Source organism: Uranotaenia lowii, chromosome 1, assembly GCF_029784155.1.
Source record: "Uranotaenia lowii strain MFRU-FL chromosome 1, ASM2978415v1, whole genome shotgun sequence".
Classification (NCBI taxonomy): domain Eukaryota; kingdom Metazoa; phylum Arthropoda; class Insecta; order Diptera; family Culicidae; genus Uranotaenia; species Uranotaenia lowii.
The window spans coordinates 146,684,546-146,972,903 of NC_073691.1; the positions used below are offsets into that span (position 1 = coordinate 146,684,546).

General features: G+C 37.2%; 2 protein-coding genes and 3 long non-coding RNA genes across 14 annotated transcripts; 2 read left to right on the plus strand and 3 right to left on the minus strand.

The window, feature by feature from the left end:
• Nucleotides 1-1,444: 1,444 nt before the first annotated feature.
• Nucleotides 1,445-137,301, minus strand: LOC129740446 (ras-related and estrogen-regulated growth inhibitor-like). 10 transcript variants are annotated; one of them, XM_055732130.1, is made up of 7 exons: nt 137,063-137,298; nt 136,340-136,673; nt 33,876-35,115; nt 4,162-4,218; nt 3,992-4,074; nt 3,743-3,924; nt 1,445-2,000 (listed from the first exon to the last, which is right to left on the minus strand). In XM_055732130.1, exons 3-7 carry the CDS (start codon nt 33,934-33,936, stop codon nt 1,742-1,744), a joined length of 642 nt encoding a protein of 213 aa, XP_055588105.1. In that variant the 5' UTR covers nt 33,937-35,115; nt 136,340-136,673; nt 137,063-137,298; the 3' UTR covers nt 1,445-1,741. The 10 variants fall into 10 exon arrangements, with proteins under 10 accessions (XP_055588105.1, XP_055588103.1, XP_055588106.1 ...); XM_055732128.1 differs by having other exon boundaries at nt 136,827-137,298; XM_055732131.1 differs by having other exon boundaries at nt 137,202-137,293.
• Nucleotides 62,682-63,307, plus strand: LOC129740447 (uncharacterized). The gene is made up of 3 exons (XR_008736241.1): nt 62,682-63,008; nt 63,072-63,146; nt 63,210-63,307. It is a non-coding gene; the product is annotated as an uncharacterized LOC129740447 (long non-coding RNA).
• A 5,347-nt stretch (nt 137,302-142,648) lies between the features above and the next one.
• On the minus strand, nt 142,649-143,464 carry LOC129738453 (uncharacterized). The gene is made up of 3 exons (XR_008735518.1): nt 143,298-143,464; nt 142,847-143,238; nt 142,649-142,783 (listed from the first exon to the last, which is right to left on the minus strand). It is a non-coding gene; the product is annotated as an uncharacterized LOC129738453 (long non-coding RNA).
• Nucleotides 143,465-214,418: 70,954 nt separating this feature from the next.
• On the minus strand, nt 214,419-216,320 carry LOC129740311 (uncharacterized). Its single transcript, XR_008736202.1, has 5 exons — nt 216,214-216,320; nt 216,029-216,153; nt 215,459-215,979; nt 214,983-215,343; nt 214,419-214,922 (listed from the first exon to the last, which is right to left on the minus strand). It is a non-coding gene; the product is annotated as an uncharacterized LOC129740311 (long non-coding RNA).
• Nucleotides 216,321-274,139: 57,819 nt separating this feature from the next.
• On the plus strand, nt 274,140-282,185 carry LOC129738874 (general odorant-binding protein lush-like). The gene is made up of 5 exons (XM_055730186.1): nt 274,140-274,288; nt 274,348-274,423; nt 274,492-274,586; nt 281,682-281,796; nt 281,860-282,185. Exons 1-5 carry the CDS (start codon nt 274,220-274,222, stop codon nt 281,946-281,948), a joined length of 444 nt encoding a protein of 147 aa, XP_055586161.1. The 5' UTR covers nt 274,140-274,219; the 3' UTR covers nt 281,949-282,185.
• Nucleotides 282,186-288,358: the final 6,173 nt, after the last annotated feature.

Sequence of the window (288,358 nt, forward strand, 5' to 3'; positions counted from 1 at the left end):
ATGACTCTCAGTTTATCGGGGCACGTTCCAGGTGGTGCCCCCCCACTTTTAGTTCTGCCCATGACTATCCGATAGGCATCACCCCATGGACAGTCGTTGGCGTCACGGCATAACTGCTTGAAACGTGCCCTCTTACTTGCGTTGATGGCCCTGCGGAGGGCCGATCTCGTGCTTGTGAAGAGTGGCCTACGCTCCATTCGCTCTTCTTGGGTCCTTGTGTTCTGCATCCTGCGCCTTGCCCTATGACAGTCGGCACGCAGACCGTTCCCGAGTAGCATGTTCTCCTCGTATGCCAGAGTAAAGCAGGACTTGCCCGGACTGTGTCTCGTGTTCTCCAGTGTTAGCCAACGGACTTCGCTTTGTCCCAAAATTTCAAGCTTGAGGCGGCTAGCTTCTCTAGCAAGTTGAGCCAGCTTGCCTGGCTACATTTCTGAGTGTATGTGTTTAAATAACTGATTTAGTCAAATTTTGTAGAATTGAGATGAGTTAAGAACAAAATTCTTTGCCAAATGATTCCGAGATTGCAAACCTATGAAAGAATAGATTTTGTACAATCTTTAAAATGGTTTGCTAATCACCATGCACATGATACTCTCATACTAAACTCATTTTATCCTTGTTTCTATCCGCATGGTAATTTTGAGATATTGCTATTCGTGCCGTCGAAATAACCATGCTCATGATAATTTCATAATTTTTTCTCTCGAAATGGTAACGCATGGTATTCATACATTGCGTCACATCTTCGCAGCACTAAGTGATCGTATTTTAATTGGAGAATTTTTGACTCTAAAAAAGAGGATGCTTGTTGTTCCATTAATGGTAAGTTTCGTAAATGCTGTAAGTAACAAAACTTGATCTTAAGAACACATTTTCGTCTTTGCTATAAATAACAAAACTTGTTCTTAAGAACACATTTTCATCTTTTTACCGAGCTTAACGCTACCTATCGGAGTTTCTGATCCATAATAAAAATCAACACCAGATGGTACTACTTGCATGCTGCTGCCGTCTGGTGATGTCTAGACAGTTTCAAACATGAACCGAGCGCCAATCCCGCTAGGAAAGTTTCGGTTGGTACGTTTAGCTACCGGTTGAGCGTTTGACTCGTATTATTGCGGTTTCTTTTAATAAAGTTCGTTATGGTTTTGCTCATTTTAATGATTGTTCCTGTGAATTTTATTAATTGAATGTTTTCGTTTTTAAATCGCAAGTGTCATAAAAGTTTATCTTCATAATTCCTTAGCTGCTATAATTATGTACCATCTTCCCAAAATATCATCTAAAAACCTAATAAATATTCAACTAGAACCACGACGGAATCAGTATGATCAACGCTAAGCACTTTTGATCGAATTATCGGTACTTTGAAAATGCAAAACTTGCCAAATTTACCTTTACCAAATGGATGTGATATGAAATAAAACGTTTTAAAATAGTGATATCTGCATAAATTGGTCCATTTTATTAAAATGGTAGAATAAGCTTTTGAAAATCAGGAACACAAACTAAACTAATGGATGCTTTTTTTGATCATTCGCTTTGTACAATGAGAGTTAAAATTCATACAGATGTCTCACATGATCTCGATTCAAGGTTCGGAATGTTTCTTAATGTTTATCAAGATAAAACTAAAACTAACTAGATCTAATCATTCTTAAAAATCTACACAAGGATATTCAAGAAATTTGAAATCATATCTTATTAGTCAATCAGCTTCATTCGATTCCATCCCCCAATATCATATGCTGAGGGAGGGCCGCTTTTTTCGTTCTCCTTTGCTATTTTTGCCGAAGATGTTCCCGAGGGCCTTGGAAACGCTGTTGACGCCCAGTTTCCGGCGCAGCGGAATGGCCCGGAAGAGCTGCGTCGAGCGGGCCTCCCGGATCAACGACTGGAAGGCTAGCGAGACGCCGGCCACATTTTCGGCCGCCGACACCTCGTAGAACTGGCAGGAATACCGCAGTGACAGCTCCTGGCCATCGTGCACCGAGATTTCCCTGGAAGAAATGAATGGAGTTGAATGTGGGAACTTTGATCTCTTCTCTCATTTGTTTATGAATATTTTTGCAAGGGTTTTCCCACTGTTTTGACTGATGGTAAGATGCAATTTTCGGAACTTGTTGCGTTCATCCTGAACTTTTTCAGGGTACCAGCAGTATAGAGAACTATGATAAACACGTTTGTCGCCACGGGACCCATATTCGAGTGACGGACTGACGGATGTATTTCCTGGGAGGTCCCGTCACGTAAAAAAACGGGTCTCTTACTCAATATTGCCGCTCAGTTTAGCCACACGTTACAAATCTTGGAGTTTTCCCTCTTTACTTTCTTGCTCCGAGAATTTCTTTGGGCTCAGCTAGTAAGACTACAAAATGAGCGTGGCAACGAAGGTGTATGTTTGTTCCTCTCATGAGAGAAGTCTTCAAAAAGTAAGCTATGACTATATAGGGGAAAACTGTACAAGACGCACCTGCGGGGTAAGATGGCCCATGTCATTCTTTCTCAAATATACACTAACCTACGGCTTCGAATGATGTTTTTCTTCACTTTTATTGTAGCAAACAAGCTTTTTCATCATTCAATAGATGAAAAGTTCACAAAAGCTACTTTAGTTCTGAGAAACAGAGAAACAGCCTGCGCAATCTGACCAAATTACAGCTTATCGTTTTACCACTCATGTGCACTTTCGGAAGACTATAAATATTTTGTTGTATTTTATTAACTTCCTACAAATTTTATCAAAAAACACTCTTATGAAAATTGGGGCAGAATGCCCACAAGACCACGTGTTTTACGCTCAAATTTTGAATGCTGTTAACTTTTGAGAAAACCCGAATATCAAAACAAAATGCCATTCTTTTTATTTGCTGACTCCCAAATTACTTTTTTTTTTGTTTCGATTATAGTCGTTTTACCATCATTATGGCATTCGCGACTTTATCAACGTTGCAGTTGGCGGATCGTTATTGAAAAACTTATCCGGTACAACTGCGTTCGATGTTTACTCTTGGGCTCGAACTCGCGGACATCGGCTCAGGAGACAACAGACTTGCCAACTGAGCTATATCACAAGCCCCTGCTACTCCCAAATTACGATAACAATACATAATTATAACAAATTTCGTCCTTGTTCGAGTTAAAACGTTGCACCAATATTCGATTCGGAAAAAATTATCGGCCGCCATGTTTGCCGCGATATCACTATATCAGTCAAAAAAATTGAATTTCGTTGCCTACTTGAAGGCGTTTTATATATAAGAATATTAAAAAGTGTATTTTGAAAAGCGAAATTTTTGATGAGTTTAGCTATACTAAATGGTTTTAAGCCAAAGAATGGTAGTTAACAAAAATACGATGAACATGTAATTAAACATTTGGTGTTTCAATCATTACATTCCGTGTAATCATTGTTCTATTTCTTACCACCCTTCCTGTTTGGTGCGTTCTGTCCACTAGTTTTGGCATTCTACCCCGCGGTTTGTTTCCTGGCTGTTTTAGTTTTTTTTACAAAAATATAGTCAAAATCGCGTTTTTATCATATTTTTTCTTTTCGATAATACGTAAATTTCATCCTTGAATCGTCAACTTTCAATTTGGTTCTTAAATGATTGGTATCGCTATAAATAGCAATTATGCTTAGCTGGTGCGTTTTGTACAGTTTTACCCTACTGAATGTATGCATGGATAGCCCATCCTGCCCAGGGATTTTCAGCTTTTGACACACGATTTTGAAACTCACCTGGCGTGGTCCAGGTCGCTTTTGTTGCCGAGCAGCAGAATCGTGTAGTAGGACGGGAGCTTCAGTTTGGTCAGCTGTATCAGATAGTCGGCAGCCTCCTCGAAGCTGCCCTTATCACAGATCGAATACACCACCACGAATGCGTCACCCCAGCGCAGATGTTCGTATAGGCAACCTCGTTTCTGTGGAAAAATTGCCGAAAATTTGGTTAATGAACCTATCTTGAACAGTTTCACTCGGACTAGGTACAATTACATCGCATCGGGACGTGTCCAGGATTTCCACCTCGTTGGTAATGTTGTCGTAAATCACACTGTGCCGGTAGAGAAAATCTGAAAAAGAAACGGAACAGAAATGACAAATCGGCGCAGTAAGCGGAGAGACTTCAACGCTTATGACGTTATCGATAGATGACAAACCCCTCGACGAGCTGTACTCTCCGATGTAACGTTTGGTCAGATAGCGCACTGTGACGGCTGCAATGAAACAAAAGCACGAAGTCAGTGTGTATTTTTCAAGTGTATGTCAGTTATTAACAACTGGTAAACTGTAAATCCTATATGATTCCCCAAAGTATACCTATGTCCCCCGGTCCCCACACACATCTGAACTTTAGTCATGCATACAATTTAGTTTTCTAGCTCCTACACTCAGAAAAATCCTATTAGGTATGCCATAAGATTCTCTTATGAAGTGGCGCCATAAGAAAAATTAATGAAATTCATAAGATTTTCTTATGACGCGATTGAATTCTTCAGATGAACACCTACATCAATGACAGGTTGTTGATTTTCATAAGAGGGTCTTATGGAAACAGGAAATTTCATCTCCAATAAGAATTATCCAAAATATTCGATGTTGAAAAGTTTCAATTTATTTTTTGGCAAATTTGATTGGAATTGCATCATTGGTGACCAGCAGCTTCATGAGCAGCACATCAACACCCGGTGAAGTTTTTTTTCGCCGTATCCTGCCCTTAAATTTGGTGCTTTTTGCCAGTCAACATACTGAAAAGTATACGAAAAATGTTTTTGAGTTTACAAATATATTGAACGTCTACAATAAATAAACTGCGACTAAAACTTACCATTTAGAAGATCAAAATCAAACGAATTGTTAAGAAAAAGCAGTAACTTTACAACTGCTGACTGCAAGTGCTTTTGTTTAACAACGATGACATAGATGACTGATGGAATGAATGTGTTCATTATTTTTCACAATGCCGTTTTTATCTATTTCTCATAAGAACTTCGTATGAAAATTGAAAGAATTTCATAAGACTCTTATGAAGAACAATTTTGCACTCTAAAATGCGGTTCATAAGACGCATCTTATGAACATTATAATTAGAATTTGCCTGAGTGTAAGATTTCTATTAATAGCCAGATTGTTTTAAAGTATGTCCGAAATGAACGGGATTCTTAGTAGGGGGAAGTGTCCCTATATGCGCATATTGAGTAATATGCGCATACAGCCGATTGACGATATGGCTGGAGATTCATCATATCTAACTAGTGCAGTTTGAGGGTAATACGCTTTTAACACATGGCATAAAAAAATTAAATTATTATATAAAGTCGAAAAAATTTAAAAATTCAAACAAGATTTTTGTCAGTTTTGATATAATATATTGAACTTTAATTATTGTGCATACAGATTCTGTGAACAAAAATTTTAGTGGTTTTTCTTTCTTATTCATCTGGAAATCGGAAATTCAACAAATCGAAGCTTTTGGCAAAGTTGTAAATGATAAGATATTGGAATAAGAGACAGGTTCTGAATGCCCATATCAAGGCAGGTTAAATGCCTATATCAAGAAAAATAGATTAGTCTTATAAATTTTTTACTTTCTATCATTTAAACATGAAATCTAAGCTCAAATCACGATCTTACAACGAAAAAAGAAGAACTTCCTACTGATCCGATAAAAATACAATATGAACAAAATATTACCCTGAAATATGGCCATATGGCATACTTAACTATGTTTCATGCAAAAGAACTAGTGATGTAAAAAATTTCACCAAAATTTCGGCCTTGACGTATGCTTAACATCCGTTTCTTCCATTTTCAATTAAATAATATCAAAATATTGGAAGTGGTAATGAAATATAGCTAAAAACATAAATATGCGCATTTAGCCCGCCAGTTTCGGAAATCGGCTATTTTGACTTCTTTTATTATAAAATTATTTTCACAAAAACTGTAAGAGATTTTAACAGAAAAATTTCTCTAACGTACATAAAACAGATGTCCGCTCATGTGCATATAGTTTTCAGACTCCTATCTTTTGGAGTATAGGAGAAAATGAGTGCTTTCCTTAATATGCGCATATAGCCTTCCTCTCCCCTATGTTTTTTAAATAACACTATTTTAGAAATGGAAGATTAAAGCTGTATTTGACAACCGATTTTTTTTTTGAAATTTTATGTCGGATTGTTTATCATTATGATTTTTGTAATTAGAATGTAGAAAACATGTTTTTTCAAGAAGAAACTAAATAACGCTATGTCCATAATAAGGAACACTTTTTTCAGTGTGTTCCTAATGTTAGACATAGTCAAAATGTTCCAAACTATATTGGAGTTATAGCATGTTTTTGAAATGAATATGATTGACGTAAATTTGTTGAAAATAATTTTATCTAAACTTTATTTTCAACGAACTGTTGCGTTCAAAATAGAATGAAATCGCGTAAAGCTGCGCACCCACTTCCAACTTTGACAAGCTGCCATTTCTCTCTCGGTTGATATTTTTTCATGAAAATTTCACACAATCTAGTTCAACTATTTAAATTTGAAGTCTTTTCAATAACGGGAAACAAAGATAGAGCTATTTCTGTAAAAAAGGGAAATTTGGAATTGCTTCACTAAACTTGCTGTAACTTCGACAAATTTCATTGAAAAATTTTAAAATTTGGTCCAAAGATGTAAAAATGTTTCATCTTAAACCAGGCCAAGTTTCGTCAAAATCGATGAACGTGATCAAAAATGGTGCCGGGTAGAAAATCAGGTTCCTTATCGCCCAACAAACGATTTCATTCATTTTTGGACGGATGTGTATATGGAAAACATCGTAATCCATGTATTCTAGGTTTTTTCTTTCACAAAATAAAAATTTATCACAAAGAAGGTTGTAAATTGATAGAAATTTCATTCCTGCTTTGTTTAGAATTAGAAATTGTTCCAACAGAGCTGGTATTGAATTACAAGAGCGAATAGAATACTCGCTTTAATTGTGTATCAAATTTGTTTAACGGAATAATTAGCAGGTCATTTCTGAAACTCTGTTCTTCTTATTTTGAACTCTTTGAAACATTTTCTATTTCGAAACAAAGCACGAATGAAGTTTTTATCAATTTACAACAGTCTTTGTGATAAATTTTGATTTTGTTAAAGGAAAAACCAAGAATACATGGATTAAGATATTTTCCATACAAACATCCGTACAAACCATTTTTGATCACGTTCATCGATTTTGACGAAACTTGGCCTGGTTTAAGATGAAACATTTTTACATCTTAAGTGAACTTTACAAGTTAAGTGAAGCAATTCCAAATTTCCCTTTTTTACGTAAATAGCTCTATCTTTGTTTCCCGTTATTGAAAAGACTTCAAATTTCGTATAGTGTTAGTTGAATAGTTGAACTAGATTGTGTGAAATTTTCATGAAAAAATATCAACCGAGAGAGAAATGGCAGCTTGTCAAAGTTGGAAGTGGGCTTTTAAGCTTCACAGCTTGAAGAAACCATGGCTACAATTGAATTTAATAAATATTTGAATAAAAGCTATGTGTCTAATCCGAAAGAAAAACTTATTCATATTCATTACTTGATGGGCATGAGTTCAAAAAAATTCGTTATGCACTAAATCGATATGAACGCCTTTTTTGTTATTGTATGAAGAACTTAATGCAACATTTGTTAGCGAGAACAACGCTTTGATTTTAAAATAACATATCGTGATGAGAATTACTACAGTATAGGAGAAAATGATCCTTGATGTACCTATCGAGTTAAAGGTGCCTACAGCCGTTTCACGAAATTACTGACAAAACAACAATTCTAATCAATGCATTTTGAGGGTTATACGCTTTGAACACAAGGCATGAAAGGGTTTTATTAATATATATTAATATACAAACTCAAAATTTTTAAATAATTTATATATGGTTTAGACAACTATTGATGTAATATTTTGACCATTAAAAATTATGCGTACAGAAGCTAAACACAAAAAGTTGAGTTTCTAGTTCAGTTGAACATCATAAGTATAACAAATTTAAAGGATCTCAATGAAACTTGATGTTTCCCCGAAGAGATCTTTTTTTTTCAACTCTAAGCGTACATCTTTCGAGGATATGATATGCTAGCATCTTACAAATGCTAAAACCACCAACCCACAGAAAGTGTACTATGTATGCCGTGACCGGGATTCGATCTCATACCCGCTGGCTTAGAAGACTTGAAGGCTATCCTCTACGCCACGGGCTACGGCAATTATGAAGGTTTAATAATGATTAAATAGTGGTAGGTATAACAGAATGTTTTTCATGTTTTTAAAATAGCACTATCCCTAAAAACAGATAAAATGGATTTTTGGGATATTAAAACTTTGAATCTTAGATCCAATCAACATCTCAAAAGAGATTTGAAGGTCTCAAAACAGATTTGATAAAGTTTTCTGATTTCAAAATATTCTATGAAATTATAAACAAACATAAACTTTTTTAAATTTCAACTTTGTTGCATGTGTCTTGCGTTTTCAAAAAAAAATTTCACGGAAATATTCGAAAAGAAAGTGACTTTTTTTCTAAATGAAAAAAAAATCTAGAAGAAGTAAAACAAGTTTCAAAAGCTCGAATTGAAAAATGAAAATTTGATGTAGAATTTCAATAGGCCTGTTTTCTCGGTTCATATTTAAAAAATATTATAAAGGTTATGATGAAAAGGTGAATTTTAGGAACTTTCGTTGTAAACTAATGTTTCTTACATAACCATATGCAGAATCAGGAACAAATAATGTATTATTGGGTACGCCGATACACTTTTCCTTTATATGTCCATAATGAGGAACACATATATTAATAATTAGGAGCAATTAGAGCGAAATTAGGAACACCGACATACTTTACAAAACTTAATAGTTTTCGAAAATTAAAGCTTAAAATGATTATCTGAAACTTTCACCGAGTGCATAAAATAATTTGGAACTAAGCTACCAAAAAATCTATGTCTTGCAATTAGAGATGTACCGGATAGTGGTAATACCGAATATTGACCTAATTGTAGAGGCAAATTTAACAGCACCAGCACGTGAAGTTTGACTGCGGTTTATTGAAACAGTTTCAAAGCTGTAAAAAGGATTTACAATCAGACAGTAATTATAAATTTGTAATCTTATATTTCAGTGCGGACTCTATACTGAAATACCTCTCCTAGTACCGGATTGAAGTGTTTAGAAACCCTGATCCATTAGAAAGGTTATTCATAATAGTTCAGGTGAAACATTACGTGCAACTTACTGTAGTGATAATAAATGAATTATAATGATGTAAAACCGTTATTTTTCTCGGGGGGCCCTATATGATTCGACTTTTTTTTTCAAAAGCCAACTTAATGCCCTCATGTTTAAAGGGCGAACACGAAATTATTGCGACATCGGAAATGTCATGCCAATTTTCATCTAATGTTTAGAATCAAACAAAAATTCAAGGGTATGTATTAACTTCAAAAATGAAAAGAACAGTCAATCGATGGAGCCTTGAGTGTAAAATCGAACGCATTTTCGTTTGATTCCCTCCATCAAAGTCTTTTTCTGACTGTCTTCTTGCCCTAGCGAAGTTCGCGTTTCATTATTACCCAATACTGCTCCACCGGGCGCAGCTCCGGACAGTTTGGCGGGTTCATGTCTTTGGAACAAAATGGACAGAATTGGCCTCATACCACTCCAGGACACTTTTAGGATAGTGGCATGATGCCAAATTTGGCAAAAATAGCGGAGCTTCGTCGTGCTGCTGCAAGAACGGCGAAAGGCGCTTCACGCGGCACTCAGATTTGTAGATCTCGCCATTTACTGTGCCCTTTGTCACGAAAGGCTCACCCCTCAGTCCGCAACAGCAGATGGCCTGCCAAAATATATATTTGGAGCCAAATTTTGACATTTTCTTCTTCTTAAATTTGTCGTCCACATTGAACTTGCTCTTGCCGGTGAAACCCCGGAATTGGCTTTAAATCGGCTTTTATATACGTTTCGTCGTACATCACACAGCAGCCATTTATTGTCAGCATATTCTCATAGAGCTTCCGTGCCCGAGTTTAAGCCGTCGATCGTTGCCGCTCATCGCGGTTTTGAAGTTCTGTACCTTCTTGTATGTATGTAGTCTAGCTCTCTTCTTTGTATTTTGGACGTAGTTCTGCGACAAGCCGATCTTTTTAGCCAAATCACGGCTTGAGACTTGACACGTTGGGATTTGCTTTTAATCAGCCGCTTAACATTTCCCTTCGCTTTTTGCTCTATGGTCCCAGTTTCTTCCAGCTTCTTTGCCGTGGTCCAACGTCAATCGCCCCTGGAACCGCTTCAAAACTCTAGAGACGGTTGAATGGTGAATGTTTAAGCTTGCCAGATTGCCCGGTTTTATCCGGGTTTGCCCGGATATTTGATGCAAAATTTCGAGAAAGTCCGGTCCGGCCCGGTTGCCCGGATAACGTGAAAAAAGTCCGGATATTGCCCGGATTTTTTCACAATTTTCACAAAGAAACCAAAAAAAATCAAAGTTTTTGAGTAAGTTTCAGCAAAATTGATTAACGGTATGGAAATTTTCAACGGTTGTTTCAAATAATTTCGCTGATTTACTTTTATAAACCTTTAAATATTTAAGTGTTCCAAAAAGTTTTTGGAAGTCTGCAATTACATTAATAAAATAATAATTACATTTTTTTGCATTTTTTCTGTGCTTTTATATATAATAACACCTAAATTTTGCCCGGTTTTTGCCCGGTTTTTGGATTTGAAAAATTGAAATCCATTCCCGGATTTTGCCAGGTTTTTTTGAAAAAATGCCCGGAATTGCTAGGCCCGGATGGGAGTGGAAAAAATTCTGGCAACCTTATGAATGTTCGACATTTTTCCCAACTGCCGGCGCGACAGGTAAGGAAATTCCTGGTGTTTGGAATAATTTCGTTCTCTCGACTCGCGTTGGTTCACCTCCATTTTCGATGAATCGAAAAACACGACTTCGAGTTTGACAGCATGTAAAAAATACCCATCAATGAGAAAGTGTTGAAAATTTGGTTGATTTTCACCCAATGGTAAAAAAGTTATGCCCTGTTGAATGTGTCACAATAATTTCGTGTTCGCCCTTTATGAGTCGATCATTTTCAACCAGGTGTATAATACATCAGATCTTCTTCAAGTAAGGGTCTCTTTGATTTTCAAAATGTCACCAATATTTAGCTGAATGCACATTAGATGAATTTTCGCTTCCAGGGCGTCTATCACCAAGAAATTGGGTTCTACTGAAATCAGGGACCAAACATGTCGAATCAGGTGCCAAGCTATTCGAAATTGCTTATTAGATATCGAATTAAATGAATGTCGTATTCAAGCAAGAAGCCTTGAAGGCTTAATAGTTAATTAGTTAAAAAGATAGGATGATGATGGGAAAAGAAGGATGATCTTTAACCTAAAGCATATTATACTTTTTACCACACGTGTCCACACGGCTGGACAACTCTGGAAGATTTTTTCAAAAATTTGTGAACATCAAGGGCAAACTTGAACAGAATCTTTTCATTATTTTCAAACAAACAAGATGGAAACGAAAAAAGATTACTAGAAATTGAAAGTTTTCATCGAATCACAGCAACAGTGTCAAGATCGAATGTAAGCATTAAACAAAAATTAATGTTCATTTTTACTTTTTTTTTACATTAAAACTAGTTTATTAAAGGCCTTTTACTTTTACAAAGTTTCAATGTGCCGAGTGTATTCGTTTCACTAGGTTAGTAGGGAAGGGGGCCGTAATAGTCGCGGCGACTCATTTAAAAAAAAAAATAAAAAAAAAATAAAAAAAAAAAATCCGGAAAGTTTAGAAAAATATCTGAGCATCCCGGCCAGATATGATACTAAGATCAACTATTCGGTGAGCCGAACATTCGGCTTAACGGTTTTTGAGCGGCATTCGGCGCCGAATATTGACATGACGCATAAAGCACCAATTGCAGTAATTTTTGGTTTAGTTCGAATTGATTTTTACATTTTTTCTGTCAAAAATGTTTTTAAGAACAGAGTGTTAATCTGCTGCATACATTTAGGGGTAAAAAATACTACAAAATATTCTATTATCTTTAATCATGTAAATAAATATAAGAATGGATAAAATTTTAATGTATACAAACGCATAATGCAAAACAATCATATCCCAGCATATGGAAACGCAATTTATGAGATTTAGTTCTGATTTGCATTTTGTTGCATTTTGACCCAGATGGTTAACTGAATTATAAAAATATTTAAAAAAAAAAATTGGAGTTTGTCCGAAAAATATTTATACACCAACAGTGTTGGTATAGGATAATGAAAGCAATATCAAGTTTGTAGGTGATATCATTAACCAATCCGTCATACTAGGTAAAGTTTTTTAGGGCATCGAAAATTGGAAAAATTTGTACATCTATTGTTCGATTTTTTTAAATTTTTTATGAGAATCAAAAACTTAAAAAAACTCTTTCACGATGTTAAAAACTATATCATCATCAATTTGTTATTGTTCAATGATAACTTAATTACAGTACATTGAAATAAAAATTGAATAAACGTTGTGGTATACAAATGTTGCATATAACCTTGCTTTTGCATGATGCCCCGTTTGACGGTAGTTTAAAAAAAAAAAATTAAACGAGTTTGGCTCCTTAAGCTTAAAGTTATGAGCCGTTTCAAATAAAGAATTTGCATAAAATACATAGTTCAAGTTCCTCTAAATTTCATATATTTTCTTAAAATATTATACACTATCTTACTATAACATGAACATTATCATACAAAAATGCTACTAATCTGTTTAAAGATTTTTAACAATATTAATTTTTAACACTTTCAATGCAAAAAAATGTTCCATCCTGTTTCAGCAATGCTGCTTCACACGAGAGGGGAGAAAATAAATGCAGTTTTTGGGCTTCCGCTTCTCGCGGCGTTGCAACGAATGACGACACGGAATTTGTCACCCGTTGCTCTCGAAATTTGGCCATGACGATCACTTTGCTTGGTGCAAACTACATATTGTAGGTACCTGTATATAAACACACGTGAAGAGAGGGTACATACTCATTCATGCAGGTGACAAGTTGTTCAGGTTAATTGACACCGACAGCACCGCCCTTAGTCGTCCGGCCAAGTCAGGTGGATTCAATTTTGCATACTCAAAAGGGACATGACCAGGGTGTGTCGAATGATTTTTTTTTGTTAAATTCAACAAATTGAACTCTATTCAGCATACAAGCCCATAAACATATGCCCTCGATGTGTTTTTTCTCGTTTATTAGCATAATTCAGTACTTTAAAATAATTTAAACGATTTTGATGAATCAAACAATCAATTATAAATTATAAAACCATAAAAAAAATGAAAAACTCCCTTTTTTCTTGAGGGTTTTCAAACCAAGTAGGTTTACTCATCCCGAAAAAATGAAAAACATTATCTAATTTCTTACACTATTTAAACATTAAAAACTATTGAAAAAAATCAATTTGCACAGATTGATTAGTTAGAGGTCAATAAAATAATTTCCGTTGACCAGACATTTGTTTTCCCCGGATTCTTAACCCTGTACTGCATAGACAATAATGAGATTAATTTTGGATGATCCATCAGAAAACATAAAAATCTTCAACTATCTTCTTCATAAACTTGTATAGTCAAAATTTAGATCACTGAGTAGGTATGCAGCAAATACTTCAAGGATAAACTATAATAAAAAAGTATTCCAAATCAATCTCAAGAGACTAAAACAAGTTATTTGGACTTGGAAGCGACTGAAAATAGTGTTTAGCGTTTGAAAAATAAAACCCTTTTTCATTAAGTACAAACATGAATATTTGATTTCCATATTTTAAATTTACGACACGCTCTCGAGTCGATCGGTAACATGCTGATGGTGACGAGGTGACAGTAATCACTCGATCCAACCAATTTATGCCACTGGCTATATTCGTTCATGCATACTTGTCACAAGAAGGTCAAGGAGCGGATAATTGTCTTCCTAACTTGATTGATCTCTCTTTTGTTTCTTAGTGATGCAAATGTTTTTTTTTGTTGAAACCATAACTTTTCACTTAATATTTATTGTCCTGTTCGATTTGCAGCCTCATCTCATCCATAAAAATGCAAAATAAGACCTTTCCCATGGGTCGATTCATCCACTGGTTAACCACTCTTTTTTACCACTTCACGTTTCTGTTTCGATTCCTTATTTTTGAATTCTATACACTGAGAAAACAAATCAAATATTAAGAAATTCTTAGAATTGTCACTCACATATTTTTTTGGATGATTGACAACCCAATTTCGGAATATAATAAACTTTGAAACATTCAATTCAAACACTATGTAATGCAAATAAAATTGATTTGGAAGGAATTATGTGATTTTGATATCTTGTATTCATGCTAATAAACTTCCATAGCTTGCGGGGACGTAGGAAGAACCGCCTCATGGGGAAGCAAGCGCGGTTCTAGAGCTGGCTCTTAGGAGGGGCGTTGAATTTCCAAATTTTCAAAAATCAGTTAGTTAAAAGGATCGTAAATATCTGGCGAAAACGAAAGCACGTACATTTTGAGAAACGGAGTGGATGAGGTAGAGGGGGTTGCATTTGCTAATTAGACTTCTAAGTTTGTAGGTTTGTATTTAAAATGAAATTAAAATTAGGGAAAATAGTGAAAACTTTTAATAAATTTTCTTAATATACTAAGTTTGATATCCTTTTGTAAAGAATCTGCGAATCTTTTGTTTAAAAATAATCACATCGAGAACTCTTTAGAGAATCTTCCTAGGGGAGATGAGGGCATAACAAGCACCCAGGGCATAATGAGCACTCCTTTTTTCTACATAAGTACGTATTTTATTAAACAAATTTTCATAAGGACTTGTTTCGTACTACCCATAGTATTAATTTTTCACCAAAAAAGAAATATCCCTTTCATCTTTACAGAAATATTAAACAATAACCAGCTAGGTTCTCAAGTGACCAAAAAATTATATATTTGAGCACCACCAAATAAGCTTTTATGACCTTTAAATCATCTTGATCTGGAATGTACGCACTACAACATGATCTACACATTGTTTCTCAATTTTCAACATCATAAAATTTTTGATTTTTCACTTTAATCAATTTTAAAACGCTTTTTTACTTTAATTTGTTCACTAGAGGCGAACAGAGCACTTTCAATGAAGGCATAATGAGCATTTTCTGCCGGGGAATCTAGCTGCGAATTCAACGCGATGAAGTCAACTGAATAATGAGCTACAGCTTGGCTTGTTTCGTCTGTCAATTTGGCCTATTGGTAAGGTGTCGGAGAGGTAATCAGTAGACTCGAGTTCGATTTTGGAAAACCCGTTTTTGAAAGAAATCGGCCGACGGGAACCAAAGCTATTGATGAAAAACTGGTTTTTCATGTTTCTCCCGAACAAAATGTCTCAAAATCCCATACAAATTTCTGGCTCTTTGAGCGACCCCTTCCCGTGATCCGATCTGGCCCAAATTTGGCATGAGATCTTGTACTAGGACTAAGATCAATTTTAGCCTGCAGCGTATAACTTTTTCAAAAGTCGGGTCATTTGGGGCACTCTAGTGGCCATTATGCCCCCATCTCCCCTATATAAATTTCATTTCACAAATTAAAAGAAAACACAAATTTTCGTAGAAGTTAATGTAAAAAAAATCTTCAAGCTATCAAAAATATTTTCCCAGTTATTATCATATCAGCTCAAGACTCTCACCAAAATTTTGATGATTCTTATTTAGCTACAATTCGTTAGGAAACCCAAACGTTTTTTCAGAAAAGTGTTTGTATAATAATTACTATGAATTTAAAACTGAATAGGTAATTATTTTTCTGAATTTTTTTGCTGAATCGTTAATCGGTAATATCAAATTATTATTAATTCTTGTTTCGATTGTTCAATTTCTAAATATAAATTGAATTCTAAAGAAGATTATTAAAATCATATTCTTAGACCAAACCCACCGGGCGTTACTATTTCGGTCGGTATTTTAAATGGTTTGATAAGTTGCGTTTTATCCACTTACTGATTTTCGCACTCATTGTTTAATTGTTTTTTTTTATTTAATGCTCTCATACTAGATTTTTTATTTTATTGGAACTGAATCGAAAGAAATTGTAACAAATTTGTAACGAATGATTTATGAAAAAAGTGAAAAAACGTATTTCCAATAATTCTGCATTATTTTTAAATTAAATAAAACAATGAATAAAGAGTTAATTTCTGATAGTTCAAACTTTTTACTTAAATTATTAAGCTGGATTTTTTTCTCAAAATTTTAAAGATTATTGTGTAGATGAGCTTAAAATAAGTATCGGCTATGTAATTTGTGTGAATCTTAAAATCCAGCTGTGTTGGACAAACGTTTGAAAAATATCTTCCGAATGAGTCGAGAGCGATTGCCTTATTTCCGAGAAAATAGTCGAGTGATGATGGGATAGTTTTATCTCACCTGAGAAAAATTAAAATGTAGATAAGTTTTTGGAGAGTAACATTCACAAACTGATTTTGAAAAAAAAAATCTAAACTCGATTTTTTATCAGATTTTGTCCATCACCTCTAGTCTCAGAAGAAGTATTTCTAGAATCACTTCCATCTGTACCGTTGAGCCGTCAACACGTACGCCGGAGCACCGTATCGTTGCTGTGTACCTGCAGGAACATTTTTACATTATTTATTTTTTCCTTACCTGTTTTTCAATCAGCACTTTTCAGTGCTAAATTATTTTTATTTTCTTTTATTCATATTTTTCTCTTTTCTTTCCAGCATGGGGAAGTCATCGGCCGGCTCAAGGGCCGGAAGAAAACGGATTGCCGAACCTAATTCAGGTCCATCGCCCAAAAAAGTTGAAATTTCCAATTCATTCGATGTCCTTCATAACATCGGTGATGAGGAAATATTCATATTTAATTCTGATAAGAGTACTAAGAAACCTTCTTCTTCTTATACTCTTAAAAACGAAAAGGTTCCACCAATTACGGTCACAATTCCTGACTTCAATGCCTTTCGAAAAGAAATCGTCACTTCCGTCAAGGATGTGAAGATTTCTTTTCAGATCGGTCGAAGGGGAACTGCTCGTATTTTGGCGGAATCTTTTAATGATTTTCAAAAAATTTTAAATTATTTGAATAATAAAAAACACCAATTTTTCACGTACGACACTAGAAGTGATCGTCCATTTAAAGTTGTACTTCGTGGTCTCACCGGCGATCAGACACTGGATGAGATCACAACTGAATTAAATTCTTTGTTAGGGTTTTCTCCGATTCAAGTAATTCAAATGAGGAAAAGAACCAACACGAATAATATCAGTAGTGTTGGTTTTGTTCCTGAGCTTTATTTGATCCATTTTAAAAAGGATCAGGTTAATAATTTGCAAATTCTTGAAAAGGCTCGTCTTATGTTTCATTGTCGAGTCAAATTCGAACCTTTTCGAAAATCTTCTACCAATTTCCTACAAAATATTACGCAATGTCGTCGATGTCAAGCTTTTTGTCACGGCACTAAAAATTGTAGAATGAATGCCAGATGCATGCTTTGCGGCTCATTCGATCATGAAAAATCTAAATGCCTTTATGGTGGTGATAAACCAAAAACAGAATTTTTCAAATGTGCAAATTGCGCAGGTAATCATTCCTCGAATTCTCTAGACTGTCCCATCAGGGCAAAAATTATTGCTTCTAGGAAAAATCCCAAAGTTTCCAGAAAAGTTTCTTCCCCTTCTTCCTCTTTTTCGTCTTCACACGTCAGGCCGGCAAACAACCTGCCTGTTCGCGGTCAGCCTCGGTCTACATTGGAATCACGGCTGGGTAATACCCGAAGTGATTTTAATGTTACCTGTGCTGAATCTGCGCCCCAGACTCGTTGTTTATCGTTCTCAGAGGTGGTTGAAAATGGGTTGCCCTCTTCAGGTTTAACTAATAAAAATGGGAAAAAACCAAGTCTCAACGTTCATGCGAAGGCTTGGGAAAATCCCCGAAATTCAAATACTTTTTCTTCTCCTTCCTCTTCTGATTCTAACAATTTTGTTGATTTGGGTGAGATTACTGAGGAAAAATTAAAATTTTTGCATCAAAATTTAATGGAAATGATGCAACTTATGTTGAAAGCAAATTCAATGTTTGAAGCTTTCCAAACTTCTTTTAATTATGCTAACAAAATTATTATGACTTTACGATTCCCTCATGGATCCAAATAGATGTTTAAATATTATGAATTGTAACGCTAGATCTTTGCTGGATAACCAAGATGAGTTCTTTTTATTTTTGAAAACCCAAAACATACATATTGCTGCCATCACTGAAACTTTTTTAAAGCCGGACAATAACTTGAAAAGCAATGCTTTCTTTAAAATTTTGCGAAATGATCGACTTGATCGACAAGGTGGGGGTGTAGCTATTGTCATCAATAGTCGTCTCAAATTTAGACTTCTTCCTTCTTTCAATACAAAAGTCTTAGAAACAATTGGAATTGAATTAGAAACTTCTATGGGGAAAATTATAATTGTTGCCGCATATTTGCCTTTTCAATGTAGCGGTGAACAGAAAAATTTTTTGAAGGGAGATTTACAAAAACTCACCAGAAACAAATCTAAATTTTTTTATTATTGGTGACAAAACACCGATCTTGGAATAATATTTCATCAAATTCAATGTTTAGGCGATTTAGGCGAGCATTGTAGTCAATTAGTTACTCATGCGGACCTTGATTCAGACCACCTTCCAGTAACTTTTTCTTTATCCCAAAGTCCCATTGAAAACCCTTTAAAATCAACATTTAACTTTCAAAAGGCTGACTGTAAGCGATATAGGAATTTTATTGAACGTAATTTAGATGTAAACGTTCCACTGAATTCAATAGAAGATATTGATTTGGCTGTAGAAAATTTGACAACTTCAATAGTCAATGCTAAAGTCGCTTCAATACCTAAAGTTAAACATAAATTGATTCAACCTTTGATCGATGATGATCTTCAGTTTTTGATACGACTGAAAAACATTCGTCGTCGCCAATTTCAACGAACTAGGGATCCTTATTTGAAATTTATTTATTGCGACCTTCAAAAGGAAATCAAACGTCGTTTAAACTTTATTCGTAATGAAAATTTTGCAAAAGCAGTAGAGGACATAAAACCCTACTCAAAGCCATTTTGGAAATTGACTAAAATTCTGAAAAAGCCCCAGAAGCCAATTCCTACTTTGAAAGATGGGAATAAACTTCTTTTAACTAATGCAGAAAAAGCTCAAAAATTAGCCCAACAATTTGAGTCTGCTCATGATTTTAATTTAAACGTTGTAAGTCCAATTGATGCTCAAATTTCCCTTGAATTTGATGATATTCTTTCTAAACAAAATGTATTTGAAAGTTCTTGTGAGACAAATATTGATGAACTTAAATTGATTTTCAAAAAATTTAAAAATATGAAAGCCCCGGGGGAAGATGGGATTTTCTATGTTCTTATTAAGAAGTTGCCTGAAAGCACTTTAAATTTTTTAGTTAAAATCTTCAATAAATGTTTTCACTTGGCTTGTTTTCCCAATAAATGGAAAAATGCCAAAGTAACTCCAATTTTGAAACCTGGAAAAAGTGCTTCAGAGCCTTCAAGTTATCGACCAATTAGTTTGCTTCCATCTTTAAGTAAACTATTTGAGAGAGTTATTTTAAATAGAATGATGATCCACATTAATCAGAATTCTATTTTCCCTGATGAACAATTTGGTTTTCGTCATGGACATTCTACTACACATAAACTTTTGAGTGTAACTAATATGATTAACGCTAGCAAATCTGAGGGTTATTCAACTGGTGTTGCTCTTCTTGATATTGAAAAAGCTTTTGACAGTGTTTGGCACAAAGGTTTAGTAGCTAAATTAGCTCGATTTGATTTTCCTGTATATCTCACCAAAATTATTCAAAATTATTTGACTAGCCGAACTTTACAAGTAAGCTATCAAAATGCATGCTCTGAAAGGACACCCATTAGAGCTGGTGTCCCTCAGGGCAGTATACTTGGGCCAATTTTATACAATATTTTTACTTCTGATCTTCCTGATGTACCAGAAGGAAAAGGTAGAAGACTATTTGCTGATGATACTTTGCTTTCAGCCAAAGGTCGAAATTTACGGGTGGTACGCAGTAGATTGCAACAAAATTTAAATTCCTTTTTGAATTACTTGAAAATGTGAAAAATTTCTCCTAACGCTTCCAAAACTCAACTTATTTTATTTCCCCATAAGCCAAGAGCAAATTTTTTAAAACCTAATGAAAATCATTCCATAATTTTTAATGGGGTTTCATTAGAATGGTCTGATAACGTGAAGTACTTGGGACTTACACTTGATCGGAATCTTACTTTTAAAAATCACATTGAAGATATTCAATCAAAATGTAATAAATACACTAAATCTCTTTATTCTCTCATCAACAGGAAATCCCGGCTGTGCCTGAAGAATAAGATGCTTATTTATAAGCAAGTTTTCCGACCAGCGATAATGTATGCAGTTCCGATTTGGTCTAGCTGCTGCGCGACGAGGAAGAAAGCCATCCAGAGGATTCAGAACAAGGTTCTGAAAATGATTTTGCGGCTTCCACCTTGGCACAGCACCGAAGATCTTCATCGGATTGCGGGCATTGAAGCGATCGAAGACAAGGCCAACAAAATCATCTCCAACTTCAGAGGCAAATCGATGCAGTCTTCCATCGCAGAGATTCGTTCTCTTTATAACTAGTTTAATTTTAGCATAGTGTTTAGTTTTAAGTTTAAAATATTTTTGCCATTACAGGATGTTCTCCTACATTAAATACTTAATTGCGCTAAGCAAATTTTATTCTTACAAATAAATTTTTAATATCTAGTTAACTATAGGGCTCTGAACAGTTCATTATTGAGCTGAACACCTAATTTAATGAAAAAATGTAATATAAATGTAATGATGAATTGATACAAATAAAGACATATTTAAAAAAAAATCTATTTGGATCCATGAGGGTAAAGTCATTATAATTTTGTTAGCATAATTAAAAGAAGTTTGGAAAGCTTCAAACATTGAATTTGCTTTCAACATAAGTTGCATCATTTCCATTAAATTTTGATGCAAAAATTTTAATTTTTCCTCAATAGTCTCACCCAAATCAACAAAATTGTTAGGATCAGAAAATAAAGCAGAAGCACATGTATTTGAATTTGAATTTATGGAACTTTCCCAAGCCTTAGCATGAACGTTGAGACTTGGTTTTTTCCATTTTTATTAGTTATGCCTGAAGAGGGGAGCCCATTTTCAACCTCTGAGAACGTTAAACAACGAGTCTGTGGAGCAGAATCAGCACAGGTAACTTTAAAATCACTTCGAGCAAGACGTGATTCTAAAGTATGCCGAGGCTAATCGTGAACAAGCAGATTGTTTGCGGGCCTAACGTGTGAAACGAAAAAGAGAAAGGAGGAGGAAAAAAATTTCTGACAACTATGGGATATTTCCTTGAAGCAATTATTTTTGCCCTAACGACTGACTGTCCAGAGAACTCGAAGAATGATTACCTGCGCAATTTTCACACTTGAAAAATTCTGATTGTGGTTTATCACCACCAAAAAGACATTTAGATTTTTCATGATCGAATGAGCCGCAAAGCATGCATCTGGCATTTATTCTACAATTTTTAGTGCCATGACAAAAAGCTTGACAACGATGACATTGCGTAATATTTTGGTAGAAGATTTACGAAAAGGTTCAAATTTGACACGACAATGAAACATAAGACGATCCTTTTCAAGAATTTGCAAATTATTCACCTGATCCTTCTTAAAATGGATCAAATAAAGCTCAGGAACAAAACCAACACTACTGGTATTATTCGTGTTGGTTGTTTTCCTCATTTGAATTACTTGAATCGGAGAAAAACCTAACAAAGAATTTAATTCAGTTGTGATCTCATCCGGTGTCTGATCGCCGGTGAGACCACGAAGTACAACTTTAAAAGGACGATCACTTTTAGTGTCGTAGGCGAAAAATTGGTGCTTTTTCATATTCAAATTATTTATATACTTTTGAAAATAATCAAAAGATTCCGCCAATATACGGGCAGTTCCCATTAGACTGATCTGAAAAGAAATCTTCACATCCTTGACGGAAGTGACGATTTCTTTCCGAAAGGCATTGCAGTCCGGGATCATGACCGTAATTGGTGGAAACTTAACGTTTTTAAGAGTATAAGAAAAAGGAGGTTTCTTAGTACTCTTATCAGAATTAAATATGAATATTTCCTTATCACCGATGTTATGAAGGACATCGAATGAAATGGAAGTTTCAACTTTTTTGGGTGATGGACCTGAATTAGGCTCGGCAATCCGTCCTAAATCCTTTAAGGAGATTTTTGAAAAATTACGTGAAAGACAGCAAAATGAACTCTTTAGTGAGCACATCTGGCAGGTTTCCAGCCAGAAACTTTTAGTTTAAAAGTTTTGCCTGGATGTTCCGGAGATAAAGAAAGGAGAAAAAATTGATGTTTAGCACTTGAGGTGACTGACGATCTGTGGAAGCTGCAAATCCGAACTATTGCCACAACGAATGGCTAAATATACAAAGAAGGTAACCTCCAAATGCGACTTTTTCCCTGAATAGCGCTTCTATAGATCTTACAAAGTAGATTGTCTGTTTTGGATGGATCTGGAATGGTGCAGTTACTCGAAAAGTGGAGTGACTAAAAGTCAAATATGTTGTTTTTGTGCCGAAGGAGGACCTGCTAAAATTGTTATAATTTCGACCAAATAAAAAATTTTTGAGTAGCATTGAAAGTAAACCTTTAGGAAACAGAAAACGTAATAAAAAAAGCCTTGATTTGGAAAAAAGGTTGTTTATATTATGCATTATAGATGGCGCACGTGGTGCCCAAAAATTAGACTTTTTCATTGGACGCTATCTTAAAAATTACTTGACAGAAAGTCACAAAAATTTGCACATGTAAACATTACATAACTCGGTAGCTTCACTAAAACTGTGAAAGGGCTGACAAAACTGTGGTCAAAAGCATATTGGCATTTTTTAAAACGTTAAGTTCCACATCGATGCAATTTGTGGACGCTTGAAAATAATTGTTGATACTTACATTAATTTTAGTCTGTTGTCCGTATTCAAGTCCAACCCAGAACCTCCGACATATCTTATTCCATGCCGTGTTGATGAAAACATTAAGTTTGATAATGTATTATTGATTTAGTCCAATTATCAAATTCGTGGGTACTAGAGGAAAATATCGTGAAAACCCTTCAAAATCAGATGAAACAGTTCGTAGAAGCATTATTTTCATTCATATTTATAAAATTTCTCTTTCTCTGAAATCGAAAGAGCCATTCCCCAGCCAGACGATTTGATCCATTCAGGGCCACTACCGCACGACTTGACGCATCCTCGTTAGGTCAAGTGCACCCAAAGTGCTTCCATTTTGGTATCCACTGTTGTTTATTCAAATTCAAGTGCTAGCCAGGCGAAGACAGAGGCCAATGCTTATTCGTGTCATTAACGATTTTCTATCTACATATTTATGGTAAGCTTTTTGCACGTGACCCCCTTGGCTTGCATTTTTTCAATCAATGATGAAAACACTTCAAACGTGGTTATTGGTTTTATATGGTGATGTTCTTTTTTGGTGCATGGACATGAACATGCACATTGAGTTTGATGGATACATTATAAAAAAATGAACCAATTAAATATATTGCGTTGATCATTTGATGTTGCACAAAACATTATCAAAAATCAAAAAATATGTTTTCGAGAAAGACTTATTTGCAGGCGCTGATCCAAAAATCTTAGTAAATTTGACATAAAAATAAGGAAATGTTCGGTCATGCAAAAACGTTTTTCTCGTTTAATCTAAATAAGCATGAACAATTTTTCGGAAGCCTAAAATACGATTTAATATCTGCTGATGTGTTTTGAAGTAAAAATATATTTTCAAGTGAATTCTTTTTGATTTTTAATAAATAATTCCATGGTTTTGACCAAATTTGCCCGGATTTTGGGTTGAAAATTTACTTGGTTTTAAGATAAAATTACTCGGATTCGCAGGGTCCAGATGATACGGTCAAAATTTGGTCAAGGGAAAACGCGTGTAAATCGGTGAATTCGTTTATTTAAAAAAACAAATTAAATTTCTTTTTCAAGTTTTATTAGTATAAAATTCAGGAAATATATTCAGTTAGGCTTCCGCTTTTCCAAATCCGAATTGCCGGGCCTTACGCTTAACCCCTGCTATCAGATTTTGTACAGCCACCTTGTCCACCTTCTTCGCCGCAGAAAGCAAGTTTGCCTTGAACTGCTGCTCTTCGTTAGCAATTTTTTTTGGTCTTCTTTAGGTTCCGCTTGACAATAGCCTAGTATTTCTCAATTGGGCGGAGCTCTGGCGTGTTCGGAGGGTTCTTGTCCTTGGGAACCACCTGCACGTTGTTGGCGGCGTACCACTCCATGGCCTTTTTACCTCAATGGCAAGATGCCAAATCCGGCCAAAACAGTACGGAACAACCGTGTTTCTTCAGGAAAGGCAGCATCGCTTATTCAAACACTCTTTCACGTAAATTTCTAGGTCGACAGTCCCGGAAGCTATGAAAATGCTGCTTTTCAAGCCACAGGTACAGATGGCTTGGCAAACCAGATATTTCTTCGCGAACTTTGACAGTTTCATGTGCTTGAAAATATCTGCTACCTTTCCCCTTCCTTTTGCCGTATAGAACTCCTGTCCCGGAAGCTGCTTGTAGTCGGCTTTGACGTAAGTTTCGTCGTCCATTACCACGCAGTCAAACTTCATCAGCATCGTCGTGTAAAGCTCCGGGAGGTTGGGGTTTCGCTTGAAACTACCGACAGCTCTCTTTGTCGTCTCAGCGGCTCCCGTTTTCCCCCCGATCCAGACTTCCTGGCTGTCGACAAACGTTCCACAAACACTTTAATTACATTTGTAACGGTTGATTTGGCAACTTTTAGCGATTTTGCCAGCTTTGCGTGCGAGTAGCTCGGATTGCGCGATGCGCGAGCAAAATTTTGATACGCTGCTATTCTTCCTTGGACGGCATTTTGACAACTGAAGAGTGAATTCCAAAATCAAAATAGGAGCAACATTCTACACGCAAACACACCTTAAAAATGAGGGGTGTTCAAGTTTTTTAATTGCAAAATTGAAAGAAATACGTCAAGTTGAACTTGACCAAATTTTGACCGGATCACCCTTTATGTAGTCATAGCATTAGAAATTGAAATTCCGCACGATATCTGCAGACTGCATAAGAAGTGAAGTTAGAAGTTTGTCGTTTACTTCCTTTTTTCGAATCGTTGAATCTTTAAATAATAAAACGAAAAAAAAATTGTGAAGTGATCTAATTTTCAACAAATGCGTAGTCTAGTTTCGAGTTTTAGGGCTTATTTTTTTATGTTAGTTAACATTTCATATATAGAATCTTTAGTGAACTTTTTAGGCCAAACTAAGCACCATCACCATGAGAAAATTTTGAATAAACAGAATTTGAATCTCATTAACATGACCGAAAAGCAACTATGATTGACAAATTTTTTTCTTAGATTAAAAATTACTAATTCTGGTCCTTAAAATCCATAAATTGTTTCTTGTAGCCTCTGTACAATCTACAGAAGTTTCTAAAAAAATATCTGATGGCGTTAAATTCGATTTGGTCAAATTCCGACCATTCGTTCTCCGGTATTAAAAAAAACTTAGGAAATATTTTCAGATGAAATATTTCGGAGAAGGAAATAAAATTTTTGTATCATTGTGGATGTATAGATAAACTAAACGAAGAAGACATCACTTAATTTCTAATCTAAATTCACACAATGAATTCAGAACAACTTTTGAGCTGAATTTACGCCTTGATAATTAATTAATTCCCTCGAAATGCATAGGATTTCATACAGTTTAAAGCATACATTCGATCAACGCTTTTGAAATAAAAAGCCCGCGATTTCACATATGATTAGAAAAATCCTTCTTTGTGACTTGAACTTACTTATTTGCGGCTGTTGTGAATCGTTTATACGAAACGGGTCATTTAATGGAAATACATTTTACTATGATACACCTTTTTATGATATTCATACTTCAGCTATTTACAGCATTCCGGATAAAACAAAATCTTTCCCCTTTTTTTTATTTAAATACCTTTATTCTTTAAGTTTAAGATAGATTTACTTGTTTTCTAGAATATTGTATAAAATATAAATTTTCCAAACCGGTACCACTTCTGCAAACTTTGCGGATTTTCTTATTTTGGTTTAGCTTTTTCAAATGTTCTTATTTTTTTATTAAATTTGGTTTTCTTGATAGCGAGATTTAAAAATGTGAAGAATATGGGCCGATTACAGCAAAATGTCTAAAAATTGAAATCTTTTTAAATATGCTATGATTTATGAGTTTTTAGTAAAAAATGTAATGAAATCACTTATTAAAGATAAAAATTGTAAATTGCGGTTTTGTGACTCTAATATGTGTCGTGAGCCTTCTTTGTTGAATAATTCTTCTGAATCAAAGCAATCGAAAGATTTGAATTAAAGGGAATCTTTCGATTGCTTTGATTCAGGTTTTGTGACATTTTTTTGTTTTTTATAATCGGGAATTTTGTGAGACCAAGCGGAAAAAATGTGGGAAATCAAAAATTGAAATTGAGTGTCCACCCTCAATTCATCCAGAATAAAAACCAACGGTCAAAGTAAGACTTTCTGCATCAATACTCTGCACATCCGCCATCTTTCGTTATTACACTTTGCACTGTACCTTAGTTACTATACCTCCAATAAAAATTGCAGCAAATTCATTCAGTTACTAGGCAATTTTTGAACATGCACGTTCAACGCTTAGAAGGTATGCGCTGCCGCTTATTTGGTTTATAAGTCGAAGTGTTGCGGCTGACTAGAAACGTCACTTTCGATAGCAAGATTAAAACAGAGGCACTACAATTAGAATAACTAATGATTTACTTATTGTTCAAGCTTCGAGTTTTCATTAATACAGAACTTAAAAAAGTGTTTATCAACGAACTCGTTAATGTCTGTTTCACATAGAATCTGGTCGGATAAAATAGATCATTTCTCCGAAAAGAAATAACGTACAACAAAAGTAAAAATGTCATTTTGTGGGGTTTTTATTGCACTTTAAGGAAAAAAATACATAAAAATCATTCTTCAGCTTTTCGGATGAATTTTCGAACTTTTTTGTGATACCACCCATCATTTTCTGCACATTTGCCATCTTGTTCCACCACTTTTCCATTTGAGCGAGTTTTTTCATGGTTTTGCCACATTTCTTCAGTTTGCCCTTAACTATTGCCCAATATTTCTCGATGGGACGAAAATCCGGACAGTTTGGTGGATTGATACTTTTTTCAACAAAATCGATCTTGTTCTCCTTATACCACTTATCGACATCCCGGCTGTAATGGCACCTTGCCAGGTCCGGCCAAAACTTCACCGGACCTTTGTGGGACCGAATGATTGCAAAACCGTCTTCTGGAGACATTCTTCTTTGTAAACATTTCCATTCATTGTGTCCCCAGTGATGAACATCTTAGTCTTCTTCCCACAACTACAGATCCCTTGCCAAATCATCAACTTACGAGCAAAGTTATCTGCGAAAACTAACCTGTATCTACCCGCAACATTCCCTTTACGCTTCGCAAGGTGAAGTTTGTTACCGGGTATTTGTCCAAAATCCATTTTGACGTAAGTTTCGTCGTCCATCAAAATGCATCCGTTGTACTTATTCAACACTTTCTCGTACAACTTCCTTGCCCTGGTTTTGGCAACCAGGTTTTGTTTCAGCGTCCTGTTGGGGTGTTTGCTTGCATGATACGACCGCAAGCCTTCTCGCAAACAAATTCGTCGAGCTGTACTGTGGTTCGTTTTGAACTTTTTCGCCAAATCACGCAAGGAGATTCCAGGATTATTGTAAACTGATCGAATTACCTTTGCTCGCAGCTTCCGGTCATATGTTCCACTTTTACGCCTGGTTGGTTTTGCGCGATAAGGGTCTCCCGGTAACGTTGCAGCACCGAATTTACAGTCGATTTTGGATATTTCAGGAATTTCGCGATCTTTACCCCTGACCACGTCGGTTTCTCTACGCGAGTGGGCAGAATTTTCTCTCGCCTTTCGCGTTCCATCGTCGATAACTTTTGACTGACTGCTTCAATCTTTGTGGAATTTTCACCATTAAGTAAACAAACCTTTATTTTTTTTTATTTACATAGTATTCCGTCTCACGACATAACTTGACGAACATAATTCCTAAAATTCACTCGGTTCATAGCAACCGTTCTCCAATTTCTCGGGCACCCCACGTTCGCCAGATCACGCTCCACTTGGTCTAACCACCTCGCTCGTTGCGCCCCCGCTCGTCTTGTTCCTACCGGATTCGTAGCGAACACCTGTTTTGCAGGACAGTCGTCCGGCATTCTCGCAACATGTCCCGCCCAGCGTATCCGGCCAGCCTTCACCACCTTCTGGATACTGGGTTCGTAGAGGCGCGCGAGCTCGTGGTTCATCCTTCGCCTCCACACTCCGTTCTCCTGTACGCCGCCAAAGATGGTTCTTAACACTCGTCGCTCGAATACTCCGAGTGTACGCAGGTCCTCCTCGAGCAATATCCATGTCTCGTGCCCGTAGAGAACAACCGGTCTAATGAGCACAGCAAAAAAAAATGTAACGATGGAAGATGTAATTTCTGGAGATGATGTAGTATTATGGATTTTTGTTGCAATAATACATCATAACGATGTACACAATGCAATCACGTCGTGTGGTGTAAAATCACAACTTTCCATGTGATATCTCATCAAGTAGTCAATGTTTTCCTCAATTGACGTCTAAAATTTTATTCATTTCCAAAATTTTAAAACGGATTGCGGAGCTCAGCAGTATTTGTTTGGCTTGTAAGTACTACCAAAATCAATTGAATTTCTAAGCAAAACTATTGCTATAAGTTTCATTCCATATTTTTTTTTTATTTTTAGGGAATTTGGCCCACTTGAATCAGCGGTAGAAGATATTATGATTTGAGACACCCGGATGATAAGGGGAGCATTTTATTTTATTCATCTTTCCTGTGAATTTTTTTATTTATAGCTTCGGATAAGGATGTGATCCGGCTTGCAAAAAACGAAGTGACTTAAACAAATCGATTTGGGAACAAAACTTGGGAAGATAAGTGTACAGTGATCGTTCCAACATGAAGTCTGAATCCGAAAATTCATGATGATTCAGCGAATTGCCCCATATTCGAGCAGCTCCAGCGGAAGTCCCACTTCAAACTGTACAGAAAATGTTGATGAAAGTTGAATACAGTCAGGCATGAAGCTTTTTATAGGATAAGTAATCTAAATAAATATAAACTTAGCACATCAATTTGTAATAAATTTTGAATTGCTTTAAAGTTTTTGGCTCAGTTTGTTTTTGATTGAATTTTGACAACCCTTTTCGTGTCGATGAAACCTTAATCTGAATTCTGAATCAATAAATGTATCACAAAGCCTAACGAAAATCTTAAATGATAGCGTCTAGAACATTATTTCATGTTCTGATTTGTCTACTACGTTACACTTATGGGTACATCAAAAGAATGTAATTTTAGGTGCCATTTGCGACTCAAGTTATGTGCACGTTTTTGATGTAATATCGCAACACTTTTTTTGCTGTGAGCGTCATATACAGGTTACACTTCGTGCGAGGGCTAAGTCTTCTCGACCGCAGTTGCTTGTGGAGTCCATAGTAGGCACGACTTCCGCTGATAATTCGCCTCCGGATCTCACGGCTGGTGTCATTGTCTGCGGTCACCAGTGAGCCGAAATAGACAAAGTCTTCGACTATCTCCAGCTCGTCGCCGTCGATCGTGACCTTGTTATTACTGGACAAGCGGGTTCGGTCGGTCTCGGATCCGCAGGCCAGCATGTACTTCGTCTTGGACGTATTAATCATCAACCCAATCCTTCCTGCTTCGCGTTTCAGTTTGCGGTAGATCTCCTCCACCGCCGCAGATGATCTGCCGACTATATCAATGTCATCGGCAAAGCAGATAAGTTGACTGGATCTGTTGAAAATCGTGCCCCGCATTTCGCCCACCGCTCGTCGAATAACACCTTCTAGCGCCACGTTGAACATCATGCAGGATAGACCATCACCTTGTCGAAGACCCCTGCGCGATTCGAATGAACTCGACAATTCACCCGAAATCCGCACACAGCACTGCGTTCCATCCATCGTCGCCTTGATCAGTCTGATCAGCTTCCCGGAAAAGCCGTTCTCGTCCATGATTTTCCATAGCTCATTACGGTCGATCGTGTCGTATGCGGCTTTGAAGTCGATGAATAGATGATGCGTAGGGACTTGGTGTTCACGGCATTTTTGGAGGATTTGCCGCAATGTGAATATCTGGTCCGTCGTAGACCGTCCCTCCATGAAGCCGGCCTGATGACTTCCCACGAATCTGTTTGCTTGTGGCGTTAGGCGGCGGAGTAGGATTCGGGACAACACTTTGTAGGCGGCATTGAGGACAGTGATCGCTCGGTAGTTCTCACAGTCCAATTTGTCGCCCTTCTTGTAGATGGGGCATATTAACCCCTCCTTCCACTCCTCCGGTAGCTGTTCTATGTCCCAGATCCGGATTATCAACCGATGTAGGCAATCGGCCAACCTGTCCGGGCCCATTTTGATGAGTTCAGCTGCGATGCCATCCTTCCCAGCCGACTTGTTTCTATTCAGCTGGCGAATGGCTTCCTTAACTTCACTCATCGTTGGGAGTGGCTCCTCTTCGTCGTTGGCTACGCCGGCGATGTACCTTCCCCCACCGTCTTGATCTCCTGCATGTGCGCCGTTCAGGTGTTCATCGAAGTGCTGCTTCCACCTTTTGATCACCTCACGATTGTCCGTCAGGATACCCCCGTCCTTATCTCGGCACATTTCGGCTTGCGGCACGAAGCCTTTGCGGGATGCGTTGAGTTTCTGATAGAACTTTCGTGTTTCTTGGGAACGATGCAGCTGCTCCAGCTCCTGGGGCTCCTCCTCCTCCAGGCGGCGCTTTTTCTCCTGGAAAAGTCGGACTCGCTGCCTCTTCCGCTGTCGGTGATTTTCCACATTTCGACGGGTGCCTTTTTGCACTACTGCCGCCCGCGCGGCATTTTCTTCGTCCATCACCCTCCTACACTCCTCGTCGAACCAGTCGTTCCGTCGAGATCGCTCCACATAACCGATGACGTTCTCCGCCGCACTGTTGATGGCTGTTTTGATGGTATCCCAACAGTCCTCGAGAGGGGCTTCGTCAAGCTCGCCCTCTGCCGGCAGCGCTGCTTCGACCGATTGCGCGTAGTCTGCCGCGACTTCAGGTTGCTTCAGTCGCGCGATATTTAACCGAGGCGGGCGCCGGTTGCGTGTATTGTTCACTACGGAGAGTTTTGGGCGCATCTTCACCATCACCAGATAGTGGTCTGACTCGATGTTGGCGCCTCGACAGGATCTGACGTCGATGATGTCCGAAAAGTGCCGGCTGTCGATCAAAACGTGGTCGATCTGTGATTGCGTTTGGTACGGTGATCTCCAGGTGTACTTGTGTGGGAGGCGGTGCTGAAAAAAGGTACTACGTACGGCCATTCGTTTGGAGGCGGCGAAATCAATAAGTCTAAGGCCGTTTTCGTTGGTCAGCTGGTGCGCGCTGAACCTTCCAATTGTCGGTTTAAATTCCTCCTCCTGGCCGACCTGAGCATTGAAATCCCCGATGACGATCTTGATATCATGTTTTGGACAACGGTCGTATTCACGCTCCAGCTGCGCGTAGAATTCGTCTTTGTCGTCACCGGTACTTCCGATGTGAGGGCTGTGCACGTTGATGATGCTGATGTTGAAGAACCGGCCCTTGATTCTCAACCGGCACATTCGTGAGTTGATCGGCCACCACCCGATCACGCGCTTTTGCATCTTTCCCATCACTATAAAAGCTGTTCCAAGCTCGTGTGTGTTGCCGCAGCTCTGGTAGATGGCACGACCATCTGGATACGTTCGTACCGTGGAGCCCTTCCAGCATACCTCCTGCAGCGCTACGATGTCGAATTTGCGGCTCTTCAATTCGTTGGAGAGCACGTGGGTACTGCCCACAAAATTTAGAGATCGGCAGTTCCATGTTCCAAGTTTCCAATCGCTAGTCCCTTTTCGTCGCGTGGGTCTTTGCCGATTTCCATCCGAAATTTGTTGTTCGTTATTCGTTGCTTATGTTTTTTAGTAGTCACAGGCTCGCAAGGCCCGCAGCTAACCCCACTATCTCGCAGGAGGACCGTCGTGATGTTGCTGTTTTGGGTCCCGAACACCACCAGGACGTTGTTGCACTCCGCACGCCGCCCCTAACATGGAGAACAGACGCGTACGAAGCCCCCTAACTCATTCTGCATGCGACCAAAGCATCCACCGGGGTTGGGTACCCGATCTCCGCTAAGGTTGCTCGCACCCCAGCTAGTACAACGGGGAGGTAGAGAATCGGAGTTGCAGACAAGAGGTGATATGACCACTACCCGAGGGTTGGGTGTATGGGGTCTCGAGTTGCACATTGTCTACTTCACTAGCCAAAGTAAACAAACCATTCGGATCAAAACACTGTCAATAGATTCGCGATGCGACAACTAGGGGCGCTGCAGTAAATGAAAAGATGCGACCAGATTCTATGTGAAACAGACATTATAATAGGGGAGAGTGGGGTATCGTGGGCCATGGGGAAACGTGAGCCACTTTTAATATCTCAGATGTGTGTTGAGATAAAAATCTCAAACCAACTGTCATCGTCGTCGCTTTACGTGAGCATATATTCCTATATTTTGTTGACTGAAATACGCATCATATGCTTCTTTTATTTACCAAACTAAAAAAAGATAGAAAAATTTACTTACATAATTAAAAAAACACCCGCTAATTTCATCGATGGGAAACCTAAAGTACATAACAAAAATATGCTCATACGCTTATGATCTTAGTTTTGTCATGATATTTCACATGGAAAAGGAATTTTTGATGAAACATCAACAAGTCACACAAACGCAACCAATTTGCAAATCATAGCTTGTGGGGAATCGTGGGCCACACATCTTTAATCACCCATATTTTTATGTTTTTATACACATTCAGAACTTAAAATACGTTTTACCTATCTGTGAAGTTTTCTTATGCCAAATGAAGAGTTATGAAAAATTTTTTGTCCATCCCATATAAGGAATTTTGAAAAACCTTCGCGAGCCAGTTTTTGAATCTATTCGGTCATACACAGCTCTCTTTTTTATTTCATCATCTGAAATTGCTCTAAAATAACGAAATGAATTAGGAAATCACAGTTTTGGGTCAACTCATAAACTTTGCATGTTATTTGGTCAATTTGGATTTGGTGGCCCACGATTCCCCACCATTTTTCAAAATCCAAAAAATATTGCTTTTTTTCAAACAGTCAGAATTTGGGGAACATAACTTATTAAAAATTTAAAAAAATACCTAATGATACCTTGGAAATTTTGAAAACCATACCATTTTTTATTTTCTTTTTATCTTTTATAATGAAGAAGTTATGGAACAACGAAAAAAAGTGGCCCATGATTCCCCACTCTCCCATACATTAAATTTTTGAAAAAATGAAATGGAAAAGAGAATAATAATGATGTCGTAACTTCTAATTCTCCAACATTTTAATGTCGATTATTTTTCAGAGGAATATTATGGTTATGGTTGCACCTGATACGTACTCAGACTATTTACGTGATTTCAATCTATTTAGCGGCAGCTTTCGATTTCGTTTGTTTCCCCCCACTAAAACCATCAATTCTAATTATCGAAACAACTCACCCGATTTTCCCACTTTGGAGCTGCCAATGACGACCACTTTGAGTTTGTTTAGATTTGTCATCTTCCAGTTACGGTTGCCCGGTTGAATGTTGTTGGCTTGGTGAGGTTGTCGTCTTCTTCGTTCTCGCCGATGGTCGATGGTTTTCAGGGCAGCAGGAGTTGGAGGTGCGGCAGCAACACGTTCGGGAAATCATTTGGACTGCACTTTCCTTTCGACACCTTATGGAAAGAGGGGGAAGTCGAGGGAGTTTAGATTGCAACAAATGTATTATAACTCTAAAATACATGGAGCCCGACGAGAGGCTCGGAATGTTGGAGCAGCAGCAGGAAGAGCTGAAGACCGGCCGGCGGCCACACTGCTCAATAAATCCACCAACAATAATGCCAACTGCCAAGTAGGTACGCTCCAGAAAAAAAATCGTACGCTTTTTTGCCGCGGGAGAACTGAGAGTTAATATTTATTGGCTCGTTTAACGTCACTAGTCGTCGCCTTTTAGTTGAGGTACGATGTACTAGAGGTCTCTTGCGCATATACAACCTGCACACTTTGCATTTTATTGACTTTTAATGAGGGCTACCACTTCTTCAGCTCAACGAAAGAAAGAGAAAGAAAAAAGGAAAAAACAAAAACATTCAGTGTAACTTGTCGTGAGGATCGCGGTTTTTTCCCCACGTTGTAGCTCTTCTACATTCCGGTGGTTGCAAAAATACACGATGAGCTGGAATATGTATCGAAGCCCCCGTGGCACTGAAATGGAAAGCAGAGAGCAGCAAAAAAAAAAGTGGATTGGTGGCGCCTTTCCCTCAGGTGATTTTGGCGTACGGAAAAACGAAATCAAAAACATGTAAATTGTAGTTCTGGACAATGGGCAGCTAAGCGCCAAAAGAGTCATGTTTTTAACAATAAACCAATCTTGGAGATGAAGTAGTAAATTTAAAAAAAAAATGGAAATCTCTGTTATCAATGTTAAACGTTTGATGGAAATTTATTCTTATTTATTCAGCTCCTTCTCTGGATATTTTTCTGTCTACCAATTGTCCTTCGATTTACTTTGTTAGAAATTGATTCAAATCAATGAATATTAAAACTTCAAAAAGTAGCAATGTGGAGATTTGTATCTTCTTATCGCTTATTCGCGATAATTAACACTGAAATATGCTAAACGTTTAAAGATTCCATTTTCTAAATCATGCTATACATCCACTCCTTTGATAAGCTTAATCTGAAACGATGCGTAATCTGAAAAGAAAGAGAAAATAAGACCATGGTTAGTACGATATCAAATTTTAATTTACATAAATATTTTTTTTTTGTTTCGATTAAAGTCTTCAACATCTTTGTGTCATTCGCTACTTTATATTAACGAGCAGTCGAACTCACGGACATCAGTTCAGGATGCAACTACTTTGCCAACTGAGCTTTATAACAAGCCATATAAGAAATATTTTGCTTCGATAACTATCGCTAACTAAACTATGTTGAATTCATTTGCCTCTAAAGCGAGAAAGATCGTTTACTATTTTGCCTCAGATAAGATGCTGCTGACAGGGGAAAATTCAAACCGCACAGTACAAACACGGGACAGAGTATCAGGTGTCGAGCGATCAGTCGAACTTTTCACGGTTCTCTCACATTTGTTTTTTTTTCTCATTTTTTGCCACCATTCTACTAAGTGAAACTGTCATCGCAAACGTAGCGATAAAACGATAACACATGAAATATTCCACAAAACAAAACAAGCTCTGCTGCAGCGCTCCAACGTGTTTTCTATTCCGTTTTCTAGCCGCTCTGTCGACGTCGTCCTCCAATGTCAACAAGTTAATTCAATTAAAATAAAATGCTGCGGAAAAGCTGGCATGTAACCTAGAAAATGTGATCTACATCAACCATCACTGAACTCCCTCGCCTTTGCTCTTCTTTTCAGACTTCAGAGGTTAGCTGTAGGAAACATATACCTGCTTCTAAAAAGATGTTGCGATTGCAGGTTTGAATGTATAAAATGTTTGGTTGGGAGACTTATTTTATCTTCTGGGATGCCCAAGAACAAAACTAGGTTGATATCAGATAAATTTTCGTTATTGGTATCGAGATAACACATTTCAAACCAACAACTCATGAAACTGCTTGAGATACAACATAGAAAAATAATAGAAAGGGTTTCGGGATAAATTGACCCTATACTTACGATCATTATTATTTCAAGTGTTTTAGAATCATTCAGTTGGTTTTATAGAATACCAATGATCTTCAATTTGTCGTAAAAAGATCATAAAAATGATTTATTTCTATATAATTAAGATCAAATAACATTTCACTGAGATGGCTCCGGTCAAATCCGAAGGCATATTATAACTGCTGAGATAATTTAAGACGTAAGATAAGTATGATTTCAGGACTCAAAGCTGTGGCTTTTTTGTTGGATTTTCGGTTCAAATTTTCCCATTGAGGTCGATGGAATCCTCAACTGTCATTCGTTTTCTATCCTGGTCCCGCATTAGCTCTCCGCAAGCAAGCTACCATCTTTACACCACCTACCGCTATACAATGCTATTTCCAGTGTGCTTAGAAAAGAATCTTAGGGGAGTATGGGGTAACGTGGGCCACTCTGAATATCTCAGATGTATGTTGAGATAAAAATCTCAATCCAACTGCCATCTTCGCCGCTTTGCATAAGCATATTTTTCAATATGTTGTTGACTGATGTACGTATCATAGGCTTCTTTTATTTATCGCGCTTAAAACAATATTTTTATTGAACAAGCACCCACAAATTGCATCGTTGGGAAACCTGAAGTTCATAACAAAAATATGCTCATACGCTTATGATCTTAGTTTTGTCATGTTCTTTCACATGGAAAAGGAGTTTTTAATGAAACATCAATAAGTTACACAAACGCAACCAATTTGCAAATCACAAAGTGTGAGGTATCCACTATGGGGCATCTCCATGCAAACTGGTGGCCAAAAATATATCTCCGCCAATTAGGTCCTAGAGGGTTACTGTCTTGGGCAAAGTTGCTCAGAATGTCGAATACTATCTGACCCCCCCCCCCCCCCCAACCAAACCCAGATCTGACCCCCACCCCTTCAATTCTATTCTTTTTCTACATCTTCATCAAGATCAAAATCATCGTCCAGTTGTTCAACATCATCCATTAATTCATCTAGTGCATTGCTTTCAGTGTTTAAATTTTCAGAGCTGTCGATATCTTCGAATACTAAAAGTCATTTTACAACATCTGGATATTCAAGTGATACATTCTCTCGCTTTCTACTCCCTAGATTTATTGCACTTATAAAAGGATCAGATTAGGCGACATTTTTTTAGTAGTTTATGTTGGCACACTGCTGCTTCTAGTAAAGTTAATTTGCAAGTAATTTTTTTCGATTTTTGCCCACCACTTTCCCCATAGTGGAACCGTGGGCCCCGTTTTGTGGGGTATCTCGGGCCACCTATATTTTGGTGTTTTCATACACATTCAGAACTTAAAATATGTTTTTCCTATCTGTAAAGTTTTCTGTGCCAAATGAAAAGTTAAGAAAAATATTTTTTTCCAATGCGATAGAGACTAACATAAATCCTATATAAGAAATTTTGCCGAATCGTTCGCGAGCCAGGTTTTTGAAATTATTCGATCATACACAAATCTCTTTTTTATTTCCTCATCTGAAATTGCTCTAACAAATGAAGCTTGAAATTTCAGTTTTGGGTCAGCTCATAAACATTGCACGTTATCTAGTCAAATTGGATTTGCTGGCTGCAAAAAAATACTTCTTTCAAACAGTCAGAACTCGGGGAAATTAATCCTAATCCTAAAGTGACACATCACAACTAAACTGGACAGTTATTTCAACTTGTAAAAAATACACGAATGATCCGTAAACTGTAATTTTTTGCTGTTTAGGTAAAGTGTACTATACTCGAAGAAACACACATTTGTTCAAGGAAGCGCAAAATCAAATATTTGAAATGAATGTCGGAAGAACATATAGTTAATTTTTATTTTATGCTAAGTTAATATGAATAAAGCATAACCTATTCCTGATATAACGTTTGTTCCATTTAGAATTTGGTAGCATGCATTTTCCGTTTCATCCATGAACGTACAACGTACAAAATTGTTTACAATTTGTTTTGCAGGGTTTTCATTCAGCTTTGAGGAAAAAATAGGAATTGGAGAAGTTTTTTGTCTGCTGTTATGATGAATAAATAAACCTTTCTTCAAATACCTCCCATAGAATCTCGATTTATAGCGCCTTTTGATGACACCGGCGATGAAGTTCCACGTTTGAGATCCAGTTGCCAGGCCACCAAGCGCGGATGATGTTCTGCAGGCAGCGATTCACAGAAACTTTCAGTTTTCGCGTCGTCACCGCATATGTGCACCAAGTTTTGCACCCGTACAGCAATACGGACTTGACGTTTGAGTTGAAGATTCGGATTTTAGTTCCTAGAGAGATCTGGCGCGAGCGCCAGATGTTCCGGAGACTCCCAAACGCAAAACGGGCTTTTCTGATCCGGGTTTCGATGTCTTTCTTGGTACCACCATCACTCGTAATCTATCTACCAAGATACTGGGAGCACTCCACTTTCTCAACCTATTGTCCAGCTACCACGAAATTGGAACGATTTTCTGTGTTGATTTTCATAGACTCTTTCCGACATTGATTTTGAGACCTGCTGCCTTGGAGCTTTCGGTGAGGTCGTCGAGTTTGCTCTGCATGTCTTGTTGTTTTCGGGCGAGCAAAATAATATCGTCAGCCAGGTCAAGGTCGTTAAGCTCCTCGGTTTGGTGTACAGTCAATCGATTCAGTCAAGATCTCATTCATTACGATGAGAAAGAGTAGCGGTGATAAGATACATCCTTGTATCACTCCAGCAGTTACCGGAATTGGATCAGTCAAGACACCGTCGTGCAGGACCTTGCACGAAAATGCCTCATATTGTGCTTCGATGAGATGGACTAGTTTCTCTGTGACTCCTCGTCGCCTTACAGCCGCCCAGATGTTTTCATGGTTCAGCTGGTCAAATGCTTTTTTCGAAATCAACAAACACCAGCAGAAGAGAGTCCTGAAATTCATTGATTTGTTCCAGTATTATTCGTAGCGTTGCGATGCGGTTTATCACATGTTCGTCCGGATCGGAATCCAGCTTTTACCATCGGAATGTAGCGTCGATTTTCTCCTGGACCCTGTTCAGGATCACTTCGCAGAGTACTTTCAGGGTTGTACAGATCAAAGATATGCCACGACAGTTACTGCACTCGGTCAGGTCTCCTTTCTTCGGTACCTTTACGAGGATACTCTGCAAACAGTTGACCGGGAATACAGCAGTACGCCAAATTTAATCGAAAAGAAGGTGCAACATTTGTGCTGACAAGGCAGGATCGGCTTTGAGCATCTCAGCAGGAATGCAATCGATTCCAGGTGCTTTATTCGACTTCATGTCTTTGATTGTCGCTTCTATTTCCGCCAGCGAGGGCGCTACCGAGTTGACGCCATTAACGCAACTTACTGCTGGCGCTTCGAGCTGCGGGTTCTTTCGGCCAACGCTATTTGTGACTCGGAAGAGTTGTTCAAAATGCTCACTCCAACGCTTGAGCTGATCTGTTCGATCGGCCAACAGCTGACCTGCTCGGTCTTTCAGTGGCATTCTAGCATGAGTCCTTGCACCACTAAGGCGGCGAGAAATGTCATAAAGTAATCGGATATCTCCAATGGCAACGGCTCTTTCTCCCGCTTTGGCGAGGAAGTTTGTCCAGGCTCTTTTGTATCGTTTACAAGCTCGTTTAACTGCCTTTCCCAGTTCCGCATATCGTAAGCGGGCGGATGCTTTGGCTGATACGGTACATGCCTACTCAATTCCGACTTTTGCCTTCCTCCGATCATCGACCATCCTCCAAGTTTCATCCGACATTCATTCACTTCTTCTTCCACAGACTTTACCGAGAGTACCATGACTCGTCATGATAAAGGCATTCTTGATTCCACACCACTGTACTACGACTGTTCCGTCTGTCGGCAATTTCGAGGCTCGGGATTCCAGCTGTTCAACGTATGCCCTTTTTACCTCTGGATTCTCCACGTCGTATCGACACCCGACTTTCTCCTCGCGCAGTTGGACACGCGTAACTCTCAGTCGTATCTCGCGAAGGACGAGGTGATAATCAGATGCAATGTCTGCGCTTCGTTTGTTGCGGAAATCAAGAAGGCTCCTTCTCCATTTTCAACTGATGCAGATTTGGTCAATTTGATTTCTGTTCGGCCATCTCGGGATACCCAAGTGACCTTATGTGCTGGTCGATGGGGGAAGAGCGATCCACCGATCACCATGTTGTTGTTGCCAAAATATTCTACAAACAGCTCTCCGTTTTCGCTTATCTGTCCTAGTCCATGGCGCCCATGATGCGCTCAAAGTCCTGATTGTCGGACTTTGCGTTGAAGTCACCAAAATGGATTTGAATGTCACCTTTCGGAATTTTCTCAACCACGCTGTTCTGTTTCCTGTAAAACTACCTTTTTTCCTGCAAATCGGCAACGGCAAGTTAGCGCATAACACTGGACCATTGTAAGGTTTCTAACCCGTGTTCTAAATCTGGCTACGATTATTCTTTCGTTTATCGGTTCCCATCTAATGAGGGCCGCATGGGCTCGCGGGCTTAATAGGATACCAACTCCTCATTCCCGAGTAGCGTGTTCTCCTCGTATGACAGAGTAAAGTAATACTCGACTACTCATATCCAACTAAAATCGTCAAACCCGAAATGCATCAATTATTTTATGTTTCCGTTACCAATTAATTAATCGTTATTCATACGTAATACTAGAGAAACCTAGCATATTTTCAGCACATAAATCTACCAGATCAAAACGCTGTAATAAGTTTCTCGGTACGACAACTAGAGACGCTGCGGTTGATACAAGGTAACGACTAAAAAGCAAGTGGAACAAAGCTTAAAGATGGAAAGATACTAAGATAATGTTGCCATTCAAAATTCGTTCAAGTTAAGCAATTTTCATGTGGTTCGGGAAGTCATTGTAGCTAGCGGAATAATTGCAACCTTAGTGTGTTTATCGTTGGGATTGGAGCTTCTGAATACAGAATTTACGAGGAGTTCATCCGGGCGTATTATAAATAAATAGTAGAATGAAGACTTGATATTATGGTGTAGATTGCACACATGCTTGATACATACTTTCAGGACCTATGCTTTTTCGAGTGAATTTCTTTATTGCACGGGATCGAATAGTTACACAATAAAATCTCGTATACAGTTTGACAGATTCGACGCTAAATTTAACTGATGAAATAAAATCCAATAACCAGCGTCCTGCAAGTGTTGAGCAACCCCAAGAGCAGTATAAGGGAATAAAGTTGTTCCGGAATAAATACGGCAAAGCTGCCAGCACAGTTCCGTTTCGCGCTCAAACGGCGCCTGCTCAGTTAAGTTAGCAATTCGAAACCCAAATTGATTCGCGCGATGCTGAATTGGCATGTTCAAATTCGAAGTGCAGCGGACAGCGCAAAAATTATGCCTTCCTCCCTGCTGATTCGTTGCGGTCAATTTGTTGGCACCTTTATACCTGCATAAGACTTGAACCTGCTGCCAATTTATGGGTCTAGCCGTGCGGCTCAAATTTCATTTTCCCGGAGGTTGGCAAATGTTCGGCACAGTTGGAGTTGACATTTCTCCGGAGTGCCGTTATGTACCAGTTTACCGAAGAAAAGTTAGCAAAAATTGTTTTGAAAACACATTTTCACTTAAAATTCACACATAAAATCTTAAAAAGCATAAAGATTTTTCACAGAACCTTCCAACATAGGAAATGTCAATGCAAAGCACGGTCATCTTGTCAAATCATCAATTTCTTCTGCCGTTAAATCAGTGTTAATAACAAATTAAATAAAAACAATGCGACTATAAAGTCACTAGAGCATTTTCTTGATGAGTATAGTAAACAAGCTGACCGGTTAAACTTCGTTCAACCATGAATTTAGATAACCTCGTTATGTATTTTTTTTTGACTAATTGCGTATTAACCAATGACTATATGAATAGGGGACCCTTTCCGTTTTGATAGTGGGGTGGTTCTTTCAATACAATAAATCAGGGATGAGCAAAACGCGGCCCTCGAGATTTTTAATTATCATGGATTGCGAATCCAAACTAAATTCGTCCAAAAAATATATTTATCACTGCATTGATAAAATATGCCGTTTATATGTTTGTATTTGCATTTGTCTCACAACCATCCAGATACAAAGTTGAAATTTGGACGAACATTTCGAAAATTTATTGTATTCTTTCAAAAGCATGTGGGCAATATTGATATCGATAACGACTATTTGGAGTTTATTTTATTCAGGTAACAGGTTTATTGAAAAATTCAAAATACTTGAAAGCGGATAGTTGGAGGAAATAAAAAATTAGAAGGGTACAGATTGTCACAGGCATTTCTAAGTCCAGTGGTGAAGTTATTATTTTTTGGCTTCAAGCTAAGATAAACTTGTATTACAAACAGGCTGAGCAGAATATTTTTCTAGATTAATTATTCTACCAAATTTAGCAAAAAGGATAGTTCAATTAGCACTCAAATATTAGCAAAGAAATAAAACTATTGACAAGCGAAATACTTTTATTTTTGAAAATTGGCGGATATCACTTTCCTGATTGTGTTATAAAGCCTCTTTTTGTTTTAAAGCATATTTATAAAGTAGCCTTAGGAAATAGTCTTAACACGTTCGTCGCCACGTCACCCATATTCGGCAGACGGGTGTATTTCCTGGGGGGCCCCGTCACATCAAAAAGCAGGTGACGCTCTCTTACTTGAGTTTACCGCTCAGCTTCGTCACACGTTTCAAATATGGGAGTTCTCCCTCTTTGCTTTCTCTCTCTGAAAATTTCTTTGGGCCCGGCTTACCCGGCTAGCAAAACTACCAAAATGAGCGTGGCGACGAACGTGTTAAGCGAGCTATGAAGGTTGGCATAAAACTTAAATTGTTTCTTGGGATATTCGGGTGACGGATGTATTTCCTGGGAGGCCCCATCACACCAAAAACTAAGCTGTGCGGGGAGAGATAAATCGCACTGAAATCCAGAGTGAGATTGTCAACACACAAGAGTGAGCGAGAGCATTCACATCCGCTAATGAAGAGAATTCCTTTCTCCGGACCAATCTATTGCACATTGTATTGAGGAAAAATCTAAGAGCAAACACAGTTTATTCTTGGCACGTTCACGAAAAAAGACGCTGCTCTCTGAACCAAAGGTTTATTTGTTTATTTGTTTATTAGGTGCCAGAGGTGTCCTGTTTTTTCAGGATTTGTTCTGATTTTCGAGAAGCCGTCCTGATTTGTTTTAAAAACTGTCTTAATTACAACTGAATTTGTAATGGAACAGTTTAACCTCTTAAACCGATGGTTATCTTCGGTTCAGATGGTAAATTTCCAAAACAGCAAACAGCAGTGGGCATGGTTTCAGGAGAGAAATTGTTGTTATTTTTCCTAAGTTGTGTGATGGGAGTCTAATTAATTTTTTTCTTCTTTTACACTGAGGTGTATGAGTATGACTGAAACACTGGTGCGCTCTTTGTTTAGAATTTTCTTCCTCCCACTCCTCAGATGCGAAAGCTCTCACAGCTGCCGTCCGAATCACTAACAGTTCATGTAAACTTGGGTAACGAGTCTAGCACGATCAGCGGAAGAGGATCACACTCGATAGCCGAACTGAAAACAGTGTTGTTTTCTCCCGGCTTTTTGTTGTTTGTCAAAAGAAAAGTTAATGGATGGAGCCTTGAGTGTAAAATTCAACGCATTTTCGCTTGATGCCCTCCATCAAAGTCTTTACAATGCCATTCGGTACCAGTTTCTCAGTTTTTTTCTCCATTTTCTTAACATGTCCTTTTCGTGTTTGAATGTCTTCTTGCTCTTTCGAAGCTTCCTGCTTCATCATGTCCAGTTCTGCTCCATCGGGCGCAGCTCCAGACAATTTGGCGGGTTCATGTCCTTTGCAACAAAATAGACAGAATGGGCCTTATACCACTCCAAGAAACTTTTAGAATAGTGGGATGATGCCAAATCTGGCCAAAATAGCGGATCTTCGCCGTGCTGCTGCAAGAACGGAAAAAAGCGCTTCTAGAAGCACTTAGATTTGTAGACTGTGCCCTTTGTCATGAAAGGCTCACTCCTCAGTCCGCAAGAGTAGATGGCCTGCCAAACGAGATATTCGGAAGCGAACTTCGACATTTTCTTCCAATTTGTCGTCCACATCGAACTTGCTCTTGCCGGTGAGAAACTCTATCCTTGGAATTTGCTTAAAAACCGCTTTTATATACGTTTCGTCGTCCATCACATAGCAGCCATTTATTGTCAGCATATTCTCGTAGAGCTTCCGTGCCCGAGTTTTAGCCGTTGATTGTTGTCGCTCATCGCGGTTTAGGAAGTTCTGTACCTTATTTGTGTCACAGAGAACAGACGTACAAGCTCGAACAAAAAATATTCAAAAAAAGTGTGTAAAATTTCAAATGCTGACAACCAAAAAATCCGTTAAAAATTGACTTGAAACAGTGCCATCTGTTGGGCCGTTTAAAAGTTACAGATCCAATTTTCAAGTGCCCAGTTTTCGAAAAGGCGTTATCGTATATGAACTCATTAATAATATAGTACCGCTCTAAAATAGACGAGTCAAATTTATTGCTAGATAAATAATACTTATGACTGTGAAGAATTTCACTTCCTTCGTTTTTGCACTGCTGAGGCGAGGCAATCAAAATAACTAACAGTTTTGGAATAAGTTTTTTTTACTTCTTGAACGATTATCTTCAGAGGACGAATCGGCTATATCTTGTCAATCAGGAACATTCTTATCCATTAGTATTGATTCCAGATATCTTAAACGAGTTACTTTCTAGTATCACTTTTATACCCCATTGTTCAAAATTTAGTACTTCTAGCTTGAAGGAAACAACGATTAACTTTTGAGATGTTTTTCCATTATGCAACGTTATTAATGTGTTACGAAACTTCGAGAGCGATTTTCTTGAAACATGCCAAACAGTTCATACGACCTGTTCGAAACTGATCAAAATGTTGGTTTTTTTTCTCAGTTTGGTTTTGACAGTTCTCTTTGGTGTGTTTGCAGATATCTGGTGGACCAGCCAAAAAACAAAAATTGGTTCAAAACGGTCGTTGGAAATTTTACACAAGTTTCGTGCGCTAGCTTGTTTGTCTGTTCTCTGTGTTTGTAGGTAGTCCAGCTCTCTTCTTTGCATTCCGGACGTATGCGACATGCTCTTTTTAGCCAAATCACGGATTGAGACGTTGGGTTTTGCTTTAATCATCTGCTTCACATTTCCCCCCGTCTTTTTGTTCTCTGATCCCCGCTTCAACACTTTGGAGACGATTGAAGAGTGATTGTTCAACATTTTTCCCAACTGTCAGTGAGACAGGTCAGGAAATTCCAGGTTTTTGGAAAGAATTTGTTCTCTCGACTCGCGTAGGTTCACCTCCATTTTCGTTTAATCGTAAAACATGACTTCGAGTTTGACAGCATGCAAACAATACACATCAATGAGAAAGTGTGTAAAATTTGATTGATTTTTACCCAATGGTACAAAAGTTATGCCCCGTTGAATGTATCGCAAAAATTTCGTGTTCGCCCTTTAGTCCGAATTTGTTTCACAATAAATTTTGATTACAAATCCAACATCCTCAATATTAGAATGGCAAACTGCCAACCCAAATTTGGTGATGTTGTCTCCAGCCATGTAAGTTCGAAAGGATTTGTCTTACTTAATAGTTGCCATTCGAAACATGAACAACCGACAGTTAAGTACAAATTCCAGCAGCATAACATACATAGCTTGCATATGATTGCAAAAAAAAACAGTTTAGCGCAGCACATTTACCCCGTTCGCTGCAGGGTTTCCCGCGGCGCGTTACACAAATGTGTCTATTTAGTATTTTTGTTTCGTTGCTTGTTTCACAATCAAAATAGCAACAAGTGTGAACCCACTAACTGGCTACTCTTTCGCGTTTTTTGATAGGTAGCTTATGACCTGAGCCGACACGGGGAAGAATGGGGTGGAAAATTCCTCATAGGGTTCACTTACAACAAGCAGACCCGACATGTTGTTTTTGCTTTGAACAACAGTAGAACTCTAACGACAGCAGCCATCATGTGTTTTTTTACGAACGATGTTGCCGAGTGTGTTTATCCCTCTGGTGACACAAATCCGAAGCAAAGTGCGGCTGAACCTTGACAGAGTTGACATTTAGCTGCCGCGCCGTTCTGTTTAGTTGGAGCTCCCTGACCCAAGCTTTTGGGCAAAGAAAAACAAAATGATACTTTGTATTTAGAACTTGAGCTAGCCAGAGATGGAGGTTATGAGAAATGGTGCAATGTGATTTGTGGGTTTATTGAATCTGAAAAGTGTAACTTTTTCGGATTACAGCCGCTCAAATGGTACAATTAAGGTTGTGCTTAGTTTCGCAATGAAATTCGAGCAGCTGCAATTGGGCATAGGGTTTCGGGCTTCATTAATTAAGCATGGGAATAAGTTTTTTCTTTGATCTAAAAATTCTGACATAGTGTTACTTCACAAGCTTATTGTAGATTGGAGAGGCTATCTTTTATTAACCCAAGAAGTCTCATCGCGATGGAATCACACTCGGTTGGCTCACATTTTAACAGTTGTATGGAAATTTTTTTCATCTAATGTGATGTGTTTGGAAGACAAAGTTGCCGCATTCTACCTGAAATCTTTGAAGATCATGACCGCAGACATCAAAAAACATATAGGAGAAAAAAAAATTTTTTTGAAGCATCCAATGATCCATACTACCTATTTTTCCTAAAAATGGTAAAGAATCCAAAGGGTTCATAACAGGGTTTTCTACCGTTAAAAGCTGTGATATATTTTCAAAATGATATTTGATTAAGCATTACATTTTTTGGGCAAGCAAAAACAATATCGTCAGCCAAGTCAAGGTCGTTCAGTTGCTCCATTGTTGAAGGATTCCACGGCAATCCTTGGTTCGGTGCACAGTCGATCGATCCAGTCAGAATCTCATCCATTACGATTAGAAAAAGTAGCGGTGATAAAATACATCCTTGTCTCACTCCAGCAGTTACCGGGATTGGTTCGGACAAGACACCGTCGTGCAAGACCTTGCACGAAAATGCCTCGTACTGTGCTTCGATTGTGCTGATTGTGCTTCGATGAGTTTCTCTGGGATCCCTCGTCGCCTTAGAGCCGCCCAGATGTTTTCATGGTTAAGTCGGTCGAATGCTTTTTCGAAATCAACGAACACCAGCAGAAGAGAGTCCTGGAACTCGTTGATTTGTTCCAGTATGATTCGTAGCGTTGTGATGTGGTCCACACATGATCGTCCGGATCGAAATCCAGCTTGTTGCCGTCGGAGTGTAGCGACGATTTTCTCCTGGATCCTGTTCAGGATCACTTTGCAGAGTACTTTGAGGGATCACCGTTATGCCTCGCCAGTTACTGCACTCGGTCAGGTCTCCTTTCTTCGGGACCTTCACGAGTATACCCTGCATCCAGTCGGCCGGGAATGTTGCAGTATCCCAGATGTCAGCGAAAAGACGGTGTAACATTTGTGCTGACAGGACAGGGTCGGCTTTCAGCATTTCAGCAGGGATGCAATCGATCCCAGGTGCTTTGTTGAATTTCATGTTTTTGATTGCCGCTTCTATTTCAGCCAGCGAGGGCGCTTCCGAGTTGACGCCATTTATGCGACTTACTGTCGGCGCTTTAAGCTGCGGGTTCTGTTTGGCCATCGCTATTCGTGACTCGGAAGAGTTGTTCGAAGTGCTCAGTCCATCGTTTGAGCTGATCTGTTCGATCGGTCAATAACTGACCTGCTCGGTCTTTCAGCGGCATTCTAGCATTAGTCCTTGCACCACTGAGGCGGCGAGAAATGTCATAAAGTAATCGGATATCTCCATTGGCGGCGGCTCTTTTCCCCTCATCGGCTAGGGAGTTTGTCCAGGCTCTCTTGTCTCGTCTACAAGCTCGTTTAATTGCCTTTCCCAGCTCCACATAACGTAAGCGGGCGGCTGCTTTGGCTGACACGGTACATGCCTGCTCAATTCCGACTTTCGCTTTTCTCCGATCATCGACCATCCTCCAGGTTTCATCCGACATTCATTCACTTCTTCTTCCACAGACTTTACCGAGAGTACCATGACTCGTCGTGATAAAGGCATTCTTGATTCCACCCCACTGTTCTTCGACTGTTCCGTCTGTCGGCAGCTCCGAGGCTCGGTATTCTAGCTGTTCAACGTATGCCCTTTTCACGACTGGATTCTCCAACCGGCGGACGTGTATCGACACCCGACTTTCTCCTCGCGCCGTTGGACACGCGCAACTCTCAGTCGTATCTCGCCAAGGACGAGGTGATGTTCAGATGCAATGTCTGCGCTTCGTTTGTTGCGGGCATAAAGAAGGCTCCTTCTCCATTTTCGGCTGATGCAGATTTGGTCAATTTGATTTTCTGTTCAGCCATCCCGGGATACCCAAGTGACCTTATGTGCTGGTCGATGGGGGAAGAGCGATCCACCGATCACCATGCTGTTGTTGCCACAAAATTCTACAAACAGCTCTCCGTTTTCGCTCATCTGTCCTATGCCATGGCGCCCCATGCTGCGCTGATTATCGGAGCCAATCTTTGCGTTGAAGTCGCCCAATGGATTTGAATGTCACCCTTCGGAATTTTCTCTACCACGCTGTTCAGTTGACTGTAAAACTGCTCTTTCTCCTGCAAATTGGCAACGCCAGTTGGCGCATAACACTGGACCATTGTAAAATTTATAACCCGTGTTCTAAATCTGTGTTTTGCTCGCCCAAACACAACCGGATATGCAGAGCAAACTCGACGACCTCACCGAAAGTTTCAAAGCAGCAGGTTTCAAAGTCAATGTCGGAAAGACCAAGTCGATGGAGATCAACACAGGAAATCCCTCCAGTTTCATGGTAGCTGGGCAACAAGTTGAGAAAGTGAAGTGCTTCCAGTATCTTGGTAGCCAGATAACGCCTGATGGTGGTATCAGGAAAGACATCGAAACCCGGATCAGAAAGGCCCGATTTGCGTTTACGAGTCTCCGAAACATCTGGCGCTCACGTCAGATATCTCTAGGAATAAAATTTCGAATCTTTAAATCCAACGTCAAATCCGTATTGATGTACGGGTGCGAAACTTGGTGCACATATGCTGTTACGACGCGAAAACTGCAAGTATTTGTAAACTCATCCGCGCTTGGTGGCCTGGCAGCTGGATCTCAAATGAGGAACGACATCGCCGGTGTCATCAAAAGGCACTCGAAATCGAAATTCGGGAACGTTAGTGGAGATGGATAGGACACACGCTGCGAAAAGATGAGAACGAGATTTGCAGAGAGACGGTTGACTGGAATCCAGAAGGACATCGAAGAAGAGGCAGACCTAGAAACTCGTGGCGGTGAAGCCTACCCAGTAAACATGAATCGACAGAGAGGTAACTCAAATCGACAGAGGGATCGTATCCATTTCTCTAACGATTTTGCATCATCTTATCGGCAGCGAGGAAAACACCATACGCGTGGGTGAGTGCCACGAAATAATCTAAGACACGCACTCCAGAGAAACACACGAACACAATCCGAATCGTATGTTTCCCTTCGAGACGCGTGTTTGCCTGCCTGAGAAGTCGACTGCTACGGTTGAAAGCACGCATATAAAAAAGACGGGGATAAATTGCGAGCACACCGTACGAGTGTACGATTTAAACTGATTTCGCATGTACGCATTCGTATTCGTTGCCTCTAGGTATCTCACAGGACAAACCGAATGGAAATATTTGCGTTCTTGGAGTGTCGTCGAAAGTAACCGTTTTATTCTAAGTTCGGTGACTCAACTCTCAATTTTTTGCATGCTCTGTCGATTTCTGAGAGGACGCGCTTACTGGGTAGCCGCCGAAATACGAACTATCGACGAGAGTCTTGACTGGGACTAAGTGAAGACGCTGGCTCCGGATCGTCAACAGTGAAGGTCTATCACCACGGTCCTATGCACCGGAGGATAAGTAAGTACTAGAACGTACAATATAAGTGCAACATTAACATCAAGAAATGTAAGGTAGTTTCATTTACTCGGTGTCTGATTACAACCAAATTTAGCTACGCAATTGGTTCGACTGTCCTTGAGCGGGTTAGTTCTATTCGTGACTTAGGCGTGGTAGTTGATAGCAAACTAAGATTCAACGAACATGTTTCGCTAATTGCAGCCAAAGCATTTTCTGTCCTGGGCTTCATTCGCCGCAACGCAGCATTCATCACTGCCGTTTATGCTCTTAAATCTTTATACTGCTCATTGGTGCGTAGTGTACTTGAGTACGCAGCGCCAGTTTGGGCACCGTATCACGTCACACATGCCCTCAAACTAGAACGAGTTCAAAAATACTTCATCCGATTCGCCCTTCGTCAACTGCCTTGGACTAATCCTGCTGAGCTGCCGCCGTATCCTTCACGCTGCTTGTTAATTGGCTTAGAAATGCTTTCGGCTAGACGCCTTAAACTACAGCGAATACTTATATTTGACCTTCTTACAAATCGTATCGATTGCTCAGCTTTGCTTTCAAATATCAATATTAACCAGTGTGCAAAATATTCGTTTCAGTCATTGAAAGCCGAACGCAACACAAGCTCAAAGTCGCGCACCTTCTATTCCTGTCACAATAAAGCTTTTCGACTTTCAAGAAGAGGGATGAATGACCCCATAGATGTTAAAATCCCAATGATCAAATAAATAAAAAAAAAAAAAAAAAAAAAAAAAAAAAAAAAAAAGACTTTCAAGCTCACATGAAGCCAGCATTGCTGTCAGTCTTTTCCAATTGAACGAATACTAGCCCGGCTTTCAGTCCAATAGGAATGAAAGCTGGAAACCGCCTTTCAATTTTCGATGACTGTGTGCGCTGTTCATATTCATATTCATTTGAAAGGCAGACATTTTCAGTCAAGAAGGATTGAAAGAGCGCCAAGGAATGCTTGAATACAGCAACAACAACAAACACTACTGCGTGCGGCGGTGTAGAGGACATGATGCGGTGTATGCAAATTTGATTGTACACAAGATTATTTTGATGTGTGTTGCTTTCAGTGATTATCTCGAATTAAGGGATTGTTTTGGTGTACACATACGTTTATCTTTCCAATTCTAGTTAAATTTCATAGAAATTCAAAATATAAACAAAAAAAACATTAAAAAAATTTTTGGTTATTTTTCGTTTTAAAAAATAATGATCTTCAAATTGTCTTCAGTAGGCGACGGACTACGCGATTTCGATTACAGTTATCATATAAAGCATCTCGTAGTGTCTATTCATTCTGAATATGAAAGAAAAAAATATTCAGGAAGCGAAAATGTTCATCAAGGACCTACAAAAATATTCATGAACAAAAACATCAATCATTTTCAATTGAATATGACTGGACTGGCTTTCAAATGAATTTGAAAGCATTTTGACAGGAAATGAATACGGTAGAAAGCTCCTTTACTTTGAAAGATACAAATATGAAAGCTATTTCAAAGCTTTGACTTTGACAGAGAGAATGCTGTCAGTTGAGTGAAGATTGAGCTTTGACTGTGAAAATTTTGAACACTGATATTAACACCCCTTCTCGTAATCTCCGAAACCATGTTGGGCTTGTGTTACCATTTAACAGGACAAGCTATGGATAGAACAATCCACTCAGTACTTGTATTCGAGCTTTTAATGTTGTTTTTGAATTGTATGACTTAAATATAAATAAGGATGTCTTTGTGAATAGAATTAAGAATTAAGGTTAAGATTTAGTCTGTACGAATAATTTCGAAGACGAAGAACAAATAAATGAATCATTGAAAATATTTTGAAAAAATTAAATAATAAATGTTCAATACTCACATGTGATGTTTTACAGCATATCCAAAGAGTTCATACCTGGAAAAAACCATTAAACAACATTTAATAGTCGCTCTTGTACGCAAAGCGATTGAGAAAATATTTCTACGGAATTTATTTACGTATATTAAAAATTTATGGATCGATTCACGCACTGGTTATCCTTACTGTTTAGATATTTGGCAGTTCCTGTTTTGATTCCTTATTTTCTAATTCTGAGAAAACATTTGGTTCCTAAGTAAGATTTCATTCACTCATTTTTAGCAATATTTCTCAGCTCAATTTTGGGATATAAAAACGTTGAAAAATAAATTAGCTGTTAAATTATACAAGAAATTTTTGGACATTAGATTCCTCACATTCGAATTAGCTTTTACATTAGGACAAAAGATTGTTTTTTTTAAAGCGCTGCCACAGAATATTCATTGCTAAGTTGTTAGGTCCGAAAAATAATGCTGAAAAAATGGGTTTGAAAAAATGTTGAAACATTTTAATAATAAAACCTTCTTTTCGAATACTTTAAGAATTTACACAAAAAAATATACTTCTTTTACCGTTCGTAAAATTTTTAAACAGGACTTGCAAACTGTCACCACGTGTGTCCTACAATAACTACTTTACTTCCTCCTAAAGGGCGAACACAAAATTAATGCCAGTTTACTTATAATGTTTAGAATCAAACCAAAATTGTAGGGTAGTTTAATACATATATTTACTTCAAAAATCAAAAGAAAAGGTTACCTATGAAGCCTTGAGAGTAAAATTGAACGTATTTTTGCTTGATGCCCTCCATCAAAGTCTTTATAGTGTCGTCCGGAACCAGTTTCTCAGTTTTTTTTCCATTTTCGTAATATGTCCTTCTCGTTTTGACTGTCTTCTTGCTCTTCAGAAGTTCCTGCTTCATTATTGCCCAGTATTGCTTCACCGGGGGCAGTTCCGGACAGTTTGACGGGTTCATGTCCTTTGGATGTCCTTTGAAAATGATCAGGCCTCATACCACATACTTTTAGAATAGTGGCATGAAAAAAATCTGGCCAAAATAGCGGAGCTTTGTCGTGCTGCTGCAAGAACGACAAAAGGCGCTTCTCGAGGCACTCAGATTTATAGATCTCGCCATTTACTGTGCCCTTTGTCACGAAAGGCTCACTCTTCACTCCGCAAGAGCATATAGAGGGATATTTGGAGTGGAACTTCGACATTTTCTTCTTCGTAAATTTGTCGCCCACATCGAACTTGCTCTTGTCGGTGAAAAACTCCAACCCCGAAATTTGTTTAAAATTGGATTTTATATACGTTTCTTCGTCCATCACACATCAGCCATATTTTGTCAGCATCTTCTCGTAGAGCTTCCGTGTCCGAGTTTTAGCCGTCGATTGTTGCCGCTCATCGCGGTTTGGGAAGTTCTGTACCTTGTATGTATGTAGTCCAGCTCTCTTCCTTGCATTCTGAACGTAGCTCTGCGATATGCAGATCTTTTTTAGCCAAATCACGGCTAGAGACGTTGAATTTGCTCTTATCATCCGCTTCACGTTTTTCTCCGTCATTTTGTTCTCCGGTCCCGGTTTTCTTCCAGCTCCTTTGCCGTGGTCCAACGTCAACCGCTCCTGGAACCGCTTCAACACTCTGGAGACGGTTGAATGGTGAATATTCAAAATTTTTTTCAACTGCACCGACAGGTCAGGAAATTCCAGGTGTTTGTAAAGAATTTGTTCTCTCGACACGCGTTGGTTCACCTCCATTTTCTTTGAATCGAAAAACACAACTTCGAGTTTGACAGCATGTAAACAATACACAACACATCAAAATTTGGTTGATTTTTACCCAATGGTAAAAAAGTTATGTCCTGTTGAATGCGTCGCAATAATTTCGTGTTCGCCCTTTCTCTTGTTTTGAAAAAATCAATATCATTATTGTTTTTCTGTGGAACCGAGCTTGCTGTTGGTTTTTCATTCGCGAGTTGGCCGCCATTAGGAGAACACGTGTTTTAGATACAGAAGTTGAGAAAATTGAGAATTTTGATTGCTTTAAAGTAACGAAGTAGTTTTTTTTGAAGTGGTGCAAGATGGTGGACCCGGGTGATCCGGGTGGAGGAGTTAAAGAAAAGGAGATGAAGCGTTATACGTACGAAGACACGGATATTGGACCGTTCAGAGTGATGGCAGAACTGGAAGATACTATGGAGGACACAGTGCACATCAACAAAATCGCATTAGGAAAAACACTAACCAAGATGGCGGAGTATAAAGAGAATGTTATCAATATAAAATCTCTAGGAAAAAACAAAGTTATCATCTTTACCAGAGACGGACAAATTGCAAATCGGATGCAAGCGGATCAAACACTGCGGAAAAACAATTTCAAGCTCTATATTCCCAAACATTTTATTTCAACCTCCGGTGTGGTGGCAGGTGTACCGATCGAAATAACACCAGAAGAAATAGCAGAAAATATCACTTGCGCAGTACCTATAATGGAAGTAACAAGGCTACATCGGTACGAAAATAAGAAAAAGATACCTACTACCAGAATCGGAATAACATTCAGAAGCAAAGAGGTTCCCACAGAGGTTAGAATTTTCTGTTGCAACAACAAAGTGAAGCCATTCATTAGCAAGGCCATCTTCTGCCAGAAATGCCTTAGGTACAATCATAGAACAGACAACTGCCGGTCCAAGCAAAGATGCGCGAACTGTGGCCGAATTCACGAGGATGACAACTATGATTCATGCAAATCTATCGTTAAATGCCTACACTGCAGAACTGAAGGCCAACACGCCACTGGTGATATGAACTGCCCGGAAAGACTACGACAGAACAACATGAAAATCATAATGGCGAAATCTAACCTAACAACAGTAGAAGCTCAAGAACAATATCCCATCTACACACAAAATCAGTACAGTTTGCTGGAAAATCTAGAGGAACAACCGACACTTGCGAAATCCTTTGCGGAAGTGACACGTGCAACCAATTACCGAAAACCTTTTCCTAAACAGAAGAGACATCTAGAATTGCCAAACATTGCCGAAACACACACCGAAGCCAATATGGAAAAAAACGACGAGCTGAAGCAACCACCGAGGTAACCGAAACAAAGAGCAGAGCAACAAATGGTGTTGCGCTGTTTAACAGGTACAAGACGAATGAAGCAGAGAAAACAATGTAGAAACTACAACAACAAGAGGATAACGCAAGCAAACAACGCGGAGAAGCGACGGCGAACCGAAACTTGGCACAGCGAGTAGCTAACAACAGACCCACTAAACAATCCGAGGAGAGCACCAAACCTACGGTAAGTCAGTCAGTTACAAAAACAAGATGCGATAATAATAAAATGATAAGTTAAAACACAGAAAGCATGACTATTAAAATTTTACAATGTAACATACAGAGTATTCAAAAACACAAAGAAGAATTGACGAAGATGATGATACAAGAAAAATATAGTTTAGCACTAATATCAGAAAGTTGGACTAAAGAAGAATTCGAAAACTCAAAATACAAAATACCATACTTCAATAACTATTATTGTTCTAGAAATGATGGCTATGGAGGTGCGATGATCATCATTCACGAATCATTGCATTCTCAAAGAGTTGATGATAAATGATAAATTTCACAGACGATATACAATGCGTTGGAAGACACATACCAAAACTAGAATTAGCAATAGTGTCCTTATACGTAAAGCCAACTTGCAACATTAATGTGTTTAAATATACCATATCGGCTATTTTCAATAAAATTAAATCATTCCGAAACTACATTGTTGGTGGGGATTGGAATGCACACCATAGCACGTGGGATGAGAATCATTGTGATAACCGAGGATCAACACTTCTTGACATAATCAATGCAGAAAATATTATCCTTCTAAACGACACTCGACCAACCTACATTCCAGTAGAATTAAACAAAAAACCATCTACAGTAGATTTAGTATTATGTTCTCCGTCGATATATCAAGAAACCGAGATAGAAATCCTAGACCACAGTTTTGGCAGCAATCATATGGTGATTAGGATTAGCATAAACAAAGAAATTCAAGAAACGATAAAATGGATAACTAACAGGAAAAAATTAGAACAAAAATTGAACGACCTTGATCCTTTAGTGATTGACAGCGTTAAGACATTCCAACAGGAAACAGCAAATATTATCAAGCAAACGAGACAGAAAAGTAAATTTGAGCCCAAGTATTGGTGGAATAACGAAATAGAGCAAGCCTGGCTAGCGAAGAACGACGCCAGAGCTAAGTTTAACAGAACAGGAAATTTACAAGATCTTCTACTCCTGAAAAAATTAGAATGTGTATTTGCTAGAACTAAAAAAGACCTGATCAAATTAAAATTTCAAGAATTCGCTTCAGAGATAGATCCAAACACAAACAACAAATGCCTATGGCAGAAGATAGGAACCCTTACTGGAAAACGGAGACGAAAAACATCAAAAGTTATAGTCCATTTTGATAGATTCGCAACTAATAAATTTCTAGACCTCCACTTCCCATTTGGAGAAATCCAACCAGACTACAACTACACACCAGTAGAATATAATATATTGAACACGGAAAACTGGAATTTAATCATAAACAGGAGAAAATTAACATCTGCACCTGGACCTGACGGTATCACATATGATACACTAAAGAAAATAAACCACAACATAAGAGAAAACATTATTCACGATCTCAATCGAATGTGGAAGACTGGATCCATTGACACACACTTGAAACCTATAAAAATAATAGCCATACCGAAACCGGATAAGAATCCTGAATTGGTTGAAAATCTCAGACCTTTAGCAATGGTAAACTGTCTGCTGAAAATAATCAATTCAGCTGTCCTAGATAAACTCAATAATCATCTACAAACAAGAAAAATACTACCAGAATTGTCTTTTGGATTCAGAAAACATCGGTCAACTAACACTTGCCTTAACTACGTTACAAACCACATAAAAGAGGCAAAAAGACAGAACAAAAAAATAGCAGCTATATTCATCGATATGAGCAATGCATACAATCTGGTACAAACAGATAAAATGGTAAGCATTCTATCGAAGTTCAGAACACCCGTGGAGATAGTCAATTGGATATCCAGTTTCCTAATTAACCGACGAGTCCAACTGCAAGTAGAGTCCCATACTATAGAAAGAACTATAAGGGACGGTCTGCCTCAAGGAGATGTACTCTCACCAACACTCTTTAACATTTATACAGCCGAGCTTCATGATGCTAAGATAGAAGGAGTCACCCTAGTGCAGTATGCGGACGATTTTGTGATACTGGCTCAAGCATCCACCTTACAAAAGACACAACAAAGGGCACAGCGTTATTTAGACCTGTTTAGTGAGAGAACAGAACAACTAGGACTAAAAATCAACAACACCAAGACGAAAGCTTTGCTATTCCAGATTAGTAAAAACCGACTATCCCTGACGATAAACCAGAACCCAATCGATATGGTTAATACATATGTCTACTTGGGAATAACCATGGACAGAACCCTGAGCTTCGGTGCGCACATCCGCTCGATGAAAGGAAAATTGACAGAAAGATTAAATATGCTCAAAGTCATAAGTGCAAACAAGCAAGGTGGACACCCGCAAACCATGGGACTGATTTATAATGCACTTCTTAGAAGCTCTACTGACTATGCAGCATCCATTTACGCGAACGCCAAGGCAACCAACCTCAAAGCAGTCTCAACAATTAACAATATATGCCTCCGTAAGACTACAGGATGTACAAAGACTACTCCAATCAACACATTGTATGCAATTTCCAGTCAATTCCCTCTTCAATTCAGAAGAGAACTAACAACGACAAACGAGCTCATCAACAACTTCAAATACAACACACCTATATGCAACCAACTTAGAGCTCTGGACCATCACAGCAACAAATCTACTTACCAGGAACATATTTACTTGAAGAACCGTGAATTGCTGGAGCAGATTGTTCAAGTGATTCATGTAGATAGCTCAACAAGAATAACAGTCGATGACTGTATCGATTCCGCGATCTGGACAAAGAAAAACACTTCAGATAAGATAATGAAACAGCTATCATTAGGTAGAATCTATGGGAGATATGCAAATCATCGTAAGATATACACTGACGCATCAAAAAGCGAAGATGAGACATGCGGTATTAGAGTATATGACGAGAGAACCAATAGGAAGTTGAACTTCCGACTCAAACACTCAGTTTGCACTATGTCAGCAGAACTTGAAGCAATATACGTTGCACTGAAGTATATTGAAACCGAGGGCATTAATAGAGCCGTGATACTTACTGACTCCAAATCAGGGTGCCAATTTTTACAGTCCCAAATGCAACTCCAAGAAAGGGATACTACAACCCACGAGATCATCGTCAAAGCAGCAAGATCCGATACTGTGATCCAATGGATTCCAGGACATATCAATATCACCGGAAATGAAATAGCTGACACCCTAGCAAGGAGGGGACTTACATCACAAAATATAATCGATAACCGGATATTTGCCCACGATGCTAAAAATCAAGTACGTAACGCAATAACTGAAAGAGTCCAAGAATGGTATGTAAACTATACACAAGAGCTTGGAAAAGGCAGAAAATTCTTCACTTACCAAACTGGAATCAACCAGAAATCATGGTTTCACAATCTTCCGTTAGACAACACAGAAGTTAGAACACTGAACCGAATTATATCAGGGCACGATTTCTCCCCGTACTGGCTAAGTATAATGCGAATTGAAAACAACAAATTCTGTGAGGTATGCAATAAACTAAACACCACCGAACACATACTTCTCAATTGTGCTAAATTTGCAACAACTCGCAACCAATTCTCGCTTACCGAATACGAGTCAATTATCGAGATATTTGAGGAAAAAAACATCGACACTCTGAAACAAATGTTGAAAATGCTTTCTAATATAAACATCTACGTTTAAACTGAATATAAGTTACACTGAAAAAATGAATAATTATCGCATCTAAAAACTGACTGGCGTTATAGCGAAAGCTGTGCCATAAAATCCTGATGGTGACAGATGTCAACATCAAAACAGAAAGAAGAAGAAGAAGAAGAAGCTGTTGGTTTTTGTGTCAATATATAAATTCATTAAATGAAATTTTCCGCTGAACATCTTTGTCGAAGAACGTAACTTGTTGTCTGATTAGGCAAAAAAGTTATTAGACATCACTGCTGATGCCAATCTAATTAAATATTGCATGGCTTCGTTGTAAACAATATCTCGCTAGGCGCCAGAAGTGATGTCAGTTGAATTAATTTTTTTCAATGGCAAAAGACATGCCTCTATTCAACAGCTAATAACTTTTTTGCCTAATGAGGTACGAAGTAACGGTCATCGACAAAGGTTTGCTGCGGTAAATTTCTTTTAGAGAATTCATTAATTGGTACAAGAACCAACAGAAGGCTTGGATCTACTGAAGAAACAATAATGATATTTTTTTTTTTCAGAACAAAATATTCCCATACAAACATAAAAGTTGAAATTTACTCATGTAAACGGAGCTTAAAAACTCTGCAAAAATCATGGATGAGTTTTGAACCAAAACGAAGTCCTCAAGATCGCGAAATTCAAAAATAACTCCCAATCGACACAGTTTAATACAACATAAGATATGAAAATTCAGTCATTAAAAATTCAAGCAAACTTCGCATTCGTTCACAGATCATCACATTTTTAATATACGGGTGCAAGGAAGTTACAAGAAACTGTATTCCCGTATTTAAAAAATCTCCAGTATACTTCTTATTTGACCCTCAATTTGTTAAGATATTTTTTCTTATAATAAAATGAATGCATTTGCCTAACGATGAATGAAGCTTTTTCATTTTAGTACCAGATCGTGACTCCACTGAACTAGTTCGAAGAAAGCTGCATTATGCAATCGTGATTAATTTTATTCCTCCACCAAAATTAGTCATAATAATCATTACTCAAATATCCCCGGTCGAGCTTTTCGATTAGTGCATAAGTGAAGCCAACGAAAAAATCCAACATCTAATCAAAACATCAAAAACGCCTCGCTGTGGGCTACAGGTCCCCTTTTTTGGGGCCAGATAGTCATCGTCAGCTAATTCGGCTGTCAAATCAGGCCAACCTTCCCCGATTTATTAGGAAGGCTGGACAAATCACTTTGCATAAATCGACTGGAGCCCGGCCCATAAGTGCCGCTTTTTGTGCCGTTTAGAGCTAACGCTCAGAGATAACCGCCTAAGTGTTACACTCTTTAAGGTGGATTGGATACCATGAACTGGTTCAATCATTCAGAGAAAAAGATTTATGATCGGCTAAACCGTTTCTTCACTGCGGAGGACTCTGTAGGGGAAGGGACGGTCTTGTCCAACCTCTATTTTGGCACCTCGGCAGCGCTGCTATCGCTGACATCTCGCGTGCCAATTTGATCGATGATCGCGATCCGCAGGTCCCGATCTGGGTGATGATGTGTTGCTACAAATAGTTTCGCGAAAAAATCACACACGGTAGCCCCGGGCAACTTATAGGCATACTGATTCTTGATACGAGGCCCCTGCGTTCCGCCATCAGCTTGTTTACATCACCAAATCAGCTTACTTGTCCCCTTTGCGTGCAGGTCTGGAGTTCGGGTTTTTGGCATACGCAATCAAGAACCAGTTGGCTACCGGTTGATCGATGGCTAGCCAGTGTTAAATCTGGTAACCGGAACAGGAATTTGCCGTGCGATCCGGTATACTGTGGTCCATATTTGGGTGAACCGCATTAACTTCAGGTAATGGAAGAATGCCAGGAATGTTTTGACTTCGAGGAGTTTGCATTCCTTTTGTAGACTTCATGCGTATCTTGAGCAAAGGTGAATGAACTATTTTGGCAGCGTTTGTATATTCTGTACTCAATGTAAAGCAATACAAAAGCATTCCGTTGGAAAACTTATTCAAATCCAAGATCCAGGCTTAAAGCACCGATCACTCTGACAGGACACTTAGAACAAAAATTCGACCATTTTCTGGCTAATTTTTTACACATTACTTAAATTGATACCAAACTTGTAAATTCTATCTTGAATATGTTTTCAAAAGTTGTTTCAAAAGCTTTCAAAATTAAAGTGGAATTATCTATTCTAGGTGCTTCCAAAAATTGTGTATACAGACCCCGTTCGTTTTTGGCAACATTCGATTTTGGCAACATTCGATTTTGGCAACATCCGATTTTGGCACATGTGCCAAAATCGAACGGTTTTTAGAAACGACATTACAATTAAGTTTTCGTTATAACAGGACCAATTTGAATCAGACAAATACCACTAATACGTTTTTGTGTTCTGAAATGGTGATAAAATGCAACAACAAAAACAAAAGTTTTTTAAAAAAAATTATTAAGTACTAAAAACTGACAAAAAGATGAAAAATTCAAAAAGTTTAAAAACAAATTCAAACAAAAGACTGAAAATGACTAAAAACAACTAAAAAATTCTGAAGAACGAAAAAAACAGCAAATATGACAAATGAAAACAAACATTATAAACAAAACAAGATAAGTGCAAAATGCAACAAAAACATGATGAAAAAAAATCAAAAATTACTAGAAATGGTCGGAAATTGACTAAAAATAACGTTTTTGATAATAATATAAGTTATTTTGTAAAAATAACTGATAAAAAAGTGGAGAAAAAAAACCGTTCGATTTTGGCAACATTCGATTTTGGCAACACAAAATGTACGAGCGTGTTGCCAAAAACGAACGGGGTCTGTATATGTATTTCCGACATATTTTCCAAGTCTATCCACGGTAGATCTGATTGAGCTTAGCATTCTCTATTCAAATTGATGTCCATCTTGAGTTATTGTATTTTTATTGGGGCTCCAATTCCACGCAAGACAGCTGGCAACAATATTAATCGAACTTTTCCCCAATGCCACATTCCGTTACATTGGTAGTTTGTCAAGTGCGTTTCGGGTCCAAAAATAAACCATCCTTCTTGGGAATCCCGCCTAGCGCCCTGAACATTCCGACATTTTCTGCGCCAATCCATGTTGTTGCTGTTGATATGCTTAAATTTCCTCCTGACAAATATTTATGTTCGGATTTCCGAAGACATTGTAAAGGGCAGCGTTGCGTCCGTCTCGTTGCGAGTTGCTTTTGGTTGTCACCTTCCGCGAACTTGATCCTGGTTCCCTGTTTGGCGGACTACAGGCCAACGAAAAAAAAAGCGAATCGCCAAGTTTTAGCAGAGATTTGCGCTTAAATACTTGCACACGTTGCGTTCCCAGTGTGTGCTAACGTAGATACCTACATGCAAGATCGTGTTTGAGCACGTTGCTTTCCAGATTTCCTCGCTCTTCGCCTCCCACTGTCGGGCTCTTTCGTTTGTTGGCGCGTCGCTCCGACTGTAATCTGATAATGGATGAGCGTTTTGCTCTCGAGATATCCGTGGTTTCGATGTAGGTAACTGACATTTTTCCCCTCGATTTTGCAACAAAATTATTCCAACCAGTACAGTTATGCCCCGTGCGACTTAAATAGATTTTATGGAATTAAAAAAATGTTATTGTTTCACTTGTGACTCACTTACGGATAATATCCGGTTCATTAATATTGACTTCATCACTCAATTTTGAAAGTCTGTAAAATCTGGGCACTCTAAGCAAAAATCTGGGCAAAAACTGTGTCTGACCAATATCTGTACGAAGGGTCAAAAGTCTGGGTTTTACAGCGATACTGATCTAAATAAGTGACCAAAGTTGATTGATAAATGACTTTCTTTTGGTGAGTGTGTAATAGAATTGACAACAATGAAAATAGGAATAAGAAACAAAAAAGAAGACATGGTAATTTTAAGCGAATTCAACGTAATAAGTGTTGCATTTAAGCTTATAGCTAAGTTATTAGTCCTAAAAATATTTCACGATACGAGCGATTGGCAAACTAACACATAAAAACCCATCCCCATATAGAGAAAAATCAGCGTGTTGTTATTATTAAACCAAAATTGGTTAAAATACGCCAAGCGTGAAATTTTATGTCAAGAGCACCCAAAAATGAGGAAAGGAAACGCAGCGTGCAACAAGAGCTGTCAAACGGGCCACGCGGAACAGATCCGCCATTTCGTTCCTAGCACCGTCGTGAACAGACGGAAAAAGTGCCGCTAAAAAAATCGGGAAGTGGGGTTGCGTTCGCGGATTTGCCGGAAAAAGCAGGTAAGCCCTACCGTGCAGTCCACCGATCATCTTGCGCTAACAGTTTCTCACCCCACCGTGCAGAAATCCACTCCAGAGCGCGTGCCAGACGAGCCGGAAGGTACACCTTCAATAGATTTGGCCGAAGAAAAGAAAAAGGTAAGCACCACCCTGCAGTGCACCAATAATTTCGCAGTATTGAAAATTTCTGCATCTTGACAGAAACCTATCGACGAGACAAGCCGGCCAGAAGAGGTGGACAGGAAAAAACAAAAAGAGCCGCACAACCACGCTGCGTAAGTCGTTCGCACTAGACCCGTAAGCCAGCACTTTAAGCGTTTCCTTTCTGCTTCCTCAGGGCTCTTTTTTCCCCCCTCACCTCAACTGCCTTCCGGCGCGGCAATCTCGGGCGAGCCGAAGAAAATCAGCAGCCCCCTGGTAGACCCCAGGAGGCGCCACAAGTGTAGGAACAAATCAACGAAAAGCAGCAGCCCCCTGGTAGACCCCAGGAGGCGCCACAAGTGTAGGGCGGCCGACCAGCAGCAACAGCGCCACCAATCGGCCCCAGGCGTAGGGCGGCCGACCAGCAGCAACAGCGCCACCAATCGGCCCCAGGCGTAGGGCGGCCGACCAGCAGCAACAGCGCCACCAATCGGCCCCAGGCGTAGGGCGGCCGACCAGCAGCGATAGCGCCACCAATCGGCCCCAGGCGTAGGGCGGCCGAATAGCGGAAGAGGCACGAGGTGCCACCCGATCGGCGCTCGGTCGAAAGGCGGCGGACGCATGCCGGGCAGGCGAGGTGCCGTACAGTGGGATCCATTCGGCGAAAATGCGGTGAGTACACGCTGGTTTGGGGAAGTGTGGGTGTGTCTTGCCATAATCCTTTGTAGCCATCATTTTTATTCATGTGGCATCGCCCACGAAAAGCCTCTTCAATAAATGGCGCCCAACAAAAACGAACCGCTTAAGTTTTGTTCGGGAAAAATAAAATATCATTTGTATTTGTGATGATATTAGTATGTTTTTGATTGTAACAGTAATTTAGTTAAACCTACTGTTATGTTATTATTATTATCGCTCAATTTTTGTATCGTATCGTAATTTTGTAATCTGTAAGTCCACATTTGTCTGGTTTTTTGATCCTAATAAACCTAATAAAGAATGATGAATAAACAAATTGATTTGTATCATCTTAATGATGAGGAGATGGAATATGAATTGGCCTTGCGCCATGTTTCAAATCTAGCCCCATGCTCTAGAAGAGCTAGGGTTGTCAAGTTAAAAGCTCTTGTCCAAGAGGACACCCTTAGAGACACCATCTATGTTAATTCAGAACACGTAATGTCGCCGGAGTTGAACATCGAGGTCTGCCAGAGGGCAGTGGTAGAATTGAGAAATCATGTTGATTTAGCCACGCAGAATAGAAATGCCGATCAAATGGCTTGCGCGAAATCGAGATTGCTTCATTACCGGCAAAGATTATCACTGATTCCAGTGGTCGCGAGTTTAGAGGAAACGCGTAGGGTCGTGTGCGAGCTTGTAGAGACGCTGCTAGCTCAGATAGAGTGCGTGAACAGTGCAGTCAATATGGTGTTAAGTGAAACAGAAAACACTAGCCTTTCAACTAGTGTCCCAACCATCCAGGCAGAGAACAGTAGCAGTAGGGATGCCTGCGATGCGTTGACGATTCCACCGAGGCCACAAGCAGTCGGAAATGATGAAGGAGCACGAGCACGGATGCAAGAAGCGGATGTCGAGCCGTCTTCTCTTCCATTCCAAGAAGGCAGACAAGGACAGAGGGACTTGGAGGAAGTAATCATCCGGAGGTCGGGTAGTTCGGCTGGTCTGGCTGCTGTGAACGTTCTGGACGAACTGCGGTTCGACATTCAACAACGACAAAGGAGGCAGCAGCAGTTGAACGACAGCTTTACAAACCGGAGTGGTAGCAACTACGACAGGCGGATGCAGAAGGCGATTCACAATTGGCCTTTCAAGTTCCGAGGCGAAAAGGACACCACGTCCCTCAACATTTTCTTGGACCGGGTGGAGACGTTTGCCAGATCAGAGGGAATCGACGATCAGACACTTCTGGCTTCTATCAAGCACCTGTTGCTTGAAGACGCCCTCGACTGGTACTCCAGAGCACTTGCCCAACGTCGTCTGTATTCCTGGCAAGCATTCAAGCAAGAAATTCGACGGGAGTTTCTGCCAAGCGGGTATGCGCAGATCCTGAGGCTGGAAGCCAGCTTCCGTTTTCAAGGTGCCAACGAAACGTTCGATAAGTTCTTCCGTGACATCTCTACACTATTCCGCTTCATCGATCCACCACTTACGGAAGAGGAGAAGTTGTTCATAGTCAAGAAAAACATGAACATGGACTATGCAACAATAGTAACAGCCGCTCAGCCAAAGACATTGATGGACCTGGTCAACGTCTGCAGCAACTTCGACGAAACAAGGCTATTGCTGAACCAGCAGCGCAGGATTCCAATTCCGCACAACCACTTACTAGAACCGAACTTCGCAACACCAGCAACAACAAGTCGGTCTCAGCAACACCAGCAGCAGCGTTTCGGGAGATTGCAAGCAGTGGAGGCGGACGAGCAGTTGTACGGAGCCACATCATACTCAGCACCATCGCATCGGCTTCCAATACAACAGCCACGCTTCAACAGAGTACATGCGGTGGAGAACGAGGCCCAGCAAGGTGCGGCTTCAACGTCAGCTATCCAAACTGAAGCAGACCTAGTGGATCCAGAAGATGCAGACGGTTTGCAAGGGGACTTCAACCAGCTGTACGAGCAAGTTTGTGCCATGAAGCTTCAACTGGAGCGCAGATCGAATCATTTCAATACAGGACTACAGCAGCAACACTCTCAACAACGACCGGAACAGCGTCAGCAACCGCCTACAATTTCGGCAGCTCAGAACAATTTGGTGAATCGGCAAGGCAGTCAAGCGGAGAACTATCGAATACAACATCCGTTGCAACAGCAAGCTAAATGGGCGCCGCGGCAGCAGCTTCAACAACAGCAGCAGCCTCAACAGCAGCAGCTTCAACAACAGCAGCCTCAACGGCAATTCCAACAGCACTATCAACCACAGCTCCAGAACCAGCAGCTTCAGCAAGCAGGCAGCAACATGTACGATCTAGATCCTGTTCAGCATACAGCGTACCGCCCAGCGCTTTGCTGGAACTGTGATGAGGAGGGGCATAGGTTTCCGGATTGCACGAAGGCACAGGCAATTCTCTTTTGCTACAGATGCGGTCGAAAAGGTTACACGTTACGCAGCTGTCTTGTTTGTAACAGCGAAGCGGAAAACGCCGCAGCGAGGAGGTGGTAGATGAAGGGCCAGATTCTTCGCAACACAGCTATCAACCTTCAATACCTCCCGATTTACAAGACATCAACTCTATCATTATCAATCCCGGACATGACAATCGTCCGCACGCCGTTCTGGACGTTCTTGGAAAGAAAGTTACAGCTTTGTTGGACAGTGGTGCAAACTGTTCTTTGTTAGGTGGCAGTAAAGCACAGATCGTAGAAGAGCTTGGACTGCGAAAAGAAACACTGAACGGTGGGATCAAGACAGCGGATGGAACGCCACACCAGATCAATCACTTCACACGTCTGCCAATATCGTACAACAATCGAAGCGAAATTTTGCCGGTTCTACTCGTGCCTAGCTTGCCAGATTGCGCTATCATGGGCATGAACTTCTGGCAAACGTTTGGCGTCAAGGCAGTGTGCTTCTCGATAATGAACAATGAAATTGAACAAGATGCAGAACCGCTGAAGGAGCTTTCACCAGAACAGCAAAAGCGACTAGACCAAGTGGTACGCATATTTCCGAAGGCAGAAGATGGTAAGCTTGGCAGGACGCAGATCTACGAACATCAAATCGACGTCGGAAATGCGCCGCCAAGGAAACAACGGTACTACCCAATGTCACAGTACGTCCTAGCGGAAGTCAACAAGGAAGTCGACCGGATGCTATCCCTGGACGTGATCGAAGAAGCAGTGTTCTCACCGTGGAACAATCCACTGGTAGCGGTGAAGAAGAAGGATGGCAGATACCGGGTATGTTTAGACGCAAGACACCTGAACTCAATCATGGTGAACGAAGGTTATCCGATACCGCAGATCTCCGCAATCATCAATAACCTCGGAGGATGCTCGTACATATCTTCAATTGACTTGAAGGATGCCTTCTGGCAAATGCCGCTCCAACAAAAGTCACGACCCTTAACAGCATTCACTGTACCATCCCGTGGTCACTACCAATTTAAGGTTGTTCCTTTTGGTATCTGTACGGCAAGTCAAGGACTCGCAAGACTAATGACACATCTTTTCGCGGACATGGAGCCATTCGTCTTTCATTATTTGGACGACATTATTATCTGCTCTAAAACGTTTGACGAACACGTAGCAGTTCTTCAGGAAGTGGCAACCAGGCTACGTCAGGCGAATCTCACCATTTCTCCGGAAAAATCCAAGTTCTGTCGCCAACGCATAAAATATTTGGGCTACGTTCTCAGTGAAGGAGGATGGAGGGTCGACGAGGAAAAGGTGGAGAGCATCGTCAAATTTCCAGTTCCAAGTACACGAAAGGAAGTTCAAAGATTCTTAGGCTTATGCGGATGGTATCGACGCTTCATACCAGAGTTCTCACGAATCGCCGCACCAATCACGGAACTCACGAAAGCCAAGATCAAATTCCGATGGACAACAGCAGCAGAAGAAGCTTTTCTCAAACTCAAGTCAGCTCTAGTCACCGCGCCAGTACTTGCGATGCCGGACTACACAAAACCGTTCTCAATAGCATGCGACGCTAGCGATGTCGCGATTGGTGCTGTATTGACGCAGGACATCGAGGGAGAAGAACACCCGATCAGTTATTTTTCCCAGAAGCTATCTTCGTCGGAGCGAAAATACACAGTCACAGAAAAAGAGTGCTTAGCAGTTATTCGTGCGATAGAAAAGTTTCGTGGGTATGTAGAAGGGGTACGCTTCGTCGTCTACTGTGACCATTCCGCCCTCAGCTACCTGAAAACTTTAAAGAACCCCACAGCTTTGATGAGCAGATGGCTTTTGAGACTCAACGCGTTCGACTTCGAAATCAGGTACCGGAAGGGCAGCTGCAACACCGTACCAGATGCGCTATCCAGAGTAGTCTGTTCGCTAGTGTTTTCGATTTCCGAGGAGAATGATCCATGGTACAAGAACATCGTCAAGCAGGTGGAACGGAAAGGCGATAAATATCCCGACTTTCGTATCGCAAACAACGAGCTCTACAAAAATTGTCATTACAAGGACGAGGCTGGTTTAATCACGCATCGATGGAAGAAAGTAGTTCCGGAAAACCACCGAGCAGAACTCATTCGTCGATACCACGACGCGCCATCAGCAGCGCATCTAGGCTTCCAGAAGACGTGGCACAAACTACAGCAGCACTATTACTGGCCGAAGATGCAGGACAACGTCGCCCGTTACGTCAAAGCATGCACTACGTGCAAGGCTAGTAAAGCGCCCAATATAAGAATGATGCCGCAGATGGGGAAGCTCAAGCCAGCGAAGGTCCCGTGGGAGCTAATTTCTATCGATTTCGTCGGACCCTTAACCAGATCCAAGAAAGGCAACACTGTGCTGCTAGTAATTGTCGACTGGATCACGAAATACGTCATCGCTCACCCGATGCGAGCAGCTGATTCGAGCAAGATGGTCGAGTTTTTGGAAGAAAAGGTGTTCCTCAAGTTCTCCAGACCAAGGATTATTTTATCAGATAACGGCAAGCAGTTCGAGTCGCAGGTGTTTCGGGCGCTGCTAAGCCGTCACAACATTATCCACATGAAGACCGCTTTTTACGCACCGCAGGTCAACAACGCCGAGCGAGTGAACAGAGTTCTTATCACTTGTGTTCGATCGTTGTTGGAGGAAGATCATCGAGAGTGGGACAAGAACCTGGCCGCCATCACCGCAGCCATCAACAGTGCGAAGCACGAATCAACCGGAGTCAGCCCGCACTTCGCTAACTTCGGAAGGGAACTTCTGTTGCACACGGACCTCTACACTCTGCAGGACTTAAACGTGTCAGACGATCCAAAGGTCGCGCAGGAGATGCGGCTATCTACGATCAACAGGATTCACAAATTCATCCAACAGCGGATCAAGAAGACTCACGAGAAGACAAAGCAGCGCTACGATCTACAGAAGCGGACTGTGTCCTTTCAACCGGGCGAGCTAGTATGGCGCCGCTCGTTTGTTCTTTCTTCGAAGGCGGACCATATCAACAAGAAACTGGACCCCAAATTTATTCCGGCTATCGTTAAAGAAAAGCTGGGAGCCAATCTCTACACTCTGGAGGATGTCGTCACCGGAAAGCGAGGTCGCTACCACGTGAAGGACATCAAACCAGACTAAGATAATCCAGCTATGACCACAGCCAAAGCCTGTCAACCAAGCGCAACAGCGCAGGAAACACCGTTAGGCCGATCGGGAAAAATCGTGCATCTGGAAAACGCAGTGAGCAATATCTCTTATCTACCTCCTCGTGAGTACAGTAACAAAGTCTAGCTATGTCCGCTACCCAAGGTTGCCAACAAAAGCATCGCCGATGCGAAAAACACGTTCATCGTCAGCACCACAACCATCTGCTTTGCTCGACGACTCCGGAAGAAGGGCCCGTCTGAAGGAGCTCATTCGCAGCAGCAGCAACATCCGATTTTGTCCCGCAAACACGAACCCTGCTTATTCAGCACAGTATCAACAGGACAAGTCAGGACAACGCCCAGGGTAGCTTGAAAGAGGTTGCAAGATTCCTGCTGACTTTCTCCTAGTCCGGAGGACCATAGCTGACCAGGCTTCCCAGAAATAAGAAAATCGAACAAGTACATCCACAAGGAACTCCCGATTAAGACCTCCCGATTAAGATTACCCGATTAAGACTACCCGATTAAGACTTCCCGATCATGACTATCTTCAACCAACCATGTCAACTCCCGATTAAGACTTCCCGATCAAGAACACCTTCAACCAACCAGGTCAACTTCCGATTACGACTTCCCGATCTAGACGAAATTCTCAAAAGCTATCTACCAACTTTGTCAAGACCACAAGCTATGAGATCACCATCTACCACGGTCCACACCCCAAAATACGCGCAGCGGAACCACAAATTACCCTCGCCTGAAATGGTGTCGACAGTTCAACTGTCCGATTCAGACTTGACCACAAATCACCAACCTCATAGAATGATACATAATGGATCATGCACAGTTGTCAAGGGGGTTGCCAAGGAAACATCAAAAGGAACGCGATCTGGAGGCGCGGTATAACCTCTATTCCGGGCCCTTGGTAATTAAGAGGATTAAATCCCTCTTTTCCTTAGACTTCTGTTGCTCTTAGTATAAACCAGTTAAGTTCCCACCTAAATTTCGTTTGTTAAGTTCTATTTGTAAGATCTAGGTTATTATCTCTATCAATAACCATTTGATTTTGGATTTTTGTATGCTGCTGAGGTGGATGTTATTAAGTGGATTGTTTTAAGGATTCGAAGGAGTTTCTTTCTGCCAGATATACTGGTAATTATCGACACATTTGCCATAACTCGTTGGCTTTGATTTTGTTATAGATTTTGCCAAGACTCGTTGGCGTAGAGATCTAGTTTACTGATTCGTCTTTAGTTTTGAAGAAACTCACCACTGCAGGGTGACATCAGTACGAGGTTTTCTCGACACAGCCGTCGATTTTCATATCTCCTTCGAACTCCTAGTGGCGTGATTATGAATTTTTCATGGATCCTTGTCATGATCCATGAAAAATTCTACCAAAGCAGCAATGTTGTGTTGCATTTAAGCTTATAGCTAAGTTATTAGTCCTAAAAATATTTCACGATACGAGCGATTGGCAAACTAACACATAAAAACCCATCCCCATATAGAGAAAAATCAGCGTGTTGTTATTATTAAACCAAAATTGGTTAAAATACGCCAAGCGTGAAATTTTATGTCAAGAGCACCCAAAAATGAGGAAAGGAAACGCAGCGTGCAACAAGAGCTGTCAAACGGGCCACGCGGAACAGATCCGCCATTTCGTTCCTAGCACCGTCGTGAACAGACGGAAAAAGTGCCGCTAAAAAAATCGGGAAGTGGGGTTGCGTTCGCGGATTTGCCGGAAAAAGCAGGTAAGCCCTACCGTGCAGTCCACCGATCATCTTGCGCTAACAGTTTCTCACCCCACCGTGCAGAAATCCACTCCAGAGCGCGTGCCAGACGAGCCGGAAGGTACACCTTCAATAGATTTGGCCGAAGAAAAGAAAAAGGTAAGCACCACCCTGCAGTGCACCAATAATTTCGCAGTATTGAAAATTTCTGCATCTTGACAGAAACCTATCGACGAGACAAGCCGGCCAGAAGAGGTGGACAGGAAAAAACAAAAAGAGCCGCACAACCACGCTGCGTAAGTCGTTCGCACTAGACCCGTAAGCCAGCACTTTAAGCGTTTCCTTTCTGCTTCCTCAGGGCTCTTTTTTCCCCCCTCACCTCAACTGCCTTCCGGCGCGGCAATCTCGGGCGAGCCGAAGAAAATCAGCAGCCCCCTGGTAGACCCCAGGAGGCGCCACAAGTGTAGGAACAAATCAACGAAAAGCAGCAGCCCCCTGGTAGACCCCAGGAGGCGCCACAAGTGTAGGGCGGCCGACCAGCAGCAACAGCGCCACCAATCGGCCCCAGGCGTAGGGCGGCCGACCAGCAGCAACAGCGCCACCAATCGGCCCCAGGCGTAGGGCGGCCGACCAGCAGCAACAGCGCCACCAATCGGCCCCAGGCGTAGGGCGGCCGACCAGCAGCGACAGCGCCACCAATCGGCCCCAGGCGTAGGGCGGCCGAATAGCGGAAGAGGCACGAGGTGCCACCCGATCGGCGCTCGGTCGAAAGGCGGCGGACGCATGCCGGGCAGGCGAGGTGCCGTACAGTGGGATCCATTCGGCGAAAATGCGGTGAGTACACGCTGGTTTGGGGAAGTGTGGGTGTGTCTTGCCATAATCCTTTGTAGCCATCATTTTTATTCATGTGGCATCGCCCACGAAAAGCCTCTTCAATATAAGTACTGTATCAAATATTTTTCCGTAATTCTTCCTGATCATTTACGTTTCAGGGCATTATGTTGTATCCATTTTGGAGACGATCGTCGTTTAAAGTAAGGGCCCGGATCATAGAAATGTTGTAGACCTTCAAACGTACGCAACGCGGGAGAATAGTGAAAATACCTGACCAGACTTTCGTTCGGAAGGTAAGTGATAATGATCCAGTGGGTGTGTGCATGCTTGGCATCGCTCCTCAGATTTGCCCGTTCAGAGTAAGAGCGTGTATTTTTTTCGCTGTGCTCTTCCCAAGCGGAGAATCTTTAAAAAATGCTCCGTTTCCTCCAGAGCGACCAAGCGTCCACCCAAGTGTGGGCAAGAGAAGCAAGCAAACTGATGAAGTGCGTTTTCGGTGCAGATAAATTCGTTCGCACTCAGGCGAAAGAGAAGCTTTACAAAAAACTCGGTTTGTCTTCATCGGTTGCGTCTGGATCGGTGTTTGGAAGTGCGTCAGAATTTACAATGCAGAACATCAATCTAACGGAACTAAATTAATAACGCCAAAGGTAGTTAAGATAGAATGCTGGTGTTTTCGACAACATTGCTCTGTATAATAAAGCGCATATTTCGATATGAAATATAAAGTTTAGAAGTCCACCAATAGCGAGATATAAATCATAACTTTCTTGTTTAGCATTTTAGAGCTTGAGTTTCTTCTACAAAGTTTTTTATCTCAACAAAATACACAACTTTGCTTAACATATCAAAGTTCTACAATCTTAACCCAAGGAGATACGGTTGAATTAAAAAAAATACTTGAAAAATGCTCTACAAAAAGTTATTGTTTTTATCGCGCTATTTTTAAATCTGTTGACTTTAATTTTTATATTAAAATATGCGAATTAACAACTTTGTCCAAAACACCTATCTTTTCATTCCTGAGCGAGTTCCTCTAGATTGATGTTCTGCACCAGGACAAATGATTAGCTACGAAAGCTTTCTTCGGTCGAAAAATATCAAAAGCGTAGCGGTTAAGGAAGATGAATCCTAAATTTTACGATTTGTGAAAGTTTTGAAGTTTTATTATTAAAATTTGTCCGAGATCCCTGCGTAATGTTCACGGTTTGTTTAAAAGACAAAGATTTTTGGATAATTTTAGTAAATGTTACTTTTCGAATTGCTGCTTTTGTAAATTAATGCTTCCCACGTACGATATTAAAAGTACATAAAGTTAAGTATACAGCAATTTTCGGATGCCCGGATATTGTGAAAAAACTACTTGGATTTTGCCTAGTTTTATCCACATTATTTGGAAAATGAAACAAGAAAATCAAATTCAGTTTAAAATTGTTTGTCAAAAATTGCTTTTGTGAAAGTTTATTTCATCAAAAATCAAACCAAAACTTTCCTTCGTATGCTTTAAACATAAATTCGACACTGCTGATGTGTTGCGACAAAAAAATGTAAGTCGTTTTTCTTCACTAGATGAATGTCTGGAATTTCCTCAGATTTGGCCGGATATTGCTCGGTTTATGGAATGGAGAATTTCAGATTATTTACTCGGTTTTCACCATGTTTTTAAAATAATTTGCCAGGAAGTGTCCGGCCCGGCTACGTACAAAAATAGTTCATACATACCTAAACCTACATTGGACCTCTTCAACTGATGCACTGTTCCGCACTGCATAACGGCTTTTTTTTTTGAAGAAAACATTCCTGCATTGAAATCTTTCTGGCTGGATACACTGAGCTACACAGCAGCGTCGCTAGAGCACAATTTTCTAGCCAGCTCCTTCTCTTTTCTTTAGAGCGAGCGACGTCCACCCGACCGTCAGAGCAACCGCAATCGGGCGCACTCGGCAAAAAGATAAGTGAACGTTGATCGGCTGAGCAGTGCACTCGGAAACCGAAATGATAAAAGTGTTATTCGTTCTCTGCTCTGTTCTGTTTGCGAGGTGTTGGACAAGCATGGGTGTGTGTGTAATATTGCATCTGCTCCGGATACTAATACCACTGCTAATACGCTCAATTTACGAGCAAAGGGATTTCCGTTAGCACTACAGCAAAACTCCTGCGGCAAAATGCGTACAAGATACACGCTGAAACCCTCATCTTGCATGCAAGTTCGCTATCGGTACATTTACTGTGGGCTTAGGGTGGTTCATTTTTTTATTCAGTTTTTTAAAACTTTTCATTTATTGGCTGGCACATTATTTTGATTTTAATTTTTACCTCTTATTTTTTTATTATTTCACCTGCAGGTTTTCTCAGTGGAATTTTGGCATGGATGTGACAGAGGGACGAACTCTTTTCTCGTCCTTATTCATTCGTAGGATATGATCAGGCAGTATTACTTCGGAAATTTCATGTAAGCTTTTTGACAAATTTCCTAAAGATTTTAGCTAACTTGCTAAAATTGGTGTGCATTAGACCAGGCCCACCAAAGGTTGCTAAACCTCGAATCGAGTACATTCAGCAACATATCTATCAACCCATCATCGCACCAACAGTTGCTAACTTGATTCGAGAAATAGCATTCGAGCAGTAGGTTGTTACAGGATGCGTTTATGTAGCAACCCGGTGGCTACGCAGCCGGTCGTCGCTATCAGAAAATAAACAAACACAAATACTAAGCTGGAAGGCAACAATGGGTGCGAAAATCAGTAAGGAGATAAAAACGCAACCAATCAAATTATCTAAAATGCCGACCGAAATAGCAACGCCCGGTGGGTTTGGTCTTAAAGCACCAATTTGAAAATTCAAAATAAATCGCCAATAATTTCTTGAACCACTTGTCTTCCTAAATGGTGCATAGACTACTAGACGATATCTTCTTCACAGGAACAAGCAGGATGTACTTCGAAAATACGTCTAAGACGACTAGCAAGTGAGCGTAATCTTGCTCGAGTTCGTGTTCTTGTTGCATGACTCTGAGGCGCCCTGATTTTGGGACGCACTCTTTCCACTCGAAAGTGTAGTCAAGTTCGTCGGATTTGGAGGGTACCAGTTTGTACAGTTTTCCATTGAGAATGTGAAGGTCAATATATTGTTCCGGATCGTTTTGAGTGGCCTCAGCTGAGCTTTTAATACCAGAGGTCCTCAGGATGTGGCTCTAGAGACTCGATAGAACGAGAGAGGGCATCTGCGTGAGCACACCAGCGATTGCAGTATAGCTCGCATCGGTTTGGACGGAAACGGTTTGTTAAAATCAGGATTGGCCATCACAGGAGCTGTCACGAGCCTCTCCTTGATAGCCCGAAATGATCCTTCTGCTGCGTTGCTCCACTGCACCCTCTTTGGCTTGTTTTTCAACAAGTCGGTAAGGGGTGCAGTGAGTTCGCTAAAGTTAGAGATAAATCTGCGGTTGTAGTTCACCATACCGAGAAATCTGCGTAAGGATCTGACCGAATTGGGGGCCTGATACCCCAAAATCGCTTGGATACGATCGGGGTTAGGCCGTAGTCCGTCCTGGGACAAAATTACAGCAAAATTTTGATTTTTTAGGGTTGATATATAGATTTGCGTCCCGCAATCGTCTGGCAAGCTCACGCAATTTGTCGAGGTGAACCTCGAAGGAATTACTGACTACCATTATGTCATCCAGATAAACGAAAATGAAGGGTTCTAGAGCCCTGTGACCTAGCACTCGGTTCATCACCTTACTTAAGGTCGCCGGATGGTTGACCAAGCCAAAAGCAAGACGCTGAAATTGGAAAAGACCTCGTCCGGGAACCGAAAATGTTGGGAACTTTCGTGAATTGCAGTGATTTTCAGAAACGCCTGAAACAAATCTATCGTCGATCAGTATTTGAATTTTTCTAAATGACTCAAGATACGGTTCTGGTGGGGAAGAGGGTAAGCGTCGCGCTTGGTTCGTTCGTTCAGTTTCCTTGTGTAAGGCAAATCCTTACTCCGTCGCTGTCCCGTTTCTTAACTGGTACGATAGGCAGAGACCAATCCCACTCGGAAGGCTCTATAATACCTTCTTCAAGCATTTTGTCTATCGCTTCATGTATCTTCCGCTTGATTTCAGGACTCCATAGGTACGGGTACTTTCTGACAGGCTCCGCGTGAGCAAACTCCTCCTTCAATTCAATCCAATTTTCCTGGACCAGCTACTAAAACAACTATTTTATTTCTTCCAATTGTTTTCTTTGATCTGAACTAATTTCTTCATTTTCTTCTTCTAGATCAGGATCAACGCCGGTATCAACCGGATTCTACTGCTTCTAGGATAGTTGGCCGAATACCAAACTTGATCCAAAAATCATAGCCGAGGATGCATCGACGACTTAATTCTGGAGCCACGAGTACGGACAGCACCCGGGAGGTTCCATTGAACGTGATTGGTATATCGACTGACCCAAGAGCTTCAAGATGATCTCCCCTGGCTGTGGAAAGATGTATATTGGTAAATTGTAAATTAAATTTTAACGATGTTATGATTTTTCTAGCTCCTTTCCCAAGTACGGTCTAGCTGCTCCGCTATCAAGCAGACCCACGACCGGAATTTCCATCAACTCGATCTTCGCAAATGGACGAGAATCATTGTAGCAATTTCGATATTCTTATTAATGGTTTCAACTTCAAAACCCTCTTAGTGTGTATTTTCATTCCAATTTCTGTAACCTTTTTCTTTAGAATTTTCTAAACACGCAGAAAAAAGTATAGTTGAATCAGCAATATTTTACTTGCATTTGATCTAGTGCAGATTTTTTTTTGTTTCGATTAACACTAGAAAGACCGCACCAGTCAAAATGACTGGTGGGACACTTTGTTTGTTGAATATCTTTTGAACACTACGCTCTAAAAATTCGCAAAAAATACGACTTTTCATAAATTTTGAATCTCTACAAAACTGTGTATTTTTTATTTTTCTAGCTCTTTTAATAAGCGAGAAAAATTTCGCCATGGACACTCGGACCGTGACCAGTCAAAATGACTGGTAAAATTCACAACCCTATAACTCAAACAAGATAAATTTTTTTCGCTTGCTTTTGGTTTCATTTGCAAGCTACATTCAAGGCAATGAGTCCTAGTTGATTTATGGTGGGCAGAAGTGTGTCATTCGTTATGAAATTATTAATTTTCAATGCGAAGTCGTGAAGATTTGAAGAAAAAGTTCTTGGATTGGCCGCTGTGTGGCGCTTCAAGCACTTGAGTCCCAATTTTTTTGGTGTGTTTTGTTGCTCAACTATAATTGAACTTTCTGTCAAAATTTGGCGAAATTTCATCTTGATTTGTAAAAGTTATGTTAGTTTTAATACATGTCCATTCGAGTAATCGGGTAATTTTAGGTGATAAGTATGTTTTATACTGAACTAGTATGAGTAAAATAATTATGAATTGTGTACTTATTCATTCAAATTTGAATACCTTATTTCTATGAAACTGAACAATTTAAATGATTTTTTTTTATATTTGATTATTCTTCATACGTTGGTTATCCACCATGGGTGCACGGATTTACCGCAGTTTCTGCCCAAGTATGTATTCACATGCATTCTTAGATTATTAGGTTCGACAAATTTCCAATTCAAGTTCCCTTACAGGTATTCCGGCACCCGTGTATAAAGCTGGCAACTGATTGAACATTCTTATTATAAGAGGAAACACATCTTACCTGTCGGCAACTTACGGGGTTTGAACCCTAGAGTTTTCTTGCCGATACCGGGAATCGAACCCAGCACACCTGGCATACCTAGACTAGACTCACGCCAGTCTATCTGATAGACCACATTGGCGCTAAGATTTTTCAACATGGGTGCACGGAATGGCTGTAAATTCACCGTTATTAATTATATAGAAATAAATAGTTTTCAACTTGCTTCAGAACACAAAATATTTTTGAGTTAGATATGATAGGCATTTGAAATGCAACATTAGTCAATCGAAAAACTTTTAAGGAAAAACAAATCAATGTGTACATTTGGCAATGTTGATTCATTATTTTTATTTCCACTGCTTTCCGTCGCACGACATAACTTGATGCATATAATTCCTAAAATTCACTCGATACATGATAACCGTTTTCCAATTTCTTGTATGTTGATCAGATTTTATCAGATAAATATACGATGGCAAAAACCTGTTTTTTTAATAATAAATAAATAAATTTATTATTTCAAGATAGAAAAAACGGAGCTTAAAATAAAAATCGTTATTTAAATAATTATGTCTGAAAGACATGATTTCGACTTTGGTTTAGTTAAGATTTGTAATAATGCTTTTTAAAAAATTGCAAAAATTCCAATATTTGATTAAAACGCGGTGAATCCGTGCACCCATAGTGAAAAACCATGTATATAACACAAATTTTCATTTGAATCTTTAAAAGTCTTTATTCTTTACCTTTAACATGCAAAAAAAAAATTGATTTTGGATGAATGGCGGTGAATCCGTGCACCCATGGTAAATTGCTCTACCTATATAAAAAATATGTTTCAAAACCTACAATATCAGGTATAATTTATAGGCATCGGGTTGAAAAACTTTAGAGCGATGGATGCTAGAAAACATCTACTAAAACAAAACTGAAGTGAAACCGTGCACCCATGGTCAATAACCATAGCTATCTAACATGTTTTTATTATTAGATTGATAATGTGTTTCAATGTTTTGATAATTATTTGACATATTCATTTTATGGCATACACGCATTCGTCAACTATGCCAAACTGAGGTGATTCCGGGCACCCATGGTGAAAAAATATTTCAATTTTATAACAAAAATGTTATCGAATTAATAATAAAATAATTTCAAAAGAAAAAATTCAAAAATATTTTGATAGAAAAAATTTCCTCTTTACCAGTCATTTTGACTGGTCACGGTCCGAATAGGTATATTCAATTTGCCGGTCCTTCTAGTGTTAAAGTCGTTCTAACATCTTTATGGCATTCGCGACTTCTTATCAACGTTGTAGTTGGCAGACAGTTGAAAAATAGAAAAAAGTATCCGTTACCTACAACTCTGTTGGATGTTTATGTATGGCTCGAACTCGTTGACATCGATTAACCTACTGAGCTATATTACAAGATCCAACTATTATTTAATGCTGAATGATAATCGACCATAGTATTTATGCTCCTATTTGTAACTTTTATACTGAGCGATGCGATTGACATTTCACAAAAAAGACTATTTTTAGAACATTCCGTAACTTCATGTTCGTAGAATATTCGTAGCTATTTGAAAAACTTTAGGTAGGTAATTTCATTTCAATAGGTGGCTATTGAAGAAATTTCATGGCATCGGAAAGTGGAGATTGCAGTTGAGCGATTAATGGCAAATTTCGATTCAAACTTGAGAGTAATTGACCTGAAATTTGACATATTTAGGGACATGGAACGATTCTACCCCTCAAGGTTTGGCAGAATCCCTTGTTCACCGAATTTCGAAAGATTTTTATATCTTGAATTGATAAAGGTTGAGTTAAATCTCTTACCTACTTCAGAATCGAGCTGCCCAGCATTCAAAGTCCATCGGAAGCCACCGTGCGCAATCCACTGTCTCTGAATGGACAAGTTGTATTTGATCGAAAATGAAAAAGAAAAAAAACCCTCCATCCACCATCATCGGTGGCACCCGTCTTGGCAAAGGGATTAGGGAAGGTACCGGGCTGTCATTGGGTTTCAGTTTTACGCTTCGTCGCACGTGTTTATGCACACTTAAGTTGAAACAGTGGATGCTGTTGTTCCTGCTGCTGCTGTGAGAAGGTGAATTTGAATTCATTCGATGGCGGCGGATTAATTCGAGATGGATGATCATCAAGGGGGGAAAGGACGGACGACACCACGGTCGAAGGTAGTGACGAAGAGTTGTCAAGTTGACGTCAGTTTCACTTTCGAAAGGAACTTCTACCTTCTTTCCGAAAACCAAGAGTTTACGTCTAAGCTGCAGCAGTGAGTCGCATATTCCGACTTGTGTTTGATGAGGAAATCCGTGTTCCAACGAGAAACTAATCCTTTAAGCAAGTTCGTTCGAGTATTTTCACTCGAAGTGCATACACAGAAAGAAAAATGTAAATTTACTTTACACGTTTTCGCATCGTCACCGACAGAATATGAAAAAGACTATAGCATCTTGACGACTGCGAAGAAATTCTCTTGCAATTTCATGTAAATCTCAGCGTTGGACACGTTCGTCCGTTCTTTTTTGTACCTGTTCGTGTGCTGTTTGCTTCTGTTCGAATTGGAGGTGGTGCGTACAAGATTTTCAGCCAGCAACGTTCTTGAAAAACTAAATATAATTCCATTTAAGAAGGTATGAGTGTGGAAATGTGGATGTTACAACAACTTTTATTAGTTGTAAATTTGTTATGTTGCAGAAAATCACTAGAATGGATTCAATTTTCTCCGGCACCTGTCTTCGTTTCCGTCGCTGGGGGAATTGAAAAGCACCGACAGGCGTTTATGTCAAGTCGAAATGATCATTGAAGTGTGTGCAAACAAACTGAATAAAGGTTATTTATTAATGATTATCGCTGATTTATTTATTTATTTCAAACACTCCTTTAAACAAAACATCAATAAAACAAGGTTTAGCATGTAAATCCACAGTAAACAATCAATATCAATGGGACTGGGAATTTACATGTAACGAACAGTATTGGCACATGTAATAACGCGATTCCCTTCTACCCATGCAGTTGCATGTAATTCTACGTGGATTTTTCTAACTGTGTAGACAAACAGTTGAATCCAAATCTAGATAAAAATAGCATAAAAAAAAGTTAATTATGCAATGCAGTTTTAAAAAGTCTATTTTTCGACACTGTTGTTACGATATCTAAACCAAACAAACCACGTCTTAAAATAACAGGATTATCAGAAAAAATATCGACTGAAGACTTAAAACAATGCCTAATAGACAAAAGCGGTTATCTGAAAATCGATAATTTGAAACTTGTAACTAGTTATGCCAGTAAATTCCTGAATTGTACGCAATATACATTAATCGTAGAAGTCGATTTGGCCACACAAGAAACTTTGCTTGAAATGGGCCGTGTATCTAAATATTGGTTGGGACAGATCCAGAGTTGTTGAATGCTTCAGCATAATACGTTGCTTCAAGTGTTGTGCTTATGGACATAAAAGCATAGACTGCAAAAACGATGAAATCTGCTCACGTTGCGCTTAAAAGCTGTATTAATTGCTAAAATATCAACACGGAACGGAAAATGAATTTGGGTATCGATCATTTTGCATATAGCGAGGATTGTCCTGTTTACAAAAAACTGGTGGCAAATAAGCGGCGTTTTGTAGAATACACTCAATAGCAATCATTGAAGCCTAGCAAAAGTCAATCATCGATCATTTACTTAAATTGTGGTGGTATGACAAATAATTATGAGGAAATTCGATTAATGATGCACACTATTAAACCGATAGGTCAAAATTTGGTCAATATCAACTTGGCGTATTTCTTTCAATTTTGCATTTAAAAAACCTTAACACCCCTCATTTTGAAGGTGTGTGTGTAGAATGTTGCTCCTAAAGCATGGATCATCCAAAATCTGGACGCACTGTTTATTATACCATAGCGCTCCTAGTTGTCGGATCTGGAATGTTTTGACAGTACTTTGTTCAGAAATGTTTCCTCTATCAGTGCTGAAAATTTCATAACGATTCGATTTGTTCCAATAAAGTTACACGTAATGGAAGCCGCGAGGTGAAAATTAATTTTGGACACCCACGTCAAAACCCGACGTGGTCTGGTTAAAGAAATCAGATTTTGGGCGGCTTCCTGGCCAAAAATTTTCAAAGCCACTGGTCGAAGTGATGTCCCCGCCAAGTTCAAATTCGTTTTTGCCGATAAGTTGGCAAGAAAGTGTATTATCTGGCAAGGTATTTGCAGCTGTGGACGAAAAACCCCGGTTTTTGTGAAAAACAAGACCATGGACTCCGAAATGTACAAGCAGGAGTGCCTTAAAAACGTTTTTTTTTTTCGTACATTAGATCTCATAAAGGACTAGTAAAGTTTTCGCCAGATTTGGCTAGCTGTCACTACAGCAAAAAAGTGCTACAGTGGTATCGGGCATACGGGTGGATTTTGTCGAAAAGGACATCAACCCACCCAACTGCCTGTGGTAGAGAACAGTGGGAGTTATCGGAAAGTGGTAAATAAATGAAGTATGTTCGTTGAAGTTACTTTTATTTGATTGGCGAAATATTATTAATAGATTGGAAACAAAAGAAATAAAATAAATTAAAAAAAAAAAGATATTTTACTGTGTATGTTTTTCGGGTGTCTTTTAACTGATTGTGAAGTGTAGAAAATAAGCGTGTAGGTTGAAAATGTGATTCTGTCAACGATATTCGCGAAGAACGGTCGGTTACAGTTTTAGTCCTGTGGTGAGCGAAGTGAATTTTTAAAAAAATATATTTCCGCGAGTTTGAGGGAGACGGACGCATGGAGTTACCACAATGGCGTCGTCGGTGGGACGGAATGCGTTCCCTACAGGAGTTTCCTGATATGCCATCCGTGTCTACTTTTCTTTTTACGGTTTCCAAATGGCATCCATCACATTTGGTAAGAGGATTGATATGGGAGCGGCGAACGGACCACAAAAAAAAAAGGTAAGGTCGAAGATTTGATTAATAATACTAATGGCAGCAAAAAAAGAAAAAAATGTCTCGTTTCCCTTCTTGCGGACTTGTTGGATTGATGTCGTGATTGACCGTGAAAGGTTTGGGTTCGGCTGTTGACCAATTGAGATTTTATGTGGATGTTCCTGGGAGGACACAGCAACTGGTTGATCTTGTTATACGCATTTTTTTTTTGTCTTCGTGGATTGGTTTTGGTTGAAGGACGGTATTAGGTACTGGTTACAACGCGCCGTGTGGAAGGTATGGGTACTGCAAAATAAAACGTCACTAGAGTGCTCTGTACCCAAAAGTCTTGGCTGAGAGATAGCAACTTAGGGAAACGACCACCGTTGGGCGGGGCAGTGAGATCAGATTGATCTGTTTACTGGAAGATGACAATTCTTAATTTAAAAAATAATAATAATAATCTCGTACATTTGTTAATGAACTTCATCCTTTTTTAGGTAATACGTGGTATGAATAGAAAAAAAAAGTAATGTTCTTCTGTGATAGTTGTGTGGAAGTGTAAACTGCAGCGCCACCATCAGTTGACATTTCTGAACCATAGCGATAAATATGAAATCTAGATGTCGTTATAATGTGTAAGTGCCAACAGCTTTCACTGTTATTGCATGTGGTGTCCTGGCTACGAAACAGAAATCGATTATGCTATCTACAATTTTAACCGAATGAATAACGTTTGACCATTGAGGACAAGAATGGTAAGTGAATCATACATGGAACAATTCAAGAAATAATCAACAAGAGAATCCATTACACACGTTTCATCATAACGTTCACAAAAAAAAAATAAAACCTTTCACTTAAAAAAATTCATGAATTAAGGTTTTTCCCGTTTAGTTTGGATGAAAAAAAAATAGAATAATCACGCCTACTAGAGATACATAGTTTATTTTACTTTACAGTATTGCTTATCAATAACAAATTAAATAAAAAAAAACTTGTATTCTTCTCGTTACTCTTGATTTTGCCTCAAAATTGACCATTGAAATAGTTTCGGAGCGTTTATCCAAACATATTTGTTTTAATATATTTGGTTTATCCTTATTATCCGGTTGTACACTCATGACATGAATATTAACCAAAGATCTTTCTATTATTGTTTCTTTATTTTATTTTTCTCATTATTAAATTTTATTACAAAATATAACGGTTTTCAAAACATTTTTCGGAGGTAGATTCTTTGATAGTAATAATTATTAAGTAATACAAATTGGTTAGTACAACTAGCGCAACATATTTTAAAATTATATGTGCATCTATATAAATAAAAAAAAAACAATTTCTTTATGTTGTTTATTGTCCTCTATGGGCTCAGCCGCCTTGAGAGCTAGAGGTCTGAAATTTGGCATGGATGCTCATTGGGACCGGGAATGATGAAAAGTGTTTTCAGATTTTCGGATAACCCCTTTTGAAAGGGGTCGTCCATATAAGACAAATATTGTTTTTGCGATATTGACGTTACTTTTCGTCGGATTGTGTTGAAAATTTACACATGAGTGTTTTGAAAGAAGGGCAACCGATGTCAGGTGTCAAATGTTTTGCCGGGGGTCCACGAAAGAGGTCGTCCATATTAATTAATTTTTCACTGTTTTCGAAATATTGACGTTATTATGTGAAGGATTGCTTTGAAAATTTGCTCACAGGAGTTTTGAGGGAAGGGTAATCGATTTCAGATATCAAAGATTGTATAAGAGGTCACCGGAAGGAGTTGGACTTTTTGGCAATAATTGCGTTGTTATGCAACGATCGAGTCGAAAATTATACACGGGGGTTGTTTGGCATGTTCAATTGATCCCTAATTCCAAATTTAGAAGCAGACGAAAAAAGATGATCGTCCAATATCTTTGCAATCAGAACTTAACAATGAATTTGGAAGTGCATCTGGAAAATGCTTGGCAATTGACTTTCTTACAAACTGTTCAAGATATATTCCAAGTTGAAAGTGAAACGGAGTTCGTATTGGATCAGCTAGTATACATCAGCTACGGATACACCAGCTAGATTATTCAATGTCAGTCTGTCAACTCTGTCGTAAATATAAATTTTGAACTATATTAAAATGTTTTTCGGTCCATGGGAACTTCCAAAAAAATCTAACTCTTCTGTTATTTAAGATATTCTTAGAACAACCTTTAATCAATCGTTTATTATTTATCAGCTGCAAAACCTTCAACGAAATTTGAGCGAATTTATGCGCCTGAACCTGCTAGAATTTGACAGAACAAAACCGAAACCTGATAAAATAGTTGTGTACTGCAAAACGAGTGCTTTTCAGCATTAAGTAAAGTTTTATTGAAAATTGATGAAAAAATTGACGTTTGAACGTTTTTTTTTCTTTTTTATTCAGTCTTCCTGCCTTAGACCCAAATGATTAATTGGAAAAGAAGACATGAATAAGCATGACCCAAACGACTATTTTCAAAAAAGAAGGCATGAAGGAGCATGACCCAATCGTCTGTCTTGAAAAAGAAGGCATGAATATGCATGATATTTTCATTGCACCCATTCAACGGAAATACATGGCCCTTTAGTAAAGAAAGACATGGAAAGGCATGACCCAACAATAACTTTTGTAAAAGATGGCATGGAAAGGCATGACCCTATGAACAAATTTTATAAAAAAAAGTATGGTATGGAAAAACAGACCTTATCACAAAAAAGTGATTCATAATAGCAAGGGAATGGAATGGCCCTATAGTGCAATTAAATAAAAAAGACATTGAAAAGGCATGACCTTTGATTTTTGTAAAAGACGGCATGGAAAGGCATGACCCTGTAGTATTTTTTTGTAAAAGATGGCATGGAAAGGCATGACCCTGTAGTAATTTTAGTAAAAGACGGCATGGAAAGGCATGACCCTGTAGTAATTTTTGTAAAAGACGGCATGGAAAGGCATGACCCTGTAATATTTCTTGTAGAAAACGGAATGACCCTGTAGTAATTTTTGTAAAGACGGCATGGAAAGGCATGACCCTGTAGTAATTTTTGTAAAAGACGGCATGGAAAGGCATGACCCTGTAATATTTTTTTTGTAGAAAACGGAATGGAAAGCTATGACCCTATATAAAAAAGCATGAATACGCATGACCCTGTAGTATTTTTTTGTAAAAGATGGCATGGAAAGGCATGACCCTGTAGTAATTTTTGTAAAAGACAAAAGACGGCATGGAAAGGCATGACCCTGTAGTATTTTTTGTGAAAGATGGCATGGATAGGCATGACCCTGTAATATTTTTTTTGTAGAAGACGGAATGGAAAGGCATGGCCCCATAAAAAAAATTATGAATACGCATGACCCTGTAGTAATCTTCTGTAAAAGATGGCATGGACAGGCATGTCTGTAATATTTTTTTGTAGAAGACGAAATGGAAAGGCATGACCCTATAAAAAAAAGCATGAATACGAAAGACCCAAACGACAATCTTAAAAAAAGGGTATAACAAAGCATGCCCCAAACGACGATCATAAAAAAAGGGTATAAAGAAGCATGACCAAAACGACTATTTTGAAAGTGAAGGCATGGATAAGTTTGAACAAATTCACATTTAGAAAAGTAGACATGAATAAGCACGGTTAACACGACCAAGCTTGAAAATTTTCATTCATTCATGTGGAAGACGGCCAGACTCGCTTATCTCTATTTTTATGTTTTATACAATTGTTAGTTAGCATTTTCAATAGTATAGCATTTGAAAATCAGCTAGACAAACAAAGCTGCAAAAAAAATAGCATTGTTGATCTTTCTCATGACCCATTTTAACTATCACGTCATGACCGATATATTGGAGATCTCAATGATCAATGACAGAATAAAAAAAAAAACTTTCTTTACCGAAATAATCATTCATAGCATGCTTACATTAAAAAAAAATCTTAAACTAACGACATGTGAGGAAAAGACTGGGTCATTAGAAGCAATTTTTGGCTCGTGACTATGACATTATCCCGTCCCTGAACACGACAGTTTAAAAAAAAAGTCAGGAAAAAGCACCATTTAGCCTATCGAAAAAGTCAAGTCAAGGTTCGAAAATCAAAAATAGAAAGTTAAGAGTGAAGGTTAAAAGTTGAGAGTCATGTGCTATAGGTCACGAATTGAAAGAAAGAAGCTGAGGTTGGAAAGTCAAGAGTCGTAAGATCAAGAGTCAAGCGTCAAGTATGAAGGTTCGAAAATCAAAAATAGAAAGTTAAGAGTGAAGTTTAAAAGTTGAGAATCATGTGTTATAGGCCACGATTTGAAAAAAGAAGCTGAGGTTGGATAGTCAAGAGTCGTAAGATTAAGAGTCAAACGTTAAGAATGAAGGTTCGAAAATCAAAAAATAGAATGTTAAGAGTGAAGGTTAAAAATTGAGAGTCATGTGTTACAGGCCACGATTTGAAAGAAAGAAGCTGAGGTTGGAAAGTCCAGAGTCGTAAGATTAAGAGTCAAACGTTAAGAATGAAGGTTCGAAAATCAAAAATAGAAAGTTAAGAGTGAAGGTTAAAAGTTGAGAGTCATGTGCTATAGGCCACGAATTGAAAGAAAGCAGCTGAGGTTGGAAAGTCAATAGTCGTAAGATTAAGAATCAAGCGTCAAGAATGAAGGTTAGAGGTTAAAGAATAGGAAGTTAAGAGCGAAGGTTAAAAGTTGAGAGTCATGTGTTATAGGCCACGATTTGAAAGAAAGAAGCTGAGGCTGGAAAGTCAAGAGTCGTAATATTAAGAGTCAAGCGTCAAGAATGAAGGTTAGAGGTTAAAGAGGTACGTCTCGGTGGCCGAGTGGATAGCGTGGTGACACGGTACTCGCATGGACCACCTGGGGCATGGGTTCGATTCCCATCTTGGTACTGGATGTTAAATGTTAATCTTAAGTTGTCTACGTTTATTCAGTCTGTGAGCCTAAATCGGCTAAGACGGTGTGTGTCTTTTTTTTTAAGAATCGAAAGTTAAGAGCGAAGGTTAAAAGTTGAGAGTCATGTGTTATAGGCCACGATTTGAAAGAAAGAAGCTGAGGTTGGAAAGTCAAGAGTCGTAAAATTAAGAGTCAAACGTTAAGAATGAAGGTTCGAAAATCAAAAATAGAAAGTTGAGAGTGAAGGTTAAAAGTTGAGAGTCATGTGTTATATGCCACGATTTGAAGGAAAGAAGTTGAGGCTGAAAAGGCAAGATTCGTAAGATTAAGAGTCAAGCGTCAAGAATGAAGGTAAGAGGTTAAAGAATAGGAAGTTAAGAGCGAACGTTAAAAGTGGAGAGTCATGTGTTATAGGCCACGATCTGAAAGAAAGAAGCTGAGGTTGGAAAGTCAAGAGTCGTAAGATTAAGAGTCAAGCGTCAAGAATGAAGGTTAGAGGTTAAAGAATAGGAAGTTAAGAGCGAAGGTTAAAAGTTGAGAGTCATGTGTTATATGCCACGATTTGAAGGAAAGAAGTTGAGGCTGAAAAGGCAAGAGTAGTAAGATTAAGAGTCAAGCGTCAAGAATGAAGGTAAGAGGTTAAAGAATAGGAAGTTAAGAGCGAAGGTTAAAAGTGGAGAGTCATGTGTTATAGGCCACGATCTGAAAGAAAGAAGCTGAGGTTGGAAAGTCAAGAGTCGTAAGATCAAGAGTCAAGCGTCAAGAATGAAGGTTCGAAAATCAAAAATAGAGAGTTAAGAGTGAAGGTTAAAAGTTGAGAGTCATGTGCTATAGGCCACGAATTGAAAGAAAGAAGCTGAGGTCAAGTCAAGAGAACGTTAAAGAGGTATCAGCGTAAAGTCGAACGTTATGAGTCGAGTATTGATGATCAAGAGTCAAAGTGCAATAGCTAGGAATCTAGTGTCAAAGGCCACGATTTAAAAATCAAGAGTTGAGGTTCAAAAGTAAAAAAGTAAAGATTCAAAGATTAAAAAGGCGAGCGATGAGCGTCAACAATGAGAGTTTTTGAGTCAAGCATTGAAAATCAAGTCGAAAGTATAAGATGTATAAGTTTAAAGTCCAAAGCTATGAGTCAAGCATTGGAAATCAAAAGTCAAATATGTTTTAAAGTGTAGAGAAGGGGGCGAATGTGGTAGAGAACAGTGGGAGTTATCGGAAAGTGGTAAATAAATGAAGTATGTTCGTTGAAGTTACTTTTATTTGATTGGCGAAATATTATTAATAGATTGGAAACAAAAGAAATAAAATAAATTAAAAAAAAAAGATATTTTACTGTGTATGTTTTTCGGGTGTCTTTTAACTGATTGTGAAGTGTAGAAAATAAGCGTGTAGGTTGAAAATGTGATTCTGTCAACGATATTCGCGAAGAACGGTCGGTTACAGTTTTAGTCCTGTGGTGAGCGAAGTGAATTTTTAAAAAAATATATTTCCGCGAGTTTGAGGGAGACGGACGCATGGAGTTACCACACTGCCCTCAATTCCTCCCTATCGAAAAATTTTGGGCAATTGTCAAGCAGAAGATGAAAAAGAATGGTAGGACGACTCGGGATGCAACAGAGATGAAGAGATTGTGGAACAAAATGACCGCTGAGGGCAGTGAATGGCCACTGAGGTCAGTGAATAGGGTGTCCAAACTATGAGGAGTGATTCTCGACCAAAAGTTCGAAATTTCATCAAAACAACATCACATAATTTTTTTTTTATTATTTTTCCTTTGAAGTGCAATAAAAACCCTACATTTTGATTACAGAACATTTTTATTTCGTTCACAAAGCTCCGAGATAGACCCTGTTTAGTGCGTCCAGATTTTGCGTGATCCATGCTTCATTTTGATTTTGGAATTCACTCTTCAGTTGTCAAAATGCTGTCCAAGGAAGAAGAGCAGCGTATCGAAATTTTGCTCGCGCATCGCGAAAATCCGAGCTACTCGCACGCAAAGCTGGCAAAATCGCCAAAAGTTGCCAAATCAACCGTTACAAATGTAATTAAAGTGTTTGGGGAACGTTTGTCGACAGCCAGGAAGTCTGGATCGGGGGGAAGTTCAAAACCGGAAGCCGCTGAGACGACAAAGAGAGTTGCCGGTAGTTTCAAGCGAAACCCTAACCTATCTCTCCGAGATGCCGCAAATAAGCTGGGTGTATCATCTACAACCGTGCATCGAGCCAAAAAACGAGCCGGATTATCGACTTACAAGAAGATAGTGACTCCAAAACGCGATGATAAACAAAATACAACGGCCAAAGCGCGATCCCGGAGGCTGTACACGACGATGCTGACGAAGTTTGACTGCGTGGTAATGGACGACGAAACCTACGTCAAAGCCGACTACAAGCAGCTTCCGGGACAGGAGTTTTATACGGCAAAAGGAAGGGAAAGGTAGCAGATATTTTCAAGCACATGAAACTGTCAAAGTGAAAGAGTGTTTGAATAAACGTCTGCTGCCTTTCCTGAAGAAACATGGTTGTTCCGTACTGTTTTGGCCGGATTTGACATCTTGCCATTACTGTAAAAAGGCCATGGAGTGGTACGCCGCCAACAACGTGCAGGTGGTTCCCAAGGACAAGAACCCTCCCAACACGCCAGAGCTCCGTCCAATTGATTAATACTGGGCTATTGTCAAGCGGAACCTAAAGAAGACCAAAAAACTGCAAAGGACGAGCAGCAGTTGAAGGCAAACTGGCTTTCTGCGGCGAAGAAGGCGGACAAGGTGGCTGTACAAAATCTGATGGCAGCGTGGATGGAAAAGCGGAAGCATAACTGAATATTTTTCCTGAATTTTATACTAATTAAACTTGAAAAAAAAAATTTATTAGATTTTTTAAATAAACGATTTCACCGATTTACACGGGTTTTTCCTCGACCAAATTTTGACCGTATCAACCTTTATTGATGACAAAACTTTACGTGGATGTTAATGATTATCCGATCACCCATACCGTTTTCCAAACATTAAAAAGTGCACACGCTCTCTTTGTCACATAATAGGTACCAAGTATTTTTTAATCTTTGCACTTTCTTCAATATCTCATCAAAAGGGTCATAAAACTCTTCAACAATTCAATTTCATTTCAGTTATTATGATTTCGTTCGCTCTGACATAATGCTGGTTTGGCCTAGTGACGCCGGTTATGCAACCCCCAACATTCCTCTCTGTACATTTGTCAGACCCCCTTCTGACACAATGGGACAATTGCAGTGAACGAAGGAAAACCGTTTAAAAAACTGTTACACAGGTTTCAAACAAACACCGCCCTCCATTTTTTTTCTCTACTGACTCAGTTATTGATTATGTCGTTCCCACTAATAAACGGCATCAGAAACCCATTGGGGGTTTGCTAACGACACATCAACATCGGACAAGTAGGTACCTATCTGGGTAGGAACCTCAGGGGGTTTTCTAGGGGCGAGAATCAGCAAAGTCTCTAGAGACAGGGAGTGAGAGAACTGTTAAAAGAAAATTGAGAGAGAGAGAACAAGGCTTGGAGACGGCAACAATAAAATCCATAAACCGTATCTATCACCAGCGATCACGTTCGATCGGCACAACAATTGTGTTCCGTTTGATGGTTCAGGAGTTTTCTTTCTGAGGGTTCAGAGCGGTTTTTTGCGCGTCATTCAGCTATAACTAGTTAGCCGATGGGAAAGAAAAAAAAATGGGAGAAAAATTGTTTGGACACGATCGGGGCGCAATTTTTCCGCCGCATTATCGCCCTATTTAGAGATCTAAACAACCATGAAAACGATTTTCTTTATGTCTTCTTGAAGGCTCTGAATGTTTTTTTTGTGTGGGGCGTTTTTCTTGGTTCACTGAAAAAGGTATTTGAAAATTTGCTTACAATTAAATGAACTGTTATTTGATTTATCGGCTTTATCGGTGGAAAGTGATGTCCTTTTCAGTAGGGACATCTTAGGGTAATGAAATTTTTTATAGATGGATAGAGAGTTAGAAGACATTGAAGATGGTGAAAATGAGCGGGTAGAATTCATTTAGAAGTATTAGGTATCATCTCATATCAATTTTTTTGTTCAGCTCGGGCCAATTTAGTTGGGGGTTTAATAATAACTGTTTAACACCTCCTTTTAATTTTACACTTTGCTGTTATAGTTCGGCAATATTGCAGATCAAACGAACTTTGGTGTTTGAGTAAATCTTACTTTAAAGTTGAACATTTAATTCAAGCTTTGACAAAACCTGTATAGGCGGGCCAAAAAAGGCATGAAATCGTTGAGCTAACCAAACCTAAATCTTACAGTGCAGCCAAGACATAATCATATGGTTTTATGAATGTTTGTCTACTAAGATCTAATTTTGTATGATTTCAGGACCAAAATCAAATGAACGGTAATGCACAAATAGCTATGAAATTCCAAGTAATAACTTCTAGTTCAGAAATTTAAAATCAAATAAATTTGTTATTAACAGAACCGTTCGCAGATCTAGCAACACTGCGCGTAGCAACAGGTCGATTAACAATGGGTCGATTCACGATGACGTATTCTCCCTTTTGTGGTGACAGTTCGCACGTCCTGTTTACAAAATTTTACGAACGAGAAATGGGGTGCGGCGAAATTTTTCGTGTAGCTGCATGGTCAAGAAATTTTACTCAAAACTCAGTTTAAGGATAGCAAAAAACCAAGTTCCATTTTTTGAATTAAATTGAGCGCATTTTTTGGTTTCTCATGTTTATCTCTTTGGAAATGAACAGAAAGTTGAAAATTCGTAAAAAATTTCGAAAAGGAGGTTTGTTTATTAAAATGTTTCAACATGTTTTCAAAACCCTTCTTCAACAAATTTGTTCTGGACCAATCCACTTTGCATTGAATATTCTGGGAAAGTTCGTCTACTTGAAACAAAAAATCCCATCACATGTCCAAATGTGGAAACTTCTAAAGAATTCGAATGTGCCGAATCGATTGTCCGGAAATTTCTTGTGTTATTTTGACCGGAAGCTGTAAAACAAATGCACATACTTTACGACAACACTATTCAGGGACAGAAGAATATAATATAGAAAAATTCTCCGGAAAACATTCCGATAGAAAAGGCTTCACTATTATAAATTTTTACGATATGATATTTTCGAGGAATAAAAATAACGTCAGTTAAACCACTAATCACACTGACATGAGACTTATAGTACAAAATTCCTCTCAGTTTTTGGCTAGAAGCCTCCTATTGTCGACATTACGCGGCAGCAATTCGAGCATGAAAATTTTACTGGTATCGACATTTCCGTTAACTTTCGACCAGCGCCAAAAATCGAAATCGAGTGTCCAGTCAGTGGTCAGTGGTTTAACTTTTAAGTTTAAGTTCATTTATTCCAGCTGGATTTCAGCTGGACTAACAAACAAAATGATTGATTTTTCATTATTTGATACTTAAAACATATAATTTTCTATTAAATTATATTTATCCCAAAATTGAGCTGAGAACTTTTGCTTAAAACGTGTGAATGAGAATTAAATGAGGACCGAAATATTTGCTTTGCTTCCTCAGCGTGTAGAATTGGAAAATAAGGAATCAAAACAGGAATCGCGAAATGTAAAAAACAGTGAGGCCAGGCAGTGCGTGAATCGACCTATGACGTATGTTCCCTTTTGTGGTGACAGTTCGCACGTCCTGTTTACAGAATTTTTGGAACGAGAAATGGGATGCGGCGAAATTTTTCGTATATGTAGCTTCACGGTCAAGAAATTTCACTTAACACTCAGTTTGAGAATATCAAAAAATCAAGTCCCATTTTGTGATCTAAATTTAGCGCATTTTTTGGTTTCTTAAAACGGTTATCTCTCCGGGAATGAACATAAAGTTCAAAATTCCTTAAAATTTAGAAATGGAGGTTTGTTTACAAAAATATTTCAACATGTTTTGAAAACCCTTTTTTCAACTCATCCCTTCTGGACCAACCCACTTTGCATTGAATATTTCGGGGCAGCATGCATGCAAATACTTGTACGACAACACTATTCAGGGACAGAAGAATCCAAAATAGTAAAATTCTCCGATAAACATACTGAAAAAAGGGCTAAACTGTTCTAAATTGTTACAATATGATAGTTTGGAGGAATAAAAATAACGTCGGATAGCTTAACTTTTAATTTTAAATCCATTTACTCCAACATTTCCGTTTTCAGCTGGAACAACAAACAAAATGATTGATTTTTCAATATTTCATACTAAAACTGTGCTAAATCCATGTAATTTCTTCTTCTGTGAATGAAAATAAAATGAGGACCCAAATGTTGGCATTGCTTCCTCAGCGTGTAGAATTAAAAAATAAGGAATCGTAAAATGTCAAAAACAGTGAGGCCAGGTAGTGCGTGCATCGACCTATACTTTTTTCCCATGCGCGCAGGGTTGCCAACATATTTTTTTTCCAAAATCCTGGAAACTTTGAATGCAAAAATCAGGATTAATCAGGCTTAAATAAAAAAGCCGAACTACTGACTTTTAATTACCTTTCTTACAAAAATGATTAGTTCTCGATCATGCTGATAAAATAAATCACAAGTTTAAGACCACTTTGATCTATACATAAAGCTCTATAATTAACTGAACTCTAAGTACTTCTCCAAACAATTTCCAATATTTAGAAAAATATTCAAATATATGAAATTTTTTATTTCTTATTAATAACGTTCTCATCATGGCTTAAAAAAAGGGTTTAAAAAAAGTTTAAAAAGTAAGAATACTAATTCTAATACAATAGAATCTGTAATAACAAAAGGATTGATGAACCTGAACCCATAAAAATGCCCCTCGAAAAAAGGTATCCATCATCCAACTTTGAAACTATAATAGAAGTAAGAAGAACGGAAAATTGCTCTACGTCTTCAATCACACAAGTCCTTAATAAGAACTTATCCAAAGGCTACGAACGCTCATAGAAAATACTAGCTCATTCTTAAATAGGATAAAGTTTCAATAATTTCAGATCTTTTTAATTATTATTGTTGTGTTGCTTCTGAAATAGAAGAAGTTTACAACAGACGTTAGATAAAATATGACCAGTTGGTTTTCCCGTTTGATGGTGAAATAACTTCACAAATTTAGAGCGTTATGTAGGGGAGAGGTGGGCTAAATGCGCATATTAAGGAAAATACTCATGATATCAAGATCGTCATCGCTCAAGTAACACAGATTAAGCTAACTAGCATTAGAGTGTTTTATTATGGTTTAATTATGGCATTTTTTGTGTGACTCGTTTTATGACAGTTTAATTATGGTCATGCAAAATGCTTATATCCTTGAATTGACCATATGTTTACAGATAGTTTTGAAAACGCTTACTTTACTTCTTTTGAAAGAGTTATGAATGCTCTGTTTGAACTATAATAAAACACAAACTTGAAATTTACGTTTTTCTAGATGATGTTTTGACTGTTGGAAATGCCCTATGTTTTGAGCAATGGCATTCAGCAGATCCATCGAAGTGAAAACAACATTTGTACACCTTTCTGTCCAGTCTCTATGACATGGATGAAATCCCGGAGGAGTTTGAAGTAGAACTTTTGAAATTCAAACCTTAATTTGAAATAAGCTTTAACCATATAACTTTTAAGACACTTTTATGATTACGTATAAACTAATGGCATGAACAGTAGATTTTATCTCCAGATGCCCTTATTTGCCCAATAAGCAGGCATAAAATCATTCTTATATAGGAGCCTTAGACAACTTCGACCGTTAGTTAGGTATATTAACATAAAATTAGTTTAAGCTACTTTTGTGATCACGAAAAACAATGTTTTCGGAATAAATTTATATTCTGATCTGAATGAGAAATTGTTCAGAAGGTAAAATCATTTTGTACGATTTTTTATGCATATATGAACATATATGAGTCACTTTTGTGAACATTGTTTTAACATACGCCATTCATGCCAGAATGATTACTAAAATTACTAAAAACGAATTTTAAAGATAAGTCAAGTTCTTCTCAGTTCGATGACCTCGGAATTACGGTGAATTAATCAGATTTTCCTCCTTTGGCAGAAAAACAGCATATTTGACCTTGTATCACTTTAATACAGTTTTCTGGAACGATTCTAGATCCAATCAAAACAGAGAATCAACTTTTTGGAACTTATGGGGCCTTTTTACAAGCTTTCCCGTCGAGATCTTTTGACCGATATACAGTACATCCATTTACGTAAAAAAAAAGCCTCAGTTTTTCAATATTAACTTCATTCAAGCAAATGTTTTTTAAATTTTGTCGATCTGACTGATCGTTCTCTGCATTTGCTAGCTTGTGCATTGAGGCCAACAGTTCTAGATAAGATATCAGCTGATACTCTTAAGAGATATACCGAGTTCACGCTAATGGATGACATCTTTTTCAATTCCTCACGTCTTTACGTGGCCATATGGTAAGTTGTCAATAAATTGTCCCATAAATCTAAGCTCTCAAATACTTAGAACAAACCAAGTCCAAGTCGTCACTGGGCCGCAGTTGTGAAATTGCTTCTTGTCGGATTTCTTCCAGCCAATAAAACCATCAAAACGATATCGGCAGGTCGTAAAAAGTACGACGGCAAACTCCTAAATCCACTCTGCTACACTTGAGTCAAAGAGGTCGAAGTCGACGTTGTTGACCATAATGTTCGAAGAATAAATGGAGGCGCGGAAAAGTTCACCTTTTGACGTCGTTGCACACTAGGAAAGCTAGGCCAACATTCGCTTCCTCAATCGTGTCTAGGGTATTTGCTTGCCGCTGGCTGGGTGTTTGAGGGGACAAAACTGACCTAATAAAATATGCTGACCACAGATAAACGACTTTACATCAGACTGGGGGGCTATTCGGTGTACTTTTGCCGCATTTTTTTAAATTAAGGTGCACACTGGGTAACGCTAGCTAACTTTCAATATTGGATATGAATGACAAAACATGGAAATATCAATAACATCATCACAATATTATTTTATGGAAATTTAAAAATATTCCTAAACAACAAAACTTTGCAAGTGATTATATTTTTATTCTATTTGTGCGCAGGTTCCATTATAGGATTTTGATAGCCCTTCCTTTTCCCAACACATTCTAGAAAGTAAGTAGCAGTGTCTCCATTTTTCAGTTTCAATTTTCGAAAAGCTGTCAAATGAAAGAAAAAAGCTTTTGACTGTAAATTCATCTCAATGAAGTTCATTCGAAACTGGGTGATGTTTCCGATGAATATAACAAGGTTGGCTTTCATGGTACGATTGTTCATTTTCATTTGAAATTTCGTTTTTCATTTTCACACGAAACTGAGATTTTTTTATTTTTATGTATGTTTCATGTTGAAAAAGCACCAAAATTTTTTTTCCTAAAGAATAATCTTATTATCAATAAAAGGAACAAAAAGAAATAAAAACAGTGAAACTCAATTTTTTTGGTTTTCCTTCTTGAAATTTTATCATAAGTTTTGACTCATATCTATTTTCACAAAAAATTTCATGTGGTTTAACTCATACGAATTTTTATCGCATAACCTTTTGCATCTGGCACGAAAGATAATTGTTGAAATAAATATTTTAATTTCTAAATAAACCACTTCTTAACAGTTCATAAAAATTGCTAATGTATAGTACGCTTTTAAGAAAAATGCTAATTAATACACATGCTTACATAAACATCAAAACGAACAAACCGCGGAATTTTAATACTCAGACAAGGTTTTTTAAACTCAGTAAGCATTGGAAAATTGGATTTCATAAAAGTCAAACTTAAGCAAGTTAAAGAACAAGCCACTGATAATTTTCAATTCACTTTGAAAATCACTCAAAACGGTTTCATCTGAAAAAAGTTTGTTTTCATTTGACAGTACACAAGGTAGCATTGACAATCCAGAGTGCTGTCGGTTTTCTTGAAATGAATGAACACTGAAAGACTTTCATTGTAGTATGAAAATCCAAAGTTTTCTTTTGACAGTCAGTAAAGCTTTTTGAGACTGAGCTTCTTACAGCATCAAGTTTCATTTGATTGAATGAAAAATGGTGACCCTGGTAAGTAGTCCTGCATCCATCCCGGTGTGTTTCTTAGAATTTATAAAACGATAAAAAGGACTTAACACGTTCGTCGCCACGCTCATTTTGGTAGTTTTGCTAGCCGGGCCCAAAGAAATTTTCAGAGAGAGAAAGCAAAGAGGGAGAACTCCCATATTTGAAACGTGTGGCGAAGCTGAGCGGTAAACTCCAGTAAGAGAGCGTCACCTGCTTTTTGATGTGACGGGGCCCCCCAGGAAATACACCCGTCTGCCAAATATGGGTGACGTGGCGACGAACGTGTTAACGCTAATTTTGCTAGAACAAAAATATTGCATATCTTGATTATTTTCTGGCAAATTTTAAAATAACTGATCGGTACTAGGGTAGGTGCACCCTCCTCCGTCGTATCCCTCTGATTTGTCTTAATTCATAAATGCATGTTTTAGAGCCGAAAAATCACTTCCCACTTTAATTGGTTACTTAACATGATAAACTTACGCCTGTTAATTTATTTTCTATCACAAATTTGTCACTTTTGAAACTATTTTTTGAGATATTTGATTTTGAAACCGCGAAGTGAAATTAATTATTGGCGCACTCCGCCATATTGAAAGACGAACTTAGTGATCCACCCAACGTGTTTCTTTGCTTTAACGCTTCCTGTCAATGCATGTAACGATCAAAATCAAGGGATCCAACAGAAAAATGTCGAAATAAAATTAGAAAAATTATTTCAAACTAATCTTATTTATAGCAATTTGTCAATTTTCGATTCAAATCGAATCGCTCGGGCCCCATAATTTGTCGTACACACTACCAAAAAAATCTGTAGAATTACATCACATATGATGTAAATAAAAAGAAGCATATATCACGGAATATTCAGTGCTAGTTGGAAATTACACGCCAGCAAAATTTTGCAACGTGTAAAATAAAAAATGATGTAAAATTTAGCAACGTGTAAAATAAAAACGATGTAAATTATAAAATCACTGAACGTTGGAAGAAAAACTTTCCAATTGGAATTTGTTTTGTTTTATTTATCTGATTCAATACTGGAATTTTCACGTCTCTTAATAAAAATAAAACTCATCTATAATTAATATGATTCATTTTATTAAGCGGCAATGTTTTTTTTTTAACACACATTATATTTTATTTCTTTTATTTTTTCCGCGGAGTACCGGATCCAAAGTTGAATACCGTAGATCCGCTTCCAGAACCGCATCCCTGCTTCTCGGATATCTCCGGGAACCATCAACACCGATTAACTTACTCGCGCGCGGGGAAAATACGTTGGCGCACGACTTGACTTAACAGTTTTTGTCACATTTGTCTGGTCCTGTTCTTCACAATTTATAATTTTACATGACATTATCACGTTCAGTGTGTTGTAATATTTCATGTCGTGTAATTTTGAGAAATTTCCAATTCAGTGTTGTTGAGAATTTCGTGTGACCAAATAAAAATTGTAAAATTACATCAAATATGATGTAACGAAAAAGAAGCATCACATATGATGGAATTTTCAGTGCGAGTTGAATATTAAACGTCTGTAATCTTCAACAGACGTGTAAAATTTGAAAGACATGTAAAATATTAAGACGTGTAATATTTAATTCGCACTGACAATTCCGTCGTATGTGATGCTTCTTTTTATTTACATCATATGTGATGTAAATTTACATCAAATAATCGCGTTCCGTGTCAAGTAATATTTGTGTCATTAGAATTCAGTGCTGTTAAGGATTCAACCATTTTTATTTTGTAAATTTACATAAATAAATCGCGTTCCATGTCATGTAAAAATAAAGGTTTTCAATTTCCGTGTCGTTAAAGATTCAGATTTTTTTTCTGTGTAGTTTTGCGACAAGAATAGGAAACCGTTTTGCAGTAATTGGAATTAGACCGGTTCATTTTTACTATTTTTTGCTGACCACAGTCGGACTCATAGAGAATGAACATAATTGATATCCAAGTTATTTTGTTTATTTTGACCTCTTTGAAGCTAGGGAGTTATTGCGCTGGGAGATAAGAGCAAAAAGTCTATTTATATTAATAAATTACTTGATGTTTCATCAAGTGGATTGTTTTTGGATAATCATCAACTTGCACAACTTATTTAACACCAATGACATTGTTTCTTCAAATTTTTAACTATAAGATTTGATTATTTTTTATCTATTATCTTATGCCATTAAACCGTTTTCAATTGTTTGAAGCATGAGATACATTAATTTTATGCAAATCAGACATTAGAACTTTGTAACCGTTTGTTACAAAATTCTTGTTGTTTTTAAATTGGTATATCGTAAAGTTTCAGTGAATGTTCATTTGTTTTATTTCTTGTTAGGGTTAAATAAAATATTGTTAGATTTAAATTAAAATAAGAACATAATTTGTTAACACACTAGACAACACAACATGAAGTGGGTTGAATGCAATCGGAAAATTCTCCCAATTGCAAATGGAAGGAGATTGCATGCAACTTCGTTGGCTGAGGAAAATGGTTGCGGCGTTAACGCCTTCATACTGGAGCGATTTTGCCAAGGCACAAAGGGGGGGATTTCAATTCAATTTGATGGCCAACGGTCATTAGTTAAACAGGCGTGAGTGTGATCAAACCGATATAGTGGAGCAAAGAAAGTGGTGAAGAAGTGTCACGGTGGCCATTTTGGACTACTTACAGGACACGAAGCTTATTAAGGACCTTTTTCCGTTTATTTAAAAAACTCTTTCTCGCCACTCGAGCGGCAAGCCGTTTGAGTAGCCCCGATCACACTCTTCGGCCTAGTGGGCCCAGTAGCCCACTACGTCTAACCCGTAAAAGAGCGTCGAGATCCTCTGGTCTGCGGGCCATAAGTTGCTAAGGAGGATTATCCCTCGGGTCGGGGAAGACCCGATCCTAAATCCCAAGGAGGACCCTTCTCTTTCCTACCAATCAGGTCAGCCTGGGTAGGTCGATTGCGTCAAGGAAGGAAGCGCCTGTGAGATCCCCCCCACTTCACGTTAGAGTCAGTACAGTCTCATGGGAGACTGACTCTATTGAGCCACCATTTTGTTCGGCGGTTGGCCCCACCGCTGATCGCCAACATCGTAGCTACCACCCAGTTCAGCATCCAGCAAGCAGCAGCAGAGAACCAGCAGCGAGCAACAAGATAAGTCAATTTTGCATTCTCCCACACATTACACTTCACAAAAATACACACTTTAAAATGAAATAGACCGGTTTTATTTTCCTTCAGTACATTTTCTTTCAATATATAATTTATTCCGTTACAAAACAGTTTTATATATTTTGATGAGACAAAACAAACGAGCCTTCTTTGTACCTTAGAACGCGCAGCCCCTCCAATTACCCTGTGGTTCGCCGACTCCGAGACGAAGTCAAAGAGTCTCGTGCCACTGAGCTAGCATTCGTAGCACATTCCTAGTAGGGGAAAGGTTTCCTAAACGGGCCTATCGGGTTTAATGACCCTATGGCTGTTTTATGAAATGGCTGACTAGACAGCTTATCCGACAAATACATTTTGAGGGTGATACGCTCAGAACATAAGGCAAGAAAGAATTTTATGAATTTACAAACTCAAAAAAATTCAAAAAATCGTACAAGGTTTTGAAACATTTTGATGTAATATTTCGACTTTTAAAAATTATACGTAAAGAAGCTTAAAACAAAAACTAGGATGGTTTTTGTTTCTTACTCAAATGAACTTAAGAAATTAAACATATTTCAGCTTTTGTGAAGGTTTAATAATGATTATATAGTGGAATAATAGAGTGTTTTGTATGCCCTTATCTTGTTCGTAAAATGCCTCCATCCTAAAATAACAGATTAAATAGAATAAATAAATGATTTTTATCATTGAACCTTCAAATCTAAGCTCTGGATAACATCTTAAAAGAGAATTGAAGATCTAAAAACAGATTTGATAAAGTTTTTCTTATAGATGAACTGCCTCCATAGTATGGCAACCCTAACTTTTGTTTTATTCCATAAAATTATAATATACATAGATTTTTATAAAACTTCAGCTTTGTCGTATGGAAATTATTACTTTCTAGCAGTTTCAATGAAATTATACGGAAAAATTGCCAAAAAACAGAAATTTTGTTCAAAACATAAATAGGCGCATTTAGCCCTCACGGTTTGCGGTTTGGAATTTTAGACATCACTTATGATAAAATTGTTTTCTTGGAAACAGAAAAAAATGTTGACATAAAAATTACTCCAATGTATAGAAAACAGATGCCTGCACACGTGTATTTTGTTTTTGTACACATATTCGATGTGATATTTGATTGAATCAGTGTTCTGCTTAATAGGCGCATATAGCCCGCTCCTCTCCTACTCATAAATAGTCACATAAATAGTTTCAACTTCTATCTTAAAAACTGCAATATCTCACAATGCTTTGCCCTACAGAAAGGTCACTGAGAGATCCTTTAAAACTAAAACTAAAACATCTCCAAGAGATTCTCTGAATGGGAATCAATAACTATTCAAGGAAAAAAAAACTTGGACAGAAAACCTCGATTTCTATTGATTTTTTACGATTCAAGGAAAACAATCTATTAAATTTCCGTCGAAGGTCAAAATGACAAGAAAATTTGGATGAATGGATCATTAAAATTTTGAAACAAGAATTCATGAGAATTCATGAGGATTTCAATACAAGTTTGAATAACAAATCGTTTCGATTAATATAATTTTTGTAGATAAATTCGTACAAAATTTTACGAAATCTAACCCATATTCTGATATATGGGTTAGATTTCATATCTGATTCCTCCCATAAAAGTTTTAATACTTGACTCATGTTTGCTTTATTCTTAAAAATTATCAGAATTTTCAACAAAAGGTGTTTTGTCGTATTTCACATATTACAGTTTCAATGAAAAAAGTCGAAATGTCGAATTTAAGTTGAATTACTGTACGTTAGCTCCTAAAAATTTAAACCAAAAAACTTGTATTTAGCTTAATTTTTTTGCAACTTTGACAACATCAAAATGTTAGAATAAAAAAGCGTCAATTACCGAAAAAAAACTTTTTCGCCAAAACTTTTATAGCTCGTGAAAAATTCGAATAGATGAGCTGAACCAGTCTAATGTGCGTTGCTTTGTTTCAATATCCTTCGCCAGGGTTGATTCTGCCTCTTCTCAAATATCTTACTATTCAGTCTCATTACGTAGAAAAAACATAAATTTCTATTAAAAATGTTGATGTTCTTCAAATATATGCGGCTTCTGTGTAAATTTGTGCAAAGTAATTTGTGAAAAATGTCTGGAAGAACTTTAAAAAATCTTATTTTACAGACAAATCCTGGGTCATGGCAGCCCTGTCCGTTGGAGAGTGTTTGGTACAGAGGTGCCAAGTGTCCTGATTTATCAGGATTTGTCCTGATTTTCGAGAGACCGTCCTGATTTTTCAAAAACTCTCAAGTTGTCCTGATTTTTGAAAATTTGTCCCTAAAATGTGCTGATTTGTCCTGATTTTCATAAAAGCTTCATAAATATGAACGAATATGTAGTTAAGCTACACACTACCAAAAAAATCTGGAAAATTACATCACATATGATGTAAATAAGAGAAGCATCATATACACAGAAAAAAAATCTGAATCCTTAACAACACTGAAATTGAAAACCTGTATCATTACATGACGTGGAACTCGATTTATTGATGTAAATTTACAAATTAAAAAAAGTTGAATCCTTAACAGCACTGAATTCGTATGACACAAATATTACTTGACACGGAACGCGATTATTTGATGTAAATTTACATCACATATGATGTAAATAAAAAGAAGCATCACATACGACGGAATTTTCAGTGCGAATTTATTACACGTCTTTAATATTTTACATGTCTTTAAATTTTACACGTCTTTTGAAGTTTACAGACGTGGAATATTCAATTCGCACTGAAAATCCCATCATATGTGATGCTTCGTTTTTGTTACATCAGATGTGATGTAATGGAAATAGAAATTTCTTAAAATTACACGACATGGAATGTGATGAGGACATTGAATTTCAATTTAATAGGATCAGACAAATTTAAACAAAGTGTCAAGTCAAAGTCGTGCACCAAAAAAAAATTTTTTTTTAAGCAGTTTTCCCGTGATTAAAGTTCCCAGAGATCTTCGTGAAGCAGGAAGCGGTTCTGGAAGCAGCTCCAAGTTATTCAACTTTGGATCCGATCTTCGAGAAAAAATAAAAGTGTGAATGTGACTCCTAATATAAAAAATTGTGAGATTATAAAAATCATTGTCACCAAATGAAATAAACTAAATTAATTACAAAAAGGTTTTATTTTTTTTATGACATGAGATAATTCCATTATTGAATCAAAAATACCAATAAATAAAACAAAACAGATTCCAATTGGAAAGTTTTTCTTCCAATATTCAGTGGTTTTATAATTTACATCATTTTTATTTTACATGTTGCCATATTTTACATCATTTTTTATTTTACACGTTGCAAAGTTTCACTGGCGTGTAATTTCCAACTAGCACTGAAAACTCCGGCATATATGATGCTTCTTTTTATTTACATCACATGTGATGTGATTTTACAGATTTTTTTCGTTGTGTGTATGACGGAATTTTCAGTGCGAGTTGAATATTACACGCCTGTAAAATTATGCAAAGTGTAATATGAAAGTGATGTAAATTTAAAGTCACTGAATTTGTGAAAAATATCCTATTGGAATTTGTTTTGTTTACTTTTTATTGATCCGATGCAAAAGAGTTTTTTTCATCTTTCATAACAAAAATAACCTTTTAATAATAAATTTCATTTATTTATCAAATTTTTAAAATTTTTAGTCTAACACATTAATTATTTTAAAATTCACTTTCACCATCTTCCGAAGTAGAGTTATAACTATAGCTATAGCAGAGCAGCGTGGGGCTGCTTCCAGAACAGCTTCCGTTGCTGCTGCTTTTCGGAGTTATCCGGAACCAACGATATCGACGGACTTAGAAGCTAACTGCTTCAACAAATTACTTTGTTTACTTTCCTGTTTTTGACAGTTTTTATTTTTACATGACGTTATCGCGTTCAGTGTAATGTAATATTAATTTAACTCCCTGTCGATATTGAAGTCCGTGTTGTGTAATTTTCAGAAATTTCTAATTCAGTGCTGTTGAGAATTTTGTATGACCAAAAAAATTGTAAAATTACATCATACATGATGTAACGAAAAAGATGCATCACATATGATGGAGTTTTCAGTGCGAGTTGAATATTACACGTCTGTAAACTTCTTAAGACGTGAAAATTTTGAAAACATGTAAAATATTAAAGATGTGTAATATTTAATTCGCACTGAAAATTCCGTCATATGTGATGCTTCGTTTTTTTACATCATATGTGATGTAAATTTACATCAAATAATCGTGTTCTGTGTCAAATAATATTCGTGTCATTGAAATTCCGTGCTTTTTAGGATTCAAATATTTTTAGTCTGTTAATTTACATCAATAAATCGCGTTCTGCGTCATGTAATATTAAAGGTTTTCAATTTCAGTGTTGTTAAGGATTCAGATTTTTTTCTGCGTATGATAAAATCGAATAAATAGGTTATAAAAAAATTAAACTCACTTAACATATGATAATCTTCGGTTCAGATGATATTTGAATGGTGTTTTTCGATATGAACTAGCGGCCAGCCAACTAGCAGCGTACTGTTGTTGCATAAATCAAGGCGTTTACAGCACTGTATTGCGCCTTTGTATATGCAATCAAAGCAGAAATCCTCATTATTTTCAAGAATCAAGAGGTGTCCTGAAAAATCCTGATTTTTAAGTACGCGTTGTCCTGATTTTTAAAGAAACCACCTGGCCCCTCTGGTTTGGTACAAAATACATTTGCAGGGTGGATTCAATTTTTAAGGTCTAATATTAAGCTGCCTGCAATTGCCTTACCCAAGTAACAATTTTAATTTTATAAGAATCTGAAAGAGTGTTTTAAAACCTCGTTATAAAACAACGTGAAGTTGTATAAACCCCATTAAAACATTTATAAAACACTTATAAGAGTAAAAAGGCCCACCTACAGGAGGTTCTGAAGAGAACATTACAAGAATGTTATACAACCAGAGCTGCATGGTTAAATAAATAATTCTCGATGTAGATTTTTTTTTTTGCGTGAATCAATTTTATCCGAAAAAGGTTTTGAAGTTGAATGTATTGAAATAAGATAACCCAACTCAACGAAAAGAAATCCTCAAGTCAGAAAAATAACTGTTGTGTGCCATTACATTTGTATTTTTATATAAATCGATTATTCGATAACTTTATGTGGAAAATTGATGCGCTTTCATTTTTATCGATCAATATTTCGAAAAACTGTTAAATAATCCGTGCGCCATAGAAGAATGACGAAATAATAGAAAAGATGAGTACAGAAATATATAACGAACGAACCGTTACTGGACTCATTTCTGTATAATCTTCCCTTTTGGCTGACAAAATGAACAGTAACATAAATAAACATAAAATTAAAACTCACTGGTGGTTTATCAAATGTAAATTTATTAAAGATTTCACTTCTGTTGAAAAAAAAAAACACTTTTCCCGAAGATGGCTGCCGCGAGCTAGACTACAAAGGTAGACTAGGTAGGTCTTCAAATTAATTCCGAGCACTTTCCGAAGCCGTCTGCAAACTCCATGAATAAATAGTAGCTGCTTCCGCTGAATTTTGCCCACATCTTGCAGATCCTTGGAAACTTTGGCAGGGTTCTGTTAAATTTAAAAAAAAAAAACATTTTTGTAGGATTTCTGTTTTCAATGGGAATAAATGAAACACCTACCAAGGAAGACCTCCTCCGTTGATTTAAATCTAGCAGGATCCGGCTGCTTGCGGTACCACTCCAATATTTGCTCAGCAGAGGCGGTAGCGTCTTTCCGCTTATTTCCTCATGTCGATTAATCATTGCCGGACGTAGTTTAATCCGCTCCTGTTTCACGGATTCACCTCCTCCAGAATTCGGATCCGAATCAAAAAATTTGTGTTTTGTTTACATTACATCCTGACGATATTTTTTTCTTTTTTTCAGCCATTTGACATGCCATTCACGCTCATTCAAGAACACTTGTTTCGGTTTTATAGGGAGGTTTCAAAACTGCTGTAAAGTGGGCTTGAATGCCAATAAATAGACGATTAATATAAATAATCGTGAACTAGATAGAGGTTTTGATAAAAGGTTTTGTAGTGGTTTGGTAGCTGACTCACAGATAGTTTATATAACGATCTTCGTAAAATAAGCTGTACGGCTATCAACGCTTTTTCAAAGCCCCTACAAAACCTCTCCTTTTCCTTACAAAACCATATAGAATTTAAAATGTTGCTTGGGTTAGCCAAGCAATGGTACCTAGATACAATAACGCTACCTTGAGATTTCTTGGCAAAACCATTTTATTGCGACTTAGATCTCATTCGAACTTTGCAGTTATCCTGCGCGGTTGATCCGTGCGAAGTAAATAAGGGCATTTGCATGAACCGCAACCGCAAAATTCCAAATCTATCACTCATCAGGGAGGAATAGTTTGAGACAATTTCAGCAGAGTTGAATAGAAGGTATAATATTTTGCTGCCTGCAGATGCATTAGCCAAGCAATGGAAGACCTGTTTACAATAAAGCTATCCTAGTTTCATTACTTATTGCGACTGGTAACTTGAGAGAACGTTTGCTGTTATCCTGCGCGGTTGATCCGTTCGATGTAAGGTAATGCAAGTTGCATGAACCGCAAACGCAAGATTCTTAATTTATCCCTGAAGAGGGTGGAATAAATTAAGACAATGTCGGTCTCCTTGTACGACGGAAGTAAGGACCTAGTACGACAATGAAGGAATTTGGATGTGGAAAATAAATCATCAATTGGATCAAAAGTATGTTATGGGTTGATCTATTTCCTGCATAGTTTCATAAAAGAATATTAGGAATACAGTTTAATGAATGAATGTCAGGTTTAAACCAACATGGAAGGCAATTCTGTTGAAGTTATGAAAACAGCTTCCTTAAGCCGTTGTCTTAGGGGCCATTACCCTAGTACAAAAACCATCAGCTGGCTCGATTCCACAGACGAAACAAAAATGATGTTGATTTTTCAGTACAAAATATTCAATTTTCCCATACAAACCTAAAAGTTCAAATTTACTCATGTAAACGTTACTTAAAAATTTTGCAAAAAATCATGGATGAGTTTTTGACCAAGACGAATCTTTTTAGACCCCAGGGTTTGAGAAATTCCAAAATGACCCCAAATCGACTCAGTCAATGGGCCTTATTCTGCGAGGCGAATGAAGTGACTCGTAGTCACATTAGTCGTAGTCACGTGACTCTAGTCGGGGTATTCCGAGAGGCGACTCACTCACGGTGACTAGTTCATTGCCTCGGTGGCTTGATGTTCATTTTGGCGTTCCAAAGGCAATGAACCAGTTTCATCGGGTTCACCATGCGAACTGTCAAACATGTAAGGAACATTCAAAGCAGGTAGTGTGATATTCAATTTCTTGGATGACGTCACATTCATGAAGAATTTGAATATAACAAATGCATGAAAAAAATCAAACCAATCTTTTTCGATTATTCCCGTAAATCCCTTAGCGGAATTAAAATTGTCTTCCGCTCTAGTCCATGATGAGAATTGAGATTTTCATTTTTGGGCGTGATAAATTTTCAGATTTAGATTAAAAAAATAAGAATTAAAAAGTAAAATAGCTATAGAGAATTCCAAATTCAAAGATCCAATTCAGATTGAAAACTAAAATTTTATTCTATATTATCGATTGTCAGGTTAATTTGAATTTTTCGATTAAACGTCATGCTAATTCCACAGAAACTAATTCCTAATACAAAAAACCTTCATAAAAACATATTTCAGATTAAAAGTTTAAATTTCAAACAAACAATTAAATAAAAAATGAAATTCAGTCTTTAAACGAACTGAATCCTTAAAAAAAATTCCTTTTCATAATATAGAAATAAACATATGCAATTGTTCTGTCTCAATAACTTGAACAAACAAACATATATGTAGGTAAAATAAAAATTTATTTCTTAATATAATAGTTTTCAATAAAATAACCTCCTAGCCTTGAACATTTACAAATGAATCAGAACACCAACAATCTTTGAAAATTGTGTAATTTTACATCTTTAAATTTTTATTTCTCTAAAAACAGGAAATCTACGAAAAATATACATTTTTGGTTTTTAGATATTTGTTTTTTAATGATTGCGTAACTTGATTGTTGATAGCAAGAAAATTCACTTTTGATGCAAATTTAAATCAAATTGTGAAAAATTTGAATATGCTGTTTTATTGAGTTTGATTAACAACTGGGCTAGTTTATTGAGTAATGGAATATTTTTCTTGATTAAATTCGGATTATATTGTCATTACCTTAAAAAGTCAATAATTCAATAAACAGAAAGTGAACATATGCATATATGTCCATATTTATAAACATAACTGATTTTTTAAGTTGCAAATTATCCAACCTACTAATACATAAGCAAAAGCAAGATTATCTTACCTTAAAAACAATTTTTTTTTTGGATTGACAGACAGTTCGTTGAAGTTCATCCGAAATGATCTTTTCTAAATGTACGTACATACTCAGGTAATGCAAATCAAATTAATTTCATGTACAATTTTTCACATTAGTTGTTAAATTTTAAGTTTAAATACATTTTGATGTTTTTGCTAAGTATTTTATTTAGTGTTCACATTTAGCCTAAACACTCTTCTTAACAAAAAATAACATTTTTTGCCTGTTTTGGTTAAAAAAAAATGTAAACGTAAAAAAATGCTTCACCTCCCTTTACATTTCGTTGGTGTTTGCCACTGTATTCATTTGCAAATGAATCATACACAAGAAAAACAAGAGGGAAAACAAAATAACCAAAAAATTTAGAAAAACGCTTTTAATTCTGCGTTTTCGAGTTTCGTCTCGCGTTACTGAAACCGTATGGGGACTATGGCCAACAGTTTAACACCTGCCTTCGGAGCTAGCTCCTCTCCAACAAATCCGGTAGGTCGGAAACAAAAATTTTCTGGGCTAACAGGTTTAAAAGGTAAGTTTTCTTAAAAGACCTATCGGAACTATAATTTAGTTGATTCTATTTTTTAGGTGCTGCGTTATTGAGTTTGAACAAGCAGGAATGCTTAGCGCACTTTGGTCGTTCGGTCAGTGTAACGGTGTGGCTTTCCCCAGAGGCAAGCTAAGACCAAGCGGCGCTCCGGTGCTGATCTCCGGAATAACATGCACAGGTACTTTTTGGATCATGCTATAGAGCACTCCAGGCAGCAGGACCCTTCCTACTCAAATCATTTCGGGAATGATTATGGTACCGGAAATACAGCGGAATAGCTAACAAGGAGATGCCTTGTTTGAAGCAAGCAAGCAAATGTGAGTTGGTGAATTTTATACTGTAAAGTATATAAAAAATAAATTTTTAAATACTGAATCCGAAATTATTTTTTTTATACGTTTGCGTGCTCCCTTCAATATCGGTTCTGGGAATTATTAAACTAGGGGTGAAATAAAATAATAAAATTGAATGAATAATTGAATAAAATTGAAATTTACTTTTTGAATTCCTGATTCAGATAAGGTTCACCGGGGCAAATTTTAACGAGGGGTAAGGACAAACAAGGCCGTTTCGTCAAAAACTGCTAATAATGTTTTCGTCAATGATTTGTTTTCAAATTTGGTCCTTTTTCACTTTTATTTTATGACATTCAAAACGACTATTGGTTTTTTTCATGGAATTCAGGTGCTTTCCCCCTAATTTCCTACCGAGTCACTTGCGAAATAGGTTACGACTTCAAAAGTCACTTGCCACCGACTTGAGTCACGCCATTCGCCTCTGAGAATACGGCGAGAGTTCATGAATGTTCATTCAAGTCACCTAAAGTGGCTTCGAGTCACGGCATTCGCCTGCCAGAATAAGGTGACTCTGAAAAACCGAGTCACTTCACGTCATTCGCCTCGCAGAATAAGCCCCAATGAGACATGTCGATTAGAGTACCCCAAATGACCCGACTTTTGGAAAAGTTCTGCGCTGCAGGCTAAAATTAATCCTTGGCCTAGTACAAGATCTCATGCCAAATTTGGGCAAGATCGGATCACGGGAAGGGGTCGCTCAACAAACCTAAAGTTTGTATGGGATTTGGAGATATTTTGCTCGGGAGAAACATCATTTCGAAAAAAATATGACTTACCGAAAATTTTAACTTTTATTCTGATATGATTTAAAAATTCTGTTGTTTTCTTATCAGTCCAATCTATTTTCAGTTTGTGTGGTAATCATGAGTGAAAAACGGTGTTAGAAGTCCCTTCCTTTTTATATTGTTTATTTTTGGTATTGCTATTATTTTTAGCAGCTGAATTTGAAAATCGAAAATCACCCCCCCCCCCCCCATGGACGAGTTCTTCGCACTGGCCTGGAATAGAGGAAGTGATAAAAAAGTATTTTTTGTGACTGGTTCGTCTAGCTGACTTATAAATAGGCCTGACATTATTTCTAAAAAGTCGAAAAACTGCTCACCGGTTAAATAAACAAAATACGGTGGTCAAATTGAGAGCAAAATATTTGGACTGTTTGTGGGAAAATATTTTGAAAAATTTAGTAATGAACAGCAAAACGAACTCTTTAGGTCACCTGGCAGGATTCCAACCAGAAACTCTTCATTGGCAAGCCTCGCCTGTATTTCCCGGAGATAAACAAAAAAACAATTAATGCCTAGTACTTGAGGAGGCTGTGGAAACTACAAATATCTCTTTGTTTCATAACGATTGTCACGATGAATGGCTAAAAATATGAGGAAGATTGCCTCCAAATGTGGTCGTTTTCTCTGAAAAGCACTTCAATAGGTCCCAAATAGTTTGAACTCTGTTTAAGTTGGATCTGGAACCGTGCCATTACCCAAAAATGATGGTAGAGTGATAAAAAGTCAAATATGTTATTTTTGTGTGGAAAGGAAAAATCCGCTAAATTAGTTATAACTTTGATCAACTTTCCAGGATTCATACAAGTTTTGGCCGCATTATTTACCCTTGGGCTCGAACACGCGGACATCGGATCAGTTAGCCACTGACCTGTACATACATATTAAATTTTCTGAAACTTTTCCACGAATAACCCGAGTTTTATCCAATTTCACCCAATATTTGTATAGTGGTCCTTCTTTCTATGAAGGGGAGCGACTCACACTTCTTAAGTCTCAGTTCTCACTTTTCTCTTCTCTCGCCTCAATTCTCACTGCTGGCGTCTCATTCCTCACCTTGTACATCTTTCGTCCCATGTTTCATTTCTCACGTCTCATTGCTCACTTCGCACGTCTTTCGTCTCGCTTTTTCATTTTTCACGTCTCATTTTTTACATTCACGACTCACTTCTTACGTTTTTAGTGCCGTATCACGTACCGCTTCACTTTTCTCATGCCTTATGTGGCATGTCTCAGGTCTCAAGCTCCATGATGGCTCATGTTTCAGGTCTCGCTGAGACACGTTTTTTGCACGGCTTTTCACACGTTGTATTTATGTGATTTTACTAGTGAAAATCAAAATCAATGAAAAAGCATGTCCGGTTACCAAAAATAATTAAATTCAAGGGTAGATTAATAAAAATCTTTATTGGTTGAATGTAAAAAAAAACTGTGTGTAAGTTAAACCCAAATCAAAAGATGTCGATGATCAAGTTCAGATAGGTTTTTTCAAAAGTAGGTCAACAGTTTATTATCTTTTATTATCGCCTACAAACACACCGTGCCATCTCCATTTCGCTTCCATGTTATAGTACGGCTTCAAGTACATAATTTGCAAATTGAGTGTAATATTTTCCGATAAATCATTCTTTGGTCCCCGGTCAGTGCGAATCCATTCTTTGCTGCTAGCAACTTCTGGACGGGCAGCGAAAATCTCCCACCGGAGACAAATAATCATTTATCATTGGCGCACAGCGATTGAAAAATGGTTCCATTATTCAGCGGTGACTTACATATTTGTGTCCAAGCTTCTTGGACTCGAAAAAAAAACCGTTAGCTAGTATGGAACCGGGGAACGATAATCGTTTGGATCACGAGTCTCGAATTTAATTTCTTCCACAACGCCCCCAACTGAACTTGTAGCCCCTTCTGCCCAATAGGGCTTTCAAGATTTGGAAGGAAAAAAATGGAGTGTAACCGAACTAAATCAGTTGCACCTATGTACCCGAACCAAAGAACGACGAATGACAGGGTAAAAACCATGATCACTTTGCATGCTTCAACAGAGAAAAAAAAATGTAAATACCTCGATGTGAACCTCGGTCCATTTTCAAACCGACCAAGATCCGCGTGGTGTGACTCAGCACGTGTTTCGGTTGGTGGTCCGAAAATGTTATGTTCTGGACCGCGCGACCCAGAGTAAATGTAAATTATGATCCGCATTCTCGTGGAACAGACTGGGGGATTCAGAGGTTAGTGGGAAGCGTAATGTTTACAAAACACTTGGGGGAACAAGGCGCTTCCGGAAGGTTCGCGAATATTTAATACATCGACAAGGAAGCCAGACCGTGTGATTCAACTTCAATAAGCCGCAGTAGAAAATAATCCTTGGGGGAAAGTGGGCTATATGCAGCTATCATGAAAGCTTTTTTTTATCGAATACTGGCTGACCCGGTATGCTTTGCGTCGCCCCTTCTAATAATAATTTAAATTTGTAATTTATTTTTAAAATTTTAAACAGAAAGATCGTTTGAAAGTTGAAAAACAGCATTTACCTACCAAAGTGGAGGCAATATTCATACATATGTATATACATAAATTTCAATTGTTTCTAAAGCGATGAAAACTACACCAATTGAGTATTATCTAACACCTTATTCGTACCCATCGGAAGAATGCAAGAGAGCCCAAGATTTTGCACCCATAGCGATCAAATCGTTGCCAGCGACAATATTTTCCAGTTCTCTCATTGGTCAATATTACCCAATTCCCATCTGGTTTTTAGCCATCTGAATGCACTGCTGATCACAGAGAGAACATGACGATCTGGGGGAGGAAGACTGAATAAAAAAAGAAAAAAATCTTTCAAACGTCAAATTTCTCTCATTAATCTACCGACCAGTGCGAAGGATCAAAATTTTACTTTCTTATTAAATGATTTTCAATAAAACTTTGTTGATGCTGAAACGAACTTTTTTTGCATAAAACAATGATTTATTAGGTTTTGTTTTGCTCTGGCAAATTCTTGCATGATCAGGCGTTTTGAGTCGCTCAAATTTCGTTGAAGTTTTAGAAGCTGATAAATAAAAAATGTTTGATTAATGGTTGTTCTGAAAATAGCTTAAATAACAGATTTAGATTTTCGGTAGTTCTCATGAACCGAACAACATTTTTATAAGTTTATATTTACGACAGAGTTGACAGACTGGTATTGGATAATCTAGCTGGTGTATTCGATTTCGATGTTTACTTTTGAATCGGCAGCAATTAACTCAGAAGATCTAAATTTAGCACCTAAACAACTGAGTTACATGACTCGCTAGACGAAACGGATAATATAAAGTTAAAATTTGAACGATTACAAATCTTTTCAACAATTGCTGGCTTTTAGACAAACAGTAAAAAAAAACGATACAGAAAATGATACAGCGAATTTCAGTCTTCCTCCTCCAGATGAGGATTATTTTCTCACTTGAAGCCCGTGTGGGAGAAAAATCACTTCAAAATTTACAATCATGGCGGACTTTCTAATATCCGATTTGAACTGACTTCAGACGACATTTTATACGATCTTTTCACTACGCAGGCGGAATTGCGATTCGCAACACCATTGTAAACGACTAAAGTTATCATTTCTGATACGATTTCATGTTTGCTGGGCATTAACTACCATAAAATATTGTTATAATCTAAAGTACGTGACACGCCAAATATGGCTTCATTTGTTTGATAAGTTTCTTAGTTATGCCCAAAAATATGAAAAAATTGTGCCTTTCCCGACTCCTCCTTGAAAAAAAGGGAGGGCCCTCAAATGATTCATACACAAACAACTTTTCTCATAAAAGATGGTCCCTTGATTATTGATTGATAAGTTCCCGATCCATGCAAAAAAAAGAGGTATGGGTGACCTCTTCATTCCTCTTCCCATTCTCCACTAATTGAAGGAAGTAGGGGTTTCTAATAATCATATTGAAGCTTGCCAGATTGTCCGGTTTTGCTGAAAGGTCCAGCCCAACTCGGTGGCCTGGGTTTTGCTGAAAAATACCCGGATTTATTCACATTATTCGCAAAATCAAACAAAAAATTCAAACAAAGTTTACTATATATTTTAACGCTTAAAAACGAAGTTTTTAAAAAGTTAACAAGAAAATCATGATCGGATTTTAGATAGCTTATTAAGTTTAAAATGCGTTTTCTGGCCTTTAGAAGCGATTTTCGGCAATTCTGTGGTGAATTTAGGATAACAACATAAAAATACATTTTCTGGCCTATAGAAGCGTTTTTGGGCATTCTGAGCTTAATTTGGGGTTCTGCGATTCTGAGCTTAATTTGGGATCACAACTTCAAAATGCGATTTCAGGCCCTTAGAAACGGTTTTTTTTGTGCATTTTAGCTTAATTTGGGATCACAACTTTAAAATGCGTTTTCCGGCCTATAGAAGCGTTTTTTGGACATTCTGAGCTTAATTTGGGATGACAACTTCAAAATGCGTTTTCTGGCTTTTAGAAGCGTTTTTTTGGGCATTTTTAGTTTAATTTGGGATCACAACTTCAAAATGCATTTTCTGGCCTTTTAGAAGTGTTTCATTTCATTTCATTTTCATTTATTTATAGCGTAAGATTCTACATCTTTTTAATGCTACAACGCGTAGTATTGTGTATCATAAATATGCACCTCAAGAAAGAAAAAAAAAACAGTTTATCTCTCATTACACTATTTGTTTGAAATATTTCTAATTACGATTAAAACTAACCAAACATTGCTTCTTAAATGTATTCAAATTCATATTAGATTTTAAGTGACTGGGTAATGAATTCCAATTTACAACACCTCTAACAAAAAAAGAATTACCGTATGACGCAGTCGTGTAAGAAGGAATCAGATAATTTCTAACTCGCGAACTTCGGAAAGGCTGCAATTTTGAATGCAAATATTTGGGACATTTTGTAGTTATTATTTGTTTGAAAATTATACACGTTCGAGCTTTTATGAAATCGTAAAAAGAGAATCCCAAAAGTTTATGTCGCAGATGTGAGACTCTATCATATCGAGAAAGGTTGTAAACAAAACGCACACAGTTATTTAAAGCAACTTTAATTCTATCAAGTGTTTGCGCTGAAACAGAAGGCAGAAGAAAATCGATGGATATAAAGTATGGTAATATAAACGATTTAAAAAGTTTCAGCTTAACATTCTCATTTAAAAGCTCTGCTTTTATTCTTAAGTTTCTCAATGTTCCGTAAACTTTTCCGCACTGAACAAGAGCATGGTTTTCCTATGAGAACTTTTTGTTTATTGTAAATCCTAAGCTGATTGCTTTTTCGACGAACTCAATACGATCATTTCCAAGTTTTATGATTGGGCTTTCTGATGCACTTCCACGCGTGATAAGTAAGGCATTAGATTTGGAGGCATTTAATGTTAAGAAATGTGCTGATGCCCAAGAACGCAGTGATTCTAAATCGTTATTTACAAGACGACTTATATCATGAATATTCGCATCTTTGAAAGAAATATAAAGCTGAATGTCGTCTGCAAAAATGTGGATTGAACAGAACTGGATTATGTTAGGAAGATCGTTGATGTAGAGGCTGAATAAAATTGGTCCTAGAACAGAACCCTGAGGAACTCCGGAGCTCACTGATAGAAAACTAGATAATTTGTTGTTACATATGACTGCTTGTTGTCTGTTTTCTAAATAGGAAGAAATCAATTTGACTGCCGATGGCAAAAAATTAAAATCATTGTTTAGTTTTTCACACATTTTTCTATGAGAAATGGTATCAAATGCTTTTGTGCAGTCAAAGAGCACGAGGATTACATTATTTCCTTTGTCAAGAGATTTTCCAATATCGTCACATATTTTAATCATGGCTGTTTTAGTGCTATGTCCAGATCTGTAGCCTGACTGATTTTCATTGAAAAGATTGTTATTTTCTATATAATGCACAATTTGTCTTTTGAGCAAACGTTCAAATACTTTCGAAATAGCGCTTAGTATACTTATGGGGCGTACATAATTCAAAGTTGAAATATTGGGTTTTTTCTGAAAGGTATGATCATAGAATTCTTCCATGCGGTAGGATATGTAGAAGTGAGAATTATAACATTGAATAGATGGAGCAACGGTTTCAAAAGTAAAGGAAGTAAACATTTAATGAATTTTATGGGGAGTCCATCCAAGCCGATGGCGTTTGATGTGACTTCATAAACTGCATTTATAACTTCATATTCTTCGAAATTTGTAAAAGAAAAGCCGTTCTCATGGTGCGTATAGTGATTAAAAGAGTTGCAGATGTCTGTTGTGAAACAACTGTGAAAAACTAAATTTATGTCATTTGCCTCATGATTAGTTTCAACAACAGAATTCCTCGAAGTTATTCCTATTCGTTTTAGTCTGCTCCAGAAATCTTTGGGGTTTGATTCTGTTCCTAGAAGTTGATTGTTTAAAAATTCACGTTTTGCACAAGAAACTTTGTTATTGGCAATGTTCCTTAATCTTTTGAAAGTTGTGTGATCTTCAGCTCTTTTTGTAAGCGTCCATCTTTTGTACGCTCGATCTCTGTCAATAAGTGCTTTTTGTACAGATCGATTAAACCATGGATTGAAACAATTATCTTTATGTTTAAAACGATCGAATGGAACGCAATTATCGTGTAATAATTTAATGCTGTCGTTGAAGAAATTTGCTAGGCTGTTTGAATCAAAATTTGTATAAAAGGATTGCCAATTTAGATTTTCAAAAATATCGAGTATCAAGTTCGTGTCTATTTTATTGTAATTTCTAAAATAAGTGTATCCATTGGTAGGTTCAGTATTAAAGTCAAGAGAAGCGTATATCATGTCATGATTTGACGCAAAAGGTACGTTTATCTGTCCAAATCTCAGAACTGATTCAGGTTTACTGGAAATCAATAAGTCCAATTGAGAACATCCACTTTTATAGAAAAATGTAGGCTCTGAACCGATATTGGTCATAGACGTTGAAACAAGCATTTCCTTAAAACGATCAGTTTTAGGAGTTTGTACTAGCATATTTGTATTCAAATCGCCTATAAGTAACAAATCGTCGTATGCCGAACCGTACTGTAAATTTTTTTCATGTAACATATCTGTGCATTCCAAACTAGGATGGTTGTAAATCAAGCCTACCAACAATTTATGATGATTAACAACAATTTCTACAAACATATACTCTATGTAGTTGGAATTTCGCACTATAAAAAAAGATTCCAATAACTTTGATTTGAGACTTTTCTTTACATATAACAATAATCCTCCACCGCTTTTCCCTACTCGATCACTACGAATTGTTGAATATCCATGGATATTCAATAAACTAGAAGCTTTCTCTTCAGTGAGCCAAGTTTCACAAACGCCTGCAATATCTACATCAGAAACTTTTAGGATTTGCTTAAATTCATCAAACTTTGTCATATTGTTTGCGCACATGCTTTGTACATTTAGACAACATATGGAAAGTTTCTTAGCAACAAAAGAAGATTTTAACACGATACCGGGTATAGAGTAATTTGTTGAGGTGTTTGATTGAGGTATGCTAGCCATATTCATCGGGAACACATTTAAAGAAGCATTGTTGGTTAGTTTTAGAGATTGTATAAAATTCTGACATTGATTATTATACTTTGTTTGCAGAAGGTGCAGTTATAAACTCGAAAAATAATAATAATAGGTTATAATTCATTGATATGGGTAGGGTAACGTCTTCACTTTAGCCAATATAAAAAGTTTTTCGGCGATTCTAATCTCAATTTGGGATCACAACTTTAAAATACGTTTTCTGGCCATTAGAAGCGTTTTTGAGCATTCTGAGCTTAAATAGGGATCACAACTTTAAAATTCATTCTGCATGATGCAGATGTGATCAATTTGGTTTTCTGTTCGGCCATCTCGGGATACCCAAGTGATCTTTTTCGCAACTCGATGGGAGAAGAACGTTACTGCAAAATCCAACAAACAACTCTCCTTTTGCGGAGAATTTGAATGGTATTTTCTCATCCACACTGGCCCATTGTTCGGTTTCAAATCCGTGCTCTGCATCTAACTACGAAGAGTCTTTCTTTGATCGGTTCCCATATTATGAAGGCCACACGGTCCTGCGGGTTTAGCAGAAAACCGACAACTTCTCGTTTGTCCGAGTATAGCAAGACTTGCCCGTACTGTAAAGTCTTGTATAGTGTCAGACAGAATCTGGTCGGGTAAAATAGTTAATTTCTCCCCAAAAATTAACGTACAACAAAAGTAAAAATGTCATTTTGTAGGGTTTTTATTGCACTTTGAGGAAAAAAATAAATAAAAATTATTCGTCAGCTCTCGCATGAATTTTCGAACTTTTTTTGTGACCCCACCCATCATTTTCTGCACAGTACTGCTGGTAACCTCATTCGCCTTCTTGTTCCACCACTTTTCCATTTGAGCGGGTTTTTTCATGGTTTTGCCACATTTCTTCAGTTTGCCCTTAACTATTGCCCAATATTTCTCGATGGGACAAAAATCCGGACAGCTTGGTGGATCGATACTTTTTTCAACAAAATCGATCTTGTTCTCCTTATACCACTTAACGACATCCCGGCTGTAGAGGCAGCTTGCCAGGTCCGGCCAGAACTTCATCGGACCTTTGTGGGCCGAATGAATGGCAAAACCCTCTTCTGGATACATTCTTCTTAGTAAACATTTCCATTCATTGTGTCCCCAGTGATGAAAATCTTAGTCTTCTTCCCACAACTACAGATCCCTCGCCAAATCGTCAACTTACGAGCAAATTTATCTGCGAAAACAAACTTGAATCTACCCGCAACATTCCCTTTATGCTACGCAAGGTAAAATTTGTTACCGGGTATTTGTCCAAAATCCATTTTGACGTAAGTTTCGTCGTCCATCAAAATGCATCCGTTGTACTTGGTCAACACTTTTTCGTACAACTTCCTTGCCCTGGTTTTGGCAACCAGGTTTTGTATCAGCGTCCTATTGGGGTGTTTGCTTGCATGATACGACCGCAAGCCTTCTCGCAAACAAATTCGTTGAGCTGTACTGTGGTTCGTCTTGAACTTTTTCGCCCAATCACGCAAGGAGATTCAAGGATTATTGTGAACTGATCGAATTATCTTTGCTCGCAGCTTCCGGTCAATGTTCCACTTTTACGCCTGGTTTGTTTTGCTCGATCCACCGTAAGGGTCTCCCGGTAACGTTGCAGCACCGAATTTACAGTCGATTTTGGATATTTTAGGAATTTCGCGATCTTTACCCCTGACCACGTCGGTTTCTCTACGTGTGTGTGCATAATTTTCTCTCGCCTTTCGTGTTCCATCGTCGATAACTTTTGACTGACTGCTTCAATCTTAAGATGAAATTTTCACCACTAAGTAAACAACCCAAGTAACATTTAAAGTTTTATAGCAGGCTACTAGATAAAGTTTTGGTTTTATAAGGGATTGAGGAGTCCAATAAAACTATCGGTGTTACTTGGGAAACCATCCGGATCAAAACACTGTCATAGATTCTGGATGTGACAACTAGGCGCGCTGCAGTAAATGAAAAGATGCGACCAGATTCTATGTGAAACAGACTTTATATTGTGTTCTCCATTGTTCTAATCCTTGTTTGCATGCTAAAAGTCGTTGTCAAAGTTCCAGTTCGTTAATTTCCTCTTCCCGTTTCCGTTACAATATTTTGTTCAAGGGCTGTAGGTTGTTAGCGCATTCCGCAAAGCCTTCGTGATGTGAGCCGAGATGTGCCGGGATAAAATTGTACGCATACTCACGGACGATTGTTAAGTTATCAAAAGGTGAAAACAGCGCTTCGATGAGCGTACAAGTAGGAGACCAAGACGGTAGGGAAAGCCCATCGCCGGAGTAGCAAATGACGTTGGAGAACCACTCCATGCAATGAGTGAAGTTAGGGATGCCATTCGCCAGCTGAATAGTCGGCTGGAAAGGATGGCATCGAAGCGAAACTCATCTGATGGGGCTTGTACAAGTTCTCCGATTGCGTACACTGGTTGATTCAACGGAAACAGCTTTCGGAGAAGAGGGAGTATCGGGTATATTCCATCCCCAAAAAAAAGGCGACAATCCGGACTGTGAAAACTACCGAGCGATCAATGTCCTCGATGCCGCCTTCCAAATGCTGTCCTGAATCCTACTCCGCCGTCTAACTCTGCAAGCAAGCAAATCGTTGGAAGTTATCAGGCAGGCTTCATCGACGTCTACGACGGACCAGCTCTTCACACTAGCAGCAAGACCAGCAAGAGGGATTGAGTTGGTGATTAATACGAATGATTCGAAACTGGTACATAACTGTCGCGATTGCTAGTCTGTTGGTGGAACGGTCAGTTGTGCTAGTGATTGCGTAGCATGTGTTTGATACATGGTGAGAAGCAAAGAAGGGCATATTTCAAGATGCCACAACCGGTAATAACGAAGTCACGATCGACGGCGATTAACTTTGTGTATCTCGGCTCAACGATGGCCATAGAACATGACACAAGCCGTCAGATCTGTAAGTGAATGATCAGCAGAAGTCGTGCGCCATACGGACTCCACAAGCAACTGCGGTCCTCGCACGAAGTATAATCTAACATGATGCTCATTAGACCAAATGAGCTTATGTCAGATATTGCTCGAAGAGGACCAGCGTATATTCGGAGTATTTGAGCAACGAGTGTTAAGAACCATCTTTGGCGATGTGCAAGAGAACGGAGTGTGGAGGCGAAGGATGAACCACGATCTCGCTCGGCTTTTCAGCGAACAGTACCCAGAAGGCGAAAAAGGAAATGCTTGACGGATACGCTGGGCAGAACATGTTGCGATTATGCTGGACGATTGTTCTACAAAACAGGTGTCCGCTAGGAATGCGATGCCCTTGAGACGGAATAGTGAACCCTGTGATGATACCATGATGGATTGAGCTGGCGGTAGCCGCATTGCATGTATTCAGCCACTCGATCCGAAACAGACTCTGATTGAGCTGCCTTTGACCTGAAGAACAGACGCTCGGTTGTTGTTGCACGCGCGCCTCCCCTGGCGTGAATATCAGACGAATTCGAGTAGAGATATCAAGTAGTGCCAAACCAAAATGCATCCGTCCTCCCTAGAACCTGAGTAAGCGAAAAAAACGCACGTACCCACAAACTTGACAACAGTTTGTCACCATACTGACTGTAGGTTGCGAATCGCGCAAAACTATGCTAGACAACAAAAACAACAAACATATGTTAGTGAACCCACGAGCGCAACAATTTAGCGCTAAAATACTTCAACCTACATGGCGGCATGGTGTTAGATTATTTTTCTTCTTTTATATCAGCCGGGACGTTTTATGTGCCATGCTGGGTTCCTTCCTGGTGGCCACCCCGCAGATTCCGGACATGCTTTCGGCTAGCGTTACTTTGACTAAAGGTCTCCCAGGCTCCCGGATTTTTTCGGAGTTTCTGTCGAATGAGAGATGATTTTATTACCTTCTTGGTCCTCACAGGGGGTGCTGGCGCTTCCAGCTGACTGCTCTGTTTTGTGAAAGCTTTCTTCTGCTGCGCCATTTGGTTGGTTTTTGCCCATGAACAGCATTTAATGTAACGCGAAAAAAAACCTGGAAGTCCGAGCAGGACAAGATAGGGAATTTGTTTTTTTCACCTTTGTCTTTATGTGTAAGGTTTTATGAATAGCCCAGCATTGGCATTGGGTAGCATGATGCCTTAGCTTATGCAATCTGCGAACGATGCTTTCGGGCAACGTAGTAGTTTATTGTTCGCTTTTTTCAATGGTCTGACCTTTTCCATTGATATCATTAGAGCGAAAAACAGATGTTATTCAAATGATGATCGATTCTTCGGAGGGTTCATTCAACTCTGTTTTCTATAACTTTTACTCTCATAACAAAAACGCTCATGCTCGATTTTGTTCATTATCATACATTTTTAGGATATCATTTTTTTATTATGTTTGTGATTTATGTTTAACCTGAGTCTTGGAAAAATGTTGAGAGGGTAGTTTCATTCATATTCTATCAATAAGTAATGTGTTCAGGCCGAACAACAATTAAAATCGAAAGATGGACAATGATGCTACATAAATTAAGGGGCTGAATTATTTCACATTTCTAATAAAATTTTAACTACAAAAACAAATGAAATTTTGCCTTCATTCAATTCACTAAGCCCTCACAATATTCCCCTTCAATTTTTCCTTCAAACTTTATCATTTGATAGAGTTTCTAGCCTTTTGTTCTAGACTGGCTTACTTTTGGAAAAATTCCCTATTTCTTAAATATCAAAAATTTATCTTAAACTACAACAAAAGCCACACAAAAACTTTACATTTACTAAGGAAAAAAGTTGAACTTTCACATAAATCAACTTGTTTGCATCTAAACGCTTTGTTTGATTTCATCAGGAAGGGTGTTTGTTTGCGAGCCTTCGAGAAAATAGATACATATTTCAAGGTTATCAAATTACATTTTTACTTACATTTGAAGTTTTCAAAAACAAACCAAGTTTTACCCAATTTGAAACTCAGCTTATAGTTTTTCAAACGTAGAAAAAAGTTTTGAGATATTTTAACTTTAGCCTTAGTTATTGATGATTATCTGGAAAAATTTAATGTTGATCAAAGTTACCCCGTTTTACGGTACATCTATTAATCGATCTTTTTTGTTAACAAATGATTCCAGGTGGGTGTAGCACAGGCTGTAAAATGAATGACACAATCGAGTTCGATAATCCCGTCCGGCAGTTTTACCTTTCCAATCAACTGTTGTTCTATCTCGTTTCAGTTGGAAGCCCTTAAATAGATTGCCCGGTCCCAGTTGTTAGCAAATGAGCTTAATCAGATGACGACTTCCTCTTTTTGACGATGAAACTGGTTTTCGAAATCGGTACTTTGCTTAAGTGAAAAAAAGGTGGACATCTCACACTTGAATTTTGTGATTTAAACTTTTCGATTTTTCTTGTCGAAGTATCAATGAGTGTAAAAAGTTTACACGATATATCATACTATGGAATATTGGAATTTCTAAAGAGCTAGCAAATTTTTAATGGAAGTACTAAACAACTCAGTGTTCTTAAGGAAGGAGTTCAAAAGCACGATTAGAGGAAACATAGAGGTTTGTCTTTTTTCGTTCATTTAATGAAACGAGTATTGAATTTTCTAATCGAACATTATCAACCTTCCCAAGCATTGTACAACCTCACAAAGTTGATTCGACCAATTTGTTGTTTTAAGCAATTTAAGCCTTTTGGATTTTCCAAACGATCTTGAGATTATGGGATTTTTTTCAGAGCTTCTATGTTCTAGAACATAGGTGGGCAACCTGCGGCTCTTTTGATGTAAAGCTGCGGCTCTTTAGTTCACTGCGCTAATATTATAAATATTTTTTAATCAAATACTCATAAAATCGTGCTGAGGCAATAATTAAGTTTTGCGACTTAGCACACGGACTTTCACAGGTTCAGGAGAGAATTTTTAAAATTGTATTCGATGTAGGAACAAGCGGAAAGGACAAAATGGCGAAATAGCATTATTTTTGAAGCATAATTTTACAATTTTTAGTTTCTTAGTGTTATTAAAGCATCAGCATAGAGATCAATATTTATTTTATCATTAACTGTAAATGCAAAGAATAACTGTTGTTTTAAAACAGCAAAACTTAAATCAAACTATTTATTTCCAAAACTTATGTAAAAATATACATCAAAATACAATCAATCAATCGAACACAAATACAGGAACTTCAAAGTTTATCATTTCCAAAAAAGAAGTTCTTAGACAGCCCCTGTTTTGCTTTAAAACAACGTAACCCTCATAAAATTTTTCATTTTCAGCACCCGCAATTACTTTTATGCCCTCTTTGAAAAAAAAAAATCAGTTGAAATTTCCGAAATCTTGTTAATCTCGTAAAAACATTAAAAAAATACTTAAAAACCCCCTCAATTCTATCACATTTATTTTCATTGAAAACGATAATTTTAATGTACCTGGATATTCAAATTTTAATGTGTTGAATATCTCATTAGCATTCCAGATTGCCCGGTTTACCAGGAGCTTGTCCAAATTTTCAAAGAAAAAATGGGAAAATGCCAGCGCCGTTCGAGTTGCCTGGATATCGAGGAAAAAGGCCCGGATTTTTCCAGGATTATTCACAATTTTTACAAAATTCCAAATTTTCAACTTGTTTTAGCGAAATAAATTCGCATGCAATTCGCTAATGTGCCTAGGAAAAAATCATTTTTCGTGTGTTTTTTGTTCAGCTTTTCTCTTGCCTTGTTATGGAAAGTATCAAGATTTTGGCTGGATTTGTCCGTTATTTACCCTGTTTTGTGTTTAAAATTCAAAAACCAAATTTGCTTGCTTGGATAGTTAAATAAAAAATCTGGAAGCCTACTCAATAAATAACGGGTTGAAAAAAATGAAAAAATACATGAAACTCAAATACAAAATTCCAAAACTACTGTAACTGTTATGAAAAAAAAAAACATGTTAATCTTTGAGTCTTTGATCACATTGAAAATATCTAGTGTGATGCATGCAGCTAATATTTACCAAAAGCGCACCAATTTTGAATGAAGTTTCAGTGACGGACATTATTTTTTTCCTTTTCTATTGAGAGTTTATCAAAGTTGATTTATTTTTATTAATTTTTGTTTTGAAACTTTAAAAGTGTCCTTGAACAGGTTTTGCCAGTTAAAATGTACTGTTTCTTTATTATTTGTCAAGAATTTTCTACGAAGGCTACAAAATCATATTATTACAGATTTATACTGGTCAAGCAGCCGCAGCTTTAGCTAAGGCTATGATCATTTAGTATCCGGGCACTTTATTTTGGTGATAGCTGCGTTTATAGAGCTCGGATATGCAAATATTTAGTAGCGTTGTGTTGGTTATGAAAAGGACTATCTCCTATTTTTGATAGATTTTTAAGTTTACGTGTGTATGAGATATTTACTATGCAAAAAGACATGATAAAAATAATTTTGCACAAATTTGCTCCTTTTGCGCATTTTGTGCCTCGAAAATTCTACATTGTTGACTCGAAAGCTCATGAACTGTTGATTTTTTCTGATTTTTTTTCGTACCTAATGGTTATTAAGTATATGGAGCCACTCTAGGATCCACACGAAGTTCAAATCAACTATCGGAGTGCAACTCTTGATCTTAAATATGGTGAAAAGTTTATGGTTATTTGGGATAACTGAATGAAGACTCCCTACATAAAGCAAAAAATCCATTTCCGGCAGAGGCAAAAAGTTTTGCCTGACAAGTAGACACCAAGTAAATAACTAATAATGATCAGATCCAAAGATCGCAATCTGTGTATCTGGTTTTTACGCAATATGACAGATGTGTTCTGATGGACAAAAAAATTTATGTTAAAACCGGATTTAAGAGATCAATTTCTTCGAGATACCAACTCATGAAAAGGTTCCAACCAGATTCCAATTGCTTTTTCCAGGTGAGTTTGTGTAAAATATCATGATTTTGCAAAGGTTTTGGTTCTGTGGTAAAAAAAATAAATCAAAACATGACTGAAAAAAGTGTGCAAAGGTAAAAAAGAGATTTAATGAAAAAGTTAGAGTATTTCTTGAAATTATTGATAAATATTTTTTTTTTATATTTTTAGTTTAAATGTCATATTAACACCTTCATTTCCTCCATAGAAAGTTTTTCGATCAAATGAATAGTTTTTAAAATACACACGTTTGTAACTGCCCGGATACTAAATGATCATAGCCTTAGCATTGATGAATAATAAACAATATATTGAATTTCATTTTTCATTCAATTGGACGCACAATACTGAAGAATCACATGTGACATAAAATGAGATTTTTGAATTCTCCATATGCATAAAATTCTGAAGACACGTTCGCTTGATACCATAAATTTTGAAAATTCTACTAGTTGTCAACAGCATAATTTTTGAAGATTGAAATTTAGTGGAATTTTACTTCATACTTCTGGATTTCGGAAAGGATTAGCTTTATCTGCGGAATGCTTTAAAAAGCACGATAATGTAAAGAATATTTATTTCTTATTGCTTTGTTATTTTTAAAGTTTTTTTGCTGAAGAAATAAAAAATAGTCTGCTTTCGGAAATATGTTAAAATCTTTTACTTTAACATCATGCAAAGAATTCTTTTAAGTTTAATATGAATTTAAAACTTTCATTTCTTTTCAATCAAATCATATAAGAAGAGATTACGATTTAGGAGAAAATCCATGTATCCATGTCCAGCTTATCATGCAATAAATCTTTGATGTGGCTCTTTCAAACTCTGAAATTTTGAAAATTTAAGGGTTTTGGCTCTTCCGACTAAAAAGGTTGCCGACCACTGTTCTAGAAATATGTGCAAATTGCAATATAACAACCATGCTTTTAGCTCAGAAAAACAAATTGAAAACAAATATGGATGTTAACTATTCCGAAAAAAAACTAAGAACTCTCTATGTGAACTTTAACATATCCTCAAATTCTGGGAATGATCGTTATTTCTCTGGTTATTCCTCTCGTATTAAAATCATCCCTTCTTTTCAGCAACTTAAAAAAAGTTTAAACTGAAAACGCTATGACGAAATACTTTTTAAATCCGTTGAGTGAACTTATAGTTTTAATATAAAACAAGTCGTTTTAAACTTCAAATCACAATTTTGAAATTGAAACATAAATTTATTGAAAATGTATGCCTATAAAATACTGGAAAACTCGTAAAATATACATCTAGCTCCCGAAATATAGAAGGCTGGCTGACACGGTGCTACCCCTTTCATGAAGAAAATAAGTTCGTTAAATAATTATTATTAAAATAAAGTTCCTTTCAAATTAAATTTCAACACAATTCAATAGCAAACTATTTTACATGGCATCTGAGCTTCTAGATTGTTGAAGGTTGAAGGAACCACCCTTAAGAAAAAAAATAGGAGGAATCTTCAATTCAATGAATAAAACTTTCAAATTAAAAATAAGTCACCCCTTGATGAAGCGGAGGAAGTGTTTAAATATAGCAAATTAATACTTAATAGAAAAATGTGTCAAACTTTTTGAAAACACTAAGACATTAGAATGAGTCGATTTGGGGTCATTTTAGAATTTCTCAAACCCCAGGGTCTAAAAAACAACTTTGTCGAAGACCGTAACTGCGTATCTTATTAGATAAAAAAGTTATTAGGTTTCGAATGGCGGTATGCCTTCTGGCATTGAAAACCAATAAAATCAATTGACATCACTGCTGGGTGCTTAGCGAGGTATTGCATGTTTACTTTTCATGTTTTTGCCTAATGAGATACGAAGTTACGATCTTCGACAAAGTTCTTCAGCGGAAAATTTCCTTTAGAGAATTTATAAATTGGCACAAAACCATTAGCATTATTGGTTCTACAGAAGAAACAAAAATGATGTTGATTGTTTAGCACAATATATTCAATTTTCCCATACAAACCTAAAAGTTCAAATTTACTCAAATAATCATGAAAAATTCTGCAAACAATCATGGATGAGTTTTGAACCAAATCGAAGCTTTTGAGACCCCAGGGTTTGAGAAATTCAAAAATGACCTCAAATCGACTCAGTCTGATGTGACATCCAAGTCAATGAAATTTATTACAATAATATTTATGAAGAGCTTAGACAACTTGTGCAGTGCAGTGCCTGATGGACTTTCCTCATGTTTTCTTAGAACTTGACGATCAAATTGACCGAAGCTCTTCTGATTCTTTTTGATATATCGTTTAATTGTTTAAAAGTACCCAAATTTGGGAAAAAAAAATCTTTTTAAATTCAAATTTTCTGATGTACGAAATGATCGAGAAATACAGCTATTTTGTCTTGCATCCCCAAACTTTTTGAATCAAAAATAAATGAAAACAGTATGAAACAAGTGAAAAATATAACGAGCAAACATCATGGTTTCTTCAAAGGGGATCTACTGCATAAAATCTTCCTTAATTCGTGACATACACAATCAATTCCATGAGCAAATGCTTTCATGTTGAAGCTATTTATACCGACTTTAGAAAAGCCTTTGATCGCATTGAAATCTCTTTAAATGTTCAATTAAAACCAAAATGTTTTCTTCGAATGGTGCAACAAAAGTTTACTTCAATAAAATGTTAAAAAAATGCAATTCTATATCATTGAAACAAAATTAGGCAGCCAATCAGTACAAAAATGCAAAATTGTAAGAGATCTCGGCGTCATACTGGATTCGAAACTCAAGTTTGTAGAACATCAGAACAATATCACCAAAAAAGCAAATTGTATTTATGCTAGGATTTGTTAAACGTTTGAAGGCCCATAATGTCACTTTATATATCCTATGTTCGATCGATATTGGAGTATTGTAGCATCATATGGAATCCTTATTCAAATATTCGAATCTGTTCAAAACCAATTTTTGTTATATGCGCTACGTAAAATCAATTGGATCACTTTTCCTCTCCCGATCGGGAGAGCATATCAGAATTGTTACACAAACCCATCTCAACGAGATATTATTAATATATTCAGATATAAAGGGTGATGCGGTCAAAATTTGGTCAATATCAACTTGACGTATTTCTTTCAATTTTACATTTAAAAAATTTTGTATATAAATCATTTTGAAGGTCCAAGGAAGAAGAGCAGCGTATCAAAATTTTGCTCGCGCATCGCGAAAATCCGAGCTACTCGCACGCAAAGCTGGCAAAATCGCTGAAAGTTGCCAAATCAACCGTTACAAATGTAATTAAAGTGTTTGGGGAACGTTTGTCGACAGCCAGGAAGTCTGGATCGGGGGGAAATCGAAAATCGTAAGCCGCTGAGACGACAAAGAGAGTTGTCGGTAGTTTCAAGCGAAACCCTAACCTCTATCTCCGAGATGCCGCAAATAAGCTGGGTGTATCGTCTACAACCGTGCATCGAGCCAAAAAACGAGCCGGACTATCGACTTACAAGAAGGTAGTGACTCCAAATCGCGATTATAAACAAAATACAACGGCCAAAGCGCGACACCGGAGGCTGTACACGACGATGCTGACGAAGTTTGACTGCGTGGTAATGGACGACGAAACCTACGTCAAAGCCGGCTACAAGCAGCTTCCGGGACAGGAGTTTTAAACGGCAAAAGGAAGGGGAAAGGTAGTAGATATTTTCCAGCACATGAAACTGCTTTTTTTATCGTGTTTCCTCATAGTAATACGGACCGCCTTAAGCCAAAGAAGAAAATTAAAATAACGAACAACGAAATCAAGTGATCCTATCAGGTACGCTACCTTGCGCTCATACTGGACAGTAAACTCCTCTTCAGGGCACACATCGACGACAGAGTCCAGAAGTCTATCGTCATTCTTCATAGACTGTATCCCCTATTTGGAAAGGATGTGCCAAAACCCACATACACAAACTCCAAGTAGTGCAAAATAGGTTCCTGAAGCTGATTCTGGATCTTCCATGACATACGAGAACAACCGAGGTCCATCGACTTGCATGTTTTGACCCACTAGTGAAAAGAATAGAGCTCTTTGAAACACGTCATCGAACTAAAGCCTTAGTATCTGAATTTCAATCAATAAGAGATATCTATAATTAATCCCTTGACTTTATGTATCCTTGTAAATAGTTATCCCTCTGTAAATAGTTGATTTAAATATTAGTTTAGGTGTAGAATAAGCGTACAAAAAAAAACATGAATAGAGCAATTATAGCTCAAATTGGAAACTTAAACTTAGGGGAAGAAAAGAAAACTGGATCATTAAAGTAAAATCAAAATAACTTGAAGAATGAAAAGCTCTTATGTGGTATCACTTAACTTGTAAGAATACTAATTGTTAAACAAAAAATGGTTAATAAAATTCAATGTAACGTTAAAAATAATGTAAAAACTAATAAAATCACAGTTAATTTAACCGTCAAACCTTGTAGTTGGTTTTATCCAACCCGATCTACGGCTAAATTCTACAATTCAAATTATACAATTTCCATGCAAAACATCATCCTATTAATTAAATGATGTACAAATACAATTCACAAAGTGAAGATATAGACGTAACAAAGAACAAAGCACAACTAAAAAAGGCTAAATTCCTTGCCTAAACAATTTCATACAACAACAAATGCTAACATGAGTTTTAAGTAATTTTAACCTTCGTTTCATGAAGAAACAAATTTGCAACAATAAATTTAAACTGATCTAAATTTCGCATTAAGATAAAAAGTCAATTTGTTTTCGATGGAAATAAACTTCAAGATCACGTTCAATTAAAAAAAAAATGACTTCCAGTGTATAAAGGTACAAACAAGACCAACTGGAATCTGAAAAATATGGAATGTGAAAAAAGCTTTATTTTTCACGTTTTCGGGCTGGTTTTATTCACATTGAGACTTTAAATAAAAGTTTTGCTCTAAACCTAGATTTAGTGATAAAGCGTGTAAAAGTTTTAAGATTGATCAGTTTTAAGTGAAATCGATCTTTGATAACTAATAAATGAATGAATAAACCTACTTGAAAACTGAAACTTGATTTTTAATGATTTGAAAAAAATTAGATCCTAAAATTTTTAGAACTTGGACAGAACACAGAGCAGATTAAAAATATTTCTAACATCATTCAAGAAAGTCTTTGAGTATTTGGTATTGAAGATTTTAACTCATTTAAGAACTTATGCTTATGCAAATTGGTTCAAATCTGTTTTTTTTTTAATTTTACTAAATTTACCAAAAGAATACAGCAGTTTTCCTCAGGAAAGAAAATTATACAAGGGGTCCTGAAAAGTTGTTCATTGATTTAAAAACTTTGTTTTTAAAATATTTGAAATGCTCTTCAGTTTGTCAGAAATGTATGGTACAGTTCATCAACAATTTCATTCCATTTAGTTTTTTTAATTTTATTTAAAAAAAGCTGCAATTTTTTCAGGTTAATTTAAAAACTCTCGAAATGGGCGGCGATTTGACACTTATGGAATTAATAATGAAGGTTTCAAATCGCTTGAAAGAATTTGTAAAAAAAAGCATGGAACAATAATTTCTTACTTAGATGAATCTGCATTTGAGACAGGCATATGCCGAAATTTTTAATTTTCAAAGGGTTTTTTTTTTCTTAAAATATTAAAGAAATATTACTTGTGTAACCCGCAAGCAAATCTCGTTTCCAAAATTTAGCGCGCCTGTTTAAAATGTTGGCCACCAACGCTCTAAGCTGTTTTCAAAACTTGCAAACTATATTAAAACTTGTGAAGCCTAAAACTAGGATTCTGAAGAAGCATACACAAATTTTCAAAAGTTCTAAAATATTGAATGTGGAAACACACATTGGGAATAACAGTTTAATACGCTTCAGATGATACGCTAAAAGTGACAGATGAAGCCCTTAGAGCCAAAGGGGTCTAAGTGCCTCAAAGCTGTTTTCAAGAAAACGCGATTCAAAGTTTTCTTTTTCCTGTTTTACATATATCTTTCATAAGGTTGTAGTTTTCGTTCGATCGGAATAGTATAATGGAAAAATTCTATAAATCTGAAAATATTATCAAACATAGTTTAAAGGATGAAAAATACTTTACATTATAAACACAAAATTGACCATTTAATTTCTATAAGCCACTCATAAAAAATATGTTGATGTTTTTTTCTTTTGATCAAATAAACAGCATACTTATCAAGAAAAAATCATCGAAAAAGTTTTTGATAGAAAAATATGCTTTCCACTTTTCCGAGATAAATTTCAATTTCCACTGTACTGAAACTGCAATTTATCAATAATTTTTTATTCATTTAAATTCAAGTACGACGCTTGATCTAGACAGTTTTGAAATCTGATTAGAAATAACGAATACTTTTTTTTATTTTTGAAAATTCAGAACCATCTGCCAACATTCGATATCCGAGTTTTGATTTTTTTTCTGCTTGTTTTCTTTGAGACACAATGAATGATTTGATTGAAAATTACAATGCTCATTATTTTCACTAAAGTATGAGCCATCACTAGTAATGAATCGACGAAAACTGCTCTTCATCTAGATTATGAAATCATTTTCAGATTTTAGTTTCAATCATTGTTTTTTTTTCAGAATAATAAACTGATTTTGAAATCTTATCTCAATGACTGAACCAAGCTCTGGCAGTGGATTTTCACTTAAAACTTTTTATTATTAAATTTAGTTTCATTTTTATTCCTATTTTTACTTGAACTGACTTTTGATTTGAATTCTAATTATAGAATCATGTTCCATTCTAATGTTGATTCCAAGGAATTAAAAAATCTGTATTGTTCCTTTAATTTTGCCAACAAATTATATTTATTAGTATTATGTAATTTGTAATTGAATCATTCCTTTAAAACTAATTGAGAATCTGCTCTTCAATACTCAATTTTGTTTATTAAAACTGATATATAGTTACGGTATGATTAAAAATATAGAATCTTTATCAGAACTAATTTTAAATACGTTTTCGGAATTGATTTGTGCTGATCTGTGTAAGGTTATGTTCAGAAAAGTTGTATTGGAAAGGAGCTTTCCATTTAGCACCTTCAAGCAAACGTAAGGAATAAGTTCCTCAGTATAACTAATCCCAACTAAATTATCAACTCCCACGGTGTCCAGAAATCTAGATTTGTTCTAGTTCTTATGCTGAAACTATGATTAGTGCAAAAGAAATTAGGAGTAAGCATTTATTTCTTATTGTCTTGTGTGAAGAACAAAAAGGTATAACCGTTTCCCAGCAAACAATTTTGTTGCTATATTCTTATGCTGTTTTGATATACGTTCAATATACATTATAGAATCTTCGTTTGTAGGTTGAAAAAACAGCATTTACCTACCAAAGTGGAGGCAACATACATATGTACATAATAAAATTAATTTCTTTCTAAAGCGACGAAAACTACACCTAGGGGCCGTCCATAAATGATGTCACGCAAAATTTGGACAAAATTTACCCCCACTCCCCCCTCTGTCACATATTGTCACAACTTCCGTAACCCCCTTTTGGTATAACGTCACGTTTTCCTAACCCCCCCCCCCCTCCCCCCTAGAGTAAAATTTTCAATCCTTTAAACATTTGATTAAAAATGTTGCTTTTTTGAAATTCATCAGTTTTATTCAAAGAATTGAAAAAAGGTTAACAACTTTTAACAAGCCTTCAATAATTGCTTAGAACACATTTCAATCATGAGTCCAAGGATTATGTTGATGACTTTCCATATCAATGACCGGGAAAGTCGGTGCAGTAGCTGCAGTATCAGCGACGATTTCGAACCATCCAAATCTAGTTCCTCGTCTTCATTCCATTCGCAATCCAAATCTTCTTCACAGGTTAGAATAGCCAAGCAATCCTGTTCACGTTTTGCCACAATTTTAGTGGGACGAACTTTCCTGAGTGTTGCTGTGGAAGTGTTGTTGTGAACTTTCGTATGCTCATGAAATTTACCAAAAGTGATTACGTGAGTATTATTATTCATTAAATGAATGGTGCAAGTATAATTTTGTTGAATTCAGGAATAAAATTATTTGTTATTGTTTTGCTGTTTTCTTTTTTTTTTTTTGTAATGATAAGTGATGTCACGCTCAAGCCGACCCCCTCTCCCCCCCATGTCACAAATTGTCACAAAAATCGAAACTCCCTCTCCCCCCCTAGCGCGTGACATCATTAATGGACGGCCCCCTATTGGGCGTTATCCGATACCTTATTCGTACCTATCGGAAGAATGCAAGAGAGCACACGATTTTGCTCTCATAGTGTTAAAATCGTTGCAAGCGACAATATTTTCCAGTTCTCTCATTGGTCAATATTACTCAATTCCTATCCGATTTTTGGCCAACTTGATGCACTGCTGGTTTCAGAGAGAACATATCCGATTTAAACTGATTTCAGACAACCATTTATACGATCTTTTAGTTGTGAAGTTGGAATTGCTACACCATAATAAACGACTTAAGATATCATTTCTGATACGATTTCATGTTTGTTGAATTCATGGTGTTACAAATTCGCAACAATTAATATTTTTGCTAAATAATCGAATTATGTGAGAATAATATTTTTTCATTATTTTCCCCTTCATGTATTCTTCATTGTGCACTATTGAGACCTTTTTTAAGATTTTTTTTTAAATAATCTTGAAATGAAGGGGTAAGTATTGTAGTTTACAAAGTTTGACTCAATAAATTAATAAATTAGGATGATTCCAAAATGGTATTATTGATGAAATTCGGTCGAGATGGGGCCAAAACTGTAAACCGTGTTTGTTATTTGAAATTACGATCTTCGACAAAGTTGTTCAGCGGAAAATTTCCTTAAAAAAAATTATAAATTTGCACAAAAACCAGTAGCAAGCTCGGTTCTACAGAGAAAACAAAAAAGATGTTGATTTGTCAGTACAAAATATTCAGTTTTCCATAAAAACCTAAAAGTTCAAATTTACTAATGTAAACGTTACTTAAAAATTTTGCAAAAAAAACATGGATGAGTTTTGGACCAAAACGAAGCATTTAAGACCCCAGGGTTTGAGAAAATCAAAAATGACCCCAAATCGACTCAGTCTCATGGGACACCCGCGTTTTTAGAGCTCCCAAGCTTCCTCCCGATATAGAGAAGGTAGTTGACCGAAATTTGACAAAAACAAACAGTTTTCCGAACTGTGTTTTCGAATGTTGAACATCGCTGGTTTCACTGCTGGTTTCAGAGAGAACATATCCGATTTAAACTGATTTCAGACAACCATTTATACGATCTTTTTGTTGTGAAGTTGGAATTGCTACACCATAATAAACGACTTAAGATATCATTTCTGATACGATTTCATGTTTGTTGAATTCATGGTGTTACAAATTCGCAACAATTAATATTTTTGCTAAATAATCGAATTATGTGAGAATAATATTTTTTCATTATTTTCCCCTTCATGTATTCTTCATTGTGCACTATTGAGACCTTTTTTAAGATTTTTTTTTAAATAATCTTGAAATGAAGGGGTAAGTATTGTAGTTTACAAAGTTTGACTCAATAAATTAATAAATTAGGATGATTCCAAAATGGTATTATTGATGAAATTCGGTCGAGATGGGGCCAAAACTGTAAACCGTGTTTGTTATTTGAAATTACGATCTTCGACAAAGTTGTTCAGCGGAAAATTTCCTTAAAAAAAATTATAAATTTGCACAAAAAACCAGTAGCAAGCTCGGTTCTACAGAGAAAACAAAAAAGATGTTGATTTGTCAGTACAAAATATTCAGTTTTCCATAAAAACCTAAAAGTTCAAATTTACTAATGTAAACGTTACTTAAAAATTTTGCAAAAAAAACATGGATGAGTTTTGGACCAAAACGAAGCATTTAAGACCCCAGGGTTTGAGAAAATCAAAAATGACCCCAAATCGACTCAGTCTCATGGGACACCCGCGTTTTTAGAGCTCCCAAGCTTCCTCCCGATATAGAGAAGGTAGTTGACCGAAATTTGACAAAAACAAACAGTTTTCCGAACTGTGTTTTCGAATGTTGAACATCGTTTTTTACATGGAACAATCAACAGTTAGTATACATTTTTTTTTAAAATTAATTTAGACCAGCTGAAAACGACGAAAACGACATTGAGCTACTCACCTTAAGTAATTTTTTACAGGAAACGTTTAGTTTACCACTTAACACCAGTCTGGGACTAATGCCTCTGGATCGATTAATCAAACAGCCACCAAGCAGATCGTGGTTTTCAACAAATTTCAGCTTACATAATTCACTTAAACCGTTTTTCGTTATTCCCCAAAAAAATGCACTAAGTCGTCATAAACATAAATCTTCGAAGTTTGTTTTTTTTTCTTCTGTGCTGCCACTGGACCTTTCTTCGCCAATTTTGCTGCCACAAATCAAGCTCCAGCTATCCACCACATGGAGTGGACTATTTTTTGTTGTTTCTTCGACTGCTCAAACCAGATATTGCCTATGGTAATCGTTGTTGTTATGTATTCCTTTTGATTCACTCGGTGGAAAAAAAGTGCAGGGATGCTGCAGTAGTAACAGCCAAAAAACACAATAACGACACACGGAAGCCGGATCACAGTATGATAAACATTCTTCTTATAAAAAAACTCACAATCAACTTGATCGAGAAAAAGAAAACACAAACGATCCGAGCTGTTAAAAGTGAAACACAACCGCGGAGCCTTGAAATGCGAAACCTTTTTCCTGATTTTGCGAATCCAGATCGTCCCGGGTCTGGAATCCGAACTGTTTAGCTAAACAAACAGTTCTTATTTTAGACTGGGATCAAACCCGGCCGAAAAAAAAAATCAGCTGAACCAACACTAAAATTAGCAGAAAATCAAACACCGGAGAACTGAGCAACTGCATGCTCCAGAAGTCTAGACTTGTTTCTTTCTTTCCTTCGCTTTCCGGCGTTTGTTATGCTTATTGCAAACAGGTGAGATCGTTTCTGGAACCACGTGTGTAAGATTCAGCTCAGGCGTACCCGGACCGAGCCAATGTTTACGCGAACGCGAGGCGATCGACGGTCTCAGCAACCACAGATAAAAATCCGAAACTCCCAACTCGACCGTTTCGTTTGCCGTTCGGAACGACACTGATCCGGCAGGCCGCGATCGCTTCGATCGGGTCGGGGGAGTTGGTTTGAGTTTTCCACCCAAGCGCAAGCCCCAACAAGCATGCCATCCAGCGAAGACGAACCGGTTCGAAAGCTCCACCGGACCGAACACGCATCGAGCCTCGTTCTTTTCCCACAAAAGCTTTGATCATCGGGTTCGAGAGCACCTGGATTTCGGAGAGCTTGAGCGAGCAGCTGATTTGGTGAGATCATGGCATAGCCCCGTGGAAAGGTAATGTTTTGATAAAGTGTTTCTCAACTTATGTTACCCTAGTATTTTTGAGTTATGGAATGAGGAAGGATGAGTTATCGAATGGAGGATCCCTCATTCCGTGAGTCATTTGTACTAGTGCTTATGATATAAATAGAAGTAAAGCTGTAGCATCACTTTGAGCCGTCAACACGTACGCCGGAGCATCGTATCGTTGCTGCGTACCTGCAGGAACATTTTACATAATTTATTTTATTTTCTTACCTGGTTTTCAATCAGCACTTTTCAGTGCTAAAATTATTTTCATTTTCCTTAATTTAAATTTTTCTCTTTCCTTTCCAGCATGGGGTCCATCGCCAAAAAAAGTTGAAATTTTCAATTCATTCGATGTCCTTCATAACATCGGTGAAAAGGAAATAAAGGGTGATACGGTCAAAATTTGGTCAATATCAATTTGACGTGTTTCATTCAATTTTACATTAAAAAAACCTGAACACCCCTCATTTTGAAGGTGTGTCTGTAGAATGTTGCTCCTATTTTGATTTTGGAATTCACTCTTCAGTTGTCAAAATGCCGTTCAAGGAAGAAGAGCAGCGTATCAAAATCCAAGCTACTCGCACGCAAAGCTGGCAAAATCGCTAAAAGTTGCCAAATCAACCGTTACAAATGTAATTAAAGTGTTTGGGAAACGTTTGTCGACAGCCAGGAAGTTTGGATCGGGGGGGAAATCGAAAACCGGAAGCCGAAAAACGAACCGGACTATCGACTTACAAGAAGGTAGTGATTCCAAATCGCGATGATAAACAAAATACAACGGCCAAAGCGCGATCCCGGAGGCTGTACACGACGATGCTGACGAAGTTTGACTGCGTGGTAATGGACGACGAAACCTACATCAAAGCCGACTACAAGCAGCTTCCGGGACAGGAGTTTTATAAGGCAAAAGGAAGGAGAAAGGTAACAGATATTTTCAAGCACATGAAACTGTCAAAGTTCGCGAAGAAAAATCTGGTTTAGCAAGCCATCTGTACCTGTGGCTTGAAATGCAGCATTTTCATAGCTTCCGGGGCTGTCAACAAAGAAATTTACGCGAAAGAGTGTTTGAATAAACATCTGCTGCCTTTCCTAAAGAAACACGGTTGTTTCGTACTGTTTTGGCATCTTGCCACTACGGTAAAAAGGCCATGGAGTGGTACGCCGCCAACAACGTGCAGGTGGTTCCCAAGGACAAGAACCCTCCCAAAACGCCAGAGCTCCGCCCAATTGAGAAATACTGGGCTATTGTCAAGCGGAACCTAAAGAAGACCAAAAAAACTGCTAAGGACGAGCAGCAGTTCAAGGCAAACTGGCTTTCTCCGGCCAGGTGGACAAGGTGGCTGTACAAAATCTGATGGCAGGGGTTAAGCGTAAGGCCCGGCAATTCGGATTTGGAAAAGCGGGAGCCTAACTGAATATTTTTCCTGAATTTTATACTAATTAAACTTGAAAAATAAATTTAATTTATTTTTTAAATAAACGATTTCACCGATTTACACGCGTTTTCCCTTGACCAAATTTTGACTGTATCACCCTTTACTTCTGTCTTGTGTGTTTTACTCCGTACCAAAACTGTGGCATGACCTCTCGCAAAAATCATGTCGAAATTGATTAAACTTTAGGTATAATTTTTGTTTTCAAATGTGAGAAAAATAGTTCAATTCAGCACGACATCCATATCCATATCCTAGTGTCATCCCAATCAGCGATGATTTGAATCAATGAATCCGCCCCTAAGGGGCTCAATCAATATCTCACCGAGACGTTGATCCAAAGAGCGTACGACAAAATCCACGCCAAAGGCAGCGCTGCTCCGAATCGATTAAAGATTTGCCACGGGGGACATATTGCGATTACGAAGGCCCACTTGCCACCATCAACCGCCAATCTCTTGAACTCCAAGACGATAGACGATAGAAACCATGAGCTCAGAGGCATCAGGAGCAATCATTATTGGCCGCGCACTCCACAAATCACTGTAATCATGATCCACCGATCGGAAGGCAGACATTTTAAATCAATTATTACATCAAACGTAAGGGCCTTAGGGGGACTGATTGGCTGAACGATTGGTTGCCTGATGGACAAGTCTAGTCCATGGTTTGGAAGTACGATTACGTTTGTCTGGAATCAGTCCAGGAATGATAAATCTGAACATTTTTATTCAACTTAACTGTAATACCATTGCAACAAAAATTTTAAAAATAGTAATGAACTGAATGAACTGATATGCCATGATAAAAGGAAATGATTCCGTACAATTTACAAACTTTTATCTCCAGCTGGGAAAAAAAACTTTGAACTGTACACTCCGGTATTACTTCCAGGTTTTTTTCATGTTTCGATTATTCGTTTCTTCTTCATTTTTACCTGCGAGTGGTTCCACCGGAGGGAGAGCACCAACTGATGAAGTGTTGATGTTTGTTGGGTCAACATTATCGGTGATCATCAATTTTAATTAGCCGTGAGGGTACCGAAATTATGGGGATACATCGTGCGTCCTAACGGGAAGCATGGCTGATTTGTCTTGGTACGGCACGAAATGGTAAGTTTATTTTTTATAAAATGGAAACTTTTAGCCGTCAGTCATAGAAACAAAGTAAAAAAATGTTTCTGGTTCTAGGTTAGTTTCGATAGATGATGCTGAGCACAAGGAATTTTCTATACGAGTAATGACAGTTCGCCCTGAAAGGAATAACTTTGACGTTTTGTATGTATGTATGTATTATATCCACTTCCCGGCAATGTTATTCAAACCGTGTGGAGCACATCTCTCAGATTTCCCCTTTTTTCCCCTCGTTTTGACAGATTTAAGCTTTTTTCCTCACATTTAAACTTTCGTCTCCTATGCTCTCAAGGCAAAAAAAGCTTAAATCTGAGGAAAAAAAAGCTTAAAAACGAGATTCACGAGCACATATTTAAAAGATGTTGGTCACACGATACCTAGACAAATCGTGTAACGTTGCAGGGATCTGATTATATCCACCTTGGGTTTAAGGCAGCGCCGCGGTTGTGACAAAAAAAAAATAGGGGAAAGGTTTCCTAAATGGGCCTATCGGGTTAAATGACCTTACGGCTGATTGATGAAATGGCTGACTAGACAGCTTATCTGACCAATGCATTTTGAGGGTGATACGCTTAGAACATAAGGCAAGAAAGAATTTTATGAATTTACAAACTCAAAAAAATTTAAAAAATCATACAAGGTTTTGATACATTGTGATGTAATATTTCGACTTTTAAAAATTATACGTAAAGAAGCTTTAAACAAAAACTAGGATGGTTTTTGTTTCTTACTCAAATGAACTTAAGAAATTAAACATATTTCAGCTTTTGTGGAAGTTTAATAATGATTATATAGTGGAATAATAGAGTGTTTTTGTATGCCTCCATCATGTTTGTAAAATGCCTCCATCCTAAAATAACAGGTTAAATAGAATAAATAAATGATTTTTATCATTGAACCTTCAAATCTAAGCTCTGAATAACATCTTAAGAGAGAATTGAAGATCTAAAAACAAATTTGATAAAGTTTTTCTCATGGGTGATCTGCCTCCATAGTATAGCAACCCTAACTTTTGTTTAATTCCATTAAATTATAATATACATAGATTTTTATAAAACTTCAGCTTTGTCGTACGGGAACTATTACTTTCTAGTAGTTTCAATGAAATTATACGGAAATATTGCCCAAAAAACAGAAATTTTGTTCAAAACATAAATAGGCGCATTTAGCCCGCACGGTTTGAGGTTCGGCATTTTAGACAACACTTATAATAAAATCATTTTCTTGGAAACAGAAGGAAATTTTAACTTAAAAATTACTCCAATGTAAAGAAAACAGATGCCTGCACACGTGTATATAGTTTTTGTACACATATTCGATGTGATATTTGATTAAATCGGTGTTCTGCTTAATAGGCGCATATAGCCCGCTCCTCCCCTAACCCACACGTCTATCTTGGCTACCACGCAACACAATCATAACCACTCAATGAGACTTCTAAAGGAATGGAATCGTAAGCAGAGGCACTAACGGTATCCAGAGTGAAAAGTCTCGAGAAGCTACACAGAAAAAATTATTTTCTGTAAAATTACGGCAAATATCCTGTAACAAAAAGGAGCAGGACATTTACCGTAATTTTACAGGACGAAAAATAAAATCCCGTGACATTTAAGTTTACGTGAGCATATTATTTACAGGATACTTTTAAATTACAGGCCTGTAAAATTGACCGTCCTTTATTCCATTTTTCGCCCTGTTCAAAGGTTGTTCGTAAATAAAATAAATTTTTATATTGGTTAAAAATAATCTTATGATTTTATTTAACGAAATAAACATAATAGGTCAGTACGTCGAATTTTGCTTACATTTGATAATTGAACCTGACGTCACGTCCTACAAAAACATTAAACTTTAAACAAAAGTGTAACTGTCACAATTTAAAAAAAAATCCTAAACTGAATCAATTTTAAACGCCTTCAACGAACAACAATATACGCCTTCCTAACAAGAAAAAAATAGCTGTCATACATTTTCAAACAACAATGCAATTGTTGCTGTAGGACACTTGTATGCGAAGCACAGATTTTAATGAATAAAACAATTTTGTTTTCCTCATCCATCATTATAGCTTTACATACAGGAAAGCGTTTCTTATCGCCTTCATTAGTATAAATTCAGGCGTTTAAGAAAGCTGCTTGGTTTGATTTCTAAACTGGGCACCAATTCTTCTAACTAAATCGAATTATGGATGCAGATTATAAAAGAAAAAATCTACGTACTAGGAACGTTACTTGACTAAAACTGGCACAATAGTTCCAGGTGATTTTAATCGCCAGCTGCGCCTTTTTTCCGGGGGATTTCCTGATGGTTCATTTCTGTCGATCAATGTCACCTTTTGGCCAGAGATGCTATATTTAGTTTTTTCTTGAAGTTATTACCGATTATTCCAGGATAACACGGAAGAAGCTGACATGCTAAACATGATGTTTGTCACCTAAAAATAACATTGCAATAAATTAATTTAGGAATAAATAAATTAAGAAATAAACCAACCTGAAGAAGAGCTCCTTTTAGTTGGATGCGCCTGGCAAACATATCAGCTTGTCCTTTTTATTGTTATTATTAACGTCGACAACGACGCGGTTCCACCAGTGGTAGGACACTTTCCTGAATGACGTTTTTAAACAAATGGTTACGCTAGAAACACACAACGTGATCATATGAAAGTTATCAATTAAAAATATAAAATGAAGAACTTACTGGATTAAACAATGGTCAAAGAGCCGGCTTACCTTGAAAAGTAGATGTCAAATGTTCTCCGCAGAGGCACGGATGGCGGAATGGACCCCACTGGTATTAGCGCCAACTGGTCAAGCGGAGCCAGCAAATAAACGAATTTCTGGACTGGATAAGTTTTTTTTTACTTTAGCATGCGGTTCGCGTGGATCACGTACAGGCGGGTGTTGAACATCCCAGTCAGGCAAGTTCCGCTGGGTTCCAGCGGGACTGCCAGTAACACTTCGGAACCGTAAAAATCCTGCGCGATTTCGTGAACCAAGTTTTGGAATAACAACTTAAACATCAGCGGCTCAGCTGCGTTATGGTAGTAGCATTTTTTTTTAAACAGGCGAGGGCAAATTCGACGATTACTGCTGCTTATGATGAAAGGAATTAGTAAAAAGTAAGGGATGATAATTTTATAAAAACTTACCACTTCTACCGCCTTTAGTTCGAACATGGTTATCAAATTCTGCTGCTGATGTTCTTGGGACAGTAAAACCGTCGACCAGCTGGCAGAATTTGTACATAAAATACATACTCCAGCTTTTATTATTGCCGGGTTGGAAGATTCACAATATTTTTTCCCCATGAATCCGCGCCTTCTCGTTCGTATGATTTTTTTGCCTTTCTAACAGAAAGGTTTGGTTATCGGTCGATTTGAGAGATCATTAATTATGGGTCTTAGACATACCTTTATAGGTACCTATCGACTCAGCTCGACGAGTTCTGTTGATGTCCGTAGATTTGTATGTGCCATTTTAAAAATGTCAAGAACGTTTTTGCGAAACTGGGCTGCACAATTAAAATGATTTTAGTCTCAAAAGAATGCATTTTTTTTTCTACACAACCCTTTCAAAAACGGGAAAAAAAACAAAATAGTTGAAACCGTTTTCTTTACCAAATACATATCATACTTATTATGGCATAAAAAAGTTGCTAGTGGCGCCTCGAAGCAGCAGCACCAGCAATCATTTATAAATTGGAGATAATCAAATAAAAAATTAAAATTTATCGACTTGGGAATCGAACCAAAAACCTTCAGATCCCAAATCGCAAACGCTATCCAATAAACCATCGGCACGCTTAATAGAGAGCGGCTCAAACTCAAATAGCTAAAAGGCATTACTAAGACGCACCGTGGTCTGGGCAGTTTCTCAGTCTGCTGGGGCAAATACGGCAACAGTGTTTATATCTTACACTTCTTGCTTTTCAATGCAGCAAATGGCGGATGGGCGTTTCCTTCAGAGTCCGCCATGCCTATAGACACTATAATTTCATATATGAAATTATAGTGTCTATAGCCATGCCGGGTGTCAACAAAATGCAGAGCCGTACAGAAAACTGCGTTGGGGGGGAATTTATATGAAGATTTTATGACCCTCGTTTTTTTACCCGTGTTGAAGAATGAATTTATGTTTTTTTTTTTCATTTCTACATACTCATACATAATTTAGATTCAATTTCAGATGCAGAATTCAGATTCAGTTTTCAAATTCAGAATACAGGTTTAGGAATCAGAATTCAGGATTCAGAATTCAGAATTCAAAATTCAGATTCAGAACTCATATTCAGATTCAGAATTCAGATTCAGAATTCAGATTCAGAATTCAGATTCAGAATTCATATTCAGAATTCAGATTCAGAATTCAGATTCAGGATTCAGATTCAGAATTCAGATTCAGAATTCAGATTCAGAATTCAGATTCAGAATTCAGATTCAGAATTCAGAATTCAGAATTCAGATTCAGAATTCAGATTCAGAATTCAGATTCAGAATTCAGATTCAGAATTCAGATTCAGAATTCAGATTCAGAATTCAGATTCAGAATTCAGATTCAGAATTCAGATTCAGAATTCAGATTCAGAATTCAGATTCAGAATTCAGATTCAGAATTCAGATTCAGAATTCAGATTCAGAATTCAGATTCAGAATTCAGATTCAGAATTCAGATTCAGAATTCAGATTCAGAATTCAGATTCAGAATTCAGATTCAGAATTCAGATTCAGAATTCAGAATTCAGATTCAGAATTCAGATTCAGAATTCAGATTCAGAATTCAGATTCAGATTCAGAATTCAGATTCAGAATTCAGATTCAGAATTCAGATTCAGAATTCAGATTCAGAATTCAGATTCAGATTCAGAATTCAGATTCAGAATTCAGATTCAGAATTCAGATTCAGAATTCAGATTCAGAATTCAGATTTAGAATTCAGATTCAGAATTCAGAATTCAGATTCAGAATTCAGATTCAGAATTCAGATTCAGAATTCAGATTCAGAATTCAGATTCAGAATTCAGATTCAGAATTCAGATTTAGAGTTCAGATTCAGAATTCAGAATTCAGATTCAGAATTCAGATTCAGAATTCAGATTCAGAATTCAGATTCAGAATTCAGATTCAGAATTCAGATTCAGAATTCAGATTCAGAATTCAGATTCAGAATTCAGATTCAGAATTCAGATTCAGAATTCAGATTCTTTTGAGAGAAGTTAACCACCGTTAATTAATTTTGTAAATTTATTTTTCGGCATATCGGTGAAAAGGTTTTCACCGATATGCCGAAAAATAAATTTACAGAATTTAGATTCAGAATTCAGATTCAGAATTCAGATTCAGATTCAGAATTCAGATTCAGAATTCAGATTCAGAATTCAGATTCAGAATTCAGATTCAGAATTCAGATTCAGAATTCAGATTCAGAATTCAGAATTCAGATTCAGAATTCAGATTCAGAATTCAGAATTCAGAATTCAGATTCAGAATTCAGATTCAGAATTCAGATTCAGAATTCAGATTCAGAATTCAGATTCAGAATTCAGTTTCAGAATTCAGATTCAGAATTCAGATTCAGAATTCAGATTCAGATTCAGAATTCAGATTCAGAATTCAGATTCAGAATTCAGATTCAGAATTCAGATTCAGAATTCAGATTCAGAATTCAGATTCAGAATTCCGATTCAGAATTCCGATTCAGAATTCAGTTTCAGAATTCAGATTCAGAATTCAGAATTCAGATTCAGAATTCAGATTCAGAATTCAGATTCAGAATTCAGATTCAGAATTCAGATTCAGAATTCAGATTCAGAATTCAGATTCAGAATTCAGATTCAGAATTCAGATTCAGAATTCAGATTCAGATTCAGAATTCAGAATTCAGATTCAGAATTCAGATTCAGAATTCAGATTCAGAATTCAGATTCAGAATTCAGATTCAGAATTCAGATTCAGAATTCAGATTCAGAATTCAGATTCAGAATTCAGATTCAGAATTCAGATTCAGAATTCAGATTCAGAATTCAGATTCAGAATTCAGATTCAGAATTCAGATTCAGAATTCAGATTCAGAATTCAGATTCAGAATTCAGATTCAGAATTCAGAGTCAGAATTCAGATTCAAAATTCAGAGTCAGAATTCAGATTGAGATTCAGAATTCAGATTCAGAGTTCAGATTCAGAATTCAGATTCAGAATTTAGATTCAGAATTCAAATTCAGAATTTAGATTCAGAATTCAAATTCAGAGTTCAGATTCAGATTCAAAATTTAGATTCAGAATTCAGATTCAAAATAATGTAGATTCAGAATTCAGATTTAGATTTCAGATTCAGGATTTTGATTCAGAATTCAATTTTTGTAAATGTATTTTCGGCATATTAGTGAAAAATTTAGATTCATGGAGAAAGAATATCAGAATTTAAAATTGATGAAGATGTTGCGAAGTAAAGAATGGTGTACATTAATAAGTTTTCCTTGCAAAAATGTTCTTTCACTTTTTTCATCATACGTAAATTTTTTCCTCACTTTTCTACCCGCATGAAAACACGATTTTGTATTGAGAAAACTTTTTTTCATAATTTTTCTGAAATAAAGGGTGCTGCATACGTTTAGGGGTAAAACCATACTACTAAAAGTTGTAAAATCCGAAATCATTAAAAAAAATTTTGGATGAAGGGAATTTCAATTTTAACAAACGCGTGATTCAGAATTCAGATTCAGAATTCAGATTCAGAATTCAGATTCAGAATTCAGATTCAGAATTCAGATTCAGAATTCAGGATTCAGAATTCAGATTTAGAATTCAGATTCAGAATTCAGATTCAGAATTCAGATTCAGAATTCAGATTCAGAATTCAGATTCAGAATTCAGATTCAGAATTCAGATTCAGAATTCAGATTCAGAATTCAGATTCAGAATTCAGATTCAGAATTGAGATTCAGAATTCAGATTCAGAATTCAGATTCAGAATTCAGATTCAGATTCAGAATTCAGATTCAGAATTCATATTCAGAATTCAGATTCAGAATTCAGATTCAGAATTCAGATTCAGAATTCAGATTCAGATTCAGAATTCAGATTCAGAATTCAGATTCAGAATTCATATTCAGAATTCAGATTCAGAATTCAGATTCAGAATTCAGAATTCAGATTCAGAATTCAAATTCAGAATTCACAATCAGAATTAAGATTTAGAATTCAGATTCAGAATTCAGATTTTTGTAAATTTATTTTCAGCATATCGGTGAAAATTTAGATTCTTGGAGAAAGAATATCGGAATTGAAAATTTATAATGATTGATGTTGCGGGGTAAAGTATGGTGTGCGTTTATAAGTTTTCCTTGCAAAAATGTTCTTTTGCTCTTTTCTCTTCATTTTTCTATCCATCTTTATCAGATTCAGAACCCAGAATTAGAATTCAGATTCAGATTTAGAATCCAGATTCCAGATTCAGATACAGAATTCAGATACAGAATACAGATTTAGAATTTAGATTCAGAATTCAAATTAGGAATTCAAAATTCAAAATTCAAAACTCAGAATTTTGAATTTTGAATTCAGAATTCAGAATCCAGAATTCAGAATTCTGAATTCTGAATTCTGAATTTGAATTCTAAATTCTTAATTCTAAAATCTTAATTCTGAATTTGAATTCAGAATTCAGATTCATAATTCAAATTCTGAGTTCAGATTCAGAATTCAGATTGAGAATTCAGATTTAGAATTCTGATTGAGAATTCGGATTAAAGATCAACCTGGAATTTGAAATTGGAAATTATATTCAAATATTAGACTAAGTGTTGTAACTCAAAATTCAAACTTTAGAATCAGAATAAGATTTCAGATTTAGTTTCCAGAATGAGATTAATCATTTAATAGTCATATTACTTTCCCCTCCTTTTGTGAGAATTTTTTCTTTTATGCATGGTTGAGCTCTAAAAAAGGTATCATGCTAGGCCACGCGTCACGGCTATCCATCAATATTGTAGTTGGTTTTACTTATTCAGTAAAAAAAGCATAAAAAAACAGTAAGATTCGAACCGTGACCAGCATCGTGAAAGTTCTGGTTGCTACCACGGCACCATTTCAGCGTGTTATAAGTCTAGGAAATTCAACTGTTTAAATACCATTCTTTCCATACATAAAATGAACTCCTTACATACCAGTTCGCTTTTCCCCAAAAAACGTACTATGCATCATTTTTTTATATTGAGATCGGAATTTTTCGTGTTTGAATACCTATCTGAAATCTTACTTATATGATGCAGAGGGAAGGAATCTATCATGTGTATTCTATATTATTTTATATATTTCCAAATATAACTTACACTCTGTTAGAAAGGCTCCAATCCACTGTTAAGTGTATTAAATCGGGTTTTAAATAGAGCAACTGCCGGACCGGAGCTGATCAGCACAAAACAAAATAAAAACATTGCGCGCCGGTGCGCCGCCTTTTCCTTTGACGTTTCACTTTCTGAAACGGGATGCCAGGCACATTTTCAATTTATTGGTTTGAAATTAAATGAAAAATCATTCAATATTACAGCAAATATCCTGTAACAAAAAGGAGCATGACATTTGCCATAATTTTACAGGTCAAAAATAATATGTGCCGTTAAATTACGCAACACGTAATTTTATTTGACCTTTGAACTACGGCACATGTCTTTATTCTTTTTGTTACAGGACATTCACTGTAATATTAAGTGATTTTTCATTGAATTTCAAACTAGTGAATTTAAAATCACATGTTTTTTTATTCACAGGTTGTTTTAATTCAAAGGTAGCTAATTTCAATGACACGTAATTGTCATTATTTTTTTCTGTGTATAACCATATTGTTGACTAACCACGATAGCATGCAAATTATAATCCCGCCGCCAAGGCTTCCGAAAAAAGAGTGCGTCGTTATTTTACAAAAAGTAATCAAATGCTATATTTTTCTCAACCATGCCAAATTCCTTTGACATAAATTGAGGAACGTCTAGTATTCAATACGGTACTAGCATACACGGTAACCCGCTCTTTTTGTAAAACGAGGAAACCCAGATGCCCCTGCCCTTGCTGTATTAACGATTAAATGAATAAATAGTATAATGTAAAACAGTATATTGTAATAAAATATAATAAAAAGTAATATAATGAAACATAGTTAAAAAAAATTAATTTTGTATAAAAGAATAAAACAATTGACATAAAAAAATATAACATATAAAAGGAATGAAAAATATAATATATATCAGTAGCAAATTTTGAATAGGGCGAATGCGCTAAATGTAAATAAACTGAGTTATCAGATGGGTGAAAAAGTACGTTCGAAGATCTACATTTTGATTGTACAATGTTATCAAAAGAATATTTAGTTTTTATATATAATGGAAACAAAATAATATTTTTGCAGAGAGCTTATGGGGCTGTCGAATTTTAAACGCGTTTTTCTCGAAACAGCGATGTTGGCGCATTCGTCGTATTCAAAATTCTATACCGATATGTGTGAAAAGTTTGGAAAAAAATAGTTTGGAAACAGTTTGAAAAAATTAAAACGCAGGAATCCTTTTAAAACCCTTCGGAAAAAAATATCAATATTAAAAGCTGGGGTTTTAAGTCGGCGAGCTTTGGCATAAAATTAAAATTGTTAAAAATGTATATAAACAGCATTTAATAATATGTTGGATTATAGAAACAGCTTTTGAATAAGAAAAGTATGCTGGAAATTTCTGTAAATTATAAAATGATTGATTTTCTTTTTTTTTCTTAGCGGCCCACCACACTCCCCCTCACCAAGAAGCTCATTAGAGCCCCCTGGTAATGGACGCTATTTGTTCTCAGCACGTCTGGCAGCAAAAGGGGAAGTATTACAAATCGCGATCAAGATTTAATCATGCTGAGAACCTAAAAAAATTATTTAAACGAGGGAATGTAACGATACAACAACAAAACTACTACATGAATCTCAGTGGAAAGATATTTTCCTTTTAAGAGATACATGCATTTCTATTGTTAAAGATACAGGCTAACAAGAAACAAAATAAAAATTGAGCTTATGATTAAATGAGATAAAAATATGAAATTAAATTAATTGAATTATTTATCCAGCTAAGAAAATTTTAAAAAGGATCTAATTGACTCTAAAAAAGTGGTTGGCTGAACATCAAATTAAATCTATTATATAAAATTCTCTTGTAACGGTGTTTGTAGTACTACTCCTCCGAAATGATCCAACCGATTCAAATGAAATTATTTTTAGAATATTCTGTGGGCATGCGAATCGGTTTAAATCGAATAAAAACAACAAAAAGTCGCATCAACTGTCCGTAATCATTAAATTTGTAGTTTTTTTAATCAAATAAAAGTCATGACATCCATTTTTTCGAGATTTTCGTTACTTTGGGCGCCGGGTGGGCGGTTTGTTATTCGTCTCTATGGTCGAGGCGTCGCGAACAAACGTCGTGAGAGGATAGTAACCAGGGCATAGCATACTGATTAGTGGAAATATTTGGGCGCCTATTTCTCAGACAAGCATACTTTCAACGCACGTGGCGGCGATAAGAAGCCTAGATGAGTTTTTTCCTTTTTGATTCCTAGCTTATTTGTACAGCACATATGAATAAATGAAGCCTAGATGTGACCCAGATTGATATTTTACCGATCAAATCAAAACCATTTAAACGGTTTTAAATATTAAAACTGTTTTTATTTCATGTTAATTGAATCAGCAATGGTTGTCTAAAAAAACATGAATTTGGTACTGCTGCCTATGAAAAAATGGTATGACTCTTTGCGGGCGATTGAAAAAAAGAATGTGGGAAGATTTACGTACGATTGAATAATCCAATACGCCTAGAAACAATTTTCGAACATGTACAAATGTGCTTAACTGAAGATAAATCAAGCGCCTTTAAATTTACAGAACAACAAAAAAATCCGTTGAAAAGGATCAGACACATGTACTGAACAAGAGCCTGTTCTTCAAGAAGGATTGAATAGGATTGATGTTTATTTAAAGGCCGAATGCAAAGAATTTTTTGCAACCGTATGTGTAAGTTGTCAATAATCTTAGAAGAATTTCCAGTTGAAAGGTACACTAGAGCGAATGCAAACGTTCAAAATTTACATAAAATGTTTACATTATTTCTTCATTTATAAATGGTTGGACCCAAACAAACAATGTGACTAAACAAACTCAACTTTTTCTAAAACTATTTACCGAAAAACTGTTTACAGGTTCACTGTTATCATACCCGGTGTTCCTCTATTGAGAGTTTCGATTTACAAAAAAAAAACACATATTTTTTAAGGCTTTGAGTTTCTTCAGTATGAAATTTTCCAGAAAATGATATGAATTCATGAAACCATCGTAGCCTGAACAGATTATTTCTTTTCGAACTATTTAGTTTTTTTTAAATCTGCTTTTCAATTTAATGTTATTGAAACTTGAAAATATTACATAGTCTTGAATCAAATCGCAGATCCCCACCAACAATGTTCAGGAAATTTTGAAATCAGAACATCATTTCGATCTTCAATTAAAAACATATTTTTTCTATTTTTAATACCAATCGTTTCCTTGGTTCATTGGGTTAAAGTTCATAGGAATGTAATTTGCTTTTTTTTTTCATATAAAAAAAGTAAATTGCAGTATACAAGATCGCCAGATTTTATGCCATGGCAAATGCTGTTTGGGAACACTTCAAGTTGAAATGTGTCATATCTATAAGTTCGGTATCTAGAAAAACTTTTTGAACATGATTTTGGTGAAAATATGTATATTAAATCAAACTACTTCGAGGGGTGAGGATGGTGAACAAAAAGTTGTCCCAAAACTAATTGGGAGCTAAAAGCGCTGCGTTAGTAATATTAATCCTAACGCAATGCTTTTAGCTCCCAAATACTCCGAAAATTGTCCCAATATTCAAAATTTTATTTTCATAAAGTTTCGTATGCAATAAAATACAATCAATGAGAAACTTTTGATTTCGATTCAAACCTTAATGTTATTTCGAACAAAGTGGAATGATTCAACGAAATGGTATACAATAAATGAAACAAACATTTTATCAACATACAATTATTTATGGAAAAAGTTACAAAAAGTGATTTTTTTGCAATAGGCTTGCAAGTTGGACGATAACATCGAACTGAAAAAATAAAACCATTTTGCGACAAGAACCTGAAACCGGACCATTCGTTGATATACAAAAAAAATCTGAATGAAAGAAAAGTTAATAAAAAAGTATTCATGAAAGTTGCATGTAAGATTTATTGAAGGTTTTTTATTTGTTTATTTAAGAAAATACCCGTAGAACTGAATTAAAATTGTAAGGTTTTATTTCGATAGAATTAAGCAGGACAATTCGAGTAAACGGAAATGAGGGAAATCTGAAAAAAAAAAACTAGAACATGTTTACAAAAGCGAGACGATTCACAACTCAATATTTCATAAATTTTAAAAGTTAATCAGCGAAGAAAAAATGGAAAATGGACGCGAAATTGAACAGGGTAAGACGAAGTTTACCGGGTCTGCTAGTATTCTTTATAATATTGCATTAGTTTGTTCTTGAATGGTTCCTATACGTTATGTTTTTTATATCAAAAGGAAGACTATTAAATTTTGTTGGTCCAATGAACGAAATTCGTCGCTGTCCACGAGAAGTGGAGGACGTGCTGCGTATCAAATGATTGGAATGTCGGGTATTATGGATGCGTATTCCTGGAGTGAACCTTAAACTTTGATTTCTATTTAATGAATGCAAGTTATCAAATACATACATAATAGTTTGAAGGTCACAAAGTTTAGTGAGTGGTAAAATATTGTGAGAACTGTTGGAATAAATTAAATTGGTTGAATAAAGCAAAGGGAAATTGAAAATAGTTTTTAAACAACGGTTCTGTAAGGATTGTAAGCGTGATAAAAGGGACAATGATGCCCTTCCCCATATAGCAATTAGGTTAAGCTTGCCAGATTGCCCGGTTTTATCCGGGTTTGCCCGGATATTTGATGCAAAATTTCGAGAAAGTCCGGTCCGGCCCGGTTGCCCGGATATTGTGAAAAAAGTCCGGATATTGCCCGGATTTTTTTTACAATTTTCACAAAGAAACCAAAAAAAAATCAAAGTTTTTGAGTAAGTTTCAGCAAAATCGATTAACGATATGGAAATTTTCAACGGTTGTTTCAAATAATTTCGCTGATTTACTTTTATAAACCTTTAAATATTTAAGTGTTCCAAAAAGTTTTTTAAAGTCTGCAATTACATTAATGAAATATTAATTTCATATTTTTTGCATTTTTTCTTTGCTTTTATGTATAATAACACCTAAATTTTGCCCGGTTTTTGGATTTGAAAAATTGAAATCCATGCCCGGATTTTGCTAGGTTTTTTTGAAAAAATGCCCGAATTGCTAGGCCCTGATGGGAGTGAAAAAAATTCTGGCAACCTTAAATTAGGTAATATAGATGAGAATGTATGAAGGCAAAATAGAACTTGAGCAAGACATGACGTGGAACAAATGCATTGATCCTCCATAAAATTCCGCTATAAGATGATATCTTTTTTTGCAAATGATGTATGTGGTTGCTCTATGATAAAGTTTCATCAAGAATTATTCCCAAATATTTAAAGTGGGTTACCTTTTCGATTGCAATACCCGAGAGTTTTGGATCATCATGTTGTTCGATTTTTTTACGAAAAGAGTGGAAAATCATGTACTTTGTTTTAGTACGGTTAAGTTTTAAATAGATTTGAGGAAAAGTATTTATGCAAAACTTTCAAATCTTCTTCCATATGCATAATCACGTTGTTTGGACATTTGCCGGGATAAAAAAAGGGCTGTGTCATCAGCAAAAAGACGTGGTATGCCGTGCAGTGGAAGTCGACTAACATCATTTATGTACAGTAAGAAAAGGAGAGGCCCTATATTGCTGCCCTGCGGAACACCGACGTCCAATTTTTCGAGAGAGCTCGTTGCATCTCCTAAACAAACAAATTGTTTTCTATTTGTTAAATAGCTTCGTATCAATGTATTAGCAATACCTCTTACTCCATAACACTCTAGTTTGTTCAGTAAAATTTCGTGATCAAGTGTGTCGAAGGCTTTTTTTAAATCAAGGAAAAGACCACCTACACAGATAGCTGACAGTGTACTGGAACCAGATTTGAAACCGTATTGCAGATTGTAAAGTACGTTATTGCGATCCAGAAAAGTATTGATTCAGTAGTTTTTCAAAAATTTGAAGACACTGAGTGTTGAGATTGGGCGGTAATTACTAACTTCAAGAGGGTCGCCGGATTTTAAAATTGGTATAACTTTTGCGGTTTTCAAACATTCAGGATATATACCTGATACTAAAATCATATTAAAACATTCCGAGAAGATGTGTGAAAAAGATAAATAATGATCTTTCATCATAAATGTAGGAAATTTATCGGGCCCACCGCTTTTTTATTTTCAAGTGATTTGATGACATTGATGACCTCATTAGCTGATGAGGGAAGCAAGAAAAGAGAATTTGAAACACGGTCAACATTTGATAGACTACTGCTAGTCGAATCAACAGTAATATTATTTGCAAGCGATTTTCCAATGCTGGTGAAATAACGATTGAATATGTATATCACATACTTCGATTTGATTTTTTACAACCTTATCGCTGTCAGTTAAGTTTATAATTGGATTATCACGTGACCTACCAAGTATTGAGTTGATGTTTTTCCAGATTTGCGAATGCGGTGTATTGTTCAAAATATTTCCATAATAAGTTTTTTTGCATTTCCTTTCAGTAAATTCAACTTTTTTCATTATATGGCTGAGCATTTAGTTCTTACTATATAAATCTTTAATAAATAATATAAATATAATCCATATAAATTTGTCTTATAGCAGCATCGCGGTTGTGGCAGAGAAAAACCTAAGAATTATTAATATTAATATTTCTAACTGACAGAATCCTTGTGCACCTCACTCTGCATGTATACTGTTTAGGAAATAGATGTGACTATAAAATGTATAATTAGTTATAAATTATGCGAAACGATCAGAATGTTTAAATAACCATTTACAATAAAATCATTTTGATAGTAATTCAATTGAAATAAAGACGATAATGAAAGTGAAGTACCAGAATTTGATAACTAGATTGGATGATATCATCAAGACTAAGACCAGAAACACACTGCATGCGATGGGACGCAGAAAAAAAATGAACATATTGGAAGAATTGTATTTAGAAAGATTAATTAAAAATCTGCGTCGAATGGCGAAATCCATTTAATGCTCTATCTGCTGCAATTATAATAAATGTTTGAAAGTAATATACATTTGGGGCAACTAGTCCATTTGATCGTCAGATCCGGGAGTTCTATCCTCTTGTGATGCCTCATTATTAAAAGTGGATGATATTAACCTAAAATTTCATAAAATAGTTTTTTAAAATAAGCGGATCATGTCAAGATAGTTCATAGTTTATTTAGAAATCAAATATCAACAAATATTATTACATAATAAAATCTCATATAAAATTGGTCCTTTTTTATCCTAAATAAAGAAGTTCATAGCAATTTTGAAAAGGTTGGGGATAAATAAACCTTTAGGTTTAAAATCCCAAAAAAAAATTTTTTGATAAGGGATGCGCCAAATGTAACAAAATTTTAGACAAAATTGTTTTAAAAGGTTGTTTGGTATACATTCCTAACAAATTTATTTCACTGTTAAAAATCTTGTAATCAGAATGCCTGAAAATGCAATTTATACAATGATTGCCCTTGACTGTTAATTCACGAGATAAAAAAGGAGGTATCCAGAAAAAAGAAATGTTCAACGTATCAATGGAATTCTTAAAAAAATTTAAATCTAGCAAAAATGGAAAGGCAAATAAGAACAGTGATTGGAAATCTCTTACCGGGGTTTGAACTATTCCTCCGTGCACACGCATCTCGCTTGCTTGATGCGCACTTGCTGTTGAACACGTCCGAACATGTTCAAACAGGTGACGTTTGCTGACTGCTACCACTTTGGTCGCGCTGGGTTAGAGAACCATTCTGCTTACGTACTTTTTCTCCCTTTAGAATAACTATTCCTTAATTCCTACAATCTTCATGCATTTTTTTTTAATTGACCTGCATGGGTGAGTATTTGGTTTTCCACACTAGATTTTCTTCCTTTCAAATTTCACTTTTGACGACGGCAATTCGTGCTTGTCGCGGGTGCAATATCATCGGCGTTTACTCGACACTTTCTCCTCTTCGTACCAAGTCCAAGATATTTCATTCAAACGACACAAACAAAAACTTCTTCCGATTTATAACTTCCGTACTGAACTCCCTACTAATTCAGCTGCTTCATTTACGCGACTCCAATCTTCTCGAGTATATTCGGATACATTTTCATCCTCACTTTCAAGTGAACTTAAAAAACTTTTTCACTCGCCAAAAAGCACACAGAACCAATAAATTAAACATATTTTTGAAAAACTAGTATTTTAAAGATGAATGTGACGATTTCATTTCCTGCAAACACTGCGTCAATCTTATTTTACTGCATTCAACAAAACGCACTCAGAAATCGACCAGGAGCTAAGAAGAAAAAGAACCGCACCGCACGAAGGTTCACACGCGACTGAGGAATAACTTTGACGTTTTGAATAAATATCTTTAAAAACAATGACATTTTGAAGTATGCTCCAAGTTTTGTAATAGCACTCAGTGCCTGATTAATAAACCGCCATAAAACTTAGTGACAGTTCTCGTTCAAGATGTCGAAACAGGACACGTTTAGATTAGATAGCACATATTTGAATTGGAATTCCCATTTTTACACATTTTTGATAAGTTATGTGTGTTAGTTTTGAGTTAATTTAAAAAAAAATGTATACAAATCTTGGAAAACTTCAAATTATCGGAAGTGGAATGAATATGTACTTTGTTGAATGTATGTTAATCTTAAGTTGTCCACGTTTATTCAGTCTGTGAGCCTAAATCGGCTAAGACGGTGTATGTCGTTTAAAATCCCAAGTAACCAAAAGTTCCATAAAACGGTCTCTACAAAGCTTACTCAGCCCTGTTTCAAGGCTGTATAGCATTCTACTAAGCTTGAAATTTAAGTTCTTATCGATACTTTCAAGTTCCATAGTCATAGCTGAGTAGAAGGCTATTCAGCCAATGTATGAGACTTTGTAAAAAAAAAATAATATTTTTTCTCTAGCTCCACTTTTTATTTGTAATTTGGCATATCTTTCCTACTTTTAATGAATTCTATACATACTTGAAAAACTTCTTTGTTGTAAGATTTGAACCCGGATCCGTCAGATGAGAGCTGAACACGTTACCTTTGAACCATAGGCGGTGCTTGGTTTGTCCTATTTCAAAACATCAATTTGAATTATATTTAGAATTTACCTTTTCATAGTAGGCAGCATAATGAAAAATATAAACATTTGTATTTGAAAGTCAAGTTTTATAAGATTTTTTTAATGAAAACTTCTGTTGAAAATGCAGATTTTCATTTTTTTATACAAACAAAGAATTGCGATATCATTAAATATCACGTTCAAAATTTTTAAATATATTGTCCTTATTACCAGGTATCAGGTATCAGAATGGGGGTAGGCTTAATAGCGGCACGTTATCCAAACATACGGGAAAATTGTGCCTAGCCTTTTTTTATCCAAGATTTCATCATTTACCTGAGAAACCTGAAAAACCTATAAAAGGAAGAAATAAATTCAATCTATTTAAGATGGCATAAGCCTTTCCACTAGGGATTATTAGCATTAAAGCTCTTTTCTACATTCGGTAAGGAATGATAGAATGTTTTTTAAGTTTAGTTTCTTAAACTCAGATTCGCTTAAAGCGTAAGATCCCAGAGTACGAAAACGTAGTCTGGCAAATGAGGGACAGTTACATATAAGATGGAAGGGATCTTCCACATCTGATTCACAACTACCACATACTGGAGATTCAGCACGCTGAATGTTGTGCATGTGATAGTTGAGTTTACAATGACCGGAGAGTGCTCTGATCAAGATGCTGCAATGAAATTTATTTAATGTTAATAAGTAACTCGATATGATTGGAGATGGTTTTTCTAAAAATAATTTAGTTTGACGACAAGTGTCCAACTCTTCCCAGTATCGTTCATGCTGGTTAGAGGACCAAGTTTGAATTTGGTTTCTGAACCAACATGGTGATATTGGGACAGCCGGCTCTGGTCCGTAAAATTCCTTTTCCGACCCAGCTCTAGCGAGTTCGTCGGCGCATTCGTTTCCAAAAATTCCCTTATGTCCGGGTACCCATAGAAGGTTTAATCCATTGCCTTCAGCAAGTTCTTCGATTGCTTTCCGGCATGCGATTACCAGTTTTGATCTAGAACTGGAAGCACTGAGTGATTTGATAGCTGCTTGGCTATCTGAACAGAAATAAATTGTTCTGAACATAATCTTCTTTTGAAGTGCAATTTGCACTCCATACATAATAGCATATAGCTCAGCCTGAAAGACTGTACAATATTTTCGTAGAGGTTGAGCATATTCTATGTTCAACTCGTGACAGTAAATTCCTGCACCTGCACGGCCGTTTGATAATAACTTGTTTAATCTAACTAATTCAGGCCACACATTTGTATGACTCGATGATCTTTCGATATTTCCTGACAGCCAGAGACCAACTGCCTGTAGACGAAAAGCACATGAGAAGGCTTCCTGTTTTAGGAACAAGTGTAGAGGTTTGATAGAAAACAGAGCCTCTAGTGCTGCAGTTGTAGTGAACGATCCGGACATCCCCAAAAGACACATTCTTTGAAGGTGATTTAGTTTAGTCCGAACTGTTGCAACTTCTCCTTTCTGCCACCACACTAGACACCCATAGGCCAGAATTGGTCTCACTATTGTGGAATAAATCCAGTGAATATGTTTAGGTTTGAGTCCCCAGTTTTTTCCGATTGCACGTCGGCATTGTCCGAAGGCCATGCATGCTTTTTTGATTCTGAATTCGATGTGATCTGACCAGTTTAATTTGGAGTCAAGAATGACACCCAAATATTTAACTTGATCAGACACGGTGATTTCGGAACCATAAAACAGCAGAGGGCGCACCCCGCGGGTGATACGTTTTTTAGTAAATAAAACAATATTAGTTTTTAGAGGATTAACTGAAAGTTCTACATGAGAACACCATCGTTCAACAGAGCGCAGAGCTTGTTGCATTATATCAAATAATGTGCTTATGCACAAACCTCTTACCAGCAGAAGATAATCATCTGCGAATCCATAGGTTGGTATTCCACGGTCATTGAGTTTTCTCAACAAACCGTCTGCAACTAGGTTCCACAAAAGAGGTGATAGTACACCTCCCTGTGGGCAACCACGTGTGCTAACTTTTGTTATTGAATCCTGTCTTAAAGACGAATGAAGATTCCTGTTACTTAGCATTGCGCTAATCCAGTTAGTTATAATACTAGGCACTCCATGAAGTAGTGCCGCATCCATTATTGATGTAAACGAGACATTATCAAATGCTCCTTCTATGTCTAGAAATGCTCCTAGACATGATTCTTTCTGTGAAAAACTATTTTCAATATTATGTACTACGTTGTGCAAAAGAGTTAATGTTGATTTTCCTGTTTGGTATGCATGTTGTTTCGCATTGAGCGGATGTTGGACAAGGCATTCTTGCCTGATATGATGATCAATTAAACGTTCAAGTGCTTTTAATAGAAATGAACTTAGACTAATAGGACGAAAGCTTTTGGCTTCGTCGTATGATGATCGTCACCCTTTAGGGATGAATTTCACGGCTATCTGCCGCCAAAGTTTAGGAATATATCCATGAGCAAAACTGCTTATCATTATTTTTCTTAATATGTGTTTGAAATGATCGAAACCTTTTTGAAGCAAAACTGGAAATAAACCGTCACTTCCAGGAGATTTGTATTGAGCAAAACCATCGATTGCCCATTTGATCGATTCTGTAGTAACTATTTTCCGAGCAACATGCAAGGAATCTAGACTTCCAGAAAAGAACTCAGGCTCTATCGATGAATCTTGATCAACACATCCTGGAAAGTGAGTATTGAATAGACAACTTAATGTTTCTTCGTCGTTTGATGTATAATCACCACTAGGGGTTTTAAGGTATGAAACCTGATAATCTTTTGATTTGGCTAAGACTTTATTTAACCTACTTGCTTCGTGCAAGCTTGAAATGTTTGTGCAGTAGTTCTGCCAACTTGAGCGTTCGGCAGCTCTTGTTGCTTTCCGGTAAGCTCTGCGAGCCAACTTGAAGGCATCAAAACCTTCCGTGCGCCTTCGGTTCCAAGAGCGTCTGCAGTTTTTTCGTAATTTACTGAGATTTGAGTTCCACCATGGTGTACTGTTTTTGTTGAATTTCAACGTTCGTAAGGGACACGCTTCTTCATAAGAATTTAAAATAATTTCGGTGGTCTTTGCAACCACTTCATCCAACTCAGAAGGAGTAGTAATTTCAGGTGTATATCCATGAAATTTAATAGCAATATGCTCCAAATATAGGTCTCAATTAGTTGTTCTTGGGTTTCTGAATGTAATTGTTTCTAAAAACTCACCTGAGTGTTCAAAATAGATAAACCTGTGGTCAGAAATCGATTCTTCGTTAGGCACATGCCAATTTGAAATTTCCTGAGAAATTGTTCTAGAACAAAGTGTGATGTCAATCACCTCTTCTCTGTCACACCTAACAAAAGTTGGTTTATTTCCTACATTTAGAATTTCTAAATCAGTGCTGCTTAAATATTCCATTAAATTTAAGCCTCTCAGATTGATATCTGAGCTACCCCACACAAAATGATGGGCATTGGCATCACAGCCAATTACAAGAGGTATGTTTTGTGATTCACAGAATGAAATGACATTTTTTAAATCATCCGTAGGGGATGATTGTTCATATGGTGAGTATGCTGAACAGTAGACGTATTTTCTATCAGGCAGCGAAACCTGAACGACGCAAGTATCTCTTGTTGTCAGATTGGGTATAAGTGTTGCATTTAAAGAATTGTTTATCAATATACATGCACGAGGCATTATTCGGGCATTAGTCATTCCAATTACACTGAACACAGTAAAGTTTGGTTTGAGCAAATTCCCTAAGTAAAAAGTTCCATTTCGGAAATAGGGTTCTTGGACCAAGGCGATTGATGCAGTTCCATTAAGGATTAAACGACATAAGTTAAGTGTAGCGGTTCTTTTGTGCTGCAGATTTATCTGTGCAACCTTAATAGGGTAAATGATCTTGAGCGGAACCAATTGGCTCAATTCGACGCAACTCGGAACAGTTGATCAAGCGGTATGGCTTTGGGTTATAACCGAACAAAAAAATTTTTAGTTCAGCGGATAGATCTTGGTTTCTGCTTTCTAATGATGATTTTTAGAATATTTTAGAGTGAATCCTTCTAACTCTAGAGCTGTTTTACTGAAGTAAGAATTCTGATCTTGAGCGGAACCACGCTGATCTTGAGCGGAACCAAAATATGATCTTGAGCGGAACCATTTTCTTCTGTCAACATCTTTAATAGCTCTTATTTCTAATACTTGTGTTACTGTGAAAACTTCAATTAAATTTCATCTTTGAAGATTTTAAAGTTCAAAAATTAATCTTTTTACGTGAAAAAAAGGAACTTAGCGTTCCAAAGGTGTTCTCAAAATATCCGTTCAAATTTATTTCTTGCTTAAAAAAAGTCCAATTTTCCCTTTGATGCACTGTATCCTATTTTGAAAGAATCGTTTCTCTAAACTCAAATTTTAGTTTTTTTAATCACAAAAATTAAATTCGTTAGTATATTTCATTGATTTTTTGAATGTGCGTGTTTAGGATCATACTGCCCCGAACAACTTTTGAAGGTAACGACAAAATTAGTAATAAAAAAGAAGATACTTTAAATTACAGATTTGGCAAAAAAACGGCACATTGCCCAAAATCAATATTTTTGAGAAAAAACTCTTATTTTTTTTTATCCTCATTCCCTTATTTCCTTTAACTTTATTGGAAATTCATGATAATTTGTGTCGTTTTTATATTGTAGTTGGGAAAATCAGTTTACGTTGAAAATCTTTTCATACTTTTTAATTCAAAGTAAGAAACCTTAATTTTATATTGACCAAAACAAAATTATAATTATGGAAATCCATTCGCAATTAAAAAATTCTGTTAAATCTGTAAATATTTCAAAATATCGTTTCTGTGACACAGATTCTGTGATAAAAATTTCCTCAAAATTTTGTGAAATAACAGATTTCACTGTTATTTCGGCAACCTTGCTGTAAGCAACTTATTCATAGAATAAAGTTTAAAATAAATTCCAGTTTCTCATGAATCACGTTGACATTTATTTATATTCAAAATTTATTGAAACATTAATTATTTATCTCAATTGATAAAACAATTATTTTTCAAACCAATTTCCAGTTCGAGGTCAAGTGTAAAGTCAAACACAAGGAAATCGTATAGGTTTTCAATACCAGGCCACCAATTGAATCGTGAAGTATTATAAAATAGCTAACCCGGTGTGCTTTGCTACACTTTGAAAAACTAAAATGATGTGTGTAAAAAACAATTTGAATTTTTGTTTATCAGATAGTATATCGTTTTCAATTGGAATGTGAACATCTGAAACAATCTCTTTAAAAGAAAGCTACTTCATAAAGTACGAATAAGAATGCTTCATGAATGATTCTTATTCTGAAATAATGATTTAACTTTATTGGCTTCATTAGTTCTCGAATTATGCCAAAAATTATGCCTTTCTCCTCCCCTCCTTCTCGTCGTCCCTCTGAAAGAAAGATTCAAAAACACATTTCTTGAACCCCAAAAAATTAAACTTTTTGTGTGCCTAGTTTGGTACGCTGTGTGCGCCAATTAATTATTTTTGTTCTATTCGAACTTAATTTTACATTTTGATAGAATAAGAAATATACAAATGTGCTGCATACATTCAGGCGTATAAACTGCGTGTGAGACATTAAGCATAAGGCAGCGCACCTAGCGGTTTATTTCGGAAGCTAGTAGTTCCGCTCAAGATCGAAGATGGTTCCACTCAAGATCATATTTTACTTTTAAAAACTACGCTATTAATTGATATTCTGATGAAAAACTTGCTACAAAAACCCGAATAATGTTTTTTTATTAGTTTTTCTACCATTTTAATCATTCAGAATTAGTTTACAACGGTCAAGGGTGACATAAATTGACGTTCAAAGTCAGCGTAGATTGATGAAAATTGCAGCAGAAATGCGTATGTTTTTAAATCTTCTAATAACATTATTTGAGTTAATAAATTTTAGCAAAAATGTCAATGCTTGTATGGAAAGATCTTGAAAAAGTGTTTTTTCAACAGTTTGGTAAGATTCATAAACAATCATTGCCTAGAACTTAGAAAAAGTAAATGGTTCCGCTCAAGATCAGATTTTGACTAGTTCCGCTCAAGATCATTTACCCTAGAAAGCATTTCTATCAAAGAATTCCACACATATTTCCATCACACACAAGAACCCCTGCCCCTTCATATCGACGCATAAAGCGGGGTATCCCATACAGGATGAAAATTTAAAAATCGTGTGTATAATCTGAATCCCACGAGTTGCCAGGAAAAATACGGCCCTTTGCACCAGTGCCTGGCTATAGTGCAGACCTTAACAACGTTCTGCTTAAGGTAGGATTATTATACACCCTCCTACCCCCACTTTGGGGCCCACAGGCACAGAACCACCCTGAAGCGGGTGTTTACAAAATTTAGGAGAATTCAACTCGTGCATGCGCATTAATAGCAATAAGCACAATTGGTGAATCCTCCCTGAAGAAAACTTGGCTTAGAACTTCAAAATCCCAAGCCAAGTTTCCCCCCCTCCCAATGTGATAGTCGCATTTGAAGAATGACTAACGCATATGGGAAGTACTGGATAAGTCGCCTTTTACGACGTGGACCAGTATCCCAGTGGTAGTATTCTATAAGCCGCCACCACACAGCAAATTACCAGCGGCACCTTATTACCAGCGGCAGTGTTAAATTTTATTAGTTTATTTATTAGATATGAATATTGTCAAAATTTTAAAACAATGTGAAGTTTATTTTTAAAATAATCTTTAAAATTTATGTCATCTTTCAGTTTTGATCAAAACAAGTGGATTTATTTGTGGGTCAATTCGTTTTTCGTATATTGATACCTAACTCTGATTTTTTGTTGTTCACGCTTGTAGGAAATTTTAACGCTTACGTTTGCATTGAAGTTCTTTAGAAGTTCTTCATGGAATCAAAAGGTTCGTAACAAGTTCTGCATGAAACCAAAAAGTTCGTAAGAAGTTTTTCATGGAACCAAAAAATTCGTAAGAAGTTCGTAACAAAGCACGATAGTCCAAATTGAATCTTGGTTTTTTTAAGGTACTTGGAACGCACAAAAAATGTTCTATGCTACTTGTTTAGAATTTCTATGTTCGTTCAGAAGTCCAATTCAAGCACTTTTTTTCTTTTCTCTCGAGGACCTTTTACTCAGCCAAATGTGAACTTTTAATGCACAAGATTAAGTATCCATGCGACTTTTGGTTACTTGGGATATCTCTACAATATGAGTATTGAGTGAAAGGGCCCAAATAGTAGGAATAAAAACTTGTTGCTCGACGCCATCGTTGATTTGAGATGGCGGCTTCCGCTTTTATTTTCAAAGCTGTAAATAACTGAAAATATCTTGAAACCGTAATGGTTATTAAGTGAAAGTGATAAACGAGTAGAAGTCGAATTTCGATGTCCGTCGCAAACTTAAATTCCAAGATGGCGGCTAGCACTCAACTTGAAAACAAGGTTCCGAAATTCACTCGCGATAGTTTCTATCTATACACTTTTCTCATAGCACCCTCAGGCAGCGTTGGTTAGCCCCTGCCTTTGCTGTACGAACCGAGGAAATGCTGTGCGAAATTTCTTTTTCAAATTATCAAAGCGGGCCTTCCGTTTTCTTGTTTACGGATGAGGGGAAGGCTCTGCCCAAAACACAAATTGATGGACGACTCACAACAGAATTTTCCGTCTGATGCATAGTAGCTAAGTGATCTTAGAAGGGGAGATTTTTCGTTTGTTGCATTCGCTCGCGATCGTCTCTATGTATTATTCAGCAGTGAAACATTCGGAAGTGAACTGCTCAAAATGTATCGCTTATATACCAATCGTAGACGCCGGGTAGGGCGGGAATGTTTGGGGGGTAAAAAATATATACTTCCCCTGCTAAAAACTACAAGCGATTCTGACCAAAGATTGCTGCGACAATCAGGAAAACAAAAACAGCTCGAATAGTCTGCTCGTGAATAGTTCACCAACGATGCGCTCAGCAATGATCAGCGACAACTGGAATTTTGAATGTTGCAGATCACCATTGAGTGTCTTCGTTGTTGATACAATATTGTTGCATTCGCTTGACTGCCTTAAGCGGGCCACAGACTACACAACATTTGTACAAATGCGATGAAATTCGATGAAATTTTGTCGCTGTGAGCACGATTTGCATAGTGTATGCCACTGCTTGAATGAGCGCCCAAACGGTTGGAGTAAAATCGGTCGGGATCGAAATATTTTGTACAAAACATTCTCCCAGCTGGGGTGGAGATGGTTTTTTTTGTTGCTGTTTTCGCCAGCAATCATTTGTGTTCGCGTGAAATATGTTTGTATAGTGTGTGGGCGAGCATAGATCAAACAATCGACGCGAAATCATCGAATTTGTACAGGCCAATTTGTGTAGTCTTTGGCCCGCTTTAAGCGGGCCACAGACTACACAACATTTGTACAAATGCGATGAAATTCGATGAAATTTTGTCGCTGTAAACACGATTTGTGCCACGAATCGGTTTGTGCACGAATGAGTGCCCAAACGGTTGGAGTAAAATCGGTCGGGATCGAAATATTTTGTACAAAACATCCTCCCAGCCGGGGTGAAGATGGTTTTTTTTGTTGCTGTTGCTGTTTTCGGCAGCAATCGTTTGTGTTCGCGTGAAGTTTGTGTAGTGTGTGGGCGAGCATACACACTTAGAAAAATCCATGTAACATTACATGCAATAGCATGGGTAGAAGGGAATCGGGTATTTACACGCAACAGTACTGCTCGTTTCATGTAAACTTCCCATCGCATTCAATTGCTTTGTTTACTGTAGGTTTACATTTCCAAAGTCACTCTTAGATGTGGCTGTTTATCCAATAAGAAAAAGATTCGGTTTCTCGTTTATAATACATTTATTTTCTAACACAAAAACTGCATCTAATGATAAAAAGCTAACATTTTGATCAAATTGAATATTACGAACTGAAATATTCACTTTCACAAAACGCCGATTGGTGTTTTCCGATTCCCTCAGCGACGGAAACGACGACAGGTGCGGGAGGACATCGAAATCAACTGTCGAATTTCTGCAAAATAACAAATTAATCAACATTGTAACTACTTCTCAAAACGGTATTTCAATATATTTTCAGTTACCTTACTAAATAATTCCGTGTCCTCCACCTCCGGGAGAAGGCTCCAACTCGATCAGAAGCAAACAGCACACGAACAGGTACACCAAAACACGGACGAAGGTTGAGAGTTGAGACACTGAGATTTACATGAAATTGCAAGGTAATTTCATCGCAAATGTCAAGATGCTATACTCTTTTTCATATTTTCTGCGGCGATGAGACGAAAAAGTGTAATGTAAGATTACATTTTTCTTTCTGATAGATCAAACAATCGTCATGGAATCATCGAATTTGTACAGGCCAATTTGTGTAGTCTATGGCCCGCTTTATACAGAAAGATAGATGCAACATACGCCTTCCCCTTTGGCTGAAAAGTGGCAAACTTGATTGCAGCAGGAAGGAAAAATAAAATTTTTGTTCCTGTTAAGCGGGCCATAGACTACACAACATTTGTACAAATGCGATGAAATTCGATGAAATTTTGTCGCTGTGAGCACGATTTGCATAGTGTATGGCACTGCTTGAATGAGCGCCCAAACGGTTGGAGTAAAATCGGTCGGGATCGAAATATTTTGTACAAAACATTCTCCCAGCCGGGGTGGAGATGGTTTTTTTTGTTGCTGTTGCTGTTTTCGCCAGCAATCATTTGTGTTCGCGTGAAATATGTTTGTATAGTGTATGGGCGAGCATAGATCAAACAATCGTCGTGGAAACATCGAATTTGTACAGGCCAATTTGTGTAGTCTATGGCCCGCTTTATGAGTTGGCTCGCTTGGTGATTAGAGGAATGGAGCGAATTTCGGATCCTTGCTTGAAAATACTGTGAATGACTAAAAATCGTATAAAACCCTTGCAATATGGGTATTAGTTGAAAGAGTAGTTGGTAGAAGTCGAATTTCGTTATCTGACGCCATCTTAAAATTCAGCGGCTCCCGCTGAACTTTCAAATGTTGTAATTCACTTAAAATAGCATGAAACCTCAAAAATATTTATCTTGGGTAAAAGGACTAGGTAAACGAGTAGAAATCGAATTTTGCTATTTGACACCATATTGAAATCCATGATGGCGGCTTTCGCTTAACTTTAAATGCTGTAAATGACAAAAAATCGCATTTAACCGCCACTATATTCACAGATAAAAAAATGTAACCTTACAACACAAGTGATTTTACATTTCTGCATCGTCGCTTGACAATTTTCGAAAAAGAGTATAGCAGCTCAACCATTTCTATGAAAATTACATGTCAAAGCACGCTTATTCCAGCGCCGGTGTCAGTTTGTCAGTTTTGTTTTGTTTTCATTCCTGTTCGTTTCCCGTCCCGTGCTGCGTCGGCAAAAGATGTTAGTTTTTTTTCAATCAAACCGTGGTTGCTGATTAAAGGTAAATCAATTTTAAAAATAACTGTGATTGACTTGATAATTTCACACTAATTGCTGTTCTTTACAGGAAATATTGATGCTGAATCCCCAAAACCCAAAGCCCCAACCGTGCGACAATTTTCTGCTGTTTTATCGAACCAACCGTCGAGCCGCCGTCGTCGGCGGAATCGGCAACGAAGATCAGTGCAAGTGTTGTAAATCAATCAGCAAGTGTGATTTAAACGTGAAATATATTTTTCCTGCATAAAAACGGTGATTTTTTTGATTTTGCGAAACCACTCCCTGTCCAATAAGATTCGTGAGATGTGCTAAATAATGTAAATGTACAGTAAACAACAGCATTGAATGCTATCGGGAATTTACATGAAACGTGCAGTATTATCACTTGCAAATAGCCGATTCCTTTCTACCCATGCAGTTGCATGTAAATCTACGTGGATTTTTCTAAGTGTGTTGGTATTGAGTGGAAGGGCTAAACAAAAAGAAGTCTAATTTTTCCTTTCCGATGCCATCTTGAAATCCAAGATGGCGGCTTCCGCTAAACTTTGAAATGCTGTTAATCACTGGAAATCTAATGAATCCCCCACAATATGAGTATTGAGAGAAATAGCTAAACTAGAAGAAGTCAAATTTCAAGATTCAAGATGGCGGCTTCTGCTTAACTTTCAAATGCTGTAAATGACTAAAAATTGCATGAAACTCCCACAATATGGGCATTTGCTAAAGGCTAAACTAAAAGAACTCAAATTTCGCTATCAGGTGCATCTCGAAATTCAAGATGGCGGCTTCCACTGAACTTTAAAGTGCTGTTAATCACTGAAAATCGCATGAAACAACCACAATATGGGTATTGGGTGAAAGGGCTAAACGAGTAGAAATCGAAGTTTGCTATCAAACGCCGTTTTGAAATCTAAGATGGCGGCTTCCACTGAACTTAAAAATTATTTTAATCACTGAAAACCGCATGAAATCCCCACAGCCCTTTAGCTAATGCCCATATTGTCGGAGTTTTATGCGATTTAGTTATTTACAGCATTTTAAGGTTCAGCGATCTTGGATTTCAAGAAGGCATCTGATAGAGAAATTCGACTTGAACTGATTAAGCGATTTTACCCAAATGACCATGTCGTGGGAATTTCAAGTAATTTTCAAATTATTTAAATGTTCAGTGGAAGCCGCCATCTTGGATTTCAAGATGGCGTCAGACAACGAAATTTGACTTCAACTTTTTGCAGAATATTTAAGTAACGTTTACAAGAATTTGAAGATTTGTATGGGAAAATTGAATATTTTTCACTGAAAAATCAACATCATTTTTGTTTCTTCTGTGCCACCGAGCTTTCTTATTGTTTTTGTGCCAATTTATAAATTCTCTAACGGAAATTTTTAGAGCTTATGCTAATGCTCAGTTGGCAAGTCAGTTTTTTCCTTAGGCGATGTCCTTGAGTTCGAGCCCAAGAGTAAACATCGATCACAGTTGCACCGGATGAGTTTTTCAATGACTGTCCGCCAACTCATTGATATTTGTCGCGAATGACATAAAGATGTTAAAACGACTGTACTCGAAAAAAAAATCTCATTTCTCCATAAAATCTACTATATTCTTTAAGAATACTAAATAAGTACATTTGTACTAGCATTTTGGCTCAGAGTGGATAACATCATCAAATTCCTTTAAAAAAAATCTTTCCTAAACAAAATATCAAAAGTAAAAACATTCTCAATTATTTTCCATGAATCACAGGTCATTCACCATTTGGGTCTCAAATCGACCAGCAAGTTGCCAGTTCAACTATCCCAATTAACTTGCTTGAATTGATTGTCATAATTTCAATCACGGAAAAGAATCTTCCAGGTTCCAGCAGATCAGGAGGTAGAGTTTCAACTAAGTGCGTAAAAAGGGATCGCATTACGAGGTCCCATCAATGGCCAACTTCATCGAAACCTGTCTGGTTGCTTCCTCGATTTAGCTGCGGTCACTTGCTGTCAAAAGCTGATGAGTCATGGCGTGATTAGCTTTTTGGAAGAAGATCACATCACGGATGCGCTCTTTCTTTCGTACCTTCTCTGTAAGTTTCTTATTTCAATTTCCCTACTTAGTAGGTACCTCTGATAGGTTTTCCATACGCACTCAAAGTTCGGCACATCAAAAGCTAAAGAGTTGGCAAAACATATCGGACTTGTGAGATGCAGCACCTATCGGATTAAACTCAAACAGGCTCGAGTTTCATCATGGTTGCATCGTTTTGGCGTATTGCAATCCTGAGCTTCCTCGTTCGGTGATCAACGGCGATGGGGACAACAATCACTGGAAAATAATCCTTCCGATTTGCCCCGGCCATCGCGGCATCGAACTTTTGCCGTCCGATGAACCGGATTTATCGATCAAACTCTACGGCGATGAAGATCTATGCATGTACAATTAAGGTGGCAGCCTAATAGGTAGTGACGAATTTCGAAAACCGTCCAGATACATTTTGTAGATTGGCTAAAAAACTGACCTTTGAAAAATTTCAGCTCAATCGGACTGTATTTAGGGGTGTCTCGAAGAACTCAAATTTTGGTTTTTTTAGCACTCAAAAACTTATGAATTGAGACTTAAAAATGCATAAAACGTCGAAATCTGGTGTTATCTTGGAAAACAATTTGCTCAAAAATCGACTGTTACCTGTATCCAATAATAGTTAGGTTAAAAGGGCGAATAAGTGTTTTTTCCAGTTGGCGTAGATTGTAGTGGAGTAATTATTCATATGTCGATTAGGTACAAGATTGTAGGAAGGAGAGCCTGATATATTGTTGATACTCACGGTTTCGGATCCTCCGGAGACGTCAGTTTAGGATCGTTTCGAGCCACCATTTGAGATCTTTAGCAATCGCCATGAAACCAAATCAATTAGTTTTGATTCTGTTCTACTTCGGAACAATTCGCAATTGATGATTGCAGAGAACAATAGATTAATGATGATGACAATTCAAAGCTTGTCATCAATGTGCGTTTGATATGCATTATTGATTGATCGTATAAAACTCACACAAACAGCATTTACCTACCTAAGTGGAGGCAACTTACTCACTCATATTTTGAAATTCTTGCTAAAGCGACAAGAACTATACGAATTTTACGATATCCAACACCTTATTTGTACATTAGACTGAGTTGATTTGGGGTCGTTTCTGAACTTTTCAAAAACTGGGGTCCAAAAAACTCCGTTTTGGTTCAAAACTAATCCACGATTTTTTGCAGAATTTCTAAGTAAAGTTTACATGAGTAAAATTGAACTTTTAGGTTTGTATGAGAAAACTGAATATTTTGTACAGAAAAATCAACACCATTTTTGTTTCTTCTGTAGAACCAACCCTGCTAATGGATTTTGTACCAATTTATAAATTCTCTAAAGAAAATTTCCCGTTGAACAACTTTGTCGAAGACCGTTACTTCGTATTTTATAAGATAAAAAGTTCTTAGCTGTTTTCAGAGGGAAAGTCTTTTGGCATTGATAAACAATAAATATAGTTTGATAGTTCGGATCGTTTTCAGGCTTTCCTATGTCCAATCTTGTTACTTCTCATTTCTTCAAATAACTTTTTGAAATTATTTCCTAATAAGTTTTGATTGAATTTCAAATCGTACAATTTATACCAAACTGCTTATCGAAATTTACGCATTACGTTTCCCTCCACTTGATTGAAATAAAAAATAACCGTGCAAATTGTGTCCACGATGAAATTGCCAAACTATGATATTGCTCTAACTTTTTAACCGTTGGGTAGAATTTAATGAATATTTGGGTGGATTTAGTTCATAGTGCATTGTTTACATCCTGCAAGTTTTAAGTCCTGTGATCAAAACTCGTGGAAATGGAGTCGAAAGAACAGCTCGTGCGTGATAAAATCTTGCGCATTCATCACGAGAACAAGGATCTCTCGCATCGTTCCATCGCTAAAACGTCGGGAATCGCGAATTCCACGGTGTCGTGAGTGATTAAGCGGTTCGAGGAACGATTGACCACCGATCGGAAGCCCAGAAGCGAAGGAAAAAGTATTCCTTACAACACCAAAAATCAACCGGGCCTTCAGTGCTCCAACCGAAACCCGGACGCCTCCGTTCGGGATGTGGATAAGAAGCTGCACCTATGCTGAAGTTGAAGGCCAACACTAAGGCTGAGCTTCGAACGTTCAAGATACAAAAGGCCCCTAATCGCGACGAGAAGCGGAACAAGTCCGCCAAAACTCGTGCCAGGTAGTTGTACCTCAACATGCTGACGAAAGTTGAAAAAGTTGAATGCTGCATCATGGACGACGAAACATACGTGAAGGCGGACTTCAAACAGATCCCCGGCAACCTGTTTTTCACGGCCAAGCATAAGTTCAGCGTTCCGAAGCATGTCCGCACTCAGAAAATTAGCGAATAAATTCCTGGTTTGGCACGCCATCTGCACATCCGGGAAGCGGAGTGCACCTTTTGTGACCCAAGACACGATAAACGGACATGTGTACATGGAAGAGGGCCTCTAGAAGCGGCTGCTTCCTCTCCTGAATGTCCACAACGTCTCAAAAATCTTCTGGCCGGATTTGGTCTCATGCCACTACTCCAAGGACGTGCTGAAGTGGTATGCGGACAATAAGGTCAATTTCGTGCCGAAAATGTTCAACCCTCCCAACACTCCGGAGCTCCGCCCATCGAGAAGTACTGGGCAATTATGAAGCAGCACCTTCTTAAACAACCTAAGGTCGTGAAGACAGTCGAGAAACTGAAGAAAATGTGGGTTTACATGCAAAAAACGGTTGATTCGCAGGTTGCGCAAAATCTTATGGTCGTGGTTAAGGTCAAGGTGCGGCATTTGCGTATAGACTGTAAATAAAATACGAGTAAACTGGTAAATGAAGTTTAATAGTTCTTTTTCAATCCCTAAAAATTTGATGGCAATCGGATGAAAACTAAAATTTTGCGAATCAATTTTTGGAAACATATTTACGAATTGACTGAACTGCTATCCGATTCAATATTTTAAGGGCAAAGCTTGTCTTCAATGAATGATTAAATATCACTCAATGCCAACGTGTTTACGATGTTTATTGAAAATGTCGATTTGAATCATCATTTCTATTAGGATTTCATGTTAGCTGGGAAGTTATAAAAGGCTTTCGTAAGTAGAATTTTGCCCTGTTTTCTGGTTGTGATACCGACCCGTCAAGTTGACAAAAGAAGAGGCGAATTATCAATAAACTGAAGTGCATACTAACCTGAACTTACCTGAGTTGTGTAAACGTCGTTACTTTTTTTTTATGCATGAAATTCCAATTGTTATGCATCTGACGGTTCTGCTAGACGGTTCTTAAAGCTACAGTTTTTAACGTGTTAACATACCTTTAAATTTATTTTCGTGTTGTCTGCCTCGTAAGAAGTCCGTTTTAAATGCGTAAACTATCGATTTGTGCCGTAAAGTTGCGCGAGGAAGTGATAAACCTGCGCCGAAGTTCCGGGTTTTTCTCACTGATTTGTTTACTATCGAGACCGTTTTGTAAACAATCCTACTCGATTTTTTTCGACTAAAGCGACATCTGGTTGTCTTCTTCTTCTTCTTCTTCTTCTTCTTCTTACATCAACATGGCCAAAACATGTAGGCATCCTGGAAAATGGAAGACTTGCGTCTATCATTTTTCTTTTCAGCGTATTACCTGTTACATAATCCTATGCATTGCAGATATTACTACGGCCAGGCCAACCATGTGATGAATACCGCGAAAGATACAGGATACAGGGGCGGAATAAAGCGTGGAGATCCCTACCAAACGCTTCATATAATATTTTGAATATGTAAAGACCTGAATATGAATTTATGTCATTTGGAAAAGTATATATGGAATATTGATACATTAAATGCTGTTAAGGAATTAAGAAATTACGACACTTACCAACATTATACTCACCGCAATAATAATAAGAATAGAGAATATTACATTTGGGTTTCTGTAGATCAGCTATTTTCACATTATAAAAATAGTAAGTTTCAAGCATGGATTATCATTAAAGTTCTCCCTTTAAAATAATTCTATTTTTGAACGAAAGATTCAAATTCACTGGTTTTTCAATAATCCTAAAAAATATCATGAGCTTAAAAATTCAACAACATTCTCAAAAATCACATAAATTTTAAACGCTAAATGGCGTATAAAATTGATCAATTTTAAATCGGAAACTGCACTTGAAAATGTCGGGTTGGACGGATGTTTAATATCACATCCTACAGAACATACTTTCACAAAGTTTTAAATATCAACTCACGAAAAATCTAGAGAGGACGTGTACATGATTGAGTTTCTGTGCACAAAATTTTCAAATCCGGTAGAATTCGACTCTGCTCAAAGTTTTTTTTGTAATAACTTACTTTCATGACTTCTCAAATCCATTACTACTTAAATTTATGATGCTTGATTAACAACATTATAGAGGGAGAAATGACGTAGAATGAAATAACAAGAAAAAATTAATTGTCTTAATATACAAGATCATCCTAATACAAAATAGATTGGAACGGGCTCACCGAGGCAGCACAACAGGATAACAGGACTTTTTTGTTGGCCGATCTGGTGGCACTTAATTTACCGGAAGCGAGTTTCAATAACGCCATAACCAAATTTGAATAAAAACAGATACACTTCTTTAGAACTTGTTTTCAAATCTTTCTCTCTTCTTCACATGGTCCAACTTCGTATTTTATTTTTTTTTTTTTAAATAACACTTCCATAGTGAAAAAATCTATCGAGATCATTTTCACGGAGCTGTCATAAACACACTTCTGAGGGATTTCCATTTCTGTTTTTTTTAACAAAATATACCATTCAAAAGTTTAGAGAGTGCAATATAAAATCATAATATTATTTCTGGTTATCAATTTCTATAGTATAACAAGAATGTTATACGACTGGATGATCTGAAACAAAGATAATTAATTTATATGAAAAGATGTTTTAAAAAACATTTGTGCTGGTACTGTAGCATTATAGTAAGCTGAAGAGATTTATGAAACATGTTCATCTATTTGGACGATCTAAAAATGAAAGAAGTATTTTATTCAAATAATGATGGTTTAATTTTGAAGGTTCCACGACTTATTATCAAGAGTTGAATAAATGATATAATGATATAAAATATAATGTATGTAAATACAATATTCTAGTACAGTATAATATAAAAAACGATGTAAGAAAATGTAATATGGTTAAACCATAAATTTTAAAACATGTTAATGGAAAATTTTAAATCATATAAAATAGTCAGCAACAATATTTGTGTTTCTTGATTGATTCTACTGTTAATATGAAAAATTATGGTAGTAAGAATTTAAAAAAGGGGCAAACATGTTTTCTTGGATGATCTGCATTCGTTTTTATACAACAGCAATACTTCAAAGTTTTATGCAAAATCTCATACAATAATTCTGCATGGTTGTCTGAAATGATGTGAAGAATATGAATATGCTTTTCGACGATATGAAAATTTGTAAATATTGTTGAAACAGCAAAACCTACCGCAAACTGCAATTTATGAATGGTGCTGAAAATTCAATAAGTAGAGGTAATATATTCGATAAGAAATACATTGATGTAAATTTAGAAAACATCAGTACTGAAAAGATGACAATTTTTCAATATTTAAAAAAAAATCAGTTTTACTGACCGTTAAATGAACATTTAAAAAATTTAACTTATGAAACATAGAAGGAAGAATGGTCTTTATACAATACTTCAGTAGTTTTTATTTCAAGTTATTACCATGAATATTATCACCATCAATTAGCTGGAAATTAAATTTATAACTGTTTAATAATAATTTAAAGATTTTTGATGATCTATTCTTGTATGTGAAATTGTAAACTGATAAGCTAAAAAAGTGAAAAGTTGTAATATAACAAGATCAAATCATGCAAGTTGATTAAAATGAAAGCTGGCATTCAGTTTTCATACCTCGATCTTTTCACATATACGAATGGGGTAAGAATTGTAAAATGTTTTAATAAAAATAATAATATCTGTATCTGGAATTAAAAATGAATATTTTACTTTCCGTCATCTAACTTTTGTTTTCAATACAGTATTTGGAAATCAACACTGAAAAGGAATAGCGATTGATGAAAATCATGATTAGGTTTAAATAACATGAATCTTTTTCCCGAGTTCGTAAGGGAGCAGAGTATATGTAAGAGGGAGAAACATAAAAAATAAGGCGAAAAACGAATGAAGAAAATATAATCATAAAAAGTCCATTTAGCTGAAGAAATATTCAAAGATGGGATATTCAATTTGTTATTAATCTAAAAACAATGATGTCATAAATTTGAACAATAAATATACCTTCATTAAATAGTATGTCAAAAAAATTTTTTGTTGAAGCTGAATTGCGTTCTCGATAATGAAATTTGAATGGATTACTAAAAATATAATGGTTGATAGAGTTTAAATGACTCCTTATTTTTATGATTTGGATTGTAACTTGTCTAATCAAATTTACTATATATAATAAAATTTACGAATAACGGATATAAAGACACGAAAATAAAGCTGTTGAAATATTACATAAGCGCCATTGAAATACTGAAAAAGGGGAATAACTTTTTGAATAATTTCACAAACAATTAACCCGTGATAAAAATTGTACTTAGCTAATGATCATTATCAACATCTTGCTGCACGATTCATAGCATTTATTCTGCCACCGGATACGGCACAGTAGGCTGTGCAATTTTGCATCTTAAAGCGTACAACTGCTCGAAAGAGAATGGTATTCGAGCAGTTCTCCTTGCCTTCTCGCAGCTTCGCTGTTTAATTTTTCACCACACACATACACACATAAACTTGCTTGGCGATAAGGTCTACTTTCAGATTTATGACGCCTTAAGATAACCCACTCTCACTCAGAATAAGAAACTTCACAACATTTTACATTCACTACTCCCTCCATTTGCTAGAAGATTTTTATCCACTGAATCAGTCAGGTGGCTGGATTTTATTTATTGCCACCTCCAAGATGAATGAAAACAAAACGCCCCACGGGAAAGGGCTTCTTCGATATCTAAAAAACGCTCATTTCTTCGCGACGACGCTCATTCAGTTTTTCACACGGGCCGCAATTTCCAAAATCTGGCTGATGTTAATGAAATCAAAATTTTAAACAGCCAACACCACACTTGTTTCACTTTTTTCGGATCATATCATAAGCACCATTCATTTTTTCCCGAACAACCATTATCGAATCAAGGTCGCACCCATTTGCTCACGCTTCGGAGCAAGCAATCGAACGATCTGCACACGACGGAAGACCGAATGAAAACTCCCGACTAAAGCGACATCTGGTTGTCAGTAGCACAAATAGTTCCAGTGAAGGAAAACACTCTGAATACTTTCCGGCGTTATGGATCACAGCTGCTCGAATTGCAATGAAGCCATCTCGGGAATCGAGCAAATACATTGCAAAGGATTCTGCGGCAAAAGATTCCACACTCAATGTACGGGTTTGCCGAAAAGTTTGGCACGACAGATAGAAACGCTCGCAAAAAACATCTTCTGGTTTTGCGATGACTGTGCTGCACTATTCTCGAATGCTAGTTTTCGCTCAATGGCTTTCAATGCTCTACCTGAGAACAACGTGATAACACAGCTAACGAGCGCAATTTCTGAATTGCGTTCCGACATTCAAAAGATTGCACCGAAACCTGTTCAAACCCCTGTGTGGACAAAATCAACACCCACGTCTGGGTTCAGGCGTCCGTTGAAGCGGACTCGAGTTCCTGATGCTGTTTCTGCTGAACCTTGCCAACTTGGTTCGAAACAAGCATCTGGAGGGAATATTGTTTCAATTCCGTTGTGCGACGACGAGAATTCAAAATTATTTTGGATATACCTGTCTCGCATCAAACCGCGATGTTTCCGAAGAAGCAGTTAAAGACATGGTTCAAGCCAACCTTGGAGTGGACGATGTCAACGTAGTGAAACTAGTCCCCAGAGGAAGTGACACCACGTTCGTTCCGCTTCATTTCATTCAAGGTTGGAATTTCTCCGGAGTTGAAAAATAATGCAATGGACCCACAGTCTTGGCCAAAGGGATTATTCTTTAGGGAATTCATGGACTATAGCTCTCGACAATTTCGCGGACCGCTATAGAAACTACCAAATTCAACAACCGTTGGGGCCTAATAGTAAACATCATTAGATACCGGGACGCATCTCTCATGCCAATTTGGAAGCTCTCTTACCTGACCACCAACGATCATTTGTTCCTGCTTTAAGTCGTCCCGTCTTTTGGTCAGGTGGTCAAGGGAGAGGCTTCCGATTGCCATGTCACGGCAAGTATTTGTCTCATTTGAGCAATTCACGGAGTCACAAACCCATACATTCTAGTTTCATCACATACACGGAACACTCGCCAGATTGCTCGCTGATTCGATTTCCGGGGTGCATCGAATTAAGCACGGTGGGGGCCCCCGAGCCCTTCGTCACAGTCGCGCAGATTCCAGCCAGCGTCATCAGTCGCCCCTGCCCTGTGTTCGAAGAAGGCAACGGGGCTCTCCAGCCTGTGCAATCAGGCAAGTACCCATTTATATCTTTCGCTGCGTTCAGTGACCCGTCCTCGTCTTGCAGAAGCCCTCCTGTCTTTCATCAGAAAACGTCGCAACACATTATTGAGCCATCCATGAACATTCTGCGCCTGTATTACCAGAACGTGCGTGGTTTGAAATCTAAAATTTCTGAATGCTTTATTGCCGCATCTGAACTATGCTACGAAATCTACACATTCACCGAAACCTGGCTTGATTTTTCAATACCTTCTAGTCAACTATTCGGTTCTGAGTTTAATGTTTTTCGCTGCGACAGAAATAGTGCCAATAGCCGTCGTAGTCGAGGTGGCGGGGTCCTCATAGCGGTTTCAAGCAAGCTTAGTTCATCAATCGTCACATTTAACGACGATAGCATAGACAACTTGTGGGTGAAGGTGTCCAATGGAAGTAACTCATTCTTGATTGGATCAGCATATATACCACCGGAAAAGAGTCAGGATAGCTCAATTATCGATTTACATGTTGATGCGTTATCAGAAGCTAGACTACAACACCCTTCAAGTAGTATTATTTTCCTTGGTGACTTCAATCAGCCGCAATTGTTGTGGATTCCTGGACCAAGTAACAGCATGGTGTTCTGCAATTCTTCCTCATTATTGGACACTGCTAGTGCTCAACTCTTAGACGGAACAACATTGAATGGAATGAATCAACGAAACGGGATACGTAACTTCCAAAATCGAACGTTGGATTTGTTTTTTTCGGATGAATCTATTATGATCAGCTCCATAATCGAGGCCAGCGATGTCGTCGTCCCAATAGACATGTATCATCCTCCTTTACAATTTGAAATTTCGTTCCCGAATCCCATTGAGTTTGTAGAGGTTTTCGATACATCTGCTCGTGACTTTAGTCGTGCGGACTTCGATACAATGAACCGTGTTCTCTCTGAATATGATTGGTCTAATTTCCATAGCTGTACTGATGTTGATATGGCTGTTAGTACTTTTTGCGCAATTTTGGATGATGTTTTTGACCAATCCGTACCCCTGGTGCGGCCTCCTCTTCGACCTCCTTGGACTAATGCTTACCTGAAGCGTTTGAAACAGACAGGTTCGAAATTGTGTAGTAGTTTTGTAATTACAGGTGCCCATTTACAAAAATCAAACTAAATGATGCTACAAAACGATATAGGATATACAATCGACTTTGCTAACGCCTTTATGTAAATCGCACTCAGAGTAAACTTCGGCGTAATCCAAAACAGTTCTGGAAATTTGTGAACTCCAAACGGAAAGAATCCGGTCTTCCTGCGATACTCCAATTAAATAGTAGATTTGCTACGTCACCTGCTGAAAAATGCAACCTTTTTGCAACGCACTTCTCCAGTATCTTTTCAGTCGAATCGCCAACTGCCGATCAGTTAAACGCTGCCGTCACGCGATTACCCATTGATGTTCTGGATCTGGACGTTTTTGCTATTAGTGAGGAAATGGTCTCAGAGGCTATCATTAATTTGAAGTATTCCACTTCATTCGGACAAGATGGAATACCAGCGTGCGTATTGAAAAAATGTCGCAATTCACTGATAAAACCTCTTACCCACATCTTTAATCAGTCCCTAGTACAACAGAAATTCCCTTCCATCTGGAAAAAAATCGCATATGAGTCCAGTCCACAAAAAAGGCGACAATCAAGATGTTCTTAATTACAGAGGTGTCACATCGCTAGCTGCATGCTCAAAGGTATTGGAGAGGATCGTCAACGATGTTATGTTCTCAGCTTGTCGGAACTGGATCTCTGAGAATCAGCATGGATTTTTCCCTAAACGATCGGTAACTTCAAATCTAACAGTTTTCACATCCTTCTGTATATCGAAAATGGATGGCGGCAAACAAATCGATGCTATTTACACAGATTTATCAGCTGCATTCGATTCAGTGAATCATGAAATCCTCCTGAAAAAATTGCAACGCTTAGGATTTTCCGAAAGACTGTGTGCGTGGGTAAAAAGTTACCTAACGAATCGCCGATTAGCTGTTAAAATTGGTTCTGCTGAATCTTTTGATTTCAATCCAAACTCTGGCGTACCACAAGGCAGCAATCTGGGTCCATTATTGTTTACGCTGTTCTGTAATGATATACATTTGCTACTCATGGGATGTGGCGTTCTCCAGTATGCGGACGATCTAAAAAATATATTTCGTTATAAATCTGTAATTTATTGGTTTTGAGCGTTTCGAAGTGCTGTATTATAACATATGGGCGCAGGAAACATCCGTTCTTGTATAATTACAATATACTGGGTGAGCAGTTGCATCGTGTGGAGGAAATAAAGGATCTTGGCGTCTTATTGGACAGTCGTATGACTTTTAAACGTCATTACTCTGTGGTACTTGAAAAGGCAAACCGCATGCTGGGATTCATCATACGTTTGAGTAAAGAATTCACCGATCCGATCTGCTTGCGAGCTCTGTATTGCTGCCTGGTTCGATCAATACTGGAATCGACGAACCTGGTATGGTGGCCTTTCGAAGCTGCTTGGATTACGCGTTTCGAGGCAATTCAACGACGATTTGTGCGTTATGCTCTTCGTGAGCTACCCTGGGAGAATCCTTTAAACCTGCCACCTTATGCTCATCGTTGTGCCCTGCTTGGTCTCCAGACGCTATCGAATCGTCATTCCATCGGCCAATCTCTATTCGTGGCAAAGGTTTTACGGAACGAAATCGATTGCGCATGGCTGCTTTCCCGATGTAACATCTATGCACCAGAACTTACTCTTCGCAATCGAAATTGGCTCTCTCTGGAATCAAGAAGTACACGCTATGGCAGCAACGACCCTCTACGTTCCGCAATAACATGCTTTTTACGTCATTTTACACACTTTGATTTTAATGTATCCATTTCAATTTTTAGACGTCGGATTGAATCTGATTTAAGCGTACAATTACGAAACTAAGAATGCCAATAATGTTATGTACAAATAGTATTAAGTAGATCATTAAGACACCTATGTCAGATGATATTATTTTCAATAAACAATAAACAATAAACTTACCTGGTGAACTGCATCCGTAACTCCAACGAATGTTTTCTGCTGGTTCCTGAAAGCTGAGGTATCGTCATCCACTATCTATCACTACCCAAGCAACCAAAAGTCTCATATCTACTTAAACTCGTGGCTCCCAAGTTCGAATTTCGCTGAACAAAGGTTCTAAAGGGATTTGGTACCGAATTTTCTCAAATGTGAGCATGATAGTTACAAAACGTTCCTCAAAAAGCCGTCTATGGACTTGAAGTTCCAAAAAGTTCCTCGAATAGCTTATTTTGTGACATGTTAATCGTATCCACACAGTATAAAAGTTACAAATTAGTTCTCAAATAGCCTTCTGTGGACTTCAAGTTTCAAGAAGTTCCTCAAATAGCCTTTTTTTGTGACATGTCAATCGCATCCACACAGTATAAAAGTTACAAATTAGGTCTCAAATAGCCATCTCTGAACTTCAAGTTCAAAGAAGATCCTCAAATAGCCTTTTTTGTGACATGTCAATCGCATTATTCAAAATAAAAGTTGCAAATTGGTTCTCAAATATCCTTTTATGGACTCGAAGTTCCAAAAAGTTCCTCAAATAGCCTATTTTGAGACATGTCCGCCATTTCATGAATATGAAATGTGAACGAACATCACATAAGGGCATATAATAAATAAATCATTTTTTGGAGCTTGGAAATTGTTGTAATGCATAATTTATATTGAAACTTCAACTCAGAACAACTAAATATTTTGACTTTATAAAATTTCGTCCAACTGTATTTACTCACCACGAATTTATCACACATTGATTTCAGTTGAAGCAATTCATTAATTAAATTTCAAGATAATCTCAAGAATTTGTATAATTTTTAGCTTAACAGTTATAAACATGGATTTCCATTTTTTTTAAACCGATATTATTTTAACGGATAATTGATTTATACGCCGTTTCGTAATGTTTCTTAGTCATAATCAACATGCGTCTCTGCTGCTGGCTGCTGGCTGCCCTTGCGGGTATTCTATGAAGCTTATAACCACTTCGAATTTTAGCTGCCGGTAAGACAACGTCTAGGCGTGGCGTCGTGGCAGCGTGTTTGGCTATCATCTCGCAGGATCGGGTTCAAATCTGGTACCAGGACTAATTTTTTCCATTAGGTTGAGTAAGCGAATCAAATAATTGTGCAGCAGAACTGGCGGGCGTGCTGGCATGTATCGAACAAAGTTAAAAATAAAGCAATTAAGTAAAATCAATTGAGGGAGGTGATGGGAGGAATAAAGATGGATGCCGAGAAACTGGCAGCACCACATGGGCTGGGCCGGAGGTGATCAAAGTAAGAGAGGAGAGGAGAATTTTTTTTTGTTTTCGCTGATTAAACGTTTACTTGTGGGCTGAATAGAAGGCCGTTCAAATCTGTAATGGAACTTTAAAGTTTCAATAAGAACTTAAATTTTGGGCTGAATAAAACGAACTTCAGCACTTTGATTATGCTGATTAAGCTGTGTTCGACCTTTTTAACGAGACTTTTGGTTGCTTGGGTATCTAGCCTTTTGGTGTTTCAATTTTCGGTAGTTCTCGGTGTTAGTTTGTGACTTGCTTTTCCAGGGGTTGATTTCGCAGATCCTTCTCTGCACTTGAATAAATAATATGGATTTATGCTTGTTTCCAAGATTTGTGCTCTTCCACAGCATCTGCATGTCTGACGATCTCCTGTCTCTCACGGTATTTGGGGCCGTTCCGGTGCGGGTAGCAAGATGACATACACTCTTAATGTTTAGTTGTGGGTTATCGCACTTCTCATGGAAAGGCTTTTTTCCGCAGGAAAGACGAGAAGGCTACTACTGTTCTGCATTGTATTTTTGTATGTCTTATTCTTAACTGTGAAATTTCTATGCAGTTTTCTATACTTTTCTTTTGATTTCCCGCCAAACGCGAAAAATCTACAGTTAGGTTTAGCTGTCCATTGCTAGCCTATGCGCACTTAAATTCATGTCAGTTCTAGCGATGCATAATGGCTATCCTGACCGAAAGTTTGAATAGTTCTTTCGCGTTACTAAACAGAATTGTAACAACTTGTTATATGGAATCGATAGAATGTCAAGTGTAACTTCTTTTTAACAAATCATAGTAAAACAAAACTCATAATCAGAATCCCGTTGCCGAAACAGTGTGCATTAATAACCGCTGCACATAGGAGAGATTCCTAAACAATACGACGCTTCTATAGACATCCTAGACATTCGAGAAACTCCTAGCTGGATATCCACGACAGCCGCTGGCTGGGCAATGCAAGCGGCCGATGGTACCCGTCAGATTTCATCCAAACGAAACCGTTTTCACTTTCCTTCTCGGCATAAATCGATCCAAGGCAAGTGCCTAGCGCTAGTCAGGCTATGCAAATATCATCGGGCCGGGCAGATTTTGTTTTATTTTCCTCTGTCTGCCCAATCGGCTGTCAGCCGGTAGATGGAGCATGTGGCAGATAAAAGCTGTGATGGGTTTGAAGGCGAAAGAAAAAACCAGAAATGTGATGAATGGATTTACGACCATTGAGCACGAGTTGTTTTTGCCCCTGGACCAGGTTTAGGTTTTGCGGGATGCATTGGCAATCACAATTAAACACTTTTCTGTGGGAAACATCCAATCGATCAATTGATCTCCATTATGAATAATAGGAGTATTTGAGAGAAAACTTTGGATTGCGGAAAAATCGTTGTTGGAACTTTTGCAGATACCGATTTTGGAGCGGAGTGAAAAGGCGTGTTTTAAAGTAATCGGGTTGTAAAATGTTTGTAGAAAAAAAAAGTAAAAAATGAATTGCGTTTAACTCTGAACCGTAAATATCAAATTCAATTTTTTTTTATCTTTGAATTGAGGATTCAATAAACAAGCTTGTAACACAACATACACGTGTTCTCGCCGTTGATTCCGGCAACGTACTCGAAGAATTGAGGCACGTTAGCGTTTCGTTGCGCCACGCCGGCAGTTGCATGGTTAAATATTTAATGACAGGTGCTGCACCAGGCGATGGTTTTGGCAAATTTTGGGGAACGCAAAATTGCCAAAAAAAGGAACCAGCCACTCCAAAAAAAAATCATCGGCTGCAAATTGAGGTTCAACCGGCCCGAGGCGCTTAGCAAATTATTGATATTATTAGCATTGTTTGGTGGAGTATCTCTTCCTTCGTCGACGGGATAATGCTAGGGACATTAGCGCGGGACCCCGCAGGAAAGGTAGATCCAACCGGCTGCCGTTGCTGATAAGCCCATAATCAGCCATTGTTTTACACTTTTGTAGCCGAGAAGAATGGACGTTTACTGTTCGTGCTTGCCGCTGGGAACATTTTTCATACATAGGTACCTAGCACTGGCAGAGGATGAAGATGCGAGACACATGATTCTTTTCAATTCAAAGGTTTCGAGTTTGAAGAAGAAGATCATAAGAAAGGCGAAACTTCTCTTTTGTTCTTTATAATCACTTGTCTCATTTCATTATTCTCATTTCTGATTATTGATTTATTTTTCTGGTTCATCGCTCCACACATTAAGGACCGCGAAGAAAAATAAGCTAAAAAACTCCAAAATGTGGCATTCTCTATCTCAGAAACGGCGGGAGCTATTTAATTGTACAAATTTACTATCTTTGAGTTATTAAAGTGTTGTATAGAATTATGTAGAATAAAGTTTCTGTACAAAATGTATCACACTTCAGTTTTGCTTCTCGGTGAGCCTCCCTTGGGTCAATCGAAAATACGAGATAACTCGTATTTGGTCCACAATGTGTTAATCTTTTCAGTTCTCAGTTTTTTTTATTTCTTAATTTAAGAGATTTTAAGCTTTCAGCATTTCTCAGTAATACTTCACAATAAAAAATTTCAATTATTTTATTTTCATTTATCGTTCTTCGTTTCCCATTTCTAATTTCCAAGTTCTCATTTCTAAGTTTTTTTTTCTAATTTCTTGTTTCCCATTCCCATCCCATTTTTCATATCACAGAGAAAAAGTATAGTTTTATCAACCATATTTCGCCTATATTCAAACATATTGATGATTGATTCTCGACCAACTATATTTATTAATTAAATATTCAACATTATTTGTATGATTGGTTTAATGAATTCAACTATCAGTTTGTTAGCTTCAACTACAATTGCTTGAATGATTCAACCATAAATATAATTGATCGATCTCATCACTATTGGTCACCCTGATGCGCCACTTAAACGCCTAGAGGTATAGTGTCCAGCTGAACCCTTCAACCACCGCTTGAATGATGCCAAGTTTTTTGTTTTTATTGTCTTTGTTTTATATTGTTTTAATTCGCGGGAAAAGTTGAAATGGATTGTGAATACGAAATAAAATTTCTCTTTTAGTTTCGGACGACTTCTTTTCTGTAAGACGTCCGAAACTAAAAGAGAAATTTTATTTCGTATTCACAATCCATTTCAACTTTTCCCGCGAATTAAAACAATATAAAACAAAGACAATAAAAACAAAAAACTTGGCATCATTCAAGCGGTGGTTGAAGGGTTCAGCTGGACACTATACCTCTAGGCGTTTAAGTGGCGCATCAGGGTGACCAATAGTGATGAGATCGATCAATAATAAATTCAACTATATAAACTGAAGGATGTTGGCCATTCAACTAAATAAAGTTTAGATTCAACTATACTGCTATGATTGATTTAATTATAAATATGATTGAATCAATTATACTTCTATGATTGATTTTAAGCGTCAACTATATTTTATGATTTTCTTTTTTGTATTTTCCTGTATTTATTTTTATTTTCATTTAAACATATTTTGTCTATTTGTAAGCACAGAAAAGATTATGTTAACAACAATAATATGATAATGCTTTGTTCGGGTTAGCGATTAGTACATTAATGGTTATGGCATTGTCCAGCCATTTCTGCTTCCCGATGAAACGCAAATCGGTGCCACGCAACCGGGATGTCTTCTACCGAATTCTTAAGCGGCATCGTTTTCCATTTTGACCCGAATGACAATTGTTAAAGGGTCTTTAATAAATATTAATAATAATAATAATCGTTTCCTTCGCTTGCAATTTAGTTGCTGCTGAATCTGCGTAGAACAATCCTGAGGGGATGAAAATTTTGTCACAATTTTATTAAAATAAACAAATGTGCTATCGAATTAAACCTCCTTTTCTTATTATCTCCTGTTTGACCAACGGTAAACACGAGCTGCTAGCTATTGAGGGCACACTGACTACATTTATGTACATGTAGCGTTTGGATGTGTAGTAATTATTCTAGTCCCACACAATCAATCATATAAATATAGTTGAATTTACTATATTTGTAAATCATTCCCTGAAATCAATTATACTTTTTAATCTATCATATCTACAGTTTAATAAATTATATCATTATAGTTGAATCTATCATATTTATAGTAGAATGTGAGAGCTCAACCAAGAATTTATAGTTGAATCTTTTATATTTATAGTTGAATGCATAAAATCAATCATGCTTGTCCCACACCTCGCAAACAGAACAGAGCAGAGAACGAATTACACTTTTATCATTTCGGTTTCCGAGTGCACTGCTCAGCCGATCAACGTTCACTTATCTTTTTGCCGAGTGCGCCCGATTGCGGTTGCTCCGACGGTCGGGTGGACGTCGCTCGCTCTAAAGAAAAGAGAAGGAGCTGGCTAGAAAATTGTGCTCTAGCGACGCTGCTGTGTCGCTCAGTGTATCAAGCCAGAAAGATTTCAATGCAGGAATGTTTTCTTTAAAAAAAGCCGCTATGCAGCGCGGAACAGTGCATCAGTCGAAGAGATCCAATGTAGGTATATGTATAAAATATTTTTGTACGTAGCCGGGCCGGGCACTTCCTGGAAAATTATTTGAAAAACATGGTGAAAACCGGGTAAATAATCTGAAATTTTCCATTCCAAAAACCGAGCAATATCCGGCCAAATCTGAGAAAATTCTAGACATTTATCTAGTGAAGAAAAAACGACTTACATTTTTTTTTGTCGTAACACATCAGCAGTGTAACATTCAAGCATACGAAGGAAAGTTTTGGTTTGATTTTTGATGAAACAAACTTTCACAAATCCTGTTTTCGACAGGATTTGCGACTTCTTGTTTCATTTTCCAAATAATGTGGATAAAACTGGGCAAAATCCAAGTAGTTTTTTCACAATATCCGGGCATCCGCATATTACTGTATACTTAGGTTTATGTACTTTAAATATCGTACGTGGGTAGCATTAATTTACAAAAGCAGCAATTCGCAAAGTAACATTTACTAAAATTATCCAAAAATCTTTGTCTATTAAACAAACCGTGAAAATTACGCAGGGGTCTGGGACAAATTTTAGTAAAAAAACTGCAAAACTTTCACAAATCGTAAAATTTATAATTTATCTTCCTTTACCGCTATGCTTTTGATATTTTTTGACCGAAGAAAGCTTTCGTAGCTAATCATTGGTCCTGGTGCAGAACATCAATCTAGAGGAACTCGCTCAGGAATGACCAGATAGGTGTTTTGGGCAAAGTTGTTAATTCAGATATTTTGATATAAAATTTAAAGTGGAGAGATTAAAAAATAGCGCGAGAATAACAATAACTTTTTGTAAGGTTTTTTTTATTTAACCGTATCTCCTTGGGTTAAGATTGTAGAACTTTGACATGTTAAGCAAAGTTGTGTGTTTTATTGAGATAAATAACTTTGTAGAAAAAACTTAAGCTCTAAAATGCTAAATAAGAAAGTTATGATTTGTATCTTGCTATTGGTGGACTTGTAAACTTTATATTTCATATCAAAATATGCGCTTTATTATACAGAGCAATGTTGTCCAAGACACCAACATTCTATCTTAACTACCTTTGGCGTTATTAATTTAGTTCCGTTAGATTTGTGTTCTGCATTGTAAATTCTGACGCACTTCGAAACATCGATCCAGACGCAACCGATGAAGACAAACCGACTTTTCTGTAAAGCTTCTCTTTCGCCCGAGTGCGAACGAATTTATCTGCACCGAGAACGCACTTCATCAGATTGCTTGCTTCACTTGCCCACACTTGGGTGGACGCTTGGTCGCTCTGGAGGTAACTGAGCATTTTTTAAAGATTATCCGTTTGGGAAGAGCACAGCGAAAAAAATACACGCTCTTACTCTGAACGGGCAAATCTGAGGAGCGATGCCAAGCATGAAATCAATCATACAATTGTAGTTGAATGTATCACATTTACAATTGAATCAATTATACCTATGGCCGTAGGAACAAGGGGAGTTTTAGGGGTTTAACTTCCCCTCTCCCCCGTGAGGGTCCAGAAAAAGCATGTGAGGTATTCTGCTCTACACCCTAAATTTCAAATTCTCCATAAAATTTTGATGATTGATTAAGGTCATTCAAGAGTAACAATTTAGATTCAGAACTGATGCCAAAACCTCAAAACCGAATCCCTGGTTAAGAATTCTGCTATAGTTTATCAAAATTCTCTCACTTGTTGTTAGAAACTCATTTCTGAATATTAATTTTAAAATGACATTAACTCATTTCCGAGGTTCTGCTTTCGTATTATCCAAATCAAAATTGTATTTCTGTTTTCATTTTCGGATTCTGTATCCAGTTTATTATTCTTGATTTTCGGTTCGAATCATTATTAGAAAATAGATGTGGAAAGCTGTATTGAAATCGTCGTTCAAATTTAGTTTTACGTTTCATTCCAAATTTGATTCATGGTTTTCGAAACTCATATGCATTCCAGTATTTTGATAATAATTTTCTGGATGTGAGAAAAAAAATTAGAAACCATCCCGAGTTTACGTATTATATTCAGATTCGTAGTTCTGCTTTATTCCTATGCAGAATTCAAGCATAACAAAGCTTCAAAATAGTGATCAACAATTGAATACTCAGAATCAGATTCTTAAACACATTTCAATTTTTGGCATATTGAAATTCGAAAACATATCCAATATTCAGCTCGTAAATAAGTTTCACAGTCAAATTAACACATTAAGGACCGCGAAAAAATATAAGCAAAAAAACACCGATAATCGACATTCTATATCTCAGATACCATTGGACCAAATTTTACTAATTTAGCATTTCTGAATTGCCAAAACTAATGTGTTTAATTTGGTGAAATTTAGTTTGACGAATCAATTAATAACATTTGAGTAATGCTTTTGAATAGGTACAGTACCGTTCATAATTGTATAGAAATTGGAAGCAAGCGCACTGTCACTTCGACTTTGAACTTCCATAACTATTTACTCTGATGATATTTTTTGATCAAATTTTTTGCGTTAGATAGATCAACTATCACACTATTAATACACAAAATTTGAGCTTTCTGGAGTTTCTGTGGCCTGAGAAAAAGTAATTCAACGAAATTTGGACTTTTTGGACTTTTCTCATTCAAACTGCAATATCTCTGAAACTACGCAACATTTTTTATTGAAATTTTGCACAGTGGTTGATGAAATATAAAGCTAGCATGTCTGAAGTTTTCGAAAGATTCTATCGATAAGATCAAAAGTTACATGAGGTGCAATATTTCAGGCATGAACCTTGAAATGCGATTTCTATAGAATTTTGGACGATTCATGAGAACAATATCGTTTCCTCCACCAATCAGACAAAAAATGTCTGGCAAAAGCAATGAAGAAAAGAAAAAATGGAAAAAATGATCCATTTGTGTTTTGAAATCAGAATCTCGCGATATTGTTGTGATATTTTGGTTGAAATAGATTTACTGGTTGTTCAACAGAGAATATGGTTTTCCTATGGAAACATTCGTCCAAAATTCTATAGAAATCGCATTTCAAGGTTCATGCCTGAAATATTGCACCTCGCGTAACTTTTGATCTCATCGACAGAACTTTTCGAAAACTTCAGACATGCTAGCTTTATATATCACCAATCACTCTGAAATCACTCAATAAAAAATGTTGCGTAGTTTCAGAGATATTGCAGTTTGAATGAGAAAAGTCCAAAAAGTCCGATTTTCGTAGAATTATTGTTTCTCAGACCACAGAAACTCCAGAAAGCTCAAATTTTGTGTTATAATAGTATGATAGTTAATCTATCTAACGTAAAAAAATTGATAAAAAAATATCATCAGAGTAAAAAGTTATGGAAGTTCAAAGTCAAAGTGACAGTGCGCTTGCTTCCAATTTCTATACAATTATGAACGGTACTGTATAATACAAGAGATAAAACGAGATATCTCCGCATGTGTTAAAATTATCTATTTCGTTGAGGAATTAAAATTACAAATACATATATAGTAGAATTTGAGATAATTTTGCAAGTTTTGATTGTTCAAAAAAACTTTATTTTATTTATAAAAAATCTTTTGCCGGATTTTATTTATAGAATTGATGTTAATGAAAAATTGTTTGATAAAGAAACTTGTAATCTTTTCGTTAAATATTGAACTGAGAATTCATTTTTTTGTATGTTGAAAAAACCAGATTTGAATCACAAAAATACAATCTTCTATTGAAAATTTGTAGTTTATTTGATTTGAGCGTGAATAAATTGTTAAGGAAATGTAAGGCTTTTAAAAAAAAATCAGATTCTATGTTCAATTAACCAGTTTTTTTTAGAAAATTAAAAAATATCAAGTATCGATGAAAGTAAGTTTCCTTATTTTATAATTAAAGGAGATTATACAAATCTAGCTTTGAATTAAAAAATATCAGTAAATATTTTCAAAAGCTTCCATTAAATGAAATTCGAAAAACTATCAAAACTTAATTATGATGAATCAAATAGTATTGAAAAAAAATCTGATTAATTTTTTTCATTCATGCTGCAATTAATTGTTTTTTGAAAGTTCACACTTATGATTCCGATTTTTTAGGGTTATCACTTAAAAATATAATTTTTAATGAATTTATAAAAAAAACCACAATTCCTAAGCTTCCAAATGAACCCTCCAGATCTTCAATACGATGTTAGATGAGAAAGATATGGATGAGATAAATTTGCATGTTTTTAAAAGAATGATCCCAAACTTTTGACCGATACACCATATTTGGGGGTGATCCCAAACTTTTGAAGAATAAATTAAGTGTCTATTTTATTAATTTAAAGTACATTCTTGAATTTTTGCACAATTTATTTATAGAGTTTTGAGGAGTTAAAAATATGGATTGTAATGAAACTCAAATTTTGAAATTTGGTCCACCCTATCCCGAGATGATCGGCTTTGAATATTGAGTGCGATTTTTTGAATATGTTCTAACTTTAGGTTGAGTTTAAGGTTCAAAACTAAAACATTATTTCTAGGAAAAATACCTCCGAAATAGCTATTGCTCATTATCTTTCAAATGAGATCAGAAGATTTGCAAAATGTCCTAAGACGGCTGAGATATGAACGATCATAATTTGCATGTTTTTTAGTGGGTGATCCAAAACTTTGGGCCGGCAGTGTATATTTAACAAACATTAAATTCAGGACCCCTACTCTTCTATCCTTGGAAAAGAGTGGACAGTTCGTATCCCTCCCCCTTCCTTTTAGAAGTCCATTTTGTATATGAATGGCCCCTTACACATTTTCTATAGCAATAATCGTTTTGCAGTCTTCAGCAAAGTTATAAAATAATTAAAATTTTAAAATCGCTGTTAAGCTTGGCCAGAAATTCCTAAACAGAATTTTATGGATTTTTCAATTAATGTAACTGTACCTCTGAGACTAGAATAATCATAGTCGAAATCTGAATTATTGATTTAATGGAGGATAAATTAATCTGGGCACCAAAAATGCTGTTCCCTTATGTTATTTGTGTCTTAAAATAAATTATTCAGTACAAAAATTGCTAAATGCTTTTGTAACTTGTCTACCAATAGCATTTATAATTTCATTGTCTCAAAATTATTTGATGTAGCAAATTTGAAGCAAATTTCTTGACAACTTTTTGGAATGTTGTAATTTTTATGCTTCTATTCTTTGGGAGCTCCTCCCTTTCTACGGTAGGAGGGGTTCATGAATAATATATTTGGAAATCACCTCCAGTCTCAAAACCTTCATCTATTTAATTTCACATTGATCATTATAATTTTGTTTATATCCAAATTTGATACGTTCACTTGTCGATGGTCTCATAGATATAGCTTAAAGCTCATTGTTTCTCCGTTCTTCGAGGCGCATCAAGTGGAAGCTGTTTCGAGGCGTAAGGCGTTTTTTTGCGCATCAACCATTTCACAATGGTAAATCTCTGTCCAGTCTGACACAAATGAAGGTATACCTACTAACGATAGCAATTTCTTACACCGATAGTAAACGGGCAGCCACGAAAAAACCCTTCTTTGGCAGAAGGTGTCTTATTGCTTACGCTCATTGCGTAACAATGCGCAAATCGTACGAACTTTACTCCATATGCGTAGGGGTACCTACTAGAGTCGAAGATGCAGAAGCAAATTTATAGGAATCATCTTGGTGGCACAGTTCGGATCGCGCCGCGGATCAATGTGGGTTTCAACTAACTAACGCAGCCCTGTAATCATCTTGAAACGGGCTTAAGGTAACCAGCTAGCCGTCCGTCGTCTTCGTCGTAAGTTTTTTTTTGCACCAGCTTCGCCATAATAAGTGCCACAATAATTCAGGTGTAAAGTGAGCAAATAGCTTTCGACGCCTTCCTCGCGAGAAGCAAAAACAGCCTAAGCCTGAATTAGAAGTGCAGATTCTTCAACTAAATTATACAGCACTTACTTAGCGAACAAATGGCGTGGCACAATTTCTTGAATTATGAACTAGTCTTTTTGTCAAATGATGCTACCTCATAATTGTACCCTGTCTTGGGTAAAGGAATATATTTGACGTTAAATTTATGAGGGCTCAAACACGTGAAATATATCCTATGAAATATCTATAGAATCAATAAACCTCAAAACTCATAACAAAAAATCTGTGAAAATTATCGGAAATCACAAGTAAATGTATAAAATAAGAGATGATGAAAATGATTTTGTATCTCATTGAGCCGATTTTTTTCTGCTACGGGAAATATTTTCAGAACGTATTTAAGTTCATCGCGAATAAAAAACTGTACAGAATCAACATCGATTTTAGAGACACGAAAGCCACAACCTTGGTAAAATGTAAATATAAAAAAAAATCAACATCGATAACTACGAACAAACAACCTGAATACCCAAGACCGTACTTACTTACTTATTTAACACTAAACGTACCAAATCGGTCAAATAACGGTTTTTAAACTTTGAATGAAGATAACGCCTTATAAATTTTTTATTTTTAAAATGCAAGTATTTTTGCGTTTTTCAATTTTTTCTAAGTTTTGCGGTTTTTGAATAACGCTTGTGGTATACCTATTCATACAGCGAGCGGTCAAATGACGGATTACACTGTATTCGCTAAAATTTTCTTGTATCTCAACCGATTTCTACAAAATTTTAAGTTTCGAAAAGCTTATAAAGTGACTCAAATATGCTTCTCAGATAATACTCAATTTTTTTTCCTCTCACCCGTCTTCGTGTAGGTACTAAATAGCTTTGAGATATTACCCACTGCGCCCGTCTGCCAAGCAAGAATTTGTACTGACTTTTCAAAATTCAGAAACTACTTCAATGTTTTATTTATCATATTTTTGCTAAGCATTGCACCGACAATGCCGTTAAATTACTACAACCGGTATGAAATAAGCTTTTTTTGCAGTTTTATTGCCTAAACCTAACGTTAACATACTCAAAATCTAGTGCAAAGCTGATTTCAGTTGTAATGATTGTCTCAGAAAATCCAGATTCATAAAAATATCGAAAAACAGCTACCTTTGAAAACCCGTTATAAATTTTGTACTTCATAGGGTGATTTGCCAATCGTTGAACAGCTAAGCACATGATTTTTGTTTTTGTGCTGTTTTTTAGTCATTTCAAAAGAACTCACTTGATTTTTTTGTCGATTGCACTCACACAAGATTGGTCAACAAGATCCAAAAGTTCAAGTGATTGAAAAAAGTGACAGAAAAATTTAAAAAATCATTTGAAACAGCATGTCTGTGCCTAATAGTTGCACAGGCAAAATGTACAACGAGCCTAAAGTTGTCCGATTTTTTCCAATGGTTGAACATTTCAAAAACCTTCCAAAAAAGCCATTATATATTCAAAGAGGCTGATATTTGTTACGGATGCTTATTGAAAGAAATTCTAGTTCAAATGAAGTTCAATTTGGAGGCGGCCCTTTTGAGAAGGGTTCTTCCATATAAACCGTTCATTGCACAATGGGAATATTTGGACCCAAAATTGAAAAAAATCACGAAGCCGCCGGTTTGAAAGTCTGGAATAGCATTTATCGTGAAATCGTGAAATTTCCTCAGAAACTCAAATCTGGCGCTGAATTCAACCGGAGCCATCTGAGTGAAGTGTTATTTGACCTTATTTGCCCAGTATTGAGCTTTTTTTTTAATATGTCTTACCAACATAAAATTTTGTTTCATTGAAATCCCATAAAAGGAACTGAAAGGTATTTAAATTTTTTTATAAAGTGCCTATTTACAGGTGAAAGGATGATAGGACGTCATATGTGTTGCCTCCCTTTACCCCTATGAAGAAAATGGGATTTTATAAAATAATTGCTTTAGGACTCACTTGGAAGTCGAAGGATTTTTTCATAATGAATATCAATTTAAAGCTTAAAAATTGAAAATTTTCATTTCCTGTACAAACCAAAAAAAAAAATGCGCTAATTCAGGACTTATTTATTGAGTCGTGAATTTTCCAAAAATTTTATTGCTATTTTTGACAGTAAAAACATGTAAACAAAGTTTTTGGAAGTATCCATATTAATAAATTTGAAATTTCCATACAAATCATGCAGTGGACTTATGTACAACAATGGGACAGAATGAGATTGAGCAGTCCAACTGTTGCACGATCCGATATTTTCTCTGGTTATGTATGGATCGTAATTTCTTTCCAAAACCATGGTGTTAAAATTGTCCAACAAACGTTTCGTAAAGAAACCGGATACGAAAACTGCTTTGTTCTGACGCAAAACCTTATTTGCAGTGGAAGGAATCTTAAGGTTTTGATTTACAATTAGTACAAAAATCGTGCGAAAAAAACATGAAAAATTAAAACTGTGGGTAGATGCATATTTTACAGCAGAAAATATCTTAAAACGCCTTAATTCATCAGTAAACATTCCAGTTAACATGATTCAGTATTATTTTCGGGAAAAAGTTTAAAAACAGCTGAAATATTGACAATTTAAGTCATGCTGTGCAACAATGGGTAAGGGGACAACGATTGGCAAATCACCCTATTATAAAAATCATAAGATGCCAAAATGTGGCAAATAACGTCAACTTTCGATTTATTATTTAAAAATTTTCTACTGTAACAGAAACAACTTTGGCGGTTGATTGATTGAAAAGTACGTGTTTTAGAAAACTTTTTTACATTTTTTGTGGCCATGAAAAATTTAAAAAAAAAGGGGCATATGTGCAGTATATAGATTCTAACATCAGCTCTCTCAGGCACTAAGTGAAATTCTTCCGAGCACTTAATAACCGATTTACAACCTTTTATCTAAAGCATGTTTTTAAAAAAAAAAAAATCTTGTACTTTAAATAACTTTAAAATGATTGATTGTAGCTGGAAATAGTCTGAAAAACATATTCGAGTCACGTTACAAGCTTTTCAAAACTATAAAATTTGTAGAAATCGGTTGAGAGACAAGAGAGTTTTAGCGAATACAGTGTAAGCTGTCATTTGACCGCTCGCGGTATGAATAGGTATCTACAAAGTGTCGGTATGTTTAGTGTTAATGGCCTCGCGTCGATTTTCCGGCGCATATATAGGGCCGTGGTAAAAGACCTCCACTGTTGACAAATCGAGAGCCAGCGTCTTCACTTGGGCCCAGCCAAGATTCTCGTCGATAGTTCGGATTTCAACAGCTGGGTTTCGCCACCACGAGTTTCTGGGTCTGGCTCTCCTTCGATGTCCTTCTGGATTCCATTCAAGCGCCTCTCTTCAAATCTCGTTCTCATCTCTTCGCAGCGTGTGCCCAATCCATCTCCATTTACGTTCCCGAATCTCGATTTCTAGAGCCCTTTGATGACACCGGCAATGTAGTTCCTCATTTGAGATCCAGTTGCCAGGCCACCAAGCACGGATACGGATTTGACGTTAGATTTTGAGATTGAGATTTTCGTTCGTAGAGAGAGATCCGGGCGACCGCCAGATGTTTCGGAGACTCGCAACCGCAAATCGGGCCTTTCAGATCCGGTTTTGGATGTTTGTTTTTTTGGTACCATCATCAGGCGTTATCTGGTTATCAAGATACTGGAAGCACACCACTGTCTCAAATTGTTGTCCAGCTACCACGAAATTGGAAGGATTTTCTGTTTTGATTTCCATCCACTTGGTCGTTCCGACATTGATTTTGAAACCTGCTACTTTGGAGCTTTTGGTGAGGTCGTCGAGTTTGCTCTGCGTGTCTTGTTGTCATTGGGCGAGCAAAACAATATCGTCTGCCAGGTCAACAGCCCAGTTGTTTTCGTAGTTCAATCGGTCAAATGCTTTTTCGAAATCAACGAACACCAGCAGAAGAGAGTCTTGGAATTCGTTGATTCATAGCGGTGTGTGTGGCCCACAGTTTGTAGCCGTCGGAGTGTAGCGTCGATTTTCTCCTGGATCCTGTTCAGGAGGGTTGTACAGATCAACGTTATGCCTCGCCAATTACCGCATTCTGTGAGGTCTCCTTTCTTCGGGACTTTTAAGAGAATACCCTGCATCCAGTCGGCCGGAAATGTTGCAGTATCCCAGATGTCAGCGAAAAGACGGTGCAACATTTGTGCTGACAAGGCAGGGTCGGCTTCCAGCATTTCAGCAGGGATCGAATCGATCCCTGGTGCTTTGTTGGATTTCATGTTTTTGATTGCCGCTTCTATTTCAGCCAGCGAGGGCGCTTCCGAGTTGACGCCATTAATGCGTCTTAGCCGATTTAGGCTTTACAGACTGAATAAATGACGTGGACAACTTACGATTAACATTTAACACCCAGTACCGAGCCATCAGTGGGCCAGTGATTACCGTCTTACCACGCTAACCACTCGACCACCGAGGCGTACTGCTGGTTCTGTTGGCCAGCGCTATTCGTGACTCGGAAGAGTTGTTCAAAGTGCTCAGTCCATTGTTTGAGCTGATCTGTTCGATCGGTCAATAACTGGCCTGCTCGGTCTTTTAGCGGCATTTTTGCATTAGCCCTTGCACCACTAATGCGGCGAGAAATATCATGAAGTAATCGGATATCTCCATTGTCGGCGGCTCTTTCACCCTCTTCGGCTAGGGAGTTTGTCCAGGCTCTCTTGTCTCGTCTACAAGCTCGTTCGTTCGTTCGTTTATCGGTTCCCATCTAGGGGACATGGTCCTGCGTGCTTAACTGGAAATCTACTTTTCGTTCCCGAGTAGCGTGTTCTCCTCGTATGCCAGAGTACAGCAGTACTTGCCCGGACTGTGTCTTGTGTTCTCCAGTGTTATGCCAACGCACTTTGCTCAGTTTCAGAATTTCAAGCTTGAGGCGGCTAGATTCTTTAGCAAGTTGAGCCAGCTTGCCTTGTTGGGCAAGGGTTAAAACGTTCCAAGTTCCAATTCGTGTCCATGTTTTCAAGCTGAAAGTCTTCGTCAAAGTTCCAGGTTGGTCATTTCTTTCGGATTCCGACATTTTCATAAATCGGGAGCAGTAGGTTGTTGGCCTAAGGTCCTATCCCGCGATGGGGTGCCATCTTGGACTTAGCATGCGAGAGCCGCATTTCATAAATTCAGCCGCTTGCTGCGAGACAGACGCTGTTTGAGTCGCCCCTGACCTGGGGAACAGACGCGTGCGGCCACCTCCTCAGTCTGCATGCGACCAAAGCATCCACCGGGGTTGGGTACCCGATCTCCGTTTAGGTTATTCGCATTCCAGCCGGCACCACGGGGATGTTGAGATAGGAGTTATGAATAAAAGGTAATATGACCACTAAGGGGCCTCGTGTTGCACATTATCCGTCAGGATGGGATATTAGAATGGCGTTGAGGAACGGTTGTCACAGCTGCTACGAGGCATGGCTCCTTGATTACCTGGATATCCTGAAATCTAGCATTTCCGGATTCCCTTTTTTTTTTACTACAAGCCCAATCGGGTACGCGTAATCACGTCGTTGTGCGATGGCGTCTTTGGCTGCTGCAGTGAAATGGCCGTTTTATGACGGGTCTGCGTATAATGACTTGGGATGTCATCGTTCTTTCGCCCCATCCTGATACTCGATTCGCCTCGACTTTTCGCCGCATTAAAACACCGTCATCTGGTCGTGAAGTACTGAACTTGACGTTGTAAGCTGCTTTGCAGGTTGGTGACTAGGGGTTTCAACGCAGAGCGATTCCTCCACAGATAAAATATCTTCTTGACACATTTAATACTACCGCGAACAAAAGTCCAACAACCACTGACCCTACTGTGGTATCTTGATATAAGTTGTCTTTGCGCTCCCACCATACAGACAATATATGAGAGCCAAACTCAACAAATGATGTTGAGCAATCGCTAGCTCAACTGACCATTGCAGAGTTTAGCAATCAATCAAGTCAGTTTACCTCAATAAGATCTAGACCCGAAACTCCACATTGGCGATTCATGGGATTAGTGCTTGTGGGTAACCCTAACACTGACCATATAAAGCCTTACGGGCAATGAGGGTTTCGACCGCCCATTCGGGCAATGCCTATTAGGGCAAAGAGATTCGACTGTCCATAAAGGCAAAGAGGACTTATGCCGCCCAATAGGACAAAGAGGAATTTGGCCGCTCATCAAGGCATAATCGGATTCGATCACCCGGGAGGGCAAATGTGTCTTATGATATTTTGAGATCCAACAGCTTTAAATTGGCAAGACCTGAATTGGCTTCTTGTGAGTGTAATTGTTTGATATTAAAGTAAAAAACTTTATTCAAATAATGAATCGATGGTGAGTCGGGTTTCAGCCCATGGTCGTCGAATTATTAAAAGCCGGGTTTCAGCCAATTCTATGTTTTAGCGGAAAAAAAAATCTAAAATTCTGGAATTTTACCCACATGTTCTGTGATGGTTTTCTGTGATGGAAACAACATAAATTTTTCTGAAATGTCATGAATAAATGAGTCTTTTTACATTTTACTTTAGAAAAATCAATTGACATAACCAATCCTATCATGATGTTCCAAAACAATATAAGGAATTCTAACTTTATGTTTTGGACATTCGTAAAAAAAAAATCAAAAAATCTTTGTGTTTTGGACATACGTACAAAATTTAAAAAATCTTTTTGTTTTGGACATACGTAATTTCAAAAAACCTGTGACTATTACCAAAAATCTGTGTTCTGTGACACAGAATCTGTGATGATAATTTGCTCTAAATTCTGTGAAGTTATATTTTTCTGTGATTTCGGCAACCTTGGTTTGGCCCACATTCACGCATTCCTGGCCTCACTGGTTTTGACATTTCCCGATTTCTGTTTTGATTCCTTATTTTCCAATTCTACACGCTGAGGAAGGAAAGCAAACATTTCGGCCCTCATTTAATTCTCATTCACACGTTTTTAGCAAAAGTACTCAGCTCAATTTTGGGATAAAAAAAAATTAAAAAGAAAATTAGATGTTTTCAGTATCAAATAATTAAAAATCAATCATTTTGTTTGTTAATCCAGCTGAAATCCAGCTGGAATAAATGAACTTAAACTTAAAAGTTAAACCCCTGACCACTGACTGGACACCCGATTTTGGTTTTTGGCGCTGCTCGAAAATGAACGAAAATGTCGATACCAGTAAAATTTTCATGCTCGAATTGCTGCCGCGCAATGTCGACGATAAGAGGCTTCTAGCCAAAAACTGAGAGGAATTTTATTCTATAAGTCTCGTGTCAGTGTGATTAGTGGTTAAACTGACGTTATTTTTATTCCTCGAAAATCTATTATATAAAATTCTCTTGTAACGGTGTTTGTAGTACTACTCCTCCGAAATGACCCAACCGATTCAAATGAAATTATTTTTAGAATATTCTGTGGGCATGCGAATCGGTTTATATCGAATAAAAACAACAAAAAGTCGCATTAATTGTCCGTAATCATTAAATTTGTAATAAATTGAATCAAATTAAAGTCATGGCCTTCAATTTTTTCGAGATTTTCTTTACTTTGGGCGCCGAGCGGGCAGTTTGTTTTTCGTCTCTAAGGTCGAGGCGTCGCAAGCAAACGTCGTAGGAGGTTAGTAACTATGGCAAAGCATACTGTTTAGTGGGAATATTTGGGCGCGCATTTCTCAACCAAGCATAATTCCGATGCACGTGGTGACCACATGAAGCCTAGATGTGTTTTTTCTTCTTGATTCCTAGATCATTTGTACAGCACATATGTAGTAATGAATGACGCCCAGATGTGACCCAGATTAATTTTTTGCCGATCAAATCAAAACCATTCAAACGATTTGAAAAAATTAAAACTTCAATTCGTGTTATTTCAAGAAGGAATTGTTGTCTAAATAATATGAATTTAGTACTGATGCGTATGAAATAATGGTATGACTCTTTGCGGACATTTGAAAAAAGAAAAGTGGAAAGACTTGGTTTATAATCCAAAACGCTAGAAATATTTTTCAAACATGTACAAATGTGCTCAACAGAAGTTGTATCATGCGCCATTAAATTTATAGAACAACCACAAAATCCGTTGCAAATGAACAGACATATGAACTGAACAAGAGCCTGTCCTTTAAAATGGATTATATAAGATTGATGTTCATTTGAAGGCCGAATGCAAAGAAATACAAACGTTCAACATTTACAAAAAATGTATACATGATTTCTAAATTTATAAATGGTGGGCCCAAATTAACAATCTGACTAAAGAAACTTAACTTGATAAGTTTTTGGTATGACCTTAAAGTGTTGAAAATAATATTAACTCCTGTCATTTCACACGGTGAAACAAGTGGCAATGCGCCTTTAAGTCATGAAACATATTCCAATTTTTCTCTAAAATAGTCAGATAGGGTTTCCCGAGTGTTAAATCTGAACGGATATTTAAAATTTTTAAATGTCGAGGTAAATTTACATGAAAATTTCCAGAAAAAAGAATAAACTCATGAAATCATCGTAGCCTTGAAACATTAGTTCTTTTTTATGTATTTAATTTTTTAAAACCTGCGTTCCAATTAAATCTTATTGAATCTTGAAAATATCACATAATCTTAAACAGAATCGCAAATCACCTTCAACACTGTTTAGGAAAATTTCAAATAAGACAACAATGGTTTGAATTGGCAGGTATGTATTTAAGGATAAAAAAGAAGTTAAAAATGCTTTAATTCGGTTGAATAACAAAAAATTTAATCATATCTTTTCTCCTTTCAAAACCAAATTAAATTCCTTTGAATATTAACCCAATAAATCAAGACTTCTTGATTTAATAAGAATATTTTGCTAAAAAAAGGGCGAACCTTTTTTGGGACATGATTTTGATGAAAATATGGATATAAATAACCCCTGCTTCCAAATGTGAGGAAAGTGAAGCTGCTTGAAAATGGTTTGAAAAAAATCATCTCTAATGTTTTTATTTCTTCAGTTCTAAAAAATATACCATCAAAAGCTACTCGGGAGCTAAAAGTGCTGCGCTAGGCAGAATATTGAGCAAACACTCCAAAAATTGTCCCAATATTCAAAATTCTTCTTCCATAAAGTTTCATATGCAATAAATTCCAATAAATGAGAAATTTTTGATAACGATTTAAACTTTAAAGTGAACTCGAGCAAAGCGAAGTCAATCAACTAAATTGTATACAATAAATGAAACATAGATATAATCAACATATGTTATTTATGGAACAAGTTATAAAGAGTGGATTTTTTTTAGCATGAGGTTTGCCAAGTTTGATGGTAACGTTGAGTGCTGAAAAAATCGAATTTGCAACGGGAAGCTGATTCCTGATATCATTCGGCAATATTCAAAGCATCCGAATAAAAGAAATGTAAATGAAAAAGATTCATGTAAGAAGTATGTAAAATTTATTGGAGATATTTATTGAATAATCAGTTCAAAGACCCGTAGAATTGAGTTAAAATTCCTAGATTTGATTCCGATATAATTGAGCGGGCCAATTCGAGCAAACGGAAAAGATGGATATGTTTAAAAACTAGGGCATGTTCAAGAAAGCGAGACGATTAACAACTCAAGATGCTTTGATGCTTTTTTTAAGTCAAACAGCGAAAAAAAATTGAAATAGACGCCAAGTTTAAAATGGTAAGACGAAGTTTACCGGGTCTGCTAGTATCTATTATATAAAATTCTCTTGTAACGGTGTTTGTAGTACTACTCCTCCGAAACGACCCAAACGATTCGAATAAAATTATTTTTAGAAAATTCTGTAGGCATGCGAATCGGTTTATATCGAATAAAAACAACACAAAGTCGCATCAATTGTCCGTAATTATTAAATTTGTAGTTTTTTTAATGAAATGAAAGTCATGGCTTCCATTTTTTCGAGATTTTTTTTCCTTTGGGCGGTTTGTTTTTCGTCTCCAAGGTCGAGGCGTCGCGACCTGACGTCGTTAGAAGATAGTTACTATGGCATAGCATACTGATCAGTGAGAATATTTTGGCGCGTATTTCTCAACCAAGCATATTTTCAATGCAAGTGGTGGCGATATGATGCCTTGATGTGATTTTTTTTTGTTCTTGATTCCTAGCTCACGTGGTTATGAATGACGCCTAGATGTGACTCAGGTTGACATTTTGCTGATCGAATAAAAAATATAATATTTGTTTTGCCAAAATCTGAAATGGAAAAGTCAGGCATCCATTTTTAGAGATTTTCTTTTCTTCGAGGGGTTTGTTATTCGTCTCCATAGGCGAGGCGTCGCGAGCAAACGTCGTTGCAAGATAATAGTAACCAAAGCATACTGTTCATTGATCGCTGGAAAAATTTAAAAATTAGGCGCATATTTCTTAACCAAGAACCTATATTTCTTATGCACGTTGGGGAGACATGCAACCTAGATGTGTTTTTTCCTTACTTATTTGTACACAGCACATGGTAATAAATGACGCCTAGATGTGACACGGATTGATTTTTTATCGATCGAATCAATGAATTACCAAATATGAATTTGGTAATCTATATACATATATATAAATGAATTTCTGTCTGTCTGTCTGTCAGTCTGTCTGTCTGTCTGTCTGTCTGTCTGTTACCTATAGACTCGGAAATTACTGAACGGTTTGCGTGCAACTTGGCAGGTGGGGGTATTGGAGGCCGGGGAAGGTTCCTATTATGGTTTGAGACCCCTCCCTCTCTCATGAAGGGGGGGAGGGATCTTCCAAACAAAAGACAATTTTTTGCATAACTGAAAAACTAATCAAGCTAATGGTATCCAATTTGGCATGGGGTGGTATTTGAGAAAGAGGAATATTTCAATGAATATAAGGTACCCCGCCCTCCTCTCAGTGGGCTGATAGGAAGGGGGAGGGGGGCTACCTTACAATTTTCATGTATCTTAAAAACTAATCAAGATATTGGGACCAAATTTGGCATGGAAAGGTATTTGGATACGTGAAATATTTCAATGATTATTTGAGACCCCTCCCTATTTCCAGTAGAAAGGGGGAGGGGCCTCTTTTACATTTCTTTACATAAATCAAAAACTAATAAAGCAAATGGAACCAAATTTGGCATGGGAGGGAATTTGGATACAAAAACTATTTCTATGATTATTTTAAACCCCTCCCTCTTTTCTGTAGGGAGATGTTAAGGGAGGAGGGGCCTCTTTTATAATTTTTTATATAACTCAAAAACTAATAATGAAAATGGAACCAAATTTGGCATGCGAGGGTATTTGGATACGAAAAATATTTCTATGATTATTTGAGAACCCTCCCTCTTTCCAGTAGGAAGATATAAAGGGGGGAGGGGTCCTCTCATAATTTTTTACATTACTCAAAAACTAATTAAGCAAATGGAACCAAATTTTTCATGCGAGGGTAGTTGGATACTTAAAATGTTTCTATGAGTATTAGAGACCCCTCTTTATCTCAAGTAGAAACATATAATGGAGGGAGGGACCTTTCTTATAATTTTTTAAATAACTGGCGAACTTTTTATGCAAATGGAACCAAATTTGGCATGGAAGGGTATTTGGGAACGAGACATGTTCTAATGATTGTTTGAGACCTCTTCCTTCTCCCAGTGGAGAGAAGGGAAAGAGGGAGGGGAGTTTCATACAATTTTTACTGCATAACTCAAGAGCTGCAACAGAAACGCTTCTATGAATGTTTAGTATCCCTCACTCCTTCAAAATGGTGGATGAAAAGGGGGTGGAGAGTTAATCGAGCGAATGGAACCATATTTGGCATATGCGGGTATTTGTATACGAGAAATGTTTCTATTAATGAATGAAGCCCCACCTTTTTTTAGCGGGAATATATAAAGGGGGAAAGGGAGGCTTCCATACAAATTTTTTGCATAACTCGAAAATTAACCGAGCGAATGAAACCATATTTTTATCAAAAAGTACGAAAAATACTTTTATGAATATTCAGTTCTTACCCCTCTTTTCAATGGAGAGAACGGAAGGGAGGGGATGGTACTCCCTTTTAACTTTATGCATAACTCAAGAATTTACTGCGCAAAAAAAAACAAATTTGGCATGTGATGGTATTTCAATACGAGAAATTTTTCTATGTGAAACATTTCCTTTCTTGCAAAAGGATGATAGATTTGGGAATATTGGAAGGGAAAAGGAAACCCGATCAGGAGAGCATATCAAAATAATAACTCAAACGTATCTCACCAAGATATTTACATATGATTCAGTTATAATTAAGTACTCCAAATTTTCGATTTTAAGTTTCTCCAATCTGAATTATATCTTATTTTGATTGGCAAACTTGAATGGGGTTGAGCTCATATTCATTGATCAAGATTTTTTTCGGATTGTGCTTAAATAGAATGATTATATCTTATTTTGATATACGTTCAACTTTTTCTGAAACACGGACATCGAAGTAGGGTGGTCTAACCGGTTTTACCGAAACCAGTAAAAACGGTAAAACCGTCTATTTTCCAATACCGGAAATACCGACTTTTGAGACGGTAAAAAACCGGGATTTCCGATAAATTTTTCATCAACTTTTCATCACCTTTTCATCATCGGCACTGTAATAAAATTGACACAGCTAAATGTTTTTTTTACCAAATATGTATGAGTACAAATACTTATATTTTGTTCAATCAGGTTCAAACTCTAAGCTCAATAAACCTTCAAGTATGTGAGATATGATTGTTGCTAAAACTTGCAGATGTACTTTTTGAATTAAAGCTAGAGTGGCGTTTAAAAAAGCATTGACAAGCTGCCATCTCTCACTCAAATGAAATATTTTCATGAAACTTTACACATTTCAGTTCAGCTATCGAACTAACGCTTCACAACATTTCAAGACTGTACAAGTGAACAATGACTGAAAAAAGAAACAGCTACAAGAAATTCAAGATTGCTTGATTATCATATCACAGTAGTTTTCATTGAAAAACTGGAATTTGGTCAAAAGATGCGAACATGTTTTATCTATAAACAGGCCAAGTTTTTCAAAATCGTTCTAAACGGTGAAAGGCTTTCAAAAATTAAAAACCAAAAATGTTGATTAGAAACTTCCTACTTTGTTTTGAAAATTAAATTGTTTCAATAGAGCCAGCATTTAAACACATGTTGAAATATTTGTATGAAATTTCTCTATCAATGTTTTCAAGTTAATTAATGAAACTCTGTTTTTATTTTTAATGCTGTTGAAGCATTTTCTTTTTCCGACAAAGCAGTAAAAAAGTTTTTATAAATTTGCAACAGTATTATAGCAACAAAGATTGTATGGATCAGATCCAAACAACTATATTTATTGCTGAATTTTGACTGATTTTTTAAAAGATTTTCTTTTCTATTTGTTTGTTTTAATTTTGGAAAGGCAAAAATAATGCTATCACGACCTAGGTTGCGAGGAAAACATCCGTATTTAAGACAACAATAATCTGTAATTTTGTGAGTCAACCAAAAACTTTGTGACAGTGTTTGAGTTTTGTTTGGTAATTGATTAAGTCACTTTTTAACAGAAAATCTTTTTGTATATCAAATTTCGTATCATTTTCATGAAAGACTATAAAAACTTTTACTAAATCTGTAAAATCTATTCTTCAATACTGTTCTACAGAGTTTAGGACAAAAATTCGTCGCAAACTATATGAAACTTCTATTATTTCTGCATCCTCAATGTGAAATTAAAATAATAAAATGACGATGATAAATATCATGATTATCATGAGGGTGATGATAGATTTATTACAAAGTGATAATTTAAAGGCTTAATGCAATATTTTTCAATTGAAAATGTTGCAAAATCTATTGCGTTACAAATTCTGCGCATTTTATGCCATTACTACTGCAATTAGACGAAACCTTTTCATGAATTCGATATACTTTGAAAAATACCGGTTTTACCGGTTTTATCGGTTTTGAAAATTCCAAATACCGAAATACCGGATTTGAAAAAAACCGGTAAATCCGACCACCCTACATCGAAGTCAACGGCTCAAACCTTACATTAACGAGTTTCGCTCAACAGATTCATAAAATTGAATCAAATTTCTGGGAAACCAAAAATGGGGCATGGTTTTATCAAATAATGTGGTTTATTGACCTTCCACTAGAAAATTTTCTCGAAGCACTCATATCTTGATAAGTTATAATTTTGATATAATTTGTTCTGTCCAATATCAAACTATGCTATCTGAACGAGATATAATCTTGATAGGAGCATATCAAAAACTGATATAATTTAGCTATGATCGTATAGATTTTTTGATATTATTTGAGATATTTTAACATCCTACGAGTACTAAATTATAACTCATCCAGATAGGAAAAAATTGAATATCAAAATATCTCATCTTGATATAATTTAGTTTTTCTCTTCTGATCGGGAAGCTTACATTAATTTTTTTTTACAAAATCCGAGAAATTGACAAAAGATTACATGGAAAATCATTTTGGAATGATTCTTTGATTATCTGACACACCAGCCTTCTTTCAGTGAGTAGGTACATGGGAGAACTGAGGTGAGCCCAATACAATTTTGTTAGCATAAGTTCTCATTTATGCTAACGAAGCGAACAAATGGAAACAAATATTGCATGGAAAGGTATTTGGTTACGAAATATGCTTCTACGATTGTTATAGACCCTTACGCTTTACAGTGTAGAGAGGGGAAGAAAGGAGGGGGCTCCATATAAATTTTGTTGTTAAGCTTAAAAACTTATCAACCAATGGAACTATATTTGATATAAGAGGATTTTTGGGAACGGAAACAAATGGGTATGATTATAAAAGATCACGATCTCCATTCAGCAGGGGGTGAAAGAAAGGACAGGGGGGGGGGGGGGGGGGGCTCTTTTATTAGTTTTTAGCATAAACTCAAAACATATCAAGCCAAAACAACCATATTTTATGAGTTAGATTTTTTGCGTACGATTAATTTGAAACCCTCCTTTTTTAGGGCGAAGCTTAAAAAAACAAAAATTCTCAGATCTTGAGCACAAATTAATAGATCAAGATTCAGAATATTAATTTCAGTTATCTTTGTGTTGCAATATGAAGCTCCATTTGCAGCTCTCATTTATAGCGGTTGCTCATGAATTATGTCATAATTTGATTAAAAATAATGCCAACAAAACAATAAAAATTTGAATAATTTCTGAAAATATCATTAGATTTTGAAAGGTGTGGCAAAGCACATCGGGTCAGCTAGTCATATAATAAAAATCTATAATAGTTAAGCCTTTCTTTCGGAATGTTTTGCGGAGAATTTTCCTTTATTAGATTCTTCTGTCCCTGAATAGTGTTGTCGTATAAGTATGTACAGTATGTTTTACAGCTTCCGGTCAAAATAACACAAGAAATTTCCGGACGATCGATTCGGCACATTCGAATTCTTTAGAAGTTTCCACATTTGGACATTTGATGGAATTTTTTATTTCACGTAGACGTGCTTTCCCAGAATATTCAATGCAAAGTGGGTTGGTCCAGAACAAATTTGTTGAAGAAGGGGTTTGAAAACATGTTGAAACATTTTAATAAACAAACCTCCTTTTCGAATTTTTTTTACGAATTTTCATCTTTCTGTTCATTAATTTCCAAAGCGATATACATGAGAAACCAAAAAATGCGCTAAATTTAATTCACAAAATGGAACTTGGTTTTTTGCTGTCCTTAAACTGAGTTTTGAGTTAAAATTCTCGTTCGTTAAATTTTGTAAACAGGACGTGCGAACTGTCACCACAAAAGGGAGAATACGTCATCGTGAATCGACCCATGGCAACCGATAGTTTTAGCCCATGGCCGTAGGTATAAGATTAAAAGCCGGGTTCAGCCCATGGCAATATAAATGATAATAATGAAGCAATTATTAAAAACGGGGAGAATGTGGTATCTTGAAATAAAATGTCTTAGCGCTCCTACCATATAGACAATAAGGCATTTCCTCACTTGTCAAACGAACAGCTGATTTAACATGTTTACATTTTTCGGCATATCGTGGTAGGGTAAACATAACAACAACATTTCGCATGTTCAATGACCAGATAGTAACGAAAAAAATGGCAATGCAATTGTAGTGGTTTTGCAAGCGCACCTTGGTGAGGAGAATATAAATTCTTTATTCAATTAATTGTAAATTCATAACAAGTTAACACATCAAGGTATGTTAATGATTTTAATTGAGTTAAGTTTTTAAACTGAAGCATTGAATAGTGCTTATCATCAAAGATCAAAATGGCGACGAGTTGGTGTTTACATTTTTCAAAAAAGAAAAACAAAAAGCTACCCTACCACAATCTACCTCAGGAAATACTCTATATGTGAGAGCCAAGCTCAACCAACGATGTTGAACAATTGCTATAAGCATAACTGATCTTTGTAGAGTTTAGCAAGCAATAAAGTCAGTTGTGCGGCAGTCTGGATAAGGACCTCAATAAGATCTAGACTCGAGACTCCACAACTAGTAACCAGTGTTCGGCATCGCTAACTGAATAATTAGTGCCACTAGTGAAATCGCTAACTCGTTCAAAAATAGCTATCGCTAATCAAAAACGCTAAATGTGCCGAAAAAGTTATCGCTTCGCGCTTAAAGCGCTATAAGGCCGGAAAAAATATCAAATTCTTCTATTCTCATCATGAATAAGGCCGGAACAAATTTCAAATCCTTCTTTTATCTTTTGGACTTGAAACATCACGAAGGGGGTAAATAAAAAGTAATCATAATTTTTAATAAATTGAAACAAATTTGACAAAAGCTTGCATGCAAAGAACTTGCGTACAATATATAGTGCACCAAATCTAAAAATTGAATTATTTTAGATCGAAAATTTGAAAAAAATCTCGAATGCAAGAAGTACCTAATTCAATTACCAAATTGATTATGGTCTTTCAATTGTTCACATTTTCGAGAAATTAATCAAATTTTTCAATAAACTACCTTAAACTGTAATAATTCCCCCCTTTGAGATTTTCAGAAAATCGATGTTTTGGTTTGAAAAGAGAAGAATTTGATATTTGTTCCGGCTTAATAATATAAAGGTAAAAAAATAATAAATATAAATAGGAATAACAAATTATTAAATATTTTATTGGAGGTTGGAAAAATTGATCAAATTCTCATAAAATTAGATGAACAAAACACAATATGTCGAAGATAAGAATTTTATAACCTCTTGTCTTAAACATTAATCGAATTTTCGAACAATTAATTACAAGAGAAAATTTAAAAATGTGGAAGATGTAGTTTTGTATTATTTAACGCCATTTACGTATTGTTTTTTTTCTGTGAATGTTGCGAAAAGAAGTGGTAAAAATGGGAAAAAATTACCCAAAATACACATTTTCTCTGACCCTAATGTGCATTCCTCCACTGAGACCATACGAAGTGATATATTTTGCTTGCAGCGCATATTGGGGTCAGAATGATAATCAATGTCACCTTAACTTAATAAATAACAAAAAGTACATATATTACATCAGTAATAATTCGAGAGATTGATGTAAATATATGGAGGTTAGCGGTCTTCAATTAGCGGAACCAAAAATTAGCGCAACTTTTAAATTCGTTAGCTCAATCAAAACTTAACGCCAAATTTAAACCGCTAACAAAAAGTTAGCGGACTAACTAGCGATTAGCGGATTGGCGCTTTTGTGCCGAACACTGCTAGTAACTTAGCACTTGCTACAAACAAAGCAATAACAAAAGGTGTGTTCAACAGAACTCAATCGAAATCAATTGAAATGGATTGAAAGTTGATCAGCTGTTTTTCCAATTGACTTCGATCGATTTCTATCAGGCTGCTGAATGAACAGCCAAACACTAATACTAACGCGCTGCTTTTGCTGTCATTTTCTTATACAGCTGTGTACTTGGAGATTTCGGGCTTTATTTAATAATGAAAATTATAATAGCAGTCGTCTGTTACTGTACTGTTGTTTTTACTTGGTTAAATGAAAAAAAAACCTTTATTTTTTAATGATTTATCGATTCTTAACAAACATGACGCCAGCCCGATGGCCCTGCCCCGAATCATTAGCGGCACTGAACGAAGCCCTTTGCACTGGCATCTCCTAGAAGTTGCGGGATCTGGCCACAAAGGAGGTACTGCTCATGGTCAAAGCCAAACCGAGGTCTCTGAGTCCGTTGAAGGCGAAAACACACATGAGGAAGCTTTTTGTAATTGAGGGTGAAGACTGCGTTGAAAGCGGCACGGAAGGAATAAACGACGCAGCATGGGAGAAGCATTGGGCCAACTTCTGAAATCACGTGATGATTCCGGTTCGAATCAGTATCCGAAGAAAGTAGGGGCAGGAAAGTTAGGGCAGATAGGATTTAGATATGATTTAGAATATGAAAAGAAAGGTTTTTTAAGTTTCAATTGTACTATCTACATTATTTATTAAACTTATTTTAATTTTTTACACTAATTGTTCTCTCAACACTGCACCACCGACGCCACATTGGCCGACAACACCTTCATTAGCACCTGCACGGTCCATAGCAACGAAATTGTTGAAACACCAAATCAGTTTTTATTGTCTGCAGCAACTGCCAAACACTTTTCCAACACTTCACCACCGAATCAGCATGAATGTCGCAGCACCACAGCCTCAGCATGACTGCCACAGCACCAACGAATCAGCATGGCTAGCACAGCACCACCGACTCAGTACAGCACCACCGACTCAGCACAGCACCATGGCCGACTCAGCACAGTACCACCTCAGCATGACTAGCACAGCACCACCGACTCAGCACGACTGGCACTGCACCACCGACTCAGCTAACTCGCACAGCACCGATTCCAGCACCCCACAAAGAACACCGCTCCCAAAGAAACAATCAAAAATAAGTCACAACAAACCAAACCAGCTGTTTTTGACAGAAAGCAACTGCATGTGTGTTAGTGTAATTGAAACCGATAGAAACGAATCCTGCTCTCGAGCTTGATCGATTTCGATTGGTTTCGATCGACTTCGATTGGCTTCATTGAACGTCAATTGGATTAGTTTCGATCACAACATTGGCTGAGTGAACAACAATTTACCAATCGAAATCGATTGAAACCGATTTCAATTGCCTGTTGAACGGACTTAAAATGAAATACATCTGTTTGTAGAATTCGAACAATTCGCACACACACTCGTACACTATGTTTCTGAAGCTTTGTTTGACGGATGCTACTTGCCGTATAATGCAACAATCAAAATCATCGATCATGAATGGGAAATGAAAAAAAATCACTTCGACCAGGAATCGAACAAGAGCCTTCTGATTACCTCTCCGACACCTTACCAAAAGGCTAAATCGTCAGATGTAAACTAGTCAAGCTAAAGCTTTATAATTCAGTTGACTTCTTTGAGTTGAATTTGCCGCTCGATTCTACGGCAGAAATGCTGATCGTGCCCCGATCAATGATGCTATATTCGCCCCGATTCAACAAGTTAAAATAAAAAAAGGGGTTTAAAATTGTTTATAGTGAAAAATCAAAAAATTCATAATGTGAAAATTGAAGAACCTAGTTGTTTTTTTAAATATTTCTTTATTGATGATAAGGTGATGATAAGATTGCTGAAAAATTAAAACTATAGCAAGTATGAAACTAATCCTCTTCAATGAAAGATTAATCAAGAAAATACGTACTTCTATGAAAAAGAGGAGTGCTTACTATGCCCCGGGTGCTCGTTATGCCCGTATCTCCCCTAAATTGATTCAAATCAGCTTTTATTTTTCATGTAGAGTTATTAGTTTATCAGGTATCAAAGATTGAAATCGGCTCATTGAAAGATTCTGGGTAATAATGAAGCGGTTAACCTTGCGCTTCTTTCGAAAGGTGCAAAAACGGCTTCTGACGCAAATCAGATGACCAGAATCTAGAACAAATGTGCCAAGGAATTTGACTCGAAAGTTTGCAGCGCTTATTAGGAGAAATATGAACAAATTGTCAAATTATTCATAAGAAACGAAGAAAAGTGATTTGTATTGATATTTTTTTTTTTTATTAAAGTACAGGGAATTACCTTTGTTTTGATGTATTAACAATATTAATTGAAAAAAAAAATAACTATAAACGAACACAAACACATACAGCATATCTATCAGGTGAATATATAGCTTTTGCAACTTAAGAAAACATTCAACCGTTACCGTCAACTGGGGCAACATGCAACATTTTTCAACTTCGATGGCTTCTAAAATCTTAATGCCTTCAGATAATCATTCTTCTTGTACATCAAAAGTTTTAAGGTTGATGGGACACCAAATTGACGTAGTCAGAAAAATTATTGGTGTTACCAGTTATTTTTTAATTTTCAAAAACATGCGATTTTCACCCTACTAAGAAAAAGGGGTAAATTGCAACAAACTCTGTTAATAATGAAAATCGAATGAAAACGTTTGAAAATTTATAGTTTTTGATACATTTGTGATGACATAACGCATGACGCACCAATTGCAGTAATTTTTTGTTTTGTTCGAATTAAATTCTACATTTTTCTATCTAAAATGTTTTTAAGGAAAAAGTGTAAGTTTGCTGCATACATTTAGGGGTAAAAAAATACAACAAATATTATATTAGCGTAAATCATGAAAATAAATCTTAGGATGGATGAAATTTGAATGTTAACAAACGCATAATGCAAAACAATCATATCCCAGTATATGGAAACGAGATTTATGAGGTTTTGTTCTGATTTTCATTTTGTTGCCTTTTGCCCCAGACTGGTGAGTGAATTATAAAAATATTTGTTTTAAAAAAATTGGTGATTGTCCGAAAAATATTTTTACTCCAACAGTGATGGTATAGAATAATGAAAGCAATATAAAGTTTGTAGGTGATATCATTAAGCCCATCCGTCACACTGGGTAAAGTTTTTTAAGGCATCGAAAAATGTAAAAATATGTACATTTGTTGCTCGATTTTTTTTTAATTTTTTATGAGAATCAGAAACTTTTAAAAACTCTTTCAAGATGTTATAAACTGTGTCATCATCAATTTGTTATCATTCAATGATAACTTTATTACAGTATATTGAAATAAAAATTGAATGAGTGTTGTGGTATACAAATGTTGCATCTAACCCTGCTTTTGCATGATGCCCCGTTTGACGGTACCTTTGCTTTAAAAGTCTTCCCGCATGGAGCAGTATTATATAATAACGATCCCCATTATCTTCTTCCCAAGACACCCGAAAGATTCCCTTTATAGTTTTTGGATTATTAATTAACGATTATACTAATCGTTTTTTCATCAAATGGAATCGTTTAGACACAAATAACGATACAGGGAACGGGTTGTTAAGTAAATAAACGATTCATTTTTTTGCTTTTTTCTTGACTTTTCTGGATTGAAAATCAAATGGTATCATACGTATAATCTTTAGTTTATCGTTTTTCTCCAGTCTTTCAGACGTTACAGTGAATCTTTCATAGATCATTTTATGATAAATGTGAAAAAAAGTAGACGATTCGCAATTTTCCATAGATTTTATTATTTTTCAAAATGAGACGATTGATAATTAGTTATTTACATTTTCAGATTATTTAAAATATTTTTTTCTTAGATTGATAATGACACAATATTCGAAGTAGTTTTAACTCTTTAGTCTTCACTACCGCATCCAAACTAAATATACGGCTATGGGTGACGTTTCCGGTAAAAAGTGGCCTAGGAAAAATTTAACTGAAGTTGATTGTAGCTAGAATATTTCGCAGTATTTATCCAGAACCAGATTTCGTTTTCAGAATATTTAACCTAAAGAAAAATCAAAATTACTAAACAGTATATTAAACATAGAATGTAAAAAGAAATTACCAATATATGGTGATGCCCAGAAAATCTTGGTACTCGAGGACGATCATCAGAACACCAGAACCGGGTCTGGAGGTGTCGTTATTGCTGGCTCTATGCAACGAGGTAAACGCGTGGGAGTACGGTTTCATTTCTCTCTGGTTAAACATAACAGTGAACTCAATGTTCTCATATGGTACAGGAGCTTATACGTCAATCCTCTTTTTTTGAGATCGATGTTTCCGCCACTGACCATAGTTTCCGTCGTCGTCATCATGCCGAACATAGCGATTTACTGGAGGATGATTCATCGTTGTCACTGTTGTAAGTAGGTTTTCCAGTGCAATCTGCGAGGTCATCAGCCAGCAAAGACAAAAGGCCCATCCTGCGGTTTACAACAAAAAATTAATACATATTTATCTGGATGTTGACTGGACATTAATTCGGATTTTGAACAAGAAATAAATTTAACGTAAAAACTTCAAATATCAAAGTTTTACCTCAAACTGATGCTGTTGCCTTCAGCCGGTTGCTGTTATCAACTCCAGGCGATTCCTATTGCATTAATTCCAGCTGGTTATGTGTGTTTGTTTCTGTTTCTTTTCGGTTGTTCGATTTCCTCCGGCCACATCCTAGACGGTTGCAGCTGCAGCACTTACAGCCTGTTGTTGTTGCATCACCTACAGCCAGTTGAGTGCGTGTGGCGCTGCTGCTTCACTGGCGTTCGTTTTCCTTACGACACACCCATGATGATTGCTGTTACAGCTTTTTCAGTCACTATTTTGGTGCTCATCACAATTCCCTGCTCATCCTTGGTGACCGTCACGTTGTTTTTCGGTATCAAGCACACACCAAGGTTTTTTGATACAACAGTATGTTGCGTGCGATGCGGAAGTTTTTGACGTTAAGGCATCGATCCATTTCTTCCGTCGATGAACATTCCTAATTTTGCGTCTGGCTAGCTGTTCCTGCTGTGCGTGCTCATTCCGGCAATGCCGATCCAGCGACATCGAGAGTTAACCTCAAAAAAGAAAATTAAACAAAATCACGTAGAAAATCGAACAACTTACCACTTTTTTAACGAAGAGGTGAATCCCGGAAAAATCTTCACTGTCAGTTACACTTGTACTTTTCCGGACCTCCAGTTTTGGGGCAGTTTAGCACGATTCCAGTAACCAGCAAAATTCTGCGTGACCTGAGCAAAACAAATAATTAAGCACAAAAAATGTCAAACAAATCTACAACAGTTACTTACCAACAAACTCCACTGGCAAGAGATCGTAGCTCCAGATTCCGAACCATCGTAGGCATGCAGCCCCTTCCGATCCAGTTTATTCGTAAATATTCGTGGATAAAGGATAGAGACCATAAACCGTATCTTTTGGAAATAATTCTGTATAATCTATAGCGAATACGCATGATGTTGGACACACGATTAGTGAAGCTACGAACAGCAATGATTACCTTAATCAGATCAGTATAATACTGACGATTAGTTGTACGGTTTTCGATTATGCGGGTTTTTTCCTCGTTTTTTTGCATACACTAATTCCACCGTGTTTTTTTTTAAATTCATCAATTTCAGTGATTTCAAGGCTATTTTAATCAAGTTCGTTTTGAGTAAAAATAAAAGTGCCAATGCATCGTTTTGATAAGAAAGCTAAAACGAGAATTTTTGAAAAATGAAGCCTTATTTGAATTCCAAGCTTCTCTTCGGTTGTTGAGAAGCAAATGCTCGTTATGTTGCATTATTTATGGTGTAAAACTTTGACACAAACTACTCACGGCGACAAATTCGCTTCTGTATAAATTACTTGCAAACTGTATGTTAGAATCAGGTAGGTGCCTATCGCTGCACTTAACGTTCAGATGGGCTCAGATATGGCCCTGGACACATGTCCCAGAGTAACTTATCCCAAGCCAGCCAGATCCAAGCTCGGGTGTCACGTTCTTCGAATTACATGTCCCCTTGCGAGTGTTGCCGAGTCGAGGACTTACGTTTTCGGCTTGAGACAAACAGGCGCTGAATTTGCCTAACCTCTCTTCGTTGCTGATGATGAGGTGTTAAAATATGAATTAGGTAATCGTGATAACACGAGCTGCCAAAGTTGGTTGCTGGTTGCGACTTGTCTTGGGGAGGACTGTCTTCTGTTTTCGTAGAGTGCCGTTTTCGAAAGAAGGAATTTAAATTTCAAGGGATCTGCGGAATCGAGGGGTCGGGTTTGGAATGACAACCATGCCAATTGAATGCTAAAACATACACACGTTGACATGGGGCATTACCTGCAAACATCTTCGGCGACACGGCAATGCTCATTTTCAACACCTTGTCCCACGAGCGCTGGACATGCCAAGCAACATCCAAAAAGGTGCTGATTTTGGTAGTTGCGGATGAGGTTGATATTAATGACGGGTCTGCAGAGGAGTAACTTTCATGAAGTTTATCAGAAGCAGAAGCAGCCGAGATTGGGCATATCTGACAGGGCCAGTTGAAGCGCCATTTTTTTCTGCTTCTCCTTATTGCTTCATTTCATTTTCGGACCTTTGCTTGATTAATGCGGCGAAGAACAAGGGTCGGGCATCGTATGTAAGCTGTCAGCAGATTATCTTTACATTTCAGTAAACTATACTTTTACGATCACTTAAGCTGGGGGATTACAACTTGTCAAACGTGAACGAATCGTTTTTGCTGGATGGAAATTAATTTACAACCGTAAATCAGTTGTCCTTACGCAATGATCGGTAAGGCATTTTTCTGAATTGTGCAGAAAAATTTCTTCAAAGTGTATTTCTAAAAAAAGTGTTTGGTCCGATTTAGTAGCGTTAGCTTAGCTTTAGCTTAGCTTTAGCTTAGCTTTAGCTTAGCTTTAGCTTAGCTTTAGCTTAGCTTTAGCTTAGCTTTAGCTTAGCTTTAGCTTAGCTTTAGCTTAGCTTTAGCTTAGCTTTAGCTTAGCTTTAGCTTAGCTTTAGCTTAGCTTTAGTTTAGCTTTAGCTTAGCTTTAGCTTAGCTTTAGCTTAGCTTTAGCTTAGCTTTAGCTTAGCTTTAGCTTAGCTTTAGCTTAGCTTTAGCTTAGCTTTAGCTTAGCTTTAGCTTAGCTTTAGCTTAGCTTTAGCTTAGCTTTAGCTTAGCTTTAGCTTAGCTTTAGCTTAGCTTTAGCTTAGCTTTAGCTTAGCTTTAGCTTAGCTTTAGCTTAGCTTTAGCTTAGCTTTAGCTTAGCTTTAGCTTAGCTTTAGCTTAGCTTTAGCTTAGCTTTAGCTTAGCTTTAGCTTAGCTTTAGCTTAGCTTTAGCTTAGCTTTAGCTTAGCTTTAGCTTAGCTTTAGCTTAGCTTTAGCTTAGCTTTAGCTTAGCTTTAGCTTAGCTTTAGCTTAGCTTTAGCTTAGCTTTAGCTTAGCTTTAGCTTAGCTTAAGCTTAGCTTTAGCTTAGCTTTAGCTTAGCTTTAGCTTAGCTTTAGCTTAGCTTTAGCTTAGCTTTAGCTTAGCTTTAGCTTAGCTTTAGCTTAGCTTTAGCTTAGCTTTAGCTTAGCTTTAGCTTAGCTTTAGCTTAGCTTTAGCTTAGCTTTAGCTTAGCTTTAGCTTAGCTTTAGCTTAGCTTTAGCTTAGCTTTAGCTTAGCTTTAGCTTAGCTTTAGCTTAGCTTTAGCTTAGCTTTAGCTTAGCTTTAGCTTAGCTTTAGCTTAGCTTTAGCTTAGCTTTAGCTTAGCTTTAGCTTAGCTTTAGCTTAGCTTTAGCTTAGCTTAGCTTAGCTTTAGCTTAGCTTTAGCTTAGCTTTAGCTTAGCTTTAGCTTAGCTTTAGCTTAGCTTTAGCTTAGCTTTAGCTTAGCTTTAGCTTAGCTTTAGCTTAGCTTTAGCTTAGCTTAAGCTTAGCTAGTTTAGCTTTAGCTTAGCTTTAGCTTAGCTTTAGCTTAGCTTTAGCTTAGCTTTAGCTTAGCTTTAGCTTAGCTTTAGCTTAGCTTTAGCTTAGTTTAGCTTAGCTTTAGCTTAGCTTTAGCTTAGCTTTAGCTTAGCTTTAGCTTAGCTTTAGCTTAGCTTTAGCTTAGCTTTAGCTTAGCTTTAGCTTAGCTTTAGCTTAGCTTTAGCTTAGCTTTAGCTTAGCTTTAGCTTAGCTTTAGCTTAGCTTTAGCTTAGCTTTAGCTTAGCTTTAGCTTAGCTTTAGCTTAGCTTTAGCTTAGCTTTAGCTTAGCTTTAGCTTAGCTTTAGCTTAGCTCTAGCTTAGCTTTAGCTTAGCTTTAGCTTAGCTTTAGCTTAGCTTTAGCTTAGCTTTAGCTTAGCTTTAGCTTAGCTTTAGCTTAGCTTTAGCTTAGCTTTAGCTTAGCTTTAGCTTAGCTTTAGCTTAGCTTTAGCTTAGCTTTAGCTTAGCTTTAGCTTAGCTTTAGCTTAGCTTTAGCTTAGCTTTAGCTTAGCTTTAGCTTAGCTTTAGCTTAGCTTTAGCTTAGCTTTAGCTTAGCTTTAGCTTAGCTTTAGCTTAGCTTTAGCTTAGCTTTAGCTTAGCTTTAGCTTAGCTTTAGCTTAGCTTTAGCTTAGCTTTAGCTTAGCTTTAGCTTAGCTTTAGCTTAGCTTTAGCTTAGCTCTAGCTTAGCTTTAGCTTAGCTTTAGCTTAGCTTTAGCTTAGCTTTAGCTTAGCTTTAGCTTAGCTTTAGCTTAGCTTTAGCTTAGCTTTAGCTTAGCTTTAGCTTAGCTTTAGCTTAGCTTTAGCTTAGCTTTAGCTTAGCTTTAGCTTAGCTTTAGCTTAGCTTTAGCTTAGCTTTAGCTTAGCTTTAGCTTAGCTTTAGCTTAGCTTTAGCTTAGCTTTAGCTTAGCTTTAGCTTAGCTTTAGCTTAGCTTTAGCTTAGCTTTAGCTTAGCTTTAGCTTAGCTTTAGCTTAGCTTTAGCTTAGCTTTAGCTTAGCTTTAGCTTAGCTTTAGCTTAGCTTTAGCTTAGCTTTAGCTTAGCTTTAGCTTAGCTTTAGCTTAGCTTTAGCTTAGCTTTAGCTTAGCTTTAGCTTAGCTTTAGCTTAGCTTTAGCATAGTTTTGGCTTAGCTTTAGCTGTGTTCATCAATGCGTTCTTCTGCAGCTGAGTCGACAGTAAATCTTAGCGTTCAAATAATGGAACAAACTTGTTCCTATGTATTTTTCCCATAAAAAAGACGACTATATCGATGTTTCAACTCGATTTAGACATGGTTTTCTTGTGCAGTTCAATCGACTCACAAGTTTACCAATTGGTTTCACTTTCCATTCACTCCGCACCATTATTGTTGTTCCGTCAGACAAACGTTAAAAATAATTTAAATTTGCCTCAAGTCATAATTCGCTAATCAAATTGACCAGATCACCCCGGGAGAGAAAGTTGCATTCTAGCAAACCGTTTAGATCATCGCGTTCGGGATCCCGGTCGGTTGAACCTTTGGATTCGCCGCAACGCGATGCAGGGACCGACTTTTGACATTAGACAAACTTCCATCAAACGTTGCGGGATGCGAACCGTTCCTGGCTGCCCCATTCAAATGTTTCAGTTTGTGGAGGCCGCGAATCCTGGAGGGCAAACAAGTTGCGAAAATCTTTAGGCGCGCGGAAATCAGCTCCTTCTTGACATGACACGCTCAACGGGCACGCCGGGCCTGGCCACAGACAGACAGTGCCATATTGCGGGTGCGCGAGCGAGCAGCGAATCCGAAATCAATCAAACTTTGTGCTGCGGCCCCCTGCGTTCGCAACGAGTTGTGAATGATTGCGATGCAAATGAGCCGCCGTGGGTTCGTTCGTCTCGAATGAAGTAGTGACTCTCGTGGAAGGAGAAAAGTTGCTGCACTCGAGCTGCAGCTATGTTGAATGCTGCTTACTGGTTCGCGCGTCAAGACGTTAGATGTCGTGGCGAACAGTTCATAATGGATGTCAGTTCGAGTTATGACTGCCGCGCCGCGCCGGTTGCAAATCTGAAACCACCGTTTGGGATAGAGCGCACCCGATTGGCGAATGATGGACAGGATCGGGCTCTCCCGCAGGTCAAACGTTTGCGCAGATGTACTCGCGTAGCGGTTGAGGTGCCCTGGACCGAGCAATTTTAATCGCTTATGAGTTTAATTTCGTAAATCTGTTTTTTTTTCTTATTTTGGCAAAACAAAGTGTTTGGGCGTGTTATCGAAATCAAACGGGGTCGGTATTTACAATGTTCCAATACAAAACTTTTTGTTTAAAATATTTTTATTTAAATTTAAATCCTTAAAGCAATTTAATGCCTTTTGAATTTATATTTGCGTTAACGATATGAATCAAGAGAGTCATTGATAATGTGTGAAATATTGTTTTAAAACATAGGAAAACTTTTTAGCTGTCTCGAAATATATATAAATCTGAGTTCGATCAACAACATCTACAAAAGATCTTGATTAAAAATAAGAAATAATCACTGACTTGACTCTTAAAAGAAATTTCAGATCATTGTTTGGCTGATTCGACACCTTCCGTTAGTATTACGCAACTACAAACTGTGCAATCATTACGGAGATATTTGTGCGATCTCTCAAATCAGTGTCATGAAGATTAATCCCAAGCTGGGGGAGGAAAACTGAAATTCGCTGTATCGTTTTCTGTATCGTTTTTTTTACTGTTCGGCAAAAAGCCAACAATTGTTGAAAAGATTTGTAATGGTCCAAATTTTAACTGACGATGATCAGTTTCGTTTAGCGAGTCATGTAACTCAGTTGTTTAGGTATTAAATTCAAGTCTTCTGAGTTATTTACTGCAGATTCAAAAGCAAACATCGAAATTGAATACACCAGCTAGATTATCCAATACCGGTCTGTCAACCCTGTCGTAAATATAAACTTTGATTTGTATAAAAATGTGGTTCGGTCCATGGGATCTACCCAAAATCGAAATCTGTTATTTAAGCTATTTTTAGAACAACCATTAATCAAACAATTTTTATTCAACAATCGCACTGGTCGGTAGATTGATGAGAGAAATTTGACGTTTGAAAGATTTTTTACTTTTATTTTCAGTTCAGAATTGAGTTTACCGTTGTAAGGGGAAATTACTTGATGATTTAAAAATAAGTGTTAACAAACATGTTTGGAAATTTGCTTGCGGAATTTACATTCACATTTTATTTTACGACACTACACACTAACTTTTGGCTACCCCTTAACGAATACTTTGACCCGGTATTCGATAAGACTGGGAGAACTCTTTTTAACGGATAAAGTCGCTTTACCCTTTAAGGGGTATTTAACCCGATAACGTTTGTAACGGATTAAAATTACCCCTTATTTCAAACGCTTGCATTCGTTGGAGCAGTTGCTTCTAGTAAAAGCATGGATTAACAATTCAAAATAAATTAAAACAATTTTATATACTTCACACGATTTATTTTTCCATGCACTAAATGAACATAACCCAACAAACCATTAAGCACTGTTATCAGTGCTGCAAATTTTCTGAAAGCACGAACGATATTGACTGTGATTTTCTATCAGTGTAAAAAGCTTGAACTGAAATGAATGGAATAGAAAAGTCAACAACTATAAAAGCTTCTGATCCGCTCGGTCATCTTCGTGCTTACGACAAGCTTTGCGAGTATGTCTATTGGTCAGTAATGCTCACTCGTACACCCGAACTAACTTGTTTCACTTGGCTGCTACGAAAGCGTCTTTCGCTTGGGCGTTTCTGTCACTCACTGTATTAGATCAGTGAATGCAGCCTTAGCATTCAATCAGTGTCAGCTAAAGTTGCTGATAATTTCAGTAGGCATTTGTTTTTTGCCATTTTCAAAAATTGTGAAATGGGATTCGAAAAGAAAACACGATTTGAAATTCGCTAAGACTATACGATAATTCAGAGCGGACGGGAAGAGAGATGAATATAAATTTTTTGATGACGACATGGCGAATATCTGACAAATATAACAAAAATTTGACAACTGTGACAAAATGAAATAAATATGGTGAAAACATGACAAAATTATAACAACATTTAGTATGACCGAAATCTGACAGATATGACAAAATTTGACAATAAAATGACAGCAATCTAACAAAGATGACAAAATTATGGCCTAAATATGACAAAAAATGAACTATAAAATGACAAAAAATAACAAAAATCTGACAGATGAGATAAAAATTTTACAAATGCGATAAAAATATGACAAAAAATATGAAAAATATTACAAAAAATATAGCAAAATTTTGACAATACAATAACAAAACGTGGCAAAAAAATAACAAAATTATGACAAAAACTTGACAAATGCGACAAAAATATGTCAAAATTGAGACAGAAATATGACATTGATTTAACAATTAAATTACAAAAATTCGATAAACCTTAGTCAAAAATATGACAAATGTGTTAAAAATAAGACAAAATTATGGCATAAATCTGATAAATATGACGAAATTATTACAAAAAATTAACAAAAAAATGAAAAAAAAACATGGCAAACTTATGAAAAATTTGGTAAAAAAAAAATGACAACAATCTGAAAGCTTTGACATTTGTCATATTTTTATCACTTTGTCATAATTTTACCTAGTTTGACGACATTTTTGTCCCTTTAATTTAAATTTTTCAAATATTAATCGTAAATTGGTCATATTTGTCTTATTTCTGTCATAAATTCGTTTTATTTCTATTACAATTTTATGTCATGATATTGTCATTTTATTGTTGTATATTAGTCATATTTTTACCACGCTTATCTTATTTTTGAATTTTTTTGCCAATATTTCGTCATATTTTTGTTATAGTTGTCACATTTTTGTCAGTTGTTATATTTTAAGCAAAATTTTGTCGTTTTTTGTAAAAAAAAAAATGTCATATTTTTATCACATTTGTCATATTTTCGGCAGAGATACGTTGATTTTTTTTTAATTATATTATAAAATTTAAGTCATATTTGTCGGATTTTTGTATTTTTTTTTGTCATACTTTTACCACATTTGTCATTATTTGTCATTTTATTGACAAATTTTTGTCATATTTGTGTCATAATTTTGTCACATTTTTGTCGTAATTTTGTCATAGCTTTGTCCCCCACATTCGTGCCACACGCTCTCTCGCCAGCGTTCTTCTCGCCAACCCGAACACTTATTTCTCAACCTTCCCAACTCTACAATAGAAATCTCAGTAGTAATTATTCAATTTCCGCAAGGCTAGCACATCGAAAGCTTTGTCAACATTCAACTAAACTTAATGATAATCGAATTGAGCTTTATTCATTTTCAGCAATGTTTGCTTGATACTGAAAATGAAGATTGGTTAATCTCATGAACCTGCAAAGAGCCTGAATGTATACTGAGCACCGATGTTGCCGATTCGTGAATGAGTATACAGAGTGCTTTCGGGATTTAGCTTTCTGTTCATTATCAGATGAATGCAGATATAAATGAACTGAGCGTACACTGCAGTAAATTCAATTGAAAATTGAATGCTGACACTGATTATTTGCAGCACTGACTGTTATAGGCCGCATATGGGAAGTATATCAGCATTTCAGTGCCTATTAGCCGTAATAAACGTTTACAAATGCTAATTGGCCCTGTGACATTCAAACTTCAACTAAGCTTTATATGAGCTTAGATAGTAAATGTCAGTGCCTTTAACCGGCTTTGTGGGTGTCATTTTCCCAAAAAAAAAAGAAAAACAAAAGTCAACAATCAAAAAACATAAGAATCTTCAACGTACCCTTCTATTGAGAAGTATTTCCTAAGCGATCAAAATAGTCTTCGGTATTAAAAAAAGACAAGGAAAAGTTTATAAGGCGCTATGACCGAGCTGCTAATTTTTCTACTACCAAAAGGCAACGGTGGACCTCCCGGGAGCTGTCGAAGATCACTGAGGACCGCGAAGCTATCACCTACGTTACTTATCATGGAAAGTGGAAGAACCTTGGGAAACTCTTTTAAGTGATGCAGTTATGAAAGCCCGGAGGAAACTCGCACTGTGCCTAGGACCCTGTTCCCGAAAGATGCAGTCCGATTTAACATAGGAGTGAGGAAAATTTTCTAAATAAGTTTCCCTATGAAAAGTATATTTTCTGCTGCCAGTGAAGATGCGAAATTTTTTATTAAGAAAGCAAAGAAATGATGTATTCTGTAAACGAAAATATTATGTTGTTAAAAGATAAGTTTTTAAAAATAAATAAAAAAAATTTCAGTTTTATGCTGAAGTTTCCTTTCTTTGACCAATAAGCTCTAAGAAATTGAATTTATCATCTTTGTATTGTATATATGAAACTGATAGAATAATATCAGCTCAGGGCACCGGTAGAGCATTTCAATTTAAATACCACTATTTTTCCCAGGTTGACAACATTGCTGGATTGGATCAAGAAGCAGAGGTGCTGATAAATACTGGCAACTGCCAAGACAAGAGTTCGATTCCTGTGTCTAGAGCAACATTCCATTCGTAGAAAAAAATCAGCAGCTAGGGAAAGAAGGGATGAAAGAGATAAAGAAACGAATAGCATATGGGGAAAAAAGACAAAAAAACATGAACAACTTTTTTATTTTATTTTTTTTTTGTGTTGACCTGTGGGTTGTACCCACTGGAAAAATATTTGACAAGCCGTATATCGGCCGAAATACACGCCAAAAGTGGCCTTTGGGCAGCCCTTAAGTCGAATATAGAGCTTTCAGGCTTTGTAAAGTAGTTCTATATTCGACTATAAGGCTGACTAAGGGCCATTTTTAACGGCCTAATGGTTACTTGGGAAGTCATTAACGGTTTGAATTTTCCTTCGTCGAAAGACTCGTAACAATAAGTTGTGGACCTTTACTTGTTTGAGGCATCTGAGGCATATGAAGAAAGCTGAAAAAAAGAAACTTATATCTATTTAATTGAAAATTCTTCAATAATGTGAGAATAAACTTACACGTCAAGAACCACTGGGGAACGCATCATAAATCTTATTCGTGCCTTATTCTGAAGTTTTTCCATGAAGTCCATCATCTTCGGGTTTCAAGACTATCTGTAGCTGAATACAATTGAAATGTAAAGTAAAATATTTACCACTATCTCTCTCATTATTACAATATTTACTGGACAAATAACACTTGGAATTTGATAACGTATGAAACTACCACTTTTGAAGGGAATCGAGCTTTTTGAAATAAGGGGTACCGTAAACTGGGGGAACTTTGATCACTTTTTTCATTCATTTTTGAATATTTTGGAAGGGGTTGCTTTTTCGTAATACCTAAAAGCTTTAAAACACTTACTGAGGTGAGGAGTATTAATCATGATCATTGGTTGCAGTAAATTCAAACGACATCGGTGGTTATAATTAAATGTTTGTTACAAAACCACTTTTCGAGTTTTGGGGTAACTTTGATAACAATGGTTTTTTCGTATCTCAAAATCTTCAAAATTAATTTTTTTGATGCCATTTAGCACAAAAGGTTCAAAGCATCGATAACGATAATTTTTTGTCTGGACTCAATTGAATTTTCCACATTTTCTTTCCAAAACAAATATACTCAAAAAATGAACAATGTTGCTGCATACATTTAGGGGCATAAATTATAAACATTTCTCAATATTTTTTGTCCTCAAAAACAAAAGATATTTTACCTTCATGCAATTCCCTTAGTTCTCGCACTGTTCCAATGTTCTTTTTCTCTTAAAACTTAACCATTTGATAGGGTTTTCAGCCATTTTTACTCTACGGGTTTTTTCGTGGAAAATGACCGTTTTTTGTCAATATCCAATAATTGTCATAAAATGACCATAAAAATAATTCTTAAACTAAACCAAAACCAAGAAAAAAGTTAAACTTTCACATTAAACAACCCATTTGCTCCTAAATGCTTAAATTTGATCAGGAGAGATGTTTGTTTGTGAGCCTTTTAAAAACCAGATATTTTAAGATTTTAAAAAAAACATTTTAAGTAATATAAAAGATCTCCTAATAAAAACCAAATTTGGCTCATTTGTAACTAAGTTTATAGGCTTTCAAACGTAGTAAACAGTTTTCAGATATTTTAAATTTATACTTAGTGAATGATGATTATGTGCAAAAATTTCATGTTGATCATAGTTACCCCGCTGATCAAAGTTCCCCCAGTTTACGGTACCTAATATTAATCCGATAAAATAACCCTTATGTTCTCAATAACGGGTCAATTATACGCCTTCTAGGGGAAGCCAAAAGTTAGCGTGTATATGACGTTCACAAATTGAAAAGAATTAAAATTTCACAAACCTCTTGAGTAGAAACTCAAATCTTGCCACTCAAAGCCCCCAACTCGTCTTAAGAATAGGAATAAAATAGTTATACTTCTTTAACAAATGTTACTAATCAAGTTCATAACTTGAAACAACCAATTCAACTTCAAAGCTCATTTATCAAACATTAGTTAGACACATCAACAAGCTGGTGTTTACTAATGAAGACAGTTAACCAAATTGGCGATTAAATAAAAGTCTTTTATACATCCTTATATTGTAAAAAAACCAGTTATATTATCATATTCATCAAATGATGTTCATTATCATTTTCAGCAATATTTTTTTGTGTTTCTTTTAATGAAAATGTCCAACTCCACATTTAGACGCGTTTCGATAAATTACACAATGCCAAAAAATTTACAATTTTCCGTGGTGCAAAGAATTTTAAAAGTTTTATTTGATCTATATTATTTTATTTATTTTTAAAGTATTCCGGCTCACTACATAATCTGATGAAAAATATTTATTCCTCCAATTCACTCGGTCCATGGCAGCCGTTATCTAGTCCAGTCATTTTTTTTTTGGATTTTGAAAAATAGTGGGAAATCGTGGGCCACCAAATCCAAAATTATCAAAAAACATGCAAAGTTTATGAGTTTACCCAAAACTATCATTTCATAATTCCTTAAGTTATTTTAAAGCAATTTCAGATGAGGAAATAAAAAAGAAAGTTGTGTATGATCGAATAAATTCCTAAAACCTGGATCGTGAATGTTTTGGCAAAATTATTCATAAAGGTTTTATGTTCGTCTTTATCGCATTCAATGAAATCGGCAGAATATTTTTCATAACTGTTAATTTGGCTTAAGAAAACGTTGCAGGAATGAACAATATGTTCTAAGTTACACCCAAAATAATATTGAAATTTTTTCTACGGGATTATTCACGTAAATTTAGATTTTGATGCACCCTATCGATTCTACGTGAGTTTTGTGTAACCACAGAGTATCAAGGATGCCCTGGTAAAAGCTTCTTTACTTTCACATAACTTAAACATGAATTTCACGTAAATTCCAAGTGGATGATAGTAGATTCTTATTCGAAAAGGAACTTCTTGTCAGTCAACTTAGGGGAAAGGTTTCCTAAATGGGCCTATCGGGTTAAATGACCCTACGGCCGTTTGACGAAATGGCTGACAAGACAACATAACTAATCAATGCATTTTGAGGGTGATACGCTTTGAACATAAGGCAAGAAAGAATTTTATGAATAAATCAACTCAAAAAAGTTAAAAATTCATACAAGGTTTTGATACCTTTTGATGTAATATTTTGACTTTTAAAAATTATACGTAAAGAACCTCAAAACAAAAAGTTCGGTGGTTTTTGTGTCTTATTCAAATGAACCTTAGAAGTAAAACAAATTTAAGCTTTTATGATGGTTTCATAATGATGGGAAAGTGGAATAAGAGAGTGTTTCAGTATGCCCCCATCATATTTGTAAAATGCCGCTACCCTTAAATAACAGGTTAAATAGAATAAATATATGATTTTTATCATAAAAACTTCAAATCTAAGCTCTAATCAACAACTTAAGAGCTAATTGAAGATCTCAAAACAGATTTGATAATATTTATCTAAGGAATGAATTTCCTCCATATTATGGCAACCCTAAATTTTGTTTATTCCATAAAGTTATAAAAGACATAGATTTTTATAAAACTCCAGCTTTGTCGTATAAAAGTTATCAGTTTCTAGCATTTCCAATGAAAGTATACGGAAATATTGCCAAAAAAGACAGAAATTTTGCCTAAAACATAAAAAGGCGCGTTAAGCCCGCATGGTTTTAGGTTCGGCAATTTCGACAACAGTTATAAAAAAATCGATTTCTCAAAAACGGAAGGAGATTTGAACACACAAATAACTCCAATGTATCGAAAACAGATTTCTGCTCATGTGTATTTAGTTTTTGTACACATATTCGATGTAATATTTGATGAAATCAGTATTCTGCTTAATAGGCGCGTATAGCCCGCTCCTCCCCTACTTGTTTTTTTGCTGTCGTCGGAAGTCGACCAGCAGACCACACTCGTCATCCTGCGGGGCCCTGTAAATCCGAGCGTTGGCAGCGTGGAGGTAAGTGTATATTGATTTTCCCGTCGGAAATCAATTCATTCTGAGCTGAGATTTGTGTTTGTTTCCAGCTTCGGAGAAAGCTTCTGGAAGCTCCGCCGAGTAAAAAAGGAAGGACCGTTAGAAGAAGCCGTCGGCATCGAGGAGACGATTCCAGTCAAGAAGATTTCTTATGTGTTGGAGGCGGAGGTATATTTCAGGTGACAATGGAATGGCGCACAAGGTACATTTCATTTTTATTTAAAAAAATTCCGTTTCCACAGGATTTCACATAGTAAGTGGTCCCGGAATTGAGTTTTCTAAAGTGACAGTGTATCGTGTAAATATGACCGGTGACGGTAGTTCAAATAAATTATGTTTGCGATAAAATTGAATTTATTTTTATTTTTTACTACCGAAAGTAGAGACGAAAAAATATCAATAGAAAAGATTCAAACATTATTTCAATATTAAACATATTTCACGTAGCTTTCATCATCACATCTCGTTGAACTCACTTGAAATTCACGTAAGTTGTACGCGATATTCACCAAGCAAATATTCCTATTAGGGGAGCGTTTACTTATTTGTTTCGTACAATTTACGTGAAAATCAATTGGATAAAAATTATGTGGTTTTCACGTAGCCACGACGTGCGCAATATTTTGAGTGTATGAATGTGTATAAAAACGTCAAATTTAATTGATATCCCACAGATCTCATGCACCCAAAATAATCTCCACGTAGCGGCTACGTGAAAAACTACATAATTTTTATCCAAATGATTTTCACGTAAATTCTACGAAAGGAATATGTAAACGCACCCCTATAGGAATTGATGCTTGATGAAAATCATCTGCAAATTACGTGAATTTCTAGTCAGTTAAACACGATGTGATGATAAAAGCTCTGTGAAATGTTAATTGATTTTAATTATTCTCTCCCTTTTTTTGTTGTTTTTTTTCTAATTTTAATAAAAATACCAAAAGTTATTTAAAATTTTAATTTCTTTTCAAATAAAACACTTCCACTATATCATTCACTATCACTACATCATACACCGTCAATTTAATGAAAATCAATCTGGATTCCGGGTGGTCCAACAACGCATCAACTTTGTTTTTTGGATCCTGTAAAAATTTAAAAAAATATTAATTAATTAAAATTTAATATCTCAATGATAAACAATTTACCTTGTCCGTAGAAAGCTTGTTCCTTGTGCCATAAATCAGATGTACATCCATCCCGGGAAGTACCACTTAAGTATGAGTCAACATGACCATGCATACTTCTAGAAGCTTTCTCCGAAGCTGGAAACAAACACAGACCATAACTTAAATTAAAAAATATTTCAGGTAAATCAAATACACTTACCTCCATGGGTTCCGAAAGATATCCAGTGTGGTCTACTTTTCGTCTTCCGACGCTGAATGCTCTTGAGTTGTCGCAGTTTTTACAGCATAAAATCACGTAAACTTATTGACAACAAGTAATTTTTCCAATAAGAATTTTTTACCGCACGCTTGAAAAAATTGCAAAAACGGATTTGAGTCCATCCACTTCGACTTTACGTGAAATTCATGTGTCTATAATATGTAAGTCCAGTAATTACTACAAGGCTCACGTGGAATCGATGTGATGCCACAAAAGCTTAGTTTACATGAAAAATCCCGTATATTTAATTTCTATATTATTTTGGGTGTGGATAAGGATCAACCCCCAATATGCCCATCCTGCAACGTCAGAATCACCGTTAAACATCTCCTCATCAACTGCCCCTGCTACCATCAAGCAAGAACGATCAACGAGATCAATCAAAGCCTGGAAATTGCACTTTCCAACGACCCAGAAGAAGAAAACAAGATGATTATTTTCCTTAAAGAATCGAGTATCTTCAAACAATTGTAACTTCCAGTTTTATTTCTTTTTTATCATTTTTGTTTTACTTAATCTAAAGAGAGAAGAATGACCCCATAGCTGTTAAAATCCCAATGATCAAATAAATAAATAAAAAAAAAGATACCCCACAGGCTATGGTTAGCGAATTTGTCGCGTTTGAATGACTTTTTGATGTTTCATGAAAAATTCCTTTTCCATGTGAAATAGCAAGACAAAACTATAAGGATCAGCATATGAGTATATTTTTATTATGTTCTTTAGGTTTCCCACCGATGCAAATTGACGGGTGATTGTTTAATTATGTAAGTACTTATTTCTAGCCTAGTTAAATAAAAGAAGCATATGATGCGTACACAAGTAAACAACATAAGGAAAAATATGCTTACGTAGAGCAACGATGATGACACTTGAATTGGGATTTTTATCTCAACCTACAACCGATATATTCTGAGTGGCCTACGTTTCCCCTTGGCCCACGATACCCAACTCTCCCCTACAGTAAATGAGGACAGACTTTTTGAATGAAAAGGGAATGACCCGTGTCATAAATCATGAGTTGAAGTCGAATTTCGTTATCTGACGCTATCTTAAAATCCAAGATGGCGACTTCCGCTGAACTTTAAAATGTTATAAACGACTAAAAATCGCATGAAACCCCAACAATATTGGTATTGGGTGAAAGGGTTAAAGGAGTAGAAGTCGAATTTCTCGTTTCGCTTTACTCTGATTGAAAATCACATGAAACAACCACAATACAACCCGGTTCGCTTTTGGCAATATTCGATTTTGGCACATGTGCGTAAATCGAACGGCTTTCGCGACTTTCCCTTTCGTTTAGCCCTTTTACCCAATACCAATATGGTAAGGGTTTCATACGATTTTAAGTCATTTACAACATTTTAAAGTTCAGCGGAAGCAGCCATCTTTGATTTTTAGATGGCGTCAGATAACGAAATTCGACTTCTACTCGTTGATCTCTTTCAACTAAACCCCGTATTGTAAAAGTTTTATGCAATTTCAAGTCATTTACAGTATTTTCAAGTTTAGCGGCAGCCACCATCTAGGAATATAAGATGGCGACAGACAACGAAACTCGACTTCTACTCGTTTATCACTTTCACGGCGTCAAGCAAAAAAATTTTTTCCTACAATTTGGGCTCTTCCACTCAATACTCATATTGTAGAGATAGTCATGCCACTTTCAGTAAGTTTTCAAGGATTTGTATCTATTTTTTTAATTTTAACTTAAAACCAACACACATAACTTATCAAAAATGTGTAAAAATGGGAATTTCAATTCAAATCTCACCTAAGCGTGTCATGTTTCGACATCTTGATAGAGAACTGTCACCAAGTTTTATGACGGTTTAATAATCAAGCCCTGAGTGCTATTATAGAACATGCAAAAGAAAGCTTGAAGCCAGAGTGCCTCCAGCTACGGGTGGATGCATATTGAGGAAAAGTAGGCAAGGGGTACCAAAAGTTTCTCATTGGTGGGGGGTGGAGACGGAGCGCTTTTTGACAGCGAATTGTTCGCCTACCATGCTACGATTACGATTGCCTGTCACAAGATGGACGATTCCGTGCATTGGTATAAGAACACACCTGAAGCTTTACACGCCTTGCTTGAAGCAAATTTCTAAGTTTGTGTTTTATTATAGTTTTATTTATATTCATAATTCTTTCAAAATAACTAAAAGAGTATGTTTAATAAAAGCTTTATTATCGGGAAAACATGTAGTCGAAACAAGCATATAAGCATTTTGCATGATCATAAATAAACCATAAAACGAGCTGCACAAAAAAAATGCATAATAAAACCATAATAAAACTTTCTAATGCAAGCTGGCTTAATATGTGTTACTTGGGCATCCATCTTGAAAAGTGGGATAATCTCCAACAGTTCAATGTTTAAAAGATAATAATATCCATGCTTCCCAAAAATGATGGTTGTAAAAAATGTTTTTCGTAAAAGCATGAATTTGCATTCAAGGCAAATTATTTTGAATTTCTATTAATTGAAACCTTATTACCTGCTATAAAATTTTCAATAATATGAAATCGTTAAACACATTAACAATCCCTTAAAAACTTAAAAAAAAAGACTCAAAACCTTACATAACCAAACTTGGATCAAATTTCTTATAACAATAAATATAAAGCTTCCAAAATTTTGAAAAGCCAAACGATTCATTTTCATTTATATTTTATGTGAACCCGAGCAAAGCCGGGCCAAATAAACTAGTTATTTTTTTAAATGCAGCAAAGCAGCCTGTGTAGTATTTAGCGATTGCTAACAAACCGCGCTATCTGAAAATTTATATAAGAAAAACAAATGTTGATATTAACGGGTTTGTTCCGAAAGCTTCAGACGTTTGTCCGAATCAACTGTTCCAACAGAAGGCAATTTTTGGCTCTCTATATTCGCGATTGCTAATTGCGATTGCTAATCGATAAACTGGTGGTGATCTGTGATGATGATAACAATATAAATGTTTTCAGCACACGTTAACGGGATACTAATCAAATAAGTCTAGTTAAGATGGCATGCGGTAACGCAACAGTGTTGCTAGAAATTTTTAGCGGTTTTTGCAGAATATGATACAACATCGTAAAAACTGAAATTTTAACTATTTTAAAGTTTTTTTTTTTGAACGACAATAAGCTAATTAGCAAATTAGCCGTAGTCGGAAAAGCGTGTTCGTCTCTGTTTAGTCATTTACAAAATTCATATCAGCTCATTTCCAACCTCGATAAGAAAATCCATCTGAAACTCAGTACCCGAACCACATTTCAAAGATCAGGTCAATCACCTGTTCTGCATTGCAAATCAACCGGCATGATCTTCCTCCGTTGAAGATCTCGGCAGGGTACGTCATATGTTGATGTGTGTCCGCTGAGATTACGGGAGGCAGATACCAATTCAATCTTCCCTTTTTCCCGCAAAAGGGGGCATAGAGGCGGCTACCTGGTGCCTCCTCCCCCATGAATGTGGCAAAGTTCACACCTGAAGTGAGGGTCAATATCTGCCGAGATCAACGCCCTCCCGTTGTAAACAGTTTTTTTTCTTCATTTCAGTTGATGTCGTCCACTTCATTCATCTCAGCTTATCGTTCCTCGGGTGGGGGTGGATGAGCAACGGACAGACAGACAGTGAGAAACGAAAACCTGACGAGTTACGATCTGTGCGGTTCAAATGGTTTCCTCACGGCTTCCCGAAAGAGTCAACGACGAACCCGTCCTGTTTGATGCTTATATCTGCAGGAGGAGGGTATCATAATTAGGGTGGTTCAAAATATTGAATAGATTTGAAATTGAACAGCAATAAATTAAATGTTGTTTAAAACCAAAACGGGTTTGTTGAAAAATAGATACAGCTGCCGGAGGAAAATTCACCCGTATTGTCAATTAAAGTACCCAAGTAACGGCACTCAAGCTAAAGCACTAAATTAACAAACTGAATTCCTCAAACTTGTATAATGAGTGTTCGGGTCAAAATGGCCATAATAAATTGCGTATAAATGGATTGTTTGTTCATTAGAAAATCGAAGTATCTCTCTTTTTTAAGTACAATCTGTATAAAACACGGAAATCAATACAATGTTAAGATCCCGGTCCACCTACTCCAAATTGGGGAGCCTTTCGTTTGACGCTTTGCATAGTCACCTTATCCACTTTCTTCGCCGCAGAACGCCAATTTGCTTTGAACCGCTTCTCGCTGCTAACAGTTTTTTAGGTCTTCTTAAGGTTCTGCTAAACTATCACCCGATATTTTTCTATTAGGCGAAGTTCTGGTGTGTTGATAGGGTTCTTATCCTTGGGCACAACCTAAATGTTGTTAGCGGCATATCAATCCATAGCTTTTGTTCCACAATGGTAGGATGCCATTTCCGACCAAAACAGCACATACATGTTTCTCTAGGAGGGCAGTAAACGCTTTTGAAGACACTTTTTCACGTAAATTCCTGGTTGACGGTCTGAAGTCTACCTTGGCGTGGGTTTCGTCGTCCATTACCACGCAATCAAACTTCGTCAACAATGTCGAATACAGCTTCCGAGAACTTATTTTTACCGTTAGGTTTTGCTTATCTTTGTGATTTGGAGTCACTACCGTCTATAAGTCAATAGTCCGGATCGTTTTTAAGCTTCATGCACGGATGTAGACGATATTCTCGACTAATCCGCAACATCTTGAACGGAGAGGTTGGGGTTACGCTTGAAAGCGCTAGCCACTCTTCTGTTTGTTGACCTTTGACCTTTGACGCTTCTTTAATAAATTTTGTTTTGCTTTACTTTTTTATCTGGTTGAGGAATGTCGAGCCACCGATTATGATCGGTTTTTTATTATCATTCACAATTTTTACCATTTAAAAGACTTAAAACATTTACTTCCTGACACCGCATTCATAGCAAAACTGCGCAAAAAACCTTGCCAAATCCTAAAAACTACGTAAAAGAACGGTTTCAAAAACTGTGCAATAAAAACAATGAAAGTACTCAATACAATTGTTGTGCAAATAAAACGCATACACCCATTTTAAATTTCACACGCTGCTGACACCGTTTCCGAATCTGGGTTAATTTCTCGTTTTACTCACTTTTGGGAAACTGACAGAACATTCACCCTGACAAAGCATATACGATTTTTTAAGATAATTTTTTTTTGTCTTTATTAGAGAGACTTTCATCAAGATAAAAATTGATCAATATACTCAAAAGCATTAAGCATACACAATTTAATATGAATGACGACATAAAGTACCTACAACGAAGTCATTTCTCCAACTCGTGGACCTTCCTATTGGCACCGGTAACGATTAAAACTTTTTTCGTGCGGGGTGGCTACTTTCCATTTCCCGAGCCAATCGGCCATATCCCATAAAAGGAATAACAAATGTTTGCACCTTCCTTGCAGCATCAATAGAAGAAAAAAAAATCACACATTGGTACGTCCGACAGATAGCGAGAGGTCGCGTGCTGAAGCTAGTACCCTTACGTATACGACGACGGCTCAAAACTAAGAGAAAAAAAATGAATGTCACGACTTTTGCATACGCTAACCGGGTGGCGTTCTGACGCTCCGCGGGTCCAACGACCCCTTGCAGAGAGCTCAAAGGAAAACAAAGTCGGAACCATTGTATGTAGGTACATACCCATACTTTGCTGCTGGGTTTTGGTCTAGTTCCTACCTAGAAGGTATTCCTCCAAGTAAAATAGCCGAGGTTTTGTAACGTGATGTACGATACGATCTAATTGGATCGGTACCGGAGTTTGAAGTCCTTGAGCAGAGGTGAGGAAAAAAAGGTATAAAGTTCGTTGCTACCCATTTTTTGTAGAAATAATTTGCGCTAGAGCTTATTGAAATCGATGAGTTCGGTTATTTCATCTGTTTTCATCATTTTTGTAATTTTAATTATTTTAATTGTCTCGATGTTTTACGACAATTAACCAAAACCATTGAAGTGAACTGAGCAACAAGTATAACAGCCGGCTATCTCAAACAAGAAGATTCAGGATCGGCTTTTACTTAATCAAGGCAAACAAACGACATATGGTTATAGTATTCAAACAGCCTAACTTCAAACCAGAAAAGCTTATGATCGATTTTTGAAAAGGCCAAACATGAAATGCAATTTCCTCATACTGATATTAAGTAATACGCCCTTTCAAAAATCAACACTGAGATGTTGATGTTTTGATTTTGAAAGACGGAAAGCGGTGCGAAATGGAATCATTTTTGCATAATTTGTTTAATTGATGCTTTTTAGATAATCCTAAATTGCTTGATTTCAACGAAGTTCAAACGAAGACCTTCTCGAATTCCAGGACGCTTCATTTCTCCTGAAATTCGCGATGAAATTCCTACGAACGCACAGGTACCCGAACAATCGTCCTGTATCACGGGAGAACATCAGCTGTCAACCGTTTTTTGTCTCGCTTTTTATAAATAGTTTCTTCATTTTCACCTTTGGCGGAAAGTTACGTAAGGTTTTCGTTTGTGAGGAAGAAGACCAGAGGAAAATTCAAGGAAATCAGCTGCGAAATGTTGCTCTTACGGCCATATAAAGCACTGTTTATTATACCATAGTGCTCCTAGTCGTCGGATCTGGAATGTTTTGACAGTACTTTGTTTTGGAATATTTCCTCTAACAGTGTTGAAAGTTTCAATACGGTTTGTCTTGTTTCAAAAAAGTTACAGTAAGACGAAAATAAATTTTGGACACCCACGTCAAAAACCCGAGCAGCGTGTGCAGTGTTCTCAAACGTTTCCGTGAGATGCATACTCTCGATTGGCAGGTTCATACCAAGTGTTATAGTGGAATTAAGGATTGGAAACTGCATTTGAAGGTGTTGAGAACGATCAAGGCAAACACAGGGTAGTCGGACTACGACATCGCCAAGAAATTCAACGCCGACCGATGCACCGTCAGAAGGATTCGTCTGCGCGAAGGAATACGATCCTATCGGGCCAATAAGCAACCAAACCGGACATTGAAGCGAATTTAGTAGCCAAAGGACGTGCCCGGAAGTTATATAACAAGATTTCAACGAAGTACGACGGATGCATCCTCATGGATGACGAAAAGTACGTGAAGATGGATTTTGGGCAGCTTCCTGGCCAAAAACTTTACTGCAGTGGTGCACTGCACTGGTCGGGGTGATGTCCCCGGAAAGTTCGAATTCGTTTTCGCCGATAAGTTTGCAAGAAAGCCTTTGATCTGGCAAGGTATTTGCAGCTGCGGACGAAAAACCCCGGTTTTTGTGACAAACAAGACCATGGACTCCGAAATGTACAAGGAGGAGTGCCTGAAAAACGTTTTTTTCCGTACATTAGATCTCACAAAGGACCAGTAAACTTTTCGCCAGATTTGGCAAGCTGCCACTACAGCAAAGAGGTACTACAGTGGTATCGGGACAACGGGTGGATTTTGTCGAAAAGGACATCAACCCACCCAACTGCCCTCAATTCCACTCTATCGAAAAATTTTGGGCAATTGTCAAGCAGAAGATGAAGAAGAATGGCAGGACGACTCGGGAAGCAACAGAGAGAAAGAGTTTGGGGAACAAAATGGCCGCTGAGGTCAACAAATAGGGTGTCCAAACTATGATGAGAGGTAGTAGACGAAAAGTTCGAAAATTCATCCAAACAACATCGGAATATGTTTTTTATTATTATTACATAGCTCTGAGATAGACCCGTTTTAATTCGTCCAGATTTATCGTGATCCATGCTTTAGGACACTTCCAGAGAGACAAGCCATCAATCAGCCAAAGAAAACAGTGAAAAGAGTGAGCCGAAAATTTTTTTGTCTTTAAAAATTAAAATTGAGTAACTATCGAACATTCTTTTTGTTTTGTTTCATAGAAGCCACCAGGATTCAGCTGAAACATTGGTGATGCTGGTAGCCAGGCGGGAGGAACCTCTGAGCCAAAGTATCTACCGGTGGACGTTGACTTAAAATCCAACAGGTCGAAGAATTGGCTGTCGCCACATTCTTTGTTACATACCAAGTTAAAAATGAATAGTAACTTAAAAAATAACATTACATTTTTTTTCAGGCAAAATACCGGAATTGTTTCTAATCATTCATATGAAAAACCTGAACACCCCTCATTCTATTTGGATTTTGAAATTAGATCTTTAGTTATCAAAATGGCGTCCAAGCTAGAGGAGCTACGAATCAAAATTTCGTACATGCGTCATGAAAATCCAAACTGCACGCAAGCAGAAATAGCGTAAACGTTGAATGTGGCCAAATCAACCGTAACCAAAGTTGTAAAATGTTCGGGGAACGTTTGGCGAAAACTAGAAAGCCTGGATAGGGGGGAAACCTAAAGTCGGGCGCAGCAGTGACGAACAGCAGAGTGGCTAGCGCTTTCAAGCACAATCCCAACCTCTCCGTTCGAGATGTCGCAAATTAGAAGGGAATATCGTCTACAACCATGCATGAAGCTAAAGCCTAGTCCACACTAGGCAACATGAACTGCGATTTTTGTTATGAGACGAACTTTGTTGTCTGTTGTTGTTGTTGGAAACCTGAGACAGTCTCAGTGTCTCCCGAAGAAAATGGGAGACGCTGAGACCGTCTCGAGACGAACCGTTTCCTAGTGTGGACTAGGCTTAAAAACGTTTGGACTATTAACTTTTTAGAAGGTAGTGACTCCAAATCGCAACGATGAGTGAATCCTATTACGACAAAAACAAGGTCTCGGAAGCTGTATACAACCTTGTTGATGAAGTTTGATTGCGTGGTAATGGACGACGAAACCTATGCCAAGGCACACTTCAGACAGCTTCCTGGACAAGAGTATTATACAGCAATCGGAAGGGGAAAGGTGGCAGACATTTTCAAGCATAAATATCAAACTATCAAAGTTCGCCAAGTAATTATCCAATACCAGTCTGTCAACTCTGTCGTATATATTAACTTTAAACTATACAAAAATGTTGTTTTTATTTATCAGCTTCAAAAATTTCAACGAAATTTGAGCGACTCCATACGCCTGATCGTGCAAGAATTTGCCAGAGTAAGACCAAACCTAATTAAATCATTGTTCCATGAAAAACAAGTGCTTTTCAGCATCAAAGAAGTTTTATTGAAATTCACTAAATAAGAAAGTACAATTTTGAACCTTCGCACTGGTCGGTAGATTGATGAGAGAAATTTGGCTTTTGAAAGATTTTTTCTTTTTTTATTCAGTCTTCCTCCCCCAGGTTTACCAAACTTTCTGTACCAGTGGCTTGAAAAGCGACTTTTTCTTTGCAGCCGGGATCGTCAACCAGGAAATTTACGTGAAAGAGTGTCTTTAAAAGCGTTTGCTGCCTTTCCTGAAGACATATCTATATATATAAAAATGAATTTCTGTCTGTCTGTCTGTCTGTCTGTCTGTCTGTCTGTCTGTCTGTTCCCTATAGACTCGAAAACTGCTGAACCGATTTGCGTGAAACTTGGCAGGTGGGGGTATTGGAGGCAGGGGAAGGTTCCTATTGTGGTTTGAGACCCCTCCCTCTCTCATGAAGGGGGGGAGGGGCCTCCCAAATAAAAGACAATTTTTTGCATAACTCGAGAACCCATCAAGCAAATGGTATCATATTTGGCATGGGGTGGTATTTGGGAACGAGGAATATTTCTATGAATATTTGGTACCCCTCCCTCCTTTCAGTGGCGTGATAGGAAGGGGGGAGGGGGGCTACCTTACAATTTTTCATATAACTCGAGAACTAATCAAGATATTGGATCAAAATTTGGTATGGGAAGGTATATGGATACGAAAAATATTTCAATGATTATTTGAGACCCCTCCCTCTTTCCAGTTGAAAGGGGGAGGGGCCTCTTTCATATTTTTTTACATAGTTCAAAAACTAATAAAGCAAATAGAATCAAATTTGGCATGGGAGGGTATTTGGATACGAAAAATATTTCTATGATTATTTGAGACCAAACCAAACCAAATGAAACCAAATTTGGCATCAAAAGGTATTTGAGTACGAAAATACTTTTTCTTTGTGAAACAATTCCTTTCTTGCAGTAGAATGATAGAATTGGGAATATAGAAAGGGAGGAGGCTTACATTTAACTTTTTTTCACAAAATCCGAGAAATGGACAAAACTTAACATGGAAAATCATTTTGGTATGATTCTGATTCTATGATTATCTGACACACCATCCTCATTTCAGTGAATAGGTACATAGGAGAAGGGAGGTGAGCCCAATACAATAGTGTTAGCATAAGTTCTCAGTTTATGCTAACGAAGCCAACAAATGGAAACAAATATGGCATGGAAATGTACTTGGTTACGAGATATCTTTCTACGATTGTTATAGATCCTTACGCTTTACAGTGTAGATAGGGGAAGAAAGAAGGAGAGTCCATGTAAATTTTGTTGTAAAGCTTAAAAACTTATCAACCAATGGAATTATATTTGATATAAGAGGATTTTTGGGAACGAAAAAATTAGGTATGATTATTAAAAATCACGACCTCCATTCAGCAGGGTAAGGACAGGGGAGGGGCTCTCTTATCAGTTTTTCAGCATAAATCCAGAACATATCAAGCAAAAACAACCATATTTTATAAGTTAGATTGTTTGCGTACGATTAATTTGAGACCCTCCTTTTTTAAGGTCGCAAGGCTTAAAGAAACAGATTAAAATTATCAGATCCTTAACACAAATTTATATATCAAGATTCAGAATATTAGTTTAAGTTATTTTTGTGTTGCAATTTGAAACTCCAGCTGCAGCTCTCATTTTATAACAGTTGCTTATGAATTATATTATAATTTGATTTAAAATAATGCCAACAAAACAATAAAAATTTGATTAAATTCTGAAAATATCATTCGATTTTGAAATGTGTAGCAAAGCACACCGGGTCAGCTAGTCTATATATATAAAAATGAATTTCTGTCTGTCTGTCTGTCTGTCTGTCTGTCTGTCTGTCTGTCTGTCTGTCTGTTCCCTATAGACTCGGAAACTACTGAACCGATTTGCGTGAAACTTGGCAGGTGGGGGTATTGGAGGCAGGGGAAGGTTCCTATTGTGGTTTGAGACCCCTCCCTCTCTCATGAAGGGGGGGAGGGGCCTCCCAAACAAAAGACAATTTTTTGCATAACGCGAGAACCCATCAAGCAAATGGTATCATATTTGGCATGGGGTGGTATTTGGGAACGAGGAATATTTCTATGAATATTTGGTACCCCTCCCTCCTTTCAGTGGCGTGATAGGAAGGGGGGAGGGGGGCTACCTTACAATTTTTCATATAACTCGAGAACTAATCAAGATATTAGATCCAAATTTGGCATGGGAAGGTATTTGGATACGAAAAATATTTCAATGATTATTTGAGACCCCTCCCCCTTTGAAGTTGAAAGGGGGAGGGGTCTCTTTCATATTTTTTTATATAGTTCAAAAACTAATGAAGCAAATGGAATCAAATTTGGCATGGGAGGGTATTTGGATACGTAAAATATTTCTATGATTATTTGAGACCCCTCCCTCTTTCCAGTAGGGAGATATAAAGGGGGGAGGGGCCTCTTTTATAGTTTTCAACATAACTAAGAAAGTTATTAAGCAAATGGAACCAAACTTGGCATGGGCGGGTATTTGGGAACGTGACATGTTCTAATGATTGTTTGAGACCCCTTCCTTCTTAAAGCGGGGAGGAAGGAAAGAGGGAGGGGAGTTTCATACAATTTTTACTGCATAACTCAAGAACTACAACAGCAAAGGGAACCAAATTTGGCATGGAACGATATTTGGGTACGAGAAATGCTTCTATGAGTATTTGGTATCCCTCACTCTTTCGAAGAGGTGGATGAAAAGGGGGAGGCGAGGTCTCCCTTACAATTTTCAGTATAACTGGAGAGCTGAGCAAGCAAATTGAACCATATTTGACATGTGAGTGTATTTGGATACGAGAAATGTTTCTATTATAAATTGAAGCCGTACCTTTTAAGCGGTAAGATATAAAGGAAGAAGGGGGGGTTTCCATTTTTTTTTTGCATAATTCGAGAATTAATCGAGCAAATGAAACCAAATTTCATCATAATCATCAAAAAGTATTTGAGTACGAAAAATACTTTTATGAATATTAAGTTATCACCCCTCTATTGAAAGAAGACAACGGAAAGGGGGACGGTACTCCCTTTCAAGTTTAAACATAACTCAAAAATATACTACTAATATAAAACCAAATTTGGCATGGCATGGAGTATAGGAAGGGAAGAGGGAAGCTTTCATTTAATTTTTATTTTACAAAATCCGAGAAATGGACAATACTTAACATGGAAAATCATTTTGGTATGACTCTATGATTATTTGACACATCATCCTCCTTTCAGTGAGAAGGTACATGGGAGGAGGGAGGTGAGCCCAATACAATTTTGTTAGCATATGTTCTCAATTTATGCTTACGAAGCCAACAAATGGAAACAAATTTGGCATGGAAAGGTACTTGGTTACGAGATATGTTTCTACGATTGTTATAGACTCTTATGATTTACAGTGTAGAGAAGGAAAGAAAGAAAGGGGCTCCATACAATTTTTGTTGTAAAACTTAAATACTTATCAACCAATGGAACTATATTTGATATAAGAGGATTTTTGGGAACGAAGAAAATTTTTATTAAAGATAACAATCTCCATTCAGCAGGGGGCGAAGGAAAGGACAGGGGGGGGCTCTCTAATCAGTTTTTTAGCATAAATCCAGAACATATCAAGCAAAAACAACCATACTTTATAAGTTAGATTATTTGCGAACGATTAATTTGGGACACTTCTTTTTAGGGCGAAACTTAAGGAAACAGATCAAAATTATCAGATCTTTAAAACAAATTTATAAATCAAGATTGAGAATATAAGTTATGGTTTGTGTTGCAATTTGAAACTCTAGCAGAAGCTCTCATTTTATAGTGGTTGCTTATTAATTTCGTCATAATTTGATTTAAAATAATACCAAAAACAATAAAAATTTGAATGATTTCTGAAAATATCATTTGATTCTGAAAGGTGTAGCAAAGCACACCGGGTCAGCTAGTGACTTATAAATGTGCCTTTTTGGCCAGATTTGGCATCCTGCCTATTTATCCGATAAGTTTTTAAATTATGCTAAATATAATACTTCCTTCCTTCTTTCCGACTCCACCCATAAATAAATGAGGGCCTCAAATTATTCGTACGCAAACAACCTTTCTTCCTTTTGCTTGATAAGTTCTCGATTTATGCCAATCATTGTATTATATTTTGTATAAATATTAATGTATATTTTCATATGTGTATTTTCATTTTTTTATATTTTTCAGATTCTGATACAAATTAGGTTCCGGAAAGGCTTTTCACGACGATTATTGCTCCTTGGAATCGGAACAGTTTTTCTGCGTCGGAGCTGTTAAACAAACAAATGTCAGTATAGTTTTAATTCTGAATGTCTGATTGATTAACTGACTGCTTACTTAAGACAATTTTCACTTGGCGGTCACTTAAAATTCACATGAATTTATATACATATTGCCAAAATTCACTCCAGAGGTTACTTTTATTATAAATGAAACTACTCTCAATTTGATTGGAAAATTTGACTGACAATTTCTTAGAAATCAAATATTCTGAAACTTATAATTTCATATTCTACATGAATTGCGAAAATCCTTTTTAGCACATGGGTGGCATGAATTTTTAAAATATCACTGAGCCCCTGCCTGGAGCAAATCGTGGCCGCAGAAAATAACCGAAAGTACCACTCATCAAGTATTCTCGCTCGTTCGTTACAGATAAGTATGGTTGATGAGCCATTTTTTTTCTTTCGTTAAATGCCCTTTCTACCATGTCGATTCCTTTTGAAGTAGCGCGCGTCACTTAATGTGACTGGAATCATGTTTCATTGGCTTTTTTTTTGTTAATTTATGTCTCTGTTGCTCTCTTTCGGTAGGGCACAAATGAAAGTGACTGATGCAGCTGAGCGTGTTTTGGCGCCATTTCCCAGGGCATCATCGTTGCAGCAAGTCAAGAAATCGTCGTCAGTTTATCGGGGCCTCGAAGGAGATGAAGCAATTTAGTATGAAATATGCTGGAGCCGCCGAAAAGGGAGTAATATCCATTTTGCATTGATGAGCCTCTATTTAGGTAACATTTTGTTTTTTTTCTGAAGCTTCGGAGCTGTTTGGTTAATTTTAAAGGTCGATCCAGTTTTGGGAAACCAGGACGTTAGAGAAGTGTGAGGAGACTTGATCCCTGGGGCGACTTGATCTCATAGCCATATCTTGTAACTGGAATCTCCTACCAAGATCAAATGTTTTAGAAAAATATATAAAAATAAAAACAGCAACCAATGCTGATATTTTAGAAAATTTTGATAAATATATTTTTGAGGTCGATTTGAGATCGTTTTTGAATTTCTCAAACCCAGGGGTCTAAAAAGCTTCGTTTTGATTCAAAACTCATCCATGATTTTTTGCAGAATTTTTCAGTAATATTTACATGAGTAAATTTGAACTTTCAGGTTTGTATGGGAAATTGAATATTTTGTACTGAAAAATCAACATCATTGTGGTTTCTTCTCTAAAACACTCAACACACTGGAAAATTCAACGCAAATATAAATTTTTTAAGTTTTATTTTATGATCAATCAAAATCAATTCTATTATGCTATTCTCATTTGTATTCGAGTTCCAGAGGTGTTTTCTCGAATATTTATCATTATCAAGATTCATTCCCAGGTTTGACTTGTAAATGCTCATCTAAGTCGATGTATAATCTCAAAGTGCTTTCGCGAATCCACTTGCAATTAATTTTTTTTCTCCAGCTGTTTTTCAACCTTCTTGGTTCAAATCGATGAGATGCTTGGGCTGTCATCTTGACTCGGCTGTATTACTTTCAAGCTGTCCTCTCGACTCAGAATTTAAAACAATCAATTCAACTAGTTCTCTCGATTTTGTCACTGTTTAATCTCATCAAACTATCCGCAACATTGGTTATTGTTTTTTTTAGAAACTTTAGCTCTTCTCTCAACATGACCTCAACGAATTTCAAGGTTTTCATTTGATTTGCTTTGCTCTTGATGCATTTGAATTTCAAGACAGTTTGTTCAAGCTATCCTATCTTGCTCACTTGCTTTGTTGTACTCTCTTATCTTCAACTCTCTCTCAACAAGCTTGACGATTTATAAGAAAAGATGCTTTCTCAAAACGTTTTAAAATTCCAAGTTGTCTTTTGACTTTTTTTAAATTATGAACAATTCATTCAAACTCTCCTCTCGTAATGATTCAAAGATTGTTCTTTTTCTCAAGCTGTTCTTTCAATCCGCTCAATTTCCAATTTGGTAAGAAAATTGAGGCTATTCACTGAATTCGCCTTTAAATTTCAAGCTATTCATTAAATCTGATTGAAATTCATATCAGCTACTCAGGCTGTCTCCTCTGAATTCACTTTTCAATTTCAAGCTGTCCTCTCGACTCGCTTGTTTTTTCATCAATAACTAAGGCTGTCCTCTCAGCTCGCCTTTCGATTTCAAGTTGTCCTCTCGACTCTGAACTCTTATCACGACTGAATTCTTATCAATAACTCAGGCTGTCCTCTCAATTTGCCTCTCGATTTCAAGCTGTCCTCTCAACTCGCTTGTTTTTTCATCGATTACTCAGGCTGTCCTCTTAACTTGTCATTCGATTCCAAGCTGTTCTCTCAACTTGCTTGTTTTCTCATTAATTACTTAGGCTGTCCTCTTAACTCGCTGTACTCCCGACTTGCTTGATTTCTTATCAATAACACAGGATGTCTTCTCAACTCGCCTTTCGATTCTCAACTCGCTTGATTTCTCATTAATTACTCATGCTGTCCTCTCAACTCGCTTTTCGATGTCAAGCTGTCCCCTTAACTCATCTTTCGATTTCAAGCTGTCCTCCCGTCTAGCTTGATTTTTTATCAATTACGCAGGCTGTCCTCTCAACTCGCCTTCCAATTTCAAGCTGTCCTCCTGTTATTTATCACATATGGCACTAAATTTTTATTTCAATTTTTACTTTTTTGCGTAATGGGTAATTAATAAAGTGATCGATTTTTAAGCAACTTTGATTATAATTTTCTCAACGTGAACCGCTTGTTTTCCTTTTTCGGTTCGATTTTTCTTTATAATTTCTCGTTTAACTAAGATTACGAGAAATTACCTGCCACGGTTGCTAAATGTGCAGACCAGCCCGGAGCTCCGAAGCTCAGACGCAAAACCGCTGAACTGCCGGATCACGAACTACCAGGGGAACACACACACACTGATTGACTCAATCGCTTGATCGCCGACTGACTGACTGACCTCCTGCACACTAAAGGCGAATGCCGAGATGTCGGTTTAATCCGTCCACACAGATACGAAGTTACGATCTTCGACAAAATTGTTCAGTGAAAAATTTCCTTTAAGAAATTTCTAAATTGGCACGAAAGCCATAAGCTGGTTCCACAGAAGAAACAAAAATGTTGTTTATTTTTCAGTACAAAATATTCAATTTTCCCATAAAAACTTAAGTTAAAATTTACTCATGTAAACGTTACTTGAAAATTCTGCAAAAAATCTAGATGAGTTTTGAATCAAAATGAAGCTTTTAAGACCCCAGGGTTTGAGAAATTCATAAATGACCCCAAATCGACTCAGTCTAAATACTGATACATTTCAGTTATGATCCTAAAAGTTTGAAAGTCATCAAGGAAGAAAATCATCATCGAGACGATCGATAGCTGATAGTCTGCGTCCTTCTTTACAACATCATGTTTCGCAAAAGTGTTACAAATACAGAAGCGTCGTTGTCATGCATGATTGTTTATATAATTTGATTGGAGGAGGAAAAAATGATTGCTTTGATTTTTTGGCTCTGAATGTAGTCAAGCATGGCTCAGTGAAATGATTGATTTTCGGAACATTGCCCCAGTGCACAAAAAGTAGGTGTGAGGCCTACAGCATAAATTTTTTCTTTTTCAAAATTCTGAATGCCGTATCAGAAACCTACCTGGGTCCGTTAGCATTACACAGCCCTTTTGCGATGGCCCTTAAAACTATGCTAAACAGCATTTTAGCACACAAATTAATGGGAACGTCGCATTTTATTGTTCAACTACTCCAGCATCCACCACATTTCACTAACGGTCACCCTTAGTATAGGCCCTATAAAAGTGCACATGTGTTTAGGATTGCATCTGGCCATTTCGCAATGCACCGACTGAGCCCACCCGATTCACCGGCCACGATGGCGGGCAGTTGTCGTCGCCGGTTTTGTGCGGTCCTCGTAAAATACGATTTTGTCGGAAAGAACAACCATTTGCTGCGTTCGTCGTGTCCTCGTCGTGTAGTGGTCTCGGTTTAGGCCAACGTCAACGTCGGAAATTCTAATGCAGCTTGGCCGCATGACAGCGCAGAAGAACAGGACAGGATCGCCAATTGGCCGAAGATATTGCTGATGGTGCAATTTGATACCTACTCGGATGGTTCCCGCTAATCGTTCGGCAAGTTGTAGCAGAATGGCCCTAAATTTATTCGTTTATTGTGCCGGGAATGTGTTTAATTCCGGCATAAACGGCATTTTGTTCTACTCGAAGCTAGAAAAGATAAACCTGGCGAAAAGCGCCCATACAAATTGAAAGTTGTCCCACGGGTTTCGCGAAAACTCAAAAACTTCCTGACCGGGTCCGTGATAGGTCCAATCAAATGGGTGATAGGAAACACGATAGGCATACGGCCAACTCAACAGCACAGAGTTCATTATACCGAGCAGCACGATCGGATGGTGAACTTGAACTTTATGTTCTGAAATTGCAGTCTCAACTCGGGATTTATTGCCCACGCAGACAAAGTTCAATAAAATTATATCATTATCGGTTGCACTAGTTGAATTAGATCGACATTGGAGTGCCATAATAAATCATTTATGTCGTCCCCATTTTTGGTACGGAATAGGGTTTTCAGAGTGAAAGGAACCCTTTTTTCTAAAACCAGCTGAACCGGTAGAATTCGTTCTACCAACAATTTTATTAAACGATATCACTATTAAGCTGTTTGTTTATCCGGACGATCTTCAATCACAGGCACTGTTTTATGTGTTATTTTCATTTTTACATAGGTGGGAGGCATCTTTTCATAAAATCACAGAACCAAAATCCTATAAAACTTCATATAAAGTTCAGTAAGTTTAAAAAAATTTAAAATGGACACAGAGAGACGTCGTAGCACACAAATTATCCATTTTCTTTAGAGAAATATGCTGACTGGCTATGAGAAATGTAAAACACTAGTTTTGTGCTCTCTTAGAAGTCCCTGGGGCTTTGATTTCCGTACAATAAAGACTTTCGGAAGTTCTGCACGGAGAATAAAGCATAGTTTTTCTAAACTTTGTTTATTTGATTTAAATTTGCTATAGCAATAAAGTATTTGATATATAGGAGAATATCCTGTAAAGCAAAAAAAATGTATAAACTTAATCCTAGATCCTAAAAACTAACTTAATTGTAGAGAGAGCGAATCTCTGCGATGGAAGACTGTATCGATTTGCCTCTGAAGTTAGAGATGATTTTGTTGGCCATCTCTTCGATCGATTCAACGCCCGAAATCCGATGAAGATTCTGCTGTGAACCTTGTTCTGAATCCTCTGGATGGCTTTTTTCCTCGTCGCGCAGCAGCTAAACCAAATCGGAACTGCATACATTATCGCTGGTCGGAACACCTGTTTGTAGATGAGCAACTTATTCCTCAGGCAAAGTCGGGATTTCCTGTTGATGAGAGAATAAAGAGATTTAGTGTATTTATTACATTTAGATTGAATATCTTCAATGTGATTTTCAAAAGTAAGATTCCGATCAAGTGTGAGTCCCAAGTACTTCACGTGATCAGACCATTCTAATGAAACCCCATTAAAAGTTATGGAATGATTTTCATTAGGTTTTAAAAAATTTGCTCTTGGCTTATGGGGAAATAAAATAAGTAGAGTTTTGGAAGCATTAGGAGAAATTTTCCACATTTTCAAGTAATTCAAAAAGGATTTCAAATTTTGTTGCAATCTACTGCGTACCACCCGTAAATTTCGACCTTTGGCTGAAAGCAAAGTATCATCAGCAAATAATCTTCTACCTTTTCCTTCTGGTACATCAGGAAGTTCAGAAGTGAAAATATTGTATGAGGCCCTTGGAGCCAAAGGGGTATAAGTGCTCAAAAGCTTATTTCGAGAAAATAAGCTTTCAATTTTTTGTGTTTTCCATTTTCCATATATTTTTCGAGAATTAGTATTTTTCTATTGAATGTAAGAGTATGTAAATTAAGACATAAAAATTCGAAAAATTCATCAAATATAGTTTGAAATATGAAGAATCGTTTGGTATCATTAACTCAAAATCGACGATTTTGTCACTTATACCCCTTTGGCTCTGAGACCCTCGTATAAAATTGGCCCAAGTATACTACCCTGAGGGACACCAGCTCTAATGGGTGTCCTCTCAGAGCATGAATTTTGATAGCTTACTTGTAAGGTTCGGCTAGTCAAATAGTTTTGGTGAGATATTAAACGTTTGTGCCAACCACTGTCAAAAGCTTTTTCAATATCTAGAAGAGCAACACCAGTTGAATAACCTTCAGATTTGCTAGCGTTAATCATATTTTTTGCAGTCAAAAGTTGATGTGTAGTAGAATGTCCACGACGAAACCCAAATTGTTTATCAGGGAAAATAGAATACTGATTAATGTGAATCATCATTATATTTAAATAACTCTCTCAAATAGTTTACTTAAAGAAGGAAGCAAACTAATTGGTCGATAACTTGAAGGCTCTGAAGCTCTTTTTCCAGGTTTCAAAATTGGAGTTACTTCATCATTTTTCCATTTATTGGGACAATAAGCCAGGTGAAAACATTTATTGAAGATTTTAACTGAAAAATTAAAAGTGCCTTCAGGCAATTTTTTAATAAGAATATAGAAAATCCCATCTTCTCCCGGAGCTTTCATATTTTAAGTTCATAAACATTTGTCTCACAAAAACTTTCAAATACATTTTTTTAGAAAGAATATCATCAAATTCTAGGGAAATTTGAGCATCAATTGGACAAACAATTTTTTAATTAAAATCATGAGCAGACTCAAACTGTTGAGATAATTTTTGAGTTTTAGTTAAAAGAAGTTTATCTCCATCTTTCAAAATAGGAATTGGTTTCTGGGGCTTTTTCAGAATTTTAATTAATTTCCAAAATGGCTTCGAGTAGGGTTTTATGTCCTCTACTGTTTTTTGTAAAATTTTCATCACGAATAAAATTTAAACGACGTTTGATCTCTTTTTGAAGGTCGCAATAAATAAATTTCAAGTTCGTTGATATTGGCGTCGACGAATGTTTTTCAGTCGTATCAAAAACTGAAGATCATCATCGATCAAAGGTTGATTAAATTTATGTTTAACTTTAGATGTTGAAGCGGCTTTAGCATTAACTATTGAAGTTGTCAAATTTTCTACAGCCAAATCAATATCTTCTATTGAGTTCAGTGGAACGTTTACATCTGAATTACGTTTAATAAAATTCCCATATCGCTCCCAGACAGCTTTTTGAAAGTTAAAAGTTGTTTTTAAAGGGTTTTCAATGGGACTTTGGGATTAAGAAAAAGTAACTGGAAGGTGGTCTGAATCGAGGTCCACATGAGTAACTAATTGACTACAATGCTCGCCTAAATCCTTTAGAACCAAATCAATTGTGGAGGGATTTCTAATTGAAGAGATACAAGTATGCCCATTAGGATATTCAACAGTATAATAACCTGCAGAGCAGTCATTAAATAACATTTTAGAATTCGATGAAATATTATTCCAAGATCGGTGATTAGCATTAAATCATTCAATCACAACAGAACAACTAATTATAAATGTTACTGTAAATTTTAATATTTTCTTCAAAAATTTAAATTTTTGCCAAACACATTCAATGGAGCATAACTTTTTTACCATTGGGTAAAAATCAACCAAATTTTGCACACTTTCTCATTGATGTGTATTGTTTACATGCTGTCAAACTCGAAGTCGCGTTTTTCGATTCAACGAAAATGGAGTTTAACCAACGCGAGTCGAGAGAACAAATTCTTTCTAACACCTGGAATTGCCTGACCTGTCGCACCGGCAGATGGGAAAAATGTTGAACATTCACCATCTCGAGAGTGTTGAAGCGGTCCCAGGAGCGGTTGACGTTGGACCACGGCAAAGGAGATGGAAGAAAATCGGGACCGGAGAACAAAAAAACGGAGGGAAAATGAAGTGGATGATTAAAGCAAATCCCAACGTCTTAAGCCGTGGTTTGGCTAGAAAGATGTCGCAAAGCTACTTCCAGAATGCAAAGAAGAGAGCTGGACTACATACATTCAAGCTACAGAACTTCCCAAACCGCGATGAGCGGCAACAATCGACGGCTAAAACTCGGACACGGAAGCTCTACGAGAAGATGCTGATAAAACATGGCTGCTCAAGCCCGTAGATTTGCCGAAAATCAAAAAATGTACTGATTTTGGAAAAGTAATAATTTATGACACTTTTTTTGCACGTCAGGTAGAATTTGCATTTACCCACTATATAAGTATTTAATAATCCATTATTCCCTGGGTTGTCAAATTATCAGCTGATTTTTGACATGATGAACAATTACATAATCCTAGTGAGTTACGATGCTTGGATAGGGCTAAAGCATGGATCACTACAAATCTGGACGCACTATTTATTTTACCATAGTGCTCCTAGTTGTCGGATCTGGAATGTTTTGGCAGCACTTTGAAAAGGAATGTTTTTTCTACCAGTGCTGAAAATTTCATTACGATTCGTTTTGTTTCAAAAAAGTTACACGTGATGGAAGCCGCGAGATGAAAATAAATTTTGAACACCCACGTCAAAAACCCGACGTGGTCGGGTTCAAAAATCGCGAAATCGTTAAAAATGGTCAAATCAACCGTGTGTAGCGTTCTCAAACGTTTCCGTGAGATGCGTACTATAGATCGGCAGGTTCATACCAAGCGTCATAGTGGAATTAAGGATCGGAAACTGCATTTGAAGGTGTTGAGAACGATCAAGGAAAACGCAGGGTAGTCGGACTATGACATTGCCAAGAAATTCAACGCCGACCGGTGCACCGTCAGCAGAATTCGTCTACGTGAAGGAATACGATCCTATCGGACCAGTAAGCAACCAAACCGGACATTGAAGCAGAATTTAGTAGCCAAAGGACGTGCCCGCAAGTTATACAAGAAGATTCCAACGAAGTTCGACGGATGCATCCTCATGGATGACGAAACGTACGTGAAGATGGATTTTGGGCAGCTTTCTGGCCAAAAATTATGTAAAGCCACTGCAGTGGTGCACTGCACTGGTCATGGTGATGTCCCCGGCAACTTCAAATTCGTTTTTGCTGATAAGTTTGCAAGAAAAGGCAGAAACACAATACAGCGTCGGTCGTCGCGTCACGTCAGCGGTCAACGCTGTCGATAAGTACTAAAACGCGGACGCGACGCACCCGACGATTTTTGCATCACAATTCAGCGTCAAGAGACATCTTAGATGTCTCTTGACGCTGAATTGTGATGCCAAAATCGTCGGGTGCGTCGCGTCCGCGTTTTAGTACTTATCAACAGCGTTGACCGCTGACGTGACGCGACGACCGACGCTGTATTGTGTTTCTGCCTAAAGTGTTTGATCTGGCAAGGTATTTGCAGCTGCGGACGAAAAATTCCGGATTTTGTGAAAAACAAGACCATGGACTCCGAAATTTACAAGGAGGAATGCCTGAAAAACTTTAGATCTCACAAAGGACTAGTTAAGTTTTCGCCAGATTTGGCAAGCTGCCACTACAGCTAGGAGGTTCTACAGTGGTATTGGGCCAACGGGTGGATTTTGTTGAAAAGGACATCAACCCACCTAACTGCCCTCAATTCCGCTCTATCGAAAAATTTTGGGCAATTGTCAAGCAGAAGATGAAGAAGAATGGTAGGACGACTCGGGAAGTAACAGAAATGAAGAGATTGTGGAACAAAATGGCCGCTGAGGTCAGCGAATAGGGTGTTCAAACTATAATGAGTGATACTCAACCAAAAGTTCTAAAATTCATCAAAACAACATCGGAATAATTTTTTTATTATTTTTCCTTTAAAGTGCAATAAAAACCCTACATTTCAAGTACATAACATTTTTATTTCGTTTATATAGCTCCGAGATAGACCCGTTTTAATGCGTCCAGATTTGTAGTGATCCATGCTTTAGTTTATCAAAACAAACGCTACCCTGCCATTGAGTTTCGCAATAAATATATTAAATTTAAAACATGGTTTTTTTTATTTTGTTAGAGGTATAATATTAACATAGTTCAACAAGCCAATTTGAATCTCCGAATAAATATTTGAACCATCAGATAGCTTGAAAGTGGCAAAAATCAATTGAAAAATCAATCACAATTACATCACCTGACCCGATCATCCGATCTCATAAGAGAGTGTGCTCCCAATCTAACGATCTTCGTCACGAAATTACCGCAAAGTGCGCGCTCTTATGCAAAGAATTACGCTCGGCTGGAACCCGTCATAAATAAATTTGAGGTATCGTCTTGGAAGCTGTTCCATCGATTCGGTCCTAACTTGTGTATGTTGGTAAGATTCAGGCGTTTTAATACCATAGGTATCAATCGGCACCGACCAGGATGATGATGATGATGAAAATTCATCTAATCCGTAGGTTCGTGCCTCTTTCATTTGCCGCGCAAAAGCGGTGCTGTCTCGGCATTAAACCCACATTTAACCTGAACCATAAACGATCCTGACGCTTCCCCCAATACCAATTAATAAGAATTTTGCCGTGGTAAATCATCATCCCCCACAATCTGAACGCCGCAGTCGCAGGTACCTTCCATGTATCTGCATTAGATCATTCGGTCGTAATTGTAGAGTGTGTTGTGAGCTAACTTTTTGCCAGGTACGCAAGAAAATTGGTAGAACCGTATCATTTTGCTTATGATTAGCATTGAGGGTCAGCTTTTTTAAGGTTTTCAATATGTGTTTGTTAAAATCTTATTTTAATGATGAGCTGAGAAGGCAAGGATTAACTCGTCTTCAGGGATTTGAGCAATACACTCCGTCGGAATTGTTATGTTCGCCATTACCCTTATCTGAGTGCGTTTGCTATTGTTTGTACCATCATTCAACATGGCGTTCAAAATTGAACCAGACGTCAATGATCACAGTCAAGTACTCGATCTCGTGCTTGAATTCGAAAGCACACGATCCGGCTGTAACCTGCATATTTGCGATGAAATCAGGACTTTTAATAGGACCATCTCTGTTTGTAGTGAGTGAGAAAACTGCAATTTCTTGAAGTGCGTCCAACTCCTCACCGCTTGGTGACCTGACCTGATTACACTAGTTTACAGCATTTTTGAACTCAGTAAACTGTAGGTCATTTCCAATGTAAAATCGGGCACTGAATCCGAAAATGAAATTCAAAAAAATCTCAGTAGAACCGTTTTTGAGTTATGCTCCAAATATGAAATTTCGAAAAAAATAAAAAAGTTCTTGTACTTAGATTGAAATATCTCGGACGGCATAACAGTAATTTGAAATCTCTTTTTTGCGTATTAAAGGTGAATAAATTTTCTATCGATCATCTGAACACTGTTTTTGCGTTTGACCAACAGTATTGTTGATATTAGTGACTTTATGAGGAAAAAAATTATAAAAAATGCATTTTTATAGAGAAAATTTTGTTTCAACGAAAGTTTTTGACTCGATGGTAGTATTTAAAAAATCTGATTTTCTTTTGCGCTTAAATTTCAATTCAAAACAAAGATTTCAAGTGGTTATTTATTAAAATAGGTTGAAAATTGAAGAAGTTATGGCTAGTTTACGATAACAGTATTTTTTGTAGTTTTTCATAATTTAACGAACCGCAGTACACTTATCGTAGTATAGGAAGAATGAAACATGATAAATCTCACTCGCACCAAGTCAAAATTATTTATTAGCTTACCAAAAGGTCACATGCCAAGTTTCAGGAAGATCTGACCATAGGGTGGGGTTGCTTGAGTCTCAAACGTGAATAAAATTTTAAGGTATTTTGCCCGGAAGGAACGAAAAATACTGGTTTTTCATCAATAACTTTTTCCATCACTAGCTGATTGTTTTTTATCGTTGATTTTCTTAAAGCCTAAATTAAGACAAATATTTCACCCGAAGACTGTAACTCGATTGGATTTGAAACAGGTTGACCTTTTGGTAAGCTAATAAATAATTTTGACTTGGTGCGAGTGAGATTTATCATGTTTCATTCTTCCTATACTAAGATAAGTGTACTGCGGTTCGTTAAATTATTAAAAACTACAAAAATTACTGTTATGATAAAGTAGCCATAACTTTTTCAATTTTCAACCGCTTTTGATAAATAACCACTTGAAATCTTTGTTTTAAATTGACATTTAAGGGCAAAAGAAAATCAGATTTTTTAAATGCTACCATCGAGTCTAAAACTTTCGTTGAAACAAAATTTTCTCTAAATAAATGCGTTTTTTAATAATTTTTTTCTCATAAAGTCACTAATATCAACAATACTGTTGGTCAAACGCAAAAACAGTGTTGAGATGATCGATAGAAAATTTATTCACCTTTAATATGCAAAAAAGAGATTTCAAATCACTGTTATGCCGTCCGAGATATTTTAATCGGAGTACAAGAACTTTTTTAGTTTTTCCGAAATTTCATATTTGGAGCATAACTCAAAAACGGTTCTACTGAGATTTTTTTGAATTTCATTTTCGGATTCAGCGCCCGATTTTGCATTAAAAATGTTGGTCCGCTAATCAAGTTCACGATTTTTTTAAAATTTTGTAAACTAGTGTTATTATCGAGATGCTAGAACGGTCAGTTGAGCTACCGATTGCTTCACATCGTTTGTCTCTCGTACATGGCTGTCATGGTAAAGAAGGGAAATTTGAAGGTTACACAACAGCTGGAAGAGTTTTGCTGAGCGGTCTATCACTAGTAGGATGAAGTTCTCCGTAAAATCTGACATCTTCACTTGCTAAGAGAGACCCAATGCTTCGTACCGCAAGCCGAAATGTGCCGGGATAAGGACGGGGTGAACACCTGAACGGCGCACATGCAGGAGATCAAGACGGTGGGGAAAGATATATTGCCGGCATAGCCAAAATGACGAGGTGGAATTACTCCCAACGATGACTAAAGTTAAGGAAACCATTCACCAACTGAATAGCAATCATCATAATGGGCCCGGACAAGTTGACCGATTGCCTACTACTGAGATATCACCGTCCTCAATGTCACCTACAAAGTGCTGTTCCGAATCCTACTCCCCCACCTAACGCCACAAGCAAAAAGATCCGTAGGAAGTCATCAAGCCGGCTTCATTGAGGGACGGTATAAGACGGACCAGATCTTCACATGACGGCAAATCCTACAAACATGCCGAGAACACCAAGTCCCTACGCACCATCTATCGACCTCAAAGCCGCATACGACACGATCAACCGTGACGTGGAGGAGACTGACTGATCAAGGTGCGCTCTGTGAGGATTTCAGGTGAATTAAGGAGATCTATCGCAAACTAAAATGTGAAGAAGGAAGTTGATTGAGTTGTTGTTGTTTCGATTATAGTCGTTTTAACATCTTTATGTCATTCGCAACTTATATCAACGATTAAGTTGACGGACAAGTCTTTGAAAAACTTATCCGGTACAACTGTTATCGATGTTTACTCTTGGGCTCGAACTCACGGACATCGGCTCAGAAAGCAACTGACTTACAAACTGAGCTATATCACAAGCCCAAATGCTTGAGGAGCTCAAAGAATTGAGTTAGTGATTGTTGAAAAACGCAGGTTTCATTGGTGGAATAGAGTTATCTTTATTCATGTTCCGTCAGTCATTACATAACTACAAAATTCATTAGTGATTGCTATTGTCGCACTCTTCAATTATTGTATTCCCTGACCGGGAAAGTACTCATTTCTCAATGAGTACTTTGACAATCTTACCCAGAATATCTGGCAACACTGTTGTGTTACCACAAACCCAATTTGAGTATTCTCGCCTAACCGTGTGATGATGTAAACATTTGTACCGCGTTTAGCATCATCACCTGGCATCAGCAATTCTTGATCTATTGTTTTCGATTGCGAATTGAACATAGCAAGAGGAACCAAAACAAAAAATGTTTAGGTTCTGCTCATGGCAGCAGAAGTCTGCTGCTATTCACGGATCACGGAGGACACCGTAAGTTTTAAAAATGATGAATACGTCCTGGACGAAGTACATGTTGACCTGTGGATCCGAGACCGACCGAGCCCGCTTGCCACGATCGATGGTGATGAACTGGAGATAGTCGAAGGCTTTGTCTATCCCGACTAACTGGTGACCGCAGACAGTGACACCAACCGGGAGATCCGGCGGCGAATGATCAGCGAAAGTATTGCCAACTATGGCCTTCACAAACAACTGCGGTCTAGAAGACTTAGCCCTCGCACAAAGTGTAATCATTACATGAAGCTCATTAGACCGGTTGTTATCTACGGGCACTAGACATGAATATTACTCGAAGAGAACCTGAGTATACCCGGAGTATTCGAGCGACAAGTGTTAAGAACTATCTTTGGTGACATGCTGCAGAACGGAGTGTGGAGGCGAAGGATGTAGCTTGCGCTAATCTACGGAGAACCCAGTATCCAGAAGGTGGTGAAGGCTGACAGGATACGTTGGGCAGGACATGTTGCGAGAATGCCGGAAGACTGTCCTGCAAAACAGATGCTCGCTTCAAATCCGGATGGAACGAGACGAGCACAACGAGCGAGGTTTCACTGAGTCAGAAGAAAATGATAGAAGAACCGGGACCGGTGGACAAAGCTTTGGACCGGAAAATCATGTGTTACATGATACACATTAGAAGCAGAAGAAACTGAAGCGCTACTTCTGTGAAACCAAGCTCCTAACTTATATGTTCAACTGTTGTATGCTTGTTTGTATGTATGAAAACCCTCCAGTGGCTGATAGGTCTTTCGATCCGAGGCGGTACGGGAAGTCTCGATCACGCACTCAAATATTGTTCATGCTTAACTCATCAACAATAATTGCAGAACTACCAAGGAGTCCGTTACCACTGGCTTGGGACAGGTTTGACTCATCTTACTCCAACTACAGGGTGACAAAAAAGTCCTGTCACACTTTTTTGGGGTCGCCTGTAGCCTACACGTTGCATCTCTCTGGTGCCATCTATATGCCAAATGAAAGGGCTAACTTCGCTGCCCAATGTGGCAGAGTTTCGTTTCTGTGCAGTTTGTTTACATTGAGTTGTGAGCTATGGCAGAGTTTAGAGCAGCTGTTATCGCTGAATATGTGAAAGGGTTCAAACCCGGACACATATTCAAACATCTAAAACCGCTCGGAATCAACCGGAAATTCGTGTACCGAACCATAAATCGGTACCTGGAGACCGGAGGCACCGAGGACAAGGCACGATCTGGACGACCAAGGTCTGTGAGAACTCCAAGGCTGGTGAAGATTATTCGAGACCGGATTAGACGGAATCCCGCCCAATCTGCACGGAAGCTGGCCAGGAACCTCAAAATGAACCGAGAATTAATCCGCCTGCTTCTGCGCAAGGATTTAAAACGTACACCGTACAAAAACAGGTGGTTCATGGGGTTACCAAAGCTACAATGGACAAGAGGTACCAACGGTCGCGGGAATTGCTCGGTTGGCGCGCAGATGACGAGATCATGTTTTCGGACGAGAAACTGTTCGTTTTGGAGCAAACAGTCAATCGTCAAGATGATCGAGTTTTCAGTGTGAGCCTCCAGCAAGCTCCTGCGGACAAGCTGAACGTTTCCCGGTTCCAAAATAAGACGTCAGTGATGGTTTGGGGAGCCATTTGCAAGAGAGGTAAACTGCATCTTATTTTTATCGATAAAGGGGTCAAAATCAACGCAGCGTACTACTTGGACACGGTTTTGAAGAAAAATGTTCTGCCTCAAGCTGAACTATTGTTTGCAGACGATTACTACTGCTTCCAGCAAGATGGTGCCCCATCCCACACCGCAAAGGTTGTTCAGGCGTGGTGTGAGGAAAATTTGACAGATTTCATCCCAAAGAATGAATGGCCTCCGTCGTCTCCGGATCTGAATCCACTGGATTATTTCGTGTGGGGATATATGATGTCGAAGCTGATCGACTATAAATTAACAAATTTGGAGCAATTCGAGCGAGTTATCTGGGGAATCTGGGACGAGATGCCGATGGAGCACGAGCGCGCCGCCTGCGACGACTTTCCGAGACGTCTGAAGCTAGTTAGATCAGAGAAAGGTGGTGTAATTCCAAGATACCGTCTGTGGAGTATCTTTATGAGTTACTGAATAAAGCTATGAAAACCAGATTCTGATTTTCTTCTTATTCTTTGAAATATTGAGATTTGCGTGTGTGACCGGACTTTTTTGTCACCCTGTAATCGAAACAAATAGAGAGAAACACTTTTCACACCACTTTTTGTGCAAGAAATCAACCCTCATGTCCGTTCCAAACACTTTTGGTGATCAGTGTTTCCATAGACATCGAGTCACTCGTACAATGGAACAAATTTTCGAACAATGAAACAAAATTTTAATAATAAAACAATCAAATAAGAGAACATTTTCACGGACTCAAAAAGAAACACGTGCGTTGCCATTCAGGCAACGCCTACTCCTCCCTCGTAAATCATAGGATCAACTGTTGTGTAGAAAATCGATGTGCGTTATTATCGACGACTAAACCTCTTGCAAGTTTGATCACAAAACGCTCCCGGGTGACCAGTATTACACTGATCGGGATGGCCAGAGTGTTGGCGAGACGGAGACATCAATTCATACAGTGAAATTCAGTGAAAATGCAATGGTTTGTCAGTTTGGCGTCTGAAGTCAGTTTAAATCGGATATGATAGAAAGTCCGTTATGAAGTGATTTTTCTCTCGCGCGTGAGATTTTCTCAAGTGAGAAAATCATTTTCATGTTCTCTGCAACCAGCATGCAGTGCATCCAGATGGCGTAAAAATTAGATGAAATGGAGTAGTATTGACCAGAGAACTGGAAAATATTGTCTCTGGCAACAATTTGAAGGCAATGAGAGCAAAGTCTTGTGCTCTCTTGCATTCTTCCGATAGGCACGAATAAGGTATCGGATAGTGCCCAATTGGTGTAGTTTTCGTCTTTTTGGAAAGAAATGAAATTTATGTATGTATATTGCCTCCACTTCGGTACATAAATGCAATTTTTTCAACTTTCATACTATCAAAACAGCATTTGGATATCTATAGCTACAAAAATGTTTGCTGGAATTATAATTGTTTTCATGAAGGAGGGAAACCAATTGTTAAAGACAAATCAAGCTTGTTCGAATTTTCTGGATGATTTAATAAAGTCTGTTTCACATAGAATCGGCCCAGATAACCAGAAATCGTAAAGCAGTGTTCATTGCAGATTGTATAAGCATACAGTTTAGATTGGAATTGTATAAACATCATGTTGTAGCTAAACCAAGTTATATTTTATCGTTTATAATTTGTATAGTTCATTACAAACGATAACATTTTGTTAATCGTATAGAAAGATCAATAAAGTTGTTTTGAATTGCAGTAGAATTGTGTAAAGCTCAATATTTAATCCCATTGTACAATTAAGCAATCTTTCATGCTTGCGATCTATGATGACATATTATTTCCATGAAAGGTCGTGCAGTAATTGTGGGAAAATCGTTTAATGGAATTTAAACAATCTATTCATACATGTCATTCAAAGTTGCTTATTGAAATAAACTAAATCGGTAAATAATTGTTAATAATGCAGTTCCTTTGCTTAGTAATATCGTAATCATCTTATGTCAACAATTGCAAAAAATAGGAAATCCTGGACGAATTTTGTTGCAAAAATGAAGGCAGTTTGAATTAAGAAGAAAATTATAAAGATAAAAAAAAATGGCACATACAGTCGGCGTTTGCAAAAACACAGGCGACGCTTAAAAAACTGTTTCGGTGATAAATGATTCCGGATATCCAGAAATCGTAAAGTAGTGTTCATTGTAGATTGTATAAGCATCAGTTTAGATTGGAATTGTTTAAACATCATGTTGTAGCTTGGAATTGGATTGGAATTGTTTAAACATCATGTCATAGTTCATTATACACGATAATATTTTGTTAATCGTATAGAAAGATCACAAAAGGTGTTTTGAATTGCAGTAGAATTGTGTAAAGCTCAATATTATATCCCACTGTACAATTAAGCAATCTTTCATGCTTGCGATCTATGATGACATATTATTTCCATGAAAGGTCGTACAGTAATTGTAAGAACATCGTATAATGGAATTTAAACAATCTGCAGATTGTCGAATTGTTTAACAGTACAGTAAATAGCTAGCTTAGATCTCACAGCGCTGAATACAATTATTGATTGTAATCGAATTGTCTATGAGATAGGTTAAAGTTGTATATCAAAAAACGGCATCTATAAATAGATTTAGAGTCCGAAATGATGCAGTCAGTGGTACTTTATACGATCAACTGATTTTTAAACGGAACTCTCAACTGTACATGAACAAATTGGCTTGTGTGTATCAATATGAAATGGCGCCGAGGAAGTATCGCAGGAACGGGATCGGAACGTCGTGAGTTCGAGACTAAGGAAAAAGAGACACATAAAGTTGTATATGGTTCAATTTTTTTTTCGCAGTAAACATTAAATTCTATTGTATTAATGTTCATGGCGGTTCATAGTAAAATCGAAATAAAGGAAAAATATAATTGTTTTGGGATACAGTAACAATAAATTGTATTAAATGGCGAAGAAAGTTGTACAAACCTCAGGCTACCTGCAAAAGGAAATTGTAATCAAATTGTAGGGCAGGCGATAGAAAGTTGTAAGTTGTACAATCCTAAGATTTTATGCAAAGCAAAGTTGCTATCAAATTGATGAAAACGCAATACAAAGTTTTATATTTTCAGGGTGAGCAAAATTTGGTCCGTATATTGCCTCCACTTTGGTACGTACAGGCTCATATAGAATATTCTATACAACTTTTTCAGATTGTACAAAAGTGTGTATATCTCAGAAACAACTGAAATATACAGACCAAAATGTTCACTGGGGGGTCACATCTTTTCATTTACTGCAGCGCCCCTAGTTGTCACATCGCGAATATATTGACAGTGTTTTGACAGTGTTTTAGTGGTGAAAATTTCATCAAGATTGAAGCAGTCAGTCAAAGGTTATCGACGATGAAACGCGAAAGGCGAGAAAAAATTCTGCACACTCACGTAGAGAAACCGACGTGGTCAGGGGAAAAGATCGCGAAATTCCTGAAATATCCAAAATCGACTGTAAATTCGGTGCTGCAACGTTACCGGGAGACCCTTACGGTGGATCGAGCAAAACAAACCAGGCGTAAAAGTGGAACATATGACCGAAAGCTGCGAGCAAAGGTAATTCTATCAGTTCACAACAATCCTGGAATCTCCATGCGTGATTTGGCGAAAAAGTTCAAGACGAACCACAGTACAGCTCGACGAATTTGTTTGCGAGAAGGCTTGCGGTCGTATCATGCAAGCAAACACCCCAACAGGACGCTGAAACAAAACTTGGTTGCCAAATTTGATTTAAATCAGGGCAAGGAAGTTGTTCGAGAAAGTGTTGACCAAGTACAACGGATGCATTTTGATGGACGACGAAATTTACGTCCAAATGGATTTTGGACAAATACCCGGTAACAAATTTTACCTTGCGAAGCGTAAAGGGAATGTTGCGAGAAGATTCAAGTTTGTTTTCGCAGATAAATTTGCTCGTAAGTTGATGATTTGGCAAGGGATCTGTAGTTGTGGGAAGACTAAGATTTTCATCACTGGGGACACAATGAATGGGAATGTTTACAAAGAAGAATGTCTCCAGAAGAGAGTTTTGCCATTCATTCGGTCCCACAAAGGTCCGGTGAAGTTCTGGACGGACCTGGCAAGGTGCCACTGCAGCCGGGATGTCGTTAAGTGGTATAAGGAGAACAAGATCGATTTTGTTGGAAAAAGTATCAATCCACCAAACTGTTGGATTTTCGTCCCATCGAGAAATATTGGGCAATAGTTAAGGGCAAACTGAAGAAATGTGGCAGAACCATGAAAAAACCCGCTCAAATGGAAAAGTGATGGAACAAGATGGCGAATGAGGTTACCAACAGTACTGTGCAGAAAATGATAGGTTGTATCACAAAAAAAGTTCGAAAATTCATCCGAAAAGCTGACGAATGTTTTTTATGTATTTTTGTCCACAAAGTGCAATAAAAATCCTACAAAATGACATTTTTACTTTTAATGTACGTTATTTCTTTGCGGAGAAATGATCTATTTTATCCGACCAGATTCTATGTGAAACAGACTTTACGCAAAAATTTCTTCTTGCATACAAATTTGCACACAAAATTGAATCGCGTTGCGCTAATTCAGGAATTAACCAAATCATCTCAAATTTTACACTGATGGAGACCCAAAAGATATCGAAAAAACATATGGGAGCAAAATATCATTTTTGCAGCGGTCTAATGATGTATTGGCCGGATTTGGCATCATTTCACTTCTAATATGATACGATGGCTGGGACACGCTATAGGTTTTTTAGTCTAGTTTAATGAATAACAAGAGTTATTTTAATTCCTACAGGGAAAGCAATCATTATCACTACTTAAAATCTATTAACATCCGCATGTAACATGGATAACGTTGGTACTTAATTTGTTAATATATGAAATCTTTAAAAATCCTTTTCTTTCTGTTTTCTTTCTATTTCTAAGTAACAACGTCTGTGTGTCAAAATCCGGCTCCTGCTCGTCAAGAATTACATCAGAAATCGTTATGTGAAAAATGCTCCCATCTACGGCGGACACTCCTAACAGCATGTACTATCGGCCAAGGATACTTAGAAGTGATCATCAACTCACTAATTAGTTTGTTTTGTTTTTGTTAAGACCAATTACACTAAGTATTATAATGTTCTTTAAGGTTCTGCGCCGGTTCGAGAAAGGCTTCGTTCAATTTTCGAACTGTTTGACTCAAGCCACACTCGAACGGGCGCTTTATCCTCTGAAAAGATACTCGGCTCCTTAAGCCAAATGGCAGTTGAACCTTCGAATGAGAAATATACTATATTTAAAAAAAAAACAATCATTAAAATTTCATATGACGGTAGTTCTAAATTGGAATTAATATCCATAATTCACTCCTGATCATGTTAACATTCTGAGATAATTTCATTTTGAAGTTTTCATTTTCGTCCCTAGCTATCTCATTAGACTTCAACCAGATCGAGTTACCGCAAACAATAAAATCATTACTGAAAATCATCTTATGTAATAATTCATGCCATTTCCAGGACCACCCTGTTGTGCTCATTTCTCTCAGCAGCTTTAACAATTTCAATAAAATACTAATTTAGGGCCCCAAAATTACAAAACCTACCTGAAGAATCGAGCCATAAAAGCTGTAGCCCTAACGAGCGCTCCAGAAGTGGGCGGAAGAGTAATTACAGACACAGACGCACATTGTCGCTGGGGCTACAATTATTGAAGTCCTCCGTTTGGGTGCACACGGAGTCCTTTTGCAGCGAGCCCTGACCACTGACTGGAAACGGTTAGCGGATGGCATTTCATAATGGGTCATCATCGGGCAAAGTAAACAAACTCGAGCATGAAGCTAAACTGCATAATCAATCAGCTCAGCCAGTCAGCCGGCCAAACCATTCAGCATCTCTTGGGAAGGCAAACAAGGAAGCAGCCAACGGTGAGTAACTAACTAAGGGTGGATTTATGGTTTGGTGCGTCCAGTAAGCTCTCAGCCCTTCGTTCGACGTCATCATAATTGCATACACCTGACGATTGATTAAGCTGCAATTAAGCGGAAACGATTCGTTTGCGCTGGCCAAGTGAAATGGTCGCCTGCAACCGCGATCCGGAGAATGGAACACCAGCTGGGATACTTCTGGGATTGGTATTATAAAGCAATCGCGCTACTTAAAACCGATGCGATAACCAGGAAAGATCTCAGATTGAGGTAGAGCGCTAATTGTGAAAGGACGCTCAAGGACGCGTTCGTTAATAATTGGATTGATTTATTTTCTTCTGCATCTCGTTGCGCTGGAGTCATTTGAAGGGGTTATCTTGAGATGGTAACTTGATAATTGTTTGTTTCTCGTAAACTTCCTGACTGTATTCTCAGTGTCTGTCTGTTTTGGCGCAAAATCAATCGGTACCGTCAACTGGGGCATCATACAACACTTTTCAACTTCAATGGCTTCTTAACCCTTAATGTCCACAGATAATCATACCGCTTATACATAACAAGTTTTAAGTTATTTGAGAAATCAAATTGACGTAATCAGGAAAAATATTGGATTCACCAGTTTTTTCAAATTTACAAAATCAAGCGATTTTCACCCAACTAAGAGAAAGGTGTAAGTTGCAACAAACTTTGTTTTAAATGAAAAATCATATGAAAACATTGCGAATTTATAGTTTTTGATACATGTATTTGTGATTTTTTTTCCAGGAATTTACCACACTGCGGCATTCTTCCCTTTTCCTATATTTCTTGTTCTTAAGCATTATCGAAATGTTTCCAAGTACGGCACACAAGTCCGGCTGATACGTGAACAATTTATTTCAACGGAAGCCAAGTCCAGATATACCAAGACTGATTTCTCTTACGGTACATAAGTCCGGTTTAAGAGGAAACAGGTAGTCCTGATGGCAGTCAAGTCCGGATATAACAGAAACAAATTGTTCGAACGGCACACAGGTCCGGATAGGCTAGGAAACAAATTCGAAAGACGGTAGATATGTCCGGATATATGATTAACAAGAGATAGGTATAATCTAGTAGTTGGTTTCAATCCTTATGTTTCTGTGTGTGTGTGTTTTCTTCTTCCGTTTTTTTTCTTGTTGTTTTTTTTGGTGTTGTTTTTTTTTGTTTTTTTTGTTTTTTTGTTTTTTTTTTGGGGATTTGATTGTTTTTTGGAGGTTTAGGAAGGTTTAGGAAGGGAAAAGGGTGAGGGGAAATTAAGGGTGAAGGGTTATATTTTTTTGAAAAGACCGGTGTTTTGGAGAAAGTTGATGAGTTTCTTCTCTTCAGAAGGACAATTCGATAGCACTTGGCGAATACTATTGCCCAATTGGCATGCTGCTCTTTGAGGGGAGTATATAAGACAGTCAATGAGGAGGTGGCGTACAGAGATGATACAATGGCAAGAAGGGCACATGGGTGGGTTGTCTTTTTCGAGGAGGTAGGAATGGGTTAATCTGGTATGACCGACTCGGAGTCGTGTTAGAGCGATTCTTTCTTGAGGTTTGGAACGGTCAATCCAGTTAAGTGTCGTGTTTTTTACTTCGCGCAGTTTGGCGGTTCGATTATCTACCCAGTTTCTCTCCCAGGCAAGAATCAGTTGACTTTTTAAGTATCGATATGCATCTTGTTTTGGGATGGGAATGCATAATGGAGTCGTCCGGCACTTTTCTGTGCCGGAAAGAGCCAGGCGATCGGCGGCGACGTTACCGGGAATACCTGAATGGCCAGGTATCCAGACGAGGGTTGTGTTTTCTTTTCAAGGCTTCTTCCGAAATATATGTTATCCAGGGATGTTTGATATTTCCCCCGGAGACCGCTTTAAGAACACTCGCTGAGTCGGAGAATATTATAGGTGGGCTAGAAGTCTGAGTGTTCTTGAGTGCATCTAACAGAGCGAAAGCTTCAGAGCTGAATACCGAGCACTGATGGGGTAGAGCAATAGATCTGTTGTTAATCGTGTCGTGAATACCACAACCCACCCTGCCATCTATGGTCTTAGAGCCGTCGGTGTAGATATGGGGACTATCGTTGTATTTTGTTTCAACTAGGGTATGGAAATGTGGCAAAGCGGTTAGTGGATGTTGACCGGCTTTAATTTTGTTAGACAAAGAGAGATCTACGGGAGGAGTTTCCTCAGTCCAATATTTGAATGACGTTTTTCTTCTTTGTGAGATAGTGGGAATATGTGTGTTGATGAGATCGCTTAGTATTACGTTATTGCGATGTATCATGGGGGAATCACTATTGCCGCCGATGGCAAGCCATCGCAAGGACTTGCAAGTCAAGTGTTTGGCAATCAGATAGTTAAATGGAACCTGAACACTTTCCGCCATTAATGAACTTTTTGGGCTGGTACAGAAGGCAGAGCTAATGGTTCTAATGCAGTTATTGTATAAGGGTTCAAGATTTTCGTATAGGAGTGGACCTGCTCGACTTACGAAGCCTATACCATAGAGGGTAGACGGCAGTAGCCATCCATGTAAGAACCGTGAGAGTGAATCACGATTTGCCATACTAGGTGATTTGCTAAGGATGCGGAGTAAGTTGATCCTGTTAGTAGCGTTTTTTCTAATTTGGTCAAGATGAACTCTAAATGAAAGGCGATCGTCAATCCAAACCCCAAGAAGACGGGTGGAGTGGACTAGTGGAATGGTTTGGTCAAAAATTTTTACCGGAGGGAGTTTTTGGAGTTTCTTTCTATTGGGACCAAGGTGGAGGAGTTTGGATTTGTCTGGGAAGAAAATAAATCCGACTGTCGGTGCCCAATTTGCTACAATGTCTAAAGCTGATTGTAATCTCTTACGAGTTAGACGGGCAAAAGGAGACGTTGATATCAGAAGGATATCATCAGCATAGACGAGGATTTTGATATTATTTGGAATGATTTGGAATATGGAATTAATTGCAATAAGGAAGAGAGTTGGAGAGATCACTGATCCCTGTGGGACACCTGAGAAGACAGGTTTCGGGTTGGATAAGGTAGCATTGACAATGACCTGGATCGTGCGGTTCGAAAGAAAACTGTGGATGTACTGGTACATGCGACCACCAATGTTCCATTGCTGTAAAGACATTAGGATTGTTTCTCTATTGACACGATCGAATGCTTTGGACAGGTCCAGGGAGAGAAGATCGATATGTTAGTGATGGTTTAGTGAGTCGTCAAGAATGTTTTCCAGAAAGCAGAGATAGTCGTCTGTGGAGCGGCCGGGGCGAAAAGCATACTGTCGGTCATCTAAAAGGTTATTTTGATCAAGGATTGTGTTTAAGCGATGGTTGACCATCCTTTCCACGATCTTTCCAGCACAATCTAGAAAGGTGATTGGGCGGTAACTGTCAAGATCACAGGGGTCTTTTTGTGGTTTTGGGATAAGGACGACCAACCCTTTTTTCCATTCCTCAGGAATGTGTCCTTCATCCCAAAAATTATTTATTATATCTAGGAAGGTGGTTTTGGCAAGGAGGGATAGGTGTTTGAGAAATGGGTATCCAATGTCATCGGGGCCGGAAGACAAGCCCTTAACTTTACGTAGAGCTGCATGAAGTTCTTCAAGGCTAAAGTCGGAATTGTGAATGTTATTGTACGGGGTGGAGAGCATAGTAGAGAGAGAGATGAGTCGACGGGTGGAAGGGGTTGCTGATTGATGGTGGTTGGATTGTTGTTGTTGAGGGTAGAAGTAGTGGAGGTAAAGTGGTAGGAAAACGCGTCGGCTAGTGAAGATGGATCATTGGTATAGTGTCTATTTAAAAGAAGGTGAAATTGGTTTTTCCTAGGTTCTCCATTTAGAGCTTTGATTTTGTTCCAGAGGACTTTAGAGGGGGTATTAGGATGGATTTCCTCAGTAAATGTTTGCCATGCGTTTGTCTTGGCAGTGCGGACTGCTGCCCTAGCGGAAGATCTAGCATTTTTGAATACCTCAAGGGCGTTTTGTTTTCGTGGTTCGTCATTGGGGATACGCCTTAGTGTTCGAAGGGCTTTTCTTCTTAATTTTATTGCTTCACGGACTTCAGGGCCCCACCAAGGGACAGCAGTTTTACCAGGTGTACCATTAGTTCTGGGAATAAATTTGGTACCGGCTTCGAGAAGAATCGTGTTGAAGGAGTCGATGTTCTTTGGGACAGAGAGTGAAAGAAGATGATCGACATGATTTTGATAGCCGAGCCAGTCGGCTTCCTGGTATCGCCATCGGGGTCTGGTGGCGGCTATAGGGGTCGGGTGCTCTAATTTTACTAATATTGGAAGGAGATCACTTCATCCACTGTCGTCCAGAACGTTCCAGCTAAGTTTAGATGCGAGTGACAAAGAGGAGATGCTAAGGTCCAAAACAGAAGTGTTTCCTGAGCTGGGACAAGTGTGGGAGCCGTTGTTTAGGATGGTTAAGCTCTGTGCTAGGGTAAAATCCCCGAGGAAACGACCACGACGGTCAATTGTTTTACCTCCCCATTCGGTAGAATGAGCGTTGAAGTCACCTAATAGTATTATGGGGGGTGGAATTTAACGAATGAGTTCTTCGAAGCCTTTGGCAAAGTCTTGGAAGGGGAGCGATGGTGAGGCATAGAGGTAAACAACTGAGATTTTTATTGGAGCCTGTAGGCGAATACAGATGGTGTTGAGGTTGGATTGGATAGGAATTGGTGAGAAAGGAAAACCATTTTTGATACCGAGGCCAACGCCTCTACTGTAGGGATTGAGGGGATCTTTGTGGGTGATGAGCTGATGAATTTCGGTTGATGGCAGTGTCTGGGACAAGAGTTTCTTGCAATGCTAAGATAATAGGAGAAAATTTTGCAACGAGAATTTGAATATCAGATAGACGGGATTTAAAACCTAGAATGTTCCACTGTATTGCCAGGTTGGTAGTGGCTTTATGTGTAGGAATGTTGGGAGCCATTGCGAAGAGTGAGAGGAGAAGATTGTTCTAGTATCTGCGTAGTAGAGGGGTAGTGGAAATGAAAGAAATAAATCGACTTACCGACGGTTGGCCAATTTGGTTGATTGGTTACCGTACCTGGGGATCTCGAAATCAGAGTCGGATTGATTTGATGGTCTCCTGTTTTTGGTTATCCTCACTGGAGAGATGTTTTCGGGGGACTCGGTACCTCGGCCACGCTTCGGGGTAGAGCAGAGCGGTTGGGAGTTGTCGGCAGTGTCCATGGATGCTTCACTGTTGGAATCAGTCAAGGTGGTATCCGAATCGTCGCTTGGGATGTTCTTTTTACTTTCAATTTCTCGGATTTTTGTTTGCAGTTCGATGTTTTGTTAGATTAGATCCGTGATCTGTTTTTCCAGTTCCATAATTTTCCGGTTGTGATCGATGGAAGTAGTGTTGTCGTTGATTAAGCGTTGTTGCACCTTGGATTGAGTGACGATGTATTTGTGATGTCATAACGCTGTTACCGCTTTAATCTGGTGTTCAAAGTCGGCAACAAGTCCTACGGATGACACAAATATATTTGTTCTTTTGTTCGCGTTAATTTATCTTGTTATCTTGTTATTATGGCTCGATCCGTTGAAGTCAATTTAAATTCTTGTTGTAAATGTACATGCCCGCTGTTGTCCTATTTGGGGTCTATCGCCAACTGACAGTTGACCTAATGTCAGTCATGTATTAACCGGATATCAAAGTTCTAGGCGAAGAGGAACCAGGGGAAAGGAATGAGGTGAGATGCGGCGAAAAAGAATGGGGTCTCGGGGCTGCTGAAGGCTGAGCCCCGATCACTTAGTTCGAGACTTGGAAAGTGAACAGTTATCTACTTCGGAAAAATCCTCACTTTTCGATACGTTCGGGTCAGAGTGCGCGTTTGGAAAAGAGCCGATAAACGGAAGTGTACGGTGGTTAGTTTAAATATTTAAAAAAAATGTTTTGAAAAAGCAAAAGGGAGCTGCATACATTTGAAAATTCTACAAAAAATTCTACTAGCTGAAATCTAAAATCATAAAAATGTATGCTTGGATGGATGAAATATTGAAATTTCAAACGTGTGAAGCAAAACAATAATATTCAAGCATATGGAAACGAGATTTTAAAGGTGAATCTTTGATATATGTACATCAATCATCAAAAACCTATGGTTTCAGTAAAACATTTTGGGTGCAACCATGTATCTTTCGCTGAAGATATTTTAATTCATTGATTATCGTTTATTCCAGATTTTTTTTATATTTCCAGTAGAGATGTACCGAATAGTGGTATTCGGCGAACGGCCGAATACCGAATATTGACCTTTTCAACTATTCGGTCAAACGAATATTCGGCCGAATATTCGGTCGAATATCCTGTTGAGTTTCCAATAAAAATACTTCTATTTCTACTTCTATTTCTAATTGAAATCTTCTATTTCTGCCACCTTAATGCCCCTCATGTTTTTCAGTCAATTATTTCCAACCAGAAGTTTCAGATCTTTTTTAAGTAGAGGTCTTTTTGATTTTCAAAATGTCACCATTAGCTGAAAGGACATCAGATGACTTGTCGCTTCTAGGACGTTTATCACAAGAGTGATTGGATTCCAGTTAAATCTAGGACAAAACATGTCAAAACTGGTGCCAAGCTTTTTCGAAAATATTTTTTATATCGCGTTAGATGAATGTCTAATTTTTGATAAATGTCATCAAAATAGTTGTCAAAACGTACGATGATCTCTACCCTAAAGCATACAATACTTTCTACGACACGGTCGAATCTGAACGATTTTTTGAAAAACTTGTAAAAAAGACAAAATTTGAACAAAAACTAGGCCTTATTCTCAAACATACAAGAGCAAAAAGAAATAAAATTACTTGAAATTTTTCATCGAATTACAACAGCAGTGTTCAAATCGTATCCAACGAATAAAACAACTACTTTAAAAAATCGGTTTTGTTACACAAAATTTAAAAAATTTCAAATGACATTTGAATTTTTCCCGGGTAAAATCGGGAAAGTTTTAAAAATATGTGGCCATCCCGGTAAGACTTAACTTTTTTTGGAATTCCTTATTTTGTTTATGGGCATGCCTGGATGAATCAAGAAAATTTGGAATAAACGATAATCAAAGTATGAAGCTATCTATAGTGAAAAAATACACGGATACATTCAAAATGTTTTACTGTAATCATAAGTTTTTGATAAGTTTGAAGCTTTGCCAACATTTCTTTTGGATATTTTATAAATTATCCAACATCAGTTGAAAAAATTGACAAGTCTCTTCTTGTGTAAATTAAAAAAAAATTAAATATTCGGCCTATTCGGCCGAATACCTAGCTCAACTATTCGGTGAGCCGAATATTCGGTTTAACGGTTTTTTGGCGGTATTCGGCCGACCGAGTATTCGGTACATCTCTAATATCCAGGCTTGTTCATTAATTCAATAAAGAATTCGGAGTAAGTCAAATCTGACCGGGATGCTCAAATATTATTCAGAACTTTCCAAATTTTGCCCGGGTTAGTTAAAATTATTTGCTTAATCGATTGAAACATTAACTTTTTTTAAATTTTGAATTTTGAAAAATTTCGAAATGAACATAAATTTGTGTTTAATCTACGACTACTGCTGCTGTGATTCAACTTCAACTTCACTTTACACTGGACTTCCACGAGTTTATATTTTAATAACATTTAATATATTCTAGGTAGGAGAAAACAACACGAGATCCTGATTTTTGAATAATTTTCCGAAATTTCTTGCACGAGAAAAAGATTAGCAACCATCCCCGATATCAGATAGGAGCTTTTAAAATATCGAAAAAGTATAGCCGTGTGACAGTTTTTCGAAGAACTAGCATCGGTATGCGTTCTGATTCTAAACAAAAGTGTCACACGTAGCATTTTTGGCTCTAATTTTCCGTTTATTGTAGGAAATGTATTTTTTTCGACTTGAACTGTTCATTACAAAAAAACTATCGGTGAATTTATAGTTTAAGAGGAAAATTGGAAATATAGCTGAAACTTAAATTGCGTTTTTATCGTTTGCACATTTTTCCACATGGGACAATTTTGTTTGGAACGGCAGCACAGTCCTTTGAAAGTTTGTGTACCAGCCAGGAGATTCGCACCTCGAACTTCAAGATGAGAGGCGGCTACGCCCTCGCATAACCATTCCTGATGCATTGGAATGAGAGTTTCACACTGCTAATAAAAAGTTTCGAATCAGGCAAATTGAGACAGAAAGAAGCAACTATTCGTATTTCCGAAACGATAAAAAAAAATTTCATCAAAGCAATATTTGAATAAGATATCAATATAAATATCATTGAAATAATTTGGATATGCTCTCCTGATCGGGTTTAGAACTAAGAATTTGAAAAATTTAAAAATGCACCTAAATCGACTCAGTCTATTGTGACATTCCTCAATTCCAAATGCCTGGGTTTCAATGCCACAATAATGATAATGTTTCTAAAAGCTCAAAATTCTGACAAGACACGCCAAGCAAAGAAACCGATAATAAGAACTTAATAACTAAGCTTTCCAACCAAAGCAAACAGTGCGCAATAACAATGTAAAACTGAAGATGGCAATTACTGTGCCAGTGATGTTATGCTCAATAATTAGTCTCACTTTTGAGCTGACAAACCGACTATTACCGAGACCAGGTGATAATCGCAATCAATTCCGATAGTGATTAGGCATTTTGGAACAGGTATAAATTGTCTTCCACAAGACGTGTTAGAACTTTGGTCTCAGGTTCTAACATGAAGCGCAGTCCAGTGGACGCCATCTCCGGTGATTAGCTATGAGCTATGAGAAGTGTTACAATTGTGATATTGGTGCTGGAAGTTTACAAAGTTTTCGAATCCTGTCATGGAGCGGTGAGTTTTAGTATGTGCATAAGGAAAATATCGCCTAATCTTTCTTTCCATTCGGACAGCTAACGGACAAACAAATGAATGATACGCTGGAAACCATGCGGAAAGCTTGTGTACCCAAATTCAAAATTGATGAAGGTTAGACCGTTTATCTCTAGAAGTTTTTACAAAAAAAAAACACTCAGCTTGAAATTTGTTTTCTACAGAAAATTTGAATGCAATGCGAGCAGGAAAATTTAAACCCGACCCGGATAAGGAAATAAAGTGCTATACTAGATGTATTGCACAAATGGCTGGAACGGTGAGTTTCATTGCTAATTGTAATTTTTATTTTCTTAACTTAAGAGGATTTAAGAAACCGCAGTCATTCGTTCTCTGTAGGTTTTTTGCACTAGAATCGATAAGATTACGCCTAGAAAAACTAATGAACTCAAAAAATCGGGCCTTATAAATTTAAACAACTTAACAACCAATTAAGTGATTTTCACAAATTACGACTTGTTAAAGTATTTGCAGTGTATAGTTTAATCCCAGAGAACGGACGTACAAACTCGTACGAAAAAGTTTTCAAAAAAAGTGTGTAGAAATTTCAAATGCTAAAAAGTTAGAATTTGACTTGAAAAATTGCCATCTATAGAGCCCTTCAAAAGTTACAAATCAACTTTCCAAGGGGCCTATTCTACGAAAAGGCGAAGTCCTATATGAACACATAAATACTTAAACCAATAATGCCTCACTAAAATACATACATAGATGCTTAAATCAATTGCTTGATAAAGGCAATTACAATTACTTTTTACTGGACAAAATTTCCCTTTTTTTATTTTTGCACTACTGAGGCTGTCACGTCACAGCTTTGGAGTCAGAGGACGCATCGGTTTTTTTCAGCCAAATAAGAACATTCTTAACTACCGATGTCACGCAGCAGTACTGATTTTGAGCATCTCAAAACGGGCTACTTACAAGTTTCACTTTTGCATCACCATAGGGCGTTTGCACAGTACATTAGTATAAGTAAGCCGTTGGGCAAACAAATGTGACAGCTTCATGTTAAATGAATACAAATCGACTAAAAAAATTATTTTTTGAAGAATTAAGAATTAAGAAACAACACAATTTTCGAAAGCCAGATCATTTATTGACTTGTTTGTGATTTTTTCTAATTTTGAGTGAAGTTCTTTAACAAAAATGAAGACTTTGTACAGGATATGAGTGTTTTTAGTGAAAGCAGGACAAATATTGCTCAAGTTTATTAATCAATTTCGTGACGAAAACTCTTAACATCATCTTCCTGGTTCTAAATTTTATATGATAGACCCGAAAACGTGAACAAAGGATCCGGGGGAACCGTTTAATGTGCTTTACAATGATGGTTGGCTTGTTTTTCATTTTTTGTTTTGCTTGGTTTCCCACTGATATCCAAAAAAATAATCGCAGAGTCGTTTCCACTTGTTAGCAAATGATCCGAAATATACTTTTTGAATGTTTTTTAGAGAAATTAAGCATTCATTTAAGGGAAAACCAACATTTTGGTTGAATTTTGCTTTTTTCGCATATAAAAAGCTCTAATGCAGGCATGTCAAACTCGTTTAAGTGTGCGGGCCGCATTAAAAATCTTTCATTTCCAAAAATAATATTATTTCCTCTGGTTGCAAAAAAAAATCTTTTTTATTTTTGTGGCAGGAAAGCCAGCGTACTTCTGTGTAGTAGGGAATTTTGTGATAATTTAAGACGAGGCTAGGTGAGCCGCATTGTACAAGGCCGCGAGCCGCATGCGGCCCGAGAACCCCCAGTTTGACATGCCTGCTCTAATGTGTGCCCAACAGATCTCTTGTATGTGTGTGTAGCAAACGCCCTATTGCTCCAAAATCAGTAGGTACTTCTAGCTTGAAGCATATAGAGAATCAGTTTTAAGATATTTTTCGATTATGCTACTTGACGACTGTGTACGAAAATTTATTAGCGATTTTTTTTTTTGAAGGGGTAATTTTATCTGTCTAATTTTAGAATCAGTCATGATCAAGGTTTTTTTGATACACTAGGTTCTGCGGCTTTCACAGTAAGTAGGCGAGGAGTGAGCGGGGCTCTCAATGAGTTTATTTATTTTTTGCTCAGCTTTTCTGTGGTTTGTTGGTAAACAAACTTCATGAGTTCCGCATAGTTGCATAGCCTACATTGCCAAAATGGCTGAATCGGGAATTCGATATTCGGTAACACCTCCTGAATATATACACACCTTAGTCATGATGATTGCTGCGTTGCCTTTGTTCACCTTTAACACGTTCGTCGCCACGTTAATTTTAGTAACTTGAGTAAGAGATCGTCACCCGTTTTTGATGTGACGGGCCTCCCAGGAAATACATCCGTCACCCGAATATGTGTCCCATAACGACGAATGTGTTAATCTATAGAACAGCCTCCGGCCGTTGACATGATAGAGCGAATTGGTGAATTCGAGCGGCGGAACGAATTGATATCTGCTTCGCAGCATTCATTATGTTAGGTGGTTCGCCGCATTAATTCGAATTCGCCGATTCGCATCGCCTGCTCTATGTCATCGCCCAGATCGCAGTGTTTCTCACAAACGGACCGATTACTGTCAAAAGAAAGCTTGACATTTAAAAAACGGCCGATTTAGTCCGGTTTTTGGACCATTTCCCTGCTGCTAAAAGCAGCGTCGAAGACAATACCTGATAGTTCAAATCGGTCAAGATTTGGTTTGAATTCGGTCAGTTTTCCTTAACTTAACTAAATGGTCCCGCGTTGATTCTCCGGCGCATTGGGCCGAGGTAAAAGACCTCCACTGCCGACGATCCGGAGCTAGCGTCTTCAGTTGGTTCCAGTCAAGACTCTCGTCGATAGTTCATATTTCGTCGACTAGGCTTCGCCGCCACAAGTTTCTGGGTCTGCCTCTTCATCGATGTTCTTCTGGATTCCATTCAAGCGCTTCTCTGCAGATCTCGTTCTCATCACTTCTCAGCGTGTGCCCAATCCACCTCCACTTACGTTCCCGAATCTCGATTTCTAGCGCCCTTTGATGACACCGGCGATGTACACAGTAAATGAAAATTACCGAGTTCGGTAATTTTTTTACCGAAATCCTAACATGTGTAAATCGTTAAACTGTTCGGTAATTTTTTCGGTAAAAAATAAACGAACATCGGTAAATCGATTCTTCATTTACCGATGTTCGTTTATTTTTTACCGAAAAAAATACCGAACAGTTTAACGATTTACACATGTTAGGATCTCGGTAAAAAAATTACCGAACTCGGTAATTTTCGTTTACTGTGTAGTTCCTCATTTGAGATCCAGTTGCCAGGCCACCAAGCCACTATGGGGTTTGAGGCGGCAAAAAATCAAAAATTAACTACATCGTAATGGTATTTGTCATACACCAGTTTGTAGCTTTATATTTAACTAAGATATCCTTAATTTTTCAGATCATTTTCATAAGCACTTATCGTTTCACAGACATCAGACTTAGAAAATTTTGAAGAATATACTTTAGACCCAATAATATTCAAATCAATTCTTCTCTTATTAATGAAATTCTACACCAACTTCCAATACATCATAAGAAAGCTTATTTTCTAAGCTTCTTTTCGAAATATTTTTTCATTTTTACACGGTTAACAGAAAAGTGTAAAAAATGAGTAATTTTATGATTTACTCAAAAGGTTTACACATTTTGGTCTCTAAGAAAAAAGCCTTACGTTTCCCAAAACTTTTTTTTTAATTTTAAACATTGCTAAGTTCTAATAATTCAAATGTAAGAAAAAAAAAGTTGCATATATTTGCATCCTTCCAAGTTATAATCAAAACAAAAAATGGGTAATTTTTTACCATTTTGGAAAAATAATGTGTTTTATGTGAAACATCATTAAGCAAACATTGTTCATAACGTGCAGGAAGATGATTGTAATTGATTGTGTCCAAAAGTTACGATAGAATTTTGATATCTGTAGAAATAACTGAGATTTTTCAAAAAATACTTATTTCCCAAAAATTATAAAACTTTTATACTGCATTTTTTTTGCGTATATTCTTTAATTCTTCATACAAAACTGAATAATATTGAACAAAAATACCCTGAGTGGTTTTGTTTTAATCTCTCAAATATTTTTTGTAAACACAGAACTTAAAAATATGCACGCGTTTCCGAAATAAGTTTATTTAAACAATTTTTGTTTCAAAACTACACTATGCATTTTTACGAGTTAATGTTCCAATTTTATTGTCCTTTCTGAGCACACATGTAAAACCAAAGCCGAAAATAGTTTATATTGGGATTCGAATGTTAACAACTCATTTCATCTTCAAAAAAGTTCATAATTAGCAAAAATATACTTTTTGCCGCCTCATTGTATGGGGCTGTTTCATAGTGCAAGCGCGGATTATGTTCCGGAGGCAGCGATTCACAAATACTTGTATTTTAAGCGTCGTCACCTCTTATGTGCACCAAGTTTAACACCCGTACAACAATACGGATTTGACGTTTGAGTTGATGATTCGGATTTTTGTTCGTAGATAGATCTGACGTGAGCGCCAGATGTTCCGGAGACTTGCAAATGCAAATCGGGCTTTTCTGATCCGGGTTTCGATGTCTTTCTTGATATCACCATCAGGCATTTTCTGGCTACCAAGATACTGGAAGCACTCCAATTTCTAAACTTTTTGCCCAGCTACCAGGAAATTGGAACAATTTTCTGTATTGATTTCCATCAACTTGGTCTTTCCGACATCGATTTTGAGACCTAAAGCCTTGGAGCTTTCGGTGAGGTCGTCGAGTTTGCTCTGGATGTCTTTTTGTCATTGACGAGCAAAACAATATCGTCTGCCAGGTCAAGGTCGTTCAGCTGCTCCATTGTCAAAGGATTCCGCGGCAATCCTCGCTTTGGTCTACAGTCAATCGATCCAGTCAAGATCTCATCGATTACGATGGGAAAAAAAAGCAGCGGTGATAAAATACGTTCTCCAGCAGTTACCGGGATGGGATCAGACAAGACACCGTCGTGCAGGACCTTGCACCATGGACTAGTTTCTCTGGGACTCCTCGTCGTCTTAGAGCAGCCCAGATGTTTTCGTGGTTCAGTCGGTCGAATGCTTCCAGGAATTCGTTGATTTGTTCCAGTATTATTCGTAGCGTTGTGATGTGGTTCACACATCATTGTCTGTCTCGGAATAGAGCTTGTTGCCCTCGGAGTGTAGCGTCGATTTTTCCCCGCATTCTGTTCAGGATCATTTAGCAGAGTTCATTGAGTGTTGTGCAGATCAAAGTTATGCCACGCCAGTTACCGCACTCGGTTAGGTCTCCTTTTTTCGGGACTTTTACATGGATACCCTGCATCCAGTCGGCCGGGAATGATGCAGTATCCTAAATGTCAGCGAAAAGACGGTGCAACATTTGTGCTGAAAAGGCAGGGTCGGCTTTGAGCATCTCAGCAGGAATGCAATCGATTCCAGGCGCTTTGTTGGATTTCATGTCTTTTACTGCCGCTTCTATTTCAGCCAACGAGGGCGCTTCCGAGTTGACGCCATTTATGCGGCTTACTGTTGGCGCTTCAAGCGTTTGAGCTGATCTGTTCGATCTATTAACAGCTGAACTGCTCGGTCTTTCAGCGGCATTCTTGCATTAGTCCTTGCATCACTAAGGCTGCGAGAAATGTCGTAAAGTAATCGGATATCTCCAATGGCGGCGGCTGGGGAGTTTGTCCAGGCTCTCTTGTCTCGTCTACAAGCTCGTTTAACCCTATGTGGTTTATCTATAGGTGAGGACAAGAGTACCATTGCACGAGTGTGAGAATACGTTAATAAACGTCTGGACGTTGAAATCGTCATCCACCGACGGCATACAATGTTTCATGTAATTTCATGAATAACAATCAAAGCACCCTTTTATTTACGATTTTTCTTCCTGACGCGCAGCTCGGCGACGCTATTTGTTCTAAATAATAAACAATTTTATTTGCGTCCCAAACATTCCGCCTCATAAGTATCCATGGCTACATTTGGGCGCTTGTCACTTGACTCCGTGATGGCGTCGCGTTACGTCACAATCGTTTATAAACAACTGTATGGATACAACTAACTAATACTTATAGTTTTTGGTTGTCCCCACCTATAGATAAACCAAATAGCGTTTAACTGCCTTTTCCAGCTCCGCATATCGTAAGCGGGCGGCTGCTTTGGCTGACCCAGTACATGCCTGCTAAATTCCGACTTTCGCCTTTCTCCGATCATCGACCATCCTCCAAGCTTCATCTGACATCCATTCACTTCTCTCTTCCACAAACTTTACCGAGAGTAACACTGCTCGTCGTGATAGAAACATTCTTGATTCTACACCACTGTTCTTCGACTGTTCCGTCTGTCGGCTGTCCCGAGGCTCGGGAATCAAGCTGTTCAACGTATGCCCTTTTCACCTCTGGATTCTCCAACGGCGGACGTCGTATCGACATCCGACTTTCTCCTCGCGCCACTGAACTCGCGCGATTCTCAGTCGTATCTCGCCTTGGACGAGGTGATGGTCAGATGCAATGTCTGCGCTTCATTTGTTGCGGACATCAAGAAGGCTGCTTCTCCATTTTCGGCTGATGTAAATATAGTCAATTTGATTCCTGTTCGGCCATCTTGAGATACCCAAGTGACCATATGTGCTGGTCGTTGGGGGAAGAACGATCCACCGATCACCATATCGTTGTTACCACAAAATTCTACAAACAGATCTCCGTTTTAGCTCCTCTGTCCTAGACCATGGCGCCTCATGATGCGCTCAAGGTCCTGATTGTCGGAGCCAATCTTTGCGTTGAAGTCGCCCAAATGGATTTAAATGTCACCCTTCGAATTTTTTTCTCTAAACCTGGCTACGATTATTCTTTCGTTTATCGTTTCCCATCTTATGAGGGCCGCATGGGCCTGTGGGCGAAATAGGAAACCAACTCTCCGTTCCCGAGTAGCGTGTTCTCCTCGTATGCCAGAGTAAAGCAGGAATTGCCCGGACTGTGTCTTGTGTTCTCCAGTGTTAGGTCAACAGATTTCCCTCAGTCCCCGAATTTCAAGTTTGAGGCGGCTAGCTTCTCTAGTAAGCTTGCCTGGTTAGGCAAGGGTTAAAACGTTACATGTTCCAATTCGTGTCCGTGTTTTCATGCGTACAGTCGTTGTCAAAGTTCCGATTCGATTATTTCTTGGCCCAGGTTCATGTTGGGCCTTAGTGTGACTAAAACAGCGGTTGGGGCTTAAAGTTTTGGTTTTTATCTGGAACTTGTGAAATATCAAAAAACCAAAATTTAAACTGAATAGATCACCTTTGAAAACATTTACTAAGCGAACAAAAAAAAAGAGTACGTTTCTTAAAAAATGCTAAATGAATTTTATTCCTAATTCTTTTTAAAAGCTCACGAAAAAAGGAGAGGTCAGCTTCTCTAAAACGATGGCCCAAATCGAAGCTCTCCTGCCAACGGCAATGAAGGCACCGGCCAAAGAAGCTCTGCAAGCGTGCAAAAATATTCGTGAGTATTTTCACACATAACATCATACTTTTTCTAATGATTTTCAATTTGTTTTCCCTCTAGAAAACGATCACAAAGAATCCTGTGATAAAGTTTACTATTCCGTTAAATGCGCAGCCGAATTCAATCCAGCTATATTCAGATTTCCTTGAATGCAAGACTCTTCTTGGATCCTCTCTATAAAGGACTCTGATGATGAATTAGTATGATAAATTTGCGAATAATTCGATTTTTGTTTGTTACCTGTTGTTAGAAATTCACTTGTTTAAATAATGTTTATGTATATTTATGTATTTTAATGTGTTTTATTACCCTGATTAGTTTATGTTATTGTTAGATTTTTGTATGCACGATTGATATATAAATAAATGTTTAATATGTTCTCGATATTCAGGGATTCAGGCTCCCTTTTCTCAAAAGAAAGACGTGACCCACTTCGCGATTTGCATAACATAAGTCGGAAATAACAGACCCGTTAAGAAAGTGCAAACGCTCAAGGGCTAAGTTGGAGCTCACCATACTAAAAACGAAGAAAAAAACACACCAAAATTGGTCAACATTACCAAAACCTCCCGTCATTTGACAGATTCTTAATTTGCGGCATCCGCCCGCTAGGCTTGAGAAGTCAATTTAACTTCCAAACCGAATCGTCGATCGTGATCTGCCAAAGGTGTCTTTCCTGATTGCCAATTTTCGGTCTCACTTTTGGGAGTAATGGAAATTTCTGCACCTGCCCTCCGGTACCTGCAATTTGTAGCCCAGAAACCGGTGAAAGAAGATGTGAAGCACTCGTTGCAAGATAATCGTCAAGAATAATCTTGAGATTGTGGCTATAAAGTATTCGGAAAACTTTTTCCATTCTGCATATTCGCGGGTATTTATTTTTGGCACTCGAATGCAACTTTTGTTCCGAGGTAATTTGACCTGGTCACGAATATGCTAACAGGATCTGATTCTTGATTGATTTACCGAACAATTCAATTGGAACAAACCAATGGATGTTTTGTGGAATTATTCCTATTATTAAGGAAAAGATGTAAATGTACGAATATAACTGAACAAATGCTCAAGATTTCAAATTCAGATTTCGAATTCAGATTACAGAGTCAGATTTCAGATTCAGATTTCAGATACAGATTTTAGATTCAGATTTCAGATTCAGATATCAGATTTAGATTTTTGATTCAGATTTCAGATTCAGATTTCAGATTTCAGATTTCAGATTTCAGATTTCAGATTCAGATTCAGATTTCAGGTTCAGATTTCAGATACAGATTTCTGGTTCAGATTTCAGATTCAGATTTCAGATTTCAGATTTCAGATTCAGATTTCAGATTCAGATTTCAGATTCAGATTTCAGATTCAGATTTCAGATTCAGATTTCAGATTCAGATTTCTGATTTCAGATTCAGATTTCAGATTCAGATTTCAGATTCAGATTTCAGATTCAGATTTCAAATTCAGATTTCAGATTCAGATTTCAGATTCAGATTTTATATTCAGATTTCAGATTCAGATTTCAGATTCAGATTTCAGATTCAGATTTCAGATTCAGATTTCAGATTCAGATTTCAGATTCAGATTTCAGATTCAGATTTCAGATTCAGATTTCAGATTTCAGATTCAGATTTCAGATTCAGATTTCAGATTCAGATTTCAGAATCAGATTTCAGATTCAGATTTCAGATTCAGATTTCAGATTCAGATTTCAAATTCAGATTTCAGATTCAGATTTCAGATTCAGATTTCAGATTCAGATTTCAGATTCAGATTTCAGATTCAGATTTCAGATTCAGATTTCAGATTCAGATTTCAGATTCAGATTTCAGATTCAGATTTCAGATTCAGATTTCGGATTCAGATTTCAGATTCAGATTTCAGATTCAGATTTCAGATTCAGATTTCAGATTCAGATTTCAGATTCAGATTTCAGATTCAGATTTCAGATTCAGATTTCAGATTCAGATTTCAGATTCAGATTTCAGATTCAGATTTCAGATTCAGATTTCAGATTCAGATTTCAGATTCAGATTTCAGATTCAGATTTCAGATTCAGATTTCAGATTCAGATTTCAGATTCAGATTTCAGATTCAGATTTCAGATTCAGATTTCAGATTCAGATTTCAGATTCAGATTTCAGATTCAGATTTCAGATTCAGATTTCAGATTCAGATTTCAGATTCAGATTTCAGATTCAGATTTCAGATTCAGATTTCAGATTCAGATTTCAGATTCAGATTTCAGATTCAGATTTCAGATTCAGATTTTAGATTCAGATTTCTGATTCAGATTTCAGATTCAGATTTCAGATTAAGATTTCAGATTTCAGATTCAAATTTCAGATTCAGATTTCAGGTTTTCTTAAGGTTCAGATGTAAGATTAAGATTTCGGATTGAGATTGCACCAAGCAAACATTTTTGTAGGTAGATTTTACAACAAAATTTGTTATTCGTTTCAAATACATTATAGAATCATCGCATAAACCTCGAAAAAAACAGCCCAGATAACCATTTGATGGGTATTTCGAATTTGCAACACAAATAAACGTGTAAACATATCGTATATAATGCAGCAAAACCTGTGTATACGTATCATTTCGGAGACCATATACAGTTGCGTTCAAAAAAGAATGAAATCGCGTGAAGCTGTGCACCCACTCCCAACTTTGACAAGCTGCCATTTCACTCTCGGTTGATATTTTTTCATGAAAATTTCACACAATCTAGTTCAACTATCCAACAAACACTCCACAAAATTTGATATCTTTACAATGACGGAAAACAAAGAAACAGCTTTTCCCGTAAAAAAAGGGAAATTTGGAGTTGCTTCACTAAATTTGCTGTATCTTTGACAATTTTCATTGAAAAATCTTGAATTTTGGTCCAAAGATGTAAAAATGTTTGATCTAATACCAGGCCAAGTTTCGTCAAAACCGATGAACGTGATCAAAAATGGTGCCGGGTTGAAAATGAGGTTCATTATCGCCCAGCAGACAGTTTCATTCTATTTTGGACGGATGTTTATATGGAAAACAACGTTATCCGTGTATTCTTGATATTTTCTTTCACAAAACCAAAATTTATCACAAAGAATGTTGTAAATTTCTAAAAACTTCATTAGTACTTTGGTTCGAAAGAGAAAATGTTTCAACAGAGTTCAAAATAAAAAGAACAGAGTTTCAGAATTGACCTGCCAATTATACCGATAAACGAATTTGATCCACAATTAAAGCGAATATTCTATTCGCTCTTGTGTTTCAATACCAGTTCTGTTGGAACAATTTCTGTTTCTAAACAAAGCAAGAATAAAGTTCCCATCAATTTACAACATTCTTTGTAATAAATTTTGGTTTTGTGAAAGAAAATACCAAGAATACATGGATAACGTTGTTTTCTATATAAACATCCGTCCAAAAAAGAAAGAAATCGTCTGCTGGACGATAATGAACCTAATTTTTAACCCGGCACCATTTTTGATCACGTTCATCGATTTTGACGAAACTTGGCTCGAAATTTGATCAAACATTTTTACATCTTTGGATCAAATTTCAAGATTTTTCAATGAAAATTGTCAAAGATACAGCAAATTTAGTGAAGCAACTCCAAATTTCCCTTTTTTACGGGAATAGCTGTATCTTTGTTTTCCGTCATTGTAAAGATATCAAATTTTGTGGAGTGTTTGTTGGATAGTTGAACTAGATTGTGTGAAATTTTCATGAAAAAATATCAACCGAGAGAGAAATGGCAGCTTGTCAAAGTTGGAAGTGGGTGCGCAGCTTTACGCGATTTAATTCTTTTTTGAACGCAACTGTAGGTACATTAGCACACATATTCTTGATTTCGATTGCATTGAATTACGATTTGCACGACTTGTCATGCGAATCATTTACGACTACCCTGATTCTTTTTGGAATATACTATGACAATTTACGTCATCATATAGATGATTGAGGATGTAATCTTGTAGGTCTCCGCTCAATATGCGATTGGGAATATCTTTCTATATATTTTCCGATTATCTTTATACAATATTTCCCGTAACAATATGGAAAGTTTGACGACCTATTTGGTCGTCTTCTGCGACTTGAGCCCAGGGCTTTCATTTTCCGTCAGTTGAACAAAAATAAGATTATTTTAAAGACATGCGCTTTTTGTTGTCAAATTCAAGTTTATATCGCAACATTTATTATTTGCTGAATTTTTCCAACGTTCATGAAGTTATTGTAGTACCTAGACTTGATCATCTGGCGATACGATCTGCAGCTCATGATGGTTCCTCGACGCTATCTGGAATATATAAATTCAAGGGGATTTGCTTCAAAGGCATTAAACCAAAGACAAATCGTATATTTCTATAACTAAAATCTTTTAAATCGTTGAACAGAATTTTGAAGCCTTCTCAAATATATTCCGATTGCCATTGGGGCAACTTGCGGCAGTTCATGGATGCTGCAAAGTACCGGCCAAAAGATCTTTGAACTGCACTTATAAATTGGCAGACCGTCAACATCAGCGATATTGATGAGGGCTTATTAATTGAAGTCAATGCTTTGCGCAGGCAGCTCTCAACACCCTGAGGACAATACTTTCCACCATTCCCCATACTGATTATGCTCAGGATTCTGGGCGTCCTCAAAATGGTGCGGGCATCGCTCGGAAGATTTACATGTAAGTCAGAGTTCAGAATTCCTACTAAGGAGTTCAAAGCAGCGTGGGTAATATGGAATTCGGTAGACCAGTTTCAAATTTTATCAACAAGTCTTGTGCTACCAGCTTTAAAAAAATAAGACTGTAATTTCAGCATATAGGTGTATAACAACAGTATCTTACAGTTTTCGGAGGCTTCCTGATCCCTATTGGAAATTTCCTGTGAATTTTTATTATCATCGACAGGTACGATATTGGATACAGCATCGGCCTGGATTTCGGGTAGAAATGTTTCGCCGCCGCGCTCAATGTGAACACTCTGGAAAGAACTTATATTACCAGCAGATACCGTAGTACTTTTGTATCGCTTAACTAATCGACTGTAGGTATCAGATCAGATGATACTTTGCACGAAAGGATAAATGGTTGATTTAGCGATCGCATCTTAAGAATTCAACAGGACCTTTCATTCAATCATTCGTATGACTGTTTCTACTGTACATGCTGCTCCCCGCGAACGTGGGTAATCGTTGATTCAAAATATTAATAAAACTAATTTAATCAGATAAAATGCATTGTTTTTCTCTTTAAAATGCAACAATTTTATTTTATTTTTCATTTTTATAATACGATCAATGGCATGAATTTTAATTTCATTGTTTTTTTGCTTCTGCTGGGGAGCTGCCGCCATGGCCCTGAAACAAAATGCTGTTATTGTTTTTTTCGGTGGAAGTTGAACTGCCGGCGCCCTGAAATAAAATAAAAGCTGTTATGAAAATATGATAGTGATAAATAAAGAATACTATGTAACTTACGTGATATGATTTTATTCATCGCTGTTTATTATTTCACCTTCCGTATAGGCCCTCGAGGGTCAAAATGCACCCACACATCTCTATCTGAAAACATTTTAAAAAAAATTGAAAACAAAATCAACTGAAAAAAATAAATCATATTCACTTTTCCGCTTCGTGTTGGTTGATTTCTTCCACGAGAAATAATTACTGGCTTTATTTTCCTCTAAGTCGGACAATTTACTTTACAAACTCAAGCTCAGTCAAGCATCAGTGATATTAAAAAAATAACTATCAGATATTATAATATAGCCAAATCTACTAGCTGTTGAATTATTTTAGCTATATGCGGTTGAGAAATCCTCTACAGCCAAATCAACCAAATCAACCATATGAATTTTGATAACAACCTATAGAGTTTTTTATCCGTTTATTTTTTCTTTTTAAAATATAATCTCTCATTTTAGCAATCTTGTTTGATAGAAAAATGTACTTTCTGCATAGATCTAACCCATAGTTATTATGATATTATAAATCGTATTTCATGTTAAAAAAAAGTCAATTTCGAATTATTTTATGCATAGCATGACAAAATCTGTCAATCACGGCTGATCATCGTATATCGGTCTTTCACGGATTTTTGGCGAATTGTCGTACACAAAGGTCGAGTTCATATGTACATAAACACGAGTCTCTCTTCTTGTCGTAATAAAATCATGCAATGCATTTAAATACGATAAAGAATATGCATAGGCCGCACATTGTAGGTGCAGATATACGAAAATGAGTTTAAATAACATTATATTTATACGATATAATCTGAAAAATAAAATACGACTTCTGGTTGTCTGGGAAGGCTAACAGGACCATGGCGCTTTTCAATAAAAATTGGAGTGTTGCGGCCAAGAAGTGTGATCAATCAGCTGTACAAAACCGAATGAAACGCGTCAAATCGAAAGTCCGAGAATATTACCAATAATAACTTTTTTACTTGTATTTCTTTATAAACTGTAAGAATAAGCTTTTTAAAACACTTCCAAACTGTTTCTTTGTTCGAATATTCAATAAAATAAATGTACAATAAAAAAATGTGTTTATAACTTATTTTCTATACACTCCT

Excerpts from the sequence above, each read along its gene's own strand:
- LOC129738874 (XM_055730186.1), top strand. The coding sequence starts at position 274,220 with ATGAGAAGTGTTACAATTGTGATATTGGTGCTGGAAGTTTACAAAGTT. Across the intron at positions 274,424-274,491 it reads CAAATTCAAAATTGATGAAG|AAAATTTGAATGCAATGCGA; the intron begins GTTAGACCGTTT and ends TGTTTTCTACAG. Across the intron at positions 274,587-281,681 it reads TTGCACAAATGGCTGGAACG|CTCACGAAAAAAGGAGAGGT; the intron begins GTGAGTTTCATT and ends TCTTTTTAAAAG.
- LOC129740446 (XM_055732132.1), bottom strand. The coding sequence starts at position 33,936 with ATGACAAATCTAAACAAACTCAAAGTGGTCGTCATTGGCAGCTCCAAA. Across the intron at positions 4,219-33,875 it reads CTCCAAAGTGGGAAAATCGG|CCGTCACAGTGCGCTATCTG; the intron begins GTGAGTTGTTTC and ends GTTTCATTGCAG. Across the intron at positions 2,001-3,742 it reads AGCGACCTGGACCACGCCAG|GGAAATCTCGGTGCACGATG; the intron begins GTGAGTTTCAAA and ends CATTTCTTCCAG.